The sequence below is a fragment of the Notolepis coatsorum genome (genome assembly GCF_963971535.1).
Source record: "Notolepis coatsorum genome assembly, chromosome: 10".
Taxonomy (NCBI): Eukaryota; Metazoa; Chordata; class Actinopteri; order Aulopiformes; family Paralepididae; genus Notolepis; species Notolepis coatsorum.
In genome coordinates this window covers 57,286,502-57,501,632 of record NC_140174.1, presented here as the reverse complement: position 1 = coordinate 57,501,632, position 215,131 = coordinate 57,286,502, and the positions used below count along the sequence as shown (strand labels likewise).

General features: G+C 44.5%; 3 protein-coding genes across 4 annotated transcripts; 1 reads left to right on the top strand and 2 right to left on the bottom strand.

Moving 5' to 3' along the window:
• Positions 1-27,538: 27,538 nt before the first annotated feature.
• On the bottom strand, positions 27,539-29,969 carry armc7 (armadillo repeat containing 7). Its single transcript, XM_084323631.1, has 3 exons — positions 29,741-29,969; positions 29,316-29,459; positions 27,539-29,224 (listed from the first exon to the last, which is right to left on the bottom strand). The coding sequence occupies exons 1-3, from the start codon at positions 29,826-29,828 to the stop codon at positions 28,878-28,880; spliced, it is 579 nt and encodes a 192-aa protein (XP_084179757.1). The 5' UTR covers positions 29,829-29,969; the 3' UTR covers positions 27,539-28,877.
• An 8,560-nt stretch (positions 29,970-38,529) lies between these two features.
• ndel1a (nudE neurodevelopment protein 1-like 1a) lies at positions 38,530-171,782 on the bottom strand. 2 transcript variants are annotated; one of them, XM_084322803.1, is made up of 10 exons: positions 171,649-171,782; positions 123,283-123,379; positions 116,092-116,245; positions 98,471-98,619; positions 59,886-60,022; positions 58,291-58,464; positions 47,268-47,362; positions 46,954-47,099; positions 45,989-46,026; positions 38,530-42,224 (listed from the first exon to the last, which is right to left on the bottom strand). In XM_084322803.1, the coding sequence occupies exons 2-10, from the start codon at positions 123,366-123,368 to the stop codon at positions 42,214-42,216; spliced, it is 990 nt and encodes a 329-aa protein (XP_084178929.1). In that variant the 5' UTR covers positions 123,369-123,379; positions 171,649-171,782; the 3' UTR covers positions 38,530-42,213. The 2 variants fall into 2 exon arrangements, with proteins under 2 accessions (XP_084178929.1, XP_084178930.1); XM_084322804.1 differs by having other exon boundaries at positions 45,989-46,023.
• An 18,409-nt stretch (positions 171,783-190,191) lies between these two features.
• On the top strand, positions 190,192-214,907 carry tex47 (testis expressed 47; the record flags this gene model as incomplete). The annotated part of the gene is made up of 9 exons (XM_084322490.1): positions 190,192-190,317; positions 190,928-191,000; positions 191,967-192,070; positions 192,185-192,249; positions 202,456-202,534; positions 203,092-203,214; positions 211,905-212,058; positions 213,230-213,297; positions 213,664-214,907. 8 exons carry the CDS (start codon positions 190,192-190,194, stop codon positions 213,265-213,267), a joined length of 762 nt encoding a protein of 253 aa, XP_084178616.1. The 3' UTR covers positions 213,268-213,297; positions 213,664-214,907.
• Between the last annotated feature and the right edge of the window lie 224 nt (positions 214,908-215,131).

Sequence of the window (215,131 nt, the reverse complement as noted above, 5' to 3'; positions counted from 1 at the left end):
AATAAACTGATTTACCACATTATTGAAGCCAGGCGTGGGTGTTTCTGTTTTTGTTGGAGGTCAGAAGCAGTTAATTCTGCTATTGATCTCGGTGGCAGGCGGGAGGATTTTGTCAAAACCCATAATAATAATAATAATACATCTATTTTATATAGCGCTTTTCCAGGTGCTCAAAGACGCTTCACATGGGCAGGAGAGACAAACTATGGCAAAACAAAAAAACAGAACAAAACGGAACAAAAATAATACATGACAAAATAAAATAAAACCGACAGAATTAGAGGTCAAAAGCAAGATTGAAAAGGTGGGTTTTGAGGGCTGATTTAAAAGATGTCAGGGTGTTTGCATCACGGATATGGCTGGGGAGGGCATTCCAGAGGGAGGGGGCAGCAGCAGCAAAGGCCCTGTCGCCCCAGGTCCGGAGCTTGGTCGTGGGAGGTGTTAGGAGGTTGGCATCTGCAGACCTAAGGCCATAGAGACCATAGAGCTTGAATTGATAGAAGGGCCGTTCCGAGTAAAGTATTTTATTTCTGAAGTTGTCGTGTGGCTGGTACAACTTAAGACTTAGACAACGTGGACTTTTTTGATATAGTTGTCATGGGAATGAATGAGCAATGGTTTTGCCACATGCGACTCAAAGAGCACTGGTATTCTACCACGGCAATTACATAGTTTGTGAACATTTCAAAACCGATGAGTCTCAACACTATCCACACATCATGGAACACACGCCCATTTCCATGACAATAATTATACAACTCTATGGTGGCAGCTGTCTTTATGGTTGACCAATTAGGAGAATACCACGATACACCAGGAGGGGGCCTATCTATCCATTCTAGTTCTGCGGATAAACTTTTTCAATGCCATTCTTTCTCATACACATGCACAGCTGTCAGGAATTTCCGCTCGGGTCTCCCCAGTATACTTTGTGCTTTTCCACCTGACGCTGGCCTGCTGGATCAGATGTTCTTCTGTCTGGAGCTGTAGGACCCGGCCCAGGAATAGTTCTGAGGCACCCCCGGGTTCACAGGTTTTAGATTTCTTAGATTTGACTTATTTTAGATATTTTGGATTCTCAAAGTGATTTTCTTTTCTAGGGACTGGACACTCAGACTGGACACTCTCCAGAGAGAGGTGGGGATTAGACAAAGAATCCAGTTTGAATTTGATCAGCTGTAACTCCAGTCTCCTGCCTAGTGCATTGTTCTTCGATATCCAATGTTAAGGCAGTGAATACTTGAGTAACATCAGCATAATGAAGATATACATACAGAATATCACCATGCTGATATTTTCTTTTCAGTGCAACAGTAAATTTGTACTATGACCATGATCATGATCCAACTCTGTAAATAAATAAATAAATTATCTTTAAATCTAAATAAAACAAGGAGCGGCTACGTGGCGTAGTGGGCAAGGCGCTCGCCACGAATGCAGAGCCCAGCGCTCCACATTGCTTTCAGTTTAGCTGGTCGTTCATACTAATACACATTGGCCGTATTAGGGGGTGGGAAACTGATGGGTGGGGATCGGGCGTTGTGGACAGCGACTCCTACAGGTCGGTTGGTGCGCCTGTGCAGTAGAATCAGGAAGTGTCGGGGGCAGCGTGAGCCTCCCACGCGTTACTCCTCGCCACTGAGAGATCGAGCTGCGCAGGTGAAAAGATGCAACTGCTGTTACCTCAAGTACCGGAGGGGACTTGTGCTATGTATGACTTAGTCCACATTGCAGCCGGCTTGTGGGAGGCAAGAAACAGCGTTCGTGACAGGGGAGGGTTGAATTGGATGATACGAAATTGGGATGGGAGAAAAATATAGAAAAAATGGGAGAAAAAGTGGATAAAAAAAAATCTAAATAAAACAAAATATGCCAGATAAAAACAGACATTCAGTTGATAATAGATAATAATAGAATAGAAAGGGTATATGAAAATAAATTCCTGGGAGTGATTTTAGACCATAAACTCAGCTGGAAACCCCATATAGAATATGTGAGGGCTAAGATGGCAAAGAGCATCTCAATTATTAGTAAGGTGAGACATGTACTCAATCCCAACTCATTGCACACTGTACTGTGCAATGATATTGCCTTACCTGCATTACTGCACAGAGGTATGGGGTAACATACAAAACCATAAATACATTGACTATCCTACAAAAAAGAGCAATAAGAGTAATAAACTGCAGGATATCGGGACCACACGCACACTGTTTCTACAATCACACATTTTGAAGTTCATTGACATGGTAAACTTTAAAACTCTGCAAGTTATGTACAAAGCAATAAATAATCAATTACCTGTAAATGTAAGAAGCTAATTTCTGGATAAAGGGGGATACAACCTCAGAGGACCATTGAAGTTCTAAAAACCTGTGATGAAAACCAACCTGAAAATAATGTGTATCTCCATATGGAGCCACCCTGTGGAATGGGCTAGAGCAGGGGTATGCAACCCTAGGCACGTGGGGGCATTTTCATTGGCACAGGGGGCAGCATAAAAATAAAATGAATTATACTTTTATTTTTATTTTATTTTTTTTACTTCGCTTTGAAATATTATAGTGAAATATTTTGCACTGTTGTCGCATTTATCTTGTTGAAATCCTCCCACAGGTTATTTTTTGTAAGTCGACTGTTTTGCACACCCCTATGACAGCTATACAGCTGTTCTCATGGTGCTCAGCTGTCAGCAGTCAGCTGGCCTCCCGCGCCTGCGCGCAGTTCCCAGGTAATCACACAGTGCTGCGGTTGCATTCTGTATGTGCCGTCTTTCATGATGGCAACCCCCGCTAAGAAAGTTAAAGCAAAGGAAATTCGGGCATTCCAGCCCTCGTGGACAGACGACTACGGGTTTGTGTGTCAGAAGGACCGTGCTGTGTGTACTTTATGTTTAGAAAATGTAGTTTGCAGAACGTCGGGTGTGAAACGCCATTTTGAGACGAAGCATCAAAAAAGTTAAGGCAGAATCGATTAAACGTGCAGTGGCCAGGTATGGAAAGCAAGCCAGCACCCTCAAAGTGTTCACGACTGCTAAAAACCACGCAACTGAAGCAAGCTATCGCATTGCTCATTGCATTGCGAAATGTGGAAAGCCATTCACTGATGGCGAGTATATCAAGGAGGCTTTTCTCTGTAGCTCAGATGTTTTGTTTGAAGGCTTGCCAAACAAAGAGACAATCAAATCAAGGATAAAAGATATCCCCATGATATAAGGGAGAAATGGGAGAGAGAACTAGAGATGGGAATAACAGGGAAGGAATGGGGGAACATATGCGAGGTGCAACATTCAACAACAGGATCGAGGATATGGAAAGAGTTTGGATGGAAAAACATAATCAGATTCTTTATAACCCCAGAGCTGAAGGGAAAATATGCACCAACACAAAGAGCATGCTGGAGGATGTGTGGGAAGGAGGGGGCAAATCACACACACATATTCTGGGGATGTCAGAAGCTGAAGGGGTATTGGGAGGAGATAGGGGAGGCAATGATCAGAATATTAGGATACGGGTTACCACAAACGGGACTGGTGCTTTACTTAGGAGACCTGACACACAAGGGAATACAAGGGGGGGACAAATATTTAATAAAGATAATGTTGATAGCGGCCAGAAAAGCAATAACAAGACTGTGGTACAAAGAAGATCCACCGACAATAGCACAATGGGTAGGAATAGTGGAGGAGATACAGGATATGGAGAGGATAACACACATGCTGAGGTTACAGGAAGAGAAATTTGGAGAAAGATGGGGAAAGTGGGAGGATTACAAGGGGAACGAAAACGACATCACAGAGGAAGAACCAAATGCATCACAAGAGGGCGAAGGGTAAAGGAGGAAAGAGGTTCAAGGAGGGTCTCTGAACCCATGTCACACACTTTTGACTTAGTTAGCATTTTCTGATTTTATTTTTTTGGGTATTACAATTGTATTATATTTTTTGTACTTTATTATTTATGTCTGTTTAACAATGTTGTATTATGTGTTCCATTTTTGTGTAAGTGTTGTTTGTCTATAAATGTTAATTTATAGAATGTTTACTTAATGTTTAAGTAAAAAAAAAAAAAAAATCCCCATGTCAGCTTGAAGTGTCGAGCGACGCATCAACGAAATGTCAGAAAATATCAGAGAACAGCAAACAGCTGGATTAAAAGATGCTCCGGTGTGCAGCTTAAAGTGACCAACTACAGCCCCCAGATAACGGAGCTCAGTAAAGCAAAACTGTTTGTCTGCATTGCACCCCCGCCCCAACTCAGATTTAGGGTTGATACAACCATCATAATAATATTGTTAATAATAACAATAACAATAATGATGTAATAATGTAAAAATTATCATTAAAAATACCTGATTATGAGAAGAAAAAAATACGATGCATGGAATATTGTTGATATGGCACAGGCACACTAGTTACAACTATATTTCAAACTGGCACTTCATGTCAAAAAGGTTGCTGACCCCTGGGCTAGAGGATGAACTAAAATATTGTGAAAACATAAATCAATTCAAATCTAGACTAAAAAAATCTATTTTTGATAGGTCCTACAGAAGGGAAGAAGAGCTTTAATTGCATATTAATTTAAAAAAATACGTATGATTGTACGTATGTAGGCTATTGTACGTTATATCATATTACATTATATAATCATAATTCATTTGTATATTATATTGAACTATATTTACAGTATATATTATTATATTATGGTACTATATTATATTGAACTATATTTACAGTATATATTATTATATTATGGTACTATATTATATTGTATATATCATGTACTATATATCATCACATTATATATGTGTTGTATACACTATTATGTACTATATACTATTATATACTGCAGGTATACTATACTGTAATGTGTACTATATGTGTGTACTGTAATGTGTACTATATGTATGTACTATGTATATGTACATTTAAAAAAACGAAACGTAAGTCTTCAGGGGTAGGGCCCGACAAGCCTAGTGCTTCTCCCTAGCCCTTTTCGGACAATTGGACAATGCTGCAATAGCAGCTGGTAAAACTTTGGCAATTTATGGAATGACTGTGTCCAAAGCCCGAAATAAAAAATTACTGAACTGAACTGAAATTTGAAAACTGATTTCTTTTTTTACGCAAGCTAGTGACCACTGATGTCCTTATTGTCTCCTGTCTACACACCATCATTCCTCCAAGATGTCAGGCTCATTCACTTTTTCATTTTGGGCACCTAATCTGAATATCATATACTTCTGAATTATGAACAAACTATACAACAATATTATACTTTTCTGTGTCAAAGGTACTAGTTTTATGAGCTGATGTTGCCATTTTCAAATTAGGTGTAAAGGTTCTCACTCAAGGTGTCATTTGACCTGTTAACTTTTCACAGAATTTTTTGAATATTTCCTCCAACAAAAAAGCAGGTAACCATGGGGAACTGCTCCCCAAACATTCCATGCAAGGCAAAGATACACGGCACAATCAAACCTACAACGAATTGACCGGATGTGCTTTTATTTTCCAAAGATAATACTGCAAAGCTGCATAAAATGCCAAAACAAAATATGTACCTTTGACTCAGAATTATCTGTTTTACTGAAATCTGAAGATCAGCAGTTTGTTTGTACTGAGGTCCGGAACCTGACACCTCGGAGGAATGGTGGTGTAAACGGAGGACAACAGTGGTCGCTAGCTTACTTGTAGATGCACTATGGACTGCTGAAAGTGAAATATTACTTTTAAGACTTGCTAATCTGAAGGCTTTTTAAGGTAACAAGTTCAACCCTGTCCAAGAGAAACAAGGGAGGCTATTTGCTATTTGGCATCAGGCAAAGGGCACAGGCCGCAACACCCACTCACCAGGACAGGTACACAGTACATTTCGGAGAGTAAATTTTACTCAAACTGAGTATATTTTACCAGGGGTGTAAAGTACTTGAGTAATTGTACTTCGTTACAATACTTGAGTACTGTTTTGGGGGATTTGTACTTTACTCGAGTATTATTAGGTTTGTATACTTTCTACTTTTACTCCATTACATTTCAGAGAAAAAAAAACATACTTTTTACTTCTTACATTTAAAATGCAGACCTACAAAGTACAAATCTCACAGGTCCAACCATTTTAATTAGTATATTTTAATTGTTTATCTGGCCAAACTAACGTTAATGTTATTAATCCTGCGATCGCAGGTAAACAGCCAATCAAATCCCCATCAATGGAAAATGAACCCGCCCATACCCATGCTGATTGGTCCTTGTGCAACACTAGAAAGCGGGGATCTTTGATTAAACACCTGCTATCAGAAGAATAGACAGTCAGATCCGCATTATGCTGTGGTTAATATTGTGATATTATTCAGGGTACTCCAGTATTAGTGTCTTTAATATTGTGATATTATTCAGGGTACTCCAGTATTCTGTCTTTAATATTGTGATATTATTCAGGGTACTCCAGTATTCTGGCTTTAATATTGTGATATTATTCAGGATAATCCAGTATGCTGTGGTTAATATTGTGATATTATTCAGGATACACCATTCTGTTTTTAATATTGTGATATTATTCATGCTGTGATGTGAATGCCGTCCATGTTAGTTTACCTTCAATGGAGAAGTGCATTCAATAATTTTAATGCAAAAAACAAGGTTATGTACATGCATACAAGTAAATAAAATACAAAATGACTAGCAATAGTATACAAGGACAACAATAAATAAGGGAGAGGGGAAAAGAGAAAGGGAAAAAGAGAAAGGAAGAGTGAGAACCAGAGGGAGAGAGAGAAAAGAAAGTGAGGGAGGGAGGTAGGTGAGGGGGCCTAGGGGCAGGAGAGAATAGTCTGAGGGCTATGCGTGCGATTGGGAGGCAGTCAGCAGGTGCAACAGTCGGTTAAGATCTGTTGCAGATTTTGTTTAAAGGCAGTTTATTGCACAATGTTTTTTTTTTATTGGATTCTATTATATGTTGTACCACTGTATTTTTATTGGATTCTATTATATGTTGTACCACTGTATTGCACATCGTCGCGGGCAAGACCACCCGCATTTCATTGTATACTTGTATGCCGTGACAATTAAAACTCTTGACTTGACTTGACTTGACTTGTGACTTGTCATCAGCTAATTTTATTCAACTAAAACTGTGTAAAATGCAATTCATAAATGGTTCTAATTTATTGAATTCGGCTCTGTTCGGTTTTGGGCGGCGCATGGTCTTTTTGATTATGTATAGGTTTTGACCTGTGCATGGTGGAGGGGACTATGTGCCGTTTGGGATTTAATTGAGCTGTGTCTGTTATATTGGTATTATCATTGTATTGTTGAAATTTAACCTCTATAACCTATATTCATCTCTCCTGGTTGTGATGTTGATTGGCATGCCTTTGGGTACCTTAATAGTGCTTTAATAGTGCTTTAAGATCCATACTGTACAAACCAAATGCTCACCAGATGCTGTTGAGAGAATGTAACACAGGGTATGACAGATAATGGTGTGAGTGTTCCCTATACAGGTTATGGAGAATGATGACTACCTGATACCAGAGAATCAACAGCTACTGGATGAGGCCACAGCCGTCTATAATCAACTGCCACTAGATGAGACCAGAGCTGACTATAACCAACAGCCACTGGATGTAGCCAGTGCCACAGCAATCGATAAACAAGATGCTTGGATGAGAGCCTTGATAGGGAAAGAATATATCCCCATGTCTTTGTTTTTCTTCTCTCTATCTGCTCTCAGGTGACCTGGACATCGGGACAAGCCCAATTCATTAGCGTTGCGGCCACAAACACAAGAAAATTCCTGTGCTGATGGCTATGTGCATTAAAGACTGCTTGCTTGCAGTTAGGGATAAATTCCCAATAATAAAATACACACTGAACACATAATCACTCCAATATAGGACTCATGTGGGATAAGTGGGACATCAAGGGAAACTGTTAGTACAATGATATAATGAATAGACTGTAAATGTTGAAGTAAATTTAATTTCATATTACTATAAAGTAGCTGCAATTTTTTCTTATTAAATTATTCTTATATCTTACTTTCTTGTTACAATGAGTAAACAGCTAGCAATGTGAAACTAGGGACAGCTTAGATGATGCATACTGCATACTGACTGAAGTTAAAATGGTGACATAGATTTTCTATGTCAAAATGGGGATTGTAAGTATTTGACAGTAATTTAATGAATCTAATTCGGCCTTATAAAGATTAATTGTTCCTTAAAGTGTCTGAGTGAATCCTCACCCATTGGAAATGTACTGAGAAACACCTTATCTGTCGTCGTGATAGGACTGGTGCCCCATTGTTAAGCATGAGAAGATTCTTGAATGTATCTTATTAGAACCAGAACATACTGGATCGCAAGGGCATTTTCACTGGGTGAGGTTGAACTCAAGTAACGCAACACATGACATACGTCATCACCTTTTGGGTGTGATTGTGAACCAACATTACCTCACCATTATATTAATCAATCAGAGGTAAACTCAGTACTTATCGAAAGTGAAAATACTTCATGGGAGGAGATCAACCTGTTTGTCATTGCTCCTCGTTCCATCCGCATATTCCACCTGTGACCACTTGCGGTGGAATCCTTTACTTGGGTGACTAGAATAAATCATCCTCTGGTATATTCTAAATCTGACTTTGTCTCAGTTATCTTCTACCTGCTTTGTCCTAACTGTTGCAGCAACCAAATGTGATGGATCATATTGGTCTGCGTTGTGTTTTGATGTTAAATGAGAATGTCCCGAGGGGGAGTCGAACAGGGGGCTCCCGCACCGCGGGCGACGACACAGGCCGCTGCACTAAGAAGTGAATTCACTCCTAACTACCGTACCTATGCGTCTGTTAACCCTGTTATGGGGAAGTGAGTTTAATTTACCAGCCCGCACTGCCACAGTCACTCGTCAACACACCTGTTTCCGTGACTGTGGACATACCCACGGGCTTCCCCGTTACACTCACCTCCCTAAACTCACGCCCCTCAGGACATCCGGGTCACGGCACCACTGTGACGGATCATATTGGTCTGCGTTGTGTTTTGATGTTAAATGAGAATGTCCCGAGGGGGAGTCGAACAGGGGGCTCCCGCACCGCGGGCGACGACACAGGCCGCTGCACTAAGAAGTGAATTCACTCCTAACTACCGTACCTATGCGTCTGTTAACCCTGTTATGGGGAAGTGAGTTTAATTTACCAGCCCGCACTGCCACAGTCACTTGTCAACACACCCGTTTCCTTGACTGTGGACATACCCACGGGCTTCCCCGTTACACAAACGAACACGCTCTTAGAGTATGTACTTTCAGTACCTATGTAATTTCTTTCCCAGAGCCTTAAAATTTCAAGCAGATGTTATTATGCTCTCAATCTCCCACATATCCTAAAACTATAAACGATCTTGTACAAATTAAAAGTTTGAGTTATAGAGTTGACACATGTGATGTCACATATTCCATGAAGTATCAAATACAGCTCAGTGAAATTATGAAAATATATATATTTATTTTTCATGATTTCTATGAGGTGTATTTAATACTAGATTAGATTAGATACATTGTAATTGCACAAGTACAATGCAATGAAGTTGGCTTCTAACCAGAGTGCAAAGTGCACTCTGTATACAGATAATGTGTGAATATATGGAGTATATATGACAGCTATTGTACAGAGTAAATATGCTAAGGTAATGTATGTACAGTATTATATACAGTGGTACATTTTTCAGGGCACTGAATGTGACATCACACATTCCAAGCGGTTTTTAACTCAATAACTAAAAATAAATTGTACAAGACAGTTTGTTGTTTTGAGATACTTGTGAGATTATGGGTATAATAAATATACTTTAGTGTTCCTCTAAGATTGTATATTGTATCTCCAGTAGGTGGCAGCATCAGAACAGTATTCCAGATGGCCTCATGTGGCGAGGAGTATACTGCACCTGGTCTAGGACGGTATAACTGGTAAGGAGTATACTGTACCTGGTCTAGGTATAACTGGTGAGGAGTATACTGTACCTGGTCTATGTATAACTGGTGGATATACTGTACCTGGTCTAGGTATAACTGGTGAGCAGTATACTGTACCTGGTCTAGGTATAACTGGTGAGCAGTATACTGTACCTGGTCTAGGTATAACTGGTAAGGAGTATACTGTACCTGGTCTAGGTATAACTGGTAAGGAGTATACTGTACCTGGTCTAGGTATAACTGGTGAGGAGTATACTTCACCTGGTCTAGGTATAACTGGTGAGGAGTATACTTCACCTGGTCTAGGTATAACTGGTGAGGAGTATACTGTACCTGGTCTAGGTATAACTGGTGAATATACTGTGCCTGGTCTAGGTATAACTGGTGAGGAGTATACTGTACCTGGTCTAGGTATAACTGGTGAGTATACTGTACCTGGTCTAGGTATAACTGGTGAATATACTGTACCTGGTCTATGTATAACTGGTGAGGAGTATACTGTACCTGGTCTAGGTATAACTGGTGAGTATACTGTACCTGGTCTAGGTATAACTGGTGAATATACTGTACCTGGTCTATGTATAACTGGTAAGGAGTATACTGTACCTGGTCTAGGTATAACTGGTGAGTATACTGTGCCTGGTCTAGGTATAACTGGTGAATATACTGTACCTGGTCTAGGTATAACTGGTGAATATACTGTGCCTGGTCTATGTATAACTGGTGAGGATTATACTGCACCTGGTCTATGTATAACTGGTGAATATACTGTACCTGGTCTAGGTATAACTGGTGAGTATACTGTACCTGGTCTAGGTATAACAGGTGAATATACTGTGCCTGGTCTATGTATAACTGGTGAGGAGTATACTGTACCTGGTCTATGTATAACTGGTGAATATACTGTACCGGGTCTAGGTATAACTGGTGAGTATACTGTACCTGGTCTAGGTATAACTGGTGAGGAGTATACTGTACCTGGTCTAGGTATAACTGGTGAGTATACTGTACCTGGTCTAGGTATAACTGGTGAATATACTGTACCTGGTCTATGTATAACTGGTGAGTATACTGTACCTGGTTTATGTATAACTGGTGAGGAGTATACTGTACCTGGTCTAGGTATAACTGGTGAATATACTGCACCTGGTCTAGGTATAACTGGTGAATATACTGTACCTGGTCTAGGTATAACTGGTGAGTATACTGTACCTGGTCTATGTATAACTGGTGAGGAGTATACTGTACCTGGTCTAGGTATAACTGGTGAATATACTGCACCTGGTCTATGTATAACTGGTGAATATACTGTACCTGGTCTAGGTATAACTGGTGAGTATACTGTACCAGGTCTAGGTATAACTGGCGAGGAGTATACTGTACCTGGTCTATGTATAACTGGTGAATATACTGTACCTGGTCTATGTATAACTGGTGAATATACTGTACCTGGTCTAGGTATAACTGGTGGGTATACTGTACCTGGTCTATGTATAACTGGCGAGGAGTATCCTGCACCTGGTCTATGTATAACTGGTGAATATACTGTACCTGGTCTATGTATAACTGGTGAGGAGTATACTGTACCTGGTCTAGGTATAACTGGTGAATATACTGCACCTGGTCTATGTATAACTGGTGAATATACTGTACCTGGTCTAGGTATAACTGGTGAGTATACTGTACCTGGTCTATGTATAACTGGCGAGGAGTATACTGTACCTGGTCTAGGTATAACTGGTGAATATACTGCACCTGGTCTATGTATAACTGGTGAATATACTGTACCTGGTCTAGGTATAACTGGTGAGTATACTGTACCTGGTCTAGGTATAACTGGTGAATATACTGTACCTGGTCTAGGTATAACTGGTGAGTATACTGTACCTGGTCTATGTATAACTGGTGAGTATACTGTACCTGGTCTATGTATAACTGGCGAGGAGTATACTGCACCTGGTCTATGTATAACTGGTGAATATACTGTACCTGGTCCAGGTATAACTGGTGAGTATACTGTACCTGGTCTAGTTATAACTGGTGAGTATACTGTACCTGGTCTAGGTATAACTGGTGAGTATACTGTACCTGGTCTATGTATAACTGGTGAGTATACTGTACCTGGTCTATGTATAACTGGCGAGGAGTATACTGTACCTGGTCTAGGTATAACTGGTGAGTATACTGTACCTGGTCTATGTATAACTGGTGAGGAGTATACTGTACCTGGTCTAGGTATAACTGGTGAGGAGTATACTGTACCTGGTCTATGTATAACTGGTGAGTATACTGTACCTGGTCTATGTATAACTGGTGAGGAGTATACTGTACCTGGTCTAAGTATAACTGGTGAGGAGTATACTGTACCTGGTCTATGTATAACTGGTGAGGATTATACTGCACCTGGTCTATGTATAACTGGTGAATATACTGTACCTGGTCTATGTATAACTGGCGAGGAGTATACTGTACCTGGTCTAGGTATAACTGGTGAATATACTGTACCTGGTCTAGGTATAACTGGTGAGTATACTGTACCTGGTCTATGTATAACTGGCGAGGAGTATACTGTACCTGGTCTAGGTATAATTGGTGAGTATACTGCACCTGGTCTAGGTATAACTGGCGAGGAGTATACTGCACCTGGTCTAGGTATAACTGGCGAGGAGTATACTTCACCTGGTCTATGTATAACTGGTGAGGATTATACTGCACCTGGTCTACAGTATGTATAACTGTGGACCAGACGTGGCTGCTTCAGTTACAGAACTATCTGTAATAGTTCTGACCATATTAATTAGGGTTATATTCCCACACATTCTGAAAGAGATTTGTATTATGGAATATATGACAGTTCTTACCTCATCATAAATCGAATTAAATCCTATGTTTATGTAGACACCTGAATATGTCTAACAATAATTCAATGTGTCTAACTTTAATTCCTTGCATTCTACTGTGTTCACGATGACGTTGTGTAACTTGCTGACCCCTCTTGATCCTCCATATCCTAACATTGACACTTAATAGTGGGACATGATACAGGTACCGCCAGGGGGAGCTGGTGGCGACGTTGGGCAGGGGAGACACAGGTGAAGAAGGATGGGCTCAGAGCGCGGCGCCTGCGGCGGAACTTCCTCTTCATTGTTTTCCTGAGAAGCAAGAGGTCGCTTGGAGCTGGAGCTCCAGACATTAAGCATGCAGAATATAAACCCAGTCACAAGGCGGGTTAGTAATGGAATATGCGATAGCTTAGCTTCCAGTTAGTGCTAAAGAGACATTGTGAACAAAGAAGCAGACGTGCTACTGCCGAAGAGTGTTGTAGATATTGCACACGTTGCGTTTTAGTTAAAGTATAAGCGACAGGACAGGGGGTCGTCCCGATCCACAGCTTAGCTTCAGTTAGGCCTAGCACCACAGTTTAGCCCGTGTGTCGCTCCACCTCTCCAGCCCAGCAGCGGACCCCTCAACGGACGTCGCCGCACTGCACGCACCTCCAGCCCCTCCGAGCCGTTGACCTCCAGCAGTCACCTGCCTAACGTCAACCCAGCCCCTGCTATCACGGGACTTCTCGACGGCCATCTCACCACACGGACGTTCGGTGGTGAGAGCAGGCCAGCCCTTGGTTAAGTACACCCAAGCCAGTTACAGTGAGCGCTCCGAGTGCTGGAACTTTATCGGTAGACATTTTCTTTGTACGGAGCGTGCCCTTTAAGGGCGAAGAGAATCAGTACTTTGAACCGACACTGGTAGCAGTGATTAGGGGCGCCCCGACATTTGTTATTTTGGGGGATGCCGGCTATAGATAGGACTTTTGTTTTCAACGTGGGCCCACTGTCTTTTGGTTAAATGTGGTGTGATAACGTGTGTTCCTTTATAAAATCCCATTGAGTAGCTCTAGTACCCCTCTCCCTCTTCCTCCCCTCTCTCCCCACCTACGGGGGAATGAACAGGTATTTAAACCCTTAAAGGGACGGGTTCCATTACTGTGTATTGACCAGTGTGGGAAGAACTTTATTCATTGCCGTAGAGTGAGAGCACTAAGTGCCCAGTGTTTCAACCCTTAATGGGACGGGTTCCATTACTGTATGGTGACCAGTGTGGAAAGAGCTTTGTTCCTTGTGCCTTGTGTTAATGACAGGATAAACCTTTCAGTAAAGAGAGCTAAATGGGAGCACTGTGTGCGTGTCTGTTAATGTGCATTCTGTTTAACCCCTTCCTTTCCGGGTAATGCTCATTATTGTTTAACCCCTTCTTACCCACGGCCTATACATCATTGGGACAGGTCTCTGCTCATCAGCAAGGAAAGGTACTGCTTTGGGGAGAAAGTATATCATCGATCACTACTGCCACTGGGTGTGGGAGGGTGCGGGAAGTATTAGGGGAAGTGTGGGTGTGTGGGGAATTACTGCAAGTCGCCCTGGAGGGCAAGAAGGACCAGCGCTCCACCCCTAGGTTAGTAAATCCTAGGCCCCATCCACTCCCTCTGCTAAATCTCCATTCTAATACTCCTGCACTACAGTCGGGGACTCAGCCGGACCCAGATCTGCTGCGTTCCCACTACCTGGTGACAGTGTACATCTACTCTCATAAAGTAGGGATAATCCACCCTTCTACATTTACAAACATTATCAATGTAAATGAACCTATTACAGCCCCCAAAATGCACTAAATAAATGTACTTCTTGTTTACGGTTAGTAAATGGTAAATGGCTGCATTTATATAGCGCTTTTATCCAAAGTGCTTTACAATTTGTTCCTCACATTTGACCCATTCACTCACACTGTGACGTACGTAGGGTTGGTCATTATCATTATTATTGTATTTGTAACACCATGTAAACATCAGGTTAGTATAGGTAATGTTTGTTATTTGTATTTGATGTGTTACTTTTGTATTGATCCCTTTTTGTCTCTCCTCTAGAGAGTGCTGATTGCCTGATGAGTGGCAGCTGTCGGCAGTCAGCCTCAAGGGACGGGTGGATAAAGCCTGGCATGTGACACACATCTGGCGCCTCATTGTTTCAGTGCCACTGACCAGAGTGGAGTAAGGTTGCCTATTTGCCACTATTGTGTGGATGCGATAGTGTTTGCTTTATGCCATTTACCACTTTGTGTGGACAGGTATATATTGTGTTGGCCTACTTGCCACTGTGACACTGAAATGAAAAAATATTTCATCAACTAAGATATTTAGTCAACAAAAGGCTTACCTGTATGCCTGATATGTGGTGCGAAATTTGCGAACAACGAAAAATGTACTTTTTATTTTATAGACTTTCCACAAATAAGGGAAGGACTCTAATAGAGCTGCATAGTTCAGGGTTTTATTTCAAAGTAGGTTTACAGATGCAAGTGTTTTTTCTCCTTTTCTGTGTTTTATTTCAAAGTAGGTCTACAGTACACATGGTAGTCTTTTTTCAAAGTGGACTACTTTTATTTTATAAATGTTCCACAAATAAGGGAAGGACTCAAATATACCTGAATAGTTCAGGGTTTTATTTCAAAGTCGGTCTACAGACACCAGTGTTGTCTCCTCTTCTGTTTTTTATTAAAAAAATAGGTCTACACAGCCAGTATTCTTTCTCCACTTCATAAGAGTTTGAGGTTTTCCTTTGTTATAACAGGTAAAAACAGCAATTAAAAAGTCAACATTTTTCTTTTTGTTGCTTTATAATCCCATTAATGCAACAAACTGTGTGCTATAAGTATAAAGTATAATAAATCGCAAATTACTTTGGGTATGCAATTGTCAGGCGTTTTATGCTAAATGTGGGGTATGCTTGGGGATATATGTGCAGCGGTGGCCTAATGGTTAGAGAAGCGGGTTTGTGACCGGAAGGTCGCCGGTTCGATCCCCGGGACCGGCAGGAAAAATCTGCCGCTGAAGTGCCCTTGAGCAAGGCACTTAACCCCCAACTGCTCCAGTGGAGTTGCTCAGTGGCCAATGGTGTCAGACTGTGGTTGTACTGGGCAGCTCCCAGGTATGAATGGAACTGTGTGAATGTGAAGCAGGGCGTAGCTGAAAAAGAGCATCTGTGCTCAGCGAACCTACCCTGGGTAAATAAAGGTTAAACAAAATACCAGTGACACCTCATGTTCATCATCAGATAACAGTGCTTGAACAGATACATGCATTTTCTCAAATGCATTAATGTCAACGGCTCATTCAATTTCTCAAATCCATCAAACAGCGCATCTCATCAGACATTTTAATCTCAGTTACAATATCACAATAACGTGTGAGTGACAGTGATACAATTCAACAATCCACAGATTCAGATTCCTCGTAATTCATAATCCACAGTCCACGCATAGACACTTCAATTTATGCTTGAATGAAACACAATCCGGGCGCTCCGTTAAGCAAATACATCCACACAGCAGAGAATATGAAACTAATCAGAGCCAAACGCCAGATTAATTTAATTCATAAAAAATATCCCTGCGGGATTCACATTTGCAATGCGCCGTTATTAAAATAACCACATGCAGTGTATCGCGACTCCGAGCACCGTATCCGTATAAATATGACCTGCATTATTTAGGACAAAGTAAATCTATAGGCTGAATATGATTTATTATCAGCATTTTAGGTCTATTATTTTACATTTCAAAAGCCCCCTCTAGGAAAACGAAGCACAAAAACATAATTCAGAATGGTATAATGCAGATCTACACTGTGATCATTATTTCAGGAAGCGAGCTGGCATTTCTTTGCGAGGGTGTGGCCATGGTTCATCCAGCGAACTGAACGAAACCCTGCTCCGGAGCAGGTTCAAACTTTTCCATCTGTCAGGGAAGCCAGGTACAGGGAATAGGGCCCTGGTCTGCATCCTCTTAACAATTATGTGTATTGAGCTGTACTGTACCCATTCTGCAATCTGTCAATACAAATTTTCAATCAATCAATCAATAGGGATTCAATGTTTTGAACTCCTGGGCCCAGGCCATCAGGATGCTCAATGACAATAACACTATATAACAAACCATCAAATACACTCAAGTTTCAAGTTTCTTTAATAGTTGTCATACAGAAGTACAGAATACTTTCATACAAAATGCTTCTTACTGTTACGCTCCAGAGACTGTGCTAGACAAGATAGTATCAAATAACATAGTATAGCATGTAATTTAGAAGAAGAAAATGAGGTCACAGTGTTCGGTATAGACATATGTACAATGTTCTGAGTTACCATATAATATACAATACTGTGATGTGAATGGGCCGAAGTGATGACGTCACGAGCAGGGACTCAAGTGGCTCATTATTGAACGCAGGTGTTTTTTGATTGTGTGCTGGATGAGACGCTGAGACTGTTTGATAAGCCAGTGGGTCTCAGAGATCGAGGTTGGAGCACGCACGCAGTAACCAGACTCTGTTAGGGCCCGGGGGGTGGGGTCGATCGTGGAGAGTTATCCGCCGGCGATGAAGACAAGCTAGATAGCCGTCCATAGTTCCCGGTAGCAAGAGGAGGGGAGGCTTAACCTCCTGGAGATAGTTAGGGACGGGACATAGAGGGTCTGAGTTACATCGCTCCCAAAAGACTTTATACTCGGCTCGTCCTCGCGGACACCGAGTACGTTACCAGGTTACCAATCCAACTGTATCCTGGAGGACCACCGTGTGCCGGAACATTCGTCCGGAGAGTGGACGGGGTCCAACGCTTCGACCCTCGGGGGGGGTCGCGCCGTGCGGCGAGTTAAGTCCACTGTTACCCACACTTGCACTTAATATAGGATTTTGTATTACAGTCTATTTTTATAACCGTGTAGGCCTACTGTATATATATATATTGTATATGGGATATTGTGTAATTTCTATTTACCTTATCTGTATGATATCGTGCCCTTAATTAACCTGCATATTCGACTAGTCCTTTTATATGCCCTATTTATTATATAGCCCAGGCTGGTATATATTGTATAGATATTGTGTGACCCATTGAAGGGGAACAGGGGAACCAGGAGGGAGGGGTAATTCGGACCTGGGGAAGTCTGCTATAATTAGTGTGTTCAATTGATCCATTTTCTACCGGTGCCTATTTGGGAGTGTGATTAGCGGGCCGTGTGTGTGAGTAGGCATCCCCTTTGTATAAACGTGCCGTGCCTCTTAAAGAGGGTGTTTTGACGTGGGTTACTGTAATAGGATGTATCTATGCATGTTCATAATTGCGTGCCTCATATCAGAGGGTGACTGAGTTACGGTTGCAGACGACCTTTACGTGGTCCGATTAGTCCCCCCAATTAGAGACCCCTAGTACCTGTATGAATTAGGTGTTGTAATAAAGTGTCTTATTAGACGTGAGGCCGTACCAAGTGAGAGAGGTGGCGGAGGGTACAGCGAGAGGGTGGGCTGATAGCGGTAGGCGTGCCCTAGATATTCACATGGACCAGAGCTGGTCGGATAAAGTGTGTGTGACTATTATTGTACAGTGTGCATGTACTGTACCTCGTTCAAACTAAGGGTTGTTGCCCATATATAAAGTGTGCTGTGAGATGTGCTCCACCTAGAGGTGAAGGGTTTACCTATAGATGTGATAGTGCTGTAATGTATAGAGTGATTAACTTAGAGGTGATATAAATTTACCTAGGGGACGTCTGTCTATACCTGCTGCATTCTCTGGTCCTGTTAAACCCTGCATGTCACAGAAGGGAAAGATGTATTGGCTTCGTGGCTCATAGGTTTTAATTAATAGCTCAGATCATTGTTTAGCATAGGACTTAAATAAATAAAGTTGGTATTCCTTGTAAACCCGGTTGTGATGTTGGTTATTTCAGGCATCTGGATAAATAGCAGTTTCCCTGCTAAGTAGCAGTTTCTCCTGCTACTGGTATAACTCACGTATTTATTACATTGGTGACAGCGGTGGGATATAGAAAAAATATGCCTGGAGATAACCAACCGCCGGCTGAGGCCGGCTCAAGTCGATCAGACGCGTCTCCTTCCCCTAGTAGTAATCTGGCTATGTCCCGACCCATTTTTATGCCTGAGACTTTCACTGGTGCCGGCCGGGAATGGTCTGATTGGGCTGAACAGTTTGAAATGGCCGCGGGGGTTAATAATTGGAGCGAAACATTGAGACTAAAATTTATGAGTCTTCTCTTGTCAGGTCGAGCCCGAGAGGTATATGGTGGGTTATCGGCCGCCGCTAAAGCTAATTATGCCTTACTCAAAGAAGCCATGGGTAGATGCTTAGAACCATGTGATAGTGATGATTGGAGCAGGGCCACCTTCTCTTCTCGTAAAAGGTTACATAAGGAGAATATCCGAGAATTTGGTATTGCGCTTCGGAGGCTGGTTGTTAAAGCGTACCCCTCAGCGGACGCCCACACCCAAGATTTATTGGCTAAGGATCATTTTATTTCTAATGTTGGGAATGGGGAATTGCGAGTTAGCCTTCGCAGTGCCAAACCTACAACCTTAGAGGATGCCATTAATCTTGCTGCAGAATTGGAGCTGATTAGGGAGTTGGAGGGCAGTAAATTGGCCTCTGATGCACAGGTGCGTGGAGTCACTGAGCAATCTGGGCGTGACAAACAAATGGATACGCTGCTGGGGGTCGTAGAGGGCCTGCGGCAGGAAGTTAAGTCTCTGAAAACCACTGTACAGACTATAGCCAATTCAAGCCAATCTGTTCCTAAACCTACACCTCCCGTGTCTGCTCCCCTTCCATACTCTGTTAGTGCCCCCACTCCCCAGACTAGATGTGAGGGAGAAAGAGAGAGGGGTTGCTGGGAATGTGGGTGTAATCGTCACTTCAGACGCGACTGTCCTTATTTAAAGGGAAACTAGAGGGGGTGTGCACAGAGGGTCCAATGCCCGCCCCCATTTCTGAGTCTACTGTGGCCCCTGACAGCTTGAAGGGTGGTTCGGGATATCTCCAAGCTAAGATAGGTGGGTTAGACTGTCATGTACTTGTAGATACTGGAGCTTCTAGCTCTGTCATTCCTAAACAACTGTGGCTCTCTGCTACAAAAGGGGGATGTGATCTGTTAGATTATGTTGGCCAGGCTACAGCAGCTAATGGGGGGGGGATGAGCATTCTGGGATGCTGGCAGACGGTATGTCAACTGGAGTCACTCGCGCTGGTAGCAACATTTTTGGTTGCTGATATTCCCTCTGATGAGATTTTGCTTGGATTTGATTTTCTTTCAACATATGGTGCGGTGGTTGATTTGGGAAAGAAACAATGTCAGATAATGGGCAGGAAATTTCCCCTGGTTGACCCTAACCCCTCATTAGAGCCTCAGGCTGTGACAGTGTTGTCTGACACCCTGGTGCCCCCACGCAGTGAAATAATTATTTTGGGTCAAGTCCAGAGCAGATGGGGAGATTATGCAGCAGCAATGCTGGAACCCTCCACTTCCATTTCCAAACAGTGTGATGTTTTGGTAGCTCGGGTGGTATGCAGAGTCCAGCAGGGCACATTACCAGTGAGGGTTATTAATGTCACTAATGAGGAGATTATGCTAAAACGTGGCATGAAAATAGGCACCCTATTCACTGATATTGAAATAGAGGAAGGGGGGGCGGAGCTGCATGACGAGAGGGAGGGGGAAAAAACCTTGCAGCCTTGGACAGTTGATACACTCATGCGTCAGTTTGGCGTGGAGGAGAGGGGTCTTGCCTCTGACGAGTTAAAGGCAGTCAGGGAGATACTGCACAAGAACCTCACTGTGTTTAGTCAGGGGGAGACTGACTTAGGCAGGACTCCTCTGACCCCGCATGAGATTGATACAGGGGATGCAAAGCCAATAAAAATGCACCCCAGAAGGGTTCCCCTCCATTTACAGCAAGAGGTGACGAGCCACTTGAAGCAAATGCTAGATAGTGGGATAGTTCGGCCATCTTGTAGCCCCTGGGCGTCTCCCATTGTACTGGTAAAAAAGAAAGGGGGTGGGCTCCGGTTCTGTGTTGATTATAGGAAACTCAATGAGGTTACTAGAAAGGACGCATACCCCCTCCCTAGGATTGATGATGCCCTGGACAGCCTTTGTCATGCTTGTTGGTTTTCCACCCTGGATTTAGCGAGCGGCTATTGGCAGGTGGAAGTAGACCCGAAAGACCGCCATAAAACTGCATTCACCACCCGTCAGGGGCTATTTGAGTTCAATGTGATGAGTTTTGGCCTTTGCAATGCACCCAGCACTTTTCAGAGGTTGATGGACCTAATTCTGGCTGATCTGCAGTGGACTACCTGCTTAGTGTATTTGGATGATATAATTGTGTTTGGGCGCACTTTCCATGAACATCTAACACGTCTGAGTGGTGTGCTGGAAAAACTTCAGCAGGCCAACCTTAAGGTTAAACCATCCAAGTGTGACTTGTTTTCAACGAGAGTCCAGTACCTCGGACATGTAATCTCTAGTGAGGGGGTGGAGCCAGATGCTGCTAAAGTGGAGGCAGTCAGAGAGTGGCCTGTTCCTACCAGCCAGACTGAGGTTAAGAGTTTTTTGGGATTAGCCTCCTATTATAGGCGCTTTGTGAAAGGGTTTGCTGACATTGCCCGGCCTCTGCACCAGTTGACAGAAAAGGGGAGGCACTTTCGCTGGAGTGAGGACTGTCAGGGAGCCTTTGAGCAGCTCAAGTGTAGTTTGATTACCACCCCTGTGTTGGCTTATCCCGACCCCAGTAAACCATTTATCCTGGATACGGATGCAAGTGACGTGGGGATTGGGGCAGTATTGTCGCAAGAGGAGGGAGGACTCGAGAGAGTAATAGCATATGCTAGCAGGGCTCTTACAAAACAGGAACGTAAATATGCCACCACTAAGAAAGAACTTCTGAGTATGGTAGCGTTTACCAAATACTTCAAGCACTATTTGTTGGGTAGGGAATTTGTGTTGCGAACTGACCACAATTCTCTCCGTTGGCTTCATAACTTTCAGGACTTGGAGGGGCAGTTGGCTCGTTGGCTTGAACAATTGGCCAATTTCCAGTATAAAATTGTGCATCGTCCAGGCAAGCTACACAGCAATGCTGATGCCCTTTCTAGGCTGCCGGCTTTTTTGGAAAAAGAAAAATCTGACCAGAAGGCCTCTCAGGCAATAACAGACAGGGCTGCTGTAAGGATGTGCGCAGTACAGGAAGCTCTGCCTTCTGTAGTGTCCAGTGGGGAAAAAGAGACTGATGAGTTAACCGATGCACAGATGGCCGATAGTGAGTTAAGACAAATAATTCATTTTAAAAATCAGGTTGGTTCTGGTGCAATACCGGTAGACGCTGGCCTGCAGAATTATGCTACTGTGTGGAGTCAGCTCCAGGTGCAGGGGGATAGGCTGGTGCGGATTCCTCCTGCAAATTCCGATGCAGCCTCTCGGGTACAGGTGGTGCTCCCGCAGTCAATGGTGCCTGGGGTTTTAGAGCAGCTGCACAATGTCTCCACCGGGGGCCACTTGGGGGTGCAGAAGCTGCAGGGGAAAGTTAAAGACCGGTTCTATTGGCCAGGCTGGTTTGGCGATGTCAAGAGATGGGTTAGAGAATGTGTCGATTGTGGTTCAAGGAAGAGTCAGGGGAAGCGGCCATGTGCACCCTTACAGACCTCCAGGGTATCTAGGCCTTTTGAACGGGTGGCACTCGACATTCTTGGCCCCCTCCCCGAGACCCCTGGGAAAAATAAGTATATTTTGGTTGTGGGGGACTATTTTTCCAAATGGACAGAGTCTTTTCCATTGCCTAATCAGGAAGCACGGACAATTGCCAAAGTCTTGACCGAGGAGTGGGTGTGTCGTTTTGGGGCGCCAAGGAGTATCCACTCCGACCAAGGTCGTAACTTCGAGTCAAACCTATTCAGGGAGTTATGTAGGCTTCTGCACATGCAGAAAACAAGGACATCCCCCTACCACCCCCAGTCAGATGGCCTGGTGGAGCGCTTTAATCGAACCCTTTTGTCCATGTTGGCTCTCTTTGTGGAGGCCAATCAGTTAAACTGGGACACACTGTTGCCTTATGTTATGTTGGCCTATCGTAGTAGTGTGCATGCTAGCACCTCCTTCACCCCATATAAAGTACTGTTTGGACAGGAAATTGTTCTGCCAGTAGATATTATGCTGAAGGTGGGCAATCAGGAGTCCTGTGACTCGGTGGACAATTATGTGTCTAGGTTGCGGGATACATTGTCCACGGTGGTGGAAGCAGTTAAAAGGCACCAGGCCAGGGCCTCGGAACAGCAGAAAAAGTCCTATGACTTTAGGGCCAATTTTCAATATTATTCCGAGGGGGAATTGGTTTGGGTTCAGAATAAGGCCAGGAAGCGTGGGGTGTGTCCCAAGCTCCAGAGGCGGTACAAAGGTCCCTTTAGAGTGGTGGAGAGGGTGACCGATGTGCTTTATAGGCTAGTGCTAGTGGAGGGAGGGCCAGAGAGTGTGGTTCACTTCAACCGACTCAAACCTTTCACCTCTTCTTTGACAGCCCCGTTAAATCCAGTACCAGCATCCAGGAGATCTAATCCGAGGAGTGGGCCAAACCTGGCCAGCCGGCGTCAGTCCTCGGGGTTTCCGGTTGGTGCCAGTTGGGTCGGCCATCGATCGTCCAGCCGGGATGGCTCTGTGGGGGGGAGGCCACCACCGGAGGACCAGACAGGCGTTGATCGGGGGCCGGAGGACGCAGACGGAGCACAGGAGGAGCCAGTGGACCGGATCGGCGGCGAGGGTGGACCGGAGGACGCAGAAGGGGCACAGGAGGCCCCAGGAAACCAGACCGCCAGTGATCGGGGGCCGGAGGAAGCAGAGGGGACACAGGGGGCTCCTGCGGCGACTGAAGCTGCGCCCCAGTCGGAGGTGGTGGTGGCCAGTCCGGGGCTGCAGGAAGGTTGGCCTGCAGGGTCTGTCGAGGAGGGACGTCCAGTACGCCAGCGGAGGGTACCCCGTTGGTCTTTAGACTACGACATGTCGGCATAGGACTCGAGGACGAGTCCTTTCTTTAAGGGGGGGGGAAGTGTGATGTGAATGGGCCGAAGTGATGACGTCACGAGCAGGGACTCAAGTGGCTCATTATTGAACGCAGGTGTTTTTTGATTGTGTGCTGGATGAGACGCTGAGACTGTTTGATAAGCCAGTGGGTCTCAGAGATCGAGGTTGGAGCACGCACGCAGTAACCAGACTCTGTTAGGGCCCGGGGGGTGGGGTCGATCGTGGAGAGTTATCCGCCGGCGATGAAGACAAGCTAGATAGCCGTCCATAGTTCCCGGTAGCAAGAGGAGGGGAGGCTTAACCTCCTGGAGATAGTTAGGGACGGGACATAGAGGGTCTGAGTTACATCGCTCCCAAAAGACTTTATACTCGGCTCGTCCTCGCGGACACCGAGTACGTTACCAGGTTACCAATCCAACTGTATCCTGGAGGACCACCGTGTGCCGGAACATTCGTCCGGAGAGTGGACGGGGTCCAACGCTTCGACCCTCGGGGGGGGTCGCGCCGTGCGGCGAGTTAAGTCCACTGTTACCCACACTTGCACTTAATATAGGATTTTGTATTACAGTCTATTTTTATAACCGTGTAGGCCTACTGTATATATATATATTGTATATGGGATATTGTGTAATTTCTATTTACCTTATCTGTATGATATCGTGCCCTTAATTAACCTGCATATTCGACTAGTCCTTTTATATGCCCTATTTATTATATAGCCCAGGCTGGTATATATTGTATAGATATTGTGTGACCCATTGAAGGGGAACAGGGGAACCAGGAGGGAGGGGTAATTCGGACCTGGGGAAGTCTGCTATAATTAGTGTGTTCAATTGATCCATTTTCTACCGGTGCCTATTTGGGAGTGTGATTAGCGGGCCGTGTGTGTGAGTAGGCATCCCCTTTGTATAAACGTGCCGTGCCTCTTAAAGAGGGTGTTTTGACGTGGGTTACTGTAATAGGATGTATCTATGCATGTTCATAATTGCGTGCCTCATATCAGAGGGTGACTGAGTTACGGTTGCAGACGACCTTTACGTGGTCCGATTAGTCCCCCCAATTAGAGACCCCTAGTACCTGTATGAATTAGGTGTTGTAATAAAGTGTCTTATTAGACGTGAGGCCGTACCAAGTGAGAGAGGTGGCGGAGGGTACAGCGAGAGGGTGGGCTGATAGCGGTAGGCGTGCCCTAGATATTCACATGGACCAGAGCTGGTCGGATAAAGTGTGTGTGACTATTATTGTACAGTGTGCATGTACTGTACCTCGTTCAAACTAAGGGTTGTTGCCCATATATAAAGTGTGCTGTGAGATGTGCTCCACCTAGAGGTGAAGGGTTTACCTATAGATGTGATAGTGCTGTAATGTATAGAGTGATTAACTTAGAGGTGATATAAATTTACCTAGGGGACGTCTGTCTATACCTGCTGCATTCTCTGGTCCTGTTAAACCCTGCATGTCACAGAAGGGAAAGATGTATTGGCTTCGTGGCTCATAGGTTTTAATTAATAGCTCAGATCATTGTTTAGCATAGGACTTAAATAAATAAAGTTGGTATTCCTTGTAAACCCGGTTGTGATGTTGGTTATTTCAGGCATCTGGATAAATAGCAGTTTCCCTGCTAAGTAGCAGTTTCTCCTGCTACTGGTATAACTCACGTATTTATTACAATACTATGCAGTGTACTAATGTACAGTACTATATAGTGCAAAGCAGAAATGGGATGAGGTACAATTTAGGTACAATTTACAGTAAGGTGTACGAGTTGTAGTGCACACACATCCACTTTAAATAAACAACTCACTGTAGCACCCACTTTAGACACTTTATATTTATTGGTAAAGAGATTTGCACTACAACTCATACCTCATTGCACCTTACCCTAAGTTGTACCTCATCCCATTTCTGCATTATACTTTATATTGTATTGTAACTCAGTTACAAATTTGTTTCTACTGTATTGTATATATGTATATTGAACACTTTTGTTTACACTTGTTACGTACTTTTGACTTCTATTTTTTTTTTTTTTTTTTTTACTTATCTATATATTTCTTATCTAGCACTCTCAGGAGCAGAACAGGAAAAAGCATTTCATATAAAAGTATTCTGTATTTTTGTATGACAACTAATAAAGAAACTTGAACTTGATATAGAGAATGTCTTGGTGTTGTTGGTGAGGCTACCCATTTGTTTACATTTGGATCACAGATGGCTCACTGATGAAATTGCATTACAATATTCAATTTACAGGCCCAAAACCCCAACACGAACCCCTGTTGACTTCTCTGTATGAATAGGTGGCACTGGCATGAGAAGGAAAACATTTCACATTCCATAGCTTTTGGGCTTTTCAAGCAGCTGTTGTTACTACATACTGTATCCAGCAATAACATGTTCGTCCAGTAGTATGTACAGCATGGGTCCCAATGGAATGTTTAAAAGTCAGTTATTTGTACCTCCGGCTTGGTCAGACATCCCTACGAACACAATTGTCAGTGTTCACCGGTGGGAAATGAGTCCCGGTCGTTGCAATAGCAGCAGGGAGGGGATCTGGAGGAGATAGGACCGCTACTATTCCTAATTTATGCAAATTACATGTCATCAGCTTGTGACTGCAACTTGTTCCTGTTTGCGGACGACTCAGCCCTGCTGGTCTCTGACGAGAACAAGTTACAGGTTGAAAAAGCCCTCAGCTCGGAACTAGGCAAAATCTGCATATGGCTCGCCGACAACAAACTATCATTACACATGGGCAAAACAGTCCATTCTCTTCGGTTCAAATAACAAACTCAGCAAGACCGACGGCTACTCAGTTACAGTGGGTGACAATATTGTCACAAGGAAAGATGAAATTACCTACCTGGGTTCCATCCTAGAGGCTAATCTTTCCTGTGACAAAATGGCATCCAATGTAATAAAAAAAAGTCAACCAACGAACTCGATTCTCGTACCGGATCTCCTCTCTGGTAAACAAGAATACCCTGAAGACTCTGGCAGGAGCACTCATTCAAGGGTACTATGACTATGCTTGCACCTCATGGTACCAAAGCACCTCAAAGGCACTAAAAAACAAATGACAAACATCTCAAAACAAACTAGTCAGACTACTGCTTGACCTGACTCCTAGAACCCACCTCACCCCTGCCCACTTTGACAACCTAGGATGGCTTAGAGTAGACGACAGAGTACAGCAACTTGCAATGGGCCTGGTCTACAAGATACACTACACGACCAAGGTAGGTACCCATGTACATGTCAAAATACTTCCCAAAGGTCAGTGAATACCACGATCACAACACCAGAGGGAGCTCCACAAATCATGTTAAACCCAGATTCGGCTCAAACAAGGGACTAAACACGTTTCGCAATTATGCCACATCAATGTGGAACGCCCTACCCAAAGCTGTAAAGGAATGTGAATCACTACCCACTTTCAAAAACACTCTAAAAAAACACCTACGGGAGACTGCAATTCGAAACTGGCCCCTACAAATGTCCTAACCCAGTTGTACAGTAAATTACCAAGTATGGCTTTGTCAGTATTCCAATGTACAGTGTACAGTGTCCCCCCCCACCTCCAATGTACAGCCCCCCACCCACCCACCCAACCCCACCTACCCAACCTTCTCCAATGTACAGTTTCTACGTCAAATGTATATACACTCTTTTTCTGGACACTTTTTGTATCACAAACAGTACTGTATTTGCAAATCTGGTATGTCATAAATGTATAGATGTAGCAGTACTGTCTATCTGTATGTCATATATGTTATGATGAATTGAAAATGGGGGACCCTGATGTAAACAAGACGAAAGTCTTTCTCTGGTCTGCATCCCCTTAACAATTGGATGTATTGAGCTGTACTGTACTGTACCCATTCTGCAATCTGTTAATAAACTTTTCAATCAATCAATCAATCAATCAATAGCATGAACCTCTGTGCATGTATCAGAGGAGGCAGGTGGTAGTCTAAAAACCCTCCCCAGACCGACAATAGGGCAGCACAACAACAGGAAGGGAATTGGCATAACGACGAAATTGGGGAGATGGGAGAAAAAAGGTCTGTTCTCCTTTAAAGTATCAGACAGCAGACTAATTGACCCATCTCAAACTACCCCCTCTTTTCTTGATCCTCCAATCACAACTAAACTGTTGCACATTGTCCGAGGGAAGCAACCATTATGATCGTAGGATCAAGAAAAGAGGGCAGAGTTTGAGGTCAATTGTCCAATGTGAATCAATCGACCACAGGTACTGTATATTCCAGAGCAAGGTATGAAATCAACCAGCCACAGTGCCAAGTGGATCCAGAACTTCACCAATCAAATTAGTTTCATAGCTGAGAAAAACCTGGTTGTAGATTACGACTGCCTGTAGTGACACTTACATTATACTAAAACAAACACCATGCATCATTTGTGCATGGAAGTTTGCTTGATTACTTAATACTTAGTACTTGAGGTTGATTTGACCTCCTGTTGCATCTTGTGAGAAGTGCAGATGGGTTCTCAAGAGCCCACCCTTCCAAAAGAAGTATTGTGGTATTTCCATAGTTTTTATATCACTACAGTGCTGGTAGTGACCAAAATATTATGGTATGATGGTTTAAATTGGATTATATCGTGCTAATATTTAAGCACAAAAGTGGTACCAATGGCGATACATAACCTTTACAGTGGCAAATTATTTATACAACTACCATGATATTTTTTCATAAAGGCATGAACCAAGATGTGCCAGCATTTGGCTGGTGTGTGGTGTTACCTTCAAGCTCTATTCCACAGTCTAATCAGGTGTGTGTGTGTGTGTGTGTGTGTGTGTGTGTGTGTGTGTGTGTGTGTGTGTGTGTGTGTGTGTGTGTGTGTGTGTGTGTGTGTGTGTGTGTGTGTGTGTGTGTGTGTGTGTGTGTGTGTGTGTGTGTGTGTGTGTGTGCTGTCGACAAGGACACAATTTCCCCTCTGGGACTATAACAGTCTTCTCTTAGTCCTTGGGCAGAGGGATCCCCAGTGCTGACTGGTGCTGCCCTTGCATCTGCTGCTCTGCCCTGGCCACCTGCCTTTCAGAGCAGCAGTCCTGGAGGAACACAGTAGCCAGGTTGTGCAGGCGAGGGCTCTCGGAGAGGGAGAACCGCAGCATGCACTGTAGCACGGCCGGGTGAGTAGTCTCCGAGCGAGAGGAGGCCGTGGTGAGGTTCATGAGGGTAGTGATGGCCGACAGGACAGTCTCCTCTCTCCGGCTTGACAGGCAGCCCGTCACCAGGGGTATTCCACCACTCTGTAGGATCAGGTCCCGACACTCACAGTCCATGCTGAGGTTACACAGACCCCCTGGAGGCAAAACACAAGCAAGTGACTCTAGAGAAGTTGTTTTTGAGTTTTGTGTTATGATGAGAATACTGTGCGTGTGTGTCATACTCACCCATCCCAAACTCCACGAAGTTCTCATTCTCCTCAGTGAGCATGTCCAAAAAGAGATCAGATACCTGCAGCTGCCTCAGATTCTCCATGTTCTTGGGGTCGTATGCAAAATTGGCCAGGTTGGCCAAAACCTGCTCCTTTGCCTCTGGTGACATATTGAATTAGGGTACATTTACATTAGAAGCCATGTTAGAAATGGACGACCCATATAAATAATACAAATAAAAGAAAAAATACAAACGCCGTTATTTGAACCTTAGCATTCTAATTGAAGCCTACATTATAATTTAGGCTACACAATGTCAGCGAGCACATGTTGTGAGGATGGAGAAAGGCTGTCTTTTTTTAGCTAGCAAGCTTTAAGCTTTACCCTGAAGTTTAATCGCATGTTAAACATTATATATTACATTGTGTTACAATACACACCATCACTGTCAGTGTCTTGGAACTCAGTAACCAGTGTTTGCAGATATTCAAATCGGTCAGAATCCTCAGATAAGCGTTTCCTCGACATATTTAGCGTAAAGGTCCAGGCAATGGTCACTTTAATTATACATTAGTTTGATTATTTAATTAAACGAATTTAAAACGTATAACGTCACTGATAACAAGCACATAATCTTGTTTCGGTTTGTTTGGACAACTTGTCGCACTGGTCCATTCGATCCACTAGCAGCAGTAACAATAATAATTATTCCGGTCTGGGTTTTTCAAAATAAAAGAGCGGTACATAAGTCTAAAGCACATACACGTTATTGATTTCCACATAAAAACAACAAACATAATGTATGATAATCAATAGAGGCTTTGCACAGATTGTTTGTGTAGTTATCTTTCTTCCAGAATGGCTGCCTGTAACATTCACACACCGACGGCGGAGGCAACCGTGCAAAGTGCCAACCTGCTTTATGCAAATGACATGTCGTCAGCTTGTGACTGCAACTTGTTCCTGTTTGCGGACGACTCAGCCCTGCTGGTCTCTGACAAGAACAAGTTACAGGTTGAAAAAACCCTCAGCTCGGAACTAGGCAGAATCTGCATATGGCTCGCTGATAACAAACTATCATTACACATGGGCAAAACAGAGTCCATTCTCTTCGGTTCAAATAACAAACTCAGCAAGACCGACGGCTTCTCAGTTACAGTGGGTGACAATATTGTCACAAGGAAAGATGAAATTACCTACCTGGGGTCCATCCTAGAGGCTAATCTCTCCTGTGACAAAATGGCATCCAATGTAATAAAAAAAGTCAACCAACGAACTCGATTCTTGTACCGGATCTCCTCTCTGGTAAACAAGAACACCCTGAAGACTCTGGCAGGAGCACTCATTCAGGGGTACTACGACTATGCTTGCACCTCATGGTACCAAAGCACCTCAAAGGCGCTAAAAACAAAATTACAAACATCTCAAAACAAACTGGTCAGACTACTGCTTGACCTTACTCCTAGAACCCACCTCACCCCTGCCCACTTCGACAACCTAGGATGGCTTAGAGTAGACGACAGAGTACAACAACTTGCAATGGGCCTGGTCTACAAGATACACTACACGACCAAGGTACCCATGTACATGTCAAAATACTTCCCAAAGGTCAGTGAATACCACGATCACAACACCAGAGGGAGCTCCACAAATCATGTCAAACCCAGATTCGGCTCAAATAAGGGACTAAACACGTTTCGCAATTATGCCACATCAATGTGGAACGCCCTACCCAAAGCTGTAAAGGAATGTGGATCACTACCCACTTTCAAAACCTCTCTCAAGGGACACCTACGGGAGACTGCAATTCAACACTGGCCCCTGTAAATATCCTAACCCAATCATTCCAACCCCCTCCAATGTACAGTCATTTACCTAGTATGGTTTTGTCAATAGTTCAATGTACAATTGTGTTTGTTTGTACAGTGTCTCCTCCCCCCCCCCCCTCAATGTACAGTGTTACTTGTTTATACAGTGTGCCCCCCCCCCCCCCCCCCCCCCAACCACCTCCAATGTAAATTACCCAGTATGGTTGTCAATATCCCAATGTACCCAACCCCCCCCACCCAACCTCCAATGTACAGTTTCTACGTCAAATGTATATACTCCCTTTTCTTGACTCCTTCTGTATCACAAACAGTACTGTATTTGCAAATCTGGTATGTCATAAATGTATAGATGTAGCAGTACTGTATCTGTATGTCATGTATGTCATATATGTCTATATGAATTGAAAATGGGGGACCCTGATGGAAACAAGACAAACGTCTTTCTCAGGTCTGCATCCCCTTAACAATTGTATGTATTGAGCCGTACTGTATTGTACCCATTCTGCAATCTGTTAAATAAAGTTTTCATTCATTCATTCAATCATTGGTAACCACCTCCAAAAGAAAACGTCAAATGTCTGTGCAGTGGTAGAGTAGGCAAAACACTGGAAAAGCATGATAGCTATTTTACTGTGAATTATTTACTAGACCCAGTAATAATTAATGTATATATGTAGATCTCATGCTGACATGGCGCAATTTATTCTCAAAATGCCAGTACAGTGTAATTTATACAGCCTATGCAGTGAAAAATAATGTTTGACATATATAAATGGTATTTGTTGACTTTGATTGTTAAATAAAACGAAATAATTAGAAATGTATGTTTAAAAAAATATTTTCACGCATTTATCTTGAAGGCTAAACCGTCCACACGGGAAGTAGATGATCAGCAGTTGCTAACGGAACGGAGGAGCTCTGTGTCCCAAATAGTTCCGGTGCAATAATAATTAACTATTGTTACTACTACTTTTATTGTATCATAGTGACCCAATGCACAATTTAAGAACTAAATTAAGCACAATTAAAAACCGTGAACAAATAATATTTTCACAACATAAACGCCTTGATCCAATAAACTCAAAGGAACTGTGATGTGAATCATGTTTCATAAGGAAGGGGGCGGAAGTCGTGGTACTTGAGTTATTATTGCATGGAGGTCATTGTATACATTTGAGATGTGTGTACTACAAATAGACACATTTTAAGAGAACAGCTCAAAGGCTCTTTTTGTGTATGTTTGAGCTTGCATGCTGTCGTATTTTTCTATCATGAAGCAACCCAAAATATCCACAGGAAAGCGTCTTACGAAACCATTTTTGTTTGGAACATTACTCCTGGGACTAGCCACTGCTTTCTACAACAGGTATGATCTGTCACATAGTGTTTATGTGTGCATTTACACCTGGAAATGTGGAATTCCAAGAGATTACAGTCAAACTACTTTGTTCAATCTGTGAACTTTAAATGTGTTGTTGTACATGGATTGTGGAATTGGGCAGTACGATGTAGATATAATTGTACAACATAAGAGTTTATTTCCTGTTATTTCCTATAATTATATAGTTTCCTTGTTGCAATGTTTGCTAATACAGTTAATGTTAGCTGACAGGAAATATACTTGGACCAAAACTGTTCCCCTAGCAAGTAACAGAATTCCTCTGAAAAGGTCTATATGAAATCTCTGGCTATGTAAGTCATTCATCTATCCATCTGTCACCCCACTCTCTCCTCCAGGCACATGTTCTTTCAGGACATAGTAGAGCTGCGTGCCCAGGAGCGTGCCCGCAATGATGCCAAGTTGCTGGAGGTTCTAGAGAGGAGACAGAGGCAGATGGAGGAGGTGGCTGAGAAGAAGGGAGGAGGTGTCATATGAACCTTGACCCCCTTGGTAGGGTACTATGAACACTGGACTTTGCCACATGCTGCCATGCTTTGCTGAGGGTTTGACCCACAGAACTCACTTGAAAAAAAAACATTTCTGGTACTAAGGTCACACAACATAGACCATAATGTGACTTTTTGTGTTGTTTCTTGGACAAATTGAGTGCTGGAGAATTATGTTCTAAACCATGGCACCTGTACTCTACCCTTAATAGTTTGATTTACCACTGATAAGGAGATATTCACCAGGCGAGTGGGTCATTCGCCGATAACCGGGTTCATTCACTTCGCAGACAGACGAACACTGTGAGCCTAGTGTCCAAAAAGAAAACTGAAACTAAGCTCGTCATTGTACACTAGCTTTCAATAAAACAAGGATTACTGAGCACTAAGATGATTTTGAAAAGTTTATTGGTTTGCTAATGGAGATTGCAATCAAATACATTTGCTGTGACAAACTGATTAGACTCAGAATGATGTAGCATCAACAGATTATATAAACATTTCAGAATTCCATAAAAAATCTATCTCATATTGCTCCCCCAAGGAAAATCTTACCCATTTGTCAGTTATTTTGGGGTTATGGAACACAGGATTATGCATGATTATCTCTTGCAATAGAGGTAAAAATGTGTACTTGTAGTGTTCAGGAAATTGCAACATTATTTTGTGAGTTATCTTTGGATCATTCAGTTCATGGATAATGGGATTATCTCTTGTACTAATGCAGTAAAAAGATCTGGGGGCTCACCTGAATTATTTGCAGAATGTTTAGTGCTTGTACTTAGACCTTCCATCCACCAAGGGGCAGTGTTGGCCCATTGATCAAACTACCAGACGGAAGGGATACCATGACAGTTTGAATTCTTTCTTTGTCATCTTCACCAGGCACTTTATGTTTGATAATTGAATACATTTAATATCAGAACTGTGAATGGAGGACATTTGACCAGAGTACCATTCTATCTGGGTATTTCTACTCTTGCATCTATAGACCGCCAGAACAGAGTGGCTTCTATGACACACTTGATGGGTGTTTAGCTGGGGTGGAGGGGGTAGAAAAAATTCTTATTGGGGACTGGAACACGGATATGCTGCGTAAAGCAGCACCCGTCTTCAAGGCCTTCAGTAGGTTTTGTGATCTGCACGGCCTCAGCCAGCTAATCACCCAACCCACAAGGGTATGTGATTCGACACAAACCACCATTGACCTCATTTTGACCTCTGACAAGTCCATGATCTCCAATAAAGGGGTGATAGCATGCGGGTTAAGTGATCATTATATGATTTTCTGTACCCGCAAAAAGCTAAAACAGAAGGCCGGCTGTCACAAAACAGTCACATCTAGAGACCTCAAAACCTACTCTAGAGAGGCCTTTAACCAAGAACTGGAGAGCATGGACTGGTCAGATTAACTCAGTGGTACACAGGTTGAAGAAACATGGCTTGGATTCAAAACCAAATTCACAACAATACTCAACAACATGGCACCCCTAAGAACCACCAGGGTTAAAAATCGCGCTGAGCCATGGATGCACACTGAAATACTGGCTGCTATGAAAACCAGAGACAAAAAATGCTTTGAACTTCATAAAAGTCAGACAAAGCTTTCCAAAAGCTCAAACGGTGAACTCCAAGCCCACGTGGTTGAACTAAAAATTCAAAGAAACAGACTAAGAAATGACGTAAACACCATGATCAAAACCACAAAAAAAAATTTCATCAATGACAAAACGGAGGAAAACAAAAACAAACCATGTGAACTTTGGAAATGACTCAATAATCAACTAGGCTGCAGTGAAAAACTTAAAACCAGATTCTCAAACATAAACATAAAGACGGGACAACACGCTCATCACAGACAAGCTGGATGTAGCCAATTACTTAAACATCTTCTTCACAAACATAGCCACAACACTGGTAAACAAACTACCCTCCCACTCAGGGCATTATGGGGTAGAACACATAGTAGCATACTACAAAAACCTAGGGGTCCGCAAAGACGACTTCAAACTAGAAATGGTAACAACCGATGAGGTACTCAAAAAATGTAGCGCCCTCCAACCTAACAAGGCCACTGGCCATGACAACATCCCCCCCAAATTCCTCAGAGACTCAGCAGCCGCCATCACCCCAGTCATCACACACATAATAAACCTCTCCATAAAACAGGGACACGTCCCCAAGGACTTCAAAATTGCAAGAGTGACCCCTCTGCACAAAAAGGGCAGCAAATTAGACCCAGGCAACTACCGCCCTGTTTCTATTCTTACCTCCATCTCGAAAGTCATGGAGAAAATAGTCTACGAACAGGTCGAAAAGTACCTGGCGGAAAAAAATCTAATCTACGAATTCCAATCTGGCTTCAGAACGTCCCACTCCACTGACACATGCCTTCTCTATTTGAACGACCACATCAAACAAGAGGTGGATGCGGGCAAATACTGCGGCATGGTCATGCTGGACCTACAAAAGGCCTTCGACACTGTCAATCACTCCATTCTGATTGACAAGCTAAAAGCAATTGGTTTTGATAGTTTATCAGTGAGCTGGATGCAATCCTACCTGGAGGGGAGAGAACAGATGGTGGAGGTAAACGGTACTCTATCCCCCCCCTCACAGTGAGCTGTGGTGTTCCACAAGGAAGCATACTAGGACCGCTACTGTTCCTAATTTATGCAAATGACATGTCGTCAGCCTGTGACTGCTACTTGTTCCTGTTTGCGGACGACTCAGCCCTGCTGGTCTCTGACAAGAACAAGTTGCAGGTTGAAAAAACCCTCAGCTCGGAACTAGGCAAAATCTGCATATGGCTCGCTGATAACAAACTATCATTACACATGGGCAAAACAGAGTCCATTCTCTTCGGTTCAAATAATAAACTCAGCAAGACCGACGGCTTCTCAGTTACAGTGGGTGACAATATTGTCACAAGGAAAGATGAAATTACCTACCTGGGTTCCATCCTAGAGGCAAATCTTTCCTGTGACAAAATGGCATCCAATGTAATAAAAAAAAGTCAACCAACGAACTAGATTCTTGTACCGGATCTCCTCTCTGGTAAACAAGAATACCCTGAAGACTCTGGCAGGAGCACTCATTCAAGGGTACTACGACTATGCTTGCACCTCATGGTACCAAAGCACCTCAAAGGCGCTAAAAACAAGATTACAAACATCACAAAACAAACTGGTCAGACTACTACTTGACCTTACCCCTAGAACCCCTCACCCCTGCCCACTTTGACAACCTAGGATGGCTTAGAGTAGACGACAGAGTACAGCAACTTGCAATGGGCCTGGTCTACAAGATACACTATACGACTAAGGTACCCATGTACATGTCAAAATACTTCCCAAAGGTCAGTGAATACCACGACTAGGGCTGTCTTAAATGCTTCGAAGCTTTGAACGTTCGATTCGATGGCACAAGCTTCGAACATTAAAAAAAAATCGAAATAAAAAAATAAATAAAAAAAAAAAAAAATCAAATTTTTTTTACTTCGATTTGTGTGTGTGTGTAGGTGTGTGTGTGTGTGTGTGTGTGAACTACCCATCCCAGTTAGGACAGCCGAATCCCGTCCAATCTTTCGCCGTCGACTAAAGACTCACTTCTTCAACCATTATCTGAAATGATAAAAAAAAAAAAAAATCTAACCGTGACTAACCTTACTGTCATGCACTTGTCCTAATAAACGAACCTACACTGTAACACGCAACACTTTGATGAACATTGTTACTCAGCTGATAGAGTTGTACCCTTCTTGCTGTCTTGTCGTACAGAACTTGTAAGTCGCTTTGGATAAAAGCGTCAGCTAAATGACTAAATGTAAGTGTGTGTGTGTGTGTGTGTGTGTAGGTGTGTGTGTAGGTGTGTGTGTGTGTGTGTGTGTGTGCACGCACCTTGTAGAATTCCACACATAAGAAAGAAAGATACTGGGATGAATAAACAAAATAGGAAATAAAATGTAGAAATGCATGCAATACATAAATAAATATGAATCTCCATATATGAAATATAACATTTAGATAAGGTGCTACTGAGATGTTTTGGTGAGTTCTTTGTTTTTTTGTGGAAGTTGCCCTTCTTAAAAATGCATGAACATTCACTGATAATTGGTCTGTAGTGGAGTCTACAAGGTCTACATTGCTGGACCATGTAGAATCCGGACCTTGTAGACTGACATAATTCTGTGCATAGTTTAGTCTACACAGGCCATATTTCAAATAATCTAAATCTTACTTCATTCATCTTAAACATTCTTGATTTGGGGGATTGGTAGTTCCCATGAAATCTGAAGTTGTTCAAACGACAACAGCGATCCACCTTGAATTAAATCACACAGCCGAGTGAAACCTTGTTGGATGCGTCACAGTCACGAAAGGGGCTACTTAATTAATTAATCCAACCCACTTTATTTATAGAGCACATTTAAAAACAACAACGTTTACGAAAGTGCTGTACAAGTCCCACAACATAAGATAAAAAAAAAAAAAGAAAAATATTAAAAAAAAAAAAAAAAAAAAAATCTTTTTTTTGAAGCTTCGAATAAAAATCGAAGCTCGGCCCCGAAGCTTCGATTGCCAAAAAAAGCTTCGAAGGTCAGCCCTAACCACGACCACAACACCAGAGGAAGCTCAACAAATCATGTTAAACCCAGATTCGGCTCAAACAAGGGACTAAACACGTTTCGCAATTATGCCACATCAATGTGGAACGCCCTACCCAAAGCTGTAAAGGAATGTGAATCCCTACCCACATTCAAAACCGCTCTTAAAGAGCACCTACGGGAGGCTGCAATTCGAAACTGGCCACCGTAAATGTCCAAACCCCCCACCCCCTCCTAATATAGACAGTCTCCTCCCCACCGCATGTATATATTCTCTCCCCGCCGTATGTATATTTTTCTCCCACCCCCTCCAAATGTACAGTCTCCTCCCCACCGTATGTATATTTCTCTCCCACCCACCCACCCCCTCCTAATGTACAGTCTCCTCCCCATCATATGTATATACTCTGTCAGGATCTATGGGTAAAAGTCCTGTATATTTGAATACCGTTTGTCACAAATGTATAAGTACTAAATACCTGTATGTCCCTATGCCATAAATGTCATGTATGTTGTGTGTCATAAATGTCTATGAATTGAAAATGGGGGACCCTGATGTAAACAAGACAAACGTCTTTCTCTGGTCTGCATCCCCTTAACAATTGTGTGTATTGAGCCGTACTGTATTGTACCCATTCTGCAATCTGTTAAATAAAGTTTTCATTCATACTTATTCCAGCACTGCTATATTGGCAATCGACAACTGACCAATGACCAACTGTACCCGATGGTAAAAAGAAACTTGACTTTCTCAGTGCCAGGTAAAGAAAAATGGCATACTAAAATAATGAATACATTTAAAGTTATCCCTTTAAGTTCAAAACATTGTTACCAAGGCTAGAATCTTCTACACACAAACTATATGCTGTAAGGACCCAAGGGAATCTATTAAGTTTGATGATGGGTATCAACAAGTTCAATTTCCTCAACATTTAAGACAACATATCAGAATTTTTTTTGCTTAACGGATGCATCATTTTATTTAAACATGCCATAAAAGGAATCTGAAATAAAAATTAATAAATATGTACAATGAAAAACACAAGTGGGCAGTATTGCACTTGAATTAAACCCAACAACTCAAGACTAAAGTGTTGCTTATAAATGTACATTAAACAAACCTTAAGGTTTCACTTCAATCAAATGCCAGCAACGATAAAAGGATAACATCTTTTGCAGTTTTAAAGGTGCTATACTGTAGATAACATTCAGCCACTAGATGTCACACTAGAGCACCAGCATGTTATTTATCCAAACATACATTTTGGACCCGCACATTTTTTTCCAATGATGAATAAAAAAAGAATTATTGGGGGGAAGCAATACTTTTTTTTCACACCTTTCTAAAAGCTCTGTGGATGCATTCTTTTTTAATAACTTTTATTACCTAAAAATCTTATCTATAGCACCTTTTATATACAGAATAGTGTCTAAATGGTCTGAGCAGCATAAGAGCTCCACTTACGTATAGCTGTCTGTAAAGAATGATCAATATGACCAATATTGTACAAATTGTCATGGTTTAACAGAGACGGCCCATTAGACTTACCGCAATGACAATAGACTTTCCCTTTGCTTTGAAATCGTTTTGCTACTAAATATAAATAAAATACTATAAAATGGAACAGTCACTGGATAGTGATCAAACTAGCCAAAACCATGTCAAGTCAAAACCTCAATGAATTAGATTATCCACACAGCCAGCAGAGTTAGACCTAAATGTGAAGATGGCCCTTGAGGTTGACATTGAAGATTTAAAAGTACCATCAATAATTGATGGAAAATATGTTGGATTGTTAGATGAAAGACTATGTGGCGGACAATCATTCCAGGCTATTTACCCCATGTGTGCCGACCCCTTAAACATGTGCTTTCTCCCTCATCCAAATAGAAAGAAAACATCTGAAAGTGTTACAGAAACACACATTAGCATTTTCCTACGGTATATAATTACTGCTACTTGCTGGTCAAATCTTTTTTTATTAAATCATAAGGCGGTACGCCTTGTGATTATGCATTTTGTTATTGCGTGTGTGTTTGTCTGTATTCGCAGGTAATCTCTCAAACGACAGGGCCGGTTTGGATGAAAATGTTGCACATAATGCTGACAGCAGGCCAAGGACCAAAGACATTAAATATTTTTTAAATTGGGCAATGACAAGTATTTTATTGGAATTAATTTCCATCATTTTCCATTGAAATATTCCGTTCACTATGAAGTTGCACCTTTTGCACGCCAGAGGGTGATACTGCAGCGCTCTCTGACACATGTTACAACATGCCATAGTGAGCCTATTCATTACTTATGCATTAAAAAGAATGTTCCCCAGCAAATCTGTTCTCGTCAATATTGTTCTGTCAGAACGATTCCAACAATGTATTTCTGTCACGTTCAGTGAACTGCATTGAGCAAAACAATTCTACTGAACTGCCAGGACCTCTTGCTCAAACCTAACATTGTCACTGGTTACATGGTTACGTTAGCAAAGCATGTGAACAGAGACTTTTGGTTTACTTTTGCTGGACCGTGGGTTGACGGCAGCAAACACTCACAAAAAAAGATGGAATACAGCAAAACACAATACCTCAGGGTTCCCAGACATTGCAAAATGAAATTCAAGGACTTTCAAGTACTTTTCTAAGCACTTTTCCATTTTAAAGGGGCATTTAAAAGGATACAATTAACTTTTAAATGCCGTTTTTTATTGAAAAGAAAATTGGATAGAATATTTATGGCTTAAAACCAATTTCTGACAAATAGTTACACTTTAGATTAAAAGATCATATTTCTTGATTCTGAACAATTATATCATGGATGAATTTTTTTGTTTGTTGCTGTTTTCAAGGAATTCCAGGCCTTGACTTTTTTTTGACAAATCAAGCACTTTCAACTTCAAGGACCTTGTGCGAACCCTGATACCTGCAGCAAGATCATTTCGAGCACAGAAGCGCCTCCAATATGACGATGCTTTGCTTCGACGCTACGCCGTATGGATCACGGATCAACTACGTTCCATTACACCACTAACTGTCATTGATATGCCTATGCATTAACAGCAGGCATAGGCTACTGCCCGGCGTTGATTTGTGCTCTACTGAGCACACCTTTATAATTTCAATTGTGTCCTTTACATAACGTTTATCTTCTCTGACAGTATGGTGCATATAGCAGTGTTTTCCATTTATGGTGGTGCTTATGGCAGGCCATCGTTATCAATGATGACAGGTACAGGGTTATGATACAGGGAGATTTTCAGCGCTTGGTGCGCTCATGTCGCCTCGTATGGCTGTGTAGACCTATTCGCCATCCGCACACTTCCACATGAATTTGAATCTGGCTGGTCAGTCTTGGTGGTGCGGAGGGCATGTTGTTGTCTCGGCTTCTCTGCATTTTGGTATGTTCATATATCCGAGCATAGCGGATGTGGTGCTCCTATGTGATGCCCAGAATCCTTCACAAACAGCGGATGTGACCCACCACGAATAGGTGTATTAGATAGTCCTTGTTGAATGTAAAGTACCCCCTCCCCCATATCCACCTATGTTTACATTATCCACCCACGTTTTCCCACCACCACAAATAACTTAAGAACCTGTGGGATAAACTGTATTGTAACAGACTGATTAGGGACGTAGACACTAAATAAATATTTTCCACCTGTCTTGAGTAGGCATAGTTTTCTTTTCTTTTTACGAGCCAGTAAACAATAAATACAATATAGGCGGCTGGGTGGCGCAGCGGACATTGCGCTCGTCACCAACGCAAGAGACACCGGGTTCGAATCCGGCTGTCGGCGTTGCCTCCGGCTTGGGCCGGCCGTCATACTAACTCAATTGGCAGAGTTAGCGGGTGGGAAGTCGAAGGGTGGTAGTCTGGTCATTGTGAACAGCGACTCCTACAGGCCGGTTGGGGCGCCTGCACAGCAAAGTCAGGAAAAATGGCGGGGGCAGTGTGAGCCTCCTACACGTTACTCCTCGCCAAATGAGAGTCCGCGCTGGCAGGTGAAAAGATGTGACAGGCTGCCTCCACATGTATCGGAGGGGACATGTGATGCAAGGCTTCTATCCTCCCTACAACCTGTCAGTGGGGGACATATGCGAGCAACGATCAGGACAGGGGAGGGAGAATTGGCACGAAAGGTAAATTGGGATGGGGAGAAAAATCACAGAAAAAAAGGGGAGAAAAAGTAGATTAAAAAAAAACAATAAATACAATATATCACATATACAATATACAGACAGGGACCCACAGTAACAGCAGGGCCAAAGCACGAGTACAGACAGTCAGAACAACACAGAGATGGGCTGTGAATGTGCAGCGACTGAAGAGGGCCTGGTAATAACGGTACTTCAACAGTGTTTAATAGTGCCTATTATTGCTCTCCCTTTGTCTGGGTTTTGCTTGTCCACTCTATGCTCTCTCTCTCTTCTTCCACGTCATCTCACCCGGCAGAAGGGAGGGATAAGGGGGGTAAAATGAGGGGGGGGGGGTGCTGGCAGGGACACGGTCACACAATGAGGGGCACTAAGCCCGAAGGTGAGGCCGAGGGGGGTGCTGTGATGGCCGTCAGGGTGCCGTGGTCCAGACCGCTCACCGGCCGGCTGCGAAGAGAAACCACACAGAGCGGGTTTAGAGACGAGATCTTATTAGTCTCATATATCATCTCTGCTGAATCTATCGGCCAATATACAGTAACTAAACATGAGTAAATTAAACATCATACATGAGTTGGCCTATTACAGAGTAGCGTATATCATTACAAAACCCAAGTTACGTTAAGCAAAATGAAAGACCTTGTCAAACTTGGAGATTAAAGGAATGACTTAAAGAAACTATAAACGACTATGATTAACCTGGAAGTTGAAAACTACTGAAGAGAGTAGGAAGATATTTATGTGCCACAAAAAGCATCAGTCATGGCCCACTGCCCAACAGTATCTCTGCTTGCCAAAACAAAGGATCTGCTTAGATTAACTGTGAAAGTCAGCGTCACGCCCCCGGGCACACCGTCACTCTCCTGGGCCTGGTGCCAGGGCGAAGCAGTGACCCGAGACCCAGCGGGCCACTTTTCACTCCCCACTAGGTCTGGACCATGAATCACTCAATTCTGCCCCCTTCTGGTTAAAATAAGAGCTTATGTCCTCAATAAAACCATATGCCTCGCTGTTCTCCTTACTTTTATTATTATTACTTTTTAATCCTGCGTCTGCTACTAAACCAGTAAGTCTTAGTTTTGTTACTGAAGAGTCTCAAATTAAGCATATCTACAAAGTCCCTGGTTTTCCATATTTTATACAGGTGCATCTCAATACATTTGAATATTGAGGAAATATATTGGTTGCCTCCATGCCACGCCGCATTCATTCATGCAAAAGGAGCCCTTTTCAGTAGGCCGACATTTCTGTAATATATATTCTTATTGGTCTTATGTAATATTCAAATTGTCTCAGATACAGAATTTTGGGTTTTCATTAGCTGTAAGCAGGCCCGGACTGGCCATCGGGAGCACCGGGAGTTTTCCCGGTGGCCTGGCCTGCACAGATACATTTTTTTTTTTTTTTTTTTTTTAATATTTTTTATTTATTTAATTTTTTTTTGCCAGGCCATTGTTTCTAGTTGTGGCGGCGGCGCGGCGCGATAGTTAGATAACCTAGGTGGGTGGGGAACAACCAGGATTTCACTGTCTGCGACAGAGTTGGAGAACTATCTGACTCTCTTCCTCACGCGGATCACACACACACAATGGAGCCGTGCTGCCGCTTGTGATTGGTGGAGGCGGGACCAGGCGATACAACTGATTTGACAGCGGAGGCGGCGAATGGAATGGCAGACGGCACTCAGATGCAGAATAACAGCCAGGCAATGAGCCAGGTAGTGAGGGACTCGGGAGAGATACAGTAGAGCGAAAGTCAATTAACGTTGATGTCAAGATGGACAGTGGAAGAAAGAGAAAGGGTGGAGGAGAGAGGGATAAAACAAAAAAAAAGAAAGGCCCTTACAGGAGAGAGTGGTTAACTGTATTATAATAGTAAATAGAAAAATATGTTGTGCTCTTGCTTTTTTCTTTTTGAAGGTGGAGAGAGTAGCATTGCTAGTGCCACAACAGTTTTAGTTGGCTCATTAGTTTGTGATTCACATGCACTCAAATTCACCAGAATGCAGGAAATTAAGTCTTTGTAACAAAAAAAATCCTGGTGGGGGACCCCCAGACCCCCCGCTTAAAAAGTGGCATGATTGGGGCTATATTTCGCGCTATATCTCCCGGTATGAATTATTTCCCCAGTCCGGCCCTGGCTGTAAGCCATAAATAAAGGCTTGTATAAAGGTGTGTAATGAATCTATATAATATATGATTTTCACTTTTTGAATTGAATTACTGAAATAAATGGACTTTTCTTCGATATTCTAATTGATTGAGATGCACCTGTAAACCATTTTGCCTACAACCATGCCTTCAGCCCCAGCATTGCTGGACAACACATACAAAGACTTATGTATGTATGTATGCATGTAAAAGGGATTAAAGGAACACGCCAACATTATGGGAAATGCACTTACCGTCTTCTACAGGGTCAGACAAGAAGATACCAATTTCCTCTCTGTGTATTCAGTAGAAAGCTATCCGGCTGGATAGCTGATCCGTATCCGCTTCCATTCATTTGTGCTAAGCCAGGCTAGCTTGCAGCCAGCTAGATTTCTACTGAATGCACAGAGAGGAAATTGGTAAACATCTTCTTGCATTTCCCATAATGTTGGCGTGTTCCTTTAAGTGCATAAAGGACTTCTATCTAGACAATACGTCAATTAAGCTTAAAGTACAATCTACCCCAATTTGACTGCATTTGTATTTATATATTGATTGTGTTTTTTGTATTCTTTGTATTGTTCTCATATACTCCTATTCTGGATGGGTTGCATTCAGAAATTACTTCTTAGTTACTTGCATGCATGTGTATGTTTAAGTTGGGTTTTGTGCATTGCTTTTTGTGTGGTTTATATGTCATAAAAGATGTCAATAAAAATGATATATATAGAAGGGGAAAAAATACTATCCCCACAAAAACGCTGTCACGGTTACACACACAAGGCCCATGACAGCTAACACCAGAGACACAAGGTATCATGCACGTCCTGCCAGATATTGAACTCGATGGCATCAGCGTATCTTGTGCACTGCAGAATAAATGGTCAGACTGGAGCTGGACATAGCCTTGCCTGCCCAGACGGAAGCGAGTTAAAAAGGCAGCCAGAACGACAGGTTTGTTATGGTTAGATCACATTGTGTCTTACTCATCATTGGTGATGGCATTTAGTTTTCCAGTATAAATTACAATGAAATTACATCTTTTTGATGTCTTTATCTAGTCTTTTTTCATCTAATGTCCATTACAAATTGTTTATAATACTGCTGCAATATGCAATTTCTATACATATTGCCTAAAATAAAAATGTATTGTAAAAATGCATAACCGTGCATGAATCCAAGAGGCTATACATAGAAACACAGTACTGTACCTCCCACCACTCGAATGTAATTGTATAACAACAGTTCTGTGATTAAATGGAACACGATGCTCATGCAACAGCAGAGCTCCTTTGTTGTTGTTTTATTTTGCAGCAGTAGCAGCAGCACAATGAATCTATGCAGAACACAATGCAGACCAAGCAGCTTCAGCTGCTTCCAAGTCAGAGTGAATGTCCTGCTTGTTCCAAACACCTGGCCTGTACTGGATCTAAAGACAATGCCCTTGTGTGTCCGTGATCTGCATGCTCTGCCTCTCCCGTTCTCCCTCACACAGCAGAAACACTAGTCTCTCTCTCTCTCTCTGGCATTAAGGAGTTGTGGTCAATGAACAACTAGAGGACAGCGAGTGACGCAGCACAAAATGCCCCTCGACATTGACCATGCCTCGTTCACAGTCGTCCCAAAGGCAGAGGATGTTAATATATATTAATTCAGCCACCTACCGTCCCTGGACCATCCCTAAATCTGTTTTGAATATTACAATGTTTTAATTCTCTCGACACGTTGAAAGATGGGACATCTAAAGTCTAAGAAAAAGAAAAGAAAAAGAAAACACCAAAAGCCACTCGCACACCAGCAGACAGACAAGTGAATTAAGGGAGATCTATGAGCTCTTCTGAGTGTTAAGAAGCATGTGGGGGTAGAACTGCACCACAACCAACACCACCACCACCACCACCCCAGCAGTTAGTGGCAAGGACCGTTAGCGAGTCCCACAGTGATCATCTCTACAGACTACAGGGGAAAGGAGGTAAAAGCAGCAGCAGCAGCAGGACGCATGCATGTGTCCCACACCAGACTCAGGTACAGTAACAGGGAGGTAGGAGCTGAGATTATTACCCAGAATCAATGCAGGGAATATGACCCGCTCTCTCCTGCTGGGGAAAAACACACAGGTCTCAGATACTCCCACCACTCCTCCTCCTCCTCCTCCTCCTCCTCTTTCACACCTCCTCCTCCTTGACACTGCCTCCTCCACCATCTGAAGTCTACACAGTTCCATGATGGAGGAATATTACTAAGGGCAGCTGCTGGCCCTGGTGACATTTCTGGCAATTTGCTCACATTAATTGTAAAATAAAAGAAAAATGTCCAGCTTCAAAAGCCAATAAAAAAAAAAGCCAATAAATTATTCTATAGTATGTTAGGTTAATATTTATGTTCTTTATTACAACTGATGATTGGTGAATGTTTTTAATTGGTCACCTTTTTATTCAATACATATCCTTCAATGTTTTTCCTAAGCACTAAATGAAGGTTAAATGAAAAATGACAGTATACAGTATCCGTATAAACAGCTCCACTCTATTTCGTATGCTATGTTGGAATAGTTTGGTATGTTTGATTTACAAGATAGGAGTAATGCCAAGAGTAATTGTTCTCAGAAGACATTGGGAGCATTCATTGCCCCCGTCCCTGGACATTTTGGGAGCAATATTTGGTTCATGGGGGCAATTTCTCCCTTTGCTTCTGTATATGTCCTACACTTCCCAGCATCCATATCACAAAAACATTACACATACTTTCAAAAACATTAATTCTGTGGTACCACTGGCATGAACTCTTTCAGAATTGATTAGTTAATGAATTGCCACACCAATTACTGCAACAACATAACTGATAATACCATCTCAAGCCTCCACTTCTTTTCTCTTTAGTCAAATTGCATTACGTGACTATTATGAGCAATAAATTGCCCTTCGCCGAAAACATTAACTACTCTCGCTCGTCACAAAACCACTGAGCCGCGAGTCACTGGGGAGCTGGAGAAGTGGACGAGGCGGGTGGTCCGCTTTTTCACTCACGCTCTGTCAAAGTACGACGTGTGGAAGGACTGGGAGAACTTGACCGCGTTGCCGTTGACAGGGTTCCCGTTCTCGACGCCGTGGATCTTCCTGGTCCTCTGGTCCTTGGCGAAGTTCCTGCAGGCCGCAAGCTTGGACTCCAGAGCCTGCGAGCAACAAGATAAGATAAGATAAGATGATCCTTTATTAATAAGATAACATCTTCTTATCTTATCTTAACACACACATGGGGAGAGCGTGTGTCGGCAAGCGAGCGCTGGGATTAACATCAATATTGAATGTGTGTTGACGCTCGCAGAGGATGAGTGACTCACCCCTACTTTGCGGAGTAGATCACTGACGATGTTGAGGGCTGATATCCTGGCAGAGGGAGTCAGCGGTGAGTTGCTCCCACAGCCGTTGGGCAGCGCTGACAGAGGAGACAAATACATTACATCTGATCAATCGTACAAGATTTAGTAGCACTTCATGTCTGTTTTGTCTTTTCCTTTTTTGCTCTTCATTCTTCTGGGCTGTCTGTTGAGCCAGGCTGGATGGGTTGTTGGCATTTACTCTGGTTTGGTGCAAAAAGCGCTTTACAATTTGTTCCTCACATTTTACACATTCACTCACACATTCACACACCGATGGCGGATGCAACCGTGCAAAGTGCCAACCTGCTCATTAGAACCTCCGGATTACCAGACGACTGCTCTACCTCCTGAGCCACTGTGTTTAATTGTACTGACAAGCAGTGTTAATTTTGGCAGCTATTTTCATTTTAGTTTTAGTCTTAGTCATGTGTCAAGTGCTCCTTTTTCGTTTTCATCATATTTAGTCATCTTCATTTATTTTTCGTTTAGTCAGTTTTAGTCAACTAAATGTCTGAGCATTTTAGTCTTAGGTCACTTTCACACAGGGGCTGTTTGGTCCGGACTATCGGACCAGAATTCGATAGTCCGGTTTTTCGGGTTTGTGTGAATGCGCGTCGAACTCGGTCCGCGGACCAAACATGTGAACTCTGGTCCGCCTGAAAACGTAGGTCTCGGTTCGCTTCATCGGACCAAACGCGGACCAAACGTAGGAAGTCACCTGATAAACCATCGGCGCGGCATTCACTGCAAAACAAGCACACTGCATCTATCTATCTATATATCTATCTATCTACTGTGCATCTTCGGGTAGAAGGAAGAAAAAAAACACAGCTGTTATTATTATTAATATTACCGCGGCGCGGCATTCACTGCAAAACAAGCACACTGCATCTATCTATCTATCTATCTATCTATCTATCTATCTATCTATCTATCTATCTATCTACTGTGCATCTTGGGGTAGAAGGAAGAAAAAAAACACAGCTGTTATTATTATTAATATTACCGCGGCGCGGCATACACTGCAAAACAACACTGCATCTATCTATCTATCTATCTATCTATCTATCTATCTATCTATCTATCTACTGTGCATCTTGGGGTAGAAGGAAGAAAAAAAACACAGCTGTTATTATTATTAATATTACCGCAGCGCGGCATTCACTGCAAAACAAGCACACTGCATCTATCTATCTATCTACTGTGCATCTTGGGGTAGAAGGAAGAAAAAAAGCACAGCTGTTATTATTATTAATATTACCGCGGCGCGGCATTCACTGCAAAACAAGCACACTGTGTAAACATGTCTCGTGGACAGACTTGGGGGGGCAGAAGACCAAATAAAACAGCCGCTTGTGGGGAATGTGGCCACTCACAAAAACAACGAGGTGTACAAGTTGTTTAGCGAGAGGATGGCGGTAATGGGAATTATAATCGAACGATGGATCAATGCCACGTCTCTGCTACTATCACGCTTCACGCAGTTTGTGTTGACGCGCATTTCACTTCCTGAAAGGGAGGGATTTCCACTCTCCATTGTGTCCAATAGACGAGCGCCCTTTTCGACCGCGTGACATTGTTCAGAAAGTTCGGTGCGCTTGACAAATTGCTATGTGAACGCAGGCGAACCAAATGAAGAATGCAACAATGTTGCAACTTCACCACCAGAACCGCACCGAGTCCACCAAAACTATATGTGAAAGCGACCTTAGTCAGTTTTTGTCTCAATTTTGTCTTTTTTGTTTTAGTCTAGATTTAGTCGACGAATACGGATGACATTTTTGTCTATTTTTAGTTAATGGAAAAAAACTTGTCAGAAGTCAGAAATAGTCAACATGGAACATTTTCTGATTTAAATTGCGTATTTATTTTTTAACCTAGTGTCAAACTCATTTTCACAGAGGGCCACATAAGCATTATGGTTGCCCTCAAAGGGCCAAAGACCGTATTAATGTTAATGTAATGTAAAATAAATGTAGCTACTCATTTACATATTGTTAAACATGTTGTTTCTGTATTTATTACTTATTCAAGTTATACATATTGCATAATGCATTTGCATAGATGTAAAAATATATGTTAACTTATGTTATTTTAACAAATAATTTTAGTTGATCAGAACCCCATATTACTCCATCAATGATCATCAAACCATTCAAGTAAATAACAAAGAAGAATATCATCAAATACAAGCTATGACATTAAGTTTGTTCAAAACCTTTTTGTCACAGTCAAGAGGGGCAGAACTAACAACTGTGAGCTGCAAAGAACATGTGGGACAGATGTAGCAGATGTTACAAAAACAAATGGCTGCACACAACCTTGCAGAGGCCACTAATGGAACTTTAATTAACAGATTGCAGAATGGGAACAGTACAGTACAGCTCAATACACACAATTGTTAAGGGGATGCAGACCAGAGAAAGACTTTCGACTTGCTTACATCAGGGTCCCCCATTTTCAATTCGTAATGAAATTGCTATTATGTGTCTGCATGAACACACAACTGTAACTGTACTCAAAAATAACAAAATAAGGGTTGTCTCAGTTCACAACTATATTGGTCAAGTTTTGGGTGGGACTTGTTTGCGTCCTTACAGCTTCTTATTCAATTGAGCGAGATGCTCGGTTATGTCACACAGCCAGTTTGCATCCGACAGTTCAGACAATATTTCTTCAACCCTTTGTTACCTATTCCGCCTGGATCTTTTTTGTATTTTGGGCTGTAAAATTGTCAAAGAATGGCTAAGGAGTAAGTGCTTTTGGCTTTTTTCCTTTGTTACTTCATCAATACCTCAGATGTTCAACATACATGTATGTGTAAGAATGTGTAATAACTAAGGCTGTCAAAATTAAAGCTTTATTAACGCATTAACCCACAATTCTTTTAATGCCGCTATTTTTTAACCCAAGATTAATGTTTAAAAAAAAAAAAAAAAAAAAAAAATTTTTACCATAGTTCTTGGGGGCCACATCAAATGACGTGGCGGGCCACATTTGGCCCGCGGGCCATGAGTTTGACACCTATGTAGGGGAATCTGAGTCGGCGGCACAAGTGATACACAGGAAGTATAATTATGTTGGTGTAGACATGGTCCAATGTATTGTTGCTCCTACAGTATATGTTGGTGTAGACATGGTTTGATTGATTGATTGAAAACTTTATTAACAGATTGCAGAATGGGTACAATACAGTACAGCTCAATACACACAATTGTTAAGGGGATGCAGACCAGAGAAAGACTTTCGTCTTGTTTACATCAGGGTCCCCCATTTTCAATTCATCAGGACATATATGACATACATGACATACAGATAGTCAGTACTGCTACATCTATACATTTATGACATACCAGATTTGCAAATACAGTACTGTTTGTGATACAGAAGGAGTCAGGAAAAGGGAGTATATACATTTGACGTAGAAACTGTACATTGGAGGAGGTTGGGTGGGGGGGGTTGGGTACACTGGGATATTGACAACCATACTGGGTAATCTACATTGGAGGTGGTTGGGGGGGGGGGGCACACTGTATAAACAAGAAAAACTGTACATTGAGGGGGGGGGGGAGACACTGTACAAACAAACAAAATTGTACATTGGACTATTGACAAAACCATACTAGGTAAATGACTGTACATTGGCAAAACTGTACATTGAGGGGGGGGGGGAGACACTGTACAAACAAACAAAATTGTACATTGGACTATTGACAAAACCATACTAGGTAAATGACTGTACATTGGAGGGGGTTGGGTTAGGATATTTACAGGGGCCAGTGTTGAATAGCAGTTTCCCGTAGGTGTCCCTTGAGAGAGGTTTTGAAAGTGGGTAGTGATCCACATTCCTTTACAGCTTTGGGTAGGGCGTTCCACATTAATGTGGCATAATTGCGAAACGTGTTTAGTCCCTTATTTGAGCCGAATCTGGGTTTAACATGATTTGTGGAGCTCCCTCTGGTGTTGTGATCGTGGTATTCACTGACCTTTGGGAAGTATTTTGCCATGTACATGGGTACCTTGGTCGTGTAGTGTATCTTGTAGACCAGGCCCATTGCAAGTTGCTGTACTCTGTCGTCTACTCTAAGCCATCCTAGGTTGTCAAAGTGGGCAGGGGTGAGGTGGGTTCTAGGAGTAAGGTCAAGCAGTAGTCTGACCAGTTTGTTTTGAGATGTTTGTAATTTTGTTTTTAGCGCCTTTGAGGTGCTTTGGTACCATGAGGTGCAAGCATAGTCGTAGTACCCCTGAATGAGTGCTCCTGCCAGAGTCTTCAGGGTATTCTTGTTTACCAGAGAGGAGATCCGGTACAAGAATCTAGTTCGTTGGTTGACTTTTTTTATTACATTGGATGCCATTTTGTCACAGGAGAGATTAGCCTCTAGGATGGAACCCAGGTAGGTAATTTCATCTTTCCTTGTGACAATATTGTCACCCACTGTAACTGAGAAGCCGTCGGTCTTGCTGAGTTTGTTATTTGAACCGAAGAGAATGGACTCTGTTTTGCCCATGTGTAATGATAGTTTGTTATCAGCAAGCCATATGCAGATTCTGCCTAGTTCCGAGCTGAGGGTTTTTTCAACCTGTAACTTGTTCTTGTCAGAGACCAGCAGACCTACAGCAGTACTGTAGGTCCAATGTATTGTTGCACCTACAGTATGTTGGTGTAGACATGGTCCAATGTATGCATCTAAGAGAGCATTACGGATGTGGTGACGTTGTTTCTGACCAGAGAGACGACACTGAACTCTGTCTGTCTTCTGTTTGCTGTGTCTTTCCTTTCTCTCTGCCATGTCTGTCCTCTCTCTGCTGTGTCTGTCCTCTCTCTCTCTGCTGTGTCTGGCAGCGGTTTATTCTATAACAGGATACTGTAAACTAAGTAAACAGAACACACAGTAGTACTAGTAGTAGTACACACTGATTGCAATCTGCTTGCATAAAAACATTATATAAAATCACATTCTGAGGTCAGTGTTAAAGTGCCACATGGAAGAGGTCTGGTTAGTGGTTAGAGTTAGAGGTGGTCTAGGTCTGGTTAGGGTAACTTAGGGGTAGTTAAGCATTCATTATAATTTATTATTATTATTTAGATAGATGGATGTAAAGGGCTAGACCAACTCTTAACCCCTATCCGGACCTAGACCACCTCTAAGTCACAACCCTAACTTAGGGGTTAAAGTTAGAGGTGGTCTAGGTCTGGTTAGGGGTTAGAGTTAGAGGTGGTCTAGGTCTGGTTATACTGATCCGATACCAGTGCATATGTAGCAACCTGGAAAATATACCTATTATCCAGATGTGCTGACTTGCCTTTATATCTCCCCTGATGCACCAAGACATTCTAATTAGTCTCCGCTAATATTCTCTCGAACAATGATGCTCGCCCCTCCTTGTTCTACTCACTGGAATATGGATTATGAACAGGATTACTGGACCCTACTCTATCAGCCTCTTCCTTGTGACTAGTTGGCGGCGCCAGGAGGGGGCGGTGGCAGGCAGAGAGCGTACGTGAGAGACGGAGAAGGAAGTGGACGGAAGTGCGAGGAAGCAGCCTCTTCGACATTGGACTTGGACCGGTTCGGTCGTGTCTGGAGAGCCCCGTATTGAACCTGAGTATATTACGGGTTATCCTATGAATGTACTCGTAGTGGAGCCTTGCATATTTCTCCCCGAATATCCCTAGTGATATACCACGAGTTATCCTAGAATAAGAACGGTATAGCCGAGTTGGGCTTAAGTTAAAGTTATTCCCTCTAGCGAGGCGCCCCGCCAGCGTGGCGCGAAGAGGACCGGTGTTTAGGAGCACCCTGCGTTATGATATATCCCGTCTAGCAGAAGGGCTGTTTGGGACCCAGAGTTTAGCTGCAGTGTGAGTGAGGGCAAGTTAGATCCGCGTGTCGACCCAGCACCAACTCTACAACCCAACACTGCCCTCTGCTCCAACCCCGCCGAGAGCGTTCGACGCCATCTTGCCTTCCGGACGACGGTGGCGCGGCGAGGCCGCCATTTTGGATGAGTACAAATGAGCATCTATGCTCCGGAGCTATTACACCGTACACAGTGTGGTGCAGCCTGCGGGCGAAGGTAACGTTGCTACTACCGTTCATAAGGGGAACCCCAAACAATATATGCCGGCATTAAGATAGGACTTTTGTAAGGTATTTGTGGGCCCACCTTTTGATTTCTTTTCATTTTCTTTGAGTGTGATAACGTGTGTGTGTTTAATAATACTTCCCATCTAATTAACCCTTTCCCTGTGGGGAGGTTACAGACCTGCTGCATTACAAGTAAAGCCTAGAGAGGTATTATTCTTGCCTTATAATTAAAGCCTGACCGAGGTATTATACAGGGCGACCCAGACGTGGGTGAGGAGTCAAACACCTTGCAGTATATTACCCCTGATACTAACCCAGAGGTGGGTGTATAAAATACGGGTTTAGGAGGTGTTGGGTCACAAACGGAATTATAGTGGGACTTCAGTCCATTTAGTCATTATCATTAAATCATTGTAACTGACCAGTATAATAACAGTAAAGAATTAGATGGGAGTTCTGTGTGTGTCCATTCCTGAGCCGTATTAACTCTTTTGGTGTGGGTAATATACATACTATTAATCCCTTCCTATTCAACCTTCCCTTTCCTACTGTAAGGTTTCTAGTGTCAACGAGGGAGGGTACTGCTTGCGGGGGGAACCAAGTTATTTATTTACAATTCAGTCACTAGGTGTGGGAGGGTGCTAGAGGAGTAATTGGGGGAAGTGAGAGCGTGTTGGGGAGTACTGCTGACCGCCCTGGAAGGGAGAGGAAGACCAGAGTACCGGACCAGGTTCGTAAATCCCGGGCCCCATCCACTCCCACTGCCAGCCTCCAGTTGACGCTCCAGACCCAAAGACGGAGGTGCAGCTAGCCAGAGTTCTACTGTGTCTCGCTACCCAGTGACTGTGCACACCCGTTCCCACGAAGCAGGGATAATCCACCCTGCTACACATACATAAAAGAAATATATATATATATATTATATAAATTATAAAACTTTTTTTCTTTTCTTTTTTACAGCTACTGTTTTATATATACTGTTTTTTAGTAATAACTAGAAAGTAATGGTATTTATTCAACAACAGGTGATTGTATTAGTATCATTAAATGACAACTATGCTCAACTATGCTTCACCCACGGAAAGGTTGTTGGCACATTGGTTCCACACGGACATTATACATTGTTGCGCACTTCCTATCCAGTCGGCTCCGGTTCAGTTAGCTCCTAGCAGAGGCACTGTTGTGATTTTTAATGCAAAATAAATATTCAACATTCTCTTTTGAGACTCCGCCTCAGACTCTTATCATTTGGCACTAAAAGCTAAACATTGTCACCGGTATGGCTGTCTGCATTATGTCATTAATTGTGTGCAGTTAGTTAGCCACATTAGCGTGAGCTAGCTTAGCCACTAGCTAACGCGATCTAGATGGAAATACAAACAATGTAACGTTACTGGTGACAAAGTTATTTACCTTGGAATACTCCTTTGCCAACTTGCTGTACTTTGCTTGCAGGTCTGCAGCTGGATTATGAATAGTCCCAATTTTAGCCAAGGTAACGTTAAGCTAAAACTAGCTTTTCAAATAGCTCCAGCTAATGCTAATAACACAGAGCTCCCGTCAGCCGTCACTGTTCTGTCGGGACGATGGCATTAAGAAAAGTTATAATTAGTTTGTCTCGTCTTGTTTTAGTCAACAATATCAACATACATGAAGAGACATTTCGTCATGGTTTTTGTAAATTACATTTTTGTGTCGTCAGTTGTGGTCAACTGTAACAAGCTTGAAATAATAAACAAACCTGTTCAGCTATAAAGAATGAGAGTACTGGAACAGTGTTAAATTCAAAGTGTTGTATTAACCAAAAGGAGGATAAAAATAAATGGGGCACCCCATAGCAACGTATGGTACAACAAAAATCATCTCAAACCAATAAGAACGGTCCCGTCAGCTTTACAGTCCATTAGCCCCAACATAAATGTTACCATGTATAATGTTACCGTGTACAATGTTACCATGTATCATGTTACCATGTATGTTACCATGTATGTTACCATGTATAATGTTACCATGTATAATGTACCGTGTATAATGTTACCCTGTATGTTACCATGTATAATGTTACCATGTATAATGTTACCATGTCTAATGTTACCATGTCTGTTACCATGTATGTTACCATGTATAATGTTACGATGTATAATGTACCGTGTATAATGTTACCCTGTATGTTACCATGTATGTTACCATGTATAATGTTACCATGTATAATGTTACCATGTCTAATGTTACCATGTCTAATGTTACCATGTCTAATGTTACCATGTATGTTACCATGTATGTTACCATGTATAATGTTACCATGTATAATGTACCGTGTATAATGTTACCATGTATAATATAACCATGTCTAATGTTACCATGTCTAATGTTACCATGTATGTTACCATGTATGTTACCATGTATAATGTTACCATGTATAATGTACCGTGTATAATGTTACCATGTATAATGTAACCATGTATATTACCATGTATAATGTTACCATGTCTAATGTTACCATGTCTAATGTTACCATGTATGTTACCATGTATAATGTTACCATGTATAATGTACTGTGTATAATGTTACCATGCATAATGTAACCATGTCTAATGTTACCATGTCTAATGTTACCATGTATGTTACCATGTATAATATTACCATGTATAATGTACAGTGTATAATGTTACCATGTATAATGTAACCATGTATAATGTTACCATGTATAATGTACCATGTATAATGTTACCATGTATAATGTTACCATGTATGTTACCATGTATGTTACCAAGTATAATGTTACCATGTATAATGTTCAGGCCTACCAGACCATGCAGCCTGCATGGTAGAGCTAGTAGTGTCCAACAACACTCAAACCTTTGAGTGTCCAAAAGGTGATAAGTCCTGGGTTGATCCACATCTTAATAAGAACAGTCCTGTCAGCTTTACAGTCCATTAGCACCACTGCAGCTGAACTGTCCTTGGTTAATGGAGAATCTTTTAGGAGGCCTGGAAAAATCCCTCCTTCCTCTCACAATAGCAGCAAGCAAACAAAACTCCATGAGGCCATGATTCCAATCCAAGATGGCCCCCTGATGGTTAGGACCGCCCCTAACCACACCCATACCTGGAATCTTAAAGGTCAAGTGACCCAAATATGCTGACATTGGCATATCCTAACATATTGGGCCCACACTTCATTTATCAACACATTGACATCTTCTTCATAAAGTAACGCATGTTACACAACGATATTTAATAAACTATTTAGTCTCGTTAGCGTCACATGGTATTCAATAACGTGACGTCACGTCTCGTTGTCGTCATGAAAAAAACCTTCGTTGACGAACATCTTTCGTCATCAATTTAGTCAACAAAATTAACACTGCTGACAAGTCATTATCTTATTTTTAACTTTTGTCATTTGTTTACCTGCTTAAGTTGATTGTTTTTCTTTTGTGTGTGTGTATATGTATGTATGTATGCATGTATATGTATATATATACTGTATATACATTTGACTGTACTGTATTGTATTGCTATGTTCAGAACCCCAGGAAGACTAGGGACACACAGGTGCTTCTAATGGTGATCCTTAAATAAACATACACACAAACATATCTCGTCTTTTTATCCAGCTTTCCTCCCAGCAACACTGCTGCACATTCAAGAGTTACACACGTGACCACGACTGTTGGCCCCTGAAGCAGCTGGGATGAAGAGCCAGTGGCGGCTGTTGGGAGGGTGAAAGTTACCACTGCTCATCCAGGGAGGTGAGTTACCCCCCCCCCACACACACCCTGCTCATCCAGGGAGGTGAGTTACCCCCCCCCCCACACACACCCTGCTCATCCAGGGAGGTGAGTTACCCCCCCCCCCCCCCCCACACACACACCCTGCTCATCCAGGGAGGTGAGTTACCCCCCCCCCACACACCCTGCTCATCCAGGGAGGTGAGTTACCCCCCCCCCCCCCACACACCCTGCTCATCCAGGGAGGTGAGTTACCCCCCCCCCACACCCTGCTCATCCAGGGAGGTGAGTTACCCCCCCCCCCCACACATCCAGGGAGGTGAGAGTTACCCCCCCCCACACCCTGCTCATCCAGGGAGGTGAGAGTTACCCCCCCCCCCACACCCTGCTCATCCAGGGAGGTGAGTTACCCCCCCCCCCACACCCTGCTCATCCAGGGAGGTGAGAGTTACCCCCCCCCCACACACCCTGCTCATCCAGGGAGGTGAGTTACCCCCCCCCCCCACACCCTGCTCATCCAGGGAGGTGAGAGTTACCCCCCCCCCCACACACCCTGCTCATCCAGGGAGGTGAGAGTTACCCCCCCCCCCCACACACCCTGCTCATCCAGGGAGGTGAGTTACCCCCCCCTCACACATCCAGGGAGGTGAGAGTTACCCCCCCCCCACACACACATCCAGGGAGGTGAGAGTTCATCCAGGGATCTGAACCTCTATCTCCAATTTACTGTATATAATATTTCCAGAAATATATGGAACACACACACACACACACACACACACACACACACACACACACACACACACACACACACACACACACACACACACACACACACACACACACACACACACACACACACACACACACACACACACACACACACACACACACACACACACACACACACACACACACACACACACACACACACACACACACACACACACACACACACGATCATGTGGAATAACCTCTTTGAAGCTTGTGCATTATCACTTTCCAGGAAATAATTCAGCATGAGAAAAAACATCAAATGGCTGAGGAGGCAGCCGTGGTTGTTCAGAAAATGACGATAAAATAAATAAAATAGTAAAAATGAATGCAGTGTGAGCAAAAGGATGGACTCTTAAGGACCTGGAAGAGGCAGGCGGAAGCTACCTGTGGGGTTGGCAAAGGCGTTGTCCAGACTCTTGGCCAGCGGGGTGGCAGGGAGCGACAGAGACGCCAGCACAGACGTGTCCATCTTCACGTGGTCCTGAGTGGGCGAACTCGGAGCGGACATCCTGGTCCCGTCCGTCTGACGTTCACGTACCGCAAGCTCCTGCCGTAGGTCTGCCATAAGAACCGGATGAGAGGAGGATAGCTAGGAGTTAGAACACACACACACACACAGCTAGGAGGCGGATAGCTATGAGTTAGAACACACACACAGCTAGGAGGAGGATAGCTAGTAGTTAGAACACACACACACACACACACACACACACACACACACACACACACACACACACAGCTAGGAGGATAGCTATGAGTTAGAACACACACTCACACACACACACACACACACACACACACACAGCAAGACCCCCCGCATTTCATTGTATACTTGTATGCCGTGACAAATAAAACTCTTGACTTGAGCTAGGAGGAGGATAGCTAGGAGTTAGAACACACACACACACAGCTAGGAGGAGTATAGCTAGGAGTTAGAACACACACACAGCTAGGAGGAGTATAGCTAGGAGTTAGAACACACACACAGCTAGGAGGAGTATAGCTAGGAGTTAGAACACACACAGCTAGGAGGAGTATAGCTAGGAGTTAGAACACACACACACAGCTAGGAGGAGTATAGCTAGGAGTTAGAACACACACACACAGCTAGGAGTATAGCTAGGAGTTAGAACACACACAGCTAGGAGGAGGATAGCTAGGAGTTAGAACGCACACACACACACACACACACACACACACACACACACACACACACACACACACACACACACACACACACACACACACACACACACACACACACACACACACACACACACACACACACACACACACACACACACACACACACACACACACACACACACACACACACACACACACACACACACACCAGCTTCCCACCCCCTAACACTGCCAATTGCGTTAGTATGAACGACCAGCCAAGCTGGTAGCAATGCCGAGAGCTGGGCTCGAACCCAGCATCTCCTGCATTAGTGGCGAGCGCCTTGCCCACTGCGCCACTTAGCCGCCAACAGAAAAAATACTTAAAGGTTATCTCCTGTCCTGCTAAAGCTATTGTTGGTACAATTTGGCAATAAAGGAGACAGAACTGTAGGGCAGTATTTTCTGTCACAGAAACCAAGTGATAACATTAGAAAATAAATATAAAGCATTTGAAAGTAAATCCAACAACTCAGATATTTGGACAAGCAAACATCACTGTGCGTTCAGTAGAAAGCTATCTGGCTGCAAGGTAGCCTACCCTAGCATAAATGAATGAAAGCGGATATGGACCACTAGCCCAAAACCCCGGGGGAGGTGTTTTTGGCCAACAGCTAGGCTAATTTGTGCTAAGCTAGGCTAACTTGCAGCCGAATAGCTTTCTACTGAACGCACAGAGAGGAAATTGGTATCTATCTTCTTGTCTGATGGAGAAGATGGTAAGCGCATTCCCCATAATGTTGGCGTGTTCTTTTAATGAATGAGAGATGGGCTCGTTAAGAGTCGATAATCACCTCTGGCCTCATCCTTCAATCTCTGCACGGAGACCAGCAGAGACTCCTTCTCGTCCAGCTCACTCTCCAGGAAGGCGTTCCTCTCTATGGCACGGTTCAGACGCTGCTCGAAGTCCTCCAGGGACACTATGGTTGCTCTGTAGAGAGAGAGGGGGGGGGGGTGTGTATGGATGGAGGGAGGGAGAGGGACAGAAAATGTAAAGAAAGCATGAGAACCAACATAAATGGCATAGCCATACTCCCCTATTCAATAACAATGCACTCCTTATTGGAAAACGACCTATCAGATACCCCAAATGGGAAAAGCAGGGCATACATACACTGGGAGATGTTTTCAACAAACTGGGTTTTTGTAGCTATCAAGATATACGTAACAAATTTAACCTCACCAGTTCCACATATTATTTCTACGCACAGTTATTGGAATGTTTGAAGGCTCATGGAGTCCCATTAAAGATACCAATTGAGCACCACAGATATCACAAATTCTTCTATGAAAGAGAGACATCGAGAGGCTTTGTATCTGATTTTTAATTTTTTATCATCACTTACTAACGTCTTCGTATGGAATCCTTCCGCTAGACTCAGTCTGGAGGAGGGATATACCAGTTGAAGTAGATTTTGATTGGCAAGAAGTCTGGGCAAACGTTCGAATTGCGTCACGCAACCCGGATCATCAACAAATTAATCTTAATTATATTCATAGGACATACCTGACTCCTATAAGATTGAACAGAATGGGACTTAGACAAGATTCTCTATGTTCCTTATGTACAAATGGTGATGAGGGTACATTTATGCATATGTATTAGGATTGCCCACCTGTTAAGATATTCTGGGAAGAAGTGACCCTGCAATTATCAGAATTCTTATTTCTGAACATACCTGTACAGCCCTCTGTATTGCTGTTGAATGATGTCTCTCAGTTTGCAGCCCCTATACAGCTAAATAGACTAGTTTTATCCGGTCTCACAGCTGCTAAAAAGCTGATAGCATCACGATGGATTCAACCGGATAAAATGTGCCGGAAGGTATGGGTTCTTACCTATCTCGATGTGATTTATCTAGAGATATCTACAGCAAGAATTTTAGGTGTCAGTGAAACCAACATTGCAATCTGGTTAGAAGTGGTGAAGAGAATAAAGGCTAGCATATGAATTGTAGTTCCTGGTTAGAAACGAATGAAAATGGATGGATTATCCAAGTGGGGGTCCTGGGGGGAAGAGCGAGCAAGAGCATATGTATGTATTGGATTGGATTGCAAGTATTAGGTATATATCTCGTAAACTACATTTATATTGATTCAAATGGAATGTATAGTCCTGTGATTTACTTTGGATATTTACTGTTAATGCTTGTGTGTCTAATTTTATGTTATGTTTAAAAAAATAATAAAGAAATAAAATACAAAAAAAAGAAAGCATGAGAAAAAGAAAAACAAAAGAACGAAGCAAGAGAAAACAAACAAAAGAGAAAAAAATTAAACAAATTTTGAATTGTCTCAAGCCATTGACTTTTATTCTCAAGAAATCCCAACCTGAGCATGACATAAGAGCAAAATGGCCACCGTTTGAATATGATCCATTAGGTGCACACAAAAGGCATGATGACAGACTCCTCAAGGGTACCAGAGAGAGAGAGAGAGAGGGGGGGGGGGAAGAGAGTAGGGCTGACCTTCGAATTTGTTTTTGGCATTCGAAGCTTCAGGGCCGAGATTAGATTTTAATTCTAAGCTTCGAAAAAAGAAAATTAATAAAAAAAATATTAAATTTTTTTTTTCTTTTGAATTGTTTTATGTTGTGGGACTTGTACAGCACTTTGTTCAACTTTGTCAGTGCTGTAAAGTTTAAACCTTTTTAAATCTTAGAGAAACGAAACACTTTGCTTTCATGAAATATTGTAAGCCGTCACTTGAGGCTTTATAAAAGCAGCACAATGAACACAAATCTGTCAGTGCCGAGTCTGACCTCATCTTAAATAACAAACAGCATTGCTTGTTGTAGTTAACAAAGAGAGGCAGAGTTGATTTTGCAAAAAAAATATATATATATAGCTATATTGGTTTTTTCTTTTTTATTTATTTATTTTATATATTCAAATTTTATTTTCCCATTCGAATCCCATGCCCATCGAACGAAGCTTCGAAGTATTTAAGACAGCCCTAGGAGAGAGCATACAAATGGCTGCCACTACCTTTCCTCTGCTCAGGGTTTCCTGAAATACTTTACAATCCTTTAGAAATCACCAAAATACAGTGCCATCCATACAGAATTAAATCACCACTGATGGCAAAGTAATGTTTATTTCCAGTTTTTGGGTAAATCTTTGCAAGTTGGTGTATTTTGAACAAGGACATTGTTAAAGGCCTGGGAGCAGCACATGGTGGTTTGAAACATAGTAGCATCTCATTAAGCCTTTTTCTTTGTCTACTTGTGACCGGCTGGAGCAAAGATGACTATGACCATCAAAAAACTGGCAGAGGAATTTGAAGAATTAAAAAAATCACTAAACTTGATGTCTGAGGAGATCAGCAAAGTGGTAAAACAACAAGGTGACATCATGAAACTAATGAAGGAGGTTCGTGAGTTGAAGGCCACAATCAACCAAAGGGACCAGAAGATCGAACTGATGGAACAAAGGATTGACGACTTGGAGCAGTACTCTCGTGCTGATGAGCAACAGCCGGTGACCGACAAGGTGAGGATGCACTGTTATGTACCATGAGCTTGATCACTCCTGTGTCACTGGGCATGCAGGTGAGGCTGCTAATTAGTTACTGCTGATTGGATACCTGCTGGCAGGTTAAAACCAGTCTCTGAGACACACATGCACTCTGACGGTGGCTAGAGGAGTGTGTTCTAACCGAGACTTGTCACGTTTTCCCTTTCTTTGTTCTTTAGTTTGTACCAGTAATTCATTGTTAAAGTAGTCTTTTGGGTTAAACACGAGTTTTGGTGTCGGTTTGCACATAGGTTGCGTGCCTTTGAGCCAGGGTCGTAACAGTTGGGCGCTCGTCCGGGAGTGAATTTGGAAACAAATACCCCTAGAATTTGTTTGGCGTTTTTTTTATTTTTTTGCATGGTGTGTCGTGGTGCTATAGTGTGGGTGGTGTTCGTTACATGTTGTGTAACGTGGGGGCTTGAGCCGATCATCAAACAGGTGAGTATGCCCTTATTTGTTTGTAATTTGATGTGACTACTTAATGCTGTTAAAATATATAGTTTAGTGCACACCACATGTAGGTAGGGACATTATTTTCTGGTTGTTTGTTAGCTTCCTGTGCACCACATACTCCTGGGGCAGTCAGAGAAATGATTAGCACCATCTACTTGTCTTGTACCATACCATATACTTGACGGGTGGATGGTCAATATGATCTTTGGCTGGTAGCAGGTGTGGTTGAAGATGGTTAGGTCTACAGGGCATTAGCTTAAGGGTAGGTAGGATAGGGGGCCAGAAAACACAGGTAGTGTGGTAGGGCCTGATTTAGTGTTTTTTAGGGTATGAATGAATTAATTACCTTTATTTATATAGCACCCTTCACAGCACGAATTCACAGGGTACTTTACACTACAGCTTAATATAAAAACACAATAAAAACAAAATCAGAAATAAATGACAACAACAACAAACAGCAGTTAAAAACAGTGAAACCAGATAGAAAAAGTAGAATAAAAGAATTTGGATAAAATCATGAGTCACTAATTAAAACAAAACTATAGAACAGTGAGGACAAGAAAAAGTGCCTATGCATGACCAAAAGCCTGTCTGAACAAATGTGTTTTTAATTGTTTTTTAAAAGAGTTCTCAGAGGGGGCAATTCGCAGGTCCGGGGGGAGAGCGTTCCAGAGCCTTGGTGCTGTCACCTGGAAGGCTCGATCACCCCTTGTTTTAAGCCTGGACCTGGGGACCACCAGGAGGTGCTGATCGGCAGATCTGAGTGAGCGGGTGTTTGTGTAGGGATGGATGAGTTCAGTGATGTAGATGGGGGCCTGACCGTGAAGTGCTCTGAAAGTGAAAGTGAGGACTTTGAAGTGAATTCTATAGTGTACCGGGAGCCAGTGCAGGGATACCAGAATGGGAGTGATGTGGCATGATTTTTTTGACCTTGTGAGTAGCCTGGCTGCAGCATTTTGGACCATTTGTAGTTTATCTGTGGATGATTTGGTGAGACAGGTGAAAAGTGAGTTGCAGTAGTCAAGCCTAGAGGAAATAAAAGCATGCACGGACAGTTCTAGTTCAGAGTGAGATATGATGGTGCGTAGTTTTGCAATGTTTCTGAGGTGAAAGAAGCAGGTGCGTGTGAGTGTTTTGACATGTTTGTCTAGGTTCATGGCCTGGTCGAAGACAACACCCAGGTTTCTCAGGTGGGGACGTATGTTGTCTTTAAGGCAGTGATTCCCAACCTGGGGTCCGCGGACCCCCTGGGGGTCCGCCAGGGGGCGCAGGGGGTCCGCCAGACCACAGATGATTTGAGGTATTTTTTTCTTTTTTTTTTAAATTTTTTCTTTTTTTTTCTTTCAGAGAAATATTTAATTAGCATATTTTTATCATCAGAAGCATGAATAGTCTCTCCACTACAATAAAAAATAAAGATAAATAAACATCTAGACATGATTTTTGAACGTTAACAGTAGGCTACTGGGTAGCCGCTAAAACGCGAATCAGTTGACTGTATCACTTTCCGTAGCTAGCCTAGCTCGCTAGTTAACTTTCTCGGCTCGTCTGCAGTCAGCCGCCAGAGGCGAAAATGTGTGACAAACGAAAAGGAGATGACGGCAGCTCATCTGCAAAAAAAGTTAGGACCTACAGCAATCGCAAAAATTACATCACCATGGGCTTCACTGAGGGACCAGACAAACGACCTGAGTGTGTGATTTGTGGAGAAAAGTTGGCATACTCGAGCCTGAAGCCCAGCAAGCTGAAGAGACATCAGGCGTCTAAGCACCCAGAAACCGTTGGGAAGGATCCAGACTTTTTTCGGAGGAAAGAACAGTCTCTCAAGGCGAACAAGCCTGTTGATGTTAGAGTAGCGTGGAGCAGGGGTGGCAGTGATTTACAGAAGGCTACCGAAGCCTCCTTTGAGTGTTCGCTTTTAATTGCAAAAGCAAAGAAACCGCACAATATTGGCGAGCAGCTCATCAAACCAGCCTGCATCAAAATGGTTTAGAAACTGTGTGGCCCACAGGTGGCGGATAAACTAAAATCAGTACCACTCTCGAACAATGTAGTGAAAGACCGAATTGATAAGATGTCAAGTGATTGCGAGCAGCAGCTGTCAGAAAAGCTTAGAAAGGGTCCATTTGCCATACAACTTGATGAAACTACAACTGTCGCAGACGAGGCTGTGCTCATCGTTTATGTGCAGTATATCGAAAATGAGGATCTGAAGCAGGACATTCTCATCAGCGTTTCCGTTAGAACATATTCGTGCCGGTCTGAGTGTCCTGCAAGATTTCTATCACCGGACATATTCGAGATATTCCGGTCAGAGTTTTAAACAGCAGTCTATTATAATCACATTTTTATGAGCTAACGAATTCCGTTATAATTGGACATGTGTATTAATTACATCAAGCGAAGAATGAGAAATTGATTTGCAGAATCAAATTACTATATCTCGCCTCTCAAGTTAGTGCGATACGCTACCAGCATCAAGCTCCCGCCCCGCAGGCTCCCGCTGCAGCAGCTCTGTCACACGCACCCCCAAATGAATCTCGAGTCGACATCGCTTCACCTCGTTGTATCAGACACGTCACACATATCATAATGTTCAACTTCACGTATACAGTCATTAATATATTCCAAATAAAATAAGTCCCTCGATACTCCGTGCTGCTGCTGACTTGAAATAAAATAGACCGCGTATGTGGGCAGTCGGTCCGACACTAAACAGCAGTCTGTTATAATCACATTTTTATGAGCTAACGAATTCCGTTATATTGGACATTTGTATTAATTATATCAAGCGAAGAACTGAGAAAGCAGAGAGACGGCAACATTATCGTGGTTTGCGTGACGACTCTCTCCACCTCGCAACGACTTATTTGCAAAGAGTATGGCGCTGCAGAGAAGCTGATTCAGTGTTATTGGCTCTTTTCTGGGAACCGCACAGCAGCGCCCCCCCACCCAACATTGGCTGAAAATGGCTGAATTGGAGTACTGCTGGAATACTGCATTGTGCTGATAGTGCTCTGGCTCTGCAGCTTCACAAAAGTTCGCACACCCAGCACTAAGCTCTCGCTGACGACGTCGTTGTCATTATTAGAAGCAACGAGGAAACAAATGTAATGATCGTTTCGTTCATCGCATAGGCTATTTAATTTTAGCCTATTTTAATACAATTCAAATAATCAAATTGTGCTTAGACTCAGGGAATTATTTTCACCGGACATTAAGACCGGAGAGAGTAAATATGTCGGACTTCAACAGATTTTGCCGGTCAAATACCGGTAATTACCGGCTAACGGAAACGCTGTGTCAGTCAACCTTACTACCACCACTCGAGGTGAGGATATTTTTACTGCAGTGGATTCTTACTTCATTCAACATAAATGCAAACCGTTCACCATTAGGGCCTGATTTGAGAGGATGAATACAGGATTTGAATATTGGCCAACATTTTGAAATACATATGGTGCAAGATGAGATTTGTTGATTGAAGGCACAAGTCAAAGAAGCATAGTGGGTCTAATTATGATGCATATGCCTGTGTATAAGCAGTTTGTTATTAAAATGACAAAAAAAAGTATTAAAATGACAAAAAAAAGTATTTTATGGTATTTTATTAGGTGGGGGGTCCAGGAATTTCATCAGAGATGTTTGGGGGTCCCTGGGGGAAAAAAGGTTGGGAACCCCTGCTTTAAGGGACCCCAAGTGAGTGGCCACTCTAGCTGCAGTCTTTTCAGCTGCTACGATCAGCACCTTTTTTTTTGCATTTAACTGGAGGAAGTTACTCCCCATCCAGCTCTCAATGCCGAGCAGGCACTCCTGGAGAAGGCTGAGTTTCTCCAAGTTGTCGGGTTTAAAAGAGCAGAGTAGTTGTATGTCGTCTGCGTAGCAGTGGTATTTAATGCCGGTGAATTTATTGATGAGGAGGCCTAGGGGAAGCATGTAGATGGCAAAAAGGAGTGGTCCTAGCACCGATCCCTGTGGTACCCCACATGAGAGGGGGGTTGGGTCAGATTTAAAAGGACCCACAGCCACCGAGAACGTTCTCACCTTTAGATAAGAGGCAAACCAGTTTAGAGCGCTCCCAGAGATGCCCACCCACTCCCTGAGCCTGTCCAAAAGGATGTTGTGGTTGACCGTGTCAAACGCTGCGCTCAGGTCCAACAGGACCAGAACAGAGCATTCACCAGAGTCAGCAGACATCAGGAGATCATTGGATACTCTGAGAAGGGCAGATTCAGTGGAGTGGAATTTGCGGAAGCCAGATTGGAATTTGTCACAGATGTTATTTTGCGACATGTGGGTGGTGAGCTGGTTGGCTACAACCTTTTCTAACACCTTTGATGCAAAAGGCAGCTTGGAGATGGGTCTGAAATTGTTATGGATGGTGGGGTCTAGGTTGGGCTTTTTAAGGAGTGGCTGTACAACTGCCTCCTTAAAATAGATTGGGACAGAACCAGAGGCTAGGGATGAGTTTATGATAGTGACTAGACTGGGGCCAACAGAGCAGAAAACTTCCTTAAACATGGATGTAGGAAGGATGTCTAGGGGGCTTGAGGAGGTTTTCATGGAGGTGACTAAGATGGTGAGATCATCCAGAGAGACAGGTGAGAAATCGCTCAGGGATGCTTGAGTGGTGGGATGGAGGGGAAGGGGGGATAGTGAAGGAGTGATGTTTGCCATTAGGTTTGCAACCTTGGTGACAAAAAATTGAAGAAAGCGGTTACAGTCCTCATTTGACAGCACTGGTGTAGGGGGTGGGGGGGGGGGGCTGACAAGTGTGTTAATGGTTTTAAATAATACTCTGGGATTGTGCTTGTTGGATGAGATTAAATTACTGAAATAGGTAGCCCTGGCGGAATTTACTGAGTTATTAAACTCAGCCCTCAGCTCTTTGAGGTATAAACGATGAACTTCTAAATGAGAGGTTTTCCAGCGTCTCTCTGCTCTGCGGCAGTTACGCCTGAGCTCACAGATGTTGTTGTCAAGCCAGGGGGAGGGGTTCACAGGACGAACGCTGCATGTTGCTAGGGGCGCTACGTCATCTAAAATGGCCGCGCAGTGTGTGTTGAATTTGTTAACCAGACAATCAACGTCATCAACAGAGGACACCAAAACATTTTTATCATAGCTAGCAAGGAAGCTATCTATAGCTGTGCTATTAATAATACGAGAGCTTTTAACACACTTCAATGGAACAAAGTCATTATCGAACGCTAGGCTAAACAAAATACAGCTGTGATCGGACACCAATAACTCCTCTGTGCTAACATTGCTGACTTTTAACCCGATTGTGAACACAAGGTCTAACGTGTTGCCTTTGCAATGCGTCGGACCGGAGATGTGCTGGGTGAAATGAAACGAGTTCGTAACATTTAAAAAGTCAGTGGCAAAGTTATCAGAGCTCTTGTTTACATGGATATTAAAGTCTCCAATCAGCAAGACCCTGTCCAAGCGAATAATGGATGCTAGAAAGTCACCAAAATCAGCGAGGAACGAGCTATTTTTCCCAGGGGGTCGGTAGATCAATACACAGTGAAAGGGGTTTGTGTGCCCAATTTTGTTCACAAGTACCTCGATGTAGACATGTGGTGAGCCGTTTTGACTGCAGTTTAGATGTAGAAGCGTAAGTAGTCGTATCAGGTTATAAGGGGCACCTGTTTGAATTTGTTTGTTGTATTTATTTCTTTTGTTTTGAGTGTTTGGATAGCCTACCTGTTAGCACCTGACCTCCTGCGCGTATGACACACTTAGTTATTCAGGGTGGTTGTTTTTTATTTTATTTTTTGCAAATTAGAAAGGTGCGTTCAGTAGAGCACACATTTCCACCGTGTCTCCTTGTAGTTATTGGTATTGGCATTAGCATGCTAACGCTAACAAGGGGTGCTTCAGCGGTCTTCGGTGGTTCTTCAGTGGTTCTTTAGTGGCTCTTTAGTGGTTCTTCGTGGCTCTTCAGTGGTTCTTCGTGGTTCTTCAGTGGTTCTCAGGTAAATTGTGTGTATGCTAGGGTGTTTTTGGTGACTCTAAAGTGAGCAGGTTGTGGCGCTGGTGCAGTAGGGATGGCTTCCATAAAGGATTTTGTTGATCACCCTTCTGATGAGTTGTTGGAAAGGTTTTCCAAGGAACAGCTTCTGGAGCTTGCTGTGCACTACAAGGTGGAGCTTACTGCCAGTGAGAAGTGTTTGAAACCGACTGCCTTGGGTGCTTTGAGGGCTTTGCTCGTTAGGGAGCAGGTGCTTGCGGCGAGGGTGGAGGAGCCTCCTTTGTCTGACGTGTCTCCGCTGCTGTCTGCGGTGGCGGAGGGTGAGTGGAGACCTAGAGAGTTAGAATTTAAGGAAAGACAGCTACAGCAAGAGCGTGAGGAGAGGAGAGAGGAGCGTGAGCTTAAGGAGCGTGAGCTTAAGGAGAGAGAGCGTGAGCGTGAGCTTAAGGAGCGTGAGCTTAAGGAGAGAGAGAGGAGAGAGGAGCGTGAGCATGAGCGTGAGCGTGAGCTTAAGGAGCGTGAGCTTAAAGCCCAACCTCCAGGTTAAACCCTACTGATCAATTATGGGTAGTTTACATCATTGGTATATAATTTCATTATTTATTTTTTTCCATTTGACACCGGAAATGCCACTCTGAAAGAGTTAAAAAGGTCCACGCACGAATAACATGCACGCGCGAATCAAAAAAGCTTATCAAACGCCGACGTCACTACAGGTGCATATTAATGAGCCGAATCTAAAAGCTAGCACGGCCGTGACGTCACTTCAGGAAATGCCTTGCCCGTCCGGGTCATAGTACTAGTTCAATGGTGGCCCACTCGGTGCATCACAGTTAGCCTATATAGCTCCGCCGTCCCTGCTGCCTGCAGTCGGGACCACTACACTGACGTTAGCCTATGGTTCTCTCCTCTTTGTGTGCCCCTGTCCTCGCGGGTGTCCTGCGGAGGAGCTTGTGGACGCGACAACAGCGGTAGCCGTTGTTAGCTCATAGCTATCGTTCGTGTACCACTAGCCTTTACGGGCTCGAGCACTCTACAGGCTGCCACCATTGTCGCCGTTGTCGCGTCCATGGGCCCCCCGGCAGGGTACCCGTGGGGACGGGGTGTACAGAGAGGAGAGAACCATTTTGGGTCGGCCGTTCATGCCGGCCAGCGAGCCGGATGTCGGGATATTTTGTTAGCACAATAGCTACCAAGCTAAGCTATGTTAGCTACTAACGTTATAAACACAATATGTGTACAACGACACAATGATTTACATTATTACAAATATGGTAACGTGGTTGTGGCTTTAGAGATGGGTGGCTATAATCACGGAGCAATAGTGTTAGGTGAAACAGATACATTTTCATTCGGCTAGTAGTAGCAAGCATATATCAGTGCCTGCCACTAGCTGTGTGTGACTCTCAGCGCCCCCTGGTGAGCCCCCTGGTGCCCTGCACCTGTTGTGACAATCATTTCGATTACACACGCATGTTATGAACCATTGATTAAAATATGCACATGCGTGGTGATTGTGTTGGGCAGACAAAATGTTTGATAAAAACGCTAAAACTGGGTCAATTTCAATACTTTTTTTTCCATTCTTCATGAAAGTCACTGTTGGCCTAGTCCACATTGTTTATTGAACAAAAATACAACCTGAAGGTTGACCTTTAAGGAGAGACAGCTACAACAAGAGCGTTACTTGAAGGACTTAGAGCACGAACGTGCGCAGAAGGAGCTTGATTATAAGCACGCTGTCTTGCAGGCGGGTGCTCTGCATTCAGAGTCGCGTTCCGGTTTTGATGTGGGCAAGAATATTAGGATGGTGCTGAGCTCCTTTTGTTGAGAAGGATGTGGAAAAGTATTTTCCCCTTTTTGAACGGGTGGCTGGCAACCACCTTGAGGTGGCCTGATACAGCCTGGACACTGCTGCTGCAGTGTGTTCTTGTTTGTAGGGCGCAAGAAGCCTATACTGCTCTGTCCCTTGAACAAAGTGCTGACTATGAGCTTGTTAAAGCTTCCATATTGAGGGCTTATGAGTTAGTCCCAGAGGCCTATCGTCAGCGTTTTAGAGGTTATCGCAGGTCGGAGGGACAGTCGTATGTTGAATTTGGAAGAGAGAAGGAGAACCTGTTTGACAGGTGGTGCACCTCTCAGAAAGCAGAGTCAAGAGAGCAGCTTAGACAGTTGATTCTCCTAGAGGAATTTAAAAGATGTGTTCCTGATACCGTGATACTCATCTAAACGAGCGTAGGGTATCGAAGATAGGAGACGCTGCTGTCTTCGCTGATGAGTTTGTGTTGACACACAAGTCCGTTTTTGTGGAGGACTACCGTGTTGAGTCCAGGGATAGGCGTCCTGTTCAGGGGGGCCGTTTCCCAAAACCTGTGTCTGCTGGTCAGTTAACTTCACCTCCTAGGCGGGGTGGTTCTGCTAGTGCATTCCCAGAAGGGATTATATGTTTCTACTGTAAAGAGCCTGGTCATATCGTTGCTGGGTGCCCGGTGCTTGAACAGAAAAATGTCAGAACGGTGGCTCTGGTAGAAACCATATGCAGAACACCTATGCCAACGTTAGAGGGTGATGAGGAAAGTATCAAACGTGTGGACAAAGAGCTCGAGGGTTCCTCAGGATTTATGATGGACGGATTTGTTTCCCTGACTAATGCACTAGAGTCCAAACAGGCTATAACAATTTGGAGAGATACCGGAGCTTTTCAGTCCCTCATTCTGGAGGGGATTTTGCCGTTTTCAGAAAAGTCTTCTTTGCATTCCGGTGTCGTTGTTCGTGACTTTGGAGGTGGATTTGTGGATGCACCTTTGCATGAGGTCACACTCAATTCTCCCTTAGTATCAGGCAATGTTGTTGTGGGGGTATGTTCTCACATTCCCATAAGAGGGGTGTCCTTCATTCTAGGGAATGATTTGGCTGGTGACAAAGTGTTGGCTACTCCAGTTGTAACTCCCATTCCTGTGGTTTCTGAGGTCCCTAATGAGCTGGCACAGAAACATCCAGGAGTGTTCCCTGTGTGTGCTGTGACACGGGCAATGTCAAAGGACAAAAGTGATGTTGTTGATACTTCGACTTGTGACATTACACTTAGTGACACATTCTTTGTTGAATTGAAAAGTGTACCTGTTGAGAATTTTGGAAAGCACACTGTGGATGTACCTCTGTATAATGATTCTCTTGATTGTGCCTTTGTGTCAGGCCCGGTGGTGAAACCAGAGTTGACATGCGTGCCGGATAGGCATGTGGCAGGAGATGATCTGGCAGCGCAGTGTCTCAAGGTATTCCCAGCCTGTACGGTGGATGAGGCCACGAACGAATTGGAGGATGAGTGTGGGAAGGATGCTATGAGAGATGCTGTTGATTCAAGTGACACCGTTCTAGTTGAAGAGGCTACAAGGCCTGACTTAGGCTGCCAGCCTTCCCACAGTAGCTCTATTGTCCCTGATGTTTCACTTGTGGGCAGGGATGGTCCCAGTATGTCAGTTGATGATTCTGACATTCATTCACGTGTCCACACTGACTCTCTGCCATGCACTAGGTGTGATAGTCAACCTAGTTACCTGTGTCCTGTGGAGCAGGAGGCACCTTCGTGACCTGGTCTGATGAGTGGCAGCCATTTTGATCAGGACAATGTTATTTTGTGTGACGCCATTTTAGATGGTGTTCCAGACGCTTTTGTGACTGATGTATTGCCATGTTCCAGGGACGGTGGGGCTGTACCTGAGGTGGTACATCCTACTCTGGATGTTCACGGTTTTCAGTATCCTGAACTGCCAGTGCCAGGTGGGATGGATATGGGCGCTGTGGTGGTATCAGAGATCTATGGTTTTTGTTTTTCTGTGTTCTGTCCTGTTGAGCGCAGTGATCTTAGCTCTCAAATTGATTTAGGTTTGCAGTCTATTTTTGACAGGTCGGTATCGGTGGAGGGGCCTGTTGAAATGGAGTTCATATATGATAAGGTCTTGGTTTGTCGATGGGGTCCTAAGTCTTACGCCTCAGGGGAGGAGACGCCTGCCCCACTCCAGCCATATACCGCAGTGGCAGAACCTTTTGTGAGGTCTAGCTTGCCCGAGAGTCGGGACAGGGTTGTTTTTTGTTTTACACAGCATTGGCAAATGTTTCACAGTGGGGAGCATGCGACACGGTTGGTGGTCGTGTTCGACAGGGGCCGGCCCGTTATCGCTGTTGTGGTAGTGGCCCTGGCAACTAATGGGTCACAATATTTTTTGTTTATGGGTTTGATGTGTGATGGTTGCCTCTTGGGCAACCATTTTGGTGGGGGAGGTGTTATGTACCATGAGCTTGATCACTCCTGTGTCACTGGGCATGCAGGTGAGGGCTGCTAATTAGCTAATTACTGCTGATTGGATACCTGCTGGCAGGTTAAAACCAGTCTCTGAGACACACATGCACTCTGACGGTGGCTAGAGGAGTGTGTTCTAACCGAGACTTTTTCCCTTTCTTTGTTCTTTAGTTTGTACCAGTAATTCATTGTTAAAGTAGTCTTTTGGGTTAAACACGGGTTTTGGTGTCGGTTTGCACATAGGTTGCGTGCCTTTGAGCCAGGGTCGTAACATGCACCACCTGAGGAACTGTATACAGTAGAGCAGCAAGTGGTTCAATACATGAGAAGTAAGAACATTCCCTTAGAGAGCCAGCACATCTCGGCTTGTCACATTCTCCCAAGCAAGGACAAAAAAAACACCAAGACCACGATTGTTGTCAAGCTTGCAAATCGAAAGCATAAGGTTGAAGTGTTGAGACAATCCAAAAAACGTAAAGATACTGGAGTGTATATAAACGAGCACCTAACAAAGAAGAATTCTGAAATAGCTTGGTATGGCCGTGCCCTCAGAAAGCAAAAAAAGATCCAAGCAACCTGGTCAAGAAATGGAAAAGTATTTATAAAGTTAAACGGACCACCAGAGCAAGCCAGGGTGGTTGCGGTATGAAATCTGAATGATCTGGAGCAATACAAGTGACAATGCCTATATATGTTTTTTTTGGGACCGATGACTTGATAGCATGGATTTCATTCATGCTGTTTACCTTATTGACTGAGTTTTTTCTGGTAGGCCTGTATGGCCAAGATATTTTCTGTCTGGACATGTGGAAGATGTTCTTTGTTTTTTTGGCTTTTTCATAGACCACATCAACTTTATGGCATTCTTTGGTTGGCATAGAACCTATGGTCTGAAAGAGATATCATGGATTATTTTTTATCAATACTGTCTATTGGGATTCCATTTTCTTTTTTTGGACTGGGATTCTGTTTCCTACCGCATGTTGAATGCATGGATACTGCAGACTGAAAGAGAAAACTTGAATTACTTTTTGCTCGACTATGGACATGGACTATTGTTTTCAATTTTGGATCTGGGTGTGTATATGTTTTCCACGGACAGTTATGGCATGGACTACTTTTGTGGAGAGGCATTGTGGACAACTACAGCATGGACTATGGAGATGTGTCTTGGGCAGCCAAGGGCTCATGTTGGCCAGCTGTATGGTATGGTCAACTTGGGTGGAATTGTATTTGGAGATACATACATACAATGGGTGACTTTAAAGAAGTAGGCTCACTGAAGCCCGGAAATCAAGTACATAACCACAATGTCGGATACGGAAGAAATATATGATTTTGAATATGATGTTGATCCTGAGACCCATGTGTTTAATGCAATTAATAATACCTGTAAATATTATACAGATGAACAGCTTAATGACATTGTTAAACCAGAAAATAGGTTTTCGTTGATACACCTAAATTGTAGAAGCCTTTATGCAAATTTCACCAAGATTAATGAATACTTAAAAACATTTAATAATAGATTTTCAGTTATAGCATTATCTGAAACGTGGTTAAAGCAGGAGAATTGTGCTGATTTTCACTTGGAGGGTTATGAGCTGTATCACCTGGATAGAAACAACAAAAGGGGAGGGGGCGTGGCCCTGTATGTGGACAGTGACTTGAAATGTAAACAAGTGCAAAGTATAGTAATCGATGACTTAATGGAAGGTATAACTGTGGAAATTGAAATGGATAAGGTGAAGAATATTGTTGTTACTTGTGTATACAGAACACCAGGGTCAAGCATAGAATCATTTAAAGACAGTTTGGAAGAGTTATTGAATGGGTTAAATGAGAGCAAAACATGTCTGATTTGTGGAGACTTTAACATTGATCTCTTAAAGTAATCTAATCACTGCACGTCAGATGTTGTGGATGCTCTATATGGCAGAGGGTTCTACCCACTGATCACAAAACCCAGTAGAGTAACCTCAACTTGTGCTACATTAATTGACAATATTTTTATAAACACTTTGGAGAACAATATTAAAAGCGGACTTGTGATAAATGATATTAGTGACCACTTACCTATATTTGTAATATATGACTGTCAAATTAAGACAAAGAAGGAAGAAAACTCCCTTAGATACACAAGGGTAAGAACTGATGACACAATAGCCAAGTTCAGGAATGATCTGGTTAATGAGGAGTGGAAAGGGGTTTATGTGGAAGAAGTAAATGCTGCATATGAGGCATTTTTGGACATTTACTTGTCGCTGTATGAAGAACACTGTCCAATGGTAGTACGGAAGCAAAAATGTAATTATAAAATAAAACCCTGGACGACAAAGGGCTTACAAAATGCAAGTAAAAAGAAAAACAAACTCTATAGAGATTTTATCAAATTAAGAACAAAAAAGGCTGAAAATCAATATAAAGCTTACAAAAATAAATTAACTACTATAATTAGAAATGCAAAGAAAGAACACTATAATAATGTCTTAAAGGAAAATATAAATAATATCAAAGAAACTTGGAAGATTTTACAAAATGTCATTGGAAGCAAAGCTGTATCTGCAGATTTACCCAATTACTTCATTAATGACAACAATACGGTTATTAAAAACGTGAATGAAGTGGTAAATGAATTTAATTCATTTTTGTAAATGTAGGCCCAAACCTTGCTAAGAATATCCAAAGTCATAATGAAGGGAAAGCAAATAAAGACTGGACAGGGGAAAGTAAAGTGTTGCAGTCTATGTTTCTAGGACATGTGAGTGAAAGACAAATTATAGAAATAGCATTAAATTAAAAAAATAAGACATCAACTGACAGTGATGGAATTGACATGATGATTGTGAAGAAGACCATTGATTGTATAATTAACCCCCTGTGTCATATTTTTAATCATTCCTTTCAAACAGGCACCTTTCCAGACAGAATGAAAATAGCAAAGGTTATTCCTCTATTTAAATCTGGGGACAAACACAGCTTTACCAACTACAGACCAGTGTCTTTGCTTTCACAATTTTCCAAGATTCTTGAAAAAGTGTTTGCTCATAAATTAGATAGTTTTATTGAAAAGAATAACCTGCTGAGTGAGAGTCAGTATGGATTCAGGGCAAATCGATCAACAGCCTTAGCCTTAATGAATATATATGAAGAAATAACCACAGCAGTAGATGAGAGGAATTACACAATAGGGGTGTTTATTGACTTAAAAAAAGCATTTGATACGATAGATCATCACATTTTAATTTCTAAATTACAAACATACGGTGTGAGAGGGGTGGCGATGAACTGGTTAAGTAACTATCTTGAAAATATACAACAATATGTACAACTCTCTGGTTACACATCTGAATGTATGAATATTGAATGTGGTGTCCCTCAAGGTTCGGTCCTGGGGCCCAAACTTTTTATTTTATATATTAATGATATATGTGAAGTGTCAAACATATTGCAATTTGTTTTATTTGCTGACGATACAAATTTCTTCAGTTCAGGAAAATACCTTAAAAAATTAGCAGATGACATTGTAAATGAAATGTGTAAACTTAAGATATGGTTTGATAACAATAAGCTATCCCTAAATGTTGTGAAGGGCCAGATTAAACTGAATATATATATATTATGTATCGTTTGATATACTTTGTATATTATTTATATATATACACGGAATATCCCTTTACCTGCGTACAGACCAGAGTAATATTCGCTCTCCTATTGGACAGCGCCCCCAGGCGCCAACGCGCAAGCCCCCAACGGCAAGTTCAAAGACAACTGCAGGCATGTCAGAACATGCCCAGAGTCAGCGTAGTAATACGAGACAAGGACTGAGGTTGGGACTAGATATTCACTTAAGTATAAATACGGCGCATGTGTAAACAGCAGCGCTTCGTTCATTCAGTTCATCTAAAGCAGCAGTGTGACAAGTTCGGTAACATTGAAGTGAGCAACCGTGCGTTTAGAACATGTGCGAATAGAATAGTAAAAGTGTCAGAGTTTAGTGAAGTAACGTCAAGTTCGACCTAGTTTAATGTGAAGTATAGTGCACAGGAGAATCGGCGTCGGCGATTGCAGAACCATTCCTGGTTGGATTATATTGCTTTGGGACGTGACCACCGGAGAAGAGCCCCGTTGATTTCCACTATCGTTTGGGATTTAACCTCATGAGGATTACCACTCGGGCCTGCCTCGTGGACGGGGCTGGCTAGCTGTCATCAATGCTGTCGAGCATCTTGGATTACAACTATTGCTTTTGCTGCTGATCAAGGGAGTACAAGCACCGACTCCTGTACCTGGAGTCTCTTTATTCCTCGTTGACTCAGACGGAGTACCCGAACATTCCTCTACCCTCCAGGCCTTACACCCCGGAGGAAACCCATTGTCTCCAGTTGGTACCGGTGTTGCCCTATATAATTGCTACTATACAACAGGTGGCGTCAGCTTAGACCCATCGTAGGATTCCTGCTATTCTTAGTGACTTATGCTCTTGACTGACTTTACGTATATTCTTCGCCATACAAGCGCGACCCTAATTCTCATTCTGTAACCTAACGTTGCCTAATAATAATAAATTACCCTCCAATAGTATTTCTGTGTCAATGCCGTGTTCTTGTGGGTGTTCACCATCTATATTTGATGTACTGTCTGGCCAGTAATTAAAGTACATAACTAGCAGTGGTTTAATCTATCACAATCTTTAATACAGTCAGGGTTTTGTAACCCCTCAGTTACACTAAATTTGGAAAAAACTAAATTTATGATATTTACTAATTGAAAGAAGGACAATGTGGCATTATGTATTGACGGAGTTAATATTGAAAGAGTATCTGAGTTAAAAATGTTGGGTGTTATGTTGGATGAGAAATTGACATGGAAGCCACATACAGCCGGCACATCGGAGCACACGCTAACGACGAGACGACGAGGAAAACAGAGCCACTAGCGACACGGCTAGCAAACACGACCCAGACCGAGCGAACGGCTAACAGCGAAGAGACTATCATGCGCCGAGAACGTCGCGGTAGCCAACGCCGAAGGTACGGGACCAGCGTTAACATGCCGGCTATTGAGAAGGCTAACGAGGCTTCACCAAGGCCACAGGACTGTGGAAAGAACCGGCAGACTAGGCCTAGCCCAAAAACAAACGGCCCCAAAACTGTTGGAAAGAAAAATGCTAACCTCACACAGAAAATAGACTGTATACTGATTGGAGATTCCACAACAAGGTATGTGGAGATGGCAAACACAGAAAATATCTGTCTAGACAATACATCTGTCAAAGAGCTGGCCGAAAAACTTCCAACACTAATCAGACCGGGAATAACAAAAATTGTCATTCACTCTGGATCGTTTGACATCCTGCGAAAGAAGACTGGCACAGAGACTTTGAAAGACGATTTCACACGTTTAATGAACACACTAGACAAACATCAGTCTGTGTACACAAACACTGATGTGTCCATCAGTGGACCAATTGCATGCTTTCGCAGAGGACAGGAAGCATTCAGTCGACTCCTAAATTTTAATTCATGGTTAGGGGCTGCATGTCTCGTACACGGCCTGAAATTCATTGACAACTTCAATGTTTTCTGGAATAACCCAGAACGTTTTCAAAGAAATTATAGTTATAGGTATCAAACTATGGAACTCTTTGCAGAACAATGAAAAGAGTTCCAATAATATATTTCACTTCAAAAGGTTGTGCAAAGAAAAGATACATAGACAGTATAGCACAGTTTAGTATAATATTGCAGTTTAGCGTGTCAGGATGACGTAGCATAGAGTTGTAGTGTAGGCCAGTATGAGTATAGTAATATAGTATATAGCAGCGTAACATAGAATAATAATATATTAAAATATTGTATAATACTGTACCAATATGGTGTAGAATAAATAGTATGATTTAGTTATATTATAATAAAATAGAAATTAGATAGTATATAGAAGTATAATACATTATACAAGTGTGTGTGTGTGGGGGTGTGTGTGTGTAAATGAATTAACCTAAATATGTAGTTTGACTGATAGATAGACAAAATGGGTTTATTTATGTTGATTTAATTTGGTTGTGTTGATGTTACATTTTTATTTATTTTTTGCAAAATGGGTATATTCTGTTTGGTTTTACACAATATGTCTATCGGTGTGTTGTACGTGTGTAGGGGCAGGTATATATACGATTTTTTCTTCTTCCTGTTCCTTTTGGCCATGGTATTTTTTGTGAATTATGTGAATATTTACTGTTGGACTGTGGTGATTCCATGTACGAATAAATAAAATGATGATGAAAGAAATGGCTTCTTCCCAAATCGCTTAGGTTCAAAGCTCCTATCAGCAAACATGCATCATGCCTTGATGGCCTCCAAGAATATTAAGCTCATACCAGCACGAGAGATAGTCATGAAGGACACAATCTCACCACGGATTACAGCAGCACAAGACGTCCCCCCCCCCCCCCCCCCCCATATCACACAAGGCCATCTCGTCTGATCAAATGTCCCCGAAAGCACAGCACAGTCAGTACGGTGCAGAATAGCACAATTGCCATGCCATCTCTCAAAACATACAAGTAATCCTAACCAGCCAATGGCATGGTGAAAAATATACACCATCAATGCGTTTACCTGCTATTAACCTCAGGGCCATCACGGTCAAGCCAAAGCAGACCTCCTCTAAAGAAGTCCAACAAATAAAATTAGCTTTCCTAAATGTCGGATCACTGAATAATAAAACTTTCTTAGTAAATGATCTGATTAAAGAAAATAACTTAGATTGCATCTGCCTAGTAGAGACATGGCTAAATAATGACACAGCTACATCAATGATGATAGAAGCTTGTCCACCAGACTATAACTTTTTTCAAATACCCAGAAAAAATAAAAGGGGCGGAGGAGTTGCAGCAATCTTCTCCTCAAAACTCTTGTTTAGAATCACAGAACTAGGCGAGTTCATGTCAATGGAATATCTTGCCATTGAACTAAAAACAGAATCAACTATTATTGTCACAATATACCGCCCGCCTAGACACTCACCAGTATTTATACAGGAGCTCTCTGAACTGATCTCACTATGTGTTACCGGATATGATGAGGTGATCCTAAATGGAGACCTGAACATCCATTTTAATAAGAAAACAGACTCCAAAACTATGGAACTAAAAAATCTACTGGATAGCTTTGACCTAATACAGCATATAACAAATGCAACTCACCGGCTTGGGAATACACTAGACTTAGTTATAACAACAACTGGGCTAAGCATAACAAATATCTCAATAACTGAATTACCTCTCTCCGACCATCACTGTATATTTTTTGATACTCAAATAACCCTTACTAAAACAAAAAAAGAAATCATAGTTAAAAAGAGGCTCCTAAACGACAAAGCTGAATCAAAGTTCATTGATCTTATCAGACTACATGAACCACACAATCATGACAGCTCTCTAAATGAAATGGTAGAAAATCTCAATGATGCAATGTCATCTATATTAAATTCTGTCGCCCCATTAAAAACGAAAAAGAAGAAAACTAGAGCCTCGCCCTGGTTAAACTATAATACGGTCAACGAAGAAAAAAGGAAATGTCGTGCAGCGGAGCGAAAATGGAGAAAAACAAAAACCACCATATGCTGTGATATATACAAAGATGCTTTAACTGCTTATAATAAAACCATCCGCTTAGCAAGGAAAGATTACTTCTCTAAAATCATTACAGAAAATGCTGGAAACTCCAGAATCCTCTTTTCCACTATTAATGTACTACTCAACACTGCCCCTACACCTCCTCAGTCATCAACGGTTAAGTGTGAAGAACTTGCACTATTCTTTAACAACAAAATAACCTTGATCAGGGCCAGCATTACTCATGATGGAAATAAAGTTGATTGCGGAAAACCGTGCAATGTAACCATGAGAAGTTTCACATGCATCACATTAGATGTACTCTGCAAAACTGTCTCAGAATGTAACTCCTCCACCTCAGACATTGACCCTATACCTACAGCTTTCTTCAAACGGGTATTTAATAGTGTGTCAAGCCCTGTGCTAGATATCATAAACACTTCCCTTAGGACTGGTATTTTCCCGGATGCCTTTAAAACAGCAGTTGTAAAGCCATTACTAAAAAAACCTAACTTGGATGAAATGGCAAATTATCGTCCAATATCCAACCTACCATTCATTAGTAAAGTACTTGAAAAGATAGTTTCAGTTCAAATAAATTCCTTTCTTGAAGAAAACAACATCTTAGAAGAATTTCAGTCAGGATTCAGAAAATATCATAGCACTGAAACTGCCCTCACCAAAATAATCAGTGACCTCAGACTAAACTCTGACGAGAATAAGATCTCCATCCTTATCCTGTTAGATCTCAGTGCAGCATTTGATACAATCGATCACGATATTCTAATCGATCGTCTTGAAAACCATGTCGGTTTCTCAGACCATGTGCTAGGCTGGTTTAAAACATACATCAGAGGGAGGAAATTCTATGTTAAACTAGGAGATCACATGTCTGATATATACGACAACAACTATGGAGTTGCACAAGGGAGTTGCTTAGGTCCTTTACTCTTCTCCCTTTACATGTTACCGCTGGGTGATATCATCAGAGAACATAATGTAGATTTCCATAGCTATGCGGATGATACACAACTGTACATATCTGCTGAACCAAATGATACAGCGATTAGCTCCATTACAGACTGCTTACTGGCAATAAATAAATGGATGAGTAAGAACTTCCTGAAACTAAACGAGAACAAAACTGAAATTCTAATTATCGGCTCCAAAACTAAAAAAGAAACATTAATAAAGAACCTGGGGGGACTAACCCCTTGGATCAAATCTGAGGTCACTAGTCTTGGGGTTGTCATAGATTCAGAACTGAACTTCAATTCTCATATTAGCAAAGTGACGAAAACATCGTTCTTCCATCTCAGAAATATAGCAAAAGTACGACCATTTATTAATCAGAACGATGCTGAGAAGCTAATTCATGCATTCATATCTAGCCGGTTAGACTACTGTAATGCACTTTTCACAGGTCTCCCTAAGAAAACCACAGAGAGGCTTCAGCTAATCCAAAACTCTGCAGCCCGACTGCTAACTAGAACCAAAAGGAGAGAGCACATTAGTCCAGTCTTAGCCGCTTTACACTGGCTTCCTGTAACATTTAGAATTGACTTTAAGGTCCTTCTCATTACATACAAAGCTCTAAATGGACAGGGACCTAGCTACATCGCCAACACTCTAATAAATTACACACCAGCAAGAACACTGCGATCATCAGCTGCTGGACTACTAGAGGCTCCCAGAAGCAGTCAAAAGAGGATCGGTAATGCAGCCTTTATCAACTATGCCCCAAAACTATGGAACAAACTACCCCAAAACATCAGGGAAGCCAACTTGCTAGACATCTTTAAAAGACAGCTTAAAACCTATCTCTTTGCTCAGGCATTTCACTGATAGATATCTGCTACCACCTAGTGGCAAGAGGAAACATCAGGGATATCCTGACACAACTTGTATTTATTCTTACCCTGCCTACTCTTTTACACTGCCTATCAAATTCATGTGTCGGTTATTGCACTTTTTACTTCTTACTGATGACTATTTTTAAACTGAATCATTTTAAACTATTCTTATTATTTGCTATGCTCGCTCATGCCTGTATTTTTTATGTCCGTCGGTTATTGCACTTTTTAATTACTGAATAGAGAGCCTATTAGGATGCTAGATCCTAATGTGAAACACTATGCTTATGGCAGATCAATCAGCATGGATTGTCTGTAAACTTTAATACATGGCAGTTTGGTTTGTTAGAACAGACTGTAATCTTATGCTTATAGCAGATCAATCAGCATGGATTGTCTGTAAACTTTAATACATGGCAGTTTGGTTTGTTAGAACAGACTGTAATCTTCACTTGCTTATGGCAGATCAATCAGCATGGATTGTCTGTAAACTTTTCACTTGCTTATGGCAGATCAATCAGCATGGATTGTCTGTAAACTTTCACTTGCTTATGGCAGATCAATCAGCATGGATTGTCTGTAAACTTTATGCATTGTTGTCACTTGCCATATCTTGCTATGCTCGCTCATGCCTGTATTTTTTATGTCCGTTCTATTTTATAATTTTTATTTTATTTTATTTTTATTTTACTATTTTTAAACTGAATCATTTTAAACTATTTTTACTATTTGTGTTACTGAAAACTGTAAGCGGAGAGCCTATTGGGATGCTAGATCCTAATGTGAAACACTGTGATTCTACCTGTCTATCTTTTTATGCTCGCTTATGCCTGTATTTTTTACTGTTGTGAAGCACTTTGAACTGCAACCTCTGTATGAAAAGTGCTATACAAATAAAGTTATTATTATTATATAATATACATAAAAAAATAAGGTAGCCAAGAGTGTTTTTGTTTTGAACAAGGCAAAGAATGTGCTTGATTATAATTCTATGCGAATATTATATTGTTCACTCATCCTACCATATTTGAGTTACTGTGTGGAAGTGTGGGGTAACACGTATGAAAGCAACATAAAGCCATTATTTATATTACAGAAGAGAGCAGTAAGAATAGTTCACAATGTAGATTCAAGAGTATTGAGACTATTGAAACTTAAAGAGTTAGCTGAAATACAGACTTTATTAGTTTTGTTTAGAGCAAAATGCAGAGTATTACCAGCAAATATACAGAGGTTGTTCGTTCCCTGTCCAGATGACAGCAGAAGGAAATTAAATTTTAAACACCAATTTGCACGAACAACCTTAAAACAAAGGTGCACCTCAGTTATAGGTATCAAACTATGGAACTCTTTGCAGAACGATGAAAAGAGTTCCACTAATATATTTCACTTCAAAAGGTTGTGCAAAGAAAAGATACATAGACAGTATAGCACAGTTTAGTATAATATTGCAGTTTAGCGTGTCAGGATGACGTAGCATAGAGTTGTAGTGTAGGCTAGTATGAGTATAGTAATATAGTATATAGCAGCGTAACATAGAATAATAATATATTAAAATATTGTATAATACTGTACCAATATGGTGTAGAATAAATAGTATGATTTAGTTATATTATAATAAAATAGAAATTAGATAGTATATAGAAGTATAATACATTATATAAGTGTGTGTGTGTGTGGGGGGGGTGTGTGTGTGTAAATGAATGAACCTAAATATGTAGTTTGACTGATAGATAGACAAAATGGGTTTATTTATGTTGATTTAATTTAGTTGTGTTGATGTTTAAATTTTTATATTCTGTTTGGTTTTACACAATATGTCTATCGGTGTGTTGTGTGTGTGTAGGGGCAGGTATATATAAGATTTTTTCTTCTTCCTGTTCCTTTCGGCCATGGTATTTTTGGTGAATTATATGAATATGTACTGTTGGACTGTGGTAATTCCATGTACGAATAAATAATGATGATGATGATGATCTTCAGGGTGTAGAGCAGGGGTCTCAAACTCGCAGCCCGCGGGCCATTTGCGGCCCGCGGGATGATATTTTGCGGCCCCCTACTTGACATCAAAGTTTAGTGTTAATGCGGCCCGCTCGCAACTGTTTGCCGAGTCGTTGTGCGAGAGTTAGACGATTATGGGGCTGCGGCACTGCAGATATACCCTACTCCAATGATCCGCACGGACATTAGACAGTGTTGCACTCGCTACCCAGTCTGTAAGTTAGTAGCAGTCGCAGAGGCTCTGGCTAGTAGTAACGTTCATGTTGTGATTTTCGATGCAAAATAAATATTCAACATTCTCTTTTGAGACTCCGCCTCAGACTCTTATCCCTTGGCACTTGGAACTTGCTGTACTTTGCTTGCAGGTCTGCAGCCATTATTGCTGGATTATGAATAGCACCAACTTTAGCCACGGTAACGTTATCAAGCTAAGCTAGCTGACCTAGCTCGTCTCCCCGCATTGACATTTGATAACGTTAGTCAGCTAACGCTAGTCAGTAGCTACTTGACTTAAATACGATTCATAGTGGGTGCATTATTGTTGATAGACGGACAGTGTCAGGTCCTGGAGAAAGGACAGGCGATCATCTGATTTGATGTAACGTTAAAGCGGATGTTGTTCCAACTAGCTAGCTTTTCAGCTAATGCTATAATAACACCAGCAAGCAAAACACATCCCGTCCGAGCTCCCCGTCACACCACTCTGTCTGGGACAATGGAATTTAAGAAAGTGTATCTGCTGTTAAAATGACAAACAGCATCACACTTTAAAACACGTTCATTTTATAATCATCACTCTCCGCAGGAGATAAATGACGTCATGGGATCGGAGGCTAGAATTTACGTGTACTCGCCGATACCGATACCGATACCAGAATTTTAGGCAGTATCGGCGGCATTTCCGATACTGGTATCGGAACAACTCTCATTTTAATGCAACCTTTCCTCAAAATTCAGTGCTAAGAACCACAAAAATAAATGGAATGAAATCATCATATCAAGCTGCAAGCAGAATTATTGTTAAATCTATGTCACAACGAGAAAAAGCAACCAAGTCCTCACTCAGTGGCAAGAAGCCATTCTTTCTCTCTGATGCATATACATAATAAAATAATGTATGACTGAAGTGATGGAGACCATGTTTGAAGGCAAACAAAAGCAAATCCCCCTCAGATCGCACAGCAACCAGAATAACTGAAATACTGGCTGGTGATTTGATTAAACAGCTTTGTGATAGAATAAAAAAAATGCACAGTGCATTTCCATAGCTGTGGATGAGTCCACTGACACCACTGAGAAGCCTATGTTCTGAAGAACCGTTCATGTTCTGAATAACTGTTCATGTTCTGAAATGTTATTGCTAAAGATTGAGAAGATTGGATCAGTTGTACTTTTTTTTGGAATACTTGAAACCCTTTTTTTGTGGAATATTTGATGCGGCCCAGCCTCACCCAGACTCTACCTCCAGCGGCCCCCAGGTAAATTGAGTTTGAGACCCCTGGTGTAGAGTAACTTGTACCATCTGTGATTATTCCGGGACAGGGAGTGATCGATATCACAGGCGTCTGTAATAGCTGATCGGAATCCGATTCGAGCCAATTATAGCAATCAAGTCAATTTGGGCCTCTTGCCCAGAGTAATTGGAACAGGGATTTACTCTTGGTATTCTGGTTACCCCTAATGAACGAGATCGAGTAGAAATCATTGGACAAAAGTGACTTTCCGGCTAGATATGATTGGAGATTTTAGCATTGGGGGAAATCCTTCCAATACCAGTACCCTCGCTGAACTTGGTATTGGCCCAATATATCATACCAGTATTATTATTATTTTTTAATCTTTTTCCCCCTCCTTTTTCCTCAGTTTTTCTCCCATCCCAATGTTAGTCGTTAAGCCAATTCCCAATCCCCTTCCTGGTCGCTGCGTACCTACCCCCTACGGTCGGTCTGGGAGAGTGGAGGCTATCACATGCTTCCTCCGACACATGTTTTTTTTTTTTTTTACCTTTATTTTACCAGGTAGTCACTTGAGATCAAAGATCTCTTTTTCGAGCAAGACCTGGCCAAAATGGCAGCAAAAACAAAAAACAAACATACAAAAATACACAAAACACAGACAAAGACATAAAAGGCAAAGTGGGGCAAGGGGATACATTTGAGCTGCAGCAAATCAGATTGAATGGGATTGGGGGAGATTGGAGGGTAGGGTAAAAAGGTAGAAAGAGGATGGAAGGTGAGGCCCTGCAGGAGGTTGCTGGGGAGAGAAGGTCAGGTTAAAAACATAAAATATAACAGCACATTATGCAGTGAAGCAGCGACATTCTCCCATCTCATTCTTTAAAATGCCCTTAATTTGAACTTTAAAATCAGATATGGTAGTGAGGGCCTGCAGTTTAAAAGTTTTTTGAAGTCCATTCCAGGCAGAGGGAGCAGAGAACATGAAGGCCCTTTTCCCAAACTCTGTGCGGGTTCTGGGTACTGAGGCATATAAATAGTCCTGGGATCGTAAGCTGTAAAATGGGTTTGATGTGATGGTGAGGTATGAACCGAGGTAAAAAGGGAGCTGACCAATAATTGCTTTATAAATTAAGGTGTACCAATGAAGCAGTCTACGGGCAGTCAAGGACGGCCAGTTAACTTTAGCATACAGAGTGCAATGATGGATAAGTGATCTATATCCAGAAATAAATCTTAATACACCATGGTAAGCAGTGTCCAACATGTGTAGTGAGGTGGAACAGGCATTCATGTATAAAACATCACCATAATCTAATACTGGTAAAAAAGTGGCAGCAACTAGTTGCTTCTTTGCATTAAAAGAAAAGCACGATTTGTTTCTGAAAAAGAAACCCAACCTCACTTTTAGCCTCTTGACCAGGCTTTCAACGTGTGGTTTAAAAGACAAGCTGTCATCAAGTAAAAAGCCAAGGTATTTAAAAGTCGACACAATCTGAATAGGAATGCCTTGCGATGTGTGTATAGAGGCAAGACAAGGCATTTTTGTTTTGGATTTAGTAAAAATCATAATTTTTGTTTTTTCCGGATTTAAAACAAGCTTTAGTTGCTGAAGTTGGGATTCTATTTCTTTAAACGTATTTTGCAAACTTTCCAGAGCTTTTGTCAACGTATTAGCACAACAGTAAATGACAGTGTCATCAGCATAAAATGAAAGTTTGCATTTGGAAAATTTTTGCCTAGATTATTGATATAGATTGTAAATAACAATGGTCCTAGAACAGAACCTTGTGGCACCCCCTTGTGGACAGATAAAACATCAGAATAAAAACTGTTACAAAGGATCAGATTAAACCGAATATATATATTTATTGATTGATATATATTGCATAATATTTGTATATCGTTTGATATCCCTTGTATATTCCTTGTACATATACACGGAATATCCCTTTAGCCTAGTACAGACCATAATATTTCATTCTCCTATTGGACAGCGGTCCACAGGCGCCAAGGCCATGCCTCCAGAGTCAGGTTCAAAGCCACCGTCAAGACATGTCTGTACATGCCCGGCCTTGCCCAAGAATACGAGACAGAAATGAGGTTGGCACTAGATTGTTCGCCGTGCATATAAATATGGCGCAGGTGAATACAGAAGTATGTTACCCAATAAGTTGAAGCCTCACCCACGATACTCTGTGCGGTGAAGTATGGCCTGTTTGGCCCCAAATAAGAGCATTGAGACCGCGTGCGAATTAATAACTGAATTGTCAGAGTTTGGCGCTATACCGTCGAGTGCGACATATTTCTATTAAGTCAGTAATAGTCTATTTGTGTATAGTGTATCGTGCGGCTAAAGTTCTACAGTGACCAGCATCACCAACGCTTCCTCGTATCAGCTAGAGAGCTTATCCAGGCTGGGCTGCTTTCATGGCGCTTTCACCCGAGGAGCCCTAGACGAGAACCGTGTGGACATGTACACTGGATTAATCTACCCGACGACTACATAGCCCTTTGCGGCTGGATTATATTTGCTTTTGGTCCTGTGATTAATGGAGCGGAGAATCGCCGACGCCTACACGTGTGTGGGATTTACCCTGTGAGGAGCCACGTCGAGTCTGCGCCTCAGAGAGCCTGAGGCAGGCTAGCTTTCTTCCCTGTGGATCTACAGGCTACGGAGAACAGCTGTATTCGTCTGTGGATCAAGATCTTATTGCACCGTCTCCCGTACTCGGAGTCTCCTTATCATCGTTGACCCAGGCTCTACTACCGACAGATCCTCTACCCCTGCTGGCTTACAACCGGGGGGACCCTTCCAGTATCTCCCGCTATATATTACTAGTGTACCATAGATATAATTCCCTAAGATTCAGGTTGTATAATTACCTCCTGCGTAACCAGAGAATGGACATTCATTATTGATTTGCCTACGCACATTCCTTCGCCTTATAAGCGCATCCAAAGTAAAATAGAGAAGTATATTATGTACCTTTTGCTGCAATAAATACTTAATTACAACTTTGTGTGGAACCGATTCATTGTGGGAAGTGTTCATCATATTTATATATCATGTACTGTATGGCCAGTAATTAAAGTACATAAGACGGTAGTGGTTTAATGATACCATACTTATCAATACAGTCAGGGAATTGTACCCCTCAGTTACAAAAACCATCAGCCTGAACACATTGAGTCCTGTCAGCAAGATAATTACAGAACCAGCCAACAGCAGAGTCAGACAGTCCTACATTAATTAGCCTATGCTTCATTATATTATGGTCCACTGTATCAAATGCCTTTGAAAAATCAATAAAAAGGGAAGCACAATGTTGTTTCCTATCTAAAGCCCCAATTATGTCGTTTACTACCTTTGTAGCTGCTGTAACGGTACTGTGACATTTCCTAAAACCAGATTGATCACAAGATAAAATAGCATTGTTATATAAGAACTCCTTCAGCTGATTACTTACCAGAGTTTCCAGTATCTTGGCTAAAGCTGACAAATTAGAAATTGGCCTGTAGTTGTTGGGGTTTGAAGGCTCACCACCTTTTAACAGGGGTAGAACATGAGCCTTTTTCCAAATCTTGGGTATTTCATTACAAGTCAAGGTTAAGTTAAAAATATAAGTTAGAGGTTCTGCAATAAAATCAGCAGAAAGCTTTAAATAATAGGGATCCAGTTTGTCTGGCCCAGCCCGTTTTTTAGGATTCAAATTCTTAAGGGCTTTATGCACTTCACCAATAGAGAAGGGCTGAAAATCAAATGTATTATGTGATGGGGGCTCAGTTTCAAGTGGGACCTGTGTTGTGGTATTGTTTGTTACTTGATCAAAGAGAAACCCAGAAGAGACAAAGTGTTTGTTAAAGCAGTTGAGCATCTCAGTTTTCTCATACACAGTAGATAGACCAGATACAATACAGGGTGGAAGACCAGCTGTGCTATTTGGGGATAAGGATTTGATTGTCTGCCAAAATTTCTGTGGGTTATTTAGGTTTTCTGTTGTGAGAGTGAGATAAAAACTTGATTTGGCCTTCTTTACTAAGGAAGTACATTTATTTCTTAAACATCTAAAAGTGGTCCAGAGAGCTTCAGAGTTTGCCTTCCTTGCCTTGGCCCAGATGAGATTCCTTTCTCGTATGAGGTTGGATAAATCTTTAGAAAACCAGGGGTTATCCCTGCCCCTAACTCTATACTTCCTAAAGGGGGCGTGTCTGTCTACAATTGGCAAAAACATATCCAGGAAGAGATTCCATGCTAATTCAACGTCAGGTATTAAAGAGACCCTGCTCCAATCATTTAGGTACATATCCTGCCAAAATCCCTGTTCAAAAAAGTGCTTTGTATCACGTTTAATAATGTAGCGAGGTTTTGACTTCGATATCTTTGTATCCCTAACACCCGCAATAACACAATGGTCACTCACGTCATTAGGAAACATGCCTATCGAGGTATACTTATGAGGATTATTTGTTAAGAACAAGTCAATAAGTGTAGATTTTTCAGGACATTTCAGATTTGGGCGAGTTGGGGAGAGTATTAATTGCGTAATATTCATTGAATTGCAATATGCTTTAAATTCATCTGACGCCGGAGATAACCAGTCCCAATTGAAATCACCAACAATGACTATTTCATTGTCCGTTAATTGGGAAATAATGTCAGATATTGCGGCTAACATTTCCTTTACAGCAGAATTGACATTGCAACCCTTTGATAATTCAATTTGTAAGGCGATTATTTCGAACTGCTTAGGTATAGATTTCGTTACTAACACTTTGGTGTGGTATTTGGATTTAACATAGACAGCTATGCCACCACCACGTTTAGGACGATCAGTACGACTTAAATTATAGCCATCAATGGAAATGTCGTTATCGCAAATAGATTTGTTTAACCAAGTCTCAGAAATTATAATGATATCAGCTCCCGTTGTCTGCGCCCAGATTCGAACAAAATCAATTTTCGGCAAGAGACTTCTAACATTTACATGAATGATGCCAAGTCCAGATCTTGCATTGAAGTCAGAAGGAGTCTGAATACAATGAAGATCAGGACCAGGATTTGGTTGAACATTACCAGAGATCATCAGCAGTAACACAACCATGCATCTTAATTTAGCCATTTTAGGGGAGTTACACTTTGAATTTACATCAGAGCTTAGAATGGAGTAGAAAAGAGAGTCCGTTGACATAGTGAAATAGTTTTTTAGTGCATAGTGACATATCATGGTAACAGACAATTGATCTGGGGATAAAGTCACAATTCTAGTAGGTCTACTACACCTGAACCTAGATAGAAAGGTCCAAGTGGATTTTGTGTGCTGGAGTGATAAACGGGACGAGAAAAGTTCACCAAGTCCATTTCCTTGCTGTTCCATTTGTGTTAGCAAATAGAACAGAGTTAGTACAGCGAACGCAACACGCATGATTTCAGCAAAAGTTCGATGCACAACAGAACGGCTTTGAACACAAATGTGTACGAGAGGGTAGGGGATTCGAGGGGTAGCAGTTGGACGAGACCAGGGGGAGGTATGAGAGGATCGCAGAGGGGTAAGGGGTCGTTGACTAGACCCGGAGCCAGGCCCGGGAACAGCAAGCAGTGTGAGATGAGCAGACCGATTATAGGAGAGGAGTGAAGAGCAGCACAGTTGGTGGTGATGCTTGGTGGTGTTTAGTCAGACGCAGTTGACAGTGACTCAGCTATTGTAGCAGCAAGCAGGAGTTTAGCAGTAAGCATGTAGTTCAGCTCAAAGATTGATTTTCATGTAGCATGTAGACTACTGTTGCTTCCAGACAAAATTATTGGGAATTTAATCCAGTTCAGCCGACATTAGTCGAGGTAAAAACAGAGACTGATTGATTGATTGATATCAATCAGACAAACTCACAACTCAGTTGACAGTGACTCAGCTATTGTAGCAGCAAGCAGGAGTTTAGGAGTAAGCACGTAGTCCAGCTCAAAGATTGATTTTCATGTAGCATGTAGACTACTGTTGCTTCCAGACAAAATTATTGGGAATTTAATCCAGTTCAGCCGACATTAGTCGAGGTAAAAACAGAGACTGATTGATTGATTATCAATCAGACAAACTCACAGCTCAGTTGACAGTGACTCAGCTATTGTAGCAGCAAGCAGGAGTTTAGCACAAAAGCTTGCACGTTGGCGGCAGGGTCCATTGCGAATTAGTTAGTTATATTAGTATATTAGTATTAGTATATTAGTTAGTTATATGGCGGCGTTAAGTGATGCGGCATTAACCAACAACAAGGCACAACGAGGCATTAACCAACGAGCACGTGTGTAGCCAATCAACCGCTTCTTTTCACCTGGCAGCGCGGACTCTCACTGAGAGGGTGTAACGTGTGGAAAGATCACACTACCCCCCTTAGATCCTTTCCTCGCTGAGCAGGCGCCCCGACCAAACTGTAGGAGTCGCTGTTTACAACGACCAGGACCCACCCACCAGCTTTCCCACCCCTAACATTGCCAATTGTGTTAGTATGAACGACCAGCCAAGCTGGTAGCAATGCCGAGAGCTGGGCTCGAACCCAGCATCTCCTGCACTAGTGGCGAGCGCCTTGCCCACTGCGCCACTTAGCCGCCCATATCATACCAGTATTGACATATCCCCTAGCTAAGTAATGTTGCTTCTTAGGGCTCAGCATCAAATATCTTATAAATTATAACTCGCCCACTGAAAGAGTTTGGACTGAATTGTATGTGTCATAAAGTATCTTCAGCTTTAGAAGTGAGTGCAAAATGTTTCACTGAATAGTATTACATTATACTGTATTATGTATATATAGGACTACAGTAGGATTACATATATATATATATTGCCTATGATTAAACCATGACACCAATCGGAATTATATATATATCAGATATATAGCTTTCCTGTGATGTAATGCATACATTATCTTTTCCTGATCTGAAGCTGTATTTAGCAAGCATGCTGGGAAGTTGTTAAAGTGCCCCTATTGTAAAAGTGTCCCTGTGTGTTGCATTGTTTTAACAGAATGAGTGGTTGCCCCACCACTAAGAAATCGTACATAAAGCAGTTTCTGCAACTCAGCTGTGACAAGAACCCTCCGAGCCATTCAGAATTGCAGCAACAATCGACATAATTAATAACAACTTGTATACGTGTGACTGTGAAGGGATCTTGTGTACAAAATGGCGGCTTGCTCGTATACTTTCTCTTCTCTACCTAAAATGTAACCCAAAATATGTTTTAATGGTAGGTTTGATATGATATTGCTGGATCTCGAGTCATATTTAATTTGCAATGCCTAGTGTAGTTTGACGGTTTAAATTTCATTTGGCGGTACATACTCGTACGCTATTGCTAGATGTATGATAATTATCATATTTTTACGATCAAGCCGGCACACTCATTACAGGCACAGAAACAGCCTGTTGAGAACAGGACTGAGACAGAGAGGTATAGAGGCTGCTAGAATGAGAACAGGACTGAAACAGGGAGGTATAGAGGCTGCTAGAATGAGAACAGGACTGAGACAGAGAGGTATAGAGGCTGCTAGAATGAGAACAGGACTGAAACAGAGGGGTATAGAGGCTGCTAGAATGAGAACGGTACTGAAACAGGGAGGTATAGAGGCTGCTAGAATGAGAACAGGACTGAAACAGAGGGGTATAGAGGCTGCTAGAATGATAATAGGACTGAACCAGAGGGGTATAGAGGCTGCTAGAATGAGAACAGGACTGAAACAGAGGGGTATAGAGGCTGCTAGAATGAGAACGGTACTGAAACAGGGAGGTATAGAGGCTGCTAGAATGAGAATAGGACTGAAACAGAGGGGTATAGAGGCTGCTAGAATGAGAACAGGACTGAAACAGAGGGGTATAGAGGCTGCTAGAATGAGAACAGGACTGAAACAGAGGGGTATAGAGGCTGCTAGAATGAGAACGGTACTGAAACAGGGAGGTATAGAGGCTGCTAGAATGAGAATAGGACTGAAACAGAGGGGTATAGAGGCTGCTAGAATGAGAACAGGACTGAAACAGAGGGGTATAGAGGCTGCTAGAATGAGAACAGGACTGAAACAGAGGGGTATAGAGGCTGCTAGAATGAGAATAGGACTGAAACAGAGGGGTATAGAGGCTGCTAGAATGAGAACAGGACTGAAACAGAGGGGTATAGAGGCTGCTAGAATGAGAACAGGACTGAAACAGAGGGGTATAGAGGCTGCTAGAATGAGAACAGGACTGAAACAGGGAGGTATAGAGGCTGCTAGAATGAGAATAGGACTGAAACAGAGGGGTATAGAGGCTGCTAGAATGAGAACAGGACTGAAACAGAGGGGTATAGAGGCTGCTAGAATGAGAACAGGACTGAAACAGAGGGGTATAGAGGCTGCTAGAATGAGAACAGGACTGAAACAGAGGGGTATAGAGGCTGCTAGAATGAGAACAGGACTGAAACAGAGGGGTATATAGAGGCTGCTAGAATACATAATCTGATACAAGTTTAGAGGAAAAAAGGCGGTACAGGGATAAGGTGGAACTTCAGTTCAAACAGGCTGATTCCAGAGGCATGTGGCAGGGCCTCAGAACAATGACAGAATATATAAAGGCACCCCGCCCCATGCTGAACAATGATGTCTCCCTGGCAAATGAACTAAATACATTCTATAATAATAATAATAATAATAATAATAATAATAATAATAATAATAATAATAATAATAATAATAATAATAATAATAATAAAATAATACATTCGATTTATAATGCACTCTATATCTGGAAACCAAGTCTCAGAGTGCTACAGAGTAAAAACTGACTTTAAAAACATTAGGCAATTAAGGAAACAAGACATAAAGCATAAAAAAGGGATAAAACACACAAGGCATGTATAAAAAGGTTAAAACTAAGGGAAGGCTTTCGTGAAGAGGTATGTTTTAAGTTCTCTTTTAAAGGAAGCAGTGGTCTGTGGTGCTCTGAGGTAGTCAGGGAGGGCATTCCATAGGCGAGGAGCAGCCGAGCAGAAGGCCTGTCGCCCATGGTGCGGAGCTTGGTCCTGGGGGGAAGGAGGCGGTTTGTGTTGGCGGAGCGAATGTTACAGGTGGAGGGTTCTGGGGTGAGGAGATCTTTGAGGTAGGGGGGAGCATTTCCGTGGATGCATTGATGGGTCAGAAGGGATATTTTGTATTCAGTCCGGGTGGTGATGGGGAACCAGTGAAGTGAGTGGAGGATGGGTGTGATGTGGTCGTACTTACGCACTCTCATCAGGATCCTAGCAGCGCTGTTCTGGATGTATTGGAGCCTCTGGAGACTAGGAACTGCTAGGAATCCCGATGAGAAGTGCGTTACAGTAGTCCAGCCTGGAGGAGACAAAGGCGTGGACCAGTTTTTCAGCATCTGGGAGGGTGAGTGTGGAACGGATTTTTGAAATGTTCCTGAGGTGGAAAAAGGAGGTTTTGCAAATGTGTTTGATGTGGGTCTCGAAATTTAGGTGGGGGTACATTTTTACACCAAGGTTGGTGACGGTGGATGAGAGGGGAAGGTCATGGCCTGAGAAGGAGATTCTGGTGATGGGGGAAGATTGGATCTGGTGGGGGGTACCAATGAGGATGGCTTCTGTTTTTTAGCTGTTTAACTGTAGGAAGTTTGATTTCATCCACTCCTCCAGGCAGGAAGTGAGGGTGGATGATGTGGATGATGATGGCAGGGCTGCAGATGATGGGGGTGGTGATGGCAGGGCTGCAGAGGGGGGAGAGTCCGTTTTAATGTATAGTTGTGTGTCATCAGTGTAGCAATAGAAAGAGATTCCATGCTGGCTGATGACACTGCCGAGGGGGAGCAGGTAGAGGGTAAAGAGGACGGGGCCGAGGACGGAACCTTTATGATGGTTTATGATTTTGGTGATCAGGGGACTTATGGCACAAATGTTTGATTTAATCAGGGCAGTGGGAAAGGGGTCCAGGGCACAGGTGGAGGGTTTCATCTTGTTGATGGTATCTTCAACCTCTCGCTGTGTGACGATGGAGAAAGAGCAGAGAGGCTGGGCGATTGCTGGCTGTGGGAAGGCAGTGGGGGCAGGTGGAGTGGAGGGGCTGGTGAGAAGGGACCGGATGGTGTCGATTTTGGTTCTGAAGAAGGTAATGAAGTTATTGCACTGTTCATCTGTGATGTCTGTGTGAGTGAGGGTTTGCGGTTTGAGGAGTTGGTTTATGGTGGAGAATAGCTGCTTGGAGTTGCCCGGGCTATTGTTGATCTATGCACGGTTTGAGGCTGTAAATTACAACAACAGCCTACAGGCCACTGCAATGGAGAGTAGAAACACTGCCGATGGAGACTCAGGGCTAGATCCACAAAGAATGGATTGCACGATGCTAATTGCACCCTTACTTACAATTCATTATGAATTGACAATGGGGGACCCTGATGTAAACAAGACGAAAGTCTTTCTCTGGTCTGCATCCCCTTAACAATTGTGTGTATTGAGCCGTACTGTATTGTACCCATTCTGCAATCTGTTAATAAAATGTTCATTCAATCAATCACTGCGCAGGTGATTGATTGAATAAACATTTTATTAACAGATTGGCCCCGGTATTCACTGACATATTCAACCTGTCCTTAGAACAGTCTGTCATCCCCACCTGTTTGAAAAAGTCCACTATTGTCCCTGTACCTAAAAAATCCACGCCCGCTTGCCTCAACGACTATCGCCCTGTAGCTCTCACGTCCATAGCCATGAAGTGCTTTGAGAAGCTAGTGAAGGGCTACATCTGTTCCTCCCTCCCCATCACCTTGGACCCCCTGCAATTTGAGACCTGGGCTTGAACTACGACCTCTGCCAGTGGGTCTTGGACTTCCTGACAGGAAGACCCCAGGTGGTAAGAGCAGGCAACTGCACCTCCTCATCCATCACTCTCAACACAGGTGGCCCCCAGGGCTGTGTTCTGAGCCCCTTCCTCTACTCACTTTATACACAGGACTGTGTGGCAAAGCAAAACAGCAACGCAATCATCAAGTTTGCTGACGACACAGTTGTGGTGGGCCTGATCTCTGCAAACAACGAGAGGGCCTACCACTGGGATAGGTATAGAACCTGGTGCTGTGGTGCCGGGAGAACAGCCTCTCCCTGAACGTCAGCAAAACGAAAGAGATGATTGTGGATTTTAGGAGGTTGGGGGCCAGGGACTACAGCCCCCTCAGCATCGACGGGGCACCGGTTGAGAGAGTGAACAGTTTTAAGTACCTCGGAGTCCACATATCTGAGGACTTGACATGGACCACACACATTGACAGTGTAGTAAAGAAGGCACGGCAGCGCCTCTACTTCCTCAGGCGCCTAAGGAAATTCAAAGTGAGTCAGAAGATCCTTAAGAACTTCTACTCAGGCACAATAGAGAGCATTCTGACTGGTAACATCACCTCCTGGTTTTGGAATAGCACCGCACACGACCGCAGCAGACTACAGAGTGGCCCGATCAGCCGAACGCATAATTGGAGGTGGGCTTCCCACTCTCCAGGACATTTATACCAAGCGTTGCAGGGCCAAGGCTAAGAGAATAACCAAAGACTCCAGCCACCTAAACAACTGCCTCTTTGAACTTCTGCGGTCAGGCAAGCGCTACCGGAGTCTGGGGAGAGCCAGTACAGAGAGACTCAGAAGGAGCTTCTATCCCCAGGCCATTAGGATGCTCAATGACTATGTAACACCATCAACCCATCCATCTACACTCATTGCACACACATCCACATGCACAGACACACACTTTAAACAAACAATCACCTTAACACTCACTTTAGACACTACATTATATTTATCTATTTATTAAAGAGATTTGCACTACATTCATACCTCATTTGCATTTGCACCTGGCCTTAAAGATTTTGTACCTCATTGTCTGCATTTGTACCTCATTGTCTGCATTTGTACTCATTGTACTTCGATTGTCTTAGGTTGTACTTTAGTTTGTATATTGTATTGTATATTGTATAGTGTTATTCCTCTTTTACTTACTTTTTTACTGTATGAAGCACATTCTCAGGGGCTCATACAGAACCAAGTTGAACTTGAAACTTGAAATATGGGACCTTTAAGTATTTTGGCAATCTCTTGTCGCAACCTTAGTCTATGTATTATCTAGTCTATTAATTGTTGCTGTTGGGACAACATGTTGTATTAGTAATGCTAATACAGTAGTATTGCTTGTGTGTGCTGCAGACCTTTTGGCCCTCTCCAAGTCGTCGTTGGACTGCTCCAGCTCTCTGACGTATTTGTGTAGCTGCTCCTTGATGCTCTGGGTCTGGCCCAGGTCATCCTCCAGAACCGAGATCTGCTTGTAGCTCTGCGAGTACTGCTGCTCCAACTTCTCCTGCATGGGAGGAATGGATAGGAGGAGGAGGAGAAGGAGAAGAAAGGTATGAAAGGAGAGAGCGAGGAGGGGAAGGGGGGTGGAGGGGAGGAAGGAAGAGAAGGGGAAGTGAGTGTGTGACAGGAAGAGCAACACACCCCAAGCACGGAGGGAACCCGCAAACCCTGTTAAAACCCTGTTAACACTAGCACAGCCATGGAGAAAATGTCACTGATTCCCGCCGGAACGGGTCAGATGACCCGACAGCTTATATGAGAAATATGAGAAAAATAAACAGTGTAAACTATATAATTACCTCTTAATATAAAAATATGAGGTTTACCACAGGTTTGAGTGACAAATATTAATTTCTTTTTATTAAAAATAATAATAAATAAAAATATTATTTTTAATTTTGTATTTTTTGGATGGAAGAGCCACACATTGACGGGCAAAGAGCCACATGCGGCTCGCGGGCCACGGGTTGGCCACCCCTGCGCTAGACGCTCGCAAAGTGCTGTGACTTTCCTGTGCTGTGAATAACGTTCTAATTACATTTTCCTGAAGTCATTTAGAAATTTCAGAAACCGTGCCAGATAAAACGGGTACTTTTAGGAAAAGTCATTGAGTGACGGAGCTGGAGCTCGACCGAGTGACGAGGATACATTTATTGAAAATGCCTAGGGGTCATGTGACCCCTTGTCGGCTGTGCTAGTGTTAACCTACATTTTATCATCTATTTTTCAACGCCCCCTCTTTTTTGCGCTCCGTTTGTGCCATCATTGTCTGAATGGGAATGTGATGTGTGACCCATATCTCACACCCTCCAGGTCAGTGACAATAAGCTCAATAGATATGCCTGCCTGCCTGCCTGCCTGCCTGCCTGCCTGCCTGCCTGCCTGCCTGCCTGCCTGCCTGCCTGCCTGCCTGCCTGCCTGCCTGCCTGCCTGCCTGCCTGCCTGCCTGCCTGCCTGCCTGCCTGCCTGCCTGCCTGCCTGCCTGCCTGCCTGCCTGCCTGCCTGCCTGCCTGCCTGCCTGCCTGCCTGCCTGCCTGCCTGCCTGCCTGCCTGCCTGCCTGCCTGCCTGCCTGCCTGCCTGCCTGCCTGCCTGCCTGCCTGCCTGCCTGCCTGCCTGCCTGCCTGCCTGCCTGCCTGCCTGCCTGCCTGCCTGCCTGCCTGCCTGCCTGCCTGCCTGCCTGCCTGCCTGCCTGCCTGCCTGCCTGCCTGCCTGCCTGCCTGCCTGCCTGCCTGCCTGCCTGCCTGCCTGCCTGCCTGCCTGCCTGCCTGCCTGCCTGCCTGCCTGCCTGCCTGCCTGCCTGCCTGCCTGCCTGCCTGCCTGTCCGACCTAGATCCACTGCACCACTAACGCTATAGTGTCTGAATCATTTAAACGAGCCAAACCTGGGCCAGATAGGAATGGCATTAACGTTACAGTGGACGCACAATTACACAAGTAGGTTACCTGATTTAAATGACGTGCCACACACTGCATGGTGTCGTGCAAAACATTGTGGGAAGGTACCTGAGAAGATTGTGTCTTGAGCAAAACACCAACCCGTCATCAACTATACTGAATTCATTCCTATAATTCCACCACTCTAGCATCACAGACTTAAGTCAACAATGTGTTTTTTGTTTCGTTACAAATGAACAATAGATAGGAATGCAGACAATGTGTGGATTGGGATCTCCGAGAACCTCTCTTGGACCCTCAACAGTTCCTCGTCACTGGTCAAGAAGGCTCACCAGCGCCTCTTCTTACTGAGGAGACTGAGGAAAGCCCACCTGTCTCCCCAGATGCAGTGCATCATAGAAAGCATACTCACCAACTGCATCACAGTCTGGCACGGCAACTGCACTGTCTCAGACTGGAAAGCACCACAGAGGGTGGTCAAAACCAGCCAACGCATCACCGGTACATCACTATCCCATACTGTATGAACTTTGAACTCTGTTGCCTATACTCAAGTTACACCTACCTGCTGCTTTCACTGTCTACAAATGCCCTACACTGTAATCATAGTAATCATAACTACCTACCTCATACTATAGTCTACCCATATAACCCTGTATGATAGCATGCACAATAGTGCAATATTTATATTTACTGCATATATATATCTGTCTGAATAATATACCTGCACACAATCCTTCTATATATCTACTAATACACCTGCATATAATACATACAACTCTGTATGATAGCTGTACAATAATGCTCTATGACAATAGATTTTAATCTAATCTAATGAAGCAAACAGTTGGAAGAGCAGGACTGACTGGGTGAGTGACTCCCTGGCGTGAATCTCTCATCACTGCCGTCTGCCGACAACTTTACTTGACTCACGCAGGCTGAGACATAATGTCAACAAGGGCACAGAGATGTGCTAATTATGGAGCGAGAACACGCATGATGGGAGAGAGAGAGAGAGAGAGAGAGAAAGAGAGAGAGAGAGAGAGAGGTCACATGATGCATTATGTATGAAATCCATGCAAAGCGAGCAGTGCGGATGAAATCGCCACGACGACACTGGTGGCTAGAACAGGTGCCATTCCCCCCCCTCGTGGTAAGAAAAGAGCTGAGATTGTAAGGAGAGACATCGATGTTTCACGTGAGTGAGATTACCATTTAGACTACCCATGAATTCCTGACTATGAGCCACACTATGTCCAACATGCTCAAGGTGGGGCTCTGGCAGACAGAGGTGTAGATGACAGATAGGTGTAGAGGAGTGAAGAACATGGCTGGAAAGACTGGCACATCTTTCTTTTTTTTTGCTATGGAGATGGTTTGATTAACAGACTGTGATCATGCTATGCTTGTGGCCCTGACTGATCTACACACTCTCCTTAAAAGAAAGGAGAAAGACACAAATTAGTAGAGAATGATACTGAATAATTAATATTGATATTATCATAATATGAGAGAATGTAATATCGATATCATGGAGACAGCATGAGACATCACTTTAAGAGATTAAGAGGAGTCTGGCAGATGTACTTCACTCATGTGCTGAAATATTAGGTCTATATCATACAAGAGAGACTGGTCATCACTGGGAAATCCAATCCAGCAGGAGACAGCATAATGCCATATGGCTATACTGGTACATAGTGTAACGCCATATGGCTATACTGGTACATAGTGTAATGCCATATGTTTATACTGGTACATAGTGTAATGCCATATGTTTATACTGGTACATAGTGTAATGCCATATGTTTATACTGGTACATAGTGTAATGCCATATGGCTATACTGGTACATAGTGTAATGCCATATGTTTATACTGGTACATAGTGTAATGCCATATGGCTATACTGGTACATAGTGTAACGCCATATGTTTATACTGGTACATAGTGTAATGCCATATGTTTATACTGGTACATAGTGTAATGCCATATGTTTATACTGGTACATAGTGTAATGCCATATGTTTATACTGGTACATAGTGTAATGCCATATGGCTATACTGGTACATAGTGTAATGCCATGTTTATACTGGTACATAGTGTAATGCCATATGGCTATACTGGTACATAGTGTAATGCCATATGTTTATACTGGTACATAGTGTAATGCCATATGGCTATACTGGTACATAGTGTAATGTCATATGGGTATACTGGTACATAGTGTAATGTCATATGGCTATACTGGTACATAGTGTAATGTCATATGGGTATACTGGTACATAGTGTAATGCCATATGGCTATACTGGTACATAGTGTAACGCATATGGCTATACTGGTACATAGCAGGTAAATGTATTCCTACAATATAGCCTACTAGTGAGAGACTTTTAAACTAATGTAGATTCTAGGGCGGCTACGTGGCGTAGTGGGCAAGGCGCTCGCCACGAATGCAGAGACGCTGGGCTCGCCTGTTCAAGCCCAGCGCTCCACATTGCTTTCAGTTTAGCTGGTCGTTCATACTAATACACATTGGCCGTATTAGGGGGTGGGAAACTGATGGGTGGGGATCGGGCGTTGTGGACAGCGACTCCTACAGGTCGGTTGGTGCGCCTGCGCAGTAGAATCAGGAAGTGTCGGGGGCAGCGTGAGCCTCCCACGCGTTACTCCTCGCCACTGAGAGATCGAGCTGCGCAGGTGAAAAGATGCGACTGCTGTTACCTCAAGTACCGGAGGGGACTTGTGCTATGTATGACTTAGTCCACATTGCAGCCGGCTTGTGGGAGGCAAGAAACAGCGTTCGTGACAGGGGAGGGTTGAATTGGATGATACGAAATTGGGATGGGAGAAAATATAGAAAATGGGAGAAAAAGTGGATCCAAAAAAAAAACGAATGTAGATTCTGAACTCAAGATGAGACCTTATCAAAGACACATAGTGTCACAGATGGCAAGCTAGCTAGGGCTGCAACTAACGATTATTATAATGAATCTGTCGATTATTTTTATCGATTAGTCGATAAATCGAAATTATTAATTTACCAGAAAAAACAACAATTGATTCTATTTGAAATTGAACATTTAAAAATATATTGACATGTTTTTCAAGTGCGGTACTACTATCCTTAGGTCACATGGGTAGTTGCCTCTCTGTAGGAGATGAGATGAGCCATGACGTTTATTTATGTCTGTAAATGCTGTGTAGTATGGATGCCTGCTGTAAATGAGTAGGGTGAGTATAACCTATATGCCATTAGTGCTTTTTATCTATTGACTCATTATAGCTACTTTATTATCTTGAGAAAGAGAGAGAGAGACTCAGGCACAGCCCCTCTCATTCCTCACTGTTGCAGAGTTTACGTCAAAAACTAAACATATCAAATGCGAGTGAAACGCACACCGTCAAGTCCTGGCTTTAGGCAGAATCACAGACAGTGGTTTAAGAGAAGTTATTTATATTTCAAACGTGATTCATTCATTCATACATTGCGCACTAGTTAGATGACATGTTGCGCATGTTATGACTTTGAATGTCTGCCATTTCCACCACAAAGACGGCACACAAGTAACAAAACAATGCGTCGGTCATGAATATGCAAATCGAAAACATTTCATGGACGTCGACTCATCGCTGCAGCCCTAAAGCTAGCTGGTCTTACACAGAGTGCATTACCTAGTGAGCCGCCACTAGGGGGGGAGAGCGGCAAACAGTAGACTGAATGACTAAGTGAGTTAGTGTCATCGCTGGCCCATAGTGGTGCTTTGCATCCAATACAAAAAAGTTACATTGCAATATCTGCTAGAATAATCACAAAATTACATGTTGTCTATAGCACCCTAAAACAATGCAGTGCATCCTTGGGGCCGGGTGGGTGTGGGGGTGGGGGCATTGCAGCAGCTGTTACAATGTGATTCCTACTCTTCCATCTGCCAGGAGACTCGCTGCACTCAAGGACAAGCCATGATATAAGATGGTTTGAAAAGGCCATCAATTATTCACTTGAAGGGTATGGAGTGAGGAGCACCATAAGGTACATCCTCAGCTTAAAGTCTCTCTCCGTATACACATCGTAAATCTACATTAAAAACAGGGAGAGATACTTGAACAATCAAAAGCTTAGAGCCTGCGATACCACCTCCTGTGAGCAAAATGGAAGATGGATGTGTGTATTAACCACATAACGTGCATCAGTACGTATACGTCCCAACGTGCCCGTGCATGGAACGCACAGAAGTCACGGCACTTTGCGAGCGTCTAGCGGCTGCATTCTTTTCGCCAAACATAAATTACCGTTCGAAAGATCCATTTGTTGCCGTTCGAACGCCACCTCACTCGACCAAATCCGTGCCTCATTTCTCAAGTTACATGCTGATATATCAGGCGAGCATCTTTTTACGCACCGCGTGTCAGATGACCACCCCGGACTCCCGACGCTTGAAAACTGCCAATCATCCACTGATGGCGAGAATTATTGGTCAGCGTTGTAGCCAATGAGTGTACCTTTCCAATGATACCCCACGTGGGGGGGTGCGAATAAGGGTCTAGGTGAAAGTTGACGAGCGAAAACCAGAAGTGAATCACACTTCAGAATGAACGGTCGTGGATGAAGAAATGGATTTGAGAGCTTTTTTTTTGTTGCACGTAGGGCTGGGCGATATGGCCAAAAACTTTATCGCGATAAAATTATAAAATTATTTTCATATAACTCGATATCGATAATTATCGTCGATATAATGTCTGTCAAGTTTAATTAACTTATTATGCCCAGCGCCGATGGACGGGCTATTAATAGACTTGTTTTTCTGCTGCGAATGTCTCGAGTTGATGTCGTCATCAGTCCGCGCACGTTAGCAGTTAACCAGAGCGAGCAGTGTATCCCATGACAAAGTACTAAATATCCCTAAAATACTCTGTTCCGCCCCAATACATTGCAACGACGTCCACCGTATACCACACACTACTATAACCGTGGCATCAGAATTCACGCCACACACATACTCGGCACGTAAATATATAAAATAGTGCCGTGCAAGCTAATTATCCTAGCCAGCCAAACGATACAATTGCGCCATGCAAGCTAATTATGCCAGCCATATTGCCAATGTACTAAATATATCCCTAAAATACTCTGTTCCGCCCCAATACATTGCAACGACGTCCACCGTATACCACACACTACTATAACCGTGGCATCAGAATTCACACCACACACATACTCAGCACGTAAATATATAAAATAGCGCCGTGCAAGCTAATTAGCCTAGCCAGCCTTGTTGTTGAGTCCTACCTCCGGGTCTCCTTCCGCTGTCGGCCATCTCCTTCACTGATTGGTTGTTAGTGCGTGTGCTCATATCCAAGCTTGGAAAATCGATATATCGAAACTTTGCGACCACGTTTCATGTTTATTTCGAGGAAATAATTTATCGCGATAGTTATCGTTATCGTTTTATCGCCCAGCCCTAGTTGCACGGTTTATCCGTATCTCTCTCAAAGACCCATTTCTGAACGGATTTTTATAAAATTTGGACCTGTACTACATAAGACTTCATGCTATGGAGCCGCTGTGTTTTCCAGCTTATACCTATTTTTTTTATATATTATTTTATATATTGCAACCACTACAGAAGAATGTGAGTTCAAGTTCAACTCAAGTTCAGACCTCTGTTACTCTATTTCATTAGCACTAAAAGTGATTTTCCATTTGCATTAGTAACTTCAGAATGTTATCTTTCAAAAGAGACCAGGCTCATGCATGTGCTATAAGTATAAAGTATAAAGCTTTGCAAAAAAAGTATGCAGTCCTCAAGTTCAAGTAAAAAATTGCAAATTTTCTGGGTGCCTGTTAACTCATTCTGCGCTATCGCTTAATGCGCCAGAGGGCGCTAGTACGCCACTGCTTTAATCAATGGGGGGACTGCGAGATTTGCGAGTGCTTAAAATATATCTTATATTATAGCTATGGGTCTAATACCCCTGTCGATTGTCAGTGAGTTGCTTCCAGTCAACATGTACAAAACGGATAGTTTTTTCATCCGTACATTTCCGTTTTATACCGTTTTGAATATGAATATAGTTTGTGATTATTAGTAATCCCAGGAAAAGACACGATAATAGCCCTTTAGTGGAATACACTAAACACGTTGTCATTTTTCGCCTGATTATCGAATCTTCCTGAAATCAACGCTAGATTATCATTATTATCCTTCCTCATGCAAGAATGAAATGGCCCTCGTAGCGCGAGGCTCCCCCGCCACCTTCTCCCATTCAACGGCACACAGCCACACACACACAGAGACAGCTTCGATCGGGGTAGAAAGAAATATCAGATCAACGCAAGATTTTATATATAGAGTCCTTACCTGGTACCTGATGTAATGCAAAAGAAATAATCCAATTATCTGGTCGCCATTCCAAATACTGCTCGTGGAGGTCCGTCCCACATTACCGAGCGTTACACATGAACGGGCGGGCAGGGTTACTGTTCCATGCCATCGTTGTAAAGGCCTACCTCGCCTGAGTATTTAAACCCCGCCTGCACGGCTCGGATCGTCCCAGAAAATAAACTACATTTCTAATGGAGTGCAATACCAGCTGGAAGGCGTAGGCGGCGGTATTTGCCCTTTTGCGAGCTCAGACCCATTCCCAATGATAACATCAGGCTGGATGGATGAAAATGAATTGATATAGCTAATAAAAGAAATAACAATTAAAACCAGAGTTTTCTCGTGATTGCCGCTGAACGGTTGGCGAATTAACCCGACTTTTCTCGTGGCTGGCGTTGAATGAGTTAAGAGGTTAAAGTTATCCTGTCACAGGTTAAAGCTATGCCTTCTCACAAGCCACAGCAGTACAAGCCACAGCAGCACACCGGTACGCCTCCTTTCATCAGAGCGAAGATGACTTGAGCCGACAACACTGTTTTAATCCATAGATGTATTTCAACGTCATCCTTCTGTACCTTATCTTTGTTTCCTTTGTTCCACATTACCCTTGGGAGTCCAAGGGCCTGTTTGAACCCGTCGACGGAGAACAAAAGGATTTATAATATCTCCCAAATGCTCAAAAAGTACCTCTTTTCAGAAATCGGTAAAAATAGAAAAATGATATTTTCGAGTGCTTTGAGATGTTATATATATATGTCTCCTTACTTGCTAAACTTAATACGACTTGTAAATATGTTTAATTCTTGCTAGATGGTATGATTGTAATTATCTCCGTTTTCCAGAGAACTACATCGTGTCAAGAAACGCACATCGTCGGCACGGTGGTGTAGTGTCGCCTCACAGCAAGAAGGTCCAGGGTTCGATTCCCGCTTGGGGACCAGGTTTCCGCGATGCCAGGTACCCAGGTGGGTGATCTCCCAGGCCTTTCTGTGTGCTCGCAAGGGTTCCCCCCCCCCCCCCCCGATAAGAGAGACACAATGGAAAAACATGCACAACAACAGATCGCTAACGCTGTCGCGTCCGCCGCAGCCCTCGTCTGCTCCCGGCGGCCCTTGGGGGGGAAGGACGGCGGGATGGGTTAAGTGCAGAGTAGTATCGCATCGGCGATCCTAAAGAGACAATGCATGCGTGTGTGTTCCGGTGTGTGCTAAACTAACCGCTGTGTGCCACTAAAACATTGAGTGCCGTTGCATGCCGAATAAAGACCTCTGCAACAGGTCCTGCATTATTATATTATTATTACATACACGCACGCGCGCACACACACAAGAGCGGCGTGTGCGCTGTGAAAAGGTGTTAGACCCCGCAGAGGGGAGAGGTATCAGAGCCTACCCCCCATCCAAATTCTAAACAACAGATTGACTTTTCATAATATGTATGAATTATCTCTTGCAATAATATCCACGGGACTCGACTTTTTGCAGTCGTTGTGTTTGTGTGTGTCACGAACACACACGCCAACTTTCTCCTGCGTGCGGACATTCGCGGACATTCTCTCACAGCTGATAGAGAAAAAAAAAAGCAATAGCTTACATACTTTTCCGGACAGATCATCTGAGCTCCTCTCCAGTTGAACTGCTACAGTGTTTAATTCCAAATAATCTTCTGCCATTGTTGTAACATGTCATCTGTTCTCTAGTATTCAGTCGCGTGAAGTTAAATCCTCTCTAGAAGTGAAACTGAAACTTACCAAGCCTATAAGTTGTTAAAGGGGCACTAGGCAATTCATTTACTCAGTGAATGCCTGGACACAAAATGACACCAGTATCACTGACTACCACGGCAAGCCTATAGAAAAGTATTCTATTTAATAATAATAATTATAATAAATGTCCCTCTCTCTGTCTATATCTCTGTATCTCTCTCTCTCTCTTTCATTCTCTTTATTTCTTTCTTTCCTTCTTTCGTTCTCTTTCTTTCTTTCTCTCTCTCTCTCTATTATATTATATATTACTACTATACTATTATATATCTATATATATATATCTAAATATCTAAACCTTGATTATCTAGTGTGTGTACATGGCATCAAATCAAAGTGTGTGTCGCTGTAGGCCTGCCTGGGCCCAGTCATTGGAATAACAAAAGGAACAACAGACTATAACCTGGGCCTTTGTTCCAGGTGTGAATTGGTCTAGTGACATTGACATTGACATCACATTGTATTCTGGGAGGGAGTGTAGTTCTCTTATCAATTAGCTGGAATTCACTGAATCCTTTCCTTTTTTTTAAACTCAATTTTTATTTGCATTTTTGGATTACAAGCATACAAACAACATCATCTTTGAATATTATTATCATCTCAGTCGGTCTTCCAGGTACATAATACATAGACATAATGTACAACACCGTTAAACAGACATAAACAATAAAGAAAAGATTTTAATACCCAAAAACAGAAATAAAAAATACAGACTTAAGCAAAAGTTCCACAGACATAAATAATAAATTGAAAAAACATAAAACAATTGTCCTACCCAAATGATAGAGATAGAAAATACTAACTAAAGCAAAAATGTGCGACATGGGTTCAGAGACCCTCCTTGAACCTCTTTCCTCCTTTACCCTTCTCCCTCTTGTGTTGCATTTGTTTCTTCCTCTGTGATGTCGTTTTCGTTCCCCTTATAGTCCTCCCACTTTCCCCATCTTTCCCCAAATTTCTCTTCCTGTAACCTCAGCATGTGTGTTATCCTCTCCATATCCTGTATCTCTTCCACTATTCCTACCCATTGTGCTATTGTCGGTGGGTCTTCCTTGTACCACAGTCTCGTTATTGCTTTTCTGGCCGCTATCAACATTATCTTTATTAAATATTTCTCCCCCCCTTGTATTCCCTCGTGTGTCAGGTCTCCTAAGTAAAGCACCAGTCCTGTTTGTGGTAATCCGTATCCTAATATTCTGATCATTGCCTCCCCTATCTCCTCCCAATACCCCTTCAGCTTCTGACATCCCCAGAATATGTGCGTGTGATTTGCCCCCTCCTTCCCACACATCCTCCAGCAAGCTCTTTGTGTTGGTGCATATTTTCCCTTCAGTTCTGGGGTTATAAAGAATCTGATTATGTTTTTCCATCCAAACTCTTTCCATATCCTCGATCCTGTTGTTGAATGTTGCACCTCGCATATGTTCCCCCATTCCTTCCCTGTTATTTCTATCTCTAGCTCTCTCTCCCATTTCTCCCTTATGTAATCGGTCGTGTGTCCCTTGCTGTTCATTATAGCCCGGTATATTGCTGATATTACTCTTCCTTGCCCCCCTTCGTATGCCCATACTATTATCTTTATTATTCCATTCTGTTCTTCGTCTTTGGCCCCCCTTATTTCTTTGTTGTAGTTGTCTCTAACCTGTAGATATCTGAAGTGGTCCCTGTTTTCTAGTCCAAATTTCTCCTTTAATTTTTGTAGTGTCTGCATTTCCCCCTTCTCTATCATTTTGCATATCGCTGTTGCCCCCCCCCCCCCCCCCCCCCCCCTCTCCCAACTTCTGAATCCATGGTCTAACCTCCCTGGTTTGAATCTCTTGTCATGTGCTACCCATCTCAGGACCCCTGACTGCTTCTCCAATTTGTGTGTTTTTACTACTCTGTTCCATATGGTCAAGGTGCATTTGGTGATTGGATCTAATAGTCCCTCTTTTTCTTTAAATAGTTCCCTATCTCCCACCAGAGCTTGTACCTTGTATCCCTCCCCTTCTTTTTCAATGTCTTTCCATCTTGCCTCATATCTGTCGTTACACCAGCACGTCACTGCTCTCAGTTGTGCTGCATAGTAATAATCTTGTAGGCTGGGTACTGCCATCCCTCCCTCTTCCTTTGGTAGTTGTAGTGTTTTATATCTGACCCGTGGTCTTCTCCCCGCCCATATGAACCTCGATATCAGTCTGTCCCACTCCCTGAATTGATTCTGTGGTATTTGTATCGGTAGTGACTGGAATAGGTACAGTAACCTTGATAGTATGTTCATTTTAATGACCCCTATTCTTGAATTGAAGTCCAAGGGCATTACTGTCCATCTCTATAAGTCTCTCTTGATGTTCTGATTTATCTGTGTATAGTTCACCTCAAACAGTTTCTCCACCCCTCTCGTGATGTTCACCCCTAAGTATTTAATCTTGTCCATGTCCCATCTTATCCCGTACTGTTCTCTAATTTCCGTCGTTGGGGTATAGTTCCATGCTAAGGTCTGTGTCTTTGTCACGTTTAATTTGTATCCTGAGTAGTGGCCATATTCTTTCAGTAGATCCATCAGTGCCGGGAAGCTCTTGCCTGGTTGCCTCATGTATACTATCACGTCGTCCGCAAATAGGCCTAGTTTATATTCCGTTCCCTTTATCCTTACTCCCTTAATGTCCTCGGTCTGTCTGATCAGTTGTGCCAGTGGTTCTATGAAAACGGCGAAGAGCGTCGGTGAGAGACAACATCCCTGTCTGGTAGCCCTCTCTAATCTGATTCTATCCGTTAAGCTGCCATTCACCTTAACCCTCGCTGTCGGTTCTTGATATAGCGCCTTGATCATCTTCATCGCCCTCCCGTTCAGTCCGAACCTCATCAATGTTTTATATAAAAATGTCCAGCTCACACTGTCGAATGCTTTTTCTGCATCTAGGCTAATCAGTACCGCGCTACCCCCTTGTTTTTGTATCTCCTCTACTATGTGTAATGTCTTTCTCACGTTGTCCTGTGTCTGTCTCCCTTTAATAAATCCAGTTTGATCTTCATCTATAATGTCTGGCATAAACGTCTCAAATCTCTTTGATATTATCGATGTATACATCTTGTAATCCATGTTGAGTATGGACACAGGTCTGAAACTACTACATAATTCCCTATCCTTATCTTCCTTCGGTATCGTGGTGATTATGGCTTCCTTCCACGAGGGGGGCATTTTTCCCTCTTCCATCGTGTGTCTGAACGCCGCCCCTAACATGGGTGCTAATTCAGTTCTAAATGTCTTGTAGAATTCCGATGGGAATCCGTCGCTCCCCGGAGACTTGTTGTTTTTAGCTCTACTAATTGCCTCTTCCAGTTCTCGTTCCGTAATTATTTTAGTTAATTATTCATTCTGTTCTTTCCCTATCGATGGTAACTCTAGCTTCTCCAGATATGTTTCTATTTCCTCTTCTCCCGCTGCTTTTGGCTGTGTGTATAGTTTCTCATAGTATTCTCTAAATGTCCTCTCTATTTCAGCTGGGTCTCTCAATATTTCATTAGTCTTTGTATCCCTTATTGTGTGTATCGTGTTCAACTTCTGTTGCGTCCTAATTCTCCTAGCCAACAGTCTGGTCGCTTTTGGTCCCCCTTCATAGTACGTTTGTTTCATGAACCTCGCTTTCTTTTCTATTTCCGTCAATAATTCCCTATTTATCCTGGCCTTTACTTCTTTGATTTCTCCGAGCGTTTCCTGTTCTTTTGATATCTGGTGTCTCCCCTCTAGCTTCTTCAGCTTCCCTATCAGATTGTGATATGTCTCCGTTCTGGCCTTCTTCAGCATTGCTGTCTTCTCCATCAATTTCCCCCTTATCACCACCTTCAGTGTGTCCCATAGAATGTTCGGATCTACCGCCCCGTTGTCATTTTCTTCCTTATATCTGGCTATCTCCTCCTTGATCTGACTCACCACCCCCTTGTTATTTAATATTCCTACATTTAGTCTCCAGATCGTGTTCCTCCGTCTCCCTTCTAGATCTACTGTCAGATATATGGCACTGTGATCCGATATGTCCGCTACTCCTATTCTGCTCTCCCGTACCCTGTAACTGTCCCCCGTCATCATCAAAAAGTAGTCTATTCTCGCATATGTCACGTGCGGGTGTGAGTAATGTGTGTATTCCCTGTCCATGGCGTGCATCCCCCTCCAAACATCTGTAATTCCCATTTCCGTCATCTGAATATTCATATATTTACTGATTGGTGCCCGTCCTTTTCTAGTACTCGTGGTGTCTAGGTCGTGATTCAGTACTACATTAAAATCTCCCGCGCATATCAATATCCCTTCTAGTTCCATCACTATCATATCAAAAATGGTCTCATATAAATCCCTCTCACTCTCTGGGGGTGCATAAACATTCACTAACATAACCATTTGGCCCTCCATTTTCCCCTTCACCAGAACAAACCATCCCTCCTTGTCTCTTACTTCCTTGATCAATTCAAATTTGACTGTGTTTTTGATTAACGTGATTACTCCTCTCCTCAGGTTCCGTTTAAAGGAACTATAGTATGCATTTTCATATCCAAATCTCTTCAGTTTCTCATGATCCTGTGCTACCAAATGTGTCTCCTGCAGAAAAATCACTTCCATCTCACTTTTTTTACATTTCAACATCACTTTGCCCCTCTTTATCGCATTATTCATTCCATTAACGTTTAACGACATCATTTTTATACCTTTAACCATTGTCATCTTTCTTCTTCTTTCGTCTGTCAGTCCCCCCCATGTCACATTCATTCCCCCCTCCGGTTGTAGCCTCCGCTCTCTTCACCGAATACATATAATGATTAACATAAATAAAAAACATAAACTTTACATAAAGTGCTCCCAAGGCGTTCGGGGGGTCCCTGTGTCCCCCCCTGTCCCCTGCTGGTGGGTGAGGAGTAATTGCTCTCCTAGTGAGAGGCCTCCTCCTGACGGCTTGGGGGTTTGAAACCTTTGCCCCCAACCGCTCGTCATATTTGTCCAGCATTCTTACTGTTTTTACTGCTGTCGTGCTCCTGGTCAAAAGCGCTCTGTCCTTCATTCTGATCAAAGACCCCCATTTCCTAGGTCCCCCTCCATGCGGCTCGTATGTTCCAATGTCCCTCTTTCCTCCCAAACCCGTGTGTGGTGTCTTCTGTGTACCCCTTTTTATTTTATTTTCCTCCTCTCTATTTTCTATGTGATGTCCATTTATCCCCTTAATCCCTTCCAACTGTGTTACTCTCAGCGTGTGTCTATGTACTTGTTTCAATATGTTCTGTGTTCCGTCTATCATACCTAATTATATTTCCATTTATTTCCTCCGTCGGCCTGTGTATTATGTGTCCATGTATACGTTATGTTCGTTCCTATATCCTGCCTCTACCTGGGAATGTGTGTTTATGTATATGTTATTTCAGTTTCTATATTTTGTCTCTATTTGGATAGTTTTTCAATCTCTTGTGCGTGTACTCAACCGTTCGTCTCCTCCCGCCTCCTCTCCGTCTCTGGCCTCCTCATCCGTCTCCGCCTTCGGTCTGTCACGTCTCACCTCGGCCTTCTCCTCTCTCCTCCCTCCTCTCCCGGGCCTCGATCTCCCACTCTGGTCCATCTGCGTGCCCCCTCCAATCTCTGCTGCAGGCTCCGCGTCTGGCCCTCCTGTCTCCTTCCCTCTCCGTCCTCCGCCATCTGCATCCCCCGTCGCCTCATCTCCTCCGCCGCCTCCCGCGCCGTCGCGTATGTCACCTTCCAGTGAATCCTTAGCGAGGTCATGGGTGACTGGAATTTCATTCCGTTTTCTTTCAGAATTCTCTTCAGTCCCGCGTAGGACCTGCGTGTTATTGCCACCGCTGTCGAGTAATCTTGATCAAACGACAGTCTTTTCCCCTCGATTTCTATCTTTTTGGTCCACGCGGTTCTGAGTATCAACTCCTTAATCTCAAACCTCAGAAAGTTAATAATCACCGCCCTCGGAGGTCTGTCCGGTTTCGGTCTCGGAGCCAACGCCCTGTGGGCCCTCTGTATCTCCATGTTTTCCAGTCCCGTCTCCTTCAGTTGTTCCTTGATAAGCTCTTCCACATATTGGATCACCGATTCCCCTTCGACTCCTTCTTTCAATCCCCATATTCTGATGTTATTTCTCCGTGACCTCCCCTCCATGTCCGATATCTTTGTCTCCATCTGTTCTTGCTTTTGAATCGCACACGTTAACACCTCGTGTATCTCTGTGCTCCATTCCTCCATCTGCGCCGTTCTAGTCTGTACCTCTGTTACGTTACTGTTCTGTTCCGCCATCTTCTCATCCACCCTTTTGATTTCTGTATTCATTTCACCTCTGAAGTCCTCCTGTTCCTTCCTCAATTCCTCCCGTAACTTCCCAATATCATTTCTTATCGTGTCCGAGTTCAGTTTCATGTTCGCCTGCATCGTGTCCGAGTTCAATTTCATGGTCGCCAATATCCCGGCCTGCATGAGCACGGCCCATCCTGGCATTTCCTTGTCTGTCTCAGCCGAGACTCCCCCTTCCTCCGCCTGCTCCTTCTCGGTCTCGCCTCGGGGGTTCTGCTCCATCGAACTCTCCTCTTCCTGTGAGTTCTCCATTTCTCTTTCCTTCATATTTGTTTTCTCCTCCTTCCTTCTCGTTTGCATCTTCATTTTTAATCACTTTTCGTCACTTTTCGGGTCCTTATTTCTCCGTTTTTCGCTCTTTTGACCAGGAGCCTCATGCGTGCTACTCTTCCGCTCTCATACCGGAAGCCCACTGAATCCTTTCAAATCCCTGTGCCCCGACTTGGTAAGGATTTTACCAGAATGTTTCATAGGACATTGATTAAAAACTATCGGCTCAAATTTGACAATTGATGGCCTATTTTGAAGGTATGAACCTGTAGTTTCATATTATGTAAAAAAAAATATATAGTGAAATTTCTTAGGGAGGCAGAGCTCAATAGCTCAGACTCTGGAGGGTTAAAAGAATAGAAGGTCTGCATGCCTTTTGTAGTTAAAAGGTCTTGTACACAATACCTTTACTCTCCTTTTACTCCATTGACCCACCAAACATTTATAAAGTGAAATATTCTGAGTTTGCTCCATTCTGTTAACTTCCTGTAAGTCTCCCCTCCCATGGCTGTACGTTACCATGACTGTATGTTACCATGGCTGTACGTTACCATGGATGTATGATACCATGGCTGTAGGTTACCATGGCTGAATGATACCATGGCTGTAGGTTACCATGGCTGAATGATACCATGGCTGTAGGTTACCATGGCTGAATGATACCATGGCTGAATGTTACCATGGCTGAATGATACCATGGCTGAATGATACCATGGCTGTATGTTACCATGGCTGTACGTTACCATGGCTGAATGTTACCATGGCTGTATGTTACCATGGCTGTATGTTACCATGGCTGAATGATACCATGGCTGTAGGTTACCATGGCTGTACGTTACCATGGCTGTATGGCTGTATGTTACCATGGCTGTATGTTACCATGGCTGTATGTTACCATGGCTGTGCGTTACCATGGCTGAATGATACCATGGCTGTGCGTTACCATGGCTGTATGTTACCATGGCTGTGCGTTACCATGGCTGAATGATACCATGGCTGTAGGTTACCATGGCTGTACGTTACCATGGCTGTAGGTTACCATGGCTGTACGTTACCATGGCTGTACGTTACCATGGCTGTATGTTACCATGGCTGTGCGTTACCATGGCTGTATGTTACCATGGCTGTATGTTACCATGGCTGTGTGTTACCATGGCTGTGCGTTACCATGGCTGTAGGTTACCATGGCTGTACGTTACCATGGCTGTATGTTACCATGGCTGTATGTTACCATGGCTGTATGTTACCATGGCTGTGCGTTACCATGGCTGTACGTTACCATGGCTGTATGTTACCATGGCTGTGCGTTACCATGGCTGAATGATACCATGGCTGTAGGTTACCTTGAATGATTCAACGTCATGCTTGAGTCTCTGGTTCTCTGAGTGCAGGTCCCTCATGCGGTGCTCAGCCTGACTCAGCTGGGCCTCCAGCTCGGCCTCCAGCTCCCTGCTGCCCTCCTGGAACTCCAGAAGCTCCTCCTGGGCCTCCTGGTAGCTATGGAGCAGAGAATGAGTGAGTGAGTGAGTGAGTGAGTGAGTGAGTGAGTGAGTGAGTGAGTGAGTGAGTGAGTGAGTGAGTGAGTGAGTGAGTGAGTGAGTGAGTGAGTGAGAGCGAGAGAGAGAGCGAGAGAGAGAGAGAGAATTGACAAAGGTGTGATTTCCCAGTTCACTCATATTAACGACTAGGTGAAATTAGGCTGCTGCCCTCAATATGAAAATAATATATATATATACAGATGAAGAGTACTCCCACTTTGTAATAACCTTAAAATAACTTTGTAGCAAATATTGAATATATTCTTTGACACTGAGCCAGAGAGCCAGAGAGACAGTGAGGCAGAAAGCAGAAAGTAAGTAGGAACTATGTTGGTGAACCATCATGAACCGGGGGAGACAGGGGGCATTAAACTGGGCAAACAGCAAACAATAGGAGGCTTTGCCCAATTTGGTGCCTTATTTCCGCTGCTGGAGCCCCTGTGAGCCTAAATCTTAGCCTGTCTGTTCAAATCAACCCTGCTTGATTTACACGTTTCAGTGTTGGGAGTGAGCACAAATATTTACTTCTAAGGACTAGTATGTTAAATGTGTGTATCTCAATCTGTTTTAGATTTTTTATTTTTTTAAGTCTTGTAGTAGCACACAAGTACAATAGATTGCCATCAAGCTCCACAACCATGGGCATGGAATGCTGCCAACAACTGGAGAACCTGGGGTTGAACTGTTAGGACTGTCTGACCCATAATTACTAGTTCACAGACTCTGGTGTAATGTGCTTCTAATGTATACCATGGCATGTATACTAGTATACTGTCATTCTACTATTAGCATTATTATGTTCTATTCTATTATTATTATTTATTATTATTATTATTATTATTATTATTATTATTATTATTATTATTATTATTATTATTATTATTATTATTATTATTATTATTATTTCTATTATTATCTTTTTTCCTGCCTGTACCTCCCCTCCCCCATGCTGCTATGACACCTGAATTTCCCCAAGGGGATTAATAAAGGGACACTTGTTTATGGTAGGGCGGCTATCCTAGGTGACATTGATGGATATAGTTTTATGATTACATAATATGCATTCCTTCCTAAACCAGAGTTGTTCCTGTTTTGCAGACAGTGGCAGGAAAGCGGCTCAACGTGATTCACTAGGCAGGATGTGGGGATGTTCCTTGATGTCATTGTTTATGCGTCGCATAGCCAGACCTCTCTCCACATTACGTTAGTTGTGCCATCGCTGGAGAGGTCTGGCTGCACCTATTATCATTCTTGGTAAGACCAGGATGCAAAATGCCCTTGCAAAATAATGTCGCAAATAGCGAAAGGGGGGGGGGGGGGGATTCCGACTGCACTAGTCAGCCAATGGCATGCTTATACCCACAGTCTATATCCTGTAAGTCAGACTATATTTCTGCAATATCATCCGATGTTAAAAAAAAATAGATAAAAAATGTATTCTAAAATGGAATCATGAATGAAGTGGTTTAATCAGACCCAGCGACCATCATGATCAGCAACCTTTCTATTGGGATAAGAGAAAAGTAGCCAGTGAGTATGTAATTATGTAATTAAGAGTACATTGAACCCATCCCTGGTATTAAACAAGGAAAGTCCAAGAATTTGCCTACATGTAATCAACACGATACTCACATTGTCAAAACATTGGAATGTTGGGACAAACCAGGTTCTACTGTGTTACATAAACACCAAGCCGATTGTACTGCTGATTGTACTGTTGTACCGCCGTTTACCAACGGGTGGCTGCCCGCTGGCCAGACAGATATACCAGGCAGGGTAGTGTATAGCGGTAGTTATGTAAGTGTCTGTTGATGCAGCCACGGGGTCAAGAGCCTCACACGCAAACACAGCCTGTCTAAAAATGGCAGCTGTCACCACCGTCCGGGGGGCGTTGGCACCCCGCATGTGGCCGGTGAGAGACAGGGTGGCGGGGGGTTTGCAGCCAGGAAAGCCATTAACCAGTTCCCCTCACTATTATGTGGGGCTGCTCTGTAAAAGCAGCACAGAGGGGGAGAGGGGCAACGGAGCGGCCCTTTCAACCCAGCAGGTTGCCTCTTGTTTACATGGAAGCACCCTCAGTGGCCTTTGAACTGATTTCTTTTTTACTTTGCATAAGAGACGGACAATGCTAAGTTTACAAATTAAAAGGTAATGGTCCTATGTACACTACTATACAATATCCTATACAATATACAGTTATACTATGTATACTAAACTATCCTAGCTATACTAACTATACTGTACAGAACACATTTTTTCCTTTAAAGTGACCTTTTCTTTTGTGTATAAAGTGACCTGTAGTGTGTGTGTGTGTGTGTGTGTGTGTGTGTGTGTGTGTGTGTGTGTGTGTTCATGTGTGCCTGTGTGTGGAGGTGGGGCTGCCACAGTGAGAACATTACCACCAAAGCTAAGAAGAACCCAAACTAATAGCAACAGGGTTTGCTGAGGATGAAATGCCAAAAGGTTACCTCATGCCACTACGGCTACAAAACAATTACTACAACAGAGGACACACTGTCAAGCTAAAAACAAAAACGTAATTTCCTCTGAATGAAATCCAATCTAGTAGGGCCTTTTGCTTGCTCAGGGTTTCTCAAAGGCTAGCACTGTCTGTTCCTTGTGGAAGGGGTTCTCAAAGGCTTGCACTGGTCTTAATGTTCCTCCTAAAAAGAAAGGTTACCGTGTTCTCTTGCGAGTCTTGGAATTCACCTCTGGAATTGTGTTACTCACTCAAGACTGTAAAAGACTGATGAGAGTGATACAAGTGGAATGTACAGTCAGAGCTGTAATGTTGCCAAAACATTAGCCAATTCAGATACACACACACACACACACGGCCTTGAGGCTGTCCAGAGGCTCTTGCATAACGGGGTATAAAAAGCCTAAGGCCATGGTTAGACTAGTGTATTTGTGGCGTTTTTTTATACGTTTTTGAATACGTTTCATGTCCCTATTACACAGAAATGCGTTTTTGGCGTTTTTTTGTGGATACGGCTGAAACGCAAAATTGTGTTTGCGTTTTGGAGAAACGCTAAAAAACGCGCAGACAACAGCGTGTAGTCTGCATGAGCCGTTGTTGCGAAAACGCCCATGCGCAGTAGATACCATCTGCGTGCCCTTCCGGTGACAGAGAGCTGTCCCAAACCAAATAGCTGCAGCTACTATGTGTTGTCAAGTTATTGTTATAAGGACCCCAGTCCAAGCTACAACAGTCTGCATTCCCTTAACAATTGTTTGTATTGAGCCGTATTGTATTGTACCCATATGCAATATGTTAAAGAAAGTTTACATCCATTCATTCTGCTAGCATTACCGATTGGCACTGCCACTGGATAACATGAGCTAGTGTTAGCTATCAAACCCTGTTAGCTCAAAGCTCCTCTTTCAACTTAACAAGCATTAAACAAAATGGCTCAGTCATCTATTCACCTTTGTTTAATACACACAGCGTTGTCTCTAATGTTATCTAACCACTGATAGCTCCCGATATCATCAGTTTGGTGCTGGCTAAGTAGCGTGAGCTAACGTTAGCTTCTAGCCACAATGCTATACTGTTATAATGGCAAATTCCATTGACGTTAGCATGCAGCTAACAATGCTACCGATCATTTTTTAGACTAAACTATCCACTCTTGGTGGTCACTTGTGTTGATGTTAGTTTTGTTTCATCAACAAATGACAGGCAGAACACACAGTGAATGTATCCGTTTTGTTTATTGCACTTTTATTAGGCTTTGCTGAAAAAGAATTGCTGCATTGAGTAAATAGGCAAGATGGTGGCGCGGCATAGGCGCCTGCCTTATTGACATTTTCTTTGCTGGAGCTTCCAGGAAGTGTATTGGCACATTCAAGTTCTGATTGGTTGAAATTGCCTTCATGTTTGCCACCTACTGCCACCTACTGCTTTGGCAGTGTACTACATCAGTGTGCTCGGGTGACAAAAACGAAAAAAAAAAACGAAAGTGTGACTCGAGGCGCACGGCGTCGCGGCAAAACGCATATGACAATGATACGAAAATGAAACGAAAGGTGTAACCGCACCCTAAGCTCGTTGTCTCCTGGTGCAGACAGGGTGTGTCCCTACGCTGTCCAGCTGAGATCTTATCAGGGCTTTGTTTCATCAGACACCATGCTGGGTGGTGGTGTGGTGCTGGGTGGTGGTGTGGTGCTGGGTGGTGGTGTGGTGCTGGGTGGTGGTGTGGTGCTGGGTGGTGGTGGGGTGGTGGTGTGGTGCTGGGTGGTGGTGTGGTGCTGGGTGGTGGTGTGGTGCTGGGTGGTGTGGTGCTGGGTGGTGGTGTGGTGCTGGGTGGTGGTGTGGTGCTGGGTGGTGGTGTGGTACTGGGTGTTGGTGTGGTGCTGGGTGGTGGTGTGGTGCTGGTGTGGTGCTGGGTGGTGGTGTGGTGCTGGGTGGTGGTGTGGTGCTGGGTGTTGGTGTGGTGCTGGGTGGTGGTGTGGTGCTGGGTGTTGGTGCTGGGTGGTGGTGTGGTGCTGGGTGGTGGTGTGGTGCTGGGTGGTGGTGTGGTGCTGGGTGGTGGTGTGGTACTGGGTGTTGGTGTGGTGCTGGGTGGTGGTGTGGTGCTGGGTGGTGGTGTGGTGCTGGGTGGTGGTGTGGTGCTGGGTGGTGGTGTGGTGCTGGGTGTTGGTGTGGTGCTGGGTGGTGGTGTGGTGCTGGGTGTTGGTGCTGGGTGGTGGTGTGGTGCTGGGTGGTGGTGTGGTGCTGGGTGTTGGTGTGGTGCTGGGTGGTGGTGTGGTGCTGGGTGGTGTGGTGCTGGGTGGTGGTGTGGTGCTGGGTGGTGGTGTGGTGCTGGGTGGTGGTGCGGTGCTGGGTGTTGGTGTGGTGCTGGGTGGTGGTGTGGTGCTGGGTGTTGGTGCTGGGTGGTGGTGTGGTGCTGGGTGGTGGTGTGGTGCTGGGTGGTGGTGTGGTGCTGGGTGGTGGTGTGGTGCTGGGTGGTGGTGTGGTGCTGGGTGTTGGTGTGGTGCTGGGTGGTGGTGTGGTGCTGGGTGGTGGTGTGGTGCTGGGTGGTGTGGTGCTGGGTGGTGTGGTGCTGGGTGTTGGTGCTGGGTGGTGGTGTGGTGCTGGGTGGTGGTGTGGTGCTGGGTGGTGCTGGGTGGTGGTGTGGTGCTGGGTGGTGGTGTGGTGCTGGGTGGTGGTGTGGTGCTGGGTGTTGGTGTGGTGCTGGGTGGTGGTGTGGTGCTGGGTGGTGGTGTGGTGCTGGGTGGTGTGGTGCTGGGTGGTGTGGTGCTGGGTGGTGGTGTGGTGCTGGGTGGTGGTGTGGTGCTGGGTGGTGGTGTGGTGCTGGGTGGTGTGGTGCTGGGTGGTGGTGTGGTGCTGGGTGGTGGTGTGGTGCTGGTGTGGTGCTGGGTGGTGGTGCGGTGCTGGGTGGTGGTGTGGTGCTGGGTGTTGGTGCTGGGTGGTGGTGTGGTGCTGGGTGGTGGTGTGGTGCTGGGTGGTGGTGTGGTGCTGGGTGGTGGTGTGGTGCTGGGTGGTGGTGTGGTGCTGGGTGGTGGTGTGGTGCTGGGTGTTGGTGTGGTGCTGGGTGGTGGTGTGGTGCTGGGTGGTGTGGTGCTGGGTGGTGTGGTGCTGGGTGGTGGTGTGGTGCTGGGTGGTGGTGTGGTGCTGGGTGGTGGTGTGGTGCTGGGTGGTGGTGTGGTGCTGGGTGGTGTGGTGCTGGGTGGTGGTGTGGTGCTGGGTGGTGGTGTGGTGCTGGGTGGTGTGGTGCTGGGTGTTGGTGTGGTGCTGGGTGGTGGTGTGGTGCTGGGTGGTGTGGTGCTGGGTGTTGGTGTGGTGCTGGGTGGTGGTGTGGTGCTGGGTGGTGGTGTGGTGCTGGGTGGTGGTGTGGTGCTGGGTGGTAGTGTGGTGCTGGGTGGTGGTGTGGTGCTGGGTGGTGTGGTGCTGGGTGGTGTGGTGCTGGGTGGTGTGGTGCTGGGTGGTGGTGTGGTGCTGGGTGGTGGTGTGGTGCTGGGTGGTGGTGTGGTGCTGGGTGGTGTGGTGCTGGGTGTTGGTGTGGTGCTGGCTGGTGGTGTGGTGCTGGCTGGTGGTGTGGTGCTGGCTGGTGGTGCTGGGTGGTGGTGTGGTGCTGGTGTGGTGCTGGGTGGTGGTGTGGTGCTGGGTGGTGGTGTGGTGCTGGGTGGTGGTGTGGTGGGTGGTGGTGCTGGGTGGTGGTGTGGTGCTGGGTGGTGGTGTGGTGCTGGCTGGTGGTGTGGTGCTGGCTGGTGGTGCTGGGTGGTGGTGTGGTGCTGGGTGGTGGTGTGGTGCTGGGTGGTGGTGTGGTGCTGGGTGGTGGTGTGGTGCTGGGTGGTGGTGTGGTGCTGGGTGGTAGTGCTGGGTGGTGGTGTGGTGCTGGGTGGTGGTGTGGTGCTGGGTGGTGGTGTGGTGCTGGCTGGTGGTGTTCACCGAGGGAAGTGGCCTCGCAGTGACAATAAAATAACCTAGCACTACTGTTATATAACCCCCTTGAGAAGACAGGAGGCATAGAAAAGCTTCAATGTGAAACATCTCTGTCTCACGTAAAGACCTCGCTGGGGTGTAAGAGGATCCCTCTCTACTCCTCTTTAATTGAGGGGGAGAGAGAAAGTGAGACTAGCTGCTATTCACTGAACAAGACTGGCAGGGAGTTTTCCTCTCAGGCTGTTCCTGAGGTGCTGCCACTCCCTACAGCTGCAGTAGAAGTCCTGCCAGTTGCTAGCTACGGTCAAGTGAGAGTTAATATCATAAAGCTAAAGCAACAGTACCACAGTTTTAAAAAATACCATCCGGAATCTAATCTACAGCCTAAAAAATGCATGTAGAGCTCATGTTTCGCTGTTACATACTGCCATATGTATTAAACCCTAAAACAATACATTTCAGTGTCGGGACTCGGGAGTAAAGAAAATCTCTTCTATCTGATAAATTGGGATCAGTGTTTGATCAGGGGGAGCAACACTGCAATCCCAGACTGTGCCTTTAAGTGAGGGATAATAATACAGTATGCCTACTTTGCATCTATAACCTACCTTTTCTTGTACTTCAGGGAAAGTGCCTTCCAGAAGTCAATTTCCTCATCTTTTGAGGAGAATTTTGGCATCATATCCATTTCCATGGTAAACAAATCTGAGAAAAGAGAGAGAGAGAGAGAATTAATACTGCAAGGTCAAATGGTATCACTCAGAACATCACACTCTATTAGGATAGACAAGATCTCATGTTTTCAATTTGTTTTCAGACAGAAATAACTGACGTTACAGAGTCAAGCCATAGTCAGAGTAAAACGACAGAAGACACTCAATCATTCCACCATTGAGACTATGACGATATATCCCCTCATCACCACCATTACCAATCAATAGCATCAACACAGTATCATGATCCTGCACAAACAATTCCCTTTCAGGCTTGTACTGTAGGTCTCTGGTAGCCCCCCATGGCTCTGACCTGTCAGGCTAGGTCTCCGTTTGCCCTCCATAGCTCTGACCGGTCAGGCTAGGTCTCTGTTTGGCCTTCATGGCTCTGACCTGTCTAGGTCTCTGTTTGGCCTCCATGGCTCTGACCGGTCAGGCTAGGTCTCTGTTTGGCCTCCATGGCTCTGACCGGTCAGGCTAAGTCTCTGTTTGGCCTTCATGGCTCTGACCTGTCTAGGTCTCTGTTTGGCCTCCATGGCTCTGACCGGTCAGGCTAGGTCTCTGTTTGGCCTCCATGGCTCTGACCTGTCTAGGTCTCCGTTTGGCCTCCATGGCTCTGACCTGTCAGGCTAGGTCTCTGTTTGGCCTCCATGGCTCTGACCGGTCAGGCTAGGTCTCCGTTTGGCCTCCATGGCTCTGACCGGTCAGGCTAGGTCTCTGTTTGGCCTCCATGGCTCTGACCAGTCAGGCTAGGTCTCTGTTTGGCCTCCATGGCTCTGACCGGTCAGGCTAGGTCTGTTTGCCCTCCATGGCTCTGACCGGTCAGGCTAGGTCTCTGTTTGGCCTCCATGGCTCTGACCGGTCAGGCTAGGTCTGTTTGCCCTCCATGGCTCTGACCGGTCAGGCTAGGTCTCTGTTTGGCCTCCATGGCTCTGACCGGTCAGGCTAGGTCTCTGTTTGGCCTCCATGGCTCTGACCGGTCAGGCTAGGTCTCTGTTTGGCCTCCATGGCTCTGACCGGTCAGGCTAGGTCTCTGTTTGGCCTCCATGGCTCTGACGGCCACACCATTTGCCGCACATCAGCACTAATGTCGGTAACCACTACACTCCCTCACTACACTCCCTTTCTTTTCATTTTGTCCTTATGCATTGTTTAACATCCATAATACCCATACACAAATCAAATAATGACACATTATTGTTTCATATACCATACTTCCATCTTTATTTGCATTATGATATATTACAAGGTCCTAAGTTAGTGCACACTTAGTTTACATTGTTTATCATAATTGTTTGCTCATGCTGTTTCTTTGTCTTACATGTTTGTTTGGTGTTCCGGGCGGTGCTCTGCTCTTCCTGGTGGCAACTGGCAAAGGACCAGTAATTGGAAGAGGCTGGATTTAAATACCAGGAGAGGCTTGCCGGGAGATACCAACTCCATGAGAAGAGGGGGGGGGGGTTTAATTAGACAATGATGTTCTACTATGATTTATGTATGTTTTAGCTTGACTCAGTTATTGTCTCCTACATAAATACATAGTGTCCTTCCCCCCCCTCCCCCCCCCCTTCCCTCCCCCTTCTCTCTGAGTGCCCGTCTCCTGGCGCTGACTAAGGTGATGGATGTCTCGGGGTCTTGGCTAGGGCTGGGCGATATGGCCTAAATATGATATCACGATATTTTCTGACCTTTCGGCGATACACGATACACATCACGATGTTTTTCCTTTTTTCCCCAAACAATTCATTATGAGGCTTACCAAGACAGTATTTGAGTTTGCAAGCGAACATTAAAGACAAAAGACTCATGCATTTAGCATTTTTATATTATATATTAGATTTAGATTATTGGATTCTTAGATTATATATTTAGCATTTTAGCCTTTCGTTTTTTTAGATTATATATTAGATTAGATTTAGATGATTAGATTACATATTGTAACTATTTATTTATTTACATGTATGTATATATTTATTATTTGAACGGCTTAAGGCTATATCTGTACTTGATGTTTGTTTGTTGTGTTGCATACTTGAAATAAACTTCAATCAAATCAAATCAAACCCCCCCTCTTAAAAACAAAAACCTGTGTTTAACCTATCCATCTATAAAACATCATGCTAAAACTGAAACAAATATCCTACTCCCCTAAAGAAAGAAATACATAGCAAACATGACTCAGTTATCCAATAGTGCTGCTGCTTTTTATTTTGTTAAAATCTTTTAGTTAATAAGACTAAAAGACTACAATATATATGACTACAAGGGCCAGAAGCCGACTTCATGACGGCTTCCTGTCCTCTCATTCCATTTCCGGTTTACGTTACATTTTCAACAACAGATTGCTGCTAATTAAACACTTCATGGAAACGGAGTAATGTTAACGTTATGTCGAGTTCATACGTGTAGTGTAGTATGAACTCGACATAACGTTAACATTACTCCGTGTCCACTGTTGCTGCCACTGTTGCGTCGCAGATGGATGGTACACTCTGTTAGCTCCATAGCTAATCCGCTCATAGACTAACTTACCGATTGCAGTACCGTTAACGTCGGAGCTTACTCCTGGGTTTCAGGGGGCATCCCTAGCACCGAGCCACCTGCGTGCGTGTATGTGCGTGTAGATGACATAATTTGGGCAAGTGTGTGTGTGACTGACTTTTTTTTTCCTGTGAGAGGGAGAGGAAAGCATTTAGCACTGCGCTTGTAAGTCTCATCTCAGCCGCGGCGGCCTCTAACGCGAGGGCAAAACATCACGATATCCACGATACATTTAAAAAGTGTATTGTTAATGAACTGTACCCGATATTTATATAATATCGTCATATCGCTCAGCCCTAGTCTTGGCCAAGATTGTAGTGACTGCTCTACATGCACCTCCAAGGCCTTGGATCATTTATTTACCGTCGTCTGTCCGTGGTCCTGTCAACTGATTAACAGTATTAACAGACTGTTAACAGATTAACAGTCAACACGGTTTCATTGCTGGGTTAAGTACTTCTATTCTATTCACATAATATCCTTACTTCATATATCTACTCGATTCACATATATGCTTACCACTTGTATCTATTGCTATGTCCGCCCACTACAATCACATGAGCTGTCTAACGCCTGTCCCGTCTCCCTGTCCCCCTATGACTTGCTGTCCTGGAGTGCTGACCGGAGTGTCGGACGTCCCGTGATGAAGGCCGGGAGGTTGCGACCCCCTCTGCGTGCCCCCCTGTCTCCGGAGGTCTCGTAGTGGTGACCGGAGTGCCGGACGTCCCGCGATGATGTCGGGGAGTTCGCGACCCTCTCTGCACCGCCCCCTATCTCCCTGTCTCCGGCTGTCCTTGAGCAATGACCGGAGTGTTGAATGTCCCGTGACTAAGACGGGGAGGACGTGACCCTCTTTGCGCCGCCCCTGTGCCTCAAATAGATCCGCTATCAGCTCTATCTTTAATCTTTCAAAATGTTCAGTTGCTATTGCATGCACTCATCTGTGTTTCACTACACACATGAGTGCATGCTTACCAACTGTCCGTCTGCAACACTACTATCACCAACATCTAAGAAGGGAGATCCCCCCTTGAATGGCCCTTCTAAGGTTTCTCTCCTCCACACTGCCTGTGGAGCTTTTTTCCCTATTGTTAGGTTTTAGTGAGTTTTTCCTTACCTTCGCGTGGGGTATGTCTGGGAGTGCTTGCATTCTTTCATTTATTTGCATTCATCTAAAAAAATTTGGACCTTATGGTGTTCTTGTTCTCTTCTTGACTTATTGTTATGTTTTCTTCTTGACTTATTTAAAGAAGACCTGTACGGCCCATGGGGACATTAATGTGTGTTGTCGGGCCTTATAAATACATTTGATTTGATTTGATTTCTTCAAACTAACTGTTCATTATAAATTATAGATGATTAAGGTTAATGTAATTTATTATTGATGATTTGTCTTTCCCCATGTGTCTGTATTGGTTTGGTCAACCAGTATAAATACCTCCCTCTTGTCTCAGTCTGTAGGTCGGAAGAAGAAGAAGAAGAAGAAGAAGAAGAAGAAGAAGAAGAAGAAGAAGAAGAAGAAGAAGAAGAAGAAGAAGAAGAAGAAGAAGAAGAAGAAGAAGAAGAAGAAGAAGAAGAAGAAGAAGAAGAAGAAGAAGAAGAAGAAGAAGAAGAAGAAGAAGAAGAAGAAGAAGAAGAAGAAGGGGGGGCGGAGCTAGGCGATTATGGAGTAGACGTGTTTCACGTGAGCTCCCTTCTACCGTGCGGAATATACGTTTTTCCCCATTAGTCTTTATTTTATTTTAATTTGTTTTTTGTCTGCTTGTTAAGTCGTCGAGTTTCAACTACTGTCGTCAACTTTTTTCGACTTTCTGCGATGTCGGTGGTGGAAACCAGATCCATGAGCGCTCCAGCCAGCAAACTACCACCGGGCCTGGCCGCACCATCGCCCGGTGTCGGGGAGATAAGCGAAGCTGTGCTCTCGGTCATGACCAAGCTCCATGCAGAATCTGAGACACGCTTCGCTGAAACACAAAGAAAAGTGCTGGCGGATTTTTGTGATAACCTTCATCGAGAGATATCAGAGGAAATAAGGTTGGCGGTCATCCCGTTGATAGACAAGATGGAGTCGCTGCACGCTGTCTCCTCGGCTAATGCTATCGAACTAGCTGCGCTAACGACGGAGGCCTCATTACAGGGCGAGAAGATGGCGGATCTGGAGCGCTCCCTGCTGGCTAGGCAGGCCGAAGTTGCCAAACTACAGTCGGTAATTGTGGAAATACAGTCCCGGGAGAGACGCTACAACATCAGGATTGTTGGAGTACCGGAGGGCAGCGGGGAAGGCCGTCTCTCTGAGACCATGCCGGAATTGCTGCAAGAAATACTGGGGAATGACGTCCTCCCCTCCCCTCCCGTATGTGAATCGGCCTACAGAGCGGGCAGGACCACTCATGGAGTGAACAAGGAACCGAGGCCCATCATTGTCAAGCTGAACAGGCTACAGCAGAGAGAACTCATCATGCGGTCGGCTCGTGCCAGAAGGGGTAATCTAAGGCTTGGCGATCACAAAGTGGCCATTTTCGAAGACTTTACGCCGGAGGTTCAAGCACAGAGAGGCGAATACAAAGTGGTCCTGTCCAAGCTATGGAAACTAGGCCTGAGGCCCATGCTATTCGCTCCCGCGAAATTATCTGTGTTGGATAAGGTCGATGGTCGGCGTTCATTTTGGTCGTTGGCTAAAGCGAAGGAATATCTCGAGGGGATAGCCGAGACTGTAGCTTGATATCTATGACGGGTGAGTGACTTGGCGATGTGGGCCTGAATGCATTGATAGGGCCGACTATTCATGCTGTCATGCCTAGACAGTAGACATGCTAACTGTCCACTGCCCATCCAACTAGCGGGGCTTCCCAATGACTTCTGTTACTTGCTAATGCTGACCTCATGGTCGTACTTGTGTATCGCCTCTTTGGAAGCTAACGAGCTAGCTGAACAATGTACATAACAGACTCTAACGTGCTATCCGGATTCATCACTAGCTTACGCGCTAGCCTCGGGCTAGCTAGCGGGCTGCGTCTAACGTCTGCGCTGAGACATTTGAGACCCGTTAATATTTACGCACTTTGGTTGTTGTTGCTGTTTAAGTGTCATCGGTTCACACAATTCAACGGTGATCGGGTCCTTAACTAACTTCTTGTATGCTTTTATTTTTATATCCAGGCTGTTTTGAGCTTTGGGCTCCGGTAGGAGAAGATCGGTTGAAAATATATATAAACAATATATGATAACAGGTTGTGTCAGGTATTGCTTATTACCATCCCCGGGTTAATGAATGTGTTTAATTCTATTCTTACAAAGGTTATGCATTTATTGGTGGGTGATGTGTCAAGGCTAGCAAATCGACAATATCACGTTATCAGCCGATGATAAGACGAAAGGAGTCGTCATAGTTACAAGACGTAACCTTGATATCAAAGTCCTGGATGTGTGGTCGGACACAGAGGGAAGGATTACTATAGCAAAAGTTGAGTTCTCTCATAGGAAGATGGCAATAATAGCATTGTATGCCCCTAACACATTTGATTCAGCGTTTTATAATACAATCACGAAGAATATGTTGGAACTTACTGGATACGCTCTCATTGTGGGTGGCGATTTTAATGCGTGCTGGGATGCGGAGATGGATAGGTCCGGGCCCTCTGAAACAAGCGACCAAAAACGGTCCTCTAAGGCCCTCAGGATGTGGGCCCAGGACACTGGGCTCGCAGACCTATGGCGCTTATCCAATCCCACCCTCAAGGATTACTCTCACCTGTCTGCCAGACACAAAACCTTCTCTCGAATAGACTATGCATTCGCATCCCCTAATTTGTTTGATAGTTTCGACGTCTCATTGGTTCCCCTGGCTCTCTCGGACCACAAGGGGATTTTCCTTGTGGCAACCTTTGGCAGGCTCTCCACGAGAGCTCCCAGATGGCGTTTTAACTCAACCTTATTAAAGAATGATGATTTCTGCTCTGAGTTCGGGAGTAAACTAGCTGAATTCTTGCAGATCAATGTTGGCACGGTCGATGACCCCAGTGTCCTATGGAACGCATTGAAAGGATTTATCAGGGGTCATGTCACACTTTTCTCCTCCAACTTACGTAAATCCCGATCAAAAAAACTAGAAGGACTGGAAACATTATATGCGGATCTATACGCATCTTTGCAAACTAACTATAGTGAACGACTAAACACACAATGTAAGATAGTCAAGAAGGAAATAAACTCCATACTTAAACAACAGTCTGAGTTCTTGATACATAGGACAAGGCAAAATTACTACTTTCACGGCTCCAGGCCTAGCCATCTATTGGCAATGAAAATAAGCTTGAATCATCATTTCTCGGATATCCCCTCGATCAAGACGCGACAGGGTACAATCACTACTGATTCGAAAAAGATCAACGACACTTTTAAAGAGTTTTACTCACAGTTATATAGCTCAGAGCAGGGCTGTACGTTAACTTTTTTTGCACATAGCACTGGTGCTACAGAGGTTGATGGTTTTGTAGCACAGGCCAAAATCTTGTAGCACAAGTATAAAACGTGTTATATTTGTAACAGTCACAAATGTGTCTATTGTATTTGTGTTATTTAGTTGCAGTGCCATGTTTGGCTGTCATTTTCATGCTGACAAGTTGACGTCACACAGCCAGACACGTTACGTGTAAGGAATTATGGGATTTGGTGTTGGGTGTATGGACTCTACTAGGGGTGGGAATCACAAGTTTCATCACGATACGATATAGATTCTTTGGACAACAATACGATATTTGCTGATATATGCCACGATATGATACGATGCAGGTGCCTGCAATCGATATGAGACGATATCATAACATAAGACCATTTAACACAATCAGTAACATTTAGATCAACTCAAAAAAGGCAACGGAAATATCATTTGACATTTTTATTTTTGACCTCTTCCAGACTTTTAAAGGAAAAACAACCTATTGTTTTTAATACACATAGACCTCCTGTTCACTGTAAAGTGCCACGTTTTGATATATTGAGCTTTAAACTTTAAGTTAAATGTTTTGGAACTCACAACACGCAACCGTTTTATGTTGCATGATCATGAATACATTTATTTTGTATTGTATTTTTTATGTTTAAATATCAACATTATCTGTCCACCCTCAGTACATTTACTATCAATATAATATACTCGTCTGACTTCATCTGATCTTTCCAAACGCACACACACACACACACACAGAGAAGGGAGAATGTCTGCCCCCCCCCCTCCTCCTCACTCTGCCCGTCTGCTGTTCTCTCTATATGGCTATGAACAGCTTGTTGTTAGCTCATGCTAATGTAACGTTCATTTCGGACTTTATATGACGCGAGGATTGCAAAGCATGTTATATGCATTTGACCCGTTGCCGAATAAAACAGCAGGGATTTGTTTTGGGTCGCGACAACACTATCCACTAGTTCTGTTTCAATGTCCGCGTTCCAAACGCTACTGCTGCTGAGACGAGTCCTGCCGTGTTGTGAGTGAGCTGAGCCGAGCGGATATGAGTCACATTGAGCTCGCAACTCGTGGGGATATTGTTCGCTAGGGATTATGGGATTTGGTGTTTGATATATGGAGTCTTACGCAGAAGGGACATTGTATTTAATCGCACAAGACTACAAGTACCAAGTGGATAGCGGGCCATCGCGGGCCATCGCACCAGTGCTATTGAAGTCAATCCTTTCATCGCACAGACTGACGTCAGTGTCGCACGTGCGACATATATATCGCACTGTACAACCCTGGCTCAGAGGTTAATCTCGACGACTCTAAATTTGAATCGTTCATTGGCGCGCTTGAGATACCCCACATTTCTGAGGAAGAGGCTAAGGAACTGGGGAAACCGATCACCCTTATGGAACTAAGGGAGACGATCGCTGAAATGCAGAGGGGTAAGGCACCAGGCTGGGATGGTATTCCACCCGAGGTGTATTTAGCTTTCTGGGACCAACTGGGCCCATTGATGCTCGATATGATCAATTACGCTATCGAACAGGGGGAGTTCTCAAGAGATGTCAACATGGCGCTGATTTCTTTACTTCTCAAGAAGGACAAAGATCCCAATGATTGTGGTAGCTATAGGCCCTTGAGTCTTCTCTGGGCCGATTTAAAAGTGTTTGCCAAGGTGCTGGCCCGCCGCCTGCAGAGATTTATGACGGTATTGGTACACTGCGATCAAACTGGTTTTATCCCGGGGCGCCTGGCTGCAGATAATCTTAGGAGGCTGTTGCATGTAGTCGATAACAGTAAAGACAATACAGCTCCGTCCACTGTTCTGTCTTTGGATGCCATGAAGGCGTTTGACAGACTAGAATGGTCATACCTGTGGAAGGTACTTGAGGTCATGGGTCTGGGAAAGAATTTTATTCATATGATTAAAGTCCTGTATGCCTCGCCGTCGGCAATGATACTGACAGGCAAAAACTGTTCCACACTTTTCCCAGTCTCCAGATCTTCTAGACAGGGTTGTCCTCTGAGCCCGGGACTATTCGCGCTTTCCCTCGAACCATTGGCCCAATTTATTAGGCAATCAGAGGACATCGTCCCCATAATGATCAATAATACACCACACAAAATTGCTCTCTATGCGGATGACCTACTGATTTTTATGGATGACCCTTCCCGGTCGGCCACAAAATTATTGGAAATAATCGATGACTTTGGTAAATTGTCAGGCTTTAAGATTAACTGGAACAAATCAGCCTGCCTACCTCTTAATGAGCTGGCCAAGGCGGTGCGACTACCAGCTGATATCCCCATAGTGGAACATTTTAAATACTTAGGTATAGAGATATTCCCCACGCTGAGTCAAACTACTAAGTACAACTTCACGGGTACTTATGATAAAATACGCCAGGATCTAGACAGATGGTCGTCCCTTCCTAACTCCCTACAAGCCCGAGCTTCCATAATCAAAATGAACGTTCTGCCTAGGATACATTTTGTTAGCTCATTGTTAGATGGTATCTAAATTGATCTGGAATAACAAACGCCCGAGAATCAAAAGAGCTACTACTCAACGTAGGAAACAAGATGGGGGCCTTGCAATCCCTGATTTTAAGCTTTATTTCTGGTCCTTCTCACTGAGAACTCTGATGTGCTGGCTAGACCCTGTAGATGCTGTATCTTGGCGCACCTTAGAAGCGGCGGCGGTCTCACCGCTAAGATTCCAGGATGTGGTGTACTCCACTGTCTCTATTTCGAAATGCCGGCTGAGGTATGGACCGATCATAACTCACATGATCCAAACGTGGCGTAATGTACAGAGGTCGTGTGGGGTTAAATGCCCATGGCACCTGGACTCTCCAATTTTTAATAACCAGCAATTACTTGTTGGGCACAAGCCGGTTAATATTCCTCAATGGCAGAGGAGGGGAGTTCATACTCTGGAGGATATTTATGATAAGAACGGCCTCCGTGCGTTTCAGGACTTAAGAGAATTTTATGATCTTCCCGGCGAGTCCTTTTTTCTTTACCTTCAACTAAGGTCAGCGCTGAGGGCGCATGGCGTGCCATGGGCTCAAGCTTTGCACCCACACCCCTTCCTCAGGCTCATAGTGGACAGGACGACCTCCAGAGGGTTTGTCTCAGACTTTTATACGCTCTTAATTCAATCCACGTATAAAAATGTATCATTGGATACAATCTGGCGGGTGGATATCCCGGAGTTGGACCCCGAGTTTGACTGGGATGATGTTTGGGCAAATGTGGCATTATCTTCCCGCAACCCCAATCACCAGCAAATGTATTTGAATTATATTCATAGGACCTATCTTACACCTAGGAAGCTATTTGCTATGGGACTGATAACCGACTTTCTGTGCACTTTGTGCTCTCAAAAGGCCACTGGCACTTATATGCATATGTATTGGGATTGCCCACCAGTGGCCCGCTTCTGGAGGTCAAAAACGGACAAACTTTCAGATCTGTGTGGCTTAACTATCCCATTCACAGCTGTTACGCTACTCCTGAACGATATAACGACACTACCTGCGTCCGTTCAACTAAAAAGGGTTGTCCTAGCGGGTGTCACAGCAGCGAAGAAGCTAATAGCAATGAGATGGAAGGAGCCTGAGAAGCTTACAGTGATTAACTGGTCCCTAACACTATTGGATGTGATTTATCTTGAGATATCCACGGCGCGGGTGATTGGGGTGGGACAGGCAGGTATTGACCTGTGGTTTGCAGCAGCCGAAAAGGTCAGGACCGCCGTGTGCGGCTGAGCGGGGTTGAGGTGCGTGTTCGGGTGAGTCCGGGGGTCTCTTGGGAGGGGGAGGAGGAAATGTTTTGTCTGTCTTGTCTTTTGTCTTGTCCTCTTGAGTTTAGCTGGGGATTTTATGGGGGGGCAGCTATTTAACTATTTCTTCACTGTTTGGTCACTTTTACACGGTCTCTGTGAGTCTATGGAACACCTCTACAGGTTTTTGTTTTGTCATGAAGGTTCATTGCTCTGTTTTCGGGTCGTGTTCTCAAAAAGTGGTCCTTGTGGTGAATTGGAGATGTACGTTTTATTAATATAGGGTCACACAGCCGGGAATCGGGGCTGAACACTGGGAAAGACCATTTATTGGATAGTACCCCTTGGATTTAAAATGTAGAAGGTTGAACTCTGTTTTCTTTTCTCTTTGTCTGTATAAATTGTTATTCTGTATTATTATTGTTTTTGTTATTTTCTTGTGAAGTTCTATGTATTGTGATTGTGTTTAATGTGTTGTCTTGTTTCATGTGAATAATAATTAAAAAAAATTGATAAAAAAAAGAATAAGAATAAGAATAATAAGAATAAGAATAAGAATAAGAATAAGAATAAGAATAAGAAGAAGAAGAAGAAGAAGAAGAAGAAGAAGAAGAAGAAGAAGAAGAAGAAGAAGAAGAAGAAGTGCTACTGGAGCAGAGGAGAAGAAGAAGAAGAACTGCTACTGGAGCAGAGGAGAAGAAGAAGAAGAACTGCTACTGGAGCAGAGAAGAATAAGAAGAACTGCTACTGGAGCAGAGAAGAAGAAGAAGTGCTACTGGAGCAGAGGAGAAGAAGAATAACTGCTACTGGAGCAGAGGAGAAGAAGAATAACTGCTACTGGAGCAGAGAAGAAGAAGAAGAACTACTACTGGAGCAGAGAAGAAGAAGAATAAATGCTACTGGAGCAGAGAAGAAGAAGAAGAACTGCTACTGGAGCAGAGAAGAAGAAGAATAACTGCTACTGGAGCAAAGAAGAAGAAGAAGAACTGCTACTGGAGCAGAGAAGAAGAAGAAGAACTGCTACTGGAGCAGAGAAGAAGAAGAAGAACTGCTACTGGAGCAGAGGAGAAGAAGAAGAACTGCTACTGGAGCAGAGAAGAAGAAGAAGAACTGCTACTGGAGCAGAGGAGAAGAAGAAGAACTGCTACTGGAGCAGAGGAGAAGAAGAAGAAGAACTGCTACTGGAGCAGAGAAGAAGAAGAAGAACTGCTACTGGAGCAGAGAAGAAGAAGAAGAAGAAGAAGAAGAAGAAGAAGAAGAAGAAGAAGAAGAAGAAGAAGAAGAAGAAGAAGAAGAAGAAGAAGAAGAAGAAGAAGAACTGCTACTGGAGCAGAGAAGAAGAAGAAGAACTGCTACTGGAGCAGAGAAGAAGAAGAAGAACTGCTACTGGAGCAGAGGAGAAGAAGAACTGCTACTGGAGCAGAGAAGAAGAAGAAGAAGAAGAAGAAGAAGAAGAAGAAGAAGAAGAAGAAGAAGAAGAAGAAGAAGAAGAAGAAGAAGAAGAAGAAGAAGAAGAAGAAGAAGAAGAAGAAGAAGAAGAAATAGTGACCTAGCTTTAGTGTGGCTAACACTGGGGGGCTAACTAACATAACACAGACAAGTGGATGAAGAAGCCACCCTCTGTTTTTAGTAACAGTGACTTGCGGGGCCAGAGTGACGAGGGAGGATGGCGTCGGTGAGAGGAGGAAGGCACGGAGGAGGGTTGGACCCGGTCGCTCGGAGAGAGAGAGAGAGAGAAAGCGGAGTCGAAGCAGGGCGGGGGAGGGTCTGAGAATTTGTGTCGGCGGATGGACGAGAGGGTGCTGGCGCGGAGTTTGGAAGTTGATGACAGAAAGTTATGCGGAAAAGTGGAGGCGGCACCGGAGTGGAGGGTGGGATCCCGTTGTCATGCTGTGTTTTCGGGGGATGGCAAGAGGTACCCGGGGGTTGTTTCCTGGATCGACGGTAAAAAATGCCGGGTCGAGTTTGACGGCTATAACGGTGACGAGGAGATGGATGTGGCCGCCTGGCTGATCCATGATGAACTGCTTTCGTGTGGCCGCCTGGCTGATCCATGATGAACTGCTTTCGACGTTGGGAGCTGGGGCGGGTAGTGAGAGCGAGGGAGGTGTCGGTAGGGACGGGGATGGTAGTGACTAGAGATGTTCCGATACCATTTTTTCCTTTCCGATCCGATTCCGATACCTAAGCTTTGGGTATCGGCCGATACCGATACTTATCCGATACCAGTGCATACATTAAAAAAATTTAAAAATATTATATAAATTATAAAACGTTTTTTTTTTAATACAGCTACTGTTTTATATATACTGTTTTTTAGTAATAACTATAAAGTAATGGTATTTATTCAACAACAGGTGATTGTATAGATTAGTATTAGTATCAGTAATTGAAAACTATCTCAATGAGTTCACCCACGGAAAGGTTGTTGGCACATTAGTTCCACACGGACATTATTCGTTGCTGCACTTGCTTCCACAAGAAGGCTCCGTTTAGTACCAGAGGCTCTGTTGTTGTGATTTTTGCACAATAAATATTCAACATTCTCTTTTGAGACTCCGCCTCAGACTCTTATCATTTGGCACTAAAAGCTAAACATTGTCGCCGATATGGCTGTCCGCAACATGTCATTAATTGTGTACGCGACGTGCAATTGTGCAATGACAACGTTACCGTGAGCTATGTTAGCTAGCATGAGCTACCGCTATATGGAAAGACTGTAACGTTACTGCCGGTGACATTGTGATTTAACTTGGAATACTCCTTTGCCAACTTGCTGTACTTTGCTTGCAGATCTGCAGCCATTATTGCTGGATTATGTGAATAGCCCCAACTTTAGCCAAGGTAACGTCAAAGCTAGCTTTCGGTTAACTGTTCAATGCTAATAACACCAGCCACCAAGCGAACTCATCAGAGCTCCCCGTCAACAGCGCTGTCGGGACAATGGCATTTTAAGAAAGTATCTGCTCTGCTGTTAATGGCAATTGACACTTTAATTCACGGTCGATTAAGCACACGTTTGTTTTATAATGCTCACCCAGCGAAGTATGAGTATATAAAGTATCTACAGAGCCCAACGTCCGCAGTGTTGTTGATAAATTACGTCATGGTATCGGAGCGCAACATTAGAGGGTACTCGCCGATACCGATACCAGCATTTTAGGCAGTATCGGCGGCATTTCCGATACTGGTATCGGTATCGGAACAACTCTAGTAGTGACAGGGGAAGGGAGTCAGATGGTGAAAGTATGGAGGGGGGTGAGAGCGGGGGAGAAAGGTGGAGTAAGGTGGAGAAGAGGAGTAGGGACAGTGGGAAGGGGATAAAGAGGAAGAAGGGTAGGGGAGATAGCTCGAGTGGGTCAGAAGGCGAGGGTGGAGGAAATGATGTTGCAGAAGTGATTCATATAGTGGTTAGGTTTCAGGGGGAGGGGGGAGTGCGGGAATTAGGGCTTTTCGAGTTGCCCAAACTCATAGATAAGCAATTAGGAGAGGTAAAGTACGCAAGAGTTTTGTGGGATGGGAATCTGGCCGTAGGGTGTGTTAGTGTGGATCAGGTGGAGAGGGCTAGGAAGATGAGGAGCATTGGAGGAGTGGGTATAAGTAAGGTAGTGAGAGTAGGGGAGAAGAAAGAGGGGGGATGTAAGGGGGTGATAGCTGGGGTATCGGTTGAGGTTAGCGTAGAGCAGCTGGTGGAAGAGTTAGGGAGAGATGTGCGTAATGGGAAAGTTAAGGGTGCAGAAAGGATGAAGAGGGGGACAGATGTGACGGAGACGGTTGTGATTAAGTTTGAAGGTGAGGTTGTTCCAAGTAAGGTGTATGTAGGGTATGGGGTGTATAGGGTTAGGGAATTTGTTCAGAGTCCTCTGAGATGTTACAGGTGCCAGGAATTTGGTCATATAGCAGTTTCATGTAGGAAGGGACAGAGGTGTGCTAGGTGTGGCGGGGAGCATGACTATGGGAAGTGTGGGGAGGGAGTGAAGCTGAAGTGTTGTAGTTGTGGAGGGGAGCATAGTGTAGCGTTTAGGGGGTGTGAGGTGATGAAGAGGGAGGTAGTGGTTCAGAGTGTTAGAAGGGAGGGTAAGTTATCGTATGCAGAGGCGGCTAGGAGGGTAGGACAAGGAAGTCAAGTTAGGGTGCAGCAGGGCTGTACACTGCGAGCATCTCGTCGCAAATTGCCCCCTAATCTGGCCGGTGCGAGTGGAAAATATCATCTGGGGGCAAGCTTGCGAGTAGTGATTGCAACCCTTCATTCGCATTTCACTCCTAAATTAATCCATATAAATTGGATAAAACATTAGCCTACAACCAGGGCATAATGTTGCGGTTGTAATTTCATTAGACAGACCAGCGCGGACCTTTAATAACATGCAATTTGATTGACACGAGCAATGGGCTAACGTTAGCTGCTATCCACGGTATCCATTAGGATTATGCTAAGCTAACTAGCGTTAGCTGCTGCTAACCCTGGACACCAGTCAAAGCGGACTCCACAACACTAGTTCCATTCGGGAGGAAAGGGGGTGGGTTATATTGACAACGCTTGACAACAGAAGTTTAAACATAACTTCATATTGATTGGTTATTCGTTTCTGTTACTGTATATCATCCACTTTCCATCTCCGTCTGTTAAACGCTTCCTGTTTACATTCGAGTGTGACGTCATCACCTACGGCAGCTTAGACGATCAAAACGCGAACCTAGAACAAAACCCGGGGGGGGGGGGGGGGGGCTGGCTCTCTCATTCGTTCTCGCCCCCTCTCTCTCTCTCTCTCTCGCTCTGATTGATTGAAAACTTTATTAACAGATTGCAGAATGGGTACAATACAGTACAGCTCTCTCTACATTCAATGATTTAAAGTAGCCAAACGTTACAGACAGTATAAATACTAACTGGATAGTTGATGATATAAACATTTAATTTCATTATCTGAAATATTCTAAAATCATTAAGTCTGCTATAAGCCATTATCCCTTTGTGTGTGTGATTATTATTTTCTCACAGTAGTGTATATATATATATGTGTGTGTGTGTGTGTGTGTTTGGCTAAAGTGGATAGAAAACACAGTACTGTGCAAAAAAAAGGCACCCAAAAGTTTTTATATAAATGGTCTTAGATGTAAATAATTTTTTTATTAGTGTGTCAGTAGACTACTCTTAGTACATTTTCATTAAATAATTTTTTAAAGCATCTTCATGGTTTAATAATGCAAACATATGTTGCAGGGACTTATTATAATCATCATATTGGCGTGACTGTATGCATCAAAGGGTTAAATCAAGCATTTTTAAGTGCTTTAGAGGAAATGTAAAAATATTGCGATATATATATTGTGTATCGTGATATGGCCAAAAAATATCGCGATATCATTTAGAGGCCATATCGCCCAGCCCTATTATAATGGTAAAATAGTTATTTAAAAATTTGCCCCTAAAAAATATTCTTTGCCCCTAAATTTCTCATTTAGGGGCAAGTGTGCCCCTAGTGAAAAAGCTTAGCGTACAGCCCTGTGCAGGGGTTTGGAGAAGAGCAGTTGGCAGATAGGGTAGGGCAGGAGGATAGAGAGAGGGTGTGGGAGAAGAAATTGAGTTTTGTGGGCTTCGTGGCAGGGGTAGTTAATTCTGCGGCAGAGATTGAGGGTAGAACAGATCGAACAAAAATGATTGTTAGGATAGCGGTTCAACATTTGGGTATGGAAGGTCTGAGATTGGAGGAGGTGGTTAGGGAATTGAATAAGGGGGCAGCGGGTGACCAAGGAGTACAGAGTCAGGCAGCAGGGGGCAAGGAGTGTCTCGCAGAGGGGGGCTTAATCAGGAAGTAGCAGCATTAGTTGCACTCCATGAAGGTGAGGGGAATTGGATTTTGTAGGAGGTAAAGGATACCAGTAGATGGCGGCAAATACCCTAACAAGTGGTCGGCCGCCGTTAAACCTCAAGCAGAAGAAGAAGAAGAAGAAGAAGTCTGTAGGTCAGTTATATGCCGTATTTGCTATCGCGTTCCGCTCTGAGCCGTATGAGATATACTATCTCCTATGATACCTAATGTATCTCCCTACGAACAAGAAATACATGCACCCCACCTGTATGCGGCTCCGCCCCCATGGTGGCACCGCCCATATAGCAGTGACGCTAGTCACCACACACCCTTCCTCTATTTTCGTCCCAGCGTACTCGGATGCGTGCACCGTACGATAACTAGTAGGATGAAAAGATCAGAGTCATAATGTTTGGAAGCTTACCGGAGGTTGCTGGCCCCTGGCATCTTCGACGCATGTTTTCGGCGACACGACGGGCCTGTGTTGATGTTCCTTGTTTGATGACAGCACATCGAGGTTCAGCTGTACAAGACTGGCTGTCGGGCCAGCTTGTACTCAGGTAGGCCCTGTGTCTTCAGGCATGGGTATTAGTGTTAGTAATGCTGGTTTGTTTTGTTTTGTTGGCGCCGGGGGCAGGATGGTTTGGTGAACGTTCTCTGCAGGGAACGGTTTCCAAGCTGTCTTGGGCGTGCTGCTAAAACATCTAATGCTATGCTACATGCTATCGCTAATGCCGCATGCTATTACTACTGCTAATTGCTATGCTGTTTTAATGTCTCCGCCGTGAGATGTTGTCACTCTCCCTCCTCTTGCCCGGTTCATCAATGAAGGTCAGTCGGTAGCTGTTGTGGTTTTTTTTGCTGAGTTCTATTTACCTTTTTCGGGTAAATGGGTTGACAACAGGGTAGGCCGTGGCTAGGTTGCCTAGCCAGGTATTTTACCTTGTGTTCCGGCGGGGTTTGTTGAACGGTGTTCCCATCTGGGTTGGCGTCGGGTAGTGGGGCTATGGGTCCAGCCGACATGGTAAACATGTTGCGTGTCTGTGCACAGGCAATTGTTGTCTTGGGTCCCACATCGCCTGGCGCTAGGCTGCAGTAGTATAAGGGCAGGGCCGCCTGGGAGAAATGTGAGGCCCTGTGCGTTTTTAGATGCGAGGCCCCCCACCTCCTGGGGCGGCCCTGTGTAGGGGGCTATTGTTTCGTTTTGTCACTCTGCTATGAGAAGGTCTGTCTTGCTACAGTTTTCTCTCCTCTCAAACCATTCATACTGACGGTCAATCGGTATACTGGGGGAGTAGTGCGGGGGGGGGCTTTGTTTACCTTTTTTGGTAAATGGGCTAAACTAGGGCTGGTGTCCTGTTGTGAATATTTTGAATGAAGACGGGACTGGTCCGTCTCCCCTTAAACTTTGTGTGTATGGGTTTGCTCATTCTACAGTTTTTTGTGGTTTAGCTCTTTTATTCATTTAACCCTTTTCATGGTGCACACCACAGTGGAGGGTGCTGTTTGCAATCACCACTGGTGCTCCATGTTAACATCAGTCCTTTGTTTTTTGATATATTGAAACAATGAGCCCCCGGCCAACACCATGGGTGGGTCGGCCTGGCGAGTGGCTGGTGGGCTGTTAAGGCTTGTACCGCCACGGTATGGAATTGGCAACGATTAGAACTGTGTTCGAATTGCTGTTTTTTTCTATTAGAAAAATGGTGTCTGGTGGAGGGGCCTTGAGGGCCAGCCGACGTCGACACATCGCGCGAGGTTGTTGACGTTATTAGCTTTGACCCAGCCGCAAGCTATAACCGCTCAGGGTTCCCCTCTCTGCAGGGGATTTTGGTCTTCTGCTGGAGCGCGGGTGGTATTGTCCTAGGCCCTACACCGCCTCACACCGCGCAGCCAGAAGAAGAGAGAGCACGGCCTCGTCAGCGGTGATGACGGGGCCCTCGACAGGCGGCCATGTTTTTCCCCCGCCAGAGGTATCCTGGGCGTCGATTCGACAGGTGTCCACAAGGCCGACAGCCTTGGCGGCCGAGGGATCGGCCATGTAGGATGGGTTCGGCTTGAACAAACAAGCCGTCACCGTCCTGCCGCGAGCAGCCCGCTCTCCGATCGCTCCCTTCCCCAACACCAGCGGAAGAAGTGGGCTCTGATTGTTTCCTTTGGCTGCGGGCCGCGTGCCTTCGTTGATGCGCGGGCGGCCCCCCTTTTCGCTTTTCATGGGGACAGGGGCTGACACCCAGTTTTTGGCTGAGCCTGGGTCTGTCCGTGAGAACGTTGTGCTGTCAAGCGGCTCCCACACCTTGATCTGTGTTGGTTGAGCCTGGTGTTACGTCTGTCAACTTAAGTGTTGTCAGCAGGGGGGCTCGAAACCTTTTGAGGCACACAGTGCGGGCTTCCCCGGCCTCGCCTTCGCCAGGCCTGGTATCATGTTGGTGCCTCCCACTCCTGAAATATTGCAGGTGGTCGCAGCTCACATGATTTGGGGTGGTAGTAATATCACTGCAGGGCTACGGTGTGTAGGAACCCATGGGGGCCTTACACCTTGCATGTCCGGCTGCAGAACAACTCCTTCAGCATGTTCTGGAGGGGTGTTCAGTGGGAGGGCTTTTTTCATCGGAAGCCCCCCGTATCAGACCGGCCTTTTCTGTCGGGGTTCCCCCTTGGGTGCGATTGCCTCGTGGGTTGTGTCAGGGTCAGGTGTTCCGACACGGAACGCGCTCCTCGCACGGTTCCAGGTTTGGCTACGCACAGCGGGGGGACCGGGCCAACTATCTACAGTTCCTAGCGGACCTGCGCCACGTGACGGCGGGTGCGTTGGGAGTGTCGTCACATATGACTACGGCAGTATCATATGTCGAGGTGGATGGAGAGAACGCTGAGGCGGGGACTTGTGTTTACACAACCCCACCCGTTTTCAGGTTTGGTACAGACCCTATTGTCGGGGTCTCCAGCTGTGACAGCTCTGGTCAACGAGATCCAATCTCTGTGGACGAAGCAAGCCATCGTCGTGGCGTTCTCCTCCCGGTGTTCTCTGCCCGAGAAGTCGGGAGGGAGGGGTGTAAGACCCAGGCTGGACCTGTCCCATGGGAAGGTTCAGCATTTTTTGGATCGTCTCCTACCTGTTGAACACTGTCAGGTGGGGGTCTGGTTCTCCTCCATAGACCTGTAGGATGCGTATGCGCATCCCCGATCTTCCATCCTAGGGCTTACCTACGCTTCCTTTGCAGGGTTAGCGTATGAGTACCAGAGGCTGCCGTTCGGTTTTCTCTGGCTCCCTGCATCTTCACCAAGTGCGTGGAGGCCGCACTGGGGCCTCTGCGTCGTCCGGGGTTACGGAGTGTTCTGCCCTGATGACGTTCTGGTCCTTCGCGGTCAAGGTGGATCGTCAGGTCTCGTACCAGGCAGGTCTCTACCAGCCTGGGGTTGCTGTAGACTGGATGTAGAGTATTCCTCTTCCCAGTCAACGGTTGGAGGGCTATGGGCATCCATCTCAGAGTGTGTTGTCAACACGCTCGGGAGGTTCCGTCCTAGGACGGTTACGGCGCTGTCTCACGTCGCGTTTTCACCGACGCCTCCCTCGCTGGTGATGCGTCGGGCCAACGCAGTAGGGGGCAGCTGGCAAACCATGCTGCCCGGTCTGCGCTACGTTCAATGTGTTGGTGTTGAAAGCGGTCCTTCTGGTCCACAAATGGTGTTGATCAGGACGGACGATACGACGTCAGTGTCGTGTATCGACAGACAGGGAGGAGTACGCTCCCCCTGTCTGCACCAGGCGGCGGGCGGCTGGCTATGGGCGTCCTCCATCTGCGCGGCCTGAGGGCTCCCCACATCCCCGGCGGGGAGAATGTGGGTGCAGGTGTACTGTCGCGGGGCGGCCCTCATCCTGACGGGTGAGGATTGCGTCTGGACATGGCCAGGCAGGTCTGGGACCGATGCCGTGCCGCCAGGGATTCTTCCCCATACATCTGTTAGGTCAGTTGTTGGGACGGGTACGTTGAGGGGCGCAGGTTCTTGATCTTGATGGTGTTACCATCTGGAATGCGCATGCTCCCTCCACTGTCGCGCTTACGCGGGCAGATGACGTATGTTCCAAGTGTGGTGTAAGGCGGGGGGCCGGGACTCAGTCTCCTGCCCCCTGGATGCTGTCCTTAGTTACCTCCAGTCTCTCCTTGATAGACTGTCGGCTTCGACGGTGAGGGTATATGCAGCAGCTATATCCTCCTATCATGAGGGGTTTGAGGGGATGTCTTGTTCAGCCACCCTCTAGTGAAGCGTTTCCTGCTTGGCGCTCCGCTTACGCGGGCAGATGACGTATGTTCCAAGTGTGTTGTAAGGCGGGGGGCCGGGACTCAGTCTCCTGCCCCCTGGATGCTGTCCTTAGTTACCTCCAGTCTCTCCTTGATAGACTGTCGGCTTCGACGGTGAGGGTATATGCAGCAGCTATATCCTCCTATCATGAGGGGTTTGAGGGGATGTCTTGTTCAGCCACCCTCTTGTGAAGCGTTTCCTGCTAGGCGCTCGACGCGTTAAGCCGGTGCAACGCTCCTTGGCTCCGACTTGGGATCTTCAATTGGTCCTCGGTCGGTTGTCCTTGGCCCCGTTTGAGCCGCTCGAGCAGGCGCCGTTGGGACAGCTGTCCTTCAAGACCGCGTTCCTTCTGGCTGTCACTTCCGCTAAACGCGTAGGTGAGCTCTGTGCTCTCTCGGTACGTCCAGAGTGCCTGTCTTTTCGGACCGATTGCGGTGTCACTCTGCGACCTAATCCTGCTTTCGTGCCTAAGAATATCCGGAGTTCCTTCCACTCCCGGGATATTGTGGTTCAGGCGTTTCGTCCTCCTCCTCACACTAGTGAGTTAGATGCGGGCCTTCACCTGTCATGTCCAGTCCGTGCTTGGGGATTTACCTCAGCCGTACTCAGGTTTTCAGGGTTACCGACCAGCTTTTTGTCTGTTACGGTGGGGCTCGTGCTGGTAAGGCACTGTCGGAGCAGCGCCTGTCCCATTGGTTGTGCGAGGGTGTTACCCTCTGCTACACGTTGGCTGGGCAGGATCCCCCTGGGGGCGTCAGGGCGCACTCCACTCGTGGGGTGGCTGCCTCTGCCGCTCTCCTGGGTGGGGCCTCGGTGGAGGCCATCTGTGCTGCAGCTTCATGGTCCTCCCCGGGCTCCTTTGTAAGGTTTTTCCTCATGGACATGACCGGGGGTTCTGTCTCCCAGGCGGTTCTGGGGTCTGTGGCCTTTCCTGCTTCCCGTCCTTTGGTCGGGTAGCAGGAGTGTATGGGTATGGGCCACAGTGTGTTGAGTCACACGTGGTTCCGCCTGTACGGTGTGTTCAAGGGGTTCTAGTTTCCCTCTTGTTCGCATTCAGGTGGAGTTGACTGCGCCCCCCCTTCATTAGGGAGAATGGGGTGACAGGGCTCCCCGCACCCCTTGATGTGGGCTTACGGGTCCTCAGGGGGTACATTTGTCGGGCTTCGCGTCCGCTCTTCCCCATATCTCATACGGCTCAGAGCGGAACGCGATAGCAAATAAGGCATATAACGGTAGGTTATGTAGATAACCTAGTTATATTAGTATTGGCTGAGCGTTCCGCTCTGCGCGGCCCTGAGTTCCCTCTTGAGGAATCTTTTCCTGGGACGGGTTTTTGGCGAGGAAGGGTGTGTGGTGACTAGCGTCACTGCTATATGGGCGGTGCCACCATGGGGGCGGAGCCCCATACAGGTGGGGTGCATGTATTTCTTGTTCGTAGGGAGATACATTAGGTATCATAGGAGATAGTATATCTCATACGGCTCAGAGCGGAACGCTCAGCCAATACTAATATAACTAGGTTATCTACATAACCTACCGTTTTGTTTGGTTCAGTTGATATTTGTGTTAGGTATTTTTAGTTTGTTCTGTTTAAGTTGACCCGAGTTCTGCTGGGCCCAAGAACAGCTTTTTTGTTTATTTGTTATTGTTGCACTTTTTTGTGGTTTTTGTTCCCTGTATTTATATTTTTGGGAAAAATAAACCTTCCTTTGAGCACTCTACCTATGACTCCTCATGTCTAAGCTGTTTGGTCCCTCACAATCTCTGTTTGGCCTCCATGGCTCTGACCTGTCAGGCTAGGTCTCTGTTTGGCCTCCATGGCTCTGACCGGTCAGGCTAGGTCTCTGTTTGGCCTCCATGACTCTGACCGGTCAGGCTAGGTCTGTGTTTGGCCTCCATGGCTCTGACCGGTCAGGCTAGGTCTCTGTTTGCCCTCCATGGCTCTGACCGGTCAGGCTAGGTCTCTGGCTCTGACATGAAAAGTTCTGCTTGTTTTGGAAGCACAAGTGGTCACGGGTCATTTTGGATTTTGGATCCACATCCATGATCCATCCTAGAATAATAAGAAGAGGTTGGGGATCCAAAGGCCCAGAAGTTGTTCAGCACTGGAATACAATGCTACTTTCTTACAATGCGTACAATTTGTCTCCCAGTGAGAGAGGGGAAGCCATTTTGGAACATTTCTATGACGATACTGACCCATCCTCTTCTTATGATTCTAGCATCCATCCCTGTTTTGATCCTAGTTTTGATTCCACAGTTTGCAGCACAGCAATTGGTCCAATTTAGATACGTAGGCTAATCTAAGATGAAAAGTTCTAAATCTAAACATTGTTAGCATTTGAGGGGGGGGGGGTGAATAAATGACAGCTAGTGAACAGAGAGCTCCACTGTGGGATCATGGATTTGATTTCACAGCAGTTTTCTAGCTGGGATAGGATGATCCACAACTGTGGAATTAAAGAATGAAGAAAGCTAGTATATGTTTAGTACTTGGAATTCTGCATTTTACTAAGCTGCATGTTCCTAAATCCTGTAACAAGTCGAGCATTGATTAGCCGGGGTAACCTCAATCTCATCAAGCCAATGTGAAACTTTAAAGACAGAGCTGGGAATCAATAATCAATAATCCCTCCAGAGTCCCCACTCAAACACTTGAGGATTACAGCAAAAATTGGTACAGCATTTGTATCAATCGATTACATTTTCTTGACAATCCCATTTTGCTGCAATAAAAATGATTGAAGTGAGATAAACAGACTGAAAACGTTATCTTATTAGTAGGGCTGTCAGTTTATCGCGTTAATTAGATTAATTAATTACACAGCAAATTATCGCGTTATGAAAATTAACTCAAAATTAATTACAATTTTTTTTTTTTTTTTATAATTTTTTTTGTATCTCATTCATTCCATAAGAATGTAGAATACACATTTACAGACTTTCTTTTAATATGGTCCATTTGCATGTTCTAGGTATCTGATTCTAGGGACATCTATGAATCTCAGGGAATGTATTCCCAGTGTCAGAAATACTGTGGGCTAGATCCACAAAGAATGGATTGCACGGTGCAAGTTGCACCCTTACTTACAATTCATTATGAATTGAAAATGGGGGACCCTGATGTAAACAAGATGAAAGTCTTTCTCTGGTCTGCATCCCCTTAACAATTGTGTGTATTGAGCCGTACTGTATTGTACCCATTCTGCAATCTGTTAATAACATTTTCATTCAATCAATCAATCTGCGCGGTGATTGATTGAATGAAAATTTTAATAGGAATATTTCTGTTCCACGCTCATCGCCAAACGCTATGAGGAAGCTACGGTAAGATTCAGCGTTATTTTTTAACGTGTTCGATACTAACTGCTCTAATGATCATATCACCCACACTAGATGAATCATCTAACGTTGGCCACGGAATTATAAACGACCCCCCCCCCCATCCGGTCAACATCAGATGATCAGTAGTAACTTCTAGAAGCACGTCCATTTGAAATTCTTTATCTCGCGCAGATTCCTATCAAACTGTATTTGATCATCAATATAATGCATTTGGGGCTATAAATCACGTTCTGGAGAAAGCTGCAGAAAACATAAAAACATACTTATACTTTAGACCGTATTTTAGTATGAATATGTGAATGAAAAAGTATAACGTTGCTACACCCTGAACAATAGATACTTGATGTTCAATGGGCCATAGTAATGTCAATTTAGCAATACAATTTAAAAAGTTATAGCCCTGCAAAGAAGGTGAACATCCCCATAGACAAATAGAGCTGGCGGAGGATGGTATATTAAGAATATAAGCCTGGCGACCAAAGTGTTAATAGATGGAAGATGATTAAACAGAAGGTTTTGTAGATACATACAGTACTGAATTCTGCCATCCGGACACATGCTATTTGAAATATGATTATAGAATATAGAATATCAGGCATAAAATGGTTATGCGATTAAAATGTGATTAATTAGATTAATTAATTACAAATCCTGTAATTAATTAGATACATTTTTTTAATCGCCTGACAGCACTACTTATTAGATAACACAGATGTTTTCCTTTCTCGACATAATTTGCAGTTGAAAAAGGGTAATAAATTGCAATATATCACAATATATGTTAAATCGCAATGCTCAGCATATAGCAATATGTTTAAAATCGCCAATACTATCGTATTGTGACTTTAAGTATCATGATAATAATAACATATGGTGGGGCCTCTGCTGATTCCCACCTACTATCCTCTTCCCCAAGTACAGTTAGGGATTCAAATGCAAGGATTCTGAGCTCACAATCACAATTCAAAGGCAGGATTCATCTAAAATATACTATGAAAATGAAAACAATATTTGGTATAGCAGCATAACATACTGTATGGCCTAGTTGATATAAAGGATGTAGGCTAGAATTTGCCCCAAATTCAGATAATAATCAAATAATATAAGAACAATAAGCACATGAATAAATTAGTTTCAAATCACACGCTTATTGTGGCTTGGTTAGAGGAGGCATACGCATACCGTAACCTTAGTACACTTTTAGGAGCATTAAGCTACCTTTCACATTCTCTGCATAATAATCATTATAGTATCTATCTAAGGCGTCTTGTTCTTGAAGCAGCTCTTACAATGTTGTATCTCTTAAAAATGCTTCAACTCCATTGTGTCGGCCTGTGGGTGATCATTGTTACTGTGATGGTAAAAAACAGAGACAATGCCCTTCCCCAGAGGAAATGCTGTGGCCAGGAGTCCCATTCATCACAGTGACTCATACGTAAGGAAGTAGAGGCTAGTAGGGCTGGGCGATATGACGATATTATATAAATATCGGGTACAGTTCATTAACGATACACTTTTTAAACATATCGTGGATATCGTGATGTTTTGCCCAAGAGGCTTGTGTTGCGTCAATCTGGTCCACACGTTGACACTTTTGAACAGCGCCGCCCCACACACACACTACTGCATCAAAAGTTACTACTTATGATAACAAAGGCATTCGTTTTGTGGCATTGACGTTATATAGTTACACTTTCAATAACATCAGCGTATTTACATAGCAACGACCGAGGTCGACCTAGATATTAGCAAGCATTAGCCGTTCATATCTCAGCCCGTGCTGACTCCGTTGTGCCCATTCTGCGGTCTGTTAATAACGTTTTCAATCAGACAGATGTATGGAAAGGCTTTTATTATAACATCCGTTGCAGTAAAATCATTATGCCTCCAGTCGTTTAGTCATTCTGCAGAGCTAAAGGCTAAACGTCGGCCGCGGCGAGCTACCGCTGCCATTGTTGTTTTCATTGAGCTCTCCAGTGGCGGAAGTAAAAAAATTAATACGCGCTTGCCGATTGGTGCTAAGAACAGCAGGGCGGGTGCAAGCGATGTGACGTAATTGGCAGACGCGACTGTCAATCAAAATGATTCTGTTTGCCGACTGAATGAATATAAACGTTATTAACAGATTGCAGCATAGGTACAATACAGTACAGCTCAATACAACAACAGTCAACAGTGGACTGGAGGATGCAGACCAGAGAAAGACTTTCGTCTTGTTTACATCAGGGTCCCCCATTTTCAATTCATCATATTTCATATCTAAATCATATAATATCTCATTGCTAAATATATGCAATATATAATCTAATAATCCAATAATCTAAATCTAATATATAATATAAAAATGCTAAATGCATGGGTATTTTATTTTGTCTTTAATGTTAGCTTGCAAACTCAAATACTGTCTTGGTAAGCCTCATAATGAATTGTTTGGGGAAAAAAAGAAAAACATCGTGATGCGTATCGTGTATCGCCGAATGGTCAGAAAATATCGTGATATCATATTTAGGCCATATCGCTCAGGCTAGAGATAAACTCTTGCATGCCAAAAAAGCACAGAGCTCAGGCCAATAAACCCAAAGCAGGACCTGTATAATTAAATCAAGTGTCTTAAAAGTAGAAGAGCTGATCCGAGACCAGATTGGCTCACAAATCAAAGTGAAGTGTATAGGTCATGTGACCCGAGCAACCATCCTAGATTAGCAGCACTCCTATTTGTAGAAGTGTGATAAATATGGGGCCCAAGACAAGTAGGCTACTAAATCTTGGGAAAGCTGTTGCCATTTTGCTCACTTATTATAATCTACCAATTATAGATTACAACAATCTGCCACTTGCAGGTAATCATCTTTAATAGCTGTATAACTGGCTGTGTACATACATTACATTTACATTTAGTCATTTAGCTGATGCTTTTATCCAAAGCGACTTACAAGTTCTGTACGACAAGTCATCAGGAAGGGTACAACTCTATCAGCTGAGTAACAATGTTCATCAAAGTGTTGCATGTTACAGTGTAGGTTAGTTTATTAGGACAAGTGCATGACAGTAAGGTTAGTTAGGGAGGGTTAGATCTTCTTTTTTTATTTATTTGTATTATTTCAGATAATGGTTGAAGAAGTGCGTCTTTAGTCGACGGCGAAAGATTGGACGGGTTTCGGTTGTCCTAACTGGGGTGGGTAGTTCATTCCACCATTGTGGGGCAAGGACTGAGAATAGGCGACTTCTCCTTGATGACCCTCCCGGAGCTTGGATAGGAGTAGGTCTGAGGCGGCCAGAAGATGCAGAGCGTAGGGGTCTTGAGGGTGTGTAGTTAGAGACCATTGACCGGAGGTAGGCGGGAGCGGTTCCCTTTGCCGCAAGGTAGGGGTGGGGGGAAAAATCGATACGTAGTAGTATCGCGATACTTTGCGTGGCGATACTATATCAGTGTATCGATACAGGGACGCCAAGTATCGATATTTAATTATTCATTAAAAAAAACAAAAAATCAGCGTATCGCGATATATTTAGTAACGCGATACTATCGTATCGTGACGCAAGTATTGCGATAGTATCGTATCGTGAGGTCTCTGCCGATTCCCACCCCTACCGCACGGTATGCTAGGTCGAGGGCCTTGAAGCGGATATGTGCAGCAAAGTGTAGAGTCCATAGGCAAGACGTGAAACAAAGGGATAAGACTCAGGAGCAAAGCAACAACGCAAAGAGGCCCTGCCCCCTATGTAAGAGATATGACATCTTATTGGTTAGGCAAGTTCACGTGACATACAACACAAAGAGGCTCCGCCCCTATGTAAGACTGACATGTTATTGGTTAGACTAGTTCACGTGACATAACACAAAGAGGCTCCGCCCCCTAAGTAAGAGATATGACATCTTATGGGTTAGACTAGTTTACCTGACATGTAACTATAACAGGGTATTCAAAAAAAAAATAAAAAAATTTAACACTTTGACTGCCACTCACAGCTTTTCTCTGATTTACAATAGTTACGTTGAAAGCCACTCACTAGGGGAGCTCCCGTAGCTCACCGCATATCTCGGCGCTATTTCTGCGTCGGGGAAAACCGTGCTCGTCACGGATCTGGGGGACACGAGTTCGATTCCCGGACCCGCCGTCATTTCTCAGAATGTCTTCCCCTGCTCTACATCCCATTTCAACCTGTTTCTGTCGGTCATGCTTGACCAGAAAAAGCGATAAACGTTAAAAAATAAAGTTAAAAAAAAAAAGCCACTCACTAGATTTCTCGGATTTTATTTTTTATTTTTTTTTGCGATCTGAAATCATAGCATCACGCGAGCCTACCCTAGCCTACCCAAAGGCCGCCGGCGATCAGATGTGAAAAAAGCGCCCCCTATCGTCTCCCAGATGACATCAGGGATTTTGGAATGGACTCAATGAAAATGGATGGGGAAAAAAAATTATTCCAGTCCACATTTTCCAGTCCACTGATGCAGCCGGGGTTACCAGAGTTCATTCTGGAGACTCTGAGCCGCGGCAAGCATGAGATCTACTGTATACACGTTAGATCTATACACTTATCGATTTTTTCGAATGGTGATCAGGAATTGGAATATACCGGTTGGATACCATCTGATGTCAGGTAAGGAATCTATGTTATCAGTGTTAGGATAATCAGACTCGTTTTGATGAAGATATAAGCTTTTTTCTGATATGTGCTCCAGCGGTTTCACTGTAAAATCCATGAGGAAATGAAAACGGCTATTATCAAGGGCGGCTACGTGGCGTAGTGGGCAAGGCGCTCGCCACGAAATGCTGGAGACGCTGGGCTCGTCAGTTCGAGCCCAGCGCTCCACATTTGCTTTCAGTTTAGCTGGTCGTCCGTACTAATACACATTGGCCGTATTAGGGGGTGGGAAACTGATGGGTGGGGATCGGGCGTTGTGGACAGCGACTCCTACAGGTCGGTTGGTGCGCCTGCGCAGTAGAATCAGGAAGTGTCGGGGGCAGCGTGAGCCTCCCACGCGTTACTCCTCGCCACTGAGAGATCGAGCTGCGCAGGTGAAAAGATGCGACTGCTGTTACCTCAAGTACCGGAGGGGACTTGTGCTATGTATGACTTAGTCCACATTGCAGCCGGCTTGTGGGAGGCAAGAAACAGCGTCCGTGACAGGGGAGGGTTGAATTGGATGATACGAAATTGGGATGGGAGAAAATATAGAAAAATGGGAGAAAAAGTGGATTAAAAAAAAGAAAACGGCTATTATCAGCGCGCGCCTCGAATGTGCGTGCGTGTACGTATAATATTGATCATCTAGCGTTTATTTGAAAACGATTCATAAATAGGCAGACAAATATCAACGTTCTGGAATATTCCAGTAAAAGGCGATTATCACAGAATGGCCCAGAATGGGCTGTTTTTTACCTCAAAACGGGTGCTTTTCAAAATGCTCTCAAACGGAAATTAAGCGATAAAAAACCAATCTGCCTTGACAGCCCTGCCTGGAAAATGATTCTTTGATAAGCGACGGGCAGATTAGACACATAGCCATAATTTAAAACATAGATTAGGCGATATTAACGTTAACATTAGCGCCGATGGTGGCATTCATGCACTAAGTCGTGCGCCCCCTGGTGGCACTGAAAGTGTTAACAAGACTGAGGTCAGATTTGTTCAGATCAGGTCTGCTTTAGGCCAGTTATCAATTTGCATGTTTCGGTTTACAATAGCTTTATCTTGCAGAGGTTCTCAAAAGTTCTTAGGTCTGGCTATTTGCTGTGTTGGCAAACCGGGGCGGGCAAGATACAATCCAGCACAGGAAAGGGACATTGTTTATTATGTTTCATTGCATCTGTTTGAAACACATTTTTGTGGTGGGCCTGTTACTGATACTGTGGCGGGCCACCACAAACATATACCTATGAATGGGAAGCAGTCAGGGGAGGAAACTAACTTTTTGGCTTACCAGCCAACTGGCGAGTATCTGATTTTTTTTACCAGCCAAACAGATTTTTTACCAGAAAAAAAAATCGCTAATTGTGATAATTACTTCTTTGTATGTCAAGCCGCGTCAATGTTGTGTATGCATCTGGGTAGGCACACTGTGCCTTTAAGACAGCACGGTGGTCTTACGACAGTGCTGTGAAGTACCGTCAAGTGTTGTGGTAACGTCAGTTGGGTTGGTGTGCTGTTGTGCACTGGTTGAGCTAGCCCCTTTCGTGACTGCGATGTGCAAGCCAGGGGCTTTTGAGCATGAAATAAAATGTCTAACCTTACGTCGTAGTCCGGTGCTTTTTTGGAAACATTATAGTCATAACAGATACACCTAGCTGGCTGCTTTGAGCACACGGGGCTAACGTTAGCTAGCAAGCAGCTATAGCTAAAACGCTAACTAGAAGCTAACCACTGTATACAGTTCCAGTAGACTAACATTACACCTCTGTGATTTAAATGTGTCCTTAGTAACTTATACTCGAGGGTTGTACTAGGGTTGGATGCAGTTCCCCGTTGGTCAGTCTGTCTGTTTTCCATCTTCTGCTGTGTTTAACGTTATCTGTTTGCGAGTGCTCCTGATGGCTAGCCTAGTACCGCGGGACTTTTATTATTATATGTCCGCGGGTTGGCCAGTACTGCGCAAATGTTTATTAAACATTATATGTCCGCGGGTGGTCTTGTGCAGTGCTCTCGTGGCACTGTCAACTAAAGCGAACACTCAGAAGACGCGCACCGTTTGCCAGTGCAGTGATTGCAGAATGTTTTATTTTTTTGTATACTCGCCAGCAGGGGAGGAAACTAACTTTTTGGCTTACCAGCCAACTGGCGGGTATCTGATTTTTTTTACCAGCCAAACGTAAAAAATACTAGCATTTGGCCAGTAAAGTGGCCTAATTTCCTCCCCTGGAAGCAGTGTTTTTTGGCACTAGGCAGCTCTGTGTGGCACAGTGTTCTCAACAGAGGTCTATAGTTAACCCAGGCTTGGCATGGCCCCAATAACTCCATCAGAGCTCTTGTGTGGGAAAAAAGAGACAAAAGGCAACTGGATCAGGTGGAAAATCACTGTTTGTCCTGGGATTGGTAGGGACATGCAGCCAAGTGTCAGATAACACCGGCACTGTGAGAACGGACGCTGTTAGAGCAACTTGGAGAGTGATAATAATCACAGTGAGAGTGAAAGGTTGAGCCAAAGCTAGAGGGGAGGGGCTCTGTCTTTTCAAAACCACTCTCAAAGAGCACCTACGGGTGGCTGCAATTAGAAACTGGCCCTGGTAAATGTCCAAACCCCCCCCCACCTACCCACCCAACCCCCTCCAATGTACAGTTTCTTCCCCTTCGAATGTATATAATTATTTTATGATCTTTCTCCTAAACAGTACTGTATATTTGTATGTCTTGTTGTATGTCATAAATGTCTTGATGAATTGAAAATGGGGGACCCTGATGTAAACAAGACAAAAGTATTTTTCTGGTCTGCATCCTCTTAATTAAGCTGTAGGGTCTCCTTATAAGGGGACTAGGGCTGACCTTCGAAGCTTTTTTTGGCAATCGAAGCTTCGGGGCAGAGCTTCGATTTAAATTCGAAGCTTTGAAAAACATTTTTTTTTTTTTTTTATATTTGTATCTTATGTTGTGGGACTTGTACAGCACTTTGGTAAACTTTGTTGTTTTTAAATGTGCTCTATAAATAAAGTGGATTGGATTAATTAATTAAGTAGCCCCTTTCGTGACTGTGACGCAGCCAACAAGGTTTCACTCGGCTGCGCTGCCTGGGTGCAGTGGGGCTGCTCTCACAGCCAACGACATGACATTACATAATTATGTTGCAACCTTCGTCTATCAAGCAAACAATTATATTATATTTAATTTATAATTTATAATTATATCAGACAATGCACCTACAAAAGCAGATGATTACAATTAAATTAGCCAACTTGGTAACACATTAGTCATAGCAGCATATAGCTTTATTAATGTTTTGTGTGGTGTACAACAATACTTACGTTTTTTAGGTGATTTAACAAAGTTGTTGTAGAGTTGTGATATGCCATTTTCTTCTGGCATATCTGGCACTCTGCTTTTTGGGCATTGTCTTTGCATATTTTAAAGTGTAACCACACGTCTGATGACTTCTTCGTCGACATGTCTGCTGCACATGTCCTTGTTGTTTTCAACACAGATAATCTCCACGTGCTTGTTGTAGAGAGGTGGAGTCGAGGCGCCGCTTACTTTCGTTTCAGTGGAATGGAGGCGGGAAGGCGCCGCTTACTTTCGTTTCATTGGAATGGAGGCGGAAAGGCGCCGCTTACTTTCGTTTCATTGGAATGGAGGCGCAAGATTTGATTTTTTTTTTTTTAAATGTTCGAAGCTCGTGCCATCGAATGAAGCTTCGAAGCTTCGAAGTATTTAAGACAGCCCTAAAGGGAGGGCGGTTAGGTGGCGTAGCGGAGATTGCGTTCGTCACCAACCCCGGAGCTGTGAGCTGGAATCGCCTGTTCGAATCCAGCTCACAGCTCCGGGGTTGTCACCAGCTTGGCTGGCCGTTCACACTAATACAATTGGCTGTATTAGAGGGTGGGAGAAGCTGGCGGGGTGGGTCCGGGTCGTTGTAAACAGCGACTCCTACAGTTCGGTCGGGGCGCCTGCTAAGCGCGGATAGGACCTGAGTGGGATAGTGTGATCCTTCCACACGCTACGCCCTCTCAGGGAGGATCCACGCTGCCAGGTGAAAAGAAACGGTTGATTGGCTGGACGTGTGTCGGAGGAAGCACGTGATAGCCTCCACTCTCCCAGATGATCTGACTGTGGGGGGTAAGTGCGCAGCGACCAGGAAGGGATTGGGAATTGGCATACGACTAACATTGGGATGGGAGAAAATCGGAGGAAAATGGAGGGGGAAAAAGATTAAAAAAATAAATAAAAAAAAAAGACAGCCCTAAAGGGGACCCTGCTGTTTTTATCATAAATCGATCAATACAGACCGTATTAGATCCCCATGTGGGGTATCATTGGAAAGCCACACTCATTGGCTACAACCCTGTCCAAAAAGTCTTCGAGATCGCCAAATGATAGACGGAGCTAGTAGAGCCCTGTGTACTTTGTACTCTGCCGTGTACTTTGGCGCACACCTCACATATCGGCATGTAACTCGAGAACCGCTGAATGGATTTTGTCGTCTGAAACGCCAATCGACAGGCAACTAATAGGGCTTTAATTCTATCTATATATTGTATTAAAAGAAATGCACACCCGAGCCGCTAGAGGTCAGCAAATTGGCGCGTCGTGAATCATCCTCGAGGGCCCACATCTTTTTCAAATGTAGCCAAGAGTAAAGACCTTAACCCTATCAAAACAGCAGTCAAAGTGTATACCGATGTTTTTATGATTACCGAAAATAAGAATTTATCTGAAAAATGCTAATTTTATCTCTTTTATCGGAAAACCGAGAGGGCGGACTAAATCCAGATTTAACTGCCATTGGAAAGAGGAGCCTTTTTTTTTGGTGCGCGCAAAGCGTGCGCTCTCACACACACACACAGTCACACACAGTCACACAGGGGAGGAAATTAGGCCATTTTACTCGCCAAATGCGAGTATTTTTTATGTTTGGCGAGTGATTCATGAAGACCACTCGCCACACTGGCGACTAAGTAAAGAAAACAAAACAAAAAAACCATGAACTTCGGAAAATGCCTGTCAGAAATGTCAACTGGAATAGCTGGGAGTTAACATGGCTAGCTAGTTAGCTGTAATGGATCATACATGACGTGGTGTGCTGTTAGTTATCTGAAAATAATACGGGGGGTAATTAACGTGAGCTAACGTTAGCCCTTCAACGAGTGGTTTGCATTGGACACTGGACAGTAACGTTAGCTACAGCTTCGTTAGCCTAGCTAACGTTAGCTACATATCTAGCAAGCTATAGACATATTCATAATCATGAGAAGGATAGGAGTCTGAGGCGGGATGTCGAAAGACAATGCTAAACATTTATTAATGTTAAACTGAACTCTGTTGACGTTGAGCTAGTGTGCTGACGGGAAAGTAACAAACAATATGGTCCGTGCGGAACCCTTCCCCAACACATAGTTCCGTCGGTGGTTTGATTGATTGATTGAAAACTTTATTAACAGATTGCAGAATGGGTACTGTTGTGAAGGGCCAGATTAAACCGAATATATATATTTATTTATATATATATCTTTAATTGTATTTGTATATTCTCTAATATTCCCTGATATCCCTTGTATATTCCTTGTACAATATGCATTGAATATCCATTCTAGCCTACTGAACATCCCATAATAGTCTCCATTCTACTATTGGTCGAGACCTTGGTGCCAGGCTGCCATACCCCCCAGACCCAGTTCAAACGTACCGCTCAACATGTACGAACAAGTCCTAGTTCCGCGTAGGAATCTGGCTACCGCACCACTAATGGTACTATTTGTTCATAGTGCGTATATATACTGCGCTACTAAAGTAGGACTTTCTTTTAGTCCAGTTTCTTACCCTCCAATAGAGTGACAGACGTAAAGCCTCCCCGCGACGCCACGTGTGGGAGTAAGGCCAAGTTCGGCCTACCATCGGTATTGAGACATCGTGTATATTAATATTTGAATAGTCATATTTGGCACTATATCGTCGAGTTGGACGTAGTCTATTAAGCTAATAATAGTCTATTCATATGTAGTGCTTCGTGCGGTGAGAATACTATCGTAGTCAGTACCCCCATCGTTCGGGTAGAACTGGCTGCTTATCCAGGGTGGCCGACCCCATGTGAGGCTGCACCCGAGGAGCCCCAGAGCCGACGAGCGAGTGGACCTGCATACCGGATTATTCTACCGACGACAGCCCGCCTTCCCAGGCACGGATTATGCTTTGTATACAGTGATTATTCTATGGATAAAGACCAACACTGCCGTGTGTTGGAAACCCCCCCCCCGGAGAGGACGACAGGTGAGGAGACGCTCTACACTACGAGGTCGCTTCACGTCTCTCCATCGTGGACCGGAGGAAGCCGGCCCACAGAGAGTCCAACTGCTTTCATCTGTGGATCGAGGATCGCTGAGGCACCGAGCCGCACAACCGTGGATTCTCCCAGGATACCCTCGGCCAGACGGATACAGCCAGACTCTACCCCCCCCCCCCTTCTCCAGTTGTCTTACAAGCGACCGGAATTCCCCCCTAGTGTATCCAGTTCTATAATCATTAAAGTATCATTGCTATTATTCCTTAAATATTCCAGGTTGTATATTTACCGCCTGCGCCACCAGAGATTGGACGTTCTCTATTGATATACCAACGAATACTCATTTGCCATAAAAGTGCATCCTATTTCAAATCATAAATGTAATTAAGTGATTGCTCTACATACCTTTTGCTATGTATTAATTATTATTAAACGCAGACTTTCGACTTGGTACATTTGTGTTGGATCGTTTCATCTACGTGGGAGTGTTTACCATAATTATTTATGCCTAGTACTGGGTGGCCAGAGTATAAAGTACAAGAGGTAGTGGTAGTAAGTATCATATCTAACAATACAGTCAGGGAATTGTACCCCTCAGTTACAATTGGTCCTTCGAGCCGGATGGTAATTAGTGTAATATTAATATAGTGTTATTAATATTGAAATGGCCTATGATGAACACTCCACGAAACGATCCTCCTAACCAACACCCGCAGCGCGAACGACGGCTCCCTCAGTACTTAGAGGCTTACGCTGTCAGTCAACAACCTAGTCTTCTACTAACAGTAAACGCGGTAAAACTAGAAAGTAAAAGTATGTCTAACCCCAACGCCCAGACTACCCCGACCATAGAGGCCCCTACGGGTTCTAATGTAACTGACCAAGCTCACGGTGGGGACCAGTGGGAACCAGACATGACTTCACACCCCGCCAGTACTGAAGAAGTAGTCCCCGATGAGTCCCGGGAGGAATACAACGCTACCGAGAGAGAACTCGGCACGGAAGAAGACGGGGAGAGCACCGTGGAGATAGAGCTCCAAGGCTCCGCAAGGAGTACCCCGAGGGAAGGCTCCCCTATACAACCGCCTTCTCCCAGCGAGGCAGAGAGGACCCTACAGCAGGCCTTCCTCATCAGCCTGAACGCCGCTGCTGAACGCGACCGACTGCAGATCCAGCAGCGGAGCGAAGAAGAGCATATACGTCTAGAAATAAGACGCATTCAGATGGAAGAGAATGTGGCCCGAGACCGAGCAGACAGCCAGCGAGCAGCTGCTGGTGCTCTACGGGACGCAGAGCGCGACAGACAGCAAGCGCAACTAATAGAACAGCTGATCAGACGGACAACACCCTCTCCCTCCGCCAGAGGCTCCAGGAACTCGTCTAGACACACCTCCAGGGCGGCATCCCCTAGCCGAGTAAACAACCCTGAACTTGACCAACAGACGAGGTCTATACCCCCCACAGACCACCTCCCCCCACCGGTCCAAGCGAGACCTAGCAACCGGGAAGGAGCAGCATATCCTGTGGAGAGGCTAAACCAGAGACTACAAGCACTGGATGACCTAACTGAAGACGAAGAGGAAGAGGAGGAGAACCACGCCCGACGACAGCACAGTACTCTACCGGACCAGGAGGTCCGGTACAGCCCAGGCTATACTCCCGCGGAGCTGCGCTACAGACCCCCGACTCTATACACGGGTGAGCACGACGCACGACCCGCACCGAGGAACAGCACCTGGACAAGCGGGCCATGGTACACTGCCGGTACCAGCCCATACCAAGGAGCGGGAGGAGACTCGCCTAGGAGGCCTCTCCCCCAACGCTGGCCGATGTATCCACAGTCAGCGTCATACATTGGCACGCCTATGGTACCCGACTTCACCCAAGAGAACCGGGCCCAGTATACAGAACTCCGCATGTGTCTGGAGACCATGTTGGTGGATGTATTGGATGAACGCCATAAATACGCCATCCTACTGAAGCACTTAAAGGTACCCCGCGCACATAATATAGCGCTCGCCTACGCGACTTCCACCACCCCATACACAGCAGCGCTGGTAGCATTGGACCAGAGGTATGGGCGCATATGGGATTACGTGATCCAGGAGATCCGACACATCGACCGCTTACCCCCAGCAATAGACAATCGAGCACTGGACGACCTGTCCATCAGAGTGCAGTCCCTGGTAGGGATGTTGGGAGCGCAGAGAGAGAAGGGGAGGCATGAACTTTACGCCAACTCAAATGTGGAAAGGATCTTGGAGAAGCTGCCGCCCGCTCGACAGGAGCGTTTTAGGCGGCAGAGAGACCACCGAGACCCGAATGGCCCCGAACCGAACCTCCTCGATCTAGCAGACTTCCTGGCGAGAGAAGTCAGCAGCCTACGGCTAGATACATTCGGACGGAGCACCCCTGGCTCCAGAGAAGGAACCAGACGACTAAATGATGGAAGAAGATCGGTGACTGTGATGCACCAATCGGAGTCAGTACCGAGCAGCAGGAGCCACAGTACCCCCTCCAGAACGGAGAAGTGGAAGATAGTGTGCCCCTACTGTGAGAAAGAACACTGGCTAGCGCAATGTGACTCCTTCCCCAAGCTGAACGCGGAGGAAGCAAGTCAATGGATAAAGTCCAACAAGCGCTGTTTTCGCTGTGCGCGCTCACACATGGCAGCCGAATGCCGCTTAAAGAAAAGGTGCACCAAGTGCGATGGAGCCCATCTGGACATACTTCACGACAGTAACAGACGGCGCCCTTCACCCGCACCATCCAGCAGCAAAGCGAGCGTCATGTACATCGATCCCGCCAGCAGCAGTGGAGCCCGAGTACTCCTAAAAGTAGTGCGTGTGACACTAAGCTACCAGAATAAAGTCCTGGACACTTACGCCGTCCTCGATGACGGGTCAGAGAAGACCCTTCTGCTCGCCTCCGCTGCGGCCCAGCTAGGGCTGCGGGGAAGCGAAACCCAAATGACAATTCGGACAATAAGACGAGATTTGAAGACGATAAAGGGCGAGAATGTCTCATTCTCTATCGCAGCAAGCGGCCAGCCTGAGCGACGGTACCAGATTACAGACGCTTTCACCAGCCAAGAAATAGGACTGTCGCGGTACACATACCCCGTCGCCAAGCTGATGGAGAAATATGCACATCTGCGCAGGTTACCGATCCCGCTCATAGACAATGCTATGCCGACCCTGTTGATAGGCTCCGACCATGCAGACCTCATTGTCCCGATAGACCGGGTTCATACCGGACCCCGAGGCTGTCCTGCAGCAGTCGAGACCCGTTTGGGATGGACTCTCCAAGGCCCGCTCGCCAAATCTCTCAACCGAAGTACAGCCACTAGATGTCTCCACTCCCGAGTCACAGAGGGAGAAACCGCACTCCTGCAACACGTAGAGCGGCTATGGACCTTGGAACAAATGCCCTTTAAGAACGGAAAGAAAGACATTCGCTCTAAAGATGACATTTACGCCATTCACCTCCTCGAGACAGGGACCAAGAGAGTCCCGGTCAACGGCGTGTTGAGATACGCCACGCCACTCCTGCGGCGAGAAGGAATGCCTACTTTCCACGCCAAGACAGACGCCACAGAACGGTACCTGCTGAACACGGAGCGGCGCTTAGCCAAGAACCCCGCCCAAGAGAGTGTATACCGCGCCGAGATTGAGAAGCTCATCACAGCGGGACACGTCACAAAGATGGACATTAAAGAGGCTGACCAGACCACTGAATCGTGGTACGTGCCTCACCACAAGGTCCATCACAACGGTAAAGACCGCATAGTATTTAACTGCAGCTACCAGATCGGATCCCAAAATCTGAATAAAGAGTTACTGCCCGGTCCCACACTCGGCCCCTCCCTACTCGGCGTTCTACTCCGCTTCCGCCAGGAAAAGGTGGCCATCAGCGGGGACATTAAAGGAATGTTCCTGCAGGTGAGATTAGTAGAGGAGGACAAGCCCCTGTTACGGTTCCTATGGAGAGAGAAGCCAGGAGATGAGCACCCAGCCATCTACCAATGGGAAGTCCTCCCCTTCGGAACGACGTGCAGCCCCTGCTGTGCTACATTTGCACTACAGAAACATGTAGCAGAGGACCCAGCAGCGGACGAAGAGGTCCGACACAGCGTAAAGAACAGCTTCTACGTAGACAACTGTCTACAAAGCCTTTCAACCCAGGAAGAAGCCGAGGCTCTCCTGATTAAACTCCGCGCCTCATTGATCAAAGGCGGCTTTGATCTCAGGCAGTGGGCCAGCAGCGATCCGCATGTACTGCGCAGCCTCTCCTCCGAGGACAAGGCAGCCAGCAGCGAGACCTGGATGGCTACCATCCCGGGAGAAGCCCAGGAGATGACCCTGGGATTGGTGTGGCGATTCAAAACAGATTCGCTTCACTACAGACACAAGCCCCTGACTACGGAGCAGGGAAGGCCGGCGGCGGCGCCGACCACCAGACGGAGTGTGTACACAACACTCGCCCGACAATATGACCCGCTAGGATGTATTCTACCGTACACCACCAGGGCAAAAATGATTGTACGAGCATTGTGGGACAAGGACCAGGGCTGGGACGACCCCATTCCCGCACACCTTGCATCCACCTGGAGAGAGTGGGAGATGGAGCTCCACTCACTCCCAGGCGTTAATATGCGCCGAAGCTACTTCCCACCCACGGTGAGGCCAGAGACATGTAAAATGGACTTACACGTCTTCAGTGACGCCTCAGAGGTCGCATACGGATCAGTAGCCTACTTGCGGGCCCAAGAAGAGGGGGGAGAGATCTACACAGCATTTGTCCTCGCCCGCTCGAGAATAGCCCCACGCAAGCAACAATCTATCCCACGTCTAGAGCTCTGCGCAGCCCTAGCCGGAGCGCACCTAGCCACGCTCATCCAACGTGAGCTCACCATACCGGTGTCTAGAACAATCCTGTGGTCAGATTCCACGACAGTACTCGCCTGGATCAAATCGGACTCATGCAAGTACAAAGTCTTCGTGGGAGTCAGAGTCACCGAGATTCAAGACTTAACCGAAGAGTTAACCGGAGAAACAGAGTGGCGCTACGTTGATACAAAACAGAACCCAGCTGACGTCATCACCCGGGGAATGCCCCTAGATGACCTCACCCGTCGCAATGTCTACAGTGACGGCCCAGCATTCCTAAAGCTCCCGGAAGGAGAGTGGCCCACGCCTATCCCGAGGGAAGCCAGTCAAGAGGAGGCTGAGAATAAGAAACCTATGTTCTGTGGATTGAGCACTGTTATCTCCGCAGACCCCAACATAGATGATTGCACTACCATAGAGAGTGCACAACAAAGGACATTCCTACTGCACTACCTACCGTCTCTACAGACCCGCCAGAAGTGGGTAAAGGAGAGAGACAATTTGACAGAAGGAACAGTCGTCATGATTATTGATCAATCACTGCCCAGAGCTATGTGGCCGGCCGGCCGCGTAAGCAAAGTGATCACCGGTGCCGACGGCAAGGTCCGAGCAGCTGAAGTGCTTGTCCAGGGTCGCACTTACACCCGTCCCGTGGCGAGGCTCATAGAACTGCCCCGACTCCCAGACACAATCGATGATGACCATGACCCTATAACCCTATGACTTTGTGAAGTTGACTGACCCCTACAGCAAACCCTTATGTGTAAATAGACAACGCGATTAATCTGTCTCTGCTTAACTGATTAGGTCTGGGACCAATCAGGGGGTGGCTGTTGTGAAGGGCCAGATTAAACCGAATATATATATATATTTATATATATATATTTAATTGTATTTGTATATTCTCTAATATTCCCTGATATCCCTTGTATATTCCTTGTACAATATGCATTGAATATCCATTCTAGCCTACTGAACATCCCATAATAGTCTCCATTCTACTATTGGTCGAGACCTTGGTGCCTTTGTGTTGGATCGTTTCATCTACGTGGGAGTGTTTACCATAATTATTTATGCCTAGTACTGGGTGGCCAGAGTCTAAAGTACAAGAGGTAGTGGTAGTAAGTATCATATCTAACAATACAGTCAGGGAATTGTACCCCTCAGTTACAGGTACAGTACAGCTCAATACACACAATTGTTAAGGGGATGCAGACCAGAGAAAGACTTTCGTCTTGTTTACATCAGGGTCCCCCATTTTCAATTCATCATAACATATATGACATACATGATTGTGGACTTCAGGAGGTCGGGGGTCAGGGACTACAGCCCCCTCAGCATCGACGGGGCACCGGTTGAAAGAGTGAACAGTTTTAAGTACCTTGGAGCCCACATATCCGAGGACTTGACATGGACCACACACATTGACAGTGTTGTGAAGAAGGCACGACAACGCCTCTACTTCCTCAGGCGCCTAAGGAAGTTCCAAGTCAGTCAGAAGATCCTTAAGAACTTCTACTCATGTACAATAGAGAGCATCCTGACTGGCAATATCACCTCCTGTTTTGGGAATAGCACCGCACAAGACCGAAGCAGACTACAGAGAGTGTAGAGCCATATGAAATCCGCGTTCACGGAATTGCGGACGGAATCGCGGAATTGACCAATAAAAATGGAATCAACTGCAAAACGTGGAATATTGCAGAATTTGGCCTAATCTGGACTGAAATTCCGTTTTTGGGTGGAACGCTTGGTGCACACGCGACCGGGGAGGCGGACGCTAGAGCGGGTTACACACAACACAGGCAGTCTCCCAAGCGTCTCGCTGCTTCGGTGTTTACATCGTCAAGAAGCTAATAAATTCCCCAATAAGCCCTCAATTCAGAGCAGAGCAGTATCCTAATGACTTTTATGCCTCCGGCGATAAGGTGTTTTGCTAATTCTGTCAACGTTCCGTGGACTGGAGCCACAAAAACACTTGCGACACTATTGTGATTAAATAGCTAACGTTAGGACATGATCGCTTCTTGCTAAATCTAGTGCACCCATCCATTTGTTTAATGCAAACGAGTCATTATACACTGCCCTTTATAATCGAAATAAACTTAAATAGCTATGAAACGTTTTACAGTACATAGGACTATAGATGGAAATGATAGCTTCTTGCTAGATCTGGTTGATTGATTGATTGATTGAAAACTTTATTAACAGATTGCAGAATGGGTACAATACAGTACAGCTCAATACACACAATTGTTAAGGGGATGCAGACCAGAGAAAGACTTTCGTCTTGTTTACATCAGGGTCCCCCATTTTCAATTCATTTGTTTAATGCAAACGATTGTCATTATACACTGTCCTTTATAAACGAAATAAACTAAACTAAAGGTGCCTAAATTATGCATTACTATATTTCATCACAATAAAATAGATATAGCTATAGCTACTGACATTGTGATAATGTCAGTAGTAGCTAGCTGTATCTATTGTTTACACTTGAAATGTGTATTTTTATTTTGTCACAATATTATTTGAAAAGTATTGTGTAAAATGTAACTGTATTTCTGAGTTGCAGCACTTAAAAACATTAAATGGACTGTTATATCATATTCAATTGTAGACATTTATTCATTCCCACTTATTAGACACTATTTCTGATGGTAAAATGAGCATAAAAAGCAAAATACAGAATTCTGAAATATTAAAACGGAAAAAACGGAATTTGGGAAAAAATAAAATGGAATTTGGAAAATAATAAAACGGATTTCATATGGCTCTAAGAGAGTGGCACGTTCAGCCGAACGCACAATTGGAGGGGGGCTTCCCACTCTCCAAGACATTTACAACAAGCGGTGCAGGGGTAAGGCTAAGAGAATTATTAACGACTCCAGCCACCCAAACAACTGCCTCTTTGAACTGCTGCGGTCAGGCAAGCGATACCGGAGTCTCATGGCAAGCACAGAAAGACTCAGAAGAAGCTTCTATCCCCAGGCCATCAGGTTGCTCAACGAACAATAACACTATGCAACAACCATCAAATGCACTCACAACACACACATCCAGGGAACAAACTTAACTTTTTGACTTACCAGCCATTTGGCTGGTAGATTTTAAAAACTACCAGCCATCCAGATTTTTTACCAGCCAAAAATTATAAATAGCTTTTTAGTATATCGCCATGTGTTATTATTACTATATAATAATCTCGTATGCTATTTTCAATTAATATCATAAACAACATAAGGAATATTAGCATAATTTTGAGTGGACTGAAGGAATGAGTCAGCGTTAATAGTTTTAAATGCAAATAATTTATTGCGAATTTATTTACAATATGGAAGCAAAAGAATTAAAGAACATATTAAAACAACTTCAAACAAGATAAACAAATCCATACTTGCCACCTACAAGGCAACAAGGGATGTTAGCGGAGTCTGTAATGCATCCAGCCTTGTATGGAATAATAATATAATAATATCATGCATTGTTATGTAAACAATTCCACTGGGTAGGCTTTACAACCATAATTAGCTGAAAGTGAAAGCCGACACACCTATATGAACATGCTGGACTAACGTTATAAAAAAAACACAATAAACTTACTCGCACATCCAGGCGAAGTCCCTGTATGGTCTTGATTTTTTCGCTATAGCGTGGGCATTACGGAATAGTATCCGCATTTTAGCCAGAGTCGACTCTGACAGCTTGGTCAACAGTCGTACAGTCGGAGCAGCCAGGAGCGGAGTAGACTGTGCTTTGTATCTAACAGAGCAGTCCCTGTGACAGCGTGACGTCTCGTGGCTTTTGATGGCTTCCAGTTTCATCACCGACGTCCCGATGACAAATGAATTTCGTTTTCTTTTATCCGTTGCTTTGGCACGACATGGTATACAAAACATTACCCCCCCCCTCAAATTTAAGCCATTCTCGTGGTTTCCCGGAATCAGATGTGTACCATTTCTGGCAAAATTTCCTAACTACACCGACGCTAGTAGCAGGTGTAGTGTTATCGGTGGTGCTGGTGGTAGCAACGGACTCGTCAACGTTAATGTTGTCGCCTGTTTTTCTTAATTTTGAGGGGGGACCCGGGGGAGCTACTCCGGGAAAATGCCTCCACATATTTGGTCAAATCAAATGCAAAATTAAATATCAGAGCACAATCAAAAACGCGATTGCAGGGTTTTTTTGTAGGCTAAAGAACGGATGAAGACAGACCTCATGTGTGTCTCATGTTACAAACTTGATCTCGTGAGCAGAGCGCATCTCATTTACATTTAAAGGTTCATTGTTTGTAAACATTAGAACGGACACGTGACACACACACACACACACACACACACACACACACACACACACACAGTTTCACTTTCGTTTCAACTCACCACGCCCGCATCCAATAGGGTCCAGCTGCAGCCCCGGAGATTGTTCCAGATTGGGCAACTTCCGCCCGCTCCCACGACATTTCTCCCGCTCAGCTGGAGGCTACTCCCTGCATCATATTAATGCCGACCCATGCAGTGGATTTTGTTGGCCGCCAGATGGCGCCCAGGCCTTAATTTATGACGGCCAAACATTAAATCTACACGCCTGTGGCGCTGGGCGTGTAACTATTTTGTACCCTGCACACATCCATACACAAACACTCACTTTAAACAAACAACACACTGCAGCACCCACTCTCCACACTTTAGAACACCTAGACACACTTTATATTTATTGGTAAAGGATTTGCACTACAACCCATACCTCAGTACACCTTACTGTAAATTGTACCTAAATTGTACCTCATCCCATTTCTGCTTTGCACTATATAGTATTGTATATTAGTATATTGCATAGTATATTGTATATTGTACGGTAACTCAGTTACTCTATTCTGCATCGAACATTGTACATATGTATATACTGAACACTGTGTCTACGTACGTGACTTCTATTTTTACATGCTATACTATTTTATTTTATTTTATACTTATCTTTTGTCTAGCACAGTCTCTGGAGCGTAACAGAAAGAAGCATTTTGTATAAAAGTATTCTGTACTTCTGTATGACAACTATTAAAGAAACTTGAAAACTTGAGAAACTTGATACACGACATACAGATAGACAGTACTGCTACATCTATACATTTATTTTTTACCAGATTTGCAAATACAGTACTGTTTGTGATACAAAAATAGTCTTTGTTAGAGTTGTTGATCTTCCACAAAAGATTTCTTTTTGGCTGGTAAAAAATCTGTTTGGCTGGTAAAAAAAATCATCTACTCGCCCGTTGGCTGGTAAGCCAAAAAGTTTGTTTCCTCCCCTGCACACACACACACACACACACACACACACACAGCTCCGGTCATGCATCCACTCAACTCATGGAAAATATATCATCAGGCGGCTATTGTTCTAAAAGTATCTCTACTAATAAAATGGAGTATTGAACCGTTTTTAACAGCTGGGTATTGGGTGGAACATTCTGATTTAAGAACTTTCTAAATAAAATAGAAAGTCCCAAAATAGTTAATTTATCTGACTGCTTGTATTAATTTATCAAAAAGTAGCCATGTGCAGTAATAGTTATATAAAATAATAATAAAGCAATGGCGATTATGTTAAAAAAAAAGAAATTCTTGCAAAATAATAAAAAAGAACCGATAAGAGTATCGATAAAGTACCGAACCGTTAAGCAGTATCGAATCGATAAGAGTAGTAGTATCGATAAAATCCTAACGATCCTAACCCATCCCTAATGAACACTGTTAATACACTGTTATCAATTAAAGAAGACATTTTTGCAGCTGTGGTAATACTTCAGTTGGTTCCTTATAAAAGATACAAACCAGGGCGGCTACGTGGCGTAGTGGGCAAGGCGCTCGCCACAAAATGCTGGAGACGCTGGGCTCGTCAGTTCGAGCCCAGCGCTCCACATTTGCTTTCAGTTTAGCTGGTCGTCCGTACTAATACACATTGGCCGTATTAGGGGGTGGGAAACTGATGGGTGGGGATCGGGCGTTGTGGACAGCGACTCCTACAGGTCGGTTGGTGCGCCTGCGCAGTAGAATCAGGAAGTGTCGGGGGCAGCGTGAGCCTCCCACGCGTTACTCCTCGCCACTGAGAGATCGAGCTGCGCAGGTGAAAAGATGCGACTGCTGTTACCTCAAGTACCGGAGGGGACTTGTGCTATGTATGACTTAGTCCACATTGCAGCCGGCTTGTGGGAGGAAAGAAACAGCGTCCGTGACAGGGGAGGTTTGAATTGGATGATACGAAATTGGGATGGGAGAAAATATAGAAAAAATGGGAGAAAAAGTGGATAAAAAAAAATAAAAATATACAAACCTGAAAACAAAAGCACTTAAATGTTCAAAAAGGCCCACAGTAAATGAGGCAGGAGGAACATATTTTTTTGCACTATAATGGTAAAAAGATTCTGTGCCCCTACATTTTTCATTTAGGGGCACCTGTGCCCCTAGTGAAAAAGCTTAGCGTACAGCCCTGCACCGGAAAAGATGCAAAAAAAATCATAATTTATATTCATTTGTTTCATCACAATTTACTCAAGCCTAGTAACAGACACAATATTTATGACACTGGGAATACATACCCCCAGGTCCCTAGATGTTCATAGATACCAAGAACATGCTAATTGACCTTGTAGAAGTGGAGAAATCTTCCATTTACATGGGAATGTACCTTTAGGCGAAATTTCAAAAAATAGGGCTACAGCTTAACAGGTTTGAGCCGTACTATATTGTACCCATTCTGCAATCTGGTAATAAAGTTTTCAACCATTTAATCAATGACAGCAGTGAGCAGTCGCACTCTGGTACTGAGGCAGCAAATACTTCATCAGGTTAAAGTTGCAGACACACTTTGCATGTCAACCAACAGGGAATCAGCCTCGACAAACACATAACTGAATCAGAATAACAGTTGAAACAGAAACGCAGTAGGGAGAGGAAGGAACTATACTCTGAAAACAAACTGAATAATTCAACTAGAGAAAAACTTTTTTTTTCAACTCAATTGGATGATACTAAATTATGTGGCTTATAATAGTGGTGTAGATACCAGTATTGGCTGATACCAGGCTAAACTACCTGTATTCTGTATAAATGGATGTTAGATGCCAATAACCGTGTAAATAACATACTAGCATAATAGTATTTGATGATAAGTAATGTTTAGGCTATCTGTTAATTCCATTAGAAAATAAATTGGGGGGTTGGCATTGGGTTAGCCTAAAATGTAACTGTATATTGTTTTCTCACACAATTTGACAGAATAAAGTAGTCAAGCAAAACACACATTTCTGTGTCAGGTGAGAGCTAGGCCCTACAAGTGATATCCCCTTTAGTGACTCACAACCTAGGGATCAATAATAATAATAATAATAATAATAATAATAATAACAATAATAATAATAATAATAATAATAATAAATATATAAATATACAATTTAGTTAGCATAAGGTGGTAAGTAATATAAATATGGTTATATCCTCTGACTGCTAACAGTACCTCCCTTGTCAGATGAAGAATATTTTTGCCTATTTCATATTAATTAAATTAAACATATTGTAGTTTAATTGATAAATACATTGTAATGCTTCAAATTTCAAAGGGGAAAACATAGTTCACTTGGCACTTATTTTTGTCTCAAAACCGAGTGTGGTAAATTATGATTACAGCATCAACTTGGCCATGAAGAACAGTTAGGTTACCGTTACCTGGCTGTAAACAGTGTATGAAGATGTGACAATAAAATATGAATCTGAATCTGTAACATTACATGATGATCTCAGTTTTACAACATCCAAAGGGGAATGCTGCCAGGATGAATATAGACACATGGTGGGCGGCACTGGTACGTTAGCCTTCTGGCAAAAAAAAAGAATAAACAAGTAGGCTACCCATCAATCACAGCCACAACAAGTGAGACATTTACGTTAGATTAATAAAGCAAGTAGCTAATCACTCGCAGCTAATAACCTCTGTCGATCGAAAAACAAAACAGAATAAACTAAAGACATCAAAAAAACATTCAAAAATAGACGGCAGCTGTCCAAAAAAAATGCTACGATTCGCTTGTTGACTTGCGCTCGTGTGGCACTGGCATGATGAACAAACGAGTAGCAATCATGTATATAATGAAGGAACGATAACAACAAAGCTTTACTGTACTGTACTGTATTGAAAGTTACCTGAGCATTTCAATAACCGCCTCGCCCGAATGGTTATGTTTTCATTCCGTCCCCATCTCCATAATTCCACTGCCCCGTTGGAAGATGATAGAAAGTAACGCAGCTGACCGCTCCTGTCTGCCTGCCGTCTGCTTGGACGCAGCCAGCCAGGTGCTGACGTGCTGCTGTCGTCATCCACGAGGGCTCGCTCGCGGGTTTCAGAGCTGCAAAGGAGCTGCGCATGAATCCGGTTATCATCAACGTTGTAATATTGGCATCATCTAGTGGCCATCAAATGTAATAGTTCAGAATTTAGTAGCGCACCAAATGTCAATGTCATAACGTTGAATGACGATTTGGGATAATATATTTAGTTTAAGATTACAAGGAATCTTTTAAATTGCTTAATTGCTCATGTGAATTTGTGTAATTGTTTAAAATGAATGCTCAGGTGAAGCTGATAGCATTGCTATTTAATTGAATGGCCATTATTCTAGCTGTAAAGCTTTGTATGTAATGTAATACATCCATACTGCCAGTAGATCATAGACTGTCTCTACTTCTTTTTTTTCTTTTCTTTTTTTTACTGTGTGGCTATCAATGCCCCGCCCTCCATGCACCTCTGAACCTGTTGCCTGGTAACAAACCCAAACACCCCTACCAAGCATGGCTTCTAGATCACAGAAAGTTGATTCTTTTGACTCTTGGAACTCCACTTTTCAAGACAGGAACTCATTATTTGAAGAATCTAACAGGACAATGAGAAAGGTTTGTGTTCGGGCACTTTTGATATTGTGGTTTTTGACTGACGCCTACCTCTGAAAGTCAAATGGGAAAAATAAGTAGGGAGGAGTAAGTTATATTTGCCTCAAAAACAACAACAACAACAACAACAACAACAACAACAACAACAACAACAACAACAACAACAACAACAACAACAACAACAACACATTTGATCATCTGTTGTCTGTGAAACATCATCCCTCAATAGCCTAATTACTGTGAAATGTGGCCACAGGCTAGCTGTATTACACTCTACACAAGGGACCTCTGATGGACAGAACTGCCAAACAAGAGTGTTGATATGTCAGGTCAGGGTTGCACCAGAACCTTTATGGCTGGCTGACACACACACACACACACACACACACACACACACACACACACACACACACACACACACACACACACACACACACACACACACACACACACACACACACACACACACACACACACACACACACACACACACACACACACACACACACACACACACACACACACACACACACACACACACACACACACACACACAATGAGATGTATTCATATTGAAATGAGACCACCTGCTTTTTTTGTGAGGAGAGAATGTTATTCGTTGTCACAGAGACGTCCCTGTCTGACTGGCAATCCAGTGAATAAACGAAACACCAATGCAAGAGCGGGTAGAGAGTCTGCCAGGGCTGTTAGGATAGAGTTTATTTTATTTATTTTTAAACTTAAATTTTTATTTGCAATTTTTAAACATCAAAGACAATACAGTTACTGACAATTATAAAAAATATAATATAATATAATATCAAAAAACAAATAAAAGGGGGACAAAAATAAATAAAAAGGAGTGACATGGGTTCATCGGTCCATACATTGTTTATTTACATTTCAATTTCTTTTCTTGTTTCCTTTTCATTCTTCTGTGATGTCGTTTCCTTTCTTCCTATATTCCTCCCACTTTTCCCATTTTGACTCCAATTTCTCCTCTTGTAGCCTCAGCATATGTGTGATTATCTCCATTTCCTGTATCCCCTCTATTATCTCTATCCATTTGTACGTTGTCTGCATGTGTTTCTACCCTGTACCACAGTTCACTCAATACTTTCTTGGCTGCTACTAATAGTATCTTAATCAGATATTTGTCTTCTCCCTGAATTTCTTTCTGTGTCAAGTTCCCTAGGTATAGTACTTGACCTGTCTGGGGTATTTCATATCCTACTATTTCATTTATTATCCCTCCTATCTCCTCCCAATAGTTTCTTATTTTCTGACATCCCCAGAATATGTGTGTGTGGTTCGCTACTTCTTGCCCACATTTTCTCCAACATGGCTTCTGTGTTGGCATGTAATTGCCCTGTATTTCTGGTGTTATAAATAATCTAATTGTGTTTTTCCACCCAAACTCCCTCCATATCCTTGATCCTGTGGTTGATTGTTGTATCTTACATGTGTTATACCATTCTTCCTCTGTTATCTCTGTTTCCAATTCCTTCTCCCACTTTTCTTTTATATACAAGGTTGTAATTTCCTTACTGTTCATTATTGCCTGATATAGTGCTGATATACATTTACATTTACATTTAGTCATTTAGCTGACGCTTTTATCCAAAGCGACTTACAAGTTCTGTACGACAAGCCATCAGGAAGAGCACAACTCTATCAGCTGAGTAACAATGTTCATCAAAGTGTTGAGTGCTACAGTGTAGGTTAGTTTATTAGGACAAGTGCATGACAGTATGGTTAGTTAGGGTTAGATTTTTTTTTTTTTTTTTTTTTAATTCAGATAATGGTTGAAGAAGTGAGTCTTTAGTCGACGGCGAAAGATTGGACGTGTTTCGGCTGTCCTAACTGGGGTGGGTAGTTCATTCCACCATTGTGGGGCAAGGACTGAGAATAGGCGACTTCTCTTTGATGACCCTCCCGGAGCTTGGATAGGAGTAGGTCTGAGGCGGCCAGAAGATGCAGAGCGTAGGGGTCTTGAGGGTGTGTAGTTAGAGACCATTGACCGGAGGTAGGCGGGAGCAGTTCCCTTTGCCGCACGGTATGCTAGGTCAAGGGCCTTGAAGCGGATTCGTGCAGCAATGGGGAGCCAGTGCAGGTCCCTAAGAAGTGGGGTGACATGGGCCGACTTCGGTAGGTTTGAGATCAGGCGGGCCGCTGCGTTCTGAATGAGTTGAAGAGGCTTAGTGGCAGTGGCCGGGAGGCCAGCGAGCAGTGCGTTGCAGTAGTCGAGGCGGGAGATGACTGTTGATTGGACGAGGAGTTGGGTGGCTTCTTTTGTCAGGAAGGGGCGTATCCTTCTGACGTTGCTCAGGAGGAATCGGCAGGTTCTGGTTGTCGCTGCGATGTGAGCAGAGAAGTTCAACTGGTCGTCGAGGACAACACCAAGGTTCTTGGCGGTCGGGGACGCGGTCACAGCTGCATTCTCGACTGTGATGGAAAGGTCGGTCAGGGGGGAGGATTTGGCCGGCAGGTGGAGCAATTCTGTTTTGCTTGGGTTCAGTTTGAGGTGGTTGGTCGTCATCCAGGCGGAGATGTCGGACAGACAGGCCGAGATCCGCTCAGAGACGTGGATATCTGAGGGAGGGAAGGAGAGGAAGAGTTGAGTATCGTCGGCATAACAGTGGTAGGAGAAGCCATGAGACGTGATAATGTTACCCAGTGATTTAGTGTAGAGGGAGAAGAGAAGGGGTCCTAAAACCGAGCCCTGGGGGACACCCGTCCGCAGGGGGCGGGTGGCCGACAGGGTCCCTCTCCATGACACTTGGTAGGAGCGGTCATTGAGGTATGATGACAACCATGTCAGCGCAGAGCCAGCCACTCCCATTCCTGCGAGGGCCGCGAGGAGGATCTGGTGGTTGACTGTGTCGAAGGCTGCAGATAGATCTAGGAGAATCAGGACAGAGGAGAGGCCTTTCGCTTTTGCTAAGTGAAGTGCCTCTGTGACCACAATGAGGGCTGTCTCTGTGGAGTGACCAGTCCTGAAGCCTGACTGATTAGGGTCTAGGAGGTCATTCTGTAAGAGATAAGCAGTAAGTTGGTTGGATACAGCACGTTCAAGTGTTTTAGAAAGGAAGGAGAGAAGAGAGACAGGACGGTAGTTGCCTATGACGGTAGGGTTCAGGGATGGTTTTTTTATGAGGGGCGTGACTCTGGCTTGTTTTAGGGAGGTGGGGACCACCCCCGAGTTGAGTGAGGAGTTGATGGTTGCAGTTAGGAATGGGAGGATGTCTGGTGCTATGGACTGGAGGAGTGGGGAAGGTAGCCGGTCCAGCTGGCATGTAGTCGGACGGTTCGACGTTACCAGTGTCAGGGTCTCGGCTTCTGTAATGGGAGAGAAAGATGACAGAGTGAAGGATGAGGTTCTCGATTCAGCATTTGGAATGGGTGGGGGTTGGGAGAAGGAGCTGCGGATGTTCTCCACTTTTTCCTCAAAGAAGATCGCAAAGTCTTCGGCAGAGAAAGATGAGGGAGGGGGGGGTGGGGGGGGAGTGAGGAGGGAGGACATGGTAGCATGCAGTTTGCGAAGATTCTTGGCAGAGGCCTCGATCCTATGGTGAAAGAAAGAAGCTTTGGCATTAGTAATGGTTTTGGAGAATGTTAACAAGAGGTTGTGATATGTGTCGATGTCAGCAGTGAGGCGTGACTTTCTATACTTCCTTTCAGCTGCTCTCAGGACCTGTCTTTGTTCTCTCACTGGATCTGTCAGCCATGGACTGGGTGGGGAACGGCGGGCAGGTTTCTCAACGAGGGGACAGAGCTTGTCGAAGGAGGTTGCAAGGGCTGAGAGGAGGGTGGAGGTTGCCATCTCTGTGGAGAGAGCAGAGAAGGTGTCACTCAAAGGTAGAGTGGATAGTATGTCAGAGGAGAGGGTGGAGGGGGATAGGGAGGGCAGGTTGCGTCTGAGTGAGACGGTTTGAGTTGGGGTGAAGACCTTTCGGTTAAGCATGAGAGTTAGTGAGAAGGATATGAAGGAATGGTCAGATACATGTAGGGGAGTTACCGTGGTGTTAATGATGCTGGAGTTACGTGAAAATATGAGATCCAAGGAGTTGCCTGCTTTGTGGGTGGGAGGCATGGCAGTGGGAGTCAGGTCAAATGATTGTAGGAGGGAGACTACTATGACTGACTGAGATGAGTCAGGCAGGTTGAAGTCGCCCAATAGAAGGAGAGGGGTACCATCTTCCGGTAAGGAGCTTAGAAGCATGTCCAGCTCATCTGTGAAGTGATCGAGCGGACCTGGAGGGCGGTAGAGTGTAACAATGGTGAGATTGAAAGGATTAGAGACAGATACTGCATGATATTCAAAAGAGGAGAGTGACAGTGCTGGGAGGGGTGTTACGTTTGTAGTCCATGGAGGAGATGTCATGAGGCCAGTGCCTCCACCCCGCCTGGAAGGTCGAGGTGTGTGAGTGAAGTTATAGTTTGTAGATAATGCTGCAGGTGTTGATGAGTTATTGGGGGTTATCCAGGTCTCAGTTAGAGCCAGGAGCTGCAGATTTTGACTATGGGCGTAGGCAGTAATGAAGTCAGCTTTCTTGACTGCTGATTGACAATTCCATAGGCCTCCCTGTACTGTGACAGGTGTATTAGTGGCTGTAGGAGGGTAGGATAGATTAGCCGGGTTGCTAGCAAACTGCCGTGGGTGGGTTGAGTCTGTTCTGGGGGAGCAGATTGTGGATACGAGACACATTGTGGTGTCAAGAGTGGCAGGGAGGAAGTAGAGGAATAGCAGAGTGGGAGGGAAAGGGAGATTTTTCAGAGTGGAGTGTAAGATAGGATTATGATGTACTTAGCACTGGGTGGATCCCTGGATCCCTCTGCAGAGAACTCCAGGAAAACTCCTCTTTGTCCCTCTTCGTTTCTCGACGCTTCGCTGACGCTAAGCCAGCAGGCCTTTAAATCCCTATCACTAATTAGTGCTTTCTAACACCTGGCCCTTAATGGGTCACTTAAGGAAACAAAATGGCCGCTTTAAACACGCCCCTTAATCAAGTCAGCTGGTCAAGTCAGCAATCAAGTCTCAGTTTAAAGATATTACTAAATTACTTAAAATGTCTTAATCAAGTCAGCTGGTCAAGTCAGCAATCAAGTCTCAGTTTAAAGATATTACTAAATTACTTAAAATGTCTTACCCTGATGCAGTGTAAGTCTCTCAGTGAATGAGCTGTCCTTCCACAACAGAATGTAGTACAGAGATATAACCCTCCCCTTCCTTCCTTCATATGTTTTTACAATTATCTTAATTATCCCATTCTGTTCTTTGTTTCTGTCTTGTTTTATTTCTTTGTTATAGTAATCTCTAATCTGTAAATATCTAAAGTGGTCTCTATTATCTAGTCCGAATCTTTCTTTCAATTTTTGTAGAGTCTGCATCTCCCCTCCTTCTATCATTGTACATATTGCTGTTATACCCCCCCGTTCCCATCTTTTGAACCCATGGTCATCTATCCCTGGTTTGAATTTGTTGTTGTGTGTTATCCATCTCAGTATCTTGGATTATTTTTCTAGTTTGTATTTCTTTACTATTGTGTTCCATATATTTATAGTGAATTTGGTAATTGGGTCTAGTAGTTGTTCCTGTCTTCTGAACAGCTCCCTATCTCCTATTAGTGCCTGCACTTTGAGTCCCTCCCTTTTGGTTTCTATGCCTTTCCATTTGGCTTCATAATTCACATTGCACCAGCATGCTACTGTTCTAAACTGTGCTGCATAGTAATAGTCTTCTAAACTGGGTACTGCCATTCCTCCTTTCTCCTTTGGTAGTTGTAGTCACATATCTGATCCTTGGCCTTTCCCCCCCCCAAATGAATCTTGATATCTGTCTATCCCATTCTCTGAATTGTTTTTGTGGTATTAATATAGGTAAAGACTGAAATAGGTATAATAACCTTGGTAATATGTTCATCTTAATGATTTCGATCCTTGAGCTGAAATCTAGGGGCATTACTGTCCATCTTTCTAGGTCTCTCTTGATTTTCTGATTAATCTGTGTATAGTTTGCATCGTATAACCCCTCCACCCCTCTTGTAATGTTCACCCCTAGGTACTTGATCCTGTCCATGTCCCATTTAATTTTGTATTTGTCTTTGATCTCTATCGTTGGAGTGTAGTCCAGTGCTAAAGTCTGTGTCTTCGTCACGTTGAGTCTATACCCTGAGTAATATCCATATTCTGTCAGTAAATCCATCAGTATCGGGAAGCTTGTGTCTGGTTGTCTCATAGTATATACTATCACGTCATCTGCAAACAGTCCCAATTTATGTTCTGTTCCCCTTATCTCTCCACCCCTTTGATGTCTTTGGTCTGTCTAATTAGTTGAGCCAGTGGTTCGATGAATTCATCAAAGAGCGTCGGCGAAAGACAACAACCCTGTCTGGTAGCTCTCTTTAGTTTAATCCGGTCCGTCAGACTACCATTTACCTTAATCCTTGCCGTGTGGTAGTTTGGAGTTTAGGAGAGGTGAGGACTCAATCGCAGGACGGTGTTGTGTAGGGTAGAGAGACGAGGCAACGAGTCGACGTTCCAACAACAAGTTTTTACTGAGCAAGAACACGAGGATACAATACAACGGGGAAAATAACAAAAGCACGGGAGGGTGCTGGTTACTGAAAAGCACGGAAGGGTGCGGGTTACTGGAGAGCACCGGAAGGGTACTCCGGAGAACGGTAAACAGTAAACAGGTAAACAGTGAACTCTAAACAATGACGCAACACTGGGAGACAAGGGCGGGGAGAATATATACTACAGTGATTGCTAAACAGGAACAGCTGGGGAAGAGAGGATAAGAATACAGGGGAAAATAGGGACTAGACAGAAACATGAATAAGGATACACACAGGAACATGACTAGACACTAAACAAGGACAGAATGAATACCACAAGACAAGGACACTAGACTAACAGGCAGGGATAATAGGGACACATAATAATAGGCAGCAAGGTCTAGTTGAGCCAGGCAGGGATTAAACATTGTAAACCTAGTAACAACACAAGGATTGAGGCCATAGTAGACAGGAGGAGTTCATTCCCCGATAAACCACAAGGTGGTGCCAGAGGGTAATGTTCGAAAGGTGGTGCCAGGGGGTAATGTTTATTGTTCAGAGAGTTCCTGAGTCCAAAGGGCAGATTATGACATGCCGTCGGTTCTTGATATAATGCCCTAATTGTTTTCATAGCGTTTTTGTCTAATCCAAATTTCTCCAATACTTTATATAAAAATATCCAGCTCACACTGTCGAATGCTTTTTCTGCATATAGGCTAACTAATACTGCACTTCCTCCTTCCTTTTGTATCTCCTCTACTATCTGCACTGTCTTCCTTATGTTATCCTGTGTCTGTCTTCCTTTAATTAATCCGGTCTGGTCTTCGTCTATAATATCTGTCATAAATGTCTCAAATCTTTTGGATATTATTGATGTATACATCTTGTAATCTACATTAAGTATGGACACTGGTCTGAAACTGCTACATAGTTCTCTATCTTTCCCTTCTTTTGGAATTGTAGTAATTATGGCTTCTTTCCATGAGGGTGGCATTGTGCCTTCTTTCATCGTGTGTCCTGAATGCTGCTTCTAATATGGGGCTCAGTTCCTGTCTAAATGTTTTGTAGAATTCAGAAGGGAATCCGTCGCTACCCGGTGACTTACTGTTCTTTGCTTTACTGATCGCATTCCCCACTTCCTGTTCTGTAATCTCTGCGTTTAATATTTCGTTCTGTTCCTTCCCTATCGACGGTAAATCTAGTTTTTCAAAACATTTCTTTATCTCCTCTTCTCAAGTTTCAAGTTTCAAGTTTCTTTAATAGTTGTCATACAGAAGTACAGAATACTTTTGTACAAAATGCTTCTTACTGTTGCGCTCCAGAGACTGTGCAAGACAAGATAAGTATGAAATAAAAACATAGTAAAATTAGAAGTAAAAAAAGAGGTCACAGTGTTCAGTTTAGACATATGTACAATGTTCGATGCAGAATAGACGTAGTTACCATACAATATACAATACTGTGCAGTGTACTAATATACAATACTATATAGTGCAAGGCAGAAATGGAGAAATGGGACGAGGTGCAATTTAGGTACAATTCACAGTAGGTGTACGAGTTGTAGTGCAAATCCTTTATCAATAAATATAAAGTGTAAGTGTGTTTGTGTGATCTAAAGTGTGGAGAGTGGGTGCTGCAGTGTGTTGTTTGTTTGAGTGAGTGTGTGCGTGTGGGTGTGTGTGCTGTGTGCATTTGATGGTTGTTGCATAGTGATTATTGTTCATTTAGCGATTATTGTTCGTTTAGCAGCCTGATGGCCTGGGGATAGAAGCTTCTTCTGAGTCTTTCTGTGCTCGCCTTAAGACTCCGGTATCGCTTGCCTGACCGCAGCAGTTCAAAGAGGCAGTTGTTCGGGTGGCTCGAGTCCTTAATAATTCTCTTAGCCTTCCCCTTGCACCGCTTGATGTAAATGTTCTGGAGGGTGGGAAGCCCCCCTCCAATTGTGCGTTCGGCTGAACGTGTCACTCTTTGTAGTCTGCTACGGTCTTGTGCAGTGCTATTCCCAAACCAGGAGGTGATGTTGCCGGTCAGGATGCTCTCTATTGTACATGAGTAGAAGTTCCTAAGGATCTTCTGACTGACTTGGAACTTCCTTAGGCGCCTGAGGAAGTAGAGGCGTTGTCGTGCCTTCTTCACAACACTGTCAATGTGTGTGGTCCATGTCAAGTCCTCGGATATGTGGGCTCCGAGGTACTTGAAACTGTTCACTCTCTCAACCGGTGCCCCGTCGATGCTGAGGGGGCTGTAGTCCTTGACCCCCGACCTCCTGAAGTCCACAATCATCTCTTTTGTTTTGCTGACGTTCAGGGAGAGGCAGTTCTCCTGACACCACTGTGACAGGTTCTCTACCTCTTCCAGGTAGGCCCTTTCGTCGTTGGCAGAGATCAGGCCCACCACTACTGTGTCATCAGCAAATTTGATGATGGTGTTGTTGTTCCGCTGTGCTACGCAGTCATGTGTGTACAGGGAGTAGAGGAGGGGGCTCAGAACACAGCCCTGGGGGGCCCCTATGTTGAGCGTGATGGATGAGGAGGTGCAGTTGCCGGCTCTTACCACCTGGGGTCTGCCCGTCAGGAAGTCCAAGACCCACTGGCACAGGTCATAGTTCAAGCCCAGGTCCCTGAGCTTGGCTATGAGTTTGGAGGGGACTATGGTATTGAATGCTGAGCTGTAGTCGATGAACAGCATTCTCACATAGTTCCCCTGCCTCTTGTCCAGATGTGATGCTGCTGTGTGCAGCACATGGGCTATGGCGTCCTCCGTGGACCTGTTGGGGCGATATGCAAATTGCAGAGGGTCCAGGTTGATGGGGAGGGAGGAACAGATGTAGCCCTTCACTAGCTTCTCAAAGCACTTCATGGCTATGGAGGTGAGGGCTACAGGGCGGTAGTCGTTGAGGCAAGCGGGCGTAGATTTTTTGGGTACAGGGATGATGGTGGACTTCTTCAGACAGGTGGGGATGACAGCCTGTTCCAAGGACAGGTTGAAGATGTCAGTGAATACCGGGGCCAGTTGGTCGGCACAGACTTTTAGGACGCGGCCGGGGATGCCGTCCGGTCCTGCTGCCTTCCTGATATTCACTTTTTTAAAGATCCGTCTCACCTCATGCTCTGTTACCCTGAACACTGAGTCTCCATCAGCAGACCCCCCCCCCCCCCATTGCCGTGGTTTGTAGGCTGGTGTTGTTATTCACAGCCTCAAACCTCGCATAGAAGGAATTGAGATCATTTGCTAAGGAGATGTCACTGTTCAGTTTGAGGGGGGTTCCTTTGTAGTCTGTCATTGTTCTGAGGCCCTGCCACATGCCTCTAGAGTCAGCCTGTTCAAACTGAAGTTCAACTTTATCCCTGTAACGCCGTTTTGCCTCTATTACTGCTCTCCTGACGTTGTATCTTGCCATCTTGTGTTCTTCCATGTTGCCTGTCACCAGCCCGGTGTTGTATGCTGATGTGCGCACTTTCAGAGCCTCACGGACGGATTTGTCTACCCAGGGCTTTTGATTTGGGTAGATTTTAATTTTGGTGGAGGGGATTGTTTCTTCTACAGTACAGACATAGTCAATCACAATCTTCTCCTGCCGCTATCGGTTGTGTGTATAGTTTCTTATAGTATTCTTCAAATGTCTTCTCTATTTCAGCTGGTTCTCTTAGTATTTTGTTTGTGTTCGTGTCCCTTATTGTGTGTATTGTGTTCAGTTTTTGTTGTGTCCTGATTCGTCTAGCTAAAAGTCTGGTCGCTCTCGGTCCTCCTTCATAGTATGTCTGTTTTATGTATCTAGCTTTCTTCTCTATTTCTGTCAGCATGAAGTTCTTTGTTTATCTTTCCTCTAACAACCTTTACCTCTCTAAGTGTCCTTTGGTTCTTTGAGTTTTGGTGTTCTTTCTCTAATTCTTTCAGTTCCTTTATTAAGTTCTGATATGTCTCTATTCTGGCCTTCTTGAGTAATGCCATCTTTGCTATTAATTTTCCTCGTATTACTACCTTTAGTGCATGACCTCTCCGTTGTCATTTTCTTCTCTGTATCTAATTATGTCTCCTTTTACTTCGTTAACCAAACCTTTGTTATTTAATAGCCCTACGTTCAGTCTCCAAACTGTATTTCTCCGTCTACTTTTAAGATTTACTGTCAAATATATTGCGCTATGTTCTGATATGTCCGTTACCCCTATCCTGCAGTCTTCTACCCTGTATCTGTCCCCTGTTGTCATGAGAAAATAGTCTATCCTTGAATATGTTGTGTGTGGATGTGAATAATGTGTGTATTTTCTGTCTAGTGTGTGCATTTCTCTCCATATATCCATGATTCCTAATTCTGTCATTTGTATATTCATATATTTGCTAATGTTTGTCCTCCATTTCTTTGTGCTTGTCGTGTCTATGTCATAGTTAAATACTACATTAAAATCACCTGTACATATTAGGACCCCTTCCCCTTCCATCGCTATGATATCAAAGATTGTTTCAAATAGATATTTCTCACTTTCTGGTGGAGCATACACATTCACTAGTGTTACCATTTGACCTTCCATTTTCCCCATTACATAACTCCCCTCTTTATCCCTTATTTCCCTGATCATTTCAAACTTCACTGTGTTCTTAATTAGTATAGCTACTCCTCTTCTAAGGTTCTGTTTAAGCTATAAAACAAATTCTCATACCCGAATCTCTTCAGTTTTTCATGTTCTTGTGATATTAGATGTGTTTCTTGTAAGAAGATAACCTGCGCCTCTTCTTTCTTAAGTTTCGTCATCACCTTACTCCTTTTGATCGGACTATTCATACCATTAACATTTAACGACATCATTTTAAAACCCTTAACTTGTGTCATATTTATTTTCCAAATGTTCTCCCGTTCTACCCATGTCACATAAAATAATATTTGTGGTTGTAGCCACTGCTATCCCTGTCTGACTTACATATATAGAACCATAATAAACAATAACATCAACGATAACATTTGGTACTTCCATGGTAGTAGAGGATCTCAGTCGTATCACTCTTTCCCCCGCTGGCGGATGGGGAGTAGTGGCTCTCCTAGTGAGAGGGCTCCCCTTAGTGGCAAGAAGATGCGCACTATACATGTCCAACTTGTTCTGTGTGCGACCTCCAAGCTCCCGGTCAAAGCTCTGCATTAGTCACTTTCATGTTCCCGTTTATTTGTATTATGTGTCACGTGTAATCCTGTGGTTCTTTCATGTCCGTCCAACATGTGTTTTTTCCCAACATATCTCTTGAATCTCCATGTCCTTTTTTTATAACTTTTGGTATAATTATCTCGTATGTACTTTACCATCTTCTCATTGCATCATGTTCACATTTACTTGTATTGTGTGTGTCACGTGTATACCAGTCCAATGTGTATTTCTCCCAGTGTGTTTCTTGAATTTCCTTGTCCTTTTTTATAACATTTATTGTAATTATCTCAAACGTATTATACCATCTTATCTTTGCATACGTTATTCTCATGTTCATATTCCCTCGTATTGTGTGTTACGTGTACTTCTGTGTTTCTTTCATATCTGTCCAACGTTTATATTGGTAAGTCTTTCATATTGATATTGTATTGTACTTATCCTTCCTTGGATCACCGTGTTCCCACTCGTCTCCTCTCTGCTCCCCTTCCCTGTGTCTTTTTGTCGTTCTTCTCAGTTGATCCGCTTTTAATCAGTTCAGATCCCCGTCACCTTCCCGTCCTCCTCTCCTCGTCTCATTCCTCGCCCCTCGACTCTGGTCCATCTGCGCGCCTTCTCCAACCTCTGCATCAGCGTCTGTCTCTCTCCTTCTCCTCCCGGCACCTTCCATCCTCTCCGATTCATGTCCCTCGTCGCTTCCTGCACGTCGTTGTACACCTTGATGCCTTCTTTCCAATGGACCTTCAGCGTGGTCATTGTGATTGAAATCTGATTCCTTTCTCTTTCAAAGCCTTTTTTATTTCTACATAGCTCCGACGTTTTACAGCCACCTCTGTTGAATAGTCATGATCAAAGGTTATCCTCTGTCCCTCCATCTCCATCTTCGTCTGCCAGGCTGCTCTGAGAATGTTTTCTTTGACTTCGAATTTCAAGAAATTAACTATAACTGCTCTCGGTGGTCTGTTTGTCTGTGGCTTCGGCCCCTGGGCCCTGTGCGCCCTTTGAATCTCTATCTTGGCGAGGTCTGACATTTCTAATTATTTTCAAATTAGGTTGTCTACATATTTGGTCATCGAGTCTCCTTCTATCCCTTCTCTCAGTCCCCATATTCGTATATTATTTCTCCTTGACCTCCCCTCCTGGGTCTGAGCTCCGCTCTGAGCGCCTGGATACTGGACTTTCTGAGCGAAAGGCCCCAGGCGGTCAGGGTGGGGGTCAGACCTCCAACACCATCACCCTGAGCATCGGGTCCCCCCAGGGCTGTGTTCTGAGCCCCCTGCTGTACTGACTATACACACACGACTGTGTGGCCAAGTTCAGCTCCAACTCCATAGTGAAGTTTGCGGACGACACAGTGGTGGTGGGGCTGATCTCGGACAACGACGAGAAGGCCTACCGGGAGGAGGTTGAGGTACTTGAACGCTGGTGCCAGGAACATTGGTAAAACCAAGGAGCTGATCGTGGATTTTAGGAGGAGACAGCAGGAGGCACACACACCACTGAGGATAAACGGGGCTACCGTGGACAGGGTGAGCAGCTTCAAGTACCTGGGGGTCCACATCTCAGAGGACGTGACATGGACAACACACATAGACTCAGTCGTAAAAAAGGCGAAGCAGCGCCTCTACCACCTGAGACAGTTAAGGAAGTTCAGAGTATCTGGGAAGATACTCCAGTCCTTCTACTCCGGAGCTGTAGAGAGCATCTTGACTGGAAACATCACTGCCTGGTATGGCAACAGCACGGCACAGGACAAGAAGGCCCTACAGAGAGTGGTGCGCTCAGCCGAGCGTACCACGGGTATTGCACTACCAACCCTGCAGGTCCTATACAACAAGAGGTGCAAATCCAGAGCCTGCAGGATAATGAAAGACCCTCACCACCCCAACAACAGCCTGTTCATGCTGCTGCGGTCAGGCAAACGCCTGCGAGCACCAGTAACGAGGACAGAGAGACTTAGGCTCAGCTTCTTCCCCCAGGCCATCAGAGCCTTGAACACTGAACTCTCCACGCACAAGCACACATGAGCACACACACAACACACACACTGTACACGCTCACACACTAGCAGCCACTTTAACATGAGCACACACACACTCATGCTGCACACGCTCACACTATGGACACTTTACAGAAGGAAAGGTCACTTTAAGAATAGTATAGCTTGAGATTGTATAATATAGCATTGTATAGCAGTGTACATAAAGACCCAGTGCCTCATCCGTAGCTTGATTGATTGATTGAAAAGTTTATTAACAGATTGCAGAATGGGTACAGTACAGTACAGCTCAATACATACAATTGTTAAGAGGATGCAGACCTGAGAAAGACTTTCGTCTTGTTTCCATCAGGGTCCCCCATTTTCAATTCATCATATGACACACATGACATACAGATAGACAGTACTGCTACATCTATACATTTATGACATACCAGATTTTCAAATACAGTACTGTTTGTGATACTAAAAAAATCCAGAAGAAGAGTATATACATTTGACATAGAAACTGTGCATTGGGGGAGGTTGGGTAGGTGGGGTGGGGCTGTACATTGGAGGTGGGGGGGGGTTGGGTAGGGGGGGGGGGGACACTGTACATTGGAATACTGACATACATTTGACATGGAAACTGTACATTGGAGGAGGTTGGGTAGGTGGGGTGGGGTTGGGTGGGGCTGTACATTGGAATAGCCATGCTTGGTCTTTATTGTACAACTGGGTTAGGACATTTGTAGGGGCCAGTTTTGAATTGCAGTCTCCCGTAGGTGTTCTTTGAGAGTGTTTTTGAAGGTGGGTAGTGATTTACATTCCTTTACAGCTTTGGGTAGGGCGTTCCACATTGTTGTGGCATAATTGCGAAACGTGTTTAGTCCCTTGTTTGAGCCGAATCTGGGTTTTACATGATTTGTGGAGCTCCCTCTGGTGTTGTGATCGTGGTATTCACTGACCTTTGGGAAGTATTTTGACATGTACATGGGTACCTTGGTCGTGTAGTGTATCTTGTAGACCAGGCCCATTGCAAGTTGCTGTACTCTGTCGTCTACTCTAAGCCATCCTAGGTTGGCAAAGTGTGCAGGGGTGAGGTGGGTTCTAGGAGTCAGGTCAAGCAGTAGTCTGACTAGTTTGTTTTGAGATGTTTGTAATTTGGTTTTTAGTGCCTTTGAGGTGCTTTGGTACCATGAGGTGCAAGCATAGTCGTAGTACCCTTGAATGAGTGCTCCTGCCAGAGTCTTCAGGGTATTCTTGTTTACCAGGGAGGAGATCCGGTACAAGAATCGAGTTCGTTGATTGACTTTTTTTATTAAATTGGATGCCATTTTGTCACAGGAAAGATTAGCCTCTAGGATGGAACCCAGGTAGGTAATTTCATCTTTCCTTGTGACAGTGTACTGCACTACCACAGGACCTAGCATGTCCTACCATGCTCTGTAAATAACTCATGTACAGATACCGATATGCCTACTTTGTTTACTTGTTTATTGCACTATGTCGCTCTACTGGTTGGACTCTATTATTATTATTATTATTACTTGTATTATGCACATCGTTGCGGGCGAGACCCCCCGCATTTCACTGTATACCTGTATGCCGTGACAAATAAAACTCTTGTATCTTGTATCTTGTATCCAAGTCCGTTAGCTTTTCTCTCATCGTGTTTTGTTGTTCGAGCGTCGCCATTAGAATTCCTTGTATTTCTGTATTTCATTCCTCCATTTCAGCCGTCCTTTTTTCTAACATCCTTATGTCTTTCTCTTGTTTCTGTAACTTTTCATCCATTGTCTCGAGTCTCTTATTTATTTCTTCTCTGAGCTCGTCCCGACCCTTCTTTAATTCTTCTCTGAGTCTGTCGATTCTGAATGTCCTGCGTGTTAGCTTGGATGCTAGTCTGTATGCTAGCTTGTAGCTCCTCTACCCAAGTGGGCACCTCTGCTCTGTCGCCTTGCGCCATGCTAGCTTGATTTACCTCCTGCGTCACCTCCTCTGTTACGATTATGCTTCTTCTTCATGGTGAACCCAGGTGGCAGAGTGAATATAGATGAGACAGGAGTCGACGTGGTGACGATAACAATTTACTTTACAAGACAGGAACAATACACGACTGACAAACATAGGTAACATTTAACAATGAACCCGCAAGGGACTGCTGGCCCACAACACCTAATATACAGACACTGATAGACACAGAGGGTAATTACAAACAGGACACAGGTGTGGTAGACATAAACAACAGAACACAGAGCACACTGGGAAAACAATAACAATTAAACAACCAGACTAAAACATATTTACAAAACACAGACAGGGGAACACAAGTCTAACAAAGTGGAGACAACAACGACAACACAGACAATAAACATAATAAACATAACTGGCAGTAAATAATAATAAGCTGGTGTGTGAGCGGAAGCCGCATCAGCGAAGAGGTGTGGGGGGAGGAAGGGGGTTCGAGGGACGGGGCTCGCGGGAACTGGATCGGGAGGAGGGGGCTGACGAAGAAGACTGGAACAGGGAAGGATGGAGGGTAGGGGTAACGGCTCCGGAGTAGGACCTGGGGCTGGGGTCTCCACGGTGGCGAGACCCATCGCCGAACCCCGAACCGGAGGCTCCCTGGCGGCAGGATGCGGTGCAGGACCCCCGACCGGGGTCCCTCCGGCAGCGGAATCCGGCGTCGTCCTCCAGGTCTGCCATGGTGGTGGCTCGTCCTCTGGAACCTCCCAGGGCTGAGGAGACCTCGACCAGGCCGGCGAGGAAGACCTGCGGTCCTGGGAACCCCCTCCCCTGGGGCTGTGACGTCGGGATCCGCGCCCCTTCCCCGACGCTCCCCTGCGGACCAGGCGACTCCCCATCCAGGGATCCAGGACAGGAGTGGCCGCGGCGCAAGCACCCGATGTCATCGGCGCCGCTGGCCCGGCCACTGCGTCCCATGGTGCCAGATCCCGAGCGGTCGCCTGGTCGGCACACAGGACAGAAGCGCCCAGGATCCCGAGCGCGAAGCTCGCTCCGTCTCTCCTCTCTGCCGGGTTCAGGTTAGGCGGCGGGTTCATTCTGTTACGATTATGCTTCTTCTTCATGGTGAACCCAGGTGGCAGAGTGAATATAGATGAGACAGGAGTCGACGTGGTGACGATAACAATTTACTTTACAAGACAGGAACAATACACGACTGACAAACATAGGTAACATTTAACAATGAACCCGCAAGGGACTGCTGGCCCACAACACCTAATATACAGACACTGATAGACACAGAGGGTAATTACAAACAGGACACAGGTGTGGTAGACATAAACAACAGAACACAGAGCACACTGGGAAAACAATAACAATTAAACAACCAGACTAAAACATAATTACAAAACACAGACAGGGGAACACAAGTCTAACAAAGTGGAGACAACAACGACAACACAGACAATAAACATAATAAACATAACTGGCAGTAAATAATAATAAGCTGGTGTGTGAGCTGATGCCAGATCTGCATCAGCCCACCGGTTGGCAATGTTATGTTATGAGGGTTATTGATGGGGGGTTGTAAATGTCTGGGTCCTGGACCAACCGAACCGGGCGGAGGGTTGCCGGCTGGTCCCACAGGACCGGGGGAAGTGTTACACTCCTCGTGTCGATAACTTTCCTCCGGTGTTTGTATTTCTTCTGGGGTCGCTTTTCTTTCGCTTTTTCTCGTGTTCATCCTTCCTTTTCTCTTTTATCATTGTCACTTTTTATTTTGTTTTAGATATTTTTACTTCCTTTTTCGATGTTCTTTGACCGGGAGCTCTTTTCAATGGCCGTCTATCCGAACATCTCAAACCGGAAGTCTACTAGAGTTTATTTTAACACCCTTGGCCTAAACCCCCACACAGGCTACTGAATTCCCTCCTCCCACCTGCCCACATCACCTGGAAATCAAGGCTGTCTGGGGATTGGGTTTTGTTTATCATGGGTATCGTTAATTGCATCAGGGCGCTGTGGGTTGGTTTTATAGCACCACCAGAGAGAACAATGGCAGGTTTCCAGGATATAGGCATCTATGACGGAGGAAAACACACTTGAGGGAGGGCCGCCGCCGGTCTGAGCTCACCCCACTCAGTCAGAGAGAGAGGGAGAAATGGAGAAATATAGCCTGGAGAGTTTTCTCCAATTTGAGGTGGAGGAGGAGGAGAAGGAAGTGGGGACAAGCTTATTCCATCAGTTCCTGGCACAGAGGACGTTTCTGCATTATGAAGAGGACAGGGTTTGTATGATTTTTCAGATAAGGGGGGAACGGTCAAGGTTGTCTTTATCAAAATGTGACATTTGTATAGCTTCTCTTTGTTTTCATTGTGATGTTTGATGGAAAAGTTCTGATATTTTATGGGAAAATGGTCTGGTTTTATTATGAAAAACTGAAAAAGCAATCCTAAATTTTGTTTTAAGACTCACAGCAACACTTTGGCTAAATTAATACTGAATTTGAGATACAATGTGAATGCACCTGAGGTAGCTGCCCTCTATTATGTGAGCATTCATGTGTGTGTGTGTGTGTGTGTGTGTGTGTGTGTGTGTGTGTGTGTGTGTGTGTGTGTGTGTGAGTGTGAGTGTGAGTGTGAGTGTGAGTGTGAGTGTGAGTGTGAGTGTGAGTGTGTGTGTGTGTGTGTGTGTGTGTGTGTGTGTGTGTGTGTGTGTGTGTGTGTGTGTGTGTGTGTGTTATGCACACATAATCGCAACACATGCTGGTACAATCATTCAAACCAACTCTACATGTTTGTTTGAATGGATTTCTGTCCTGTCACTCAGCAGGCCCCTTTAATACCCATTCTGTCTCAACCTCCATTCTGTCTCACCCTCCATCGTGTCTCACCCAGACGTTCCTGTTACACCGGCTGATAGTGGTTGCCAGCCTCCCCCAGCAACCTGAAGACAGGAGAAACCTGGGAGGTCAGCCAACCGCCACTGTAGAGCACATTTAGAGGCTATTAAGACTGAAAGGAACGGCGTTCTATGGGAGATTACAAGGCATCACAGTTTCACTGACACACTGGAGTCCTGTGTAGAATATCTCAAGTTTCTTCCCTCGAAGGGCCTTTCAGATTGGTCAGAGAGATCAACATAAAAAAAAACAATCCCACATAATTCTTCATAGATTTTGATGGGGAATAAGGGGTGGAGGGCGGTTATTGATAGTAGGCCTATACATTTTATGTAAGCACCTATTTGTAAAGTATTGATTTTAAAGAAAATACATGGTAAAACAATCATTTATCTGCCCATACCCTTCTTAAATGTATAGAATAGAATGCTAACTGTACATAATTTCTCATTTAATTCTTTGCTATTAGACAAATTCATCCTTTTATAGGGGGGACATTATTGATTGATTAGTTGGTTGGTTGGTTGGTTGGTTGGTTGGTTGGTTGGTTGGTTGGTTGGTTGGTTGGTTGGTTGGTTGGTTGGTTGGTTGGTTGGTTGGTTGGTTGGTTGGTTGTGTGGCTGGCTGGCAGACTGGCCTGGTCCAATAGTGCCATACAGCTCAGATAAATAAATGACAAAAAAACAGGTTACAATAGCAACAAGAAACACAACACGGTATAGACAACCCAGCATACAGATTAGCTCCATTGTTCACAGCATATTCATCGTATCAGCAGTGACACTTAAGTTGTTCAGCAGTTCTATACAGGCAACCATGATGGTTGACAGTTGCTGTTAGCAGCACACTGTGGCATTTCTCCAGCTCAGTTGCTCACCCTATATACTGTATACTGACTGCAGGGCACTGTATGTCTCCTGGTGTTAGAAGAAACTCTCTCACAAAAGAACAGAATTGAAAGCTTTCAGTGTTTGAATTTAATGTATTGGCTGAATTCTGACAAACAAATGGGTTGTTTTCTATTTCTTTTGCAGAGTACTATGAGGAACTGAATTTGAGGTTGCAGAAACAACACCAAGGAGACACAATCACAGGCCTGCTTTTGATTTATCCAACCTGTTTGCTTCATGTCATTGAGGTTATCTTTCTATTATAACACCTCCTATACTGTACATGATCCATCTACTATGACAATGGTTAATAGTCTGAGCCTCTCAGTCTCTAAAACCTACTGTCTCTGGTTTTCTTCTAGTCTTCCAGTGAAGTTCTGGTCTCTCTACTGCAAGACCTGAATAATATGCAGGAGCGGACAGACTGGTAAGACAGTTAGATATTACAGTAACATGATGATACAACATAAAATATCATATATCATACCAGATTAGCTCATCATATTATATTATATCATATCATATCATATCATATTATAGAATAGAATAGAATAGAATAGAATAGAATAGAATAGAATAGAATAGAATAGAAATACTTTTTTTATCCCGAGGAAAATTTGACACTGCAAATCGCAAATTGCCTAAGATAAGAGTAGAATAAAATAGAATAAAACTGGAATAAAATATACAGTAAATAAATACAGTAAAAAATATACTGAGGTGTACAGTAGGTGTAATATTGCACAGTGCTGTTTCAAAAGTAAGAGTCCAGGAAGATGGTAACTGTTACTCTGTGCTCAGTGATGCAGTATTATGTCTTATATGATATTATATAATGTCATATAATATTATATTATATCAGATCAGATCAGACTCTTGCCGTACTTGTTGATGTGTTATTCTGTTTTTCCTTTGTCTATCTGTTGATTTTATTTTATTTTTCAGTTTATTTTATACTTTTCTTTGTACTTAGCTTAGCTATGTGAAGCACTTTGGTTGACAAGCGTCATGTTTAAACGTGCTATATAAATAAATGTGATTGATTGATTGATATATCATATTATATCAGATCATATCACATAATATATAATATATCATGTATCATATCATATTATATAATATATCATATTATATATCATATCATATCACATAATATATAATATATCATGTATCATATCATATTATATAATATATCATATTATATATCATATATATCACATAATATATAATATCATATTATATCAGAATATATATAATATACTGTATCATGTATCATATCATATGTATTATATTATATCATATATCATATCATATTATGTCTTATATGATATTATATAATTATAATAATATTATATTATATCATATCATATCATATAATATATCATCATGTATCTTGACACCATCTCCTTCTCTAATGGAAGTCTACTAAACCACCCTCTAGCACCCAATGGCTGAGAGAAGTGATGTCCTTTTTAAAATGAGAAAGAATCAGATATTCCACCAGAGGTAATCTAAGTACATTTCCCAAAAAAATGGGACCCACTCCTGACATCATCCATGAAGCAAGAGGTGGCAACCTTTAGCCTGCACTATTGCGCACTCCTCTGGATATTGTCCTCACTCCAAGATGACCTCAAAAGAATAGGATAGGTGAGATCGAACAACCCATTGCTATTCCCCTCTCATGTTGCTGCCAGTCGGTTGTCCTGCAGTGAGTGGAAAATCTTCAAATCTGCATAGTAGCTCTCGACGATGTTCTTGACACACACCAGCACAGGGAAAGAAGTCCAGAGCAAAGCTTATTAGCTGATGTGAGACAGACCCATATGCCTTCTCCAAGTCCAGCCATACAACATGAAGGTCCTTCTTGTCTCTCTTGGCGGACAGGATCTGATCCCAGATAAGCGTTGCATGCTCCGTACAACCTGAGAAACCAGCTTTCTGGCAGCTTGTGTTGATCTAGTTGTTTTGTAGCAGGGACTTGGTCATCCTCTTGGAGATCACAGAGAAGAAAACCTTTCCTTCCACGTTCAGCAAAGCGATGCTTTGGAATTGACCAATGGTAGAAGATTGATGCTCCTTTGGAATTAGGATGACCACAGCTCTGCACCACTCATGGGGAACATAGTAGTTATTTTAGGACTTGAGGGCATCTGTTATAGAGCTTGTATGACATACCTTTGGGCCCGGGGCAGCGCTTGACCTTGGTTTTCTTACAACATTATTCACTTTACTCAGCTTAGGTGGTACAATCTCTAAACTCTGTGGATGGAGCAGTTGGTTGAGGCACATAGCCAGGGGACCCAAGAGGGAGATGTTTTCCTGGATCTGTAATCTGCTTCCTTACGTGGTCCTCAAGTTCTTCTTTTGCCATGACCAATGTGCCACCCCTTTTCTCCTCTAGCAAGCTTCTGGCCATCTTGAAAGGATCTTTTAGGAATTTTGAACGCTGACTCTCTTTCTTCTTCCTCCTCTTTCTTTTTTTTTGGATCCACTTTTTCTCCTCCTTTGTCTGTGTTTTTCTCCCATCCCAATTTTTTTGTCATGCCAATTCCCCCCTCCCCTGTCTTGATCGTTGCTCGCATGTGCCCCCCCACTGGTCAGTCGTAGGGAGGGTTGATAGATACTATCGCATGTCCCCTTCGATACATGCGGAGTCAGCCAGCCACATCTTTTCACCTGCCAGCGTGGACTCTCATTGGCGAGGTGTAACGTGTGGGAGGCTCACACTACCCTCGCCATCTCCTGTCCTTGCTGTGCAGGCGCCCTGACCGACCTGTAGGAGTCGCTGTTTACAACGACCAGATTACCACCCATCGACTCCCCTCCCACTGACTCTGCCAATTGAGTCAGTATGACGGCCGGCCCAAGCCGGAGGCAACGCTGACAGCCGGATTCGATACAGGTGTCTCTCGCGTTGGTGACGAACGCTTAGACCACTGCGCCACCCAGCCGCCCTATCTTCCTCCTCTTTCTGATGTGTTCAGTCCTCCTGAGTGATGTTCGCTGGCTCTTCATTTGCTTTCAGACCTTCCCGCTCATGTTCTTCTGCCTTTTTAAGCCTTGCATAGTGCACTTTGTTCTTTCACTGAAAGATTTCCTTTCCCCTTCTACTCTTGGCTTTGGGTATCTGTTCGTTCTTCTGAATTTTACCAAACCTACTGAGGCATTCATCGTAGATGATCTCACTAAAGATGTTCACTTTGCTTTCCACTTTACCTTTGAGGGAGTTTTTCAGGATGAGTGCCAAGTCGCTGTCCAACTTTCTCCAAACTTCTGAGTCTTTTGCCTTTGGCCACATGATCTTCTCTTTCCTGTCAGGGTCTTTCTCCTTCCTTCCATCCTTGGTTGTCGGGGTTCATTCTGTGGCTTGGGAGTTCACTAGGGAGTTGGTGTCGATGGGATCTAGTGGAGTATGACCATCTGCAACAGTGGGCTCGATAGGCTCTATGTGTTATGGTTTGTAACCGACCCCAATCGCACAACACAACAGGTATGAGAGTAAGCCAAAACAGGGCAAATCTTTATTATAGAACAAAAGGCGGAACAGTCCCTTTATGGGAGAACCCAAAAAACACTAGAGTCAAGGAAAACTGGAAAATGCAGCACTGTGCCTTTAAGAGGCGAACAGGCTAAGGGACTAGGGCTAAAGGATGGGCCAGGGCTAAATGTCAAGGACCAGGACCAGGGGCACTGGAGAGGGGAACAGGGGAGAACACAAAAACACTAGAGTCAAGGAAATAAGGAAAATGCGGCACTGTGCCTTTAAGAGGCGAACAGGCTAAGGGACTAGGGCTAAGGGACAGGGCCAGGGCTAAATGTCAAGGACCAGGACATGGGGCACTGGAGAGGGGAACAGGGGAGAACACAAAACACTAGAGTCAAAGAAAACTGGAAAATGCGGCACTGTGCATTTAAGAGGCGAACAGGCTAAGGGACAGGGCTAAGTGTCAGGGACAAAGGCTAAGGGCCAGGGCTACGGGCCAGGGCTGCTTACAGGGATGAGGACAGGGTTCCGACGGCGGAGGCCTGGCAAGGGGACAGGGGCCCGACGGCGGGGGCCGGGCACGGAGACAGGGGCCCGACAGCGGAGGCCGGGCACGGAGGCAGGGGCCCGACGGCGGAGGCCTATCACGGAGACAGGAGCCCGACAGCGGAGGCCGGGGGGAAGAGGCGCCATCCTCCCGTGGAAATAGGGAGCGATGACGCGCCGGCTTGACGTCTGGAGTGGGAACCCTGGCAACCTCCCGTAGAGAATTAGAGAGCGAAGGCGGTGTCCCACTCCAGGCACGGAGATCCTCTTCCTCCTCCTCGGGGGGGCCGGGCACGGAGACTTGACTTGACTTGAGACAGGGGCCCGACAGCGGAGGCCGGGGGGAAGAGGCGCCATCCTCCCGTGGAAATAGGGAGCGATGACGCGCCGGCTTGACGTCTGGAGTGGGAACACTGGCAACCTCCCGTAGAGAATTAGAGAGCGAAGGCGGTGTCCCACTCCAGGCACGGAGATCCTCTTCCTCCTCCTCGGGGGGGGGGCACGGAAACTTGACTTGACTTGAGACAGTGGCCCGACAGCGGAGGCCGGGGGGAAGAGGCGCCATCCTCCCGTGGAAATAGGGAGCGATGACGCGCCGGCTTGATGTCTGGAGTGGGAACACTGGCAACCTCCCGTAGAGAATTAGAGAGCGAAGGCGGTGTCCCACTCCAGGCACGGAGATCCTCTTCCTCCTCCTCGGGGGGGGCCGGGCACGGAGACTTGACTTGACTTGACTTGAGACAGGGGCCCGACAGCGGAGGCCGGGGGGAAGAGGCGCCATCCTCCCGTGGAAATAGGGAGCGATGACGCGCCGGCTTGACGTCTGGAGTGGGAACACTGGCAACCTCCCGTAGAGAATTAGAGAGCGAAGGCGGTGTCCCACTCCAGGCACGGAGATCCTCTTCCTCCTCCTCGGGGGGGCCGGGCACAGAGACTTGACTTGACTTGGTACAGGGGCCCGACAGCGGAGGCCGGGGGGAAGAGACGCCATCCTCCCGTGGAAATAGGGAGCGATGACGCGCCGGCTTGACGTCTGGAGTGGGAACACTGGCAACCTCCCGTAGAGAATTAGAGAGCGAAGGCGGTGTCCCACTCCAGGCACGGAGATCCTCTTCCTTTTCCTCGGGGGGGGCCGGGCACGGAGACTTGACTTGACTTGACTTGAGACAGGGGCCCGACAGCGGAGGCCGGGGGGAAGAGGCGCCATCCTCCCGTGGAAATAGGGAGCGATGACGCGCCGGCTTGACGTCTGGAGTGGGAACACTGGCAACCTCCCGTAGAGAATTAGAGAGCGAAGGCGGTGTCCCACTCCAGGCACGGAGATCCTCTTCCTCCTCCTCGGGGGGGCCGGGCACAGAGACTTGACTTGACTTGGTACAGGGGCCCGACAGCGGAGGCCGGGGGGAAGAGACGCCATCCTCCCGTGGAAATAGGGAGCGATGACGCGCCGGCTTGACGTCTGGAGTGGGAACACTGGCAACCTCCCGTAGAGAATTAGAGAGCGAAGGCGGTGTCCCACTCCAGGCACGGAGATCCTCTTCCTCCTCCTCGGGGGGGGGCCGGGCAACGCAGAACAAAGGGGTCCCAGGGGACCGGGGCGAAGAGATGCCATCCTCCCGTGGAAAATAGGGAGCGATGACGCACCGGCTTGACGTCTGGAGTGGGAACACTGGAAAACCTCCCGTAGAGAATTAGAGAGCGAAGACGGTGTCCCACTCCAGGCAAACGGCGACAGGTGGTGATGGCTGGCACGTCGTCTCACGCCGGAGACGCGGCAGGTGATGGTAACGTACAGGATGGTAACGTACAGAACTCCATGAACACAGAGTGAACACAGATACAGAACGACCCGACCCGGACTGGAAGGGAGGTCCAGGTATATAAAGCCCTCTGGGGCGCTAATCATAAACTATGACAGCTGCGTGAAGGTAGTCCAAGGGTGGGGGCTTGTGAAGAGTAGAGGAGAGTAAATCATCGCAAGGGTGGGGGCTGGTGAGGGAGAGTAGACAGGGAAAAGTTCAGGGAACAGGCGAATCCTCACAGTACCTCCCCCTCCACGGGAGCCACCGGGCGACCGAAACACTACCATGACGGGGCAGAACACTAACATGACGGTCAGAACACTAACATGACGGGGCAGAACACTAACATGACGGGGCAGAACACTAACATGACGGTCAGAACACTAACATGACGGGGCAGAACACTAACATGACGGGGCAGAACACTAACATGACGGTCAGAACACTAACATGACGGTCAGAACACTACCATGACGGGTCAGAACACTACGGAATCAGACAGCGGGGCAGGGGACAAGACAAGGCAACAAACAAAAAAAAACTGGGCCATGCTAGCAGGGGAAGCTACACCTAAAGTGGGGCTAGCAGAGGGACTGGGTAGCTGCCAGAGCATTGCTAGCTACAGGGCCTATGCTAGCTGTACTGCTACATTAGCATAGAGGCTGCGCTAGCTGCCGGAGCTAGGCTAGCAGACAGGGCTGGACTAGCAAAGGAGAACAAGCTAGCTGGAAGGACAGTCCTAGCTGTGGGGAACAGGGTAGCCAACAGGGGAGCTAACGAGGCTAACAGGGGAGCTAACAGGGGAGTCAACAGGGGAACTAACAGGGGAACTAACAGGGGAACTAACAGGGGAACTAGAGGGAGCTAGAGGGAACTAGAGGGAGCTAGAGTGGGTTAGAGGGAACTAGAGGGAACTAACAGGGGCTAACTCACATACACTGTCTGTGCTGGCTGGGGTCGTCGACTGGTCGGGTCGTACTGTTATGGTTTGTAACCGACCCCAATCGCACAACACAAGACAGGTATGAGAGTAAGCCAAAACAGGGCAAATCTTTATTATAGAACAAAAGGCGGAACAGTCCCTTTATGGGAGAACCCAAAAAACACTAGAGTCAAGGAAAACTGGAAAATGCGGCACTGTGCCTTTAAGAGGCGAACAGGCTAAGGGACTAGGGCTAAAGGACAGGGCCAGGGCTAAATGTCAAGGACCAGGACCAGGGGCACTGGAGAGGGGAACAGGGGAGAACACAAAAACACTAGAGTCAAGGAAATAAGGAAAATGCGGCACTGTGCCTTTAAGAGGCGAACAGGCTAAGGGACTAGGGCTAAGGGACAGGGCCAGGGCTAAATGTCAAGGACCAGGACCAGGGGTACTGGAGAGGGGAACAGGGGAGAACACAAAACACTAGAGTCAAGGAAATAAGGAAAATGCGGCACTGTGCCTTTAAGAGGCGAACAGGCTAAGGGACAGGGCTAAGTGTCAGGGACAAAGGCTAAGGGCCAGGGCTACGGGCCAGGGCTGCTTACAGGGATGAGGACAGGGTTCCGACGGCGGAGGCCTGGCAAGGGGACAGGTGCCCGACGGCGGGGGCCGGGCACAGAGACAGGGGCCCGACAGCGGAGGCCGGGCACGGAGGCAGGGGCCCGACGGCGGAGGCCTGTCACGGGGACAGGGGCCCGACGGCAGAGGCCTGGTACGGAGACAGGGGCCCGACAGCGGGGGCCGGGCACGGAGACAGGGGCCCGACGGCGGAGGCCGGGGGAAGAGGCGCCATCCTCCCGTGGAAATAGGGAGCGATGGCACGCCGGCTTGACGTCTGGAGTGGGAACACTGGCAACCTCCCGTAGAGAATTAGAGAGCGAAGGCGGTGTCCCACTCCAGGCACGGAGATCCTCTTCCTCCTCCTCGGGGGGGCCGGGCATGGAGACTTGACTTGACTTGAGACAGGGGCCCGACAGCGGAGGCCGGGGGGAAGAGGCGCCATCCTCCCGTGGAAATAGGGAGTGATGACGCGCCAGCTTGACGTCTGGAGTGGGAACACTGGCAACCTCCCGTAGAGAATTAGAGAGCGAAGGCGGTGTCCCACTCCAGGCACGGAGATCCTCTTCCTCCTCCTTGGGGGGGGGGGCACGGAGACTTGACTTGACTTGACTTGAGACAGGGGCCCGACAGCGGAGGCCGGGGGGAAGAGGCGCCATCCTCCCGTGGAAATAGGGAGCGATGACGCGCCGGCTTGACGTCTGGAGTGGGAATACTGGCAACCTCCCGTAGAGAATTAGAGAGCGAAGGCGGTGTCCCACTCCAGGCACGGAGATCCTCTTCCTCCTCCTCGGGGGGGGCCGGGCACGGAGACTTGACTTGACTTGACTTGAGACAGGGGCCCGACAGCGGAGGCCGGGGGGACGAGGCGCCATCCTCCCGTGGAAATAGGGAGCGATGACACGCCGGCTTGACGTCTGGAGTGGGAACACTGGCAACCTCCCGTAGAGAATTAGAGAGCGAAGGCGGTGTCCCACTCCAGGCACGGAGATCCTCTTCCTCCTCCTCGGGGGGGCCGGGCACAGAGACTTGACTTGACTTGACTTGGTACAGGGGCCCGACAGCGGAGGCCGGGGGGAAGAGGCGCCATCCTCCCGTGGAAATAGGGAGCGATGACGCGCCGGCTTGACGTCTGGAGTGGGAACACTGGCAACCTCCCGTAGAGAATTAGAGAGCGAAGGCGGTGTCCCACTCCAGGCACGGAGATCCTCTTCCTCCTCCTCGGGGGGGCCGGGCAACGCAGAACAAAGGGGTCCCAGGGGACCGGGGCGAAGAGATGCCATCCTCCCGTGGAAAATAGGGAGCGATGACGCGCCGGCTTGACGTCTGGAGTGGGAACACTGGAAAACCTCCCGTAGAGAATTAGAGAGCGAAGACGGTGTCCCACTCCAGGCAAACGGCGACAGGTGGTGATGGCTGGCACGTCGTCTCACGCCGGAGACGCGGCAGGTGATGGTAACGTACAGGATGGTAACGTACAGAACTCCATGAACACAGAGTGAACACAGATACAGAACGACCCGACCCGGACTGGAAGGGAGGTCCAATATATAAAGCCCTCTGGGGCGCTAATCATAAACTATGACAGCTGCGTGAAGGTAGTCCAAGGGTGGGGGCTGGTGAAGAGTAGAGGAGAGTAAATCATCGCAAGGGTGGGGGCTGGTGAGGGAGAGTAGACAGGGAAAAGTTCAGGGAACAGGCGAATCCTCACACTATGGTGCTCAACCTGGCTCTGTGCCCTTCTTGTCACATCTGCCTGGGCAGTGCAAGGTTGCCTTTGGTCATCCCGGGACACTTCTTCTTTCCTTGGTGTATTATCAAGCCTCTGAATGTTGTTATCTTCATCCAACCACAAATGCAAGATCTGGGAATCTTCTTATTTGCCATTTCCGTTCCATTCATTAGTGTAACATCTGTCCTGCTTCTTCCATCCCACCTCTCAGAGGACCACTGGGCTGTCTTTTCTTTTTCATACTCATAGTTAGGTTGGGTTGGCCTGAACCTTATCATATCATATCATATCATATATCATATATCATATCGTATCATACCGTACTATGTCCCATAAATGCCTGCTCTTTTCTAATACTTTGATGCATGGTGTAAGTGTAGTGTATACTTCCTTGGTGTAAATGTAATGTACGCTTACTTCACTAATGTACAATGTGTATGTGCATGTGTAATAGTGTACGTGTATGTGCATGTGTAACAGTGTGTATGTGTAATAATGTGTATGTGTAATAGTGTGTATGTTCAGATTCAGATAGTGTGTATGTGTATGTGCATGTGAAACAGTGTGTATGTGTAATAATGTGTATGTGTAATAATGTGTATGTGTAATAGTGTGTATGTTCAGATTCAGATAGTTTGTATATGTGCATGTGTAACAGTGTGTTTGACTCGTTGATGTTGCCATGGTGCCATGGTTCCCTCTGATGTGTGTGTTCCCTCTGATGTGTGTCTTCCCTCTGAGTAAACAGCCTGTAATCTTTTAAGGCAGCGGTCAACATGTTTTATTGCTGCCGCTGTCACTGAAGCATTAAAATACTAGTTTCAGTGAACATGACCATGCATTTTATGATGTCTCCACTTTTCCCTTCAAGTTTTGAAGTTTACTGTGCCACATTCAACCTCTCTGTCCAGCTCCCCGAGTTCTTACAGGGAATGTTTGTGTGGTTCTCTTTCTCCCAGTATGGCTGCCTGTAACCATTGGTAACCTTCAAAAGAAGATGCCTCATTTCTGTGCAGTGGTAGAGCAGGTAAAACAGAAACGCATGATATTGCTATTCTACTGGGAATTATTTACAAGATCCAGTAATAAGACACCAAATTATTTATCATAAATCAACACATAGCAGCCGTTGTCTCTTAATGGTTGTTGTGTTACAAGCAGCTATCCTGGAAGAAAGAGAAGTACATAAACATTCCGTGCAAGGCCTCTATTCACCTTCAGTACAATCAACTCAGTCAAATATTGAAGATCATTTGGCGTGAGATGAGAGACATAAGGACAGCATTCTACAATATTCCTATGTACATACTGTTGTACAGGAAGGAGTCAGTGGGAAGGCTGTCATCTGAAAGTATGGTATTTCATTGGGTATGGTTTGAAAGTTTATCATATCCAAATAAACGTTCCACTAAATAACTGTAAATCCTCTATTATGAGCAAATTAATTGCAGTTAGATTAGTTAGTACAATACATACAGTATTTCCATGTTGAATTGACTGCTGCTCTGGCTCTACTTTCTCTGTAGTGTCTTGGTGGAGGCTGCAACGATTCTTCTAATGTCACATGACCTTCCAAGAAGGCTGTTCCAACAATGGAGCCACAAGGTTCTCCTTTTATCTTTACTATTGTGTTTTTATATGCCGTTTTTGCTTGGATGTAAAAGCATGTAATACTATAGTTTCCTTGTTAAGTTCCTTGTCATACATTGGTCTATATCAGAGGTCTTCAGTTATTTTTAGGGTACACTTCAATGAAAGAACAAAAATTGGAGCCACACCAAATAATGAATTACTCATTAAATGTCACCCAAAGCTTTGATGTTTGATTATGGTCATTAATGAAATAGTGTCAAATTTCATGTGAAAATATCAAAGCACGCCTGAGCTTCTTTCATAGCATAATGGTTGAGAACTGCTTGTCTATATAAATAATGTTTTTATTGGTTGATTGATTGATTGATTGATTGATTGATTGATTGGTTGATTGATTGGTTGATTGGTTGATTGGTTGATTTATTGATGTATTGATAAATGTATCGATTGATTGGTGGAATGAATGATTTAATGATTGATTGGTTAATTGGTTGATTGGTTGATTTATTTATTTATTGATACATTTATCGATTGATTGATTGGTTGAATGATTGATTGATTGATTGAAGGTGCTGAACATTCAGGCTACGACACTGGGGGATGAGTCTGAGGAGGGGACCACTGAGTCACTGGTGAGCACTGTCCTGTCCTTGCTGCTCAAGCTGGGAAACCACCCGGATATCATCGTAAAGGTTGGAATCATTTTCATAGGGATCGTACTTTGACATAGACTAAACCAGGACTTTGATGTTTTTTGTGTGTGTACCACTAACCTTAAGTGTAAGTATTACATTTACGCTCTCAAATTAGACATTATTACTGGAATTCATATATTTGGGCATCTCACCACTAGAGCTAATGAATGCTTTTAAAATACCATCAGTTTTACATTATTGTTATTCAGGGCTGGCTCTAGACATAGGCCATATAAGTGGTCTCCCCTAGGGTGCCATCCATTTAGAGGGCACCAGCTGCCAGGCCATACAAATTATTTGTAGGGAAATAATTTTTTTTAATTTAAATGAATAAATAGAACAAGGTGAAAGATGTAAACATCTTTGGTGTCAACCTCCTTATATACGATTAGATCACAAAGAGATTTTATTACTGGAATTAACATCGTTGGGTATCTCAGAGCTAAAGATAGATTTAAAATGTCATTCCTTTTTTGGCTACATGAGTAGAGCTCCGGACTCATGATCGGAAGATCATCTGTTCGAACGCCGGTCGCGTGTAGCATAATGCCAGCGGAAGAGTGCAAGAGCGCTTCCGCATTCTTCGCCGCGCATGCGCATGAGGTCCTTGCTTGAATCCCAAACTCGAAACTCCGTTAAGCTCCAGAGAGAGAGGGTGAAAACCGCCAGTTCTTGCCCGACGGATGGGAGCCGAATCGCGGATCCGAGTTTTCTGATGAATAGCGCCTAAACATGGAGGTCGCGAACGGCGCCGGCTTCGCTGACCAGAGCTCTCTCAGATTCAAAATTTTAATCGCAGCCTGGAACATACATGTTTCGGAACCAATGTGTAACTAGACAGTTACAATATAACATTTATATTAATTAACCCAGTTAATGCCTTGTAAGAGAAAGAGTCTGGTGGTCAATTACTACGGAAATGTTGTGTCTTACTAATAATAACTAATTCCGTGGTTGTTGTGAAGGGCCAGATTAAAGCTGAGAATCTACGTTTATTGTTTTATATACCTTGTATATTATTTATATATACAAGTTATATCCCTTTAAGCCTGCGTTTGAATTCTAGTAATATTCACTTTCCTCATTGGATAATGCCCTGACGGCAGCGCCAGGCAGTCTCGTCCTCAGACAGGTTCAAGGGCGAGTCTGGGCATGTTGGAGCATGCCTGGAGCCGGCGCATTGATTCGAGACGAGAACTGAGGTTTGGCACTAGAAAGCCACTTAAGTATATATATCGTGGCAGGTGCGAACAGCAGCAGTTCGTTCGGCGTTCGGTAAAACAGTGAAGTGCAAGCAGTTCGTCTAAACAGAGTGTTGTGAACCACGTGCGAAGTGAATAGTAAAAGTGTCAGAGTTAATGCAATAACGTCAAGTTCGACTTAGCTTAATGTGAAGTAAAGAGTCGTCATTTAGTGTGAATCGTGCCAACAGCAGTTCGTTCGTGTGCAGCATTACCCAGCAGTTCGTTCGTTTGGTAACTAGTGGAACCTTAGCCAGTGTGCGTGGACTAAATACATTGGTGCCAGTACACGAGGAGGGCCTAGTCGTGGAACCTACTGGACATGTGCATATTGGAACCTACGGCGGCGATTGCAGAACCAGTATTGGTTGGATTATAGTGATTGTGGAACGTACTACCTGGAGAAGAGCCTCGTTAATACCCACTGTCGTTTGGATTTAACCACCTTGAAGATTTACCTCGGGCTAGCTTCGTGGACCGAAGCTAGCTGGCTATCGTCATTGCTATCGGGCAATTGGATTACAGTTATTGCTTTGTTGCTGAGCCTTTGGATTACAAGGACTGGATCTATACGAGAACCCCTTCTTCTTCAATTGAACAGACTGAGTATCCGAATATTCTTCTTTCCTCCAGAGCTTACATCTCTGGGAGGATAACCCCCCTGTCTCCAGCGGTACCAGCGTTTCCCCCTATATTGCCATCCTACGCCAGGCGGTGTTTCGTCTAGTACCCCATCGTAGGAATTATTCATTCCAACTGACGTTTGCTACTGACTGACTTTATTCATATTCTTCGCCATACAAGCGCGACCTTAATTCCCATCTCTGTACAATTGCTGCATAACAATAAATATTCTAAATGATATTTCTTTGTCACCGTGCCGTATTATTGTGTCTGCCATAATTAACTGTACTTTCTGGCAAGTAATAATGATAATAATTAGCAGTGGTTTAATCTATCACAATCTTTAATACAGTCAGGGTTTTGTAACCCCTCAGTTACAATTGGTCCTTCGAGCCGGAGGGTATCAGTAATCTTAATATCATATTAATAGTGATATGGCCAGCGGCGGACACTCTCCAAACGGCTCTCCCAAACTAGAGCGCCCTAGGCGCAAACGACAGCCCCCTCCACACCTGGAGGACTACACTTTCGTCTTACCTCCTAGCTTATCTAAAAAGACGCTAAGCACGGATAAAACTAATAGTTTAAGCATGCCCAATCCTATCGACTTGTCGGCCCCACCAGTAGAGACCCCAGTGGGTTCAAACGAAACTGACTTAGCTCACGGGGGGGAACAAGCGGGACATGACGTGACTATACCCCAAGACAGCGCCACCGGGATAGACCCCGGAGCGCCCAAGGATAAAGACAGCGCCACCGAGATGGACCTCGGAACGCAAGAGACCCAAGAGCGCGCACCCGAGATAGACCTCGACGCGCACCCAAGAGAAGAGTACCGCGTCTTAGAGATGGACCTCGGGGCGCGGGAGAAAGTAAGAAGCAGCGCTCAAGAGATGGACCTCGGAGCGCGCCAAGAGAACAGGTCACCACCAAGTCCTGTCAGCGCCCGATCACCTCCATCAGTGTCATCCCCCAGCGAGGCTGACCAGAGACTAGCGCAAGCCTTAATCGCCACGCTGACAGCTTCAACCGAAAGAGACCGTATCCAGGGTGAGCGCGACCGTCTCCAAGCGCAACAACAGAGTGCGCGCGAACAGTCTGCAGTGGAAAGAGAACGTCTCCAAGCGCAACAACAGAGTGAGCGCGAACATTCTGCACTGGAAAGAGAACGTCTCCAAGCGCAACAGCAGAACGAGCGCGAACACATCCGACTGGAGGAGAGGCGCCTCCAGGTTGAGGAAAACATTCAGCGAGACCGCACCAACGCGCAACGCGATGCACAGCGCGACGTCGCCAATGCACAGCGCGAGACGGAAAGAGACCGGTGGCAGGCGCAGATGATGGAGCAATTGCTCCAGAGGGCGACTCCCCACTCCTCCACCCGGAGCTCCCGGAGATCATCACGACACGGGTCGAGGGCACCTTCCCCTCCCCGACAAATCTACACGGGACCCAGCCAGCAGGAAGAACCTGCTTACGTCGCCGAGCCCCCTCCCCGACCAGTCTATACGGGACCCAGCCAACGGGAAGATCCCGCCTACGTCGCCGAGAAACTAACTAAGAGACTTCAAGACCTAGCGGAGGACGAGGGAGGACATCAAGCCCACACGCACAAACCCATCTCGGACCAGGAGGAACAGTACAGCCCCGACCTCAGCCCCGAGACGCTGCGTTACGAACCCCCGACCCAACCCAGGGGTGAGTTTAACCAACAGTCAGCACCGAGGAGCAGTACCTGGGGGCCCGGCCTCTGGTTCCCACCCAGCACTAACCCACGACCCCACGTACGGGGAGACTCGCCAAGGAGGCCTCTCCCCCTACGCGCATCAGTGTCCCAGCCATCCATGGCATCTTACATTGGGACACCCACATTCCCAGACTTTACGCGTGAGGACAGAGCACAGTATACTGAACTACGCATGTGTTTAGAGACTATTATGTCCGAGGTACATGACGAGTCCTATAAATATGCCATCCTCCTCAAGCACCTTAAAGTACCCAGAGCGCATAACATAGCGCTGGCATATGCTAACTCAAGAACCCCCATTCTGATGCCCTGGTGGCCCTCGACGCGCGCTATGGACGCGTATGGGACTACGTAATTCAAGAAATACGGGAGATCGACCGCCTCCCCCCAGCTAAAGACAATAGAGCCCTAGATGACCTATCTATACAAGTACAATCCCTGGTAGGGATGCTCGGGTCACAAGGAGAGAAGGGGATACATGAACTATATGCCAATTCCAACGTGGAGCGGATACTGGAGAAGCTCCCCCCAGCCCGTCAAGAGCGTTTTCGGCGGCAGAGAGACCACCGTGACCCCCACGGCCCAGAACCATCCCTCCTAGACCTTGCTGACTTCCTAGCTAGGGAGGTCAGCAGTCTACGAATAGACACATTCGCGTGGGGTGGCTCTAACCCTAAAGATGGACCGAGAAGGTTCAACGACAACCGCCGGCCCGTCACCATGATGCACCAGGCCGAGGCTGTGTCACGGCAGACGAGCCACAACCCCCACGCCAAGGAGAAGTGGAAGGCTGTCTGTCAGTACTGTGACAGTGAACACCAGCTGTCACAGTGCGACGCCTTCAAAGACCTAACTACAGCCGAAATAGGTCAGTGGCTTAAGGATAAACGCCGCTGCGCGCGCGGCCACATGGCAGCCGAGTGCCGCCTCAAGAAAAGGTGCGGCAAGTGTGACGGCGCCCACCTAGAAGTCCTGCATGAGAGCAACAAACGCCCACCAGGAAACCAAAGTAGGCCCATCACGGTGATGTACCAGGCCGAGTCGGTGTCACCACAGGCCAGCCTCAACCCCCCCGCCAAAGAGGAATGGGAGATCACCTGTTTTTACTGCCACGGCGGACACTGGCTGTCACAGTGCGACGACCACAAGACACTGACCCCCGCTGAAATGGATCAGCGGCTTAAGGCTAACACGCATGACTCCGCTTACTGCGATACACTGCGTGAGGCCCACAAGAGAAGACTAGCCCTACAAGGCAACTCACCAACAGGAGTGCTCCACATCGACCCCACGTATAATGGGAGCCCCCGAGTACTCATCAAGGTGGTCAGAGTGCTCCTGAGCTACGAGGACAAGGTCCTGGACACTTACGCCGTCCTCGACGACGGGTCAGAAAAGACTCTCCTCCTCGCTTCCGCCGCAGCCCAGTTGGGCCTGCGGGGTACCGAAGAAACAATGACAATCCGTACGATTCAGCGAGACCTAAAGACCATAAAGGGAGAAAACGTCTCATTCACAATAGCAGCGGTCGAGCAGCCCGAGAAGCGATACAGCATCACTAATGCATTTACAAGCCATGACATAGGTCTGTCAAGCTACGACTACCCCATCCCACAGCTGATGGAGAAGTACGCGCACCTACGCAGACTGCCTATACCGCTCATCGACGGCGCCACACCGACCCTGCTCATAGGCTCCGACCACGCGGACCTCATTGTCCCAATCGAGGCGGCCCACATCGGACCCAAAGGATGCCCAGCCGCGGTTAAGACCCGACTGGGGTGGACGCTCCAGGGCCCCCTCTACGGACCTGCCAGCCAACCAACGTCCACACGCTGCCTTTACACAAAGGTGAGCGACACAGGCCACTCTCTCGTACAGCCCGTTGAGAGGCTATGGACATTAGACGCGATGCCTGTGAGAGAACCGTGGGCTCAAGAAGAGGGAGTTCCGAACTCCACCCCCCTCAGCTACGCTCCAAGCGACGTAGCTGACCTCGAACCCAGCACCCCAAACTACCTCTTGATGGTGCGGCCGGACCCGGCCCCTCCTCAGACGGTGTACAGACAGAACGAGAGGAACGGACGGAGGATGTGGAGACACAACCAAGCACAGATCGACCAGTCTTGGGCCCGCTTCCTCCTAAGCTACCTACCATCCCTTCCAGCCCGTCAGAAGTGGGTAAAGGACAGGGACAACCTGAAGGTGGACACAGTCATTATGATCATAGACCAGTCACTACCCCGAGCTACGTGGCCGGCCGGCCGCGTGAGAAGAGTGATTACTGGTGCCGATGGGAAGGTCAGAGCGGCAGAAGTCATAGTCCAACGGCGGACTTACACCCGACCTGTGGCGAAGCTGATAGAGTTGCCGGAGCTCCCTGACTCCCCTGATGACGACCATGACCCACTGACTTTGTAGATTGACCTACTCCTCACAACAAGTATTGAGCAGTTGACTGGACTATTAATCTGTCTCCCTTAACTAATTAGGTGCGGACTAATTAGGAGGCGGCTGTTGTGAAGGGCCAGATTAAAGCTGAGAATCTACGTTTATTGTTTTATATACCTTGTATATTATTTATATATACAAGTTATATCCCTTTAAGCCTGCGTTTGAATCCTAGTAATATTCACTTTCCTCATTGGATAATGCCCTGACGGCAGCGCCAGGCAGTCTCGTCCTCAGACAGGTTCAAGGGCGAGTCTGGGCATGTTGGAGCATGCCTGGAGCCGGCGCATTGATTCGAGACGAGAACTGAGGTTTGGCACTAGAAAGCCACTTAAGTATATATATCGTGGCAGGTGCGAACAGCAGCAGTTCGTTCGGCGTTCGGTAAAACAGTGAAGTGCAAGCAGTTCGTCTAAACAGAGTGTTGTGAACCACGTGCGAAGTGAATAGTAAAAGTGTCAGAGTTAATGCAATAACGTCAAGTTCGACTTAGCTTAATGTGAAGTAAAGAGTCGTCATTTAGTGTGAATCGTGCCAACAGCAGTTCGTTCGTGTGCAGCATTACCCAGCAGTTCGTTCGTTTGGTAACTAGTGGAACCTTAGCCAGTGTGCGTGGACTAAATACATTGGTGCCAGTACACGAGGAAGGCCTAGTCGTGGAACCTACTGGACATGTGCATATTGGAACCTACGGCGGCGATTGCAGAACCAGTATTGGTTGGATTATAGTGATTGTGGAACGTACTACCTGGAGAAGAGCCTCGTTAATACCCACTGTCGTTTGGATTTAACCACCTTGAAGATTTACCTCGGGCTAGCTTCGTGGACCGAAGCTAGCTGGCTATCGTCATTGCTATCGGGCAATTGGATTACAGTTATTGCTTTGTTGCTGAGCCTTTGGATTACAAGGACTGGATCTATACGAGAATCCCTTCTTCTTCAATTGAACAGACTGAGTATCCGAATATTCTTCTTTCCTCCAGAGCTTACATCTCTGGGAGGATAACCCCCCTGTCTCCAGCGGTACCAGCGTTTCCCCCTATATTGCCATCCTACGCCAGGCGGTGTTTCGTCTAGTACCCCATCGTAGGAATTATTCATTCCAACTGACGTTTGCTACTGACTGACTTTATTCATATTCTTCGCCATACAAGCGCGACCTTAATTCCCATCTCTGTACAATTGCTGCATAACAATAAATATTCTAAATGATATTTCTTTGTCACCGTGCCGTATTATTCTGAGTGTCTGCCATAATTAACTGTACTTTCTGGCAAGTAATAATGATAATAATTAGCAGTGGTTTAATCTATCACAATCTTTAATACAGTCAGGGTTTTGTAACCCCTCAGTTACAGTGGTCAATAGAAGCCTCTGTGATACTTTCTGAATATGATTTGGGAATGGGCAGGAGGGTTATAATAGAAGAAAGACAGTGTAAACAATATAATTAACTCTGAATATAATAATGACGAAAAATAAACAGGTTACACAACAGCATGCATGCGATTATGTAGTGCACCTTGTTGTGTATCCTGTTTATTTTTCGTCATTATTATATTCAGAGTTAATTATATTGTTTACACTGTCTTTCTTCTATTATAACCCTCCTGCCCATTCCCAAATCATATTCAGAAAGTATCACAGAGACTTCTATTGACCGCGGAATTAGTTATTATTAGTAAGACACAACATTTCCGTAGTAATTGACCACCAGACTCTTTCTCTTAAGGCATTAACTGGGTTAATTAATATAAATGTTATATTGTAACTGTCTAGTTACACATTGGTTCCGAAACATGTATGTTCCAGGCTGCGATTCAAATTTTGAATCTGAGAGAGCTCTGGTCAGCGAAGCCGGCGCCGTTCGCGACGTCCATGTTTTGGGGCTATTCATCAGAAAACTCGGATCCGCGATTCGGCTCCCATCCGTCGGGCAAGAACTGGCGGTTTTCAGCCTCTCTCTCTGGAGCTTAACGGAGTTTCGAGTTTGGGATTCACTGTGTTGAATGGGGCGTCTGAACTAAGCGAGGACCTCATGCGCATGCGCGGCGAAGAATGCGGAAGCGCTCTTGCACTCTTCCGCTGGCATTATGCTACACGCGCCCCGGTCAAGGCCGTTGTCGGAAAAGTGGTATTGTTGTCCAGCAGGGGGCACTCTGTCCTCTGGACTAGTCAGTAACAATGCCCCTGTTTTACAGTGATAGGGACACCGTATAGCTGGCGTCCTTCGGATGAGGCGCTAAACCGAGGTCCTGACTGAATCTCGGTCATTAAAGATCCCAGGACGTCTATCGCAAAGAGTAGGGGGTTCCCCAACATTCCTAGCCAAATTCCCAATCAGGTCTCTGACATCAAGGCCACCTAATCATCCCTTCCCCTTAATTGGCTGATATCAATCCCTGTCTCCTGAGCCGTTCAGCCATTGTGTAGTGTGATGTGTGCCTGATGCCAGTGTATGGCAGCCATTGAGCCTGCGTAGTCCAAGGTTGGGTGCTACCAGTGGTGGTGAAGGAGGCCATTTCCAGCCTACACTGTGGGGAGCACTTTGAGTGTCTAGAAAAGCACTATATAAATGTAATGAATGAAAAAAAATATTAAAACGTGTTCCTATATGAATGCAGCCTGAGACGAGTCCTGGGTCGGTTTTGGATGAGGCTCCGGAGCTGATCGTACCCCAAGAGGTTCTGGTCCAGCTGCTGAGCAGAGAGGAGCTCCTAAGTCCACAGCAGTACCTGCACACCTACCACTCACCATTAAACATCCGCATGGACTCAGGTAAGAGGGTCTCTGTGTAGAGTTTGATGTGTAGATGGGAAATAAGCTTTTTTGGAACCTTCTTAACCCAATGTCCAGTCAGAATAGATGTGTAATACAGACAATATAATTAGAAAACTCATCATTGTATCAATACTGTAGCTCAGTCAGTCAAATAGAGAATGAAAACATGTTTCCATTCCTATTTTTCTTTGTTGTTGTTGTTTCTGCTGCTGCTGCTGTTGTGGTGGTGGTGGGGCTACCCATCTGATTACGTTTCGATCACTGATTGGGCCTTTTATATAGCACACTACACATTACAATTAGCACCACAGAGTAGGGCTGACCCCTATTAATCGATTAGTCGACTAATCGGTCGAAATGGGCCGTAGTTGACTGGCCAACCTCTTAGTCGAATATAATAACAAAAAAAATATATATATATTTTTTTTAATATTTTTTTTTTTATCATTTTTTTCAAAAGAAAAGAGGCATAGAAGCGTGGCTAACGCTAATGGCACGCATACCAGAGGCTAACTGCCTACGAAAACAGGCACAGAGGCACTGAAAGAGGATTTCACCCATCTAATGAACACACTATACTAAATATCAAGATGTATCCATCAGTGGACCAATTGCATGCTTTTGCAGAGGACAAGAAGCCTTCAGTCGACTCCTTCAGACATTAAGCACCCCCCACAGCCCAAATGGAATGATAAAAAAAAAAAAAAAGAAAAAAAAAAAATTAATACTCTTTTTTTTTTTTTTTGTAGACCAATAGTCGACTAACGGCAAATTTTGGCCAATCCTAGTCGACCATCCAAATCCTTAGTCGGGGACAGCCCTACCACAGAGGGAGTGCACTCACTGAGTAGATAGTCAATCAGTGCTCAGCCAAATGTTTCATATTATCCTCCAGAGGCAAGACTCGTTCATATTCACATATTGAAACTGAACTGTACAGTATTATATAAATAACATGTGGGATAATGGGAATTCTATATTTTAGGGTGGATTTCCCCCTTCAGGAGCACAGATTAATGACGTGTGAGATGGCTTTGTCAGACGTGCCAGTTACTGTGATGAATGGAATACTCTTTCAAATCTGCTTCTGAAAAGCAAGACACATGACTGCAAGCGAGAGACTTACTGAACGCCACACTCTCTGTTGTACATTCTGATTGCTTTAAAGGACATGTGTTTGGAAGCAGCTGTCCAACTACAGTTTAGCATTATGGCCCAAAAGGTCAAAGGCCAAAGGTACAGTATAGGCCTATGTGTGCCATATACATACTACTACTCTCATCTCTTTTGTCTGTATGCAATCTATCGCCTGTCACTAAAGCATGCGTCACCTCAAACTCTGACCTGCATAATACCTCTTTATATGTTCCTCTGCATGAAGGATATAGCAGCGTGAATCTTTTGACACCGATTACTGTATGTCACAGGTTTCTGCGTTGACAGAATTTCAAGACGAACATTAATCGCACACTCTCGCACCTTTCCTCTCGACAGGGGCCTCTGCATGTGGGCTTAGGATGTCAACGCGTTGCCTTTGTGTATAGGGTGTGTCTGCGTTACCTTGTAAATCACTGTGCTAACTGTGTGTTCCATCTCTGGCAGAATATATGTTTGGCCTCCACCAGAAAGCACCTCGTCTGCGCCTGAGTTACAGCCCGCTAGGAAAGAGGAATCGATGTGATACAACCGGACGGCTTTACACACGCACTTAATAAACCTGAAGGTCGCACGGCTGGGGTTTTCTTCGTTTCACTGCATTGACCATATTCACACGGTGGCCGCTTTGCTCTTATGTCATGCACAGATTTGGATTCCTTTCCACCCTGTGAGAATATGGTCAATAGCCTGCCAGTGTTTTAGATTGTCTCAGTGTTGTGATTGTAGGTTACAAGAATCAAATTACAAATTTCTTGTGTGTAATATGTGTCTGTCAAATGACGTAGAAGAGACTGAAAAAGGAGGAAGGAGTTGAGCACCTGGTCCTTTGCATTCGTAGCTGGCTGAGGTGGAGGATACTATACCCCTTTAAATTCTTTTATCATCTTTTATATTTTATGAATTCATAACTGTTGACTTACCTAATAAAAAACATCTCAGAATAAAAACACAAGACATCAAGGTAATATAAAAACGTTCTTTAATTTTATTCTTTTAAACATTCTTGTGAGGATTCTTTCAGATCTTTACAGGTACACACTGCTGGAGAGAAGCATGTCTGAGAGAAGCCATTCTCTCCTCATTTCATACATTAAAGAGGCTCCACAATGTCACCACAGTTTGTCACAAAGGGCCTATTTTAAATCTAAAATAAATAACAAAAAAAAATCCAATTCATTCAGTCCTTGCTTCCCTTTTTTTGGCCCCCATTTACTTGTAACATAAACTATGCAAAAGGAGTTTCTATGAAGATGTAGGCGACTTGCTTATCCAACAATAGCTGCATGCACCACAGTGTAACTTACAAACACTCATATATGGGTAAAACTGGAGAACCTGTGTATTATATGATTTTCCTTGCTTGGCAGGTTGGTCAGTAGAGGAAAAAACAACCTTGCTTTATTTTGTTCCCCAGGTTTCAGTTCAGATTGAGAACAAATACACTCTCGTTGTCACACAATCATCCTGTGTCTGTCGTCGCTCACACTCTGATATGTCAGCAGAGGGCTTCAGTAATGTTGACACGGCAAGACATACTTTTGAGTTAGATGGCATTTTCAGAGACGACAGACATATGAGTTAGTGTTTTTTTTATGTACCAAACAAATTGCATGGTGGAAATGTTGCTGAATGTACATCACAAACGCTTTGCCACAGCTGAGGAACCCGTCAGTAGCAGGAACAGGGTGTTGGAGAAAACTGTGTATTAACAAATAGGTCAAGGACAGCATGGATTTATCCTTCCAGCTCGCAAGGCTATTTGTCTATTTATTATATATATATATATATATATATATATATATATATATATATATATATATATATATATATATATATATATATATATATATATATATATATATATATATAATGTATATAAAATAATAATAAATAAATACAAGCACATGTAGGT

Excerpts from the sequence above, each read along its gene's own strand:
- armc7 (XM_084323631.1), bottom strand. The coding sequence starts at position 29,828 with ATGTCGAGGAAACGCTTATCTGAGGATTCTGACCGATTTGAATATCTG. Across the intron at positions 29,460-29,740 it reads CCAAGACACTGACAGTGATG|AGGCAAAGGAGCAGGTTTTG; the intron begins GTGTGTATTGTA and ends ATATGTCACCAG. Across the intron at positions 29,225-29,315 it reads CTTCGTGGAGTTTGGGATGG|GGGGTCTGTGTAACCTCAGC; the intron begins GTGAGTATGACA and ends TTTTGCCTCCAG.
- ndel1a (XM_084322803.1), bottom strand. The coding sequence starts at position 123,368 with ATGGAAATGGATATGATGCCAAAATTCTCCTCAAAAGATGAGGAAATT. Across the intron at positions 98,620-116,091 it reads ATGACGTTGAATCATTCAAG|GAGAAGTTGGAGCAGCAGTA; the intron begins GTAACCTACAGC and ends CCTCCCATGCAG. Across the intron at positions 58,465-59,885 it reads ATTGAAGGATGAGGCCAGAG|ACCTACGGCAGGAGCTTGCG; the intron begins GTGATTATCGAC and ends TTCTTATGGCAG.